The sequence below is a fragment of the Nomascus leucogenys genome, chromosome 3 (genome assembly GCF_006542625.1).
Source record: "Nomascus leucogenys isolate Asia chromosome 3, Asia_NLE_v1, whole genome shotgun sequence".
In the NCBI taxonomy this organism is placed as follows: domain Eukaryota; kingdom Metazoa; phylum Chordata; class Mammalia; order Primates; family Hylobatidae; genus Nomascus; species Nomascus leucogenys.
The window spans coordinates 10573342-10861699 of record NC_044383.1 but is presented as its reverse complement, the minus strand read 5'-3'; the positions used below and the strand labels follow the sequence as shown (position 1 = coordinate 10861699).

Genomic DNA, 288358 nt, shown 5'->3' with positions numbered 1-288358 from the left:
TTCATGCCATTCTCCTGCCTCAGCCTCCTGAGTAGCTGGGACTACAGGGGCCCGCTGCCATGCCCGGCTAATGACAGGTGGTCTTTTAACTTAGCTTGATTAGATTACGGGCTTTAGGGTAAAGATCTTTGGGTAATAGGGCCAAGAATGCATGCATTTTTTAAGGACTGAACCACAATGTTCTTATCCAAATATGTGAAGAAAGGAGTACCTCCCTGTAGTAATGACCATTTCCTGCCAACTGTCCTCAGCCACCCCTAAAATTGTAGCTATCATCTGCCATTACACACACTAAAGTCAGATCCTCTCACAGTACAAGGTAATCTCTGGTATCCCCCAAAGCCAAAGAAACCAGGTAATGCAATACAAGACAGAAGAGCTTTAGACCTGAGAACAATCTGCCCACGACTCTTGAAACTCCACAAAGAAAGAAGAACACCCCTTAAAGGAGTGAGTGGTGCCTTTATCCTGAGCTCTTTAAGAGATCCAAATTATTAGAAGCCTTTCTACATATTTTTTTCACTTGGTACTGAAGATGGCAACAGGGCGGAAGTAAGTGAAATAACAATTTTTAAGAAAGGAAGTGAACTGAGAAGCCAAGCGCCTTTTTGTTTTTCTTTTTGCAGCTGTGGGGGATTTTAGCCAATTCAGAGGCCTCCATAATTTGGAATTCTTATCCGGATTTGATCAAGTCCAGTACAGTTGGTCAAATCCAATGGGAGAAAGACTGAAAAAAAAGAAAAACAGCGAAAAGCCAAACAATATGCCTATTCTTCTTATTCACATAGTTGTATTTTTTGGATGGCTGAGGATGGCTATTGGGAGATTTTGGTGAAGTAGTAAACTGAAGGAGCCAATACGTACATGTTCCTCAGGGCCTCTGAGAAGTTGACATAGTCAGCATTTAGTCAAAGGGACCTGGAAGGTTTCTGTGTCACCACCTGCCCCACTGAACGCTCTAATGGTAAGGAGAAATTAAGACCAGCTGGTTATCAGTCTTAACTTGTAGTCATTAAGGAGAATTTTCAACACAATATCCAAATTCAGCTACTTACCTAGGAATGGGGCCCAGGCTGAAGATTGCTGTCTACCATCTTAGAAGCAGGAAAGAAACTCAAACTCACCTTCCCTGTTACAAGTAAGCGGAGATTCCAGGAAGGACTTGCTTTCCTGTTTCCAATGTCATGGAAAGCAGGACAACTTGCCTTCCTTGTTAGAAGCGAGTAAAACTCCAGAAAAGCAGTTGTACGGTGAAATACACCTTAGATCTCACCCAAGTTTGGGGGAGATCAGGGATTCTCTGGAGTGGGGAAGCTCCCAGGCCTCAGCAAATTGTCCCATTGGTTTGAGCAATAAAGATAGCCCAAGCTGGTACCAAACATCCATAGGAGATTCATCAAAGGTCAGGGGCACCTCCACTCAGAGTCTCTTCAGTTGGTCACCAATTTGTAAACCAAAAGGTATCTAAGACAGGTCTCAATTGATTTAAAAGTTTATTTTGCCAAGGTTAAGGACATGACTAGAAATTGAAAAAACAAACACACACACACACGCACACACACACACACACACACACACACACACAATCACAGAAAAAGCTTGTGGTCCCAAGATGATTTTGTGGGCTTCAATACTTAAAGGGGAAAAGATGGCTGGCAGGGAAAGAGGGAGGTATGGTCATCCACATGTGTATGCTGTGCGGCTCAGGCTGGAAGGCATAGGATTAAGCAACTTCTCTTGCATCTCTGTTCCTACATTTCATTGTGTTAATTTTTTTTCCTTCCCAATCAATAATCTTAACTCAATTACTTTAAAAATGTTTTTAAAGTCTTAAGAAAAGGAGCAGGTAGGGGATAGTCAACCATGAGTTTGTCTCACACTCAGTAAATAGGCATTTACATAAGATAAGGTGAACATAGAGTAACTACCTGTGGAGATATTTAACCTTTTATCTGTAGCTTTCTGCTTAGGAACAAAAGGAAAGGCAGCTTCTTGCATGCCTCAGCTTTCAGCTTAGTTTCCTTTTTCCTTTTGTCATAGTAAATTGAAGTTTGGAGTTTTTATTTTTTTTCACAGAAGATAGATAACAAATAGGCACAGGAAAAGACACTGCCAAATGAAGATGGAATTTTTGCTGTAGTTACAAGCATAAGGGCTTGGAGTTTAGCCATAGCCTGACTTTCCATGATTTGATTTTCGGAAGCCCAGTCAATAGATTACTGTTACTTTACTCAATAACAACCATTTTATGTAAATCTTCAGGATGAGTGTTTCCCAAGCATAATGTTTTGCATATTTCCCTCTGCTTATTCTTGTAATTTAGATGGCTGTATTTTCTGATGGCTGTGGCTGGCTTCTGGAGATTTTGGTGAGGCAGTAAATAGAAGGATCCATATGCATATGTGCCTCAGGGCCTCTGAGAAGTTGACGTAGTCGGCATTTTGTCAAAGGGACCTTGGAGGTTTCTGTGGCGCCACCTGCCCAAGCTGTTTGGAATCTCCCAAATGAGGCGCCGTGGCAGGTCCGCTCAGCCTGGAGGATTTTGCAGGTGATGGTTCTCACTCTTCTAAGACTCTAAAGAGCAAGCACTTTAATTTTTGGTATTCAAGGGGCCTTGTAGAGCTTAGGATGTTTTCAGCTACATGCACAAAAACCCCATCTCAAATTGGCTTAAACAACGAGGACAGGGATTGACGCTTGTGTCTGGACAACGCAGAGGCTTTGGGGCTGACATCAGCAGCAGCTCCGGCGTGGCCTTCCCACCATTGCCTTGCTCTGCAGCTCTGCCAGTTGGCTTCATCCTCATCCTGGTAGCAAGTGGGGAGCAGCCCTGTCTGCCTCCCTCTGAGTCACACCTTCCTTTGATGCCATTGGACCAATTTGAGTCGCATACTCAAGTCTGCATCTGTCAGTGATGCAGAGGGTGAGCCTTCTGTCACCATCCATGCCACCTTCCTGCTCTACGCAGGCCAGCGTTTGGAGCTAGGCTTGGAGCCAGTTGCTCCCAGGACACATTGGGTATGCTAGTTGAGAATAGATACCTGGAAAAAGTTGGGGTTTTTTGTTTCCAACTGGGAAATCATGCTAGGGAGACAACACACAAAATGCCCATCAGACCCTAAAATTCTTCCTGGCAAAGTAAAAGTAAGGGTGATGGGGAGGCAGAGAATGGCAGACCTGGAACAGAGGAGACCAGTTGGACAGTTCTAACACTGTGGATGGCGTCAGTCACGGGGGTCTTTGAACAAGGTGGAGAGAATTACTAACCTCTCCTGGAGAAGCAGAGGACGGGTCTGAGTGCAGCAGGCTATGAGAGAAGAACTTACAAAGGGAAACAAACAAATCCACTTAGGGCTACATAGGAGCAAGGGACAACCTGGGAGGATAAAGATCTGAGGGACACAAATCCTCAGAAACTGGTGCTAACCCAAATCTTTCCTCCAAGCTGACATCGTGAGTTGGGGCACCTAAGACTTTGGTTTCCAAGGTCCTCTAGAAAAGATACTAGGTCTTTGTTCCTTCAGGCAGCCACAGCCATGCGGGGACGATGCTGGAAGACACGTAGCCATCCTGACACATTGGAGCCCATGGCAGGATCCTTGGGCTGGGGTGCAAGAGGAAGGATGCATCCTCTCCATGGGCTCCAGCATTTGCTCTATCTGGGCATTCACATCCAATGGTGGGGAGCTTTGACCTCTTCCCAGCCCAGGGCCAGGGGTCGGGTGAATGAGGGGTAATGGGACAGGGTATCTGGAGTAAGAGGAGGAAGGAGAATTGTGAGGAAGTATTGCAGTTTACTTTAGTAATACATGGGGACTTCACACTAAAACAGCCTTTTTCAGTGACTTCTGAGTAGGGAGAAACAGCTGGGCTCCCAGCCCAGCAGGGTCGGTCTGTTCTACTTGAGTTGGAAAGCTTCTTCACACTGGGAACCCATCAGGGCCTGTGCAAATAAAGTTGTAGGAAGAAAAGGCCAAAGGTGGCTTCTATGATCCATAAGAAGACGAGTGATGCAATACAAGATTGTCCTGAAGATATGAACAGGCATTTCTGAAAGAGCTGCAGTGGGAGTGGAGGCATTGAAAGGATGCCAGCCCCACTGGACTTTGGGGAAATGCATTTTATAACATTAGGTATTATTTCCATCATATTTGATTACAAGACATATTAAAAGATATGACAAAATCAGGAGTTGGTTAGAGTTTAGGAAAATGTGTCCTCATGAAGTCTTGGTTGTTGTATAAATTGGTCATAGTCTTTGGTTGGCAAATTGGCTTGCATTCCTTCATATGGCTGAATAAACTCCCATTATGGCTATACCAAGTTTTGTTCATCTGTTTCTCAGTTGATATTAGATTGTTTCCCCTCTTTGGCTAACATAAGCAATGCTACTATGAACATTCATGTACAAATTTATATCTAGACATATGCTGTTAATTCTCTTTAGCACACAGCTAGTGGAATTGCTAGACCTTAAAGGAACTCTCTGTGTAACCTTCTAAGAAATTTCCAGCCTGTTCTCCACAGAAGCCTTTTAACAATGACCCTGCCCTGGGACTCAGCCATGTGGATCCTGGCATGACACATGTGTAATACAGGCAGACACAGGTACTCATGCCGTCTACCTGGACATTCCCACATGGGTGGGCCTGTCCCTGCAGTGGCCCCACTGTGACCCACTCACACCTTGATCCGCTCAAGGGCCTGATTTCATGCCTTTGCTCTCCTGTGACACAGAGAGGGCAGTGGGAGAGATGGGCAGTCAGGAGTCGGGACCTCACCCTGGTTCTGCCCCTGATGCCCTGTGACTTTGGGAAAGTCTCCTGGTTCTTTCTGGATGTCGGATCTTCAGCTTTCCAAGGACTCCTGGCCTGCCTCACCTCTGGGGTGTTGTGAGGCTTCTGCAACATAATACAGCTGCAAATGCTACAAGTTAACCCGAAGAAAGAGGGCTGCCCTAGTAGGAGATCACAGATTGAGGCCAGCTTGTGATACTTCCCCTGAGTCTGCCTGGGGGGAAAGGAGAAGGAGCACCTGGCCATTCTATCTCTGTCTAGGTGAAACCTGGAACCCGGCTGAGAAAGATCAGTGTTGATTAGCATCTAGCCACACCTCACCCCTCCCTCTCTAGACCACCCAGGTGATCCTGCAGCACCCTCAGATCCTACAGCTTGGCCAATCTTGGCTCCACATGGGAGGGAGAAGATCAGATTTCATGGGTGTTTATAACCCCAAGCCGCCAGAGCTGAGCTCACTCCTGAGGTTGGTGCCAGGCCCAGCTGAGGATGAGGCTGTCCAGCGCCTTCGCCTGGCTGCTGCTGTGCAGTATAGGTAATGCATGGCCCCAGGCCCTTTCTCCTGGGCCTCGCACTATTTTCCTTTTCAACTGCAGAGATTTTTAAATTTGCTTATTACCAAGGAAGAAGCCGGTGGCTGATTAGCTGAAAGATACTCTCTTCCATACAAAATGTTTCACTTAGTGCTGGTGGAGAAAGAGACAAATAGGAAAATATCAATGTCATTGTGCTGATGCCATCGTGATTTTTAAACGTTTCTGGGTTCCTGAGTTCCCGGTCTTGATGTGTTCTGTGACCCTCCTTCCTGCCTTAAGCAATGTACGCTGAGATTCTGCAGGGCTCACCCAGAAGCGGCTGAGAGAATCAGACATAGTCTTGCTTTGAGGCTTTCCAGGTGGTCTGACGGCAGGCAGTGTCTTGGTGAGGCTGCCCTGCATGGAATGTGTCTGGGGACTTCTGAGGGGGTAACTGTGGCCCTCGGGGGAGCCCACAGCAGGAGGGAGCTCTGCATCTCCCAGCGGGTTGTCACATGGCTCCTGCAGCAACTTCAGCAGGAGCAATAACCAGCAGCTCCCACCGCTGGCTGGGAATGCCTGGAAGAGGGGGAGTCACTTGCCCTCTAGAGGGCTGTGCCCTGGGAATTGTGTCAAATGCATGAGGATTGGCCAACTGATTTTGAATGCAGGCAGGAAAGGAAGAGGGTATAGACTTCCTCAGGGAGATGCCTTTGTCTCTATGTCTCTCTTCACCTGGCTCTGTGTTTCCCTCATTCTCCCCACCTTCTTTCTTTGTATCCTCCTCTTTCTCTCCCCTTTCCTTCCTGAGCTCCTTGCTTCCTACTCTCCTCACTTCTTTCTCCTCTCTTGCCCTTGCCTGGTCCTTTCCAACCTTGCCCATTTCTCCTGCGCTGCTCCGCTTTGCTGACTGCACACTCACGTGAGGGGCTGCCCCATCACCGGGGGTTCTCCTCCCCTGCCAGGATTTCAGCCTCGCTGTAGGCCCCAGCTCCATGTGGCCACCTCTGGCTAAAGCTTCAGATGCCCATCTACATTTCCAACTCAGATACCAGCTTGCAGCTTCTGTCTAAATTAGGGCTACAGTGAGGCCTTAGGGCAACTGGTCATAGGAACCCTAAGAGCTTGGTGGAAAAACTTAATATGCTTGACATTTGGTTTCCTCGTCCTTGGTGAAATCAAGAGACACAAAGACAACTTCATGAAAAAAGGCAGAGGCGCTGAGCTTAAATGCAGAAACTAATGAGTGCTGCATAGGCTTGGCCAAGTCACCCAACCTCTCCTAACCTCAGCTGTAGAATTGGGGTGCCTCGACAGGGCTGTTGTGAGGAGTTAGTGAAGCAAAAGATGACATTCAAGCAAATTTAGAAAAGTTTATTACTAAAGCTCCCTGGAGCGATCACTAGCCTCACAGATTGTGTAGTTAGTGATTGTTAAGGGGCAGCTTCTTCCCCATGCCTCAAGGCCTTTGCTTAAGAATCTAGATGAAAGGAATTTAAGGTAGATGTGGTTACAGTACAGAAATGTCACTCAATATGACAGGGATGTTCAGGATTTGCACTTGAGATCTGCTTTCTGGGGAATCATGATTTATTTCTTCCAGAGCCAACTTGATAGAGGCCCCAGCTGTGGGGAGACTCTTCTTTGCACCCCCAAAGGACCAATATAGTCTCAGGCCCAGGAAGGACAGCTAAGATGTCCTGGTTGACTTTCTTGTCAGAATAGGTCCTGTAGCATTATGAGGATTGCTAATTTACTTAGTAAAGAAACATCATCTAATTTGGAAAATGAAGCAACTGTCTTGAAAGCGTTAGAGTGACAGATCAGGTGTATGCCAGGCTACCCTGTGCTGGGCATTGGGCCATGGGCTTGTGCACCCAGCTTCATCCTGTAAGGTAGTTAAAATCAAGATGCCCATTGTATAGATGAGTGACTGAGGCTTAGGGAGAGTTAAAAACTGTCCAAAGCCATTCAGCTCTGGGCTGCTGGGACAGTTAACCAGGGACATCTGATTCTGAACCTGTGTGCCTGCCCACTAGAGCATAGCCTGACAATGATCCCAGTGTCATGTGCACTGTGGGACGTATGAGATTGCATGCAGGGCTGGCTTAGATCCCGTTATTTAACTCCGGTCCCTGAATAGTGAAATTTCCATAAATAAACATGGCTCACTTCTACTCACTTAAAAATTTTAGTCAACAGATTTATTTCAAAATCAAATTAATCACAGGTTTTGTTATAGAATTTACAAGGAGAAGTGTTTGTATCAGGGTTAAGGTAGTTGACTTTTATTTTTTCCCAGGAAAGTGGGACGTGAGACCTTTAGCTAAAAAATCAGGAATGTCTCAGATAATTTAAGACAAGCTGACTACTCTATCAGAGCGTCATTTCTGACCATGGCTCCAGGGTGAGACAATTGAACTTTAATTGAGTGGAATGGGAAAAACAAGAATGCTGTGAGTGAGCTGGTTTGCGAATTTGTGAGCGCTGAGAGCCGATGCTTCCTTCCATCCTTCTCTCTGGGTGACCCAGGGCTGTACCCAGAAATTGGGACAGTGATGCCATCTCTTCTTTCTGCCTAACTCTGTCTCTTTGTACTCAGCTCTGTCCCTTTGCACTCAAGCTCTCTTCACAGTGTAGTCATTTTCCTTTCTTCTGCTTTCACCCATTGGTAGGCTCAGATTTTCATTTTTTTTTTTTTTTTTTTTGTCTTTCAGCCACAACTGTTACAGCTCCATTTGCCACAGGTAAATGCAGACAAGACTGTTACCCTCTTTCCCTTGCCTCACACAGAGACACTGTTTTGGGGTTGAAATCCAAATGGATCAATGAGAAGGGCACATACCAGGGATAATTCTTGTCCAACAGGACTTGGTAATTGGATTCAGCCTTCATAATCCCTAATTCCCCCTCCCACCCTCTCAGTGCTCCCCTCCATGAGGCTCCTCCCAACTTCCCCAACACCTCCAAGCCCCCCGAAGTCTCTTCTGCCCTCCTTTCTGACCAGCCTACTGGGCAGGGAAGGGAGCCACCACTCCACAGAGCCTGTGTTCCTGGAGGTTGGGCGCCTCCTCTAAACACCTGGAGCCTGGAGATCTGAGGAGCTGCTCCATCCTCGGTGTCAGAAAACTGCTCCTCCCTCTAATCTGCATCCTCCAGGCTGCAGTTCTTCCCTCTTCCTTCGAGCTTCTCTGTGAGGATGCAGGCTAGAGGGAGGAGCAGTTTCTTGTGATGCAGGGTGGCTTGTTGATTGATTGGTGGATTCACCTAGTGCTTAACCAGTTGCTGGGCACAAGCTAAGTGCTTTAGAAACCAGAACACATTTGACCACTCAAGGAAAGTGCTCTTTTCATCCTCAGTCACACTTTCGGAGCCTGAGGCATCATTGAACCTCAAGGAGATGGATTCTCATGTGTTCAGGGATTGGGCTATTATTGGGGCAGGAGCGCTGCCTATTTGTTATTTGTCCAGCCTGCCCTAAGAAAAGATCTGTAGGGAAATGGAAAGATAGCGTTCGTGCTAATTTTTTGTTCACTAATTGGGCAATACGATTGGTGAGAAAGTTTTAGTAAGGGGAGTTAAGTTCCTCTATTTCCCACTGGTCATAAACAAATTGTACTTTAAAATAAGTGTGGGTCCCCTAATAAAGTCTGAAACCAAAAAGCCCACCTTGTTTGTGGAGCCATCAGACTGGGCCATTAAGGTTGAGTTTTCTTCCCAGGGATGGGAAGTTGGGAGAATCAGTAATAACAGGGGCCCCTGGAATGACACAAGCCAAACCCAGACCTAGAGCATCCCTGCAGTGCCTGGGCCCCGTTTCTCCTCTTGTAGCACCCAGTGACTGTGGGGGCCACTACACGGATGAATATGGCAGGATCTTCAACTACGTTGGGCCGAAAACTGAATGTGTCTGGATCATCGAGTTGAACCCCGGGGAGATAGTCACGGTGGCCATTCCAGACCTCAAGTGAGTACTGGGGTTGTGAGTTTTCTTTGATGTTGTTGTTACTTCTAGGAAAGATCCCATCTTGACCTCTGATGGTTCACCCTCCACCCTATCCATGACAGCCATCTGACACGCAATTTGACTGCATTTTCACTTCCTGTTGAAAGCTTTTCACTGGCTCGTTTTCTCCAAATAAAGTTTATCTTCTTGTCGTGCCTTTGTCATTCCTCACAATTGGCTTCTCTTCTCTGCTCACTTCTGATCACTTCTCCTCTCTGGACCCTGCTGTGGGCTGAGCCATTACACTGAGTTTCCTGGACACATCAGAGTCCAGCAGCTCCTTGCCTTTGCTCACACCTGCCCTCCGCCTGGAATGCATCCTTCAATCCCTGCCAGACTCATCTGCCCTCTGCAAAGGGTTTTCATGTTGTATTTCATGAGTTAGCTCAAGGACAACAACCTCCATAACAATAAAACCACCTTCCTGACTCTCTGCAGAGGAGAATAGATCTTTTTCTCACAGGGGTTTATATCATACCCCTGGAAAGCTCTACACTGAATTTATAGTGTAATATTACTCTTGCCTATGACTGCATTTGTGTCTACTAGGAGTCTGTCTTTGGATTGCAGGTATTTTTCTTAAATGAATGAATGAATGAATGAAGTGATAAAGCCACAGAAGGCATTTCCAATGCAGCCTAAGTTACTGCATTGCTATCCCAGGGCACTGTTCACAGATTTCAGCATGGAAACCACATTTCCATCAATTCCAGACCAAGCCAAACACAGCCCACAATGGTGGATGAGACAGATGGTGGAACTATGTGACCCAGAGGTCCTGTCCCCTCCAGACAGCCTATGGGCTCAGAATCCCACTACGTTATGCAGGAGTTCTATGGGATCAAGGACACTTCGAGACAGCTGCCTCAAATACAGGGCTTAAGCTGTCTACGCAACCTGAGGCCCAGGGATTCAAAAAAGGATGTGTGGCCAAGAAGACCCAGATGGGGAAACAAGGAGAGAAGGAGGTTGAGGAGGGACCTGTAATGAAAGAGTCATGCAATTCCTGTGTCATAATTTCCCCAGGGCCAGAGGGATGGGCGGCTGTGGACACTTTCCCATATTGTCCCTTTGTCCTTTTCAAAGTTGATTTTGAATCTGATTGTCCTTGGCACCAAGGAGGGACTTTGCTCTTGGACTGGGCCAAGAGCAAAACTAGTATAAAGTCAGCCCTGTGTGTGTCCTGGTGGGGTGTCCCCTTGTTGTCTTGTTATACCCCAGAGAGGCTCCAGCACCTCTCTTGTGAACTGAGACCTGCTGGGGACTGAGGATGAGGGGTGGAGATTAGGACTGGAAAAGCACAGGGAGGAGAGGGAAGTAGGGAGGTCTCCTAGGACTCAGAGCTTCCATGTGCAGCTTGACTCTCACAGGATGGAGATGGAGACCCCTCTCTCCTCTGCAGTGAGCAAGCAAGGCCAAGCTTATGCTAGTGGGGGGTCATGCTTCACCTCTTTCTGTCCCATCTGCCAGGGGAGAGGAAGGCAGGAACCAGGGAGTGGTGTCCACACACTCATTTCTGGTGATTTTTGTCCTGACCCAGAGGTTGTGGTTTAAGGAAACACACCACTCTGCTGGCTGCATTCCCTGTTTGGGGAACTTGAAACACGGCTGATGTTTTGACTAAAATTCCTGGGTTGGAATCCAAGGGCCATGGGCTGGGCTTCCTGGAAGACATGGAAACCATGAGACTGGGAAGCCACCTGCTGCCCTGGTTGAGGGGAAGATTTCTGGGAAGATGGAGGGGGTGCTCGGACCCCTGCTTGCATTATTGAAGAACTGACGAGCTTTCCTTCTTTCGTTCTCATCTGTCCTTGCACTTCTCATGAGCAAAGCTGTTGGGATCTAGTGTGGATTCACTGGTGGAGGGAGGTGGCAGCCTGGCTGGAGGACAAATCCAAATGCTGATGGTTGCCTTTTCTTCTGACCCAGAGGATTCACATGTGGCAAAGAGTATGTGGAAGTGCTGGATGGACCTCCAGGGTCTGAGTCCTTGGGCAGGATTTGTAAAGCCTTCAGTACATTCTATCACTCTTCTTCCAACATCATCACCATCAAGTACTCCAGAGAACCCAGTCATCCACCCACCTTCTTTGAAATATATTACTTTGTTGATGCTTGGTCAACACATTAATAGGTAGGTCGGGGGAAGAGGCACCTGCTGATGCTCCCCTGCTCTGCCTGAGCCTGGTTCTGCATATGTTGGACAGAGGCTACACCTGGGACTGCAGAAATAAGATTGAGTCATAGTTCTCCTGGATCAGCATTGGGTGAGGGAGAGGGAGTGTGACCCTGTGACCCTTCCAGAAAAAGATACGGGTTCTGTCCCAGCATTTCTGTACACCTATATCTTTGGTGTTAGAAGATCATATGTGGAAACTTTATCATTCCTGTCTTCTTGGTATAGAAGCGTGTATCTCTGAGAAGCCAACTTTCTCTCTATTGATCTTATTATATGCCCTGTGGCATTTTCTAGTGTATTTCTGCAAAGTGAGTAGTGTATGAACTATATACTATAAGGAATGTATAATATACATATTCCATATGAATATATAATCCTAGAAAATATATATAAACAAGAAATATGTATTATATATACATAAAATAGATATAAATAAGAAACTTGTGCCTCCTGGACTGAGATTATACTTGGTGCCCTATGAGTCTCTGGACACACTGAAATACACAGCACACATTCCCCATCCCTAAGAGGCTTGTACTCAATGGAGGACTGAAACCAGCTCAATAGAGTCAAACAGCAGCACAAGAAGCAATGGCCCCCGACACCCCCATCAGGCAGTGGGTGACAGCTGCATTCACTGTGAGGTCTGGGGTTCACCCAGCTGTGCTGATCACTCCAGGCTTCCCAGTGAGGTGGAGCTCAGGCCTGGCCTCAGCATGGGGAGGTCTGGAAAGGCCGGAGTAGGACGTGCTGAGCAGGTGCTGTGAGCAGAGGTGGAGTCACCCGAATGGGGTGAATTTGGGAACAAAGAGAATGCAGAGAAAGGTGCTCCCTCCAGCTTTCTGAGTGTTTCAGAAAGGGCAGAGCTCATAGTGGGGCCTGTGTTGGGCATATTTGAGTGCATTTCAGGCACATTGCTGAAGTGGCTACTTCTTCCTTCACCATGGGTGAGGTCTATCTGGGGACAGAAGAAGGATTGGCTCCTGGTCTTGGTTCTAGATGAGTCCAGTTTTTTTGTTGTTTTGTTTTTTTTCCCGGGATACTTGGTTGGCCCCCAGTAGGCCCACAGTCCTCCCTGAATGTGACCAGGGGAGAGGAGGACAGAGGGTCAGGGACCTTCCAGAGCTGACCTTGTGGAGTTTCCCTCCACCCATGAAGCTGGAAGGAGCTTCTGGATCCTGTAAACCTCACGCGAAGCGAGCATCTCTGTCGCGTCATCTAAGTTGTTCCAGAATGTTTGTCTTGGAGCTTGAAGGATCACCTGAAACTCATATGTTTGGAGGAAAAAAAACAAATCCTAGTTGTGGTTGGCTTTTCTGGTTTTTCTAAATGTACAGATACGGAGACTGCAGGTAGGCCTTGTCCTCTAGCTTTGGTGCACAGCACACGGTAGCCTGGGACTTTGTGTGAGCAGGTCAGGTCTTTAATGTTCCAAGAGCATCTTGGAGTAGAATAATACAATGCGACCAGCTGAACATGACTTCTCCTTAGCACGCTGATGTCTTTGACTGGAAAAGGTTCAGGGAAACCCTGGACAAAAAGCAGAGTCACAGAAAAATAACAAGGTGCCTGTGCCATTCTCCTGCTGAATGACATGCGGCTCCAGGTCAGACCTTTTACCTCTGTCAGCCATGGTTTTCTCATGTGTGAACTGGAGATAGAAACAGATGACAAAGGAATAATAATAGTGAAAACCATTAAATGTTTATTCAACACAACATTCTCTAGGTACTACCTTAATAATGTCATACAGTTTGTCTAATTTCATCATGACATGAAGTCGTTTCGGGTAGTATTACTATCCCTAGTTTACTTAGGATTTGAGAAGGTTTTGTTTTGTTTTGTTTTCTGTATGTATGTTTGTTTGTTTCTGAGATGGAGTCTCACACTGTCGCCCAGGCTGGAGTGCCGTGTCGCCATCTTGGCTCACCAAAAACTCCGCTTCCCGGGTTCAAGCAATTCTCCTGCCTCAGCCTTCCTAGTAGCTGGGATTACAGGCGTGCTCCACCTTGCCCGGCTAATTTTTGTATTTTTAGTACAGACAGGGTTTCACCGTGTTGGCCAGGCTGGTCTCGAACTCCTGACCTCAGGTGATCCACCCGCCTCAGCCTCCCAAAGTACTGGGATTACAGGTGTGAGCCATTGCGTCTGGCCTAGGATTTGAGAAAGTTAGTTGAAAATAACTTCTCCAGAGGCACACACTGTCATGCCAGCTAGGACTGTGACGAGGGCCATCTGATGCAGAGGCTGGGCTCCTGCCAACACATCCATCATGAGTGTGAGCCACAGAGCCACGTCCCAGAGGGAGGCCCTGCGACTGCACTCAGGGCTCCTGCATTCAAGTCCATGACAGGTACCTGAAATGGTGAAAATTTCATAAATTAAGATGGCTTATTTCTCCCAACTCCAAAAAGAAATGTATTCAATAGGTTTACTTCAACATTAGGTTGATTATTGGTCTCATTACAGAATTTAAAACAAGAAATATTCAGGTGAGCGTTAGAGTGGCTGACTTTTCTGGGTTGCCCAGAATAAGAGGTTTCAGGGGCAGGAGAACTTCAGTGCTAAACAACAAACGTTATCAAAAACTAGGACATGAAGGTTGCCTTGGTCAGGGCTGACTTTTCTGTCTGTGGCTCCAGAGTGGGGCTATTGCACTTTGAGTGGAATCAAAAAAACAAGAAGAAAGCAGTGAGTGAGCTGGTCTGTAAACGCTGAGAGCCAGTCCTTCTTTCCTCCCTTCCCCCAAGGGACCCAGGGTTGCTCCCAGGGATGGGGACAGCGATGCCACCTCCTCTCCCTGCTCAGCTCCATCTCTTTGTACTCAAGTCCCTCTTCACAGTGTGGTCATTATCGATTCTCCTGCCCTGACCTACAGCTAACTCCCAGCTTGGCATTTTGTTTTTTGTTTTGTGTCCTTTTATGGAAAATCAATTAGCCAAGAAGGATATGAGGTAAATGTGGGCAATCTAATTTCATGCTTTCATTCTTCTCACAAGGAGACTATGCATTTTCAGGTTGGAATCCAAACAGCTCACCTCTAAAAATCACGTTCTGAGACATGTTCTTGGCCAAAGGAAAGTGGAATAAGTAACTGACTATCTGCTTAAGCACTTCACAATCCCTAGATCACCGTCTCTACCAGGTGCTCACCACTCTTTCCTCCCTGTTCCTCCTCCCCTCTCCCCCTGCAACTCCAAGTCCTAGGGACCTTCCTCTGCCCTCCCTTCTGGGCAGCTTCCTGGGCAGAGAAAGTGGCCACCTCCTCCAGAGCCTGTTCCCAGGAGAGGAGCCTCCTCTAAACCCCTGAAGTCTGGAGAGCTGAGGGACAGCTCCATCCTCGGTGTCAGAGATGAGAGCATTGAAGGAAGAGTGAAGAACTGCAGCATGGAGGGTGCTGGTTGGAGGGAGGAGAGGTTTTCTCAGGATATAGGGGACTTCTAAAGTGTTTATCCACCTAGTGCTTAAAAGGCAGAAATTATGGGCTCAATTATGGGCTAAGCACTTTACAAATGAGAACACAATTGATCCTAGATCACCCACTGTGATAGGTGTAGTTATCGTGACAATTTAAACTTACCTGAGACTAATCTTCCTTCTCTGTGATATTGGAAAACAGCAAGGTTAAGGAAAGTTCTTCATTTTTGTTCTGGGGAATGGCTTACTAGAAAGACCACCCTCACCTGTATGACTTAGATAAGACTCATATGATCCCACATTTTCCTTGGGCAACCTGGACACCCCAAATTATCACTCTTTTTCTCTTCAATGATTAGCTGAACTATTTTCCTTCCTTATCGATTGAAATGAAATGCTTGCCAAATTGACCTAACCAAACTTTAGTTAAGCTGGTCTCCCACCACAGCTTCCCCACCTTTGATTCATCCCTCAAGATAAACAAGCACTGCAAAGCAGAATAATCCTCCCACAGACCCTTCTGGAAATGAGCTGACCGTGAGACACACATTCCTGGTCACCTGTCACATTACCTGCTCATCCCATCTCCCACCCTCAGTCCTTCCAGCTTCTGTCATCCTCCCTAGAAACCAAATTCCTTTCTCTCTGAACTCTGAGATCCTTGCCAACCCTCTGGTTGGAGCATTCTCAGTACTGCTATAAGCATTTTGAATAAAGTCTTCGTATTAGTTGGTTTCCACACTGCTCATAAAGACATTCCTGAGACTGGGTAATTTACAAAAAAAAGAAGTTTAATGGACTCACAGTTCCACATGGCTGGGGAGCAGCCACAATCACGGCAGAAGGCAAGGAGGAGCAAGTCACATTGTATGTGGATGGTGTCAGGCAAAAAGAGAGCTTGTGCAGGGAAACTCCCATTTATAAGCCATCAGATCTCATGAGACTCATTTGCTATCATGAGAACAGCATGGGAAAGACCCACCCTCATGATTCAATTACCTCCCACTGGGTCCCTCCTACAACACATAGGAGTTATGGGAGCTACAATTCAAGATGAGATTTGGGTGGAGACACAGCCAAACCATATCAATCTTCTTAAAGCTATGTTGGGATTTGGTTTATTATTTGACAATCTTCCTATCACAGTTTGGGGGCCTGGGTATCACCGAGCATGATCATGCAGCCTCTTCTGACCTGTCTTTAAAATAAGATGGATTCTTGTTTGTCTGAGGTCTCTCTTGAGGCAGGAGAACAGCCTATTTGCTATTTCTCTCCCCTGTACTGGGAAAAGGGACACACAATTGAGAAGGTGCCGGCTTTCTGATCACCATTCTGCCAATGTGGTGATGCAGTATGCTATGGTGATGGTGTTAAAGTTCTACTATCTCCCACTGGTCAAAAACACATTAGACTACATATGGAACTCGGTCCCTTAAAAACCTCTGCATGGAGTAAAACAAAAAGCCCCCCTTCTTTGTGTGATCATCACACTCCAGTTACCTATGTTGTTTTCAGCTGTCACATAACATTTTGAAGAGATGTTGGTATCTCTATGAATATACCCAACTACGGTTTTTCTGTGAAATGTAGAGATTAAGGAATAGAAGCCTCTCCAATTATAGCTCAAAAGTGCATGACCATATGTATAGTCAACTCTCCATAAAACCAGTAGTTCTGCCTTGCTCATGATAGTAGTTGGCCTACAAATGATGCTTAAGTTCCTGCTATGTATAAAATGAAACTTTCCATAATATTTATGGATGAGAATCAGTTAAATGCTCTTTGCTTTGAGTGGAAAGTTGACTTCAAATGCTATCTTGGATGTTTGAGGTGGGATCTAACCTTTTTACTCCTCGCTCATAGGCTGGTGCCCTTTTCCAATTGCTGTTTGGTTAACTTGACATGTTTGAAGCCTCCTGGAACCATTTTCTACTGAAAAATATCTGTGGCCTTCTGGGAAGACATCCTCTCCCAACGAAATGGAAGTTCAGTCTTTTAGTGAACTGACTTAGTGGCTATTACTATACTATAATCTAGCTGGGTTAGTGTGTTGGGCCATTCTTGCATTCTTATAAAGAAATACCTGAGACTGGGTAATTTATAAGAAAAGAGGTTTAATTGGCTCATGGTTCTGCAGGCTATACAGGAGGCATAGCAGCATCTGCTTCTGGGGAGGGCTCAGGAGGCTTCCAATCATGGCGGAAGGCAAAGAGGGAACAGGCACTTTACATGGCAAAGCAGGAGCAAGAGAGAGAGAGTTGGGGAGGAGGTGCCACACACTTTGAAACAACCACCTCTTGTGAGAACTCACTCACTATTGTAAAGACAGCACCAAGGAGATGGTGATAAAGCATTCATGAGAAATCCACCCTTATGATCCAATCACCTCCCAGCAGGCTCCACCTTCAACACTGGGGATTACACTTCAATGTGAGATTTAGAGGGAATACACATCCAAACTGTAGCAGTTAGGGACCCAACTGATTGGCTGGCCAATCTGATTCAGTACTTCTTTTTTTTTTTTTTTGAGATGGAGTCTCACTCTGTCGCCCAGGCTAGAGTGCAGTGGCACAATCTCAGCTCACTGCAACTTTTGTCTCCTGAATTCAAGTGATTCTCCTGCCTCAGCCTCCCGAGTTGCTGGGATTACAGGCACCCACCACCACACCTGGCTAATTTTTGTATTTTTAGTAGAGAAAGGTTTCATCATGTTGGCCAGGCTGGTCTCGAACTTCTGACCTCAGGTGATCTGCCCGCCTCAGCCTCCCAAAGTGCTGGGATTACAGGCATGAGTCACCATGCCCAGCCTGATTCAGTACTTCTTATCATGCTGTTCCAAAACAGGATAATGACACCAGCAAGAATCACAACCAATATTTGTTCCTGTATCTATATTTCTGTATAAACCAATATATTAATATATCTATTTATCTACCTCCATTTACCTGATTCTTCCAGGTTGACTGAATGCTGAGAAGAATCACTTGCTCTTACCTTAGTGAATGTCCTTTTTGTTACAAGTAACAGAAATACACTTTAGGTAGATTGAGCAAAAAATGAGGAAATTTACTGAAGGATTCAAGAGTAAGTCTCAGAACTAAAGGGGCGGTGGAGACAGGGAAGCAATTTGGAAAGCTACCCTCACCTCTCTCTTTTTGATGCCATCTCATCTGACCCTTGTGTTTCATTCTCCTCCCCTCCAGCCTGGCAACATCCTCTTCTCTGTGCACATTGTAGAGGACGGCTGCCTTACAGCTCAGCTCCCAAGTGTATCTGTTTGTGTTAGTGCATTCTCACATTGCTATGAAGAAATACCTGAGACTGGGTGACTTACAAAGAAAAGAGGTTTAGTTGGCTCACAGTTCCACAGGCTGTACAGGAAGCATGGCGCTGGGATCTGCTCAGCTTCCAGAGAGGGCTCAGGAAGCTTCCAATCATGGCAGAAGGCAAAGGGGGAACAGATACTTCACAGGGCCAAAGCAGGAGCAAGAGAGAGGCAGGGGGTGAGGGGTGTCACACACTTTCAAATGACCAGATCTCAAGAGAACTCACTCACTGTCATGAAAACAGCACCAAGGGAATGGTGCTAAACCATTCATGAGAAATCCCCCTCCATAATCCAATCACCACCCCCCACCAGGCCCCACCTCCAACGCTGGGGAATTGGGGGGTGCAATTCGACATGAGATTTTGTAAGGGGATGCAGATTCAAGCCATATCACTGTTCATAGTTCAAAATGACAGCAAAGATTCACTTGCACCTCTGATTTCTGTCTGGAAATTTCCAGGGAGAGACTGATTTGTGTGAATTCGGTTGAGCATCCACCTCTGGTTGGATGGCTGGTCACCAGCAGGGGAGACTCATAGAGCACAAATGTGAGGGTGCCCATTCAGGCAACACTGGGCTCAGGTTTCAGAGGGAGGTTGGTGGGGCCCCAAGGAGCAGTCATTCCAGAAACTATTACAGTGTCACCTGTCATGTCTGCTCGGCCAGCTTTTTTTTTTTTTTTCCATATTGCTCTTGAACTTGAGTTTTTATTTTATCTTTACTGAATACTTCAGGTATCCAGTAGGAAATGAGTGGTTAAAGAGAAGAAATTAAAAAGGGAAAGTGATGATAAACTGAACATGACCATGGAAAAGTGAATCCAGCAGAGGAATGAGGAAACTGTCTTTGCCCATCAAATATTCTGCCTTTTGGGGACATATTGTTGACGTTGGCAATCATCTGTGGGTGAGGGAAACTCAGCAAAGACCATTTGTTCTGTCGTGCTGAGGAAGCCCAGATATATTAAGCATTCAGTGACCTCTGTCTCTGGAGAGGTGACATTTCAGCCAAAATGTGGAGCCAGCTATCTGCAGAAAGAGCATTCCTGCAAGTGCAGAGGATCTTTAGCAAGAGCAAGCTAGGCTTGTTCTGGGTGCTCAAAGAGGTTCAGTGTGGCTCAAGTGAGTGAGGGTGGGGGAAGAGGAAGAGGTGAGAGCAGAAAAAGGACCAGGGGCCAGACCAGGGGAGGTCAGAACAGGGGAGGCCAGAACAAGGGCCAGACCAGGCCACTGTTAGAATCTTGGATCCTGTTTAAGTGCAAGAGGAAGCATGGAAGGGTTTTACATTCGTTTTCTGCTGTAACAGAGCACCACCAGCTGGATGGTTTAGAACAACAGAAACTTCTCTCACAGTTCCAGAGGTTAGAAGTCCAACAGCAAGCTGTCAACAGGGCCACACTTCCTCTGACAGAGCTAGAAAAGAATGGGTTTCAGGCCGTCCTCCCACCTTCTGGTAGCCTCTGGTGTTCTTTGACTTGTAGATGGCCATCTCATCCCCACGTTTCTTCACATCCTCTTCCCCCGCAAGTGTCTGTGCCCAAATTCCCCCTTGTTATAAGTACACCAGTTATATTGGATTAGGTCCCATCCTCCCAACTTTGTTTTAATTTAACTACCTCTATAGAAACCCTATTTCCAAATAAGGTCACATTCTGAGGTACTGGGATAAGAACTTCAACATATCTTTTGCAGGGAGGGAGGCACAATTCAACACATAGCAGTTTTAAACAAGGAAGTAACATAACGTGTTTTAAAAATATCACTCTGGCTGCTGGGTGGATTGTGAGTTATAAGAGGGTCCTTTGAAGAGCCTCTTGCATTAGTCCAGGTGAAAGATGGTGGTAGTTTGGATGGAGAGAAATGGCTGCCTGGCTGTAGCCTTGGCTTGAGCTTGCGATATAGGCAGGAGGTGAGGCAGCTTGAAGCCAATGATAATAATAGAGACTCAGATATTATAAACTCTTAGCTAATATGAAGTAACTATGAAGTACTCACTAAGCTTCATGCTCAACTAGCTGTTCTTAATCTTTCCCATGAATTATCTCATTTAATCCTCCAACTCCCTATGATGTAGACACTATTATTGCCTCTACTCACAGATGGGGAACATGAAGCTGAGCACTGCCTAGAAACTTGGCTGAGATCCCACAGCTCACCTGATAATGAAGCAGCTATTCCCACCCATGTCTGCTGCTGCCACATCCAGGCTCTTGGTGACGTCTCAGCACTCTATTTCAGAACACGCTGAAGGCTTGTTTGCTGAGACTGGAGATTTATGGCACAGAGGGAGATAAGGTTGGATAGGTGGGGCTCTTATTTTAATCATTTATGAGTATTTGTCTCATTCTTCAACTATTTATAAGCTTGTTGAGGGTAGAGTCCAGGCTCTCTCTGTCTATGTATATATCCATATAGACATAGACATGTGTTGTATATACCCATATGTAAGTATATATATAGTCTGGACTCTACCCTTAACAAGGGTGTATAATATTCACACACCCATATGTAGATATATAGATATACAGCTGTCTATCTGTATCAATGCTAATATTGGGCTATTAATCATGTTCTGGGCCTGGTTCTGAATCAGGGTTTCTTAACCTCAGCAATATTGGCATTTTGGTCAGGTCGTTCTTTGTCGCGGGGTTGTCCTGTGCATTGCAGGATGTTTAGCAGCATCTCTGCCCTCCACTAGATGCCAGTTGTGACAACCAAAAATATCTCCAGACATTAACAAATACCTCCTGAGGGACAAAATTCCCCTGGTTGAGAATTACTGTCTAATACCTCACACCTCACATTTAACATGTCCAGGAGCCCCATTAGGCAGCTACTGTTCTGATTCCATTTGTGGGAGAGGAACTCGAAGCTCAGAGATGTTGAGATAGATGTCCTAGATGATACAGCCAGGGTTCATATAACCCCTCCAACATCTGAGCTCATGGCAGGTGTTGACAGGACACCTGCTGGATGGATTGCAGGTAGCTTTGACATTGAGGCAGAGATGTTTATGCATGGCTAAGCATTATAGGAAACCATGAAAGGTTTTTGACCAGAGTAGTGATCTGAGAAAAGCAGAAGTTTACAGAAAACTCAGAGACTCCCTCCCATCTTCAAAGATAACTTCATATTTGGGATCCTTGGGCCTGGGGTCAGAAGGGATTAGAGGGTAACCTCAACCAGGAAGGAAAGTGTTCCAAAGACCACCGATGATTTTCTGCTTCCTCCTTTCCTCTTCTCTTATGAAATTTTCTTTCTACCAAATTACGTAAGATCCTCTAGGCATCCTGCTCCTTGTCACTCCCTAGACATTTTGGTAATAAGAGCATAAGGATTAATTACAACCCCCTGTGAATGTTTAATGCAATTACTGTTCACTGGCTCCCAGTAATTTCCAAGACATAAATGGGCAGTGAACAGACAAAATCTCCATTTGCCAACAAAGCCACAACTTGGCTTTTAAATTAAATAAAAACCACCTACCATTTTTTTAACTTTTATTTGAATGTCGGGGGTAGCATCACTGCATGATCAAACAGGAATCCAATGCATCCATTCAATTATTACTGGCTGACAAAATTGTATGAGACCTGAAGAATACCAATTGATTCCACTATAGTCAAATTAAAACTGACATAGCATTAAAAAAAGAAACACTTACTAAAAATCCAGGAAAGAGACAAAAGAGGAAAAATAGGCACTCAACTTCCTCATGATCTCCTTTCCAATAAAATATATTGTGTGTAGTATGTAGAGTGTTCCTCATAAGTTCATCGGAAGAAATCATTCTTCTTCCTTTTTCATGCAGCTCTGGATTTAGGGAACTTAAGAGGTTCTCCTTTGCTTAATCCATTTCTCCTTACAATCCAAGGCATCTAGTCCCAAACTACATTGTCTATGTGCAGCCCTGAGTGCTCCCTTTTATCTCTTACATTGTCAAGGTTTTGGTGACAGCCTTACAAATAGACATGACCGCTGTGCCCCACCCTGACTCACTCACACACTTTTAATTTAGACATTCCCATCCCCCAGAGCAGAAGGTACTTCATTCATATTAACTTTATTTTCTAACTACTTTGATTACTATTCTATCAACTCCAAAGTGGCCAAGTTTAAGTTTAAAGCCTTCCAGTCTCTTAACACTGTGCAGTGCATTCTCAGTGTAAAGTGGTCATGTGCAGGGCAACAGTAGCTCATTCCAATGCCACTGGGGCTGCTCTCCAAGAGCCAGGTGAGAAACCCATCCTGGCCAGAGCAAGGTGGACTTGGGACCAATTCTTCCACAGAGGGAACCATCTCTGAAAATGGTCTAATATGGTAACAAATGGTGGTCTTGTTCTGTGTTCATGGTCAGCTGACTAGAGCAAATAGCTGGGTGACTGAGATAATGTATGGCCAACCCAATATTCAAGCTGCCTACATTTCTAAGCACCTGTATTTTTCATTCACTTATTCATTCATTCATTCATTCATTCAGTCTGTAACCCCAAATCTAGCTTGAGCTCACTGGCTTCTTGGGCTCTAGGTGAGGCAGGCTCCACTTCTCAATTTCCCTCTGAATGAAGTTCAAAGCCTTCTTTGGGATTTCTGCAAACTGCCAGGAGGCTGTAGGACACCATTTCCACACATGCTGTCTCTCTTCTGAACTCTCTGCCTGATATAAAACTCAGCCCTGTCATCAATTCACAAATGCCAGTCCCCGAAGCTCATTCATACACCATACTCATGAATTTAATGGGCTTTTCTGATGATGAGGGTCTCAGGGAGGAATCTCTGGAGCTCTGCATAGCAAACAACTTACAACATGTTAGGTACTTCTCGTCTCAAAAGCCCACAGCCTCCTTGATACATAGGGTTTTACATGGCCCTTCATCCCCATGCAGTGAGGTACATCTCACTAGCGGCTCTCTCCTCTTCCTCCCTTTTTCCTTTTCTTTTCAAGAGAAAAACAAAATTCCTCTCATTTCCCCATGCAAAGAGGCTAACCATTCTTTCATTGTTAGGAGGCTTCTCAAGTATCCCCTTCCAGCCCCAAATAAACTGTAAGGTATTTTTCCCCAAGAAAAACAATTTACCTTAAGATAAATTTGGGTGCCAGTTCTTAAGGAATATAAATGTTGCCTCATTATGATTTTAAAATCATTTATTGAAGTACGTACAGTATGTTAGGTACTAGGGATACTAGAATGATTAAATTGGGCTTATGCACCGGCTACAGAAATGGCTTGTCATCCAGTGGGTTATACATGAGACAGATGGCATGTGGAAGGAGGAAGCCAGTCAGTGAGAGGGAAGGAGCAGAGTCAAGTTGCTATGGGATCCCTGAAGAGGGCAATGGACTCGGTTTAGGGATGAATTATAGAACGAGTGCAGCGTCTCTTCAGGAAATGGAGGTAAATGTCTGGTCATATCCAAATTGTTAGCCAGATGTTTTACCTCAGGATCCTCCAGATTGTTTTTGTTTGTTTGTTTGTTTTTGTTTTGAGATGGAGTCCTGCTCTGTTGCCTAGGCTGGAGTGCAGTGATGTAATCTCAGTTCCCTGCAACCTCTGCCTCGTTGGTTCAAGCTATTGTCCTGCCTCAGCCTCCCGAGTAACTGGGATTACAGGCATGCATCACCATGCCTGGCTAATTTTTTTTTTTTTTTTAGAGATGGGGTTTCACCATGTCGGCCAGGCTAGTCTTGAACTCCTGACCTCAAGTGATCCACCTGCCTAAGCACCCCAAAGTTCTGGGATTACAGGGGTGAGCCACTACACTCAGCCTTCTTTAGCTTGTTTGACCCCAATTTAGTCACCCACTTCTGACACCATTATCATAGATGAGCCCTGTCTGATTTCACAGGGCCCTTGTGAGTCAGGGGTGAGACCACATTAAAAACTATGTAGCCTCTGGGAATGGAGAAAATGATGGCGTCTGTTGACAAAAGCAATTCTAAATAAAACCAATACCAATTTATAGGTAAAAGGAAGTTCAAAGAAGTTCTGACTTGTTCAATAATGACTACTTTCAGCTTATATGAAAATCTACTATCAGATTCTTTTCCTCCAAAATATCTTTTTGTTTTTTGAGACAGGGTCTCACTCTGTTGCCCAGGCTGGAGGGCAGTGGCACAATATTGGCTCACTGCAACCTTCACCTCCTGGATTCAAGTGATTCTCTTGCCTCAGCCTCCCAAGTACCTGGGATTACAGGCATGCCACTACACCCAGATATTTTTGTATTTTTAGTAGCGATGGGTTTTCACCATGTTGACCAGGCTGGTCTCAAACTCCAGGCCTCAAGTGATCCACCCGCCTCAGCCTCCCAAAGTGCTGAGATCACAGGTGTGAGGCACCATGCCCAGCCTATTTATATTTCACTTTCGTCTGTTGGATAACCCAATAATAAACTTTGGTAAAAATTTAACTGATCACTTGTTCTCCAAGGCTTCTTTGTTAATCAGCATTCTCAGGGAACAGGGATTGTTAGAAATTTCAGATTAAGCAACTCATTACGAGAGCTCTCTTTTGCGTCCAGTGCTTCTGTCAATGACTTTCTAAATTCGTCATCACCATTAGCATAATCTACTGAGCATGAGACTCTCATAGGGCCTTGTGGTCACTTGTCTCTTGATCAAATATTATTATCTGATGTATTTATGAAACTCAGGTAAGTGGTGGTTAAGATAAATAAGTACTTAATCCAGGGCATTTTCTAAAACCTTCAAAAATTCAAATCCGAATCTACATTTATTTTCATACAGACTTCCTGAAAGATGGCATACACATACATGGTAAACTGTGGGCATATTCTGGATGGCTCCAGGTAATTAATGTTTACTGCAATTAATATCACACTTATCAACAAGTTTGGTATTGATAACAGCCAGTAAGGCAATATCTTGGCATTCTGTTTACCTCTTCTCTTTCCAAAGGGTTGAATTTGTTCTCAGAGGTGATTTCTGCATCTCAGAGAATTTGGGTCAGTGAAAATATCTCTATGCCAGCACCACCTGGCCTTCTTGTAACACAATACTTAGGTTGTAATTGTCCACACTAAGCAGATGGTGAGGAGTCAGCAAGTATTGAGTCAACTCCCAACTCCACTGAATGCAGCTAATTAAATGAATTATAGAACTGAGCCTTGCTGACCATTTAGTTCAAGGCACTCATTTAACTGATGGGTAAGTTGAGTCACAGGGTGCCTGGTGGCTTACCCATGCCTCACAGCTGGTTGAGAACAGAGCTGTAGGGAGAGCACTGATCTCTTTATTTCTCATTTAGAGAACTTTATGCCACATCATATTGCTGATCCTAAGCAATTTTTAGGGTCCAGATAAATCGTTTTCAGTTTTTTCAAACTGGCTTGAGTTTTCAGATGATGCTTTGGTATTCACTATTTTATACATATTTAGGAGGTTATATCAACATTGGAAATAATATTTTCCTCCCCCACTACCTCCAATTTCTAACTTTGCCTCAGCTGAAAAGTTAACCCATTTCTTTGATTCATGCTGATTCTTTAGTCAGAATCCACTGATATTTGGGAACAATGCCGCACTGCCCAGAATCACTGTCTCGGCCACAGCAGCTGCTGATACAATACTTCAAAATGCTCTTCACTTGGAGCTGTGGCTAATGGAGTTGTCCTGAAAAATGAGAAAGGGTGAAGCCTCCTGCTAATGACATTCCCTCTGCTTGGAGGGGAGCTGTGGCTTTGAAAGGGCTGACTGTGGAAAATCCACTGGCAAGAGGGAGCTAGAAAGCAACCTGACCTTGCCTCAGGCAGTTGTAGGTCCCTGTGGACAAGTTCACTGTCTTCCCAACTCTGTGAGGAGTTGCTGAGGACACAGTGTGATTAACAGAGGAATTCCTGTATGCTTCAGATGCAGACAGTGAGTAAGTGCCTCATGCGTCTTAAATGGTGAAGGTGCTGGCTGGACTCAGGGTGAGATTGTTAGGGAAACGGGGTGACACCATTTTAAAATCAACTCCATCTTAAAACTAGAAAAGCACATTCCTTGCTGGTCACCACCCATGGTCATGAAATGTTTCTGGCTAAGGAAACTCCTACTGCAATGAAATGTCCAGATGTCCCAATATCACATAATAATATATGCTTTTAAGATGATTCTAGACATGCTTTGATGTACCTACATACTAAAATACCAAAAATAACTTTCTTTAAATCAACAAAGTAATACATTTCGTCACGCTGTTAGCCCACCCTCACATTGTCATAGCTTAGCTTTTACATAGATAAGCTTGTATAAGACAAACTTAAAGATGATGCGTTCCTCTGCTTACTTTCTGAGGATGCCCTACTCTGGAACTGAGTAGCTTTCAATAAGCTATCTCTTCTCTGTGCTTTCTGCAACTTGCCTTGAATTTCTTCCTACACGAGATCCAAGACCCTCTCTTGGTGTCTGGATCAGGACCCCCTTTATCAGCAACAAGAGTTCTGTCTTTTGGGGAAAAAAATTCTCATTTCTTCTAGATGTCTAAAAATGCTTCATCTCATATTTACACCTGGAACTCGAGTCTGACCCATAAGATACTTAGGAGGGTGAGGGCTCGTGTCTCTGTGCAGCTCTGGGTCTGGTTGTCCCCCAACTCCCATTGCCCACTGATTAATGGGCACTTCAGTTTTTCACTGAATAGCTCAGCATCAAGAAAATGGCCTATGAGCAAGCCTACAATTTGGAGCAGTTCCCTGAGGTCATGGACAATGGCCAGCTGTCTTCTGTCTTGATTATTGGGAAAGGAGGGAAGGAGATTGGACTGACATGTCCAGGTTCTGTACAGGCTATGTGTGCTTTGAATTTGATGAAGTCTGTGCTAGCCATGAAAGTCTGACAGAATGGCTATGGGTTGGTGGCTGGTTGTGAGTGTGGCTCAGAGCAGGTGTGAGGGTCATTGGTGAAAACTTCAGACTTGTCATGAGAACTGCACAATAAGCAAGGTCCCTTGGCAGTATCTATGTGTGTGTGTGTGTGTCCGTTTAGAGGAGTCAGTGTACAGGGAAGAGGCCAGAAAAATCCTGGCTTCAAATTCTTTCCTCCCATGAGAACCCATTTTCATATTTTGGGGTCAGCCCTTCTCTGAGCCATCCTCCTTGTTGATGGCCAAGCATTTGTAAGAAACAAGAGCTCCATCTTGGTAAAGTCTGACTACCCTAGTTGTTGTCTACTATATCAGCCACATTGGGGCACAGGCAAAGTCTTGATAGGAGCAGCAATAGTGACCTCAGAGACATTTGGTACCTGCTCCTGACATGCCCAAAGGAATTGTGCATGCTACAGCCATGCCTGCCCTATGGCTGCACTTGACTTGATGGGGAGGGTGTGGACTGCCTGGCTGCATTGAAGATGAGGGTAGCAAAGAAATAAGGCTGGAAAGGGCTGGCTCTGCCTTCCAAGGCAGAAGCTGTATGCCTGGGCAGGAAGTGGAGAGCATGAAACAGACCTCCAACTTTTAGATGTGGGCATAGCATTCTTTTCTTCAGTTGTACTACAGGCCGCTCCCAGTTCCAGGGACTATGCTATTGACTGTATAATGGTTCCAAATATTCCCATTTCTTTGTCTGCATGCCTTTTGCAGTGTGGCCTCTCATAAGGGATAAAGTTCATTTACCCACTCTTGCAACTAGGCTGGCCTCAGGTCTTGCTTTGGACAACAGAAATGTGGCAAAAGTGACAGTGTGCCAGTTATGAGCCTTGATCTTAAGAGACCTTGCAAACTTCCACCTACCCTCTTGGGACCCATAATGACCCTGTGAACAAGCCTGGGCTAGCCTACTGGAGGGAGGAAAAATGTGGCCCAGTCACTCCCATGGACCCAGTTGATAGCTGTCAGTTCCCAGAAGGAGAGCCAACTAATTTACCTGCAGTTAACTACAGACACATGAGGGACCCAGGTGAGATCAGGAGAGGCGCCCAGCTGAGCCCAGCTTAAATTGCTAACCCACAAAATTACAAGCAAAATTAATGATTGTTGTTTTAAGCCACTAAATTTGGGGGTGATTTGTTTCATGGAAATAGATGACAGACACACACCCCAATGGGAGTAGGTTAGGAGAAGGCCTGGGCTGTTGCTGAGGGTGGGAGCGACAGCCAAGAGTTGCCTGAGGTCAGGAAGCCTCAGCAGGTAGGTCTTACCTTGAGGCCCTCCTGGAGATTGGGCAGGGGTAGCCAAAATCCCAATATAAGATGGGGTGGCAAGGAGCCTGGGGCACAGCTGACGGGAATAATAAGGACTAGGACACGTGGTTACCCTGGGAAACAAATAAAAGTTTAATAATGATAAGGAGTTGCTTTACGCATGCGCTGTTTCCAGATACTCTCTTCTTCCAGGCTGTAGGTCTTGACCAGATCACTGAAGTGGTCTCTCCGTGATATAAAATCCTGATTCATTAGCATTAAGTCACCGGGGAATTCGGATATGCAGAAAAGATTTCGGTTTGTTAGGCCTGTGATGGACCGTTCCGGTTTCTTTGTGGGGAGGAATGATTTGCGATCATTTCCATGGTATGTTAAACATTTTTTTGGTTCTTTTGACTTGAAAACTACATTCATTTTTATTTCTCGTCTTTTTGTGTTTTTTCCCTCTGCCTCCTCTTTCTTATCTTGGTTGGCATCGTCACAATTATGGGTGTCATGGTTGTCTTCCTTTCGTCTGGCCTTATTTTTTGCCATTGGACCCAGGCCCACCCCAGACAGAAATGAGGAGCGTGTAAACCTTTCAATGTAGGGTAAAAGCTGATGATTTCCCAGAGCCCGAGCAAGCCTCATTCTCTCTATGTGCTTATTGACGTTCACCTGCTCTCGTTGTGGCATTTTAAACGCCTCCAGGGGCACAATCACCTTTGCTGTCCATATTTTTTCTAGGGGTACACAAACAGCACAAGGAGAGAAATGTTCCTTTTTATACTCCATTGCCCGTTTGTAGTCCGGAGACAGCAGCTGTAGTTCCTTGAGCATTCTGCATTCTTCCTCTTGCTTGTAAGCCAAAAGCCTTCTTGCTGCTATGGTGTGAATGCCACCTAGACGCTGACAATGGAGAAAGGATTATTAAAATCTCAAGACCACAGGGGCAGGTGGCACCCACAGAAACAAAATTCGCTAGTGGCTGGTTCTCCCTCCATTGTGGAAAGTGTTTGAGGCCCGCTGTAGTGGAAAACAGGTGAACCTTTGGGGTCAGATAACCTTGGGTTCAAATCCTGACTCTCCTCTGACCTACAATGAATTCAGAATAATTTCATTGACTTTACAGGGTCATGGTGAAGCCTCCACAAGACAACATATATGAAAGTGACCAGTGCAAGGTAGGAGCTGAAGAAATAACTGTTCTTCATTTGTTATTTACTTATATTTGTAAGTGGGACTTGTCAATAAGGGTATTTTGCTGTGCAAGAGTGGAAGGCACTAGCAGATTCAGCCAATGTGAGTCTACTGTTTGAGAGGCGCCTCTGTTACTGGTGGTTTCTGAACCTTTGGCTCCCCCTAGGTAAACTGGCTGGCTTCAGTGGGGCCTCTCCCTGTGAAAACTGCGGGACACTTACTAGGATCTCTTTTTCCAAGGGGGAGTATTTCCCGAGGGCAATCCGTGGGTCTGGTCTGTAGAGTTTGCTCCATATCCTGCAAGAAGAGAAGCAGGAGTATCAGAATTCTGGAAAGTCTCTTCTCACTTTTCCCTCCTGGAGTGGGAAGGCTCATAAAGGGTTATTCTACACTAGCCATGCTGAGGCCACCATGAGAAGGGGTTTCTGTAGCCACTGGGTAGGCTTCTCCCCTTGGCCTCTTTCTGACATGGACAGACTAAAGTGCAAGTCAGACTCACCGCAACGGTGAAGCAGAACTCAGATCCTCTTGGCAACACACTGGGGCTTGATCCTGAAAGGAATAGTTGGTATTAAATATTCTAACTGGCTTTTCATTCTTCCTTTCTTGGACCACTGTGTCACTAGCCCTCTGTTTTTCAGTCCTCTGACAGTCATTCTTCCATTCTCTGATCATACTCTGGCAATAAGCTAGGATGGGAGGTGTTCATGCCTGGAGTTTGTTTCTAAGACAATGTGGTGAGGGCCCAAGGGTAAGTCACAAACACTTCTTGCATCATAACTGGCTTACCTGGGGGCTATTGTGAGGTCTGAGTTTAAGACATTGAATGATACCCTGGGGTGAAATGGACACACACTATCAGGCTCCTGGTGTGTTGGAGTCCAGAGGAAGAGAATGGATAGAGAATGCGGCTGGGAGGCAATCTGACCATGTCACTGCCACTGACAAACCCACAAGACTGCTCAGTTTTCACAAGAGGAAGACTCAGTCAACTAAAGTCTCTCTCACTGGCTTTTGCTTGTCTCTTCAGCCTTAACTCCTCATGCTTTATCAACGCCACACTATCCATCATTCTCAAAACAAGCGTCTAAGCTATTGTTCACAGTCCCCTCGTGCTGAATAACTCTCTTATCCTTGGCAACTTGCTTGTCTCTCAAGACCCAGCTTAATTGTTGCTTCCTCTGAATGTCTCCTTGCAGAATAAATCACCCTTTGTCCGTGTTCTCATAGCACTTTCTGCATCACGCTATGGTGCTTTCTCACATACCGACTTGCTTGGTAAGTCAGATTTCTTAGTAAGTCTTGTCTCTCCCTCTATTGAAAGAAGGTAGCAACAGAATCTTATTCTTCTTTGGTGTGTGGTTGTCAGCACAGGGCATGGTGTAGGGCAGATGCTCAGTTCGTTAACTCAATAAACAATTGTCCTGAGTCCCTGTTCAAAGGTGTGGTTAAGAATGGCACTGGTGGGAATGGATATTGCCAAAACTCTATGGAAGGTAATTTGGCAATATGTATCAAAATTATAAATGTATTTGCCCTTTCACTCAGTTATGTGTACAAAATAAATTATGCCCAAGGTTGGTCAGTGCAACTTTGTTTGAGGTGACAAACCTCATGGCAAACTCAAATACCCATTAACCAGTAATTGGTCAGAGAATTCTAGTTAGCCATACAATGGAGTATAGGACTATAGGAGTCAAAAAGATCAAGGAAGGAAGACCTTTACTTATATGGAAATAACTCCAAGAAACTTAATCAAATGCAAAAAGCAAGATGAAAACATATATAAATTCTAGAATACCTTTTTGTGTTGGGGAGGGAAAAAATAAGCATGTATATATTTGTGTTTGCATAAAGAAACCAGAATAATACACAAAAAACTAATAAAACGGTAGGTATTCAGCAGATGAAGTGGTGGGAATGAGCCATTTCATGGTATACATGATGATATTGTCTTGAATGTAGAACCACATGAATGTATTAGGTATTTGAAAACATAAATTTAAAAAGTAAAGAAGCAGCTCATGGAAAAACATTGCCACGTTATTGCTGACAAACATGGGTCCTAAAACTCCTTTGCCTTATCGGAAATCCACAGTGGATATTAAGAGTTGGGCCAGTGCTCAGACCCATGTAGGCACTAAAATACAGAGGTACTTTTCCAGTTGACACAGGCAAATTCAGTTACCTGGACCATCTGTGAGCCTGGACATCAGCAGAGAGCCTCTGAGCAGCCTCTGCCTGGTCAACTCCAGATATTTAGATGGAAAAGTTATGGCCCTGCCACAGCAGGTACAGGCAGGTAAAGGTGCCATTGTCAGGGTCCAGCTCCTCCAGACTTCAGAGAAAAGGAGGGTGAGAAAAGATACACCTGGGCGGGGTGGCACCACAGCAATGAGGCTCTACGCTGTGGGCAAGTCTGGTTTTCTCACACCTGGTTCCACAGACTTCTGCTTTTAGCTCACTTCCTTCTCTCCTTCTCTTTCTCTCATTGTCATTCCCAGGCTTTTTGCTTTTGTTTTCTTTTACAGATGTTTCCCCTCAATTGTTTTTACATTAGGTTTTATTCTTGACTTTTACCTGGTTTTGTCCTGACTTGTATTCATAGGCATCAATCTCATCTCCTGGTCCATTTTCAAATTCTCTTGAACTGCCTTTTACATCTGTCTTTCATCTTTTACTTAATGTTTACTTCATTTCTTTGTCTTGTAGCCTTTATCTTTTATACATATTTCATTTATTCTTAATATTTGTAATTAATATTTGTACACACACACACATAGAAATATATATACACATATACGTATATACAAATCATATGAGAGAGAGATTTATTATCTATTATTTATTTTAGGGAATTGGCTTACATGATTATGAGGCTAGCAAGTGTAAAATCTGCAGGGTAGGCTGGCAGGCTAGAGGCCCAGGAAGAAGTCAGTGTTGCAGTTCAAGTCCAAAGGCCATCTGATGGCAGAATTGCTTCTTGCTCAGGAAAAGTCAGTCTTTTGTTCTATTCATGCCTTTGTGAGGCTCATCCACACAATGCAAGGCAATTTGCTTTGCCCATACTCCACCGATTTAAATGTTAATCTCATCCAAAAACACTGTCCCAGAAACATTCAGAATAACACATCATACCAAATACCTGGGCACCATGGCCTAATCGAGTTGACATATAAAATTAACCATGACACCTACTTATAGTTCATAGGTTTTTAATAATTTGTTTAAATGTATTATAGTTTTAAAATATCAGGCTTTTAGTTTCTATACATAATTTTACCCATTATTGAACTTTATATTAACAGATTCACATAGTATGTATTCCTTTGTGTCTGCTTTGTGCCCCTTCTTATGAAAAAAAGTTACAATTCTCTTCTTGATATGCTTGTACATTCCCTTTTATTGTTGTTTAGCATGAGGATGCTATGATTTATTTATCAGTCATCTGTTGCTTACATTTGGGTGGTTTCTGATTTGGGGAGCATTCTTCTACATGTCTCCTCAGGATTATGTGCGTGTTTTTTTCTACCAATTCACATTCCCACCAGTAGTGTATGAGAATTCCTGTTGATACTCATCTTGCCAATACAGGTAGATCAGTTGTGGTATCTTGGATGGTTTTCATTTACATTTTTCTGGTTAGAAATAAAATCGAACACTTTTTCTATTGGCCATTGAGATTACTCTTTGTGAAATGTCTATTCAGATCTTTTGCTCACTATTTTCTAGTTTTTGTTTTCTTATTGATATGTTAGATTTCTTTATATGTTCTTGATATAGGCCCTTTGTCAGTTAAATGTGTTGCAAATACCCACTCCTACTCTGCAATTCAGCTTTTTACTGTCTTTAAGGTGTCTTTTGATGAATGGAAGTCCTTATTTTTATACTAGCTGCACTCTAATTTATCAGCCTTTCCCTTTATGGTTAGTGCTTTCATGTCTTGTTTAAAAAGTCATCTCCTACCTCAAGTAGGGGTGATACTCTCACATATTATACACACACATACACACATACACATACACACACATAGATACACATACACACATACAAATGCATACATACAGACACATACACACACAGAGAGACACACACATACACACACATAAACACATACATACACATACATACACACATAAACACATATACATACACATACACACACATACAAACACATACACACAGACACGTACACATACACACACATATACACATACATACACATACACACACATACACACAGAGACATATAAACACACACATACACATACACACACCCACACAGAGACACATACACACATTCACACAGCGATATTCTCCTATGTCACTCTCTAAAATCTTTGATATTTTTTCTTTTGAAGTTTGTTAACATCTTATCCTCATTTTATTAACTTTATTTTTCCACCTTATTTTCCTTTAGGTATATTTTGCAACTTATTTTTATAATGGCTACCAAAAAGTGTGAGGGTGTGTGAGTAAGTCATACACAAAACCCTGGGGACTCCTCACCCTCTCACAGCGGCCCCTGCAGCCATCCCTGGGCTCTGGCTCCCTCTGGTGGATCTTGCAGAGGCTGGCTCTCCAAAGACCCATCCGCCATCTCCCTCTCTCCAAGGCTGAGTCTATGCAGGTAGCCGCCTTGAAGCATGGAAATGGTGCTCCTTCTTAACATTGCATGAGATCCACACCTTATGGAGCTGTGCTCTTTAAAATCATAGTCTCTACAAAACCACCAGCTCAGGGCACACCACATTCTGGGAAATGTCCTCTAGGTCAGTGCTTCTCAAACATTAATGTGCGTGTGAATCTCCTGGAGGTCTTGTGGAAATGCAGAGTCTGATTCTGCAGGTCGGGGCTAGGACCTGCACCTCTAACAAGTTTCCCAAGAGAAGCAAAGTTGTGACTCTGTGTAGGTCACTCAATAAGAGGTGCTCCTCAAAGCGTGTCCCTGGGCCAGTGGTGGCAGCAGCAGCAGCAGCATCACCCAAGACATGCAGACTGTCAGGCCCCATCCAGAACTACTGAGTCTCAGTCTGCATCTCCGCAAGTTCCCTGGTGAATTGTAGGCGTGGTAAAGTGTGAAAGGAAGCTGGCCTGGGCAATGTTCTCATCTGCTACCTGTGAGGGATCAGACGATGCACAGCCTTTGCAGAGCACCTGTGGACAGAATTCTATGGGTTCCCCAGCAAAGTGCCTCAGACATCCTGGTTTCCAGGCTGAGCCTTCACCCTTCTTGGCATGAAAGAGTCCTTTGATGCTTAGCTTCCTCAGTCTCCTTCCTTTGGCACAAGGGTTGAGGAGACCTGGCTCAGTCAGGCTTGTTCTAAACCATTACCTAGGAATGGGGTCAGCTGTGCCTCTTTGAGGAGCCTCTTTTGAGAGGTTCACCCAGAAGAGTGAGACCCAAAAGCAGGAGAGGCCAATTCTCATTTAGCCCTCTGGGAGAGGTTTCAGCCACACTGAGGTGTCACAAGCTCAATCTTTGCTTCTTCTGTCTCTCTTAGGGGAGCAGATTATTAACTGGGGAAATCAAAACCCTAAAACGGTGATTTTCATCAGACTTCAGATTCTAGTCAACAATGCTGACATTCCTGCCCACATGTGTCTTTTATTTTCCCCCAGAATTTCTACTGGGTTCTTTGCAGGCCCCACCAACAAGCACTTTCCCTCTGAGATGGAGTCTGTCCCACTGGGGGCCAAGCAGATGATAAACAGGCATCAGGGCTCATGAGGAGAGATCTTCTCTAGCCTCCCCTGGCCAATTAAATGGAGACCATCGTCCAACACCACATTCTCTTTCTGAAAGGAGACCTTGGGAATCCCCCTGTGGTTGCCTCTGTTGCTATTAAAATCCACCGAAGGGCATGAGGAATTCTTTTCTGAAGTACAGGAGGGCTTGGTTTCTTGAATTTGGAGAGGTAATATGGTAGGCATGCATCTTCACGGTAAGGCCAATAGATGCACATTTTAAGAGCCAATAGGCTCAGCCAGGCATGGTGGCTCAGGCCTGTAATCCCAGCACTTTGGGAGGCCAAGGCAGGTGGATCACGAGAATAGGAGATCGAGACCATCTTGGCCAACATGATGAAACCCCGTCTCTAGTAAAATACAAAAAATTAGTCAGGCGTGGTAGCAGGCAAGTAGTCCCAGCTACTTGGGAGGCTGAGGTAAGGGAATCGCTTGAACTCCGGAGGTTGCAGTGAGCCGAGATCATGCCACTGCACTCCAGCCTGGCAACAGAGCAAGACTCTGTCTCAAAGAAAAAAAAAAAAAAGGCTCCAAAAAATATGTCTCTAGATGCCTGAATTTTCTCATTAGAAATGTGGTCAGTTGAGGGCACAGAATAAAACCCTGAGGTGTTAGTTGACTTTTCTGATGGGTTTTGATGCCATGATCCTAATAAAGAGATACTGGAGTATGATGGTCAACAGCATCGGTATGGAGTCACTGGCGTGCTAGTAAATGTTAACAACCGGCTCTCTGAATGAAGTTGACAAATGTAGCAAATAAAAATACAGGTCATCTGTTAAATTTGAATTTCAGATATGTCTCATTTACTTATACAAAGAATTATTCATTTTTATTGAAAATTCAAATTTAATTGGGCATCCTGTTATTATCAGGCAACCCTATTTCTGGGTGGGATGAGAGGAGAGGGGTGCCTCTTGCCACTTGCCACCTGCCAGCTTACTATCTCTTTTTCTTTTTAACATTAATGCCTATGTCATTTTTTTCCTTCCAACTTTTATTTCAGATTTGGGGGTACATGTGGGTTTGTTATATGGATAAATTATGTGTCACAGGGGTTTGGTGTACAGATTATTTTATTGCCCAGGTAATAAGCATAGTATCCAATCAGTAGGTTTTTAATCCTCACTCTCCTCCCAGTAGGCCCTGGTGTCTGTTGTTCCTTTCTTTGTGTCTGTGTGTACCCAATGCTTAGCTCTCACTTACAGGTGAAAACATGTGATATTTGGTTTTCTGTTCCTGCGTTAATTCACGTAGGAGAACGGGTTTATTCTTTTAAGTTGATTCCATGTCTTTGCTATTGTGAATAATGCTGTGATGAACATATGTAAGCATGTGTTTTTATCATAGAATGACATAGCTATATACTGAATCACGGGATTGCCAGGTCCAATGGTAGTTTTGTTTTCAGTTCTTTGAGGAATCTCCAGACTGCTTTCCACAAAGGCTGAACTAGCTTACATTCCCACCAGCAGTGTATACAGCTTACCGTCTCTAGAGAGTTGTGTAAACTGGGAAGCCTCTGTTTCATATGTACAACTAGGATAGTAATATGACCTGTCTTAGAGGGTAGTTGGGAAGATGGAGTGAGAAGTTACATTCATGGAAATGCTCAATAAAGAGCTACTGAGGGTCCTGGATTGTGGCGAATACTAGTCTCTGCATCTTCATTGTATCACTCCAATCGTCACAAACAGACATTTTGGTCCAAGAAAGGGTGGAGTCCACCATTGTCTCTACCCTCTCCAAGGAACTCTTGTTGAGTTCCTGCTCTCAAGTGGAATGTATTCTTAACAATCCTGTTGTGTCTCCTGACAAACTGGACGAGGTTTGTCTTAGCGTAGCCTTGCTTCTGGCAAGGCAGATACTATCTGCTTAGTCTTTTTGACAACTTACATCTATCTAAAACATTCTAACCCCAAGGGGGCATTCATCCTCCCTGGGGACCTGGTGGGGTGGACTTGTAGTAGGTTTCTAGAGCCAGTGATGAGTCTAATAGGTTATTTCTATTTTAGGGACAGATTATTTATATCTAAGAATAAATATTTCTAACATTTTAAATTTCTTTTTATAGTTTCATTGAGGTATAATTGTTACAAAATAAATTACACATATTTAGATATAGAATCTGATGGGATTTATGTATATAAACAACCATCCTCACAATAAGATAATGAGTATATCCATCATCCTCCAAAGCTTTCTCATGCCCTTTGTAATCTCTCTCCCCTCACCGCTGTCCCACAACCACTGATCTGCTTTCTGTCACTATAGATTACTTTCCATTTTCTATAATTTTTAATAAATTGAATCACACAGTGTGTATTGCTTCTAAAAAATAAACTTTTTTATTTGGAATATTTTTAGATTAATGGACAAAGTACCCCACACTATCTATGTGGAGGCTGTGCATCGTCTGATCCCTCTGATGTAGGCTGTGCATTGTCTGATCCTTCACAGGCAGCAGCTGAGGGCATTGCCCAGGCCAGCTTCCTTTCACTCTTTACCATGCCTGCTATTCACTCGGGAACTTGTTGAGATGCAGATTGTGACTCGGTAGTTCTGGGTGGGGCCTGAGAGTCTGCATATCTTGGGTGATGCTGCTGCTGCTGCCACTGGTCCAAGGACATGCTCTGAGGAGCACCTCTTATTGAGTGACCCACAGAGAGTCACAACTTTGTTTCTCTTGGGCCAGCAGTGTTGGGCTTATCTGGGAACTTGTTTGAGGTGCAGGTCCTAGCCCCGACCTGCAGAATCAGACTCTGCATTTCCACAGGATCCCCAGGAGATTTATATGCACTTTAACATTTGAGAAGCACTGACCTAGAAGACACTTTACGGAATGTGCTGTGCCCTGAGCTGATGGTGTCGTAGAGGAGGCTATGATTTTAAACAGCAGTGCTCCTCATGTCCTCACAACTTCCCTGAACAACCAGGCCGGAGATCCTCTTAAGTCTCCATAGGCCAATGCACAAATGATATAGCCATTCCAAGACGCCATTAGATTATGGAGGAAGGGTGTTAACTGTGGTTTCTCTTATCTTTAAATAACAACTTCCTGTATTAGCCTGGCATGAAGATGGTGCCAGACAAACCAGACTGTGATTCTGCTGGTCCCACTAAACAAGACAGGGCAGGGGACAAGGGGGATGGGAACCTCTCCATATTTGGAATGTTCCTTTCCGCCTGCAAGCAGGCAGCAGTCCACCAGCTTGGTAACTCATTAAATATACATATATTTAAAACAATAGTCATAAAGGTTCTTGGAATATGGATTGAAAAACAACTACACCTGTAAATATAGATTATGGCTTTAGGATAGCCTAAGCATATGCAACTAGTATGATGATTAAGCACAAAAAAAAAAACCTTCTTTCGATGTAAAAGCCATCAAAAAGTTACCAAGACATTCCTCTTCTTAAGGAAGTTTGTAGTTATCATTTATTTTTTACAAGATTATTGAAGAATATATACTTATCCATACTATAACATGAGGGGCAATTATTAGGGGAAAATATTCTTCAACTATTTTTTTTTTAAAATAAGGAAGCAGAAAAGGATGTTTGCTCGTTTTATGCCAAGAAATATACACAGGAGGTGTTCTATAAACTTTCATAATTTATACAAATGTTTTTGGTTTGTAAAATTTAGCAAATTTCTTCTCAGATATTGAAAAGGTCATTTACAGTTTTAAGAATCTTGGTTTTAGGCCAATTAAAGAAATACATGTTTTTTTTCTTTTAAGTGCATGGGAAAAATAAAGAGTGACTTTACCTGATTCTGTCAGATTTTAGCTAGACTTAAAGTATTTATGATACAAGTTTTTGTTTAGGTTCCAATGTGCAGTTACTGCACCTTAAATTACAGACATTTTGCCATTGACAAAGATTGAGAAGGCTGTTCATTCTACAATTTCAGTTGCTCTGATTCCGCAAATACTTTAGAAAGAGTTTCTACAACTCCAAGTAGACTTTTAAATGCTTGATTTTTGAGTAAAGCTTAAAACATAATATTGGAAAGTGATATGGAACCGGTTTACCAAATCCAAATGGAGCACGGGAAGCTAGAAGCCAGTGAGAGGGCGACCCAGGTAACTTGCCCTTGGGATAGAGACCCTGTCTGCCAAGGCTTGACACACCGTGCTTCAGAATAAAGTTTTCTTCTAATTCTTAAGACCTATACCTATTTCTGTCTAATTAAGACATAGTATTCCAGAAAGTGAAAATAAAAGATGATGTGTTTTACAGACCAAACCCACAGGCACAAGCTAGCTTAAAGAAAAGTGAGGAGAAGGGGTGGTGATTAACTTTAGGCACAAATAAGAAAAGCAAATCATTTTAGTTCTCTTAACTAGGTGATGTGCACTCCAGCAGTAGTAACCCCATGTTGCTAATATGATCATGTGACCTAGACCCTCAACAAGTCAGCTCAGAGGCCTGGGTTGTACCGAGAGCAATTCCCACAAATAAGACACAGTGGTGGAAGAAGGAAGAGAAAGAGCCCAGGCTTTTTCATTTTGAGAAGAAAATGATAGCCTCCCAGTAAAGGGAGTGGTATGGGTTCAAGTCCCAGCTCTGTTGTTCCCCATCTATGGGAATTTACACAAGACAAAGAGAGAGGTGGCTAAGACACAGCAGGGAAGAACTGATTGGGGAAACTGTATTAGAATCAAACTACAAGGACAGGGACTGCTCAAGAGAAAAAAAAATTTCCTTCTCTCCCCATCCTGCAAGGAAGGATTACAAATAAAAAGGGTGATTTTGCATTTATAGCATTTGTGCCTCCAGGAGGTCCTATTTATGAATCTGTAAAAGAAGATGTCAGGTGTTGGAGAAAATTGGAGAGGAGAATCCATAGAAGCTGCCACTACCTGGGTAACCTTTGTGAAGGACAGGTCACTTCCTGATCACAGCTGAGCTGTGTTGGAGCCGGGACTGTCCCTCCCCATAGAATAGCCCTGCCAAGGCAGGGGTTCCTACGCACCCCTCCTACTCATTCTCTCTCAGGAGGTCTGGTTTGCAGACTTTTGCAGACAAAGAAGCCAATGTACTGAAGGAAAGTTTCAGTGATTTTCCCAAGGTCATACTACTTAAAATTAGAAAGAAACAAAACAAAACAAAAAAACACCAATCCCAGTATAATCTGAGGTCAGATTCCCCAGGAAATGATGTGGTGACTGAATGATTCCAATCGATCTGATAAGAAGATTGAGATGGAATATGAGGCTGGTGAAATTCACAAAGAAAAATATTGAGCATCAAGGGTGTAGCAGTTCCCACTGTCACCACCTTTAAATGACACGGTTGGTCTGAAACAAGGAATGCCATCAAAATTAATAATAACACCAACTAATATTCTTTGAACATTTACCGTAAGCAGGCACCAGTCTATCAGCTGTACCTGCCGTAACCCATTTAAATATACACATATTTAAACAATAGTAATAAAAGTTCTTGGAAGGCAACTGCTTCCAAAACAAACCTGATTAACAGCTTCAGTAATCTGCTTTGATAAGCAGGGTGAGATTAGAAATACTGGAGCTGGCACAGGGCACAGCGTGGGCCACTGACTGGATTTAATGTGGTGTTCATGCTTGATGTCAGGTTCTGGATCGGGGAAGGGGCTGGGGCTCCAAGTGGTTGTAGGGGTCACTCAGGGAGTCATTACCCACCAGTTAGAAAGATTTACGATCTTTCTATAGTGGTACATCCATAGCAATCTGTACTGGTCAAATAGCAGCCCTACTGACAGGTGTCAATCCTGACTCACCCTTCCTTTTTCAGGAAACTTTGCCAAGTGTCACCACGATCTTGGGACAAAGCCTCCTATATATTTCACAAAATACAAAGTGTTCCCCCCTGATTATCTCTCCCTGCCTGGAAATGTGTGATGTGTCCTCTGTCTGGAAGCAACCCTGCTTGCTTTCCCAGAATTTGCCAATTCCTGTGTGAGACCCTGGCCTTTTCTGCCAATTGAGGTGGAGTTTAAGAGTTGTTATTAAGGACATAAAGTTTTCTCTGTATCATGAAAGGATGACGCAAATAACTTTGAACTTTCCCTGTACACCCCTCACTCCTCTCTGGGCTCACCCTGGGGAGGATTTGTGTTTTTTCAAGAAAGCTGAACCTAACTGAGCATGCATAAAAAGATTGTATGAATTACCACGTGCAAACATGAAACCATCTTATCTTAACACCTTGTTGGCAAAGCATCTCCTACAGGTACTGGAATTTTGGTAGGTAAGAGGGAGAGTAACCGTATATCTTATTTGCAATCTAACATCAGGAAGAGTACGTAGTCATGATCTTCCAACTGTGTGCCTTGAAACAGAGTCCTGGGAAGAGCCCTAATGTTCAGTGCTGAGAATCTCCAAATGGCTGGCTGGGCTCTTGCTTACTTCAGGCAGTGCTTTGCCTCTCTTTTGTTCAGGAGTCCATTGATTCTTTAAACGGGCAATCTATTGTTAACATTTTTAATAGTAGTGTTCAAAACAAAAAGCGATCTCTGGAGCCTGACAGCAGCTACTGAGTTGACCATCTGTCCTGTGCTTGTGCTTCTCACTCTTTCAGTCCCAGGCAAGGTTGCTGGTTCTTGTAGCTGCAGCCACCTTAGCCAGTATCACCCACGGTGGTCCCCCTGAGGCAGCCTCCACCAGCACTCTCACCTTAGCCCTGCCACCTCTGTCAGTTGTGTCACCTCAGCAGCAGCCACTCTCATCTTTTCTGTCTTTGCTGTCACTACATCCCAACTGCAGTCACTGTGGTTGGGCAATTGAGGTGTTAGGCATTCTTGCAACAAGGAAGTGGAAACATTTGACCAAGGGATCCAACTAGCTGTGGGGCATAAAGGATAAGGAGAATGGAGGGGGAAGTGTTGAGAATGGAGACATCAGAGTACTCTGTGTCGATATTGAAGTAGCTTAGTGCTCTGATGATCCTGCAGAGGCCAAACACACCTCAGGAGAGGGACATGGGGAGGCCACGGTGGGATTAGGGATGAACAGACAGGACATGGCAATGAGGGAGCAGAGTGTGACTTTGAGCTCTCCATTTTGATGGCTTTCACTTTGTAACTGAGGACTTTTGCAACTAAACTTGCTGACTTTGTCAATAAAGATAAAGATTTCAGCCTGCCTGTGGTGACTGAGCATTCGGTTAATGCTATGTGTTATGAATTGAATTGTCTCCCCCAAAATTCATATGTTGAACTCATAACCCTCAGGATGTGATCTTATTTAGAAATAGTATCCTTACAGAGGTAATCAAGTTAAAAGGTCTTTGGGGTGGGTATTAATTCAATATGATGAGTGTGCTTATAAAAATGGAGAAATTTGGAGGCAGGCTTGCACAGAGGGAGAATGCCAAGTAAGGATGAAGGCAGAGATTGGGGTGATGCTTCTACATGTCAAGGAACACCAGAAAACCACCAGAATCTAGGAGAGAGGCACAGAACAGATTCTTTCTCACCGTCCTCAGAAGAAATCAACCTTGCCACAACTTTTTCAGACTTCTAACCTGCAGAACTGTGAAACAATAAATTTCTGTTGTTTAAGCCTCACACTTTATAGTACTTTGTTACAGCAGCCCTAGCAAACTAATACATCATCACAATCTTTCCAGCAGAATCTGCCCAAAGAAAATTAACATTCTATAAGGAAATTATTAATCTTGAAAAAAAATGTATGCTGGTCTCTATCAACCTCTGTTAGGTAAGAGATAGAAAGTCTTCATTGTAGCAGAAGACCCTAAAGAAGATGAAGTGAAAAGAAACCAGGTATTGCAGAGGGACTTGCCTGAAGGAATGAAAAGAAGGCAAAACTTGGAGAGGGGAAAAGTGTGGAGGAAAAGATGATCCAGAAGCAATGGTTCTCAACCTTGACTGAAATTCAACCTTGGTTGACATTAGATTCACCTGGGGAGGTGGTTATGGGGAAGGCTTTTTATAACTCCTGATATTCATGCAATATCCTACACTAATTACATCAGAAGCTCTGGGTATGGGACCCAGATATCAGTATTTTGCAACGGTCCCCAGGGGATTCCATTGTGCAGCCAAGGTTGAGAACCACTGCCTAGAGAGTTCCTCATTTTTGGTGAACTGTGTTGAAAAATGTTAACTGGCTCCTAAATGCAGTTCTGAAGCATGTTCTAGAGCTCCTGAAATATTCCAGAGTGAAGTTTCAGATGTTGGTGAGTCTACGAGTTTTAAAGTGGACTTTGTTTGAACTGAATGATATTTCACAAATGAGATGTTGACATACTCAATCAGATCATCGTCAGACAATTCTGGTCTCCTTTTCTCTGATGGAGCAGATGTGCCAGGCTGAGTGGTATGTGAGCCTACCCAGGAGAAAAGAAAAGAATGCTGCAATGAAAGGAAGCCGTAAAAATGCACGGGGCAGGGAAATATTTGAAGAGTGAACAAACCACCTTCTGTTGATTCTTTCTTAAGTTATTCTTGTGAGTGGAGACTTCAATGCTTTCAAAGCTGTCTTTGCTGCAGATTACACATAGGGGCACTTTCTCGATGACTGTATAGTGCCATAATCAATAGCTACTTCATAGGAGAAGATTACAAAGATAACTGTGATACAGAAGCTCAAGATGCTGATGATGGCAAAGCAGAAAGTGCAGCTCAGAAAAACAGGAGGAATAAGGAAAAGAACAAACATCTATTCATACCCAGCAGACAGCAAGTCATAATGAATCAGTTTGTGTGAATCTTTGGGGGAAAATCTTGAATATTATAGACTAAAATATAACTTTCCATGGCTTAAAATCTTGTGCATTCGATTTTTCTTGTTTTAAAAAGATTTTCTTAAGAAAATAAGTTTTAAAAAAGCAAACCAATTTATTCCACTTTGAATTATAATCATGTAATTTGAACTCAGTCTATAGGATGCTGCCAATTCTGTGTATTTATTGGCACTATAATTTACATCTTGTGAATGGCTTTGTCATGTAGGAATACGACTAGAGTTGTGAGTTTTATCAGAATTGTCATCTGAGATCACTCTTTACTTAGAAAAAGTTGTTCAGAAGAACCAGTTAAAGTAGTTTCTAGGCTAGCTTGCCTTTGCTGTGCCTTTGTCATAGAAATGCAACCTCTATTCTAGGAAGGAGATAAATCTATTTGATTTTGATGACCTATCAAGTAATAAAAGTTTAAAATTTCTAGCAGGACCACATTTTATAATATTAGCTATTGGCTGGTTTATGTGACAGAAGTATACTTATATCAAGATTATCTTTTTATCACTTGAGGATTAAAATGTTTATCATGTTACTTAAAAAAAAAACAGATCCAGTGCCATCCCTTTATACAGTTGGTCTAGGAAAGAGAGCTGGCATCTGCTTCACAGGCCAGGGGGGCCACATTTTGTACAAGGGGAAAAGGTAAGTGGCTGGGTTGGTGGAGCTATGTAACAATGACCATCATAGATACAGCCGTAATCTCTTACCTAGTGTTACACACCTAAAGTTAAAACTAATACCAGAAATTATAATAAAGTTACAATCTACCTTAGAGAGAAAGAGTACCTACCTGCTTTTTATTCTCAAGAGATACTGTGTCTCCTGTGGCTTTCTGAAAAAACACAAACTAGAAAAAATAAAAATATATATATATATACACAGAGATGGAGAGCATGAGAACCAGCCAACCTGAGTTCTTATTCCACAGCTTCACTCTCTCACCAGCTGACCTTGGGCTTAGTCAGCTTCTCCCTGTCTCCATTTTCACATCTATAAAATGAAGGTAAGACTATATGTTCTGCTTATCTACAGAACTATTTAGAAAATTGAAATAATGAATGTGAAACACTCAGGGCAGTAAATAAATACTAGGCAAATGCAAGGAGTTATAGAATCCTTATTTACTTTATTCCTGTAGCAAATGCCACCTTTCAAATGTAGTTTATTCTTTTAATCAATTTTCCTGCTTTTCACTTCTACATTTGACTTTCATTTATTTCTCCTGCTTTTATTTACTTGGCTTCCCCCATTTCCTCACCTAGTGGCTTTAAAAATATATATCTTTTTAAACTGTTTGCACTTTTATTAAAGCTTTTGATTCTTTTTCTGGAAGGTGGCATAAATATAAATAATGGTATGATAAACTCAGTCCCAGTTATCTCAGGTAAAATATGTGTTCTCCATGCACAAACATCTTACCCCTGACCACCATCTTGCAGGGTGGGTATTTTTTCCAACCATAGGCTGAAGCTAGTACTGATGCAGCCAAACAATTTGTCTGCCTTCTACTGGCAAGAGTCAGGATCCCTGGGTTAAAATCTGGCCTGCACCTCTAGCAAGCTGTGTGACCTTCTACAAGTTCATTTTTAAAAATAAATCTTAATTGAGTCCCACTGATCTAGACATCAAGGAGGCAATGACAAACCGGCACCCTACCAAGTCAGCTTTACAATCCCCACATCGGCAACACGTGGGCAATGCACCATGTCCTCCTCCTAGAGGTTGGGGAGGGCTGAGTGATGTGTGTGTAAAACACCAAGCACAATCGGCAGCCGCAGGGAGCACTCAGTAACTGTCAGCAGTTCCAGGTTAGCCCCTGAGCAGACAGTCCTCATCAGACAACCTGAGACCCAGGAACCAAGAGGCTGACCAATCCCTACAGGATTTTTTTTTTAAATTAATTTATTTACTTTTTTATTATTATACTTTAGGTTTTAGGGTACATGTGCACAATATGCAGGTTTGTTACATATGTACCCATGTGCCATGTTGGTGTGCTGCATCCATTAACTCGTCATTTAGCATTAGGTATATCTCTTAATGCTGTCCCCCCCCACCCCCACCCCACAACAGTCCCCAGAGTGTGATGTTCCCCTTCCTGTGTCCATGAGTTCTCATTGTTCAATTCCCACCTGTGAGTGAGAACATGCGGTGTTTGGTTTTTTGTCCTTGCGATAGTTTACTGAGAATGATGTTTTCCAGTTTCATCCATGTCCCTACAAAGGACATGAACTCATCATTTTTTATGGCTGCATAGTATTCCATGGTGTATATTGTGCCACATTTTCTTAATCCAGTCTATCGTTGTTGGATGTTTGGCTTGGTTCCAACTCTTTGCTATTGTGAATAGTGCCGCAATAAAAATACGTGTGCATGTGTCTTTATAGCAGCATGATTTATAATCCTTTGGGTATATACCCAGTAATGGGATGGCTGGGTCAAATGGTATTTCTGGTTCTACATCCCTGAGGAATCGCCACACTGACTTCCACAATGGTTGAACTAGTTTACAGTCCCACCAACAGTGTAAAAGTGTTCCTATTTCTCCGCATCCTCTCCAGCACCTGTTGTTTCCTGACTTTTTAATGATGGCCATTCTAACTGGTGTGAGATGGTATCTCACTGTGGTTTCGATTTGCATTTCTCTGATGGCCAGTGATGATGAGCATTTTTTCATGTGTTTTTTGGCTGCATAAATGTCTTCTTTTGAGAAGTGTCTGTTCATGTCCTTCGCCCACTTTTTGATGGGGTTGTTTTTTTCTTGTAAATTTGTTTGAGTTCATTGTAGATTCTGGATATTAGCCCTTTGTCAGATGAGTAGGTTGCAAAAATTTTCTCCCATTCTGTAGGTTGCCTGTTCACTCTGATGGTAGTTTCTTTTGCTGTGCAGAAGCTCTTTAGTTTAATGAGATCCCATTTGTCAATTTTGGCTTTTGTTGCCATTGCTTTTGGTGTTTTAGACATGAAGTCCTTGCCCACGCCTATGTCCTGAATGGTATTGCCTAGGTTTTCTTCTAGGGTTTTAATTAATTCAAGATGGATTAAAGACTTAAATGTTAGACCCTACAGGATTTCATCCACAACCTCTGCCTTCTACCTGGATCTAACTTCCTGAATGACCAGTGAAGTTTTGCAAGTTGGGCACAAACCTAGCGGAATAAATGGGGCTTTGGGGTGAAATGGGAACCGATGAAACGAATGTTTTCTTTTGAACACTCATAAAGAACAAGGAGTCTCAATTTCTTTAAATGTCCACATAATGCAACCTGACTGCATTTTATTCCAGTGAAAGAACCTACTGTTTCTATGCATGGTAAACAGCCAGAAAGTAGGAGTTTCCTGTTAATTCTTATCACTTTTCAGAAGCAGCTTCTCCACTGATGCATCCCCCGCACCCCATCAGTACTAAATGCAACCTGCTCCTTAGAGACACAGGCTCCAGCAAAGACAGGAGAAGAATTGAGAGGCTCCAGGGAGAAGCCGAAGTGAAATGGATGTGGAGTCAGCTGTGCAGGGAGCAGTGCAAGCCCGAGAATGCAGCAGAGGCTACTTGGAAACAATTTGCTGATCTTCAACAATCTGTTGCTTTAAAATGCATCTAATTCATTCAGATGCTGGAAACAATGCCAGTAGCCAGCAATAGAAGAGTGGAATGAATTATGCAGCGTTCTATCAGTGAAATATTATGCAGCTGTTCAGAATCATAGTTATGTTTTAAAAAACATTTAAACTGGAAATGTCTCCTTACATAATGAGAAGTTTGAAAAACACAGTGCACAGAAGCATACCACCATAAGGTGCAAGTCCAAAATTAGTGATGAACTAACAGCAGCAACAACAAAAGGCATATACACATTTTGTTTGAAAGCTTTAAAGGAAATATACTAACAGTGTGTAACATAAGGGTACTGGTTTTATTTCCTTCTGCAGATTTTCATGTACTTTATAATTTTCTTTAGTGAATATTATTTTCATCATGTTAATGAATGAAAGTTACAAAATAGATGATCAGCTTTTGATGGAATTCAATCCTGATTTTTTTTAACTGTGTTCCTTTGCAAATTTATATTGTGTTGGTAAAAAAGGTAAGACCCAGTTTAGTCCTGGAGAGGATCCCAAGAGTTATTTATGTGGCCCTCCTTCTGCCCCAGGCAGCTACACTATTATCATCACTATTCTACAAAAGTTGCACCTGAGTGAGAGTAAGGCACTTGCCCAAGGTCATACAAGCAACAAATAGCAGGCTAGTAGACTAGGACTCAGATTTTCTTATTATGATGATAGTGTTCTATGCTATGCCTATGTTGTGTTAGTACTTTCGACAACTTATTTGAAAAGGAGAAAATTGCAAGTCTTTTGACATTTCATTAAAATGGACAGTTCATTGTCAGTATTACAAAGAATACAAGATCCTGAATTTCCAGGCCCCTGGACACCCACTGTGATTTCATGTCTCCTTGCTCTATGCCATTCTTTGGTTTGCGATCCCAAGCTGGTTCAGCTGCATCTTAGCCCCTGGACTGACCTGGCCCCAGGAGGGCATTTAGAACACAGGCACCAGGGTGGTCCAGGCTGCATCTGCTCCACTGCTCATCCCTCATGTTGAGAAGTTTCTCTCAGCCACCTTGTCCAAATATCTCTGCTCAAATGTTACCTTCTCAAGGAGGCTGCCTGGATTATCCAGCTTCCAGGAGCTCTCTCCCCTCCCCATATTCTCTACCCACTTTCCTGTTCGATCGTTCTCCAAGCACAAAGATGCTGTATATTTGCCTGGTTTGTATTCTCTGTCTTGGCCAACTAGAACACATTGCTCCCAGGGACAGGGGATGTGTTCTGTCTTGTTCACTGATACATCCTCGTGCCTAGAATGGGGTCTGGCATATAGCAGGTGCTCAGTAGATATTTATTGAAGTGAAGGAAGGAGAAAGGTGTGGGTAGGATTCCCCCGCCTTACCTCCATTACCCCAGCAATAAATAGCAGCATGTCATCATCACTGCTCACTGCTCACCGTTGCCATCCGAGAGCCACTTCCAGGAAACTGCTGAGACTTCCCAGAAGGCTTGGAAGGTGTGTCCTTCCTGCCCTTCTCTAAGTCTATGCTTTCCTAGGTTAATCTAGCACACAACAGCAGTGGCATGTGAACATGCAGGCACCTAGATACCGTATTTGCAGGCCAATGTCAGCTGAGTGCCTTTAGAGTTTCTGAAGGGAAAGCTGCCTGCCTTTCACAGAAGCCCATTTGAAACTGGGTCTTAATAAAACAATTGACTACTCATCACAGTATGTGAATATTCAGTGTGGTAGAGTGCACCCTCTAATAAGCTTTTGTTCTGATCCAAGTTATCCAAAATGCTAATATTAGTCATTGAAACGTCCAAGACTCAGGTCGCTTTATTATTTATGCAATTCAACTTCTCAATACTTACTATAATAAAAATACCCCAAATCCCTTGCACACATATCTCCAGTAGTTTTATATCAACTCCACGGGAAGTTAGGGGCAATGGCTCTTAACAATAACAATTAGGAACACCAGGCTTTCTACTGGGCAGTCTTCATACATATTCTTTTTTTTTTTTTTTTTCGGAGATGGAGTCTTGCTCAGTCCCCCAGGCTGGAGTGCAGTGGTGTGATCTCAGCTCACTGCAAGCTCCGCCTCCCGGGTTCATTCATGCCATTCTCCTGCCTCAGCCTCCCCAGTAGCTGGGACTACAGTCGCCCGCCGCTACGCCCGGCTAATTTTTTTTTGTATTTTTAGTAGAGACGGGGTTTCACTGTGTTAGCCAGGATGGTCTCGATCTCCTGACCTCGTGATCAGCCCGCCTTGGCCTCCCAAAGTGCTAGGATTTATTCTTGATTATTTACAGCAACCCTGTGAGATACATGTCTATTCGTACATGAGAGAGCAAAGTTGCCGAGAGCTGAAACAGTACAGCTAGGAGAAACTGCAATCGGCCTCTGCTCTGGCTTCAAAGCTCAGTCCATTTCACAGCAGGGGGGTTTCCGAGTGGAGGATTCAGCTGCTTCATTGTATGATGAGACAATATTGTGGAGTATTTGTCTATGGTCTTTCTCCTACCTCCCTCTGTCCCCCATCACTTCCAGGAACAATGGCACTAGAAGGTAAAAAATGTCATGTTATTGACATTTTAGTCAAAAGATGTAAACTAGGGAATATCTGGAAGAAGCTGCACCCCATTAGAAGTCCTCTGAAGTCTCAAGGGGACAGAAGTGAAGCAGGAGGTTGCTGGTGGGTCTCTGATGCCCAGAGGACAACAGAATGCTCAGATAATTTGGGGGATTGTGGGATCTGAAAAAAGAGATTTACATTCCTCCCATCCTCTGGGAGGTGAGAGGAGAGAGGGCTGGGTGGCGTGTCAAAGACAAAAGGCTAAAGGTAGCCCCTGGAATGGCTCATGTCCCCAAAAGGGTTGCAGAAGTTAGAGGAGAGAGAAGGAAGATGTGTAAGCAAGGGAGCTGGAGATAATGCTGAACAAAGCAGTGAGGACCCTGCAACCCGTGACCAGATAGAGCCACTGACACCTCAGCAAGTACCAGGGTGGAGGGATGACCATGTCTGAGGATGCAACAAAACTAGCATCTATCTCAGAGGATAGCAATGTGAAGGAAGCCAACACGCAGGAACCAGGATTCTTCTCCGCCAAGGGCCACAACGTACTTTATGCGTTTAGGCACGAGGAGGAAAGGGAAAATGTGTATTTACCAAGAATAAACCTGAAATGGTTGGGACTCATTTTGACTTGTCATTCTACAGTGTGCCTCTAGGCGAATGGGATTTCCAAGGAAAGGTTAAGTTATGGGAAGATAAATGTTCACTTTTGGTCCGTGAGATGTATCAGCTACAGTTATTTTCGTCTATGTCATACCCTCTCTCCGTCTGTGCCTTTTTTTTTCCTACCTTGGCTAAATTTGGCTGAATTTATTTTACAACTTAATATTGGGACTATCAGAAAAGCTCAAAATGTCTGTTGTAAAGATATCTATTGAGAAGTCCTCTTGGTCGTGTAATGTATAAATCTCTTATGTATGCCTAATTTTATTTTCCCAGCAACCCGCTAAAGTAAGCAGAGCAGATAGTATTATCTCACTTTTTAGATGAGGAAACTAAGGCTCAGTGAAGCTAAGTGGATTGCCCCAAATCACAATGGAGGCAACAAGATGCAGGCCCTTCAAACCCAAGCTCCAACTCTCATCCCTCTTCTTCTTCACCCATGACCCTATTTTTGCCATCGTGACCAAGTGTGGACCTTTCCAATCTTTGATATTCCACACACAAGAGAAGCCTGGAAGGCATTCCTGCTGGATGTAGTGACCAACACATTTGATTTACCCAAATTGCCAAGTGATCCTGATAAATAAGATTAGAGTATTCAGATTGGAAAAATATTTTTTTGCAACTCCTCCTCACAACCGGGAACCCACTGGGTCTAAAAAACCTTGTCTTTTTGTTTCATTCACAGGAATATGGAGTTAGACATATGCTAGAGAAGGTGGGTTCCTCTATTAGAAGACTAAGAATTACTTGAGATTATGGGATAGTTTGTTATATAAAACAATAATCTAAGTCAAGAGAAAAATATGTGTTAGGGAAGTAATAATTTGTAGAACATCAGATACCCCTGTGTACTCCAAAGTTCAATTCAACAAAGATTTAAGTAGAAAGGCATCACGCTAAGCCTGCCATAAGTAAGCAATATTATAAGTAAGGCTATAAACAATATAAAGAGAAGTCCTGCCCTCAAAGTTTACAAGATAATGGAAGGAATCAGACTAAAACACTAGTAATGACAATCAAGGCAGAATTTATTAAGAGTGATTAAGAATGTAGTAAGGTATTAATTACAATCAAGGCAGAATATAAAAGCTGTGCCAAGTGGACATCATAGAATTAGAGAAGGGTGCAAACACATGCAGTTGGGAAATAAGAGGAAAACTTCAAGAAAGGAGGAAAGGCAGTGTGTGGGCATTGAAACACGAGTAGAATTTCAGCAGCCTGTACTGGGAACAGCCACATGAAAAAAGAAGTGATGCCCTCCATGAGATCCAGTGCTCCTGGTGACCTCTTTCCCCAGGAAAGAAGGGTCAGGAGGGCCCCATCTGCTTAGCCAGGTACTAGCATGTGGTTTGACTTTTCTTCTCTATGATTTTAACTTCCAACTATTCCAAGGAATGCCTCTCACAGGTAGAATCACCCTTTCTCCCATAGCAAATACACACAACATGCCAAAGCAAATGAGTCTGCTGGTCTGAGTGCCTGCCAATCCAAGCCTGAGAAGAGCATAAGTTTCACTGACTCACCTCCAGCAGGGGAACTTGGAGAGTATATAAAGCTGAAACTCCAGGTTTTGCTGTAGCTGGAAGCTCTCTCAACATGGGCTGCCAAGCCCTCCCGCTTTGGCTGCTGTTCTTCCATGCTGTTGTTCTACCTGAAGCAGGTACTACGGCTGATGCACAGGTTCATTTTACTCATGCCTTGTTACAAGCTTGAAAGGCAAAGTATGGTTATTTGCACAGAGGCCACCAGCACAACAGCTTAAAATTAAATGCAGATAGCGCTTTTACTCTGCCTAATGTAATCCAGCCACTGAAGAGATATTGCTGTGATGATCGCTGAATGCATAATCATAACTGATTTTAGGGAAGTTTGATTGAATATTTTCTGTAAGATTTGTTTTCTTTGAGCAAAGCATTAGCCAATTTATTGCTCTTTAAAATCATAGCTCTATTGTGAGATTCTGGATAGAAATAGACAAAGAAAGAATACTTGGCTATGGTATAATCCAATAAGGGTTCTTAAAATGTTCTTTGGCTTATGTATTGATGTTTAGCACTAGGAGTATTGAATTACAGTCATATTTTTTTTATTGTTGCTGAATGGAGGTATAAAACATACTATTAAAAAATCTTGGCTTAGAATACTTGACATGACATAAAATTATCTGGACTTGATTCATGATGCCTTCTAATCTGAAAAACTGTACCTTTCTATAAAAATAGATTGATTGATTTGATATTATTGCTTTTAATGTGTATTCCACATCTAGTCCTCTTAAGGAAATTTTAAATTTAACTTGGAACTAAACTAATTTAAAATATCTACATAACTTCAATTATTTTTATGATTATTTTGTGGCTTTGGGGGAAAACATTAGTGTCTTACTTGTACTAACAAATGAAAATTTGGAAATACCCTTGACCAACAAGTAGTTTGAATATAATTCTTATTACCTATAAAGGAAAAACACAACTCACCCACCACACAATAGCAATTGACATTAAGGTTTGTAATATGCTCAAACTCTTGTTTTGTTCTGCACGTAATTGTATGAGTATGTTTATATCCAATATTTAAACATTTATTAAAACATACTAGGTTATTAGGAAGGATTTCAATAATTTTTTTAATCTTTTGAGTTTCTAAGCCTCGTTTCTTACCCGTTTGTCCAATGAGGTTTCAGCTTGGGAATATGGGGTTTAGGGCAGAAAGATCTGGATCATTCAAGTGCTAACTGGGCACTTTATGGCCCAGTGAACTTGGACAAGTTTTTAAATCTCTCTGTGCTGCTATTTCTCTCATGTAAAAAGAAAATAATTCACAGGATTGTTTGGGGGATTTAATGAAATGTTTGTAAAATACTTGGAAGAGTGCTTCAGGCATAGAAAATGTTCAGTCAATGTTAACTGTTATTATAGACACTGTAAATTATAAACTAAGATATTTTAAACTGAGAAGAGATAAAAATACAGATTATCAGATTCAGAATATGACATTTTACCATGATACATCAATTCCTTGGGAAACCAAGATATTTTCCCCTTTCGACGTTTCAGTAACAGGTTTTGAGTAATGGATTCAATATTTTAAAAACATATAGCAGGAAAGAAGTTCTTGTCTTCCAGTAGATCAACACTATGCAGGTTAACACTTGGGGATTTGTGAACTATACCACATGTGTATGGAAATTGATCGAGTTTTCTGAAGCATAGCAAAAATTTGGAAATTTCTGAGAGAATTCAAAATTCACATTCATCATGTTTGTGCCACTCGTGGCAAAGATGATTCTAGTTTGATGGTGCTCAGAGTGACAAAGTGTCAGCTTTGGGGATGTAATTGTAGGCCATGGGAGAAAGTGACCCTGGACCAATTCAGAATGAACCTCGGTCATCTCTGCCCCGCTCTCCCAGGCTCCTTTCCTTACTTGAAATGTATTGCTGCTCTTGGGAAGTGGAATCAGTCTATGATTTAATTTCTTTGGAATCAAGTTCCCAAAGGATTTTATTTTATTTTATTTTATTTTATTTTATTTATTTTTGAGACAGAGTCTTGCTCTGTCGCCCAGGCTGGAGTGCAGTGGCGCAATCTCGGTTCTCTGCAAGCTCCGCCTCCCGGGTTCACGCCATTCTCCTGCCTCAGCCTTTCCGAGTAGCTGGGACTACAGGCACCCGCCACCACGCCCGGCTAATTTTTTGTATTTTTAGTAGAGACAGGGTTTCATCGTGGTCTCGATCTCCTGACCTCGTGATCTGCCCGCCTTGGCCTCCCAAAGTGCTGGGACCCAAAGGATTTTAGACAGATGGAAGGACCGAAAATAGACAATTCTCAATCTGCAATGAGTTTAATGATTTTTGGGAGCCGGAAAGAAAAGCACCCCAAAAGTCAGTGTTTCTCTTAAGACTGCACCCTGATAACTACTAATCTATTGAGAACAGCAGAGAAAGGGTCCCTTGAAGCAAACATCAGCCTCATTCTGATCCCAACTGTCCCGAATCCCTTCTCCCTCACATCACAGTGAGAAACCAATTCCTAATGGAAAAAGCGTCCAAATGAGGACTGCTATTACACTGGGCCCTTTGATAATCCAGTTACAACAATATTCAACTCTCCTCTTCCCTGCCTTATTCTCCTTTCTTTGAAATTTGCAAGCTTACCACCAAATACCAGAGCATTTCCCAGGCTGAGGGCACATGCTGCTCTGCTCTGGGCCCATTTCTTGGCACAGTGGTTGGCAGAGTAGAGAACACTCCATCACTAGTTTGAAAAAATGAACAAAACACAATGAGCGAGAACATCACCCCCTTGGCTGATCTCCACTTGTGAGATCCTTTTCAAAACAAAAACAACAGGATTATGAGGCTTTTTCCCCTGAGTGGCTGCAAATCTAGGGATATTTGAGAGGCTCAGGTAATCTTATACACACCATTGGCAAGTCTCAGCTATCAATGGGGCCATTTTCTTGCCAGCTTCCTGGTGCCTCCTTCATCTTTGCCCCTTTTCCAACCCTTTTGTGCCCACCTGTACTGTCACTGCACCTCTCCCCCAAGATGTGGACATCGCCCCAGAGTTTATGGAGGAGTGCTCTTGAGCTTCCAGGAACTCATGGATTAGTGATATAATATGGCCCAATAGGCTTTTCTAGGCTCCTGGTGCTGATTGCACAAGAGTCTTACAGACAATGGGGCCAGTGAGACCATCTGGAAACAACCAACCAGGGACACCACTGCAGTTCCATGCAGGTCACTTTGATACTAGAAGAGATTTGTGGAACTGGCAGACTGTTGGAGTGCAGTTGATATTAGGGTGATTCACATGAAAAGTGAGGACAAAGGGGAACTTGTTGACCACCAGAGAGAGAAAGGCTATTTCTGATAATGCAATTGTTCCCTGGCACAGAATTTAGCTAATCAACACAATCCTAGTGAAATCATTAAAAAGTCTGTATAAACCCCATTATGATCAATTTACAATCCATTCAGCTGTGTGCACTGCTCTGCCTGGACCCCACACAGACCACAACCCCTCCTTCTCTCACCCCCACAGACACCACCCAGGCTCTCAGCCCTGCCGCTGCCTCCTCAGACAGGGACTCCCAGTGCTGACACCATGGTCAGCTGGAAATTCCAGGTGTCAGATCACAGCTGGATCTGTGAGCTGCCCTGTGGTCCCAAGCACCTCTGGCCAAATGCTTGGCAGAAAACACACCGCCTAGCCCTGTTGCAAGGCCTGCAGCCCTGAGAGCCACTCTGTACACATGCACACTCACACCCACCACTCACATTCGTTCATACACACACACTCACACAAATACACCACCACTCACTCACACCCACCACTCACATTCATTCACATACACACACACCACTCACTCACACTCACACCCACCACTCACATTCATTCACACACACACCACTCACTCACACTCACACCACCACTCACATTCATTCACATACACATACACTCACACTCACACCCACCACTCACATTCATTCGCATACACACACACCACTCACTCACACCCACCATTCATTCACATACATACACACCACTCACACTCACACCCACCACTCACATTCATTCACACACACACCACTCATTCACACTCACACCCACCACTCACATTCATTCACACACACCACTAACACTCACACTCATCACTCACATTCATTCACATACACACACACCACTCACCACTCACTCACCCACCATTCACATTCATTCACATACACACACACCATTCACACACACTCACACACATCACTCACATTTTTTTGCACACACACTCTCATACTCACCACTCACGTTCATTCACATACACACACTCACACACACCCATCACACTCACCACTCACATTCATTCACATACACACACACTCACCACTCACACACACTGTCACACCACCCAAATTCTCTCACACACACTCACCACTCAGACACTCACACTTACCACTTACATTCATTCACACACTCAGACATTTATTCACAATGTCCCACACACACACCCATACACTCACCACATACGACCAACCTGTTTCATTCACTCCACCTCCTTGATCTCATCCCAAAGCCCTGCCCTCCTCAGCCCCTGCCTGCAGTGCTGCCCTCTCCTGACTGAGCTACCAGTTATCTCCTTGCCTAGTCTTAAATCTTCTCTCATTCCTGGCTCCTTATCTTTTATTGTAAATATTCCCCTGAACACTACAAAACAGACCAAATGCTCCCTCAGACCACCTGCCGAGCACCCAGCACCACTTCTCTACCTGAGGCCACCCTGGACATTCCACAGGGTGGACTGCAGCAGCCTGGGAGGGAGAGTGACTTCAGCCCTGGGGGATACATGGGCAGTGTGTCTGCATCTCACCTTACTCCAGATTGAGAAGAGGTTGACTTTCTACATCAAAGACCAGGAGTTGGATTTCAGTCACCCTGCCAAGCCCCTCATGGAAATTCCTCTTGCTTCACATCCAAGACTTCTAGCTGAGTTGGTCCTGACTTCTTATTCTCACCCCTTACTTCCTAACCCAGTCACCCTGGCTTCACCTCAACTCCTTTTTGAAGCTGCTCTTTTTAAGACACAATGGTACTGGCCTTTAATTGCCAATCCAGTGGCATCAGCGGCCTCTGTCTTATCAGCTCCCCCATAGCAGGCCACACTGACAACTGTCCTTGTGCCTAGACCCTTACTCTCCCTTGGCCCTGTAGCAGTGACAATGGTCAGATGAAAGCTCTTGTATCTAACCAGAAAGAGTTGATAACCAGTTTTTTAAAGGACTGCTGTGTTTATGTGCTCTAGCCAAATACCTCCCCTCTCACCAAAGTTACCTCTAAAGCACAAATCCAAAAATGTAGAATTAATTAATTTTACTTAAATAACCCCCCAAAAGAAAAAAAATACATAATAAAAATAAAAACAGAAGAAAACACAAAAAGGGAAAAATGGCTGAAAAAGAACAAACCCATGAGATATTAGAACACATCAAATGAACTAAAAAGCATGGTTGAATTTATGTGTAAATTGTAGCTTACTTAAAGCAAATGCCATGATTAAGTACATATAGCTAAAAATGTGTATTAAAGTATACAGGCTGACATAAAATTGGAATAACAGGTACAAACATATACTTGATTAAGAGGAAGAGTCATCAAACCAACTACACACCAAGGCAAGAGCTTAAGGAGAAGTGATTGCAGGACGTGGGTTTCCAAGCTCAGCTGCACAACAGAATCCCATGGACTGTTGACCATTCAGATTCCCAGGCCCCCTCTGCTGCAGCTGTGAGCCAGTGGGTTTGGGGTGGGGCCCGTGAGGCCACTGTCTTAGGCCACGCTCAGGATCCCTGCTGGGTTCTAACGTGTCTGATGCATCTCAGTTTGCTACAGGAAAAATGTGGGAGGATCCAGAGGAAGGCTGTGGAACCCAAGCTCTGAGAGAAGCACTGTCCAAGGTATACCTGCGACTCAGCAAGAAGGTGAGTCACAGCCAGACATTCCCCTTGGCCTTGAGGAGGAGGGGCCGAGGGCAAGTGGGACCTGCAGGGCAGAGGGTGTGACTGTCCCCAGGAATGGACAGTCAGGCAAGTCATGCACCCAGCCAGGCAAGTCACACATCTCCACAAAGAATGACATCCCAGTTTTATTTCTGCTTAACTAGACAAGGATGCCCTCAGATCTTTGTTTAACTTCATGGTTCTTATACATTAAAGACTGACTTTCGCCGGGCATCATGGCTCACATCTGTAATCCCAGCACTTTGGTAGGCCAAGGCAGGCGAATCACTTGAGGTCAGGAGTTCAAGACCAGCCTGGCCAACATGGCGAAACCCCATCTCTACTAAAAATACAAAAAAAAAAAAGTTAGCCTGGTGTGGTGGTGCATGCCTATAATCCCAGCCACTTGAGAGTCTCAGGCAGGAAAATCACTTGAACCCGGGAAGGAGGGTTGCAATGAGCCGAGATTGTGCCACTACACTCCAGCCTGGGTGACAGAGTGAGACTCTGTCTCAAAAACAAACAAACAAACAAACAAAAATACCTGACTTAAGGGTCTCTATTTCAGGAGTTCTTAAATGATGGATGTATGATAACCATCCCAAGAGCTTATTGAACATGCAAAATCCTGGCCCCCATTCCCAGACATGGGGTGCACTCCAGGAATCTGCAAATTAGCAAGCCCTCCTAGAGATTCAAATGACTCTGCGGCTTGTGTGAGGGTCACATTTTGAGAAGCACTGCCCTGTGGCCATTGGGAAGGGAGAGACAGCAGGAGATCTACCAGTCCCCTGCTGTCCCTCAGCAGTAAGCCTTGGGCATTTGCTTCTGTCTCTCTTATTACTGGCTCTTAACATGAAGGTAATAAAAATTGCCAGCTCTAAAGTGTTCCCTCCGTGCCAGGCATTTTACCTGTATTTGTTTCATGAATCCCCTTTGAGGCAGGTACAATTATCTCTGACAGATGAGGAAAGTGAGGGCTCAAGTGGCCCATGTGAATTGCATAGCTAGCATGTGGCAGAGCTGAGACACAAACCCAGAGGCCGGCTGTGGCCCTCGCACTCTGAAGCCCGACCATCCTAGGTGCCTCGCTATCCCCGGAGACTCCTGTGGGTAGCCAGTTGGATCATGCCCATCAAAGTACTAGGAGAGGGGAACTGCAGGTGCCAGGTGACAGGAAAGGGCAGCAGCATCTTTGGAAAAAAAAAGTACAATGCTAGTATCTGCTGTGCATTTGCATTTCACCCACACTCAACACTCAACACTGACAATGACATGGTGGAAATTATCCAAGAATCCAAGAGAGACTTTCTAAGCTAAAATATCAAGAAGCCCAGAGCCCGAGGGCTTCTATCTTCTTAGATGCAGATATTCTTGCCAGGGTGGGCACTTCTAAAAAGAGCAAAGCAAAGCCTGACATCTCATCACAGGGCAAACCTAACCTGGTCCCATGGATGACCCCACCCAGAACAGGAGGGCCCTAGGAAATCCGACAGTCTTCCCCTTCTGCCGCCTCACTAACAGCATGACCTTCGGGAAGCTGCTGCCATTGTCAGTATCCTATCTCCTCCCTGGTAACATGGGGACAATAACACCCTACAAGGGAGTCATGAGCCTTAAAAAGATGTCAGCTCTACAGGGCTGAGCCCGGTGCCAGGAGCACAGATGGTGCTCAGTAAATAGCAGTTGTTACTGCGACCATGAGGAGATGATGGGGAAGATGACTCCCTTCACCAACACTTAAGTGGGGGTTGGGGGGCTGCCTTTCTTCCAAAGACTGGCTTGCTGTGCAACTCGTGGAAGGTTCTGGAAGGTGTTCAGGACGAGTCGAGGTGTATTTTGAAGGCGTGTGGGGCACGGTGTGCGATGACCTGTGGGACGAGAAGGAAGCGCAGGTGGTGTGCCGGCAGCTGGGCTGTGGGGCAGCCATCTCTGCCCCCGGAGAGGCCCACTTTGGCCAGGGCTCCGGCCCCATTCTTCTGGACGATGTGCAGTGTTCCGGGATTGAGGACTACCTGGGGGAGTGCTCCCATGCTGGCTGGTCCACCCACAACTGTGGGCACGGGGAAGACGCTGGTGTCATCTGCTCAGGTACATTTCTATCTTTTCTGAAAGTTGATTTTTCATTTTTTTCTGATCAATCCCTGAGGCTTCTCGTTTCTCCCCGACATGAGAGAATGCTTTTGTAACATATCATTTCATTAGTATGAAACTCCCTGTCCACCCACATCCTCAACCACTGTTCCCAAGAAAGACACTCACTCAGAAGCCGACTCCTCTATGATATTTATAAAACAGCTGAACACTGTAACTCCGACCCCAATCCTCTGTGTCTATTTGAGAAGTCAAAGATAATCATATTGGGAAGAATGCTAGATTTGAAATGAAAAGGCTTAGTCCAGCTGCAGGAAAGGTACATGGTTTGTGGATCCTGATACAAAACAAAAATGTGGGCCCCCTTTTCAAAAAGTGTAAGAATTTCAAGACAGAGACAGCAGAGCGTCAATGGAAGGGCAGGGCCCATGGGACCTGGTTGAGGCTCACCCCAATGAATATTCCTCTATGATTCCCTCTCCCCAAACCCCTTGCCCCCTTGAGCTTAACGTGGCATTTTTCACATCATTTTCCCCTTGCCTAAGAAGTTGAGAATGATCAGCACGACAATCATGATAATGCCTTTTACTGTACTGCTGTGAGGATGAGGCATCTGTCAGTTCTGATCCACTGTCTTGCCATTCCACAGCCGGAAAAGCAGGCTGCCCACAAGGGTGTGTTGATGCTTCTGCTTATTGAGGAAATCAGCCCTCTAGAGAGTGAGCAGCTGTGTCTCTGATAAACCGACTTTGGGTGATGGGGCAAGGTGTAGAATCAGGAGGAGGGGGAACAGGAAGGCTCCTCCTTGCTGCTCAGCTGCAGACAACCGTGGAGTCAGAGGGGATGTCTTTCTCTCCCCCACTCCCCTGCCAATTCCTCCCAAACCCAACATGCTAGGAAGCAGGATTAGGTCCATCATCAAGTGGCCAGGAGCTAAGCATTCACCAATATTTACTGCCAAAGACTGTAGAGATGCAGCAGTGAACACAACATCCCCATTCCTTGTGATGGACTTATAGGTGACTGCCAGCTAGCAGGTACCTCGCCTCTCCTGCCGACTGCAAAGACAAGGGCCTGTTGTGGCTGAGACCTTTCCTACTGCAGGCAGCTTCATCTCGACAGCTGTTAAGGGGTCAGAGGAGAACTCCAGTCCATTAAACCATCATTCCCAAGGCCTCTCACCAGCCTGCAGGGCAAAGGTGGCCCCAGGCCCTCCCACCTCCTAGACCACTAGGTCCTGCCTTGTTATTGAACCAAGCGGGACGCTGTCCAAAGCCCTTCCTGTGAGTCCTCAGCAGGCCTGTATGGAATTTACCTTTGCCTCATGGGGGTGCTCCAGGCAGCCTGGGTGGGCAGAAAGAGGACTCTGCCACTCTTAGGCAGCAAGTCCTGCACTAGGCCCCTTGGGAGGGAAGGTGGGAGACAGGGGCTGAGAACAATCTAGTTAGCAAAGTATTGTCAGTATGAATCTTGCTTCAGGCAATTTAAAAACACTTTCCGTGATTTTGCCCTCCAGGGGACATTTGGCAATGTCTGGAGACATTCTTGATTGTTACAACTAAGGTGCTACTAGCCTGTGTGGGCAAGAGCCAGAGATGCTACTAAATATCCTGCAATGCACAGGACAGTTCCCACCACAGAACTTTCCAGCCCAAATGTCAATAGTGTGAGGTTAATAAACCCTGCTTCAGAATCAAACATGTGCAGTTGAATTTACTGATTGTAATAACTATTTATTAATTAACTGATCATTGATTAACAGTTGCATCAATAATGAAAGCAAAGTTATCTATCGTTTCTTCCCCAAGTGTTAGCCTTAGTCTAGTTTCTTTTCCAGTCATTTCCTCTGATTGTCCCCTCTACTGATTACAGTTAATTAAATGTATCCTGTCATTTTTGAGGGGGATAATCTCATCCCAAGTGACTCTTGAGCAGATTCACCGAATCATTATTGTAGCCTTCACAGGTCATGTGCTCCAAGCATGACAGGTCTCTGAGTGGTCTCGCCTAAGAGACTGTCTCAAAGCATAACCCTGATGTCAGCCACTGAGCACTCTCCTGTTTCCTGAGCACCTCCTGTTCATTATCCCATTCCACCCTTACAGCAATTCAGGGGGGCTTGTTTTATGAGCCTTGCATTGCAAATAGGGAAACGGGGGTTCAGAGACAAGGTTAAGCAAGGTCAAAGTTAAATGCCTTGACCTAAGTCCCACAGCAAATATTTAGGTCTCTAGACTCCACATCCAGTCCTCTGTCTCCTGCACCAATTGTCGACACTCTGGAAAAATTGCCCTGCGGCTAGGCAAAAATGTTCAAATGTTTGGAGTTGTCTTTGATGCTCTGCCAGTAGCCTCACCCTCCTCACCTATGTCAGGCCTCCGCAACACACTCACACCCCCTAAATCCTGTCAAGCTCCCCAGGTGCAGGGAACCTCTGTGCTGAACTGCCCTAATTTACTTAAACAGGAGCTGGGACCCACCTTCTTCCATCCTTGAGGATCACACTTCCCCCAGTTCCATTTCCTTAAGTGCTCTTCCCCTCCGCCTCCAGTGATGTTGAGAGAAAGTCAATGAATGTTAATTGGGGAAATAAGTAATTGACTACGTGAGTGAGAGGACTGGATGTAAATGGATTAGTCAGTTCTTGCTGTTTTTCAAATACCCCCAAACAGCATGGCCCAGGTTTCCATGCCCTAAGCAGACTCTCTTTGAAATCCTTTACTTACTTTAAAAAGTCACCCAGTTTTACTTACAAGTTACAATTAAGCCATATTTATTTTAATACAAAAACAAAGTTGTAAACACTCAACAACATCAGGTACCCTCAGTCCCTTAGGAAGATGCACCTATTTATCCTATGGGGTCTTCTACCCCAGCTCATGGCGAGAAACTAAGAAACCCAACCCTAGTAGGCTCTTCCTGAGTGGAGTGTACACTAAAATGTGTGCATTTCAATGAATATTGAAAAGAGTCAAAAGGTCTTTCCTTCCCAGATATGCCCTAAGCCTTTTTGAAGTAATCATATATAAGGCAAATTCCAGGCTGAAGTTTTTGACTGGGGTCTTAGTAATGGGGCAACAGCAGATCCTTCTAGGAAGTACAGGTTATTCCAGAATTTTTATCATCTCTAATAGACTCAGTTTACATTTATCTTTCTTTTTTTCTCATAGAGTATGAAAATGAACGCTTGCAAACTTTTGGTAAGAATCACACTTTACTATGTCTTTAACAGAGCATCCACTAATGCCCCAATCCTTTGATTGTATTTACCAGCATAATGCATTGCAAGATGTTGGGGAGTGGCAGGAAAAAAAAAAAAAACGAATTTAATCAAAAGGACTCAACAAGGAAAGAGAAAAAACAGGTAGCTTCCTTGCCTTTAACGATGTGGAAATCTTTGCTCCCCAAACTGTTGTCTAAATGTATTTTAGAAAATCATGGAGTGAGGACATGAATATGGTATAGTAAATTATCATGCAAAAATGTCATTAAACCCAAACTAAAGAAAATCCTAACTTTGGACACCCAAATAATGCCTCTAAGGTTGGAAAGGCAGTGACTATGGCCTCAGAACCGAGTCCCTTTCCATCTCTGTTTAGCAAATTCAGAGATTAATGAGAAAAGCACAGCCTTTATTGTTAACCTGAGTCCTTCAGCATTCTCCTTTATGAGTGCCTCAGGAATATAGTTCTATAAGTATTTTGTCTTTCTGGCAGAAGATGCATTTGCACAAATAATCCAGTTTAAAAGATCAATCTGTACATGACTCAGATGCACAATAAATTTCTCACTTGCCACTGATCAGAACCTACTGGATATATTTCTCAAAGCATGCCATTAGCTCAACATCTGCTCCAGGAGGCCATCACATACATGCTGACACTTGCCCAGTAAACTTGGGTAGACTATTTTGCATGACAATGATACCTCATTTATTTCTCTCTGCTCTTAGATGCTGAGATCCTAACGCCATTTCCTGGTGGTAAGTCAAGATTTTCTGACTTCCTGGCTGATACAGCTTGGTGGGTCATTTGCTGCTAAAGTGATGGATGTATCTCCAACCCTACAAACACTACCAAACAGAATGGTTTCATCTGAGGATCCAATGCTTTCACTTCACTCATAAATCTCTACAGGTTTTTTGTTTTGTGTTTTGTGTTAATGCACAGAGGAAGGCTCTGTCCTTCTCCCCATCCTTCTTTGTCTATGTAACTTCTTCCTACTCTTCTTTCAAGCCTCAGATCCATTGTCATCTCTTAGGGAAGACATCCCCAAATCCCACCCCACTCCATTATAAACTCTCAAAACATCATGAGATTATACTGCTTCCTAGCACTTGGCATAGTTGCAAATCTCCGTGTAATTTTAGATTAACATGACTGCCTCCTCCAGACTTGCAAACTAGACTCCAAACTCTGTGACAGCCAGAGTTGGATCTGTTAGTTTAACCACAGTATCCACAGTGCTATTTATTCGGCCCTGGTGTGTGCTCAGTAAATGCTTATTGCAAGGTGAAACAAACAGATTAATGAAGAATATGTGCCTTCAGCTAACGTGCAGTATTTCTGTATTTCCCCCAAAAGACTGGCCACAACTGCAACTAGTGAATGGCTCAGGTAGGTGTTCGGGGCGTGTGGAAGTTTTCTACCACGGCCAGTGGGGCAGGGTTTGTGACGACCAGTGGGACATGAATGAAGCCGACGTGGTGTGCCGGCAGCTGCACTGTGGGCGTGCCCTCGCAGCCCCTGCTGAGGCCCAATTTGGCGAAGGCAGAGGCGAATTTCTACTGGATGATGTGGACTGTACTGGGAAAGAGAGTTTTTTAGGACAATGTCCTCATGCCGGCTGGGGCCTGCATAACTGTGGCCCCAGAGAAGACGCCAGCATCATCTGCGCAGGTAATGGCCACCTCTCCCTCCACAGGTGCCCCTCACTACATCTCCACTCACCCCACTGGCAGTGCTTACACCTATGTAATTGACCATCTCTGCCACTTGGGTGAGCCAAAAGTAAAGACACAGTGGTAATTTGAGCACTTCAACTTGAGCTCAGGAATTTATTAGCCACAAGACGTTGAAATGAATTTTTCACAGAGAAAAGTAGTGGAAGATATTGGTGGTTCCATGTCAAAGCCTAGATTTCAAAATGAATGGTGAAAGACAACAGGAGTCAACAGTGATGCGACTCACTTTCTGGGTGTGTTCTTTCTTTCTTCAGGTCACTGTGGTGAACTAAGAGACAAAGGTTTTTCCCACTAAAAATTTGCAGTCAACTGAGGGTGACAAAACAAGGAGTTTGTAAATTAGAACAGCAATAGCTTGTCTTGATTGGGAGCTCAGGCCGTGACTGCCAATCACAAGTCTTTAACCAAATAGTCATCATCATGATCAGTCTAGGACAGGGTTTAGATCACTCTCTGTTGTAGGTGGACTGTCCTGTGCATTGTAGGCAATTTTGCCGCATCCCTGACCTCTACCCACTAATAACAGTAGCACTCCTACTCCTGACACTATTGCTAAGTGTCCTTTGGGGGAGTAAATTGTCCCTGAGAACCACTGGTCTAGATTACAAACAAATTTCCACCAAACATGTGGCTAATTTAGCATACTACCAGTGCTAACGGCGTAAATTTATGTGCCAGTGGGGAAAAAAGCAAAATAATTTTTTTTTTTTTTTGAGATGGAGTCTCCCTCTGTCACCCAGGCTGGAGTGCAGTGGCGCGATCTCGGCTCACTGCAAGGTCTGCCTCCTGGGTTCATGCCATTCTCCTGCCTCAGCCTCCTGAGTAGCTGGGACTACAGGCGCCCGCCACCACGCCAGGCTAATTTTTTGTATTTTTAGTAGAGACGGGATTTCACCGTGTTAGCCAGGATGGTCTTGATCTCCTGACCTCGTGATCCATCCGCCTCAGCCTCCCAAAGTGCTGGGATTACAGGTGTGAGCCACCGCACCCAGCCAAAAAGCAAATAATTTAGCAGGTCTGACCAAGCAGTAAACTTGGTCACTCACCAAAATTTCTAATTGTATTAAACCAGAAAGACTTTATCTCAATGATACTAATATCATTAACTAGCCTTTTCAGTCCATTCAAACAGCTCAAATAGTGTGTGTGTGTGTGTTTGTAAGTTTTGGTTTGTTTTTTCATTTAGCTTTTGTTTTTTTTTCCAACTCTTTTATTTTTAAAAATTATTTGGAGTTTTGGCATAGAATTCCATCAAACAATCTAGTCTATAGAGCCACTGCGTTCCACCTAACAGTTTCGTGTGTATAATTAGTATTTTCTCCTCTTTGGAGGCGTTACAGGGTTTGCACAGTGGACACAGTAGAGCCACAATTGAATTGAATATGTGTTATTAGACACTATGCTAAAAAATTAATACATTTCATGGTTAATTAAAGTCACCTGAACTAAGGCAGGGAGGGTCAATGCTTTTATTTCTTCTTCATTTTAAAATTAATTTTTATTTAAAGCATCTCTAGAAGCAGCTACCCTTTTCTAAGGTAGATCTTTTCTTTTCCTGTATGTTAACAGATGCTGAGTACTTAAAGCCTACATCAGGTAAGTTCATGCTTCTGTTTTACTGACTTGATATTTTTTATTCTAGAAGCTACCTGGGCAGGTAATAGACAGATAATAAAGAGACAAATGGAATAAATGGTGGGGAAGGATCAGTTTGCCATATTTTGACAGTCACTATTTCTGCATTCCTGGGCCATTGAGATAATCCTTTCATTAAGTTGAAAATGTCAATGGACTGCTTTCTTTGTTTCGCAAGAATGAGCTTTATTTTCACTTCAGTCATAAGGGTTTTGGTTATACTCTAGCATTGCTATTTTCATTTTTCCAGTGGAATAGCTGTTAAAAGCATGATTCCTATCACCAAGATCTTTTAGGAAAAAGCTTGGTAAATTGTGTTTCTTTCGTTACCGTTTAGCATATGTTCTTTCCTGCCATGTGGGGCTCAGTGTGGCTGGGGAAGGGAAGTCCCTGCCTGTACTTCACTCTTATGTTCTAATGCCACCAAATTCCCAACCTGTCTCCCTGCAGAGAATGCTGAAGACTCACTGCAAATGCCCCAAGGTAGGAGATATTTTCATGCTGCATTTGCAGTTAGTCCTTACTTGGTACAGTTTTCTTTTGGTTCAAAAACCAAAAAATTTTCATTGTAGCTGCTCAGCTGAATTTGGAGAGGAGAATATACTATGTATTCTGTACATACCATATTTGGATCAATTTCCTAGTATGCAAGGAAACCGGTGTGTCCTACAACTAGTAAATGCAATGGGAGCATGTTCAAGACAGGCTTGTGCACTAGCCAAGGCTGAGCTTGGGGATGAGGGAAAGGCATGGGTTTGGCAGCAGAAGGTCTGAGTGTTAAGTTCCATCTCAGCCACTTATTTAGTGTAACCTTGGGCAACTCGCTAACGCCTTTATAAAGGGGGGATAAAAACACCAACTTTGCAGTGCTCCATCTAAGTTAAATGAGATCATATAGATGGAATGGTAACTAGAGCCAACTTCTATACAGTGTTTACCATGTCCCAGGCACTTTTCTAAGGACTTTTCCTGCATAATTACCCATTATTTAATAAGTTATTTAATTAATAAGTTAAATACTTAAATAATGGGTAATTACACAGGTAAGTCCCTTAAGGATTGGCAAACTTTTTCTATAAAGGGCCACATGGCAAATATTTTAGGCTTCAGAGGGCAGGTGGTCTCTGTTGCATTTATTAGACTCTGCTTCAGTAGCATGAAAGCAGCCACAGACAATTCATAAACTCATGAACATGTCTATGTTTTAGTAACATTTCATTTGCAAAAACAGGCACTCAGCTAGGGTTGAACCACAGGCCCTAGTTTCCTGACCCCTGCTCTAATAAATTAATTAATTCTAAACACTGCATGAATGACGTTTAGTTTTTACAATGACCTGATGAGGTAGGTATGACTGTAATCCCCATTTTACTGAGGATGAAACTGAAGCATAGAAAAGTTAATCAACTTTTATTATGATACCTTGCTTGACTTTTATGGAGAGTTGATGTTAAAAATAGATATATTTCTCCTGTTTAGTTTCTCAAATCATAAAAAAATAGAGCCAAATCTTATTCCTCCTCTCTCTGCTCACTTCACCCAACCAATGCATCAGAAAATTCTGTGTCTACTTCTAAAATATATGCTAAACCCATTAGCATCTTCCAACTCCACTAATACTGCAGTCATCCAAAGCCCCATCATCGTTCATGTCACTATAGCAACAATTTTCTAAATAGTCCTCTACCTCCTCCCTTTCCTCCCCCAACATATACAGGATCTATTCTCATCACAGAAACTAGAGCAGGCTGGTAATTGTAAATTAGATCATTCCTTTTCACTCAAAATTCTCCAAAAGCTTTCCGTTGTATTTAGAATAACATCCAAATCTGGTACCATGGTCTTTCAGACCCTGCATGACCTATGCCTTGCTCATGTCTCTGATCCTTGAGAACACACCTCCTCTTGCACTGTGTTCCTGAGTCTTTTTTCCATCCCTTGAAACTGACAAGGTAGTTTCCACCTTAGGGCCTTTGTAGGGTGTACTTCCCTCTGCCTGAAATGCTTTTCTCCCAGACTTTTCTTCAGCTCATTCCTTGTAATCAGGCCTCAGGTAAAATGTCAGTCCCTCAGAGAGGTTTCCCCTGAATACACAATCTGGAAAGGCTTCCTCTCAATCACATTCTATTTGATCAGCCTGTTGTTTTTCTCTTCATAGTACTCACACCATTCAAGATAGCCTTTTTTTTCTTTTCTTTTCTTTTCTTTTTTTCTAAAATGGAGTCTCACTCTCACCCAGGCAGGAGTGCAGTGGCACCATCTCTGCTCACTGCAACCTCCACTTCTCAGGTTCAAGCAATTCTCCTGCCTCAGCCTCCCGAGTAGCTGGAATTACAGGCGTATGCCACCACACCTGGCTAATTTTTTGTATTTTCAGTAGAGATGGGTTTCACCATGTTGACCAGGCTGGTCTTTGAACTCCTGAGCTCAAGTGATCTGCCCACCTCAGCCTCCCAAAGTGCTGGGATTACAGGCGTGAGCCACCACGGCCAGCCCAAGATAGTCTTTGTACTCTTTTGTCGTTGTCCTGCTCATCTGTGTCCTCCTGCACCACTCCCCAGAGTGTGGGTTTTGTGAGAGTAGGAACTTTGGCAATCTTGTTTATCTCAGAGCCAAGGAGAGTTCCTGATACACAATAGGTTCTAAATAAATATTTGAGTGAAAAAAGCAGACATATGTAACATTCTGCCACTTCCATAAATTGCTGTTGAAAACATTATACTAGGTATTAAAATACTCAAGTGAACAAAGGCAATGACTTTTTTAGGAGGATACCACTTATCAGGCAGTGAGAATTCCATTGCGCACCATGATTTCCATCTGCCTTCAAACTCCAGGAAGTTCAGAGCTAAATTGAATGATCAATACTAGCAATAGCCAAGGATTTTTTTTGGTTGGTTGGTAATTTTTCCATGTATTTTCCTTTCATTCATATGCTTGTTAATCTTATATTTCTATTTTTCTGGTCTTGCTATGCAGGTATATGTATTTTACTGTCACTTGAAATTTGTAGCAGAACATAGACATATATTATAATTATTACATATTAAATTATATCATATAAATTATAACACAATATTCAATAAAATAATCTAATGTAATATATAATTGTGATGTTATAGTATATAATGATATTATTATAATATTGTATTGTATATTGCATATCATGTGTAATATATAATAATAGTATGTATAATAATTAATAACATATATAAGATTAATAGAAATGTCTGCAGAGGGTCCAGGAGGAACCAGATGATGGCCCCTGGGCTCTGATGGAGGCACGAGCTGAGAAGACAGCTCATATGTGGACATGCCATGGCCATCTTACTTTGTTGCCAGCAGGTAACCACTGCCCAGGACAGACAGGTGGCCCAGAGTGCCACTGGTGACTGGCTTGCTGTCAGTGTGTGGGCATTCTGAAGAGCCAGTATTATATGTTAAGGCTTTTCTTTCTAGGCTGTGTTAAAAGCAATCAAATCAGCAAATACAGGACTTCTGGAAGCCTGTTAAGTCCCAGGGGCTGATTTCACCAGGAATTCATGATATTTTACATTTTGTATTTTAGACCTGTCACATTAAAGATTTGTTGAAAACCAATAAGTAGGTCAAGTAAAAGTTATTCAATTTAATAGAATAAGAACTATGTCAATTTACTCTTACCAATAGGTGATGGAAATTCAGCAATCATATTATCAGGTAAGATAACTTTTTTGTGCTGTTTTCCCCTGGGACTTTTCTATTTTCCCACCCAATACAGGAGGGAAGTACGTGGAAGAGTGGCTATTGAGTTATTTTACTCAGTGACTTATTATAACCTGCCCCTTTTAACTGAGCTTGGATGGAGATGATTTTCAGGACATCACTCCAAAAGATTCACTAACCTCTTAAAAAAAGAGAGCTAACAATACTGTTTAAAAAATACTGGAAACAGGGCCGGGTGCGGTGGCTCACGCTTGTAATCCCAGCACTTTGGGAGGCCGAGGCGGGCGGATCATGAGGTCAGGAGATCGAGACCACGGTGAAACCCCGTCTCTACTAAAAATACAAAAAAAAATCAGCCGGGCGTGGTGGCGGGCGCCTGTAGTCCCAGCTATTCAGAGAGGCTGAGGCAGGAGAATGGCGTGAACCCGGGAGGCGGAGCTTGCAGTGAGCCGAGATCGCGCCACTGCACTCCAGCCTGGGCGACAGAGCCAGACTCCGTCTCAAAAAAAAAAAAAAAAAATACTGGAAACATTTGGAATATAGGGTTTGGTAACTATTTAATTTTTCAGTTTGGCCAGCTTCTTTGGGAGTATACAAACTTTCTTAATTTTTATAAAGGAAATGTTTCATTTTTTGAAGGAATAATCATCTGATTGCATGTAATATTTACTTATTGTATAATTTCCCCATCGCTGCTCTAACAAAGTGCCGTAACTTAGTGGCTTAAACAACACAAATTTATGATCTTGTAGTTCTAGGGGTCAGAAATCCAAAATGGGTCTCAGCTAAGAGTAGTATCAGGCAGGCTGTGTTCATTCTAGAAGCTCTGGAAAAAGAGGATCCATTTCCTACCTTTTCCAGTTTTTAGTGGTGACCTGCATTCCTTGGCTGGTGGTCAGGCCTCCATCTTTAAAGCCAGCTGAGAGATTAGCATTTTCCAATCTCTCTCTGACTCTCTTCTGCCTTCTGCTTCCACTTTTAAGGACCCTTGTGATGCCATTGGGCCCACCTGATAATGCAGGATAATCTTCTAATGTTAAGGCAACTGATTAACAACCGTAGTTTCACCAGCAATCTTAATTCACCCCTTTGCTGCGTGACCTAACATATGCTCAGGTTCCAGCAATTAGAATGTGGATATCTTTGGGGAGGCCAATACTCAGCCTTCTGTACTTGTTTATGAAATAGATTTTGTAGTTACTGCTGCTCAGTGGCACAGAAATGGACACGTTATTCAGAACATACATTAAAATATGGTGACCAAACAGCAAGCAGAGAGAAGAAAGGTATGACAGAAGAGGGGGAGCATCTACCCAAGCCTATCCAAAAAGAGAAGCAATTGTTCTCCATCTCCTGCAGTTGCCTCTGTCAATGTTCTTTATGGACATTGTAAGTAATTCCCATGGCCAGACATGGCATGAAGTTAGGTCTGTAGAGCAGGAGAGAATGTGGGACCGTGGAGCCATAGAGAGGTTTTTTGTTAGCACAACAGCAAAAAACTTTTTTTTTTTGGAAAAAAAAAAAGGAAAAATGTTGGGGAAAAAACAGGCTTAGGAATAAAACATGCAGAACATGCAAATAAAATTACCAGAGCGTCCTCATGATCTAGACCACAGGCCAACTCTTAGGAGGAATATTAAGACCCAAAACACAAAACTATCATCACAAAACACCAAATAACTGTACTTGGACATCGAATATGGGAGACAGACAGGCCGGGGATGATTGAGCCTAATGGGATTGAAGATCAGACGGCTAAGAGGTGATTTAGCATTTCTGTCACTTACTCAGAGGTCACTTCAGAGTGGAGGCAAAACCACATCTTGTGAAATCATAGGTAACCCCTGGCCAAACACCCCTCCCTCAAGTTACTTATTGTTCACAGGTGCTTCTTTATTACAGTTCTACCTGCTGCCATCTCAACTCAACTCTCTCCTACAAGTGCTGCACATTTGGCATCGTCAGGTAGGACACTACCAGCAACTCTGCCATGGTAAATTCATCGTAGCTTCTAAGTTGCATGAATGATAGTCGGTGGTTCTGCACCTTCACTTGGTATTGCTAAAAGATCACTTGAGATCAAATGATTTGAGAGGAAAGGAACAAGAGGACCCTGAGATGGTCTGAATTTCACTTTGTGTTTGATCACCTATAATTTTACTACCAAAAAACATGAGAACGCAAGTCTTCTCATTTCACATGCTTTCACAAATGCAGAGTAAGAAGAAAAGAAATGGGGGAAGTGTGTGTTAGAGAAAAAGATTATTAAAGAGTCTCCTCATATCTTTTGATTTTAAGAAATAAACTACAGCACTTGGCCTTATGTCTGGGAATTATCCAACTTAGAGACATCTAAATTACATCTCAGTGACCACCATTATAATCCATTTTCATTTGACCGTGCTAGTTGATTCTGTCTCCACTTCTGCATCACCTGTAACTGCTGATATTTCAGTTACACCATCATATAATTCACATTCTGACAATGCTAATAATCATCTTTAGTAAATCCTTAAGCCTGCACTATCCATGTGCTTACTGAGATGTGCTGTGTCTGTTAAATACACACTGGATCTTTCAAAGACTCAGGAAAATGGGTAGTTGTTGTTCAATGGGTATAAGCTTTCAGTTATGCAACATGCATAAGTTCTAGAGATCTGCTGTGCAACATCATGCCTATAGTTAACACACCGTACTGTGCACTTCAAAATTTGTTGTGGGTAGATTTCATGTCAAGCGTTCTTACCACACACCCGAAAGAGACGTAAGGAAACTTTTGGAGGTGATGGATATGTTTATTATCTTGGTTGTAGTGATAGTATCACAGGTGTGTGCTTGTATCCAAACACATCAAGCTATACACATAAAACATGCATAGTTTTTTGGTCTATCAATTATACCTCAAAAATTGTTTTAAGAAAGACAATACTATTAAAAGAATGTAGGCCAGGCACAGTGGCTCACACCTGTAATCCCAGCACTTTGGGAGGCCGAGGTGAGTGGATCACGAGGTCAGGAAATCAAGACCAGCCTGGCCAATATGGTGAAACCTCATCTCTACTAAAAACTACAAAAATTAGCTGGGCACCATGGCACATGCCTGTAATCCCAGCTACTCAGGAGGCTGAGGCAGGGGAATCACTTGAACCCGGGAGGCGGAGGTTGCAGTGAGCCAAGATTGCTGGTGACAGAGCAAGACTCTATCCCACAAAAAAAAAAAAAGCAAAATTGCTCATTGGCTTTTTTATATGGATTATATTTTGTATTTATATTTTATACTATTACATTGAAATGATAATATTTTGGATACATCAGATTAAATAAGATATATTATTAAAACTAATTCCATCTGTTTCTTTTTGCTTTTAAAATGTGGCAACCAGAAAATCTAAAATTACATACATAGTTTGCACTTAATTTATAATAAACAGCATTGCCTTCCACTGAGACAGTCACGTATGTTGAACGTCTTATATGGATTTTCTTGTCTAATCCTTCCAACAGCTGGATGAGGGGACTTCTATAACCTCAGTTTTCAAAATGAAGAAACCTATGCTCAGATAGGTTAAATATTGTCCTCAAGGTTGGTGGAATGATAACACAATCTGACTTCAGAGCCCTAAAGCTTAATCTCTGAACTGTTCTAAACTCTCTAAACCACATTAAAATCCTATTCTAAAAAATATTGACAAGGCACATTGCCTATTCAGAAACTAGGAGTCTCTATTTGAGATGACAAAAGCTAAGGCTGAAAAGAGTTCATCTCTGAGCTGGGTCTCCATTTAATTTTTGTACTCTTACCCTTGCCTCTCCCAAACTCACATATCCATTGCATATTGGTGGCCACTGCAACACCAGCACCAGTCCCTTGCCCTGCCTGGTCCAATCCTCCCCATCCCTCTCCAAGCTGCCCTGGCAGGAGTGGCTCCCTCTTCTAGATTCTCACAGCTTTTTATCTGTCCTCACTTTAGCTCTTATTCCTCTCTCATAAAGTTGCATATGTATCCACTTGCTTCCCCAGTGACATGAGGGCAGAATCCATCTTTCTCATTTTCAACATTGCCTGCAGCACGTGTGTGCGCACACACACACACATACACACAGATATCTTGAGGACAATGTCAGCATGTCTGCTCTCTGATTGGCAGGAATTCAGTGGTGGTTAAATAAATAAATAAATGAGTAAATGCTTGAATAAATGAATGTCATTTGGCTTTTGCCAGTTTGCATATTTATGTCCACTTCTAAACATGAACAACAAAGAGAAAAAACACGTTAAATTCCTAGCTGTAGTGTCTACATGACTAAATGTGGACATTTTTGCACGTTCAGTGGCATATTCCACTTACTTGACAGTGTAGTGCTCACAGCTGACTACTGGATTAGGGTCTACTCTCTTCTACCTGCCATTTATGAGACCCTCATGATGTTTCTTTACCCCTTTGTGCTTCTGTTACCCCATCTGAGAAGTGGAAACAATAGCCACTGATTTCAAAGAGTTCTGAGGATTAAGTCACTGAATCTGTGTAAAGCACTTAGCAGGCAGCCTGGAGCATGGTAGGTGCACAGCGAGTGTGCCCTCCTTCCGTGCCTGGAGGAATGTCCTGTGGAATGCTGTTTTTCACAAGGAGGGGCTTCTGCCCCATAGCGGCTAGGCCAGGTGAAAAGAGCATGGCATTTCTGCTCACTGCTATAGCCAGGTCATTTTGTCACAGTTCCTCCTCCAGCCCCTGGCAACCACCAGTCTGCTTCTGTCGCTACGGATTTACCTATCCTGGATATTTCATATAAATGGCATCATACCACATGTGGCCTTTCCTGCCTAGCATAATGTTTGTTTGTTTGTTTTTCTTTTTTCTTTTCTTTTTTTCTTTTTTTTTTTTTTTTTGAGATGGAGTCTTGCTTTGTCGCCCAGGCTGGAGTGCAGTGGCGCGATCTCGGCTCACTGCATGCTCTGCCTCCCAGGTTCACGCCATTCTCCTGCCTCAGCCTCCCGAGTAGCTGGGACTACAGGCGCCCGCCACCACACCTGGCTAATTTTTTGTATTTTTTAGTAGAGATGGGGTTTCACTGTATTAGCCAGGATGGGCTCGATCTCCTGATCTCGTGATCCACCCGCCTCGACCTCCCAAAGTGCTGGGATTATGGGTGTGAGCCACTGCTCCCGGCCAGCATAACGTTTTTGACGCTGCTGGTTCCTTTAAAAATTATCCATTTTGAATGAGCTTGTATAAAGGTAGTTGAAATAAGGAGTCCCTCTTTCTATTCAGCGTTAAATATCAGGGATCATTTTCTTGTTTATTTTAATTTTTATTTTCTTTTTTGAGAAGGAGTCTCGCTCTGTTGCCCAGGCTGAAGTGCAGTGTCACAATCTCAGCTCACTGCAACCTCCACCTCCTGGGTTCAAGTGATTCTCCTGCCTCAGCCTCCCGAGTAGCTGGGATTATAGGTGCAGCCACCATGCCAAGGTAATTTTTGTATTTTTTTTTCTTTTAGTAGAGATGGGGTTTCACCATGTTGGCCAGGCTGGTCTAGAACTCCTGACCTCAAGTGATCCGCCTGCCTTGGCCTCCCAAAGTGCTGGGATTGCAGGCACGAGCCACCATGCCCAGCCTGGTCATTTTCTTTGTATTGTTTTTTCCAGCAGTTCTCTCAGCTTCCACCACCCCGGAAGATGTTAATCACCCAACCACATCATCAGGTAGGTCAATGAGCTGCTAGTTAAAACAACAAAAATAGGTGTGATGCATTGATGAAAGGCTGAATTGTTGTTTAGGGCCAGGGGAGATATACTACCAAGGAATCTAAGGACCATGTGTGATGCCCAATGTCACTTGCAGCACCACATTTGAAGCTCCATGAGGCAAGGCTTTTATCTGTCTTGCTTGTTACTGTATCCCTAGCCCCTATCCCAATGCTTAACACATTATAGACACACAATAAATGTTTATTGAAAGAATAAACAAATGTGTAGGTGTTGCATGGTGGGCAGGCTGTTGGACCCCTCTTGAGGCAGCTTTGGCCTCAGCGAAGAACAATCCTGGTAGACAGTGTATAGTGGAGGCAAATCTCTCCACTCAAGAGACACAGGTATCACTCTGAAAAACACCAGCAGCCCCTATTTGTACACATATCCTGCCTCAGAGAGAAGTTAGTATCATAGCAAACTAATGAAGTCAGATCTAACAAATATTTATATTTTTCAGTGTCAGCAGATAATGAAAAGTTACCAGCTACCCTAGCAGGTAAGCAATGATTCTATCATTCATCCTATGGATGGGAGGCCTTACCATCCAGAGCGGACATCCAGGCAGGTGGATCACTAGGTTGTATGATGTCTTCCATGGGGTCATCTAAGATAATCAGCATCCTTATGAATGCAATGATTTTTACCAACTTTTCCCAATTCATCAATAACTTATTTTACTACTGCTGAGTGCCTCCTGCAGAACTTGGGGCTGATGCAGAGTTGAAGGGGGGAGTCATACGGGCATTTGGGGACAGCAGGGTCACACTGAGGAGCTTAACCTGAACTTGACTCCAACCTCGTCAGAAGAAATCTGGCAGCTCATTGGCAGCGTGTGGCCAGTCCAGATGCTTTGGTTAAGGTGTGACATGGCTGGGGGTGCTTCACCAGCTGCCAGCTGAGTTCTTGTCTGATCTGTTCTGTGTTCAGCCGGTCCTAATCCCCATTTCCATGTTGTTCCAGTGCTACCTGTGGCCGACTCAGCATCTGCCAGCCGTAGGGCCAACGTGCCTGGGCCCAGCCCTTCAGGTGAGCAATCTTCCTGAGGATACCCTTTTGCTCTCCAAACCACAGGGTGAAGATGGGGTCATCCCAATGAGGGAGGAGCCTGGGGGAGCAGCACCGTTTTCAGCCTCTTTAGTGTAAAGGGGAAGCACCATCCTGAGAGGACCTCGACCTCCAGGACTGGGGCCGATTCACTGGGCCTCCCAGAGAGCATCCTCACCTGCTGCTGTTCCAGGGAAACATTTTAAAGTTCAGAAAATACAGAGAATAAGAAAGCGAATAACCATGCCTGTCTTATCTAAATATGACCAATGCCTGCATTTGGTTATATTGGTTTTCCTGTCCTATCAATCAAGAAATAAAACATGGTTAAATTTGAAGCTCCCAATACTCCTCAATCTCAGTCTTTTCTCTGTCCTTCCTCACAAACACTCTTAAATTTTGTGTATATCCTAACCTATGTGCTTGCGCCACCAAGCAAGACTAAGCATCCACCTTACGAATTAGATATCTTTTTGTTGTAACCTATTTTTAACCTGTTAAAGGTAGCTCTTTATCAATGTTGAGTGTTTCCTTTGACACCAGCTATTAGTTAGTATTTTCATCATCCATATCCATATAATGATAATAATTCTAAAAGTAAATATTCATAAGACTTGTCTTTATATCTTACATATTTTTGTGTTTAAATATACTAAAAATAAGAGTTAAAAGAAAAGTATAATAATCTGCTTTATGAGTTAATTAGATGACTATATTTGACAATCTTTATTCCAGGAAAGGGCTGTTAAGTATTATTAATGCTCCCCTTGTGCATGCTTTATGATGTTCACAGGTATTTTACACACGCTCAAACACTGCAGGACTTATCAGAGCCCTTTCTCTACTAGTGGACACAAGCATTCTCTAAGAGGGGACTATGTTATACCAGGTTTTCCTAGCTTTACCTGACTGCAAAGCTCCTTCTGCTCACTGAGATTGGGACTAGTGTCTACAAAAATGAGTTTAAATAATGCTGAACTCCAAGTGCTTAGAACATGCCATTAATAGTTGTTAAATACCTAATCAAATTGTTTTAAGTGACCTTATCCCCTTGAGTAATTAAGTTTCCTTATGATCTTTGGGCCCCGGCTCTCATCCTGATGATTCTGTTAAACAATACATCCTAAGGGTAAGAACTTTTCTTTCTCCCTCCCTCTGCCTGAAATGCGCCCATTTCCATCATGTCCAGATTGCATCTCCCTGTGAAATCCTACGCTTGCTTCTGGGCCCGGTTGTAGAAGGACTTTCCTGAGCTCCACCATCAGCGGAGTCTTTTCTCTGCTCAGAGTATCATTTGCATACTTTTCTAGCATTCTACCTCTTCTGTTCTTAATAGCAGAGCTATCTGGATGTTTCTACTAGTCCCCAACTTAATTACAAACCTATCGTTTGCAGGCACTCTTATTTCAGTAACAAATTGCATATTCTACAGGTCCTATTTGATTGACTAAACATCCTTACTAACAGAAGTGATGCAAAACATTATTAATGTTGGGTAGATAGCTTACTACACAGTAGTGGGTTTGAGAAACTTAACTTTGTGTTGTTTTTTAATGTCTTAGTTTGATAAACAATTCAACTTAACATTAGCTGGTTGGTGCAAGGGTTCTCGACTGTGGCAGGAACTGAAAGAAGACTCAGTCACCACAGCAGTCCCGCCTCTACACTTGAATTCCTAGGTCTAGTGCAGTGAGACGAGCACTGGCACAAGTCAACTAAGCAACTTGATTACTCACAGACAGGCAGCAAGGATCCTCAGAAGCCTAGGACCATGGGGAGGTGGTCCCCCAAGGATAAGGAAAGCTGCCCAGGGTGGATGGAGTCTCATCTGCATGTGCTCCACTTCACAACACAGCTAGGGACCCCGAAAGTATTCCACTCAGGGTTTGGTATTGCTGGGGGCCACTTGGCTCATGTTGCAGAGCATACTGTTCTAGGAGGAACATCCTGCTCTAGGATGAGGACAAAGCCCAAGCTGTCCCAGACAGTTCCTTCTTGTCCCAGGATATTGCAGTCTCAGCACATTCTGCAGTTATTCTAAGAACTATAGCAGGAGGGGTGCAGACCTGGGCTGGCCAAGGCCATTAAGGACCTGTTCTTCTGAAGTTGGCCCTGGCATGAAATCAGGACAGCTCTGTAGGACCAGTTTTTTTATGGTAAGAAATGCCCTGAATACGGAATCCTCAAGGTAACAGAGATGATGGAGACTTAGATGAAAACATAATTTTCCAAATAAGATGGCTATTAAGCTGTGGGTTGAATTCTTGAAGAAATTTTCACTATTTTTTATTTATATTTTTTAATGTTACATTGTTATTTATAATGACTTTTTTGTTGTTCCATATAGTTGGGGTCACCTCGGAGACTTCACTGGCCATAACCCCTGTGTCCTCCACACTTTCATCAACAGGTAAAGACTTGCCTGGGAAACCAGGAGATATGGATGCTGAGGTCCCCAGCATCAGTCCGAGCTAGGTGAAAAGGCATAGGGTCACTTTGGGAGGTAGTTCTGTATAATAGAAAGAGCTGTAAATTCTTTCACTTTCAAGGTATGTGATCTTGAGCAATTTAGGTGTTCTACCTGAGTCAGTTTCCTTTTCTAAATCAGGTGCAGTACCCCTTTTCAGCATAGTGGTTGAATACCTTAAAAAATGAGAGAACTAATATACAAGAAGTGAATGGTTGAATTCTAGGCACATGTTTATGTTTAGCTCTCTCCAATATCATAAATTCACAAATTATAGTTCTGAGAGTCGATGTATTAGAAAATCTTAAGGCCAATATGGTTATGAACATTCTGGATATCAGGACATAACTATTAACTGTAAGCATGCAGTTAAGCCTTGTATGCGTTGCCATAAATCTCTTCATATTTTACATATCTCTGTCCATGAGTTTCATAAAATAAAATTACTTTATGAATAATATGGCCTTGTATGGGATCCTTCCAGAAACTTCTAATATAGAATGGATCCTTATAAACACCATGGATACTTCCAGAAACTTCTAATATAGAATTCAAGATAAAACCACCTTTTTCTGAGGGAAGGCTTATAACAAAGATTGGTCATTTGAAACTGAAGGTGATTATGTCTTGCTGTCCTGGCCACATGTGCAACACAAGCTTATGTGATAAACAGACTTAGATCCAAAAAGGATGAGAGAAATATCTCTGTCACCAGAGGCCAGCCCCAGTACTTCTCCTCTTTGTGCCTCCCCAGGAGCCTGGATGGAGGTGAGGCTGCTGAATGGCACAGGGAGGTGCTCAGGCCGCGTGGAGGTTCTTGTCCAGGGCACATGGAGGACGGTGTGTGATGATCTCTGGAATCTGGCCAAGGCCACCGTCGTGTGCCGCCAGCTACAGTGTGGACAGGCTGTGGCAGCCCCAGTAGGGGCTCACTTCGGTGCAGGCTCTGGGAAAATCCTGCTGGATGACATGCAGTGTGTGGGCAGCGAGAGCCACCTGGGGCAGTGCGTGCACGGGGGCCGGGCCAGGCACAACTTTGGGCACCTGGAGGATGCCAGTGTCATCTGTTCAGGTGAGGGCTGTCACCTCCCAGGCCTTCACTATTGTCACAGGCAGCCAACACTAGTAGAAACTACTGGACAATACATTATAAATAACCTCATAGAATTTGATCTCTTGATTAGATGCTGATGGTTCTCCAGCCCCCACCCCCACCACAGGGGCTGAAGCAGCTTCTACATTGGACATGCTCCCAGGTAGGTCTAATCTTTGGGTAGTTTGCTTTGAGTATACTTTTCTTTCTAAAAGTCGTTTTATTAAGTCATGGTAGAGCTCCTCCAGGGCTAGAGAAAGAGTCCTCTAGTCCTCTTCCACTTCACAGTCAGAGGGACCTGTTCATGACAAGTCTGGAGATAAGAATAAACACAAAATGGAGATGTTTAGGCAGTGGAATATTTGTTGCATCAAATAAATCCCATTAGAATGTCTCAGTGATTTTTTGCCAAGAGTTATTGTTAGAAAATATTAATTGTTCCCAAATAATTCATGAGCTCTAATCTAATTCATGAAACCCTAGGATTGCCTGCAGTGGTGTGAGGCTGTTACCTCTCCTGGATGTCACTGCTTCTGTGTCTTTTCAGAAATATTCAACTCATATTCTCGGAAGTCATTTAGCATAATATTGTAATAGCACTGTAGACCATAGCATGTTGATTTCTTTGATCATCAGATGCTGGCAATTCACCAGGTCCCACTCCAACCACAGATTCTGAAGCTGCCACCCCATCATACACACCATCAGGTTGCTCCAATCTCTGCTTGGTTCTTTCGCATTGTAGCTTTTCCTCCATAGAATGTCTCTTTCTTAAGCCAAGATGGCAGGGTCTTTGTACTGCACAACTTCCAGGGCTCCACCTTGCTAGAATGCATTGCGCATTGCATCCTCATGCACGTGGTCACATGCCATGAGGGAATGGTGGTCCCTGGGGTCATGGAGCTAGGTGGTCCTACGTGGTTGAGTCACTCTGGGATTAAGATAGTTAACAATCATTCCACATCACAGCACACCATACAGAGGGGCACAGAGCAGAAGGGAAACAAGTTTCTCATTCATTCCATCACCTAGATTTCTTAAATAATCCCTGAACTTGCCCAAACTATGCCTGTGAATTGGAAATTTTAGTTGTCTCCAAATGGTTTAGGAGCTCAGTCAATTGAAACAAAATAAGTTAGGATTGGATTAATATCCCCCAAGAGATACATCTAGTGTTCAGAACAGCTATTAAAAACTGCTTACAGATTCCCAAATTGGTAAATATTTGCATCATTATTATGTACCATCCTCTTCATTTTGAGAATCTGAAAAAAGCAGAAATAAGTGGTTAGAAGAGGATGCAGGAAACAAAAGCACATCATTCCTGCCTCTGTAGGTATTTGATAGGAGAGCAATGAAGCCCATCCCTCCAGTACACGATAACATGGACAACCGAACAGAACGATGGTTAGTGAAATTCCCGTGGTGGGGGCCACACACTCACAGTAGTACCTTCTTGGCCCAGACCAGAGCTGACTGCCAGCTGCTTCACTTTCAGGAAAAAACTCTGTACATTTCTTCATTTCTTTTTTTTTTTTTTTTTGAGACAGAGTCTCACTCTGTCACCCAGGCTGGAGTGCAGTGGTGTGATCTCGGCTCACTGCAACGTCCACCTCCTGGGTTCAAGTGCTTCTCCTGCCTCAGTTTCTCAAGTGGCTGGGATTACAGGCGCCTGCCACCACGCCTGGGTCATTTTTGTATTTTTAGTGGAGACAGGGTTTCCCCATGTTGGCCAGGCTGGTCTCAAACTCCTGACCTCAGGTGATCCACCCACCTCGGCCTCCCATAGTGCTGGGATTACAGGCATGAGCCACTGTGCCCCGTCAACTCTGTACATTTCTGACATATTAAGATTGATTTTACATTGTATTATATGACCAACTGAAAAAAATAAATTACATGATTATTTCTTTTTCTACTCCAACCCACTTTAAACAACCAGTTTGATGATTTAACCACTTCTGGATAGTCTACTCCAAAACTATTTTAAATGATCACAATAATAGAGAGGGTATTCAATCGTTTTGATTTACATACTTATATAAAGACTGTTATGAAAAGTATCAAACTCACTGACAGATGCTGAAAATAGTACAATGAGCCCCAGGGTACCAACTACTGAGTTTTGTGAAATCCTAATATTTGCCCTAATTGTTTGAGATCCTTTTTAAAAAGAAACAACACAATACCTGACTGCTATTTAGGAGTTAATATGATGAAAAGAGCTGTCTTAATGCTCCATGAAAACCTCACATGGCTTAGCTACTCAGAGTCCAGATACAGCCACCAAAGATCTAGATGGAAACCAAAACATTCAGCCATTTCATTGACTGCCATGTCCATGGATTGCTCCAAAAAGAAAAAGAGGAAGCCATCCACAAATGGTTTTGTGGGCACTTCACAAGCTACAGTGTACAAACCAACGGTGTATCCTCAAAGTATTAGCACTTTTCATTGCACTGTGGCATCTGCTATCTAGTGTTGAATGAGGTGGCAGGAAGGAGATACAGGAGCCACCAAAACCCTGACGGGACACCTTTGGAACCAGAAGTTCTCTTTGGGCTTATAGTCAGAAGTTCACACTCCCATGTGCAGCCAGGAGGTATCTAGCAGTGAACAAGGCCTCTCTTTGTTTTGCATTCACAGGTCAAGCACTGTCATTAACTACCACAGAGCCCACTGTGCTTCCCCCAACTCCTCCTCCAACAGGTCAGTTGGCATTTGTTTTATGGAGAAAGGGAACCATGTGCCCAGCACTGGCCTGGTGCCTTCCCAGACCTGAAGCCACACTAAGTGCTAACCATACTCCTGCAAATTCTCCTTGCCTCTGGAGGAGCTGAGTCAGGAATTGATGCTGCATATTTGACTGTGACCTTCAGGCCATGTGTATTTTCTTTTGTTTTTTTTTTTTTTTTTGAGAAGGAGTCTCGCTCTGTCACCCAGGCTGGAGTGCAGTGGCATGATCTCAGCTCACTGCAAGCTCTGCCTCCCAGGTTCATATCATTCTCCTGCCTCGCCTCCCAAGTAGCTGGGACTACAGGTGCCTGCCACCACACTCGGCCAAATTTTTTTTTTTTTTTTGTATTTTTGGTAGAGATGGGGTTTCACCATGTTAGCCAGGATGGTCTCGATCTCCTGACCTCATGATCCACCCGCCTCGGCCTCCCAAAGTCCTGGGATTACAGGCGTGAGCCACCGCACCCGGCCCAGGCCGTGTGTATTTTCTAACTTTTGTCTTTCTAAAGTTGGGTTTAGGGGATGTCCTAACGATTAGGGCAGCTTCATTTGTCCCTGTGCCAGGTGCTGGGTTGTCTGCAACCATAGCCACAACAGAGCCTGTGGCCCTGCCATCCACACCCATGCCCCTGGCAGGTAAGTGCTTGGGAAAATGGGGGAAGGAGCTCACATTTATGAAACAACCATAATGTGATAAGCAAAGAATCAGACGCTGTCACTAGTCTATCCTCAAACCACCTACAAGTGTTATCCTTCCCCCCACCTCACCTCACTGTTTCATAAAATGAGACACAGAAAATTTTCCTAGCGTCACCCAACTAGAATGTGGTAGAGCCAAGATTTGGGCACAAATATGTCTGACTCCAAACCCATATGACTCTGCTTAGCCAGTTGCCTTTGGTGGTGGGGCAGTATTCTCCAAAGCTACCTTTGGGCTAATGGGAAGAGAACATGCTTGTAAGCCTAATTGCTACGTCCCAGGTACATCAAGACTATAACCAGGAAATCAGGGAGTCAGCTGCGAGTTGCCACCTACTCTATAGCTTTTAATATAAAATTCCTAATTTATATTTTCCACTGTAACAATTAGGCAAGATTTATCCTTTTAGTTTACCTGATACTGTATATCAGGTGTAAACCCAAATCCCAGTTCTTTCCTTCTCACCTGGGCAGAACTGCCTATACATCTGCTTTACAAAGAAAGAAAGCTCGTTGTAGCATTCTGACACTATAAGGCTGGTTCTGTAGTAACTCACATCAGTAGTAACTCAATTTGTCTGGGCCAAGCCTAATGTTTTGTGTGCATGTCTGTGTTTTGAATAAATACTATGGTGGAAGTTTAAGGCTGTGTAGATGCACTAAGCTAGCCTTGCAGTCATTCTGCTACCTCCTCAAAAAACACTAAACAGCAGGCAGAGGTCTCTCATCTGTTTCAGGCCTTCACTTGGGCCACTTTTTGACATTCTGGGCCCCTAGGAACTTTTGCCTTCAGGGACCCCTACCTCCCTTTAAAAAAAAGTATATTTATATACACATAGATATGTATGTATATGTTCTAGTTTATGGTTGTGTTGCTGTAAAGACTATATTGTAGTCATTTCTTCTGATTTTAAAACAAATGAAGGCATGTTTGGGAGCTCTTAAAAGTCACGTGGACCCCAGGCACTGTGCCTGCCACGTCTGATTGAGGCATCTGTCCTGCTCTTCTGCATTCTTCCGAGTAATGAACACGTGCAGACCCACTAGACTCCAGCACCACAAGGACATTTCGGGAGGAAGAACACGATGCATTTCCCCTGATTTGAGACTGCTTCAAATCAGGGTGTGGGGGAGGATTCTGACTTATTTCATAACCTCCTCGGGGCAGAACCGATGGACTGTGGTAACAGCTGTCCTAACCTTATGCCCTCCTTAGAGCTGAGTCATAGGCGGTCTGCCCTGTTGTCAGTAGTGCTGCACAGTGAGCTGGCTGCATTTTTGGACACAGGTTGCTTGCAGGAGCTTTGTTGAGAAAAGAGGTTCATTTTTTATGCTTAGTTCCTGGCAGGGTTGAGTTGAGAACAGTAGTTAATGGTCACACTGAATAATGCGAGTAGGAGTGGATTGTTTATGAAATGGAGGCTGCCGGCCCAGAAGAACTGGAGCCTGTAAAGGGGAGATTGACCTAGAATCTCTCAGAAAATCTTCCTCACCTTCTCTTCTGAGCATAATCTACTTATGATTATCGTAACGACTCACATTTCCACTACATTTTTCCTCACATATATTTTCTAACTTGTTCTCAAAACAACCCATATGTTAGATATGAAAAATATTTCTGCATTGGATTATTGACATTACGTAATATTGTATTGTATCGTACTACTACTCCTATTTTGTAAGCTAGAGCACTGTTAATATAATGAGACACAGACTCTCAAACTGTTTGTTTAAGAAATCTAATGGAGTAGTAGGTTCTATTTTTTACTTCTCCTGTTGGCTTAAGAAAAAAGCCTCACCAGTGTTTCTAGAAAATTCTAGAACACAGAATGTCAATATAAATATCATGATCAGGGTAATGAATTACTAAATAAAACAACCATCAGAATTCCAGATTTTTGAGAGGTTTAACAATTACTTTCACCAGACATAGAAATAATCTGAGATTATTTCTCCTTTGTTTTCTCCATCCTATCACTGATTAAAGCCCTTAAGGTGTAAACTCTTCCTTATAGAGCCTTGCACATAATAGGCATTAAGTGAATATTCTGTGGTTGAAAGTATAACTGTGTTGGCAGCTAAGAAAAGAAATGTCTTTAGTGCTAGAAAGAATGCTATTTCCCCCAGGTCCGGGGTCCTCTGGAGTTCTTGTGCCACGTGTAGGCTTAGGTGACATGTGTAAGTTGGGAGCCCAGGGATCTGGCATTACCTCTCTAGACGTCTAATGCAACTGCTCATCAGGGTCTTCTGGCCTCCCCGAGACACTTCCAGGGAGTAGGAGTTCCAGCCCAGATTTTCCAAGACCCACAGAACTTTCTATCTGCCTAACCTAGAGGAAATATCCTTTTAGTTACACATAAAGGTAGAATAAGCACTTCTCTTCCTCAAACCTTATTCTCTTCCTTGATCTCAGGTCTTTGAAAACCAAAGCCAGAACATCCTACAGGCTATATCAGCTTTCTACTCTGCATGTAACCTGAGGCACAGGGCTCAGTTTGAGGGAAGGAAGGAGAAGGGTAACTTCAGGGAGGAAAATACATATAACAAAGTTCACTGGCCTTAGAAAGCTATACGAAATACTAATCAAACTACCCAGTTCCAATTCACATTGCCACTTTGACCCTGAGAAAGATCTTGGACTTTCTGAGTCTCACTTACTTCATGTGAAAAACAGAGGTAATAATAGACCCAACAAGAGAGATGTAATGGTCAAATAAGATCAAGCTTATAAAGAACCTAGGATGGCACCTGCTATTGGTAATCACCCATGAAATGTGAGTGGTAGAATTTATGATTATTATTGTTACTGTTATTCTTCCTATGAAATGATATCATATGGAAGATATAAGTATTATGACATCAGCAATATATCAGCCCAACATAATAAGACTAAGGCAATGTCCTGACACCAAAGGCCACTCCCCAGTGTCCCTCCTTCTTGTGCCTCCCCAGGAGCCTGGATGGAGGTGAGGCTGCTAAACGGCACAGGGAGGTGCTCAGGCCGTGTGGAAGTTCTCGTCCAGGGCACCTGGGGGACTGTGTGTGATGATCTCTAGGACCTGGCTGAGGCCACCATTGTGTGCCACCAGCTACAGTGTGGCCAGGCTGTGGCAGCCCCCACAGGGGCCCACTTTGGGGCAGGCTCTGGGAAGATCTTACTGGATGACATGCAGTGTGTGGGTAGTGAGAGCCACCTGGGTCAATGCCTGTGTGGGGACCAGGCCAGGCACAACTGTGGGCACCTGGAGGATGCCAGTGTCATCTGCACAGGTAAGGAGCTATTTTCTTAACAAGAAGTCACTTCTTTGTTTTCCCTTAGAATAATACTCAATGATTGATTTTACTAAGTATTATATTATAAATAGCACTGTAAATGTTACCATGTTGATTTTTCTTTTGATCATCTGGTGCTGGCAATTCACCAGGTCTCTCTCCAGCCATAGAGCCTGAAGCTGTCACTCCATCATACACACTATCAGGTTAGTTCAATCTTTGCCAAAGCAAAAGAACCAAGCAAAAATTTATGTCTCTTTCATAAGCCAAGATAGCACGGCCCCATAGAGCATGGTGTTACTTTTAACCTATCTGTGTCTTTAAATTTATTTATTTATTTATTGAGATGGAGTCTTGCTCTGTTGTCCAGACTGGAGTGCAGTAGTGTGAATTCAGCTCACTGCAACCTCTGCCTCCTGGGTTCAAGCAGTTCTCCTGCTTCAGCCTCCTGAGGAGCTGGGACTACAGGTGCACACCACGACACCTGGCTAATTTTTTGTATTTTTAGTAGAGATGGGGTTTTGCCATGTTGGCTAGCTGGTCTCAAACTCCTGGCCTTAAGTGATCCACCCACTTCAGCCTCCCAAATTGCTGGGATTACAGGCACAAGCCACTGCACCCAGTCATATCTTTAAATTTAAAGTGGAGTTCTTTTAGGTAGGATATACTTGGGTTTTGCTTATTAAAAACCCTATTTGAAAATCTCTGACTTTTACTTGAGGTGTTTAGACCATTTATATCTAATATGATGACTGGAAGATACAGCTTACTAATTATCCACTGTTGTATAACAAATTACCCAAAATTTTTATTTTAGAATGACAGATATTTATTAGCTCAGTTTTTGTGGGTCACATATCTTATTAGCTTAGCTGGGTGGTCCTGGCTCAGGGTCTTTCATGAGGTTATAGTCAAGCAGTCAGCCAGGGGTGCAGTCAAGAATAGGGCTTTTTTCCAAGCTCACTCATTTGGTTTATTGGTGTCTTCTATTCCTTGTGTGCTGTTTTACTTAGGACTTGAGTTTCTTGATGGCTTCTAACTATAGGCTTCTCTCAATTCCTTGCCACATGGGCCTGTCCATAGGGCCATGAACAAAATAGAAGCTGACTTCCACCATAGCAAGTGATGGGAGAGAGAGCTCAAGACAGAACCCACAGTCTTATAATTCAATCTCAGAAGTGACATGCCATTACTTTTGCTCTATACTATTGATCAAAAGTGAGTTATTAAGTCCAATCCAAAACACAGGGAGGGAAATCAAACTCTGTCTCTTGAAGGAAGGAATATCAAATAATTTGTGAGTATGTTTTAAAAATCACCACTCTTAAGTTTAAATCTACCATTGTGATATTTGTTTAAATTTACTGTTCTGCTAATTGTTTTCTATTCATTCTACCTGTTCTTTTTTCACCATGTTTTTGTCTTCTTCTCTTTTTTTTTTTTTTTGAGATGGAGTCTTGCACTGTTGCCCCGGCTGGAGTGCAGTGGCCCAATCTCAGCTCACTGCAAGCTCCGCCTCTTTGGGTTCACGCCATTCTCCTGCCTCAGCCTCCTGAATAGCTGGGACTACAGGCACCCAGCTAATTTTTTGTACTTTTAGTAGAGATGGGGTTTCAGTCTTTTTCTTCTTTTTTTTTTTGGAATTTATTGTTCCATTTTGTCTACTTTTTTGTCTGCTAGCTATAATTGTATTTTAAGTGGTTACTTTAGGATTTATAATAAACATCTTTTCTATGTGGCATCTTGTTTCTTCTGCCTGAAAGACTACCTTTAACACATCCTGTAGTGCAGGTCTACTGGTGACAAATTATTTCACCTTTTCTGTGCCTGAAAGCATCTTTATGTCATCTTCATTTTTTAAAGATAATTTTCCTGGGTATAGAAATCTAGGCTGACCTTTTGTTTCAATGCTTTAAAGATGTTATTTCGCTGTTGTCAGAATTTCATTCTTTCTGTCAAGAAGTCTATTGTCATTATCACCTTTTTTCTCTGTATACAATGTTTCACTTCTGGCTGCTTTTAAGATATTCTATTTATCATGAATTCTAATCTATTTGGTTATAACGTAACTTGGGATAGTTTTCTTCATGTTTCTTCTGGTAAGAGGTCATTGACTTTCATGAATCTGTGGTTCACAGGTTTTTTTAAATCAAATTTAGAAGTTTATCTCTTCAAATATTTTGTTCCTATCTTTTCTCCTCTCCTTTATGGACTCCAATTAAACATACTTTAGGTTACTTGAAGTTGTCTCACAATTCCCTGGTGCTCTGCTCATTTTTTTTAGTTTTTTCTTTTTTTTTTTTCCCATGGCATTTAGCTTTGGCAATGTCTTCAAGTTCACTTACTTTTTTCTCTGCAGTATCTAATCTGCTGTTAATCATATCCAGTGTATTTTTCATCTCAGGAATTATTGTTTTCTTCTTGAGAAGTTTAATTTGGGTCTTTTTTATATCTTCCATATCTATACTTTCCATGTTCCATCTTTCCTCTACCTTCTCGATTGTATGATATAATTATTGTTTTCATTCTCTAGTGTAAAACTTATATTATTTTTACCATTTCTTGGTCTGTTTCCACTGATTTATTCTTCCCATCATGGGTCATAGTTTTCTGTTTCTTTACAGCCTTGGCAATTTTCTATTGGATGCCAGATGTTGCCATTTACCATTTTGAGTATGAGTTATTGTTTATTCTCAATCTTACTTTAAATCACTCAAGTTACTTGGAAACAGTTTGGTCCATTTAAGCCTTATGATTAAGTTCTGTCAGGCAAGAGTAGAGCAAACTTTAGTATGGAGCTAATTTTCCCCACTACTGGGAAATACCCTTCTGATTACCATACTGAATGCCTCATGGATTGCCTGGTTTCACACTGGCTGGTAGGAAAAGGAACATTCCCATCCCTGTGCAATCACCAGAAATTGTTCCCTCTACTCCTTTTAGGCAATTCTTACCTTGGTCTTAGATATTTGCTCCACACACGTCTGCTGATTAGTACTCAGATAAAAACTTGAGAGAGACTCTCTGAAAATCTCTGGAGCTCTCTCTGTAGGCAGAGAGGTGAGCAACCTCCAGTACTCCCAGTGAACTCTAGCCACTTTGTTTTCCCTGAATTTTCAGATCTATCTTTTGAAGGAGTCTGCCAGGATCCACCTGGGTTCCCCTTCACTCTGTTGTGCACTGGAACTCTAATTAATAACCTAGGGTAATTATAGGACTCCCCATGTTCATTCACTCTCTCTTAGTGATTGCTCTCCTGTGCTGCCTGTTGTCCAAGATCAGAAAGCCATAATTTAATGTATTCTGTCTGATTTCTTAGTTGTAGAATGGTAAATCTGTACCCAATTATGGTAGTTTTCTATTGCTGCCATAACAAACTGCTATAAACTTAGCAGCTCTAAACACCATCAATGTGTCATTTTTATAGTTCTGTAAGTCATAAGTCCAGTGGGCTTAGCTGTTCTGTTTCAAGTCTTAAAAGGAAAAATCAAGATGCCAGTAGAAATCTGAAGGAGAATCTATTTCCAGGCTTACTGGGGTAGTTGGCAGAATTCAGTTACATACAGTTGTACAACTGAGGTCCCTGTTACCCTGCTGACTGCTGGGTGGGGGTTGTTCTCAGATTTTAGAAGCCACTCACATTCCCTAGCTCATGAGCCCTTCATCTTAAAGCTTGCATCAGTGAGTCAAGTCATTTTCATGCTTTTTAAATATCTCCTGCCTCTTCTTCTGCCATACCTCTCTGGTTTCAGCCAGAAAAGATTCTCTGCTTTTAAAAGAGAATTAGATTGGATGCACTCAGAAAATCCAGGATAATCTCCCATTTTGTGATCTGTAACCTTAATCACATCTGCAGTCTCTTCTGCCATATCATGTAACCTATTTGTAGATTCCAGGGAGTAAAACATAGACATCTTAAGGAAGTCAATATTTAACCTCCCACACCAGTTACTACATCTGAGATAGAAATCAAAGTCAGATTATTTTATTATAAAATGTATTAAAAACAATGAATATGTCAAGAATAGTGTAATGAACAATTGAATACTCACTAGTAGATTCTATCAAATATTAATATTTATTATAATTATTTTAGATTTTTAATAAAACAATATAGTAATGAAATGACATTTTATGAGTTAATAGGATATGAATGGAGGCTATCTTATTTTGTTACATGAGCCTCCCATGGTTTAAGCTACTAAGAGTTCAAATAAACTCAGCAAACATCTAGAAATAAACCAAAAGCTTTAATCATTTAACTAAACATATCTGGTTTGTTCCTAAAAGGAATATTTTCCTTTCAGAATTTATTTTATGGGTGTTTAAAGGGTTAGAATGTGCTAACTAGGTGAAAGTTCTAAAAGTACTGGATTTTCCATCCCATTATGCTCTAACTAGTGATAGATGAATGTGGAAGAATAGGGAGAGTGGATGATCCTCCCTACCTGAATCTGCCTCTTGGGGAGCCAACCAAAACACTGACTGGACACATTTGAGCCCAGTCATTCTCTTTGGGCTTGCTGTCAGAAGTTTTCCCTTCCGTGTGGAGCTAGGAGGTACTAGCAGTGAACAAGGCCTCTCTTTGTTTTATACTTACTCTTCTACTTACCTTCCTGAGTTATGATAAAGGTGGAGGTGAACACACACACAGACAAACACACACACACACACACACACCACACTTTGTAAAATCACAAATCACTTCAAATTATTTGTTTTTCTGCACTTAGTCAAAACAAATGGGCACATACCTCTGGGAAAATAGATACTCAATTAGTGGACTTTTAGTGCTACAGACAATCCTAATGGCTTTGCACCTTCCAACTAAGAGGTTGAATAGTTGACCAAGTACAAGGTTCTCCACTAGTAGAAGTAGTATGGGGTGGGGAGCTCAACACTCACGGGAAGGGTGCAGTGCCCCCAGAGAACAACAGTCACTGGATCTCTCTCTACAGGGGATTGGCCGGAGCTGCGGCTGGTGGGTGGCTCTGGCCAGTGCTCAGGACGCGTGGAGATTCTCCACCAGGGCGCCTGGGGCACTGTGTGTGACGATCTGTGGGACCTGAACGAAGCTGAGGTTGTGTGCCGGCAGCTTGGCTGTGGTCGAGCCATGTCTGCCCTTGGAAAGGCCCACTTTGGCCCCGGCTCAGGAGACATCTTCCTGGACAACCTCCAGTGCGCTGGTGTGGAGCGCTGCCTGGGCCAGTGCGCCCACTCGGGCTGGTCAGAGCACAACTGTGGCCACCACGAGGATGCCAGTGTCATCTGCTCAGGTATCTTCTCCCCTCTAATATGGGCACTGCCTGTCCCAGAGTGCTTCAAAATCTCCCTGCCAGTGTTCAGAGTCAGCCTGGAACAAAAACAGGATCCTCAAACATTTAGCATTCGATTTTTGCTGTAGCTTTTCTAACTTGGTTAAATAGGTGAGGTTTTATCTGCTAGCCTCCAGTATGAAACCTAATTTTCTAATTTGGTAGTAAGTATTACCAAAGGTATGTGTGCTTTACTGAAATATGCAAATAACATGTTTAATGATGAGAATTGTTTTAATGATGGGAATAAGGAGCTCATTGAAAGAGGCAGCCTGCAGTAGCAAGGCTAGGGGAGACTTCAGGGTCAGGAAGACTTGAGTCTGGCTTCCAGAGCCTGTGCTGACTCACAGACTGTGAGCAACACTTAAACTCTCTCTTAAACATATTGGTAATTCTTATTGCCATGTCCTCACTCAGTCACAACACCAAGGAAATCTGTACACTAACCTGACTTACTTCAATTGGCTTGTGACAATTTTTAAAATATATTCTGGATTTTCTTGTGTATAAACAGCTATGAGTAAGTTAGCCACCTCTGGAATGTCTATTAATAATCCTTTCTGATAATGAGATGCCTTTTGGTAAACTAACAGCTGTAATACCTGATGTAATTTGAAAAAATCAGTAATCATAACTCAAAGTAGGAGGGCTTGCTGCACAGAGTTGCCCATGTGAGAAGTAACTCAATTGCATGTCAGACCTGCTAACCGTGACCTTTAATTTGAAGTGCATACTTAAAAACATTGTCTTATGTGTTGGTGCATTTGTCTGTTTACCTTGTGACATCTTATCATGGGTGACATGTATCCTAGTGACAGCCTCCTGGGTATATATTATTCCCATATCTCAATCTTCCAGAGGATGATTGTCTAAATCTAAGGTCCCCCCAAAGACACCCAAAGTGAAACACCTGCTACAAAATTGATGGTTTAAGTCAGATCGTCCCAAATGTACCTTTGCTTCTGGCCATTTTTACACAACTCGGTACAAACCAACAACCAGAGAGAAACTTACTTTCATTATCTACAGATGAATCTCCTTCTCCCAGTACTGTTTTTTAAAAGGACTAATCTTTCCCACATCAGATTAATAAACACATATAATGATGGAACTAAAACCTTCATCTTCAGTTGTTAAATTCAGGATTTCCAAAAAATGCTGACGTACTTATTCTCTCTATAAACAGATGCTGAAGAATCACCTGTTAACAGTCCAGGTCAGTCACACCTTTTGTCGACAGGAGTTAAATATCAGCTGTTCTTAATTTTGTTCTTAAGCTATTTGTTTTTTCAGTTTTAAGTTCACTCTTTAAACTGCAGGGTTTTTCACACCACTGAGATTCTATTAGAAAGTCTTATTGAAAAATACTTTTGATTTTTTACATGTGATGATGATGATGATTGTGTGTGTGTGTGTGTGTGTGTGTGAAGTCTATATTTTTTGGAGATGCATGCAGAGTTAAACGATGTTTCATGGCCTTTTCGCATATGCTATTCCTCTAGCTCAAGGCACTTTCCCAGCTCTTCCCCTGACTAACTCCTTCTCACTTTTTAAAGAGGTGTCCTCCAGCCCTTTCCTCTCTATTGTCCCCTTCATAGCATCCTGTTTTTCCCCTCTTTGGCCCATTTATCACAGTGTGCAATGGTGCACTGTAGCAGTGCCTGCATTTGACTAATAAGTAGACTCGGGGCTCCCTGAGGACAGAAATCACATCTCTGATTTAGAGCTGTATCATCAGTGCCTAACATAAAAGACAATCAATAAGTACCTAAAATGAAATGAAATTGACTGAAGACCCCACAACCTGCAACTCAGGAACACATGAGAAATCTGAGGAACAAGCCCCAAGGCTCAAGACTGGGGAATGTCCCTCCCTAACCCTCTCTGAGCTGCCACTGGTGGACCCAGGCCAGGTCTTTTGGGAACTCACATGCTGTGTCTCTGTCTGCAGAGGACTGGCCAGAGCTGCGGCTGATGGGTGGCTCAGGCCGGTGCTCGGGGCGTGTGGAGATTCTCCACCAGGGCGCCTGGGGCACCGTGTGCGACGACCTGTGGGACCTGAATGAAGCCGAGGTTGTGTGCTGGCAGCTGGGGTGTGGGCAGGCTGTTTCCGGCCCTGGCGAGGCCCACTTTGGCCCAGGCTTGGGAGACATCTTCCTGGACAACCTCCAGTGCACTGGGGTAGAGCACTACCTGGGCCAGTGTACCCACTTGGGCTGGTCAGAGCACAACTGTGGCCACCACGAGGTTGCCAGTGTCATCTGCTCAGGTATCATCTCCCCTCTCAGCCAGTGATTTCTGATGCTGCAATTGTGACATTTTGAAACTCTGCATCCTGGGTGGCATTTTCATCCATCCATCCGTGTGTCTGCCCGTTTCTCAAGCGTCTCCTTCAGACGCCATGGGCAGCTCTGGAAAGGTTTCTAATTACTTGGCATGAGCACCACCTGGGCATTACAATGTAGATTCTAGGGTCCCACCCCCCAGAGATTATGACTAAGTAGGAAAAAGGCTCTGGAATCTGCGTCTTAGCAAGTGGTTCAGGGATTCTGCATAAGAAGGGCCAAGGGCAATCCAGCCCTGGCTGCTACGGGACAGAGTTGACCCAGCTGCTGTTCCCCAGCCTCCTAGGCCAAGGACCCTGCCAAAGGAGGGTTGAAGTTGCCCAAGGGGTAATTCCAGTACTCTGGTTTCCTATACCTTGTCACCCCAAATAGAGTAACCTGTCGCCTTTCTTTGTGCATTCAGATGTGGAAGACCTACCTCCACCCACACCTCCAGGTATGTCCATATTTTTTCTAATTCAGGCAACTTACTACTACTACTACTACTACTACTAATAAAAGCAGCAAATACTTATAAGTATTTGCTGTAATAAGTAATAAGTAAGAACCAGGCACTGTTCTGAGCCCTTCACATATATAACTCTTTCAATCCCCACAATAGCCCCTTGAGGCAGGTTCTTGGATTATTCATATTTTCCAGATAACCTGAGACATTGAAAGTTAGCAAGGTGCCCAGGGCTAGCCAGGGTATCTGAACCCAAATTGCCGATGCTCTTGGCCATCAGTCTCATTTACCCATTCCTTGGCTCAGCTACACAAAGACCAGGGGAAACTAGAGTAAATGTGGGGAGACGTTTTGCTCAGATCATTGCTAATCATCAGGACAATCCTGCCAAAAGGCATTATCTATTATATTTTACAGAAGAGAAAATTGAGACACAGAGGGTTAAGTAACTTTCTCAGGATCACTCAGTAAGTTAATGACCCAAATTTTGACACTGATCAGTCTGGCCCCAAAGTACATGCTCTTAGGGATCTTATGACTTTTGCCTCTTTTCAAAGATCTTATAATTGAATTATTGACTAATATTCATCTGTAATAAAAACCAAATATTAGAAAAACCAGACCAACTACATGCACTGTGAATTCTGAAATGATGCTGAAGGTGACTGAAAGGTGATTTCACAGTTGAGGATTAGGGAGATCAAAAAACCTACTGAAGATGACTTGATTAGAAAGTGACAGGACTGGAATTTACAAAGCTATCTCTCACCCTTTGAATGCACCTGGCTGTCCCCTACACAGCCTCAGTGAACACAGATAAGCCATCAGCCATTGGCAGAAGCATCTCTCTTGGGCACTTGCCTGGAAAAGACCTCGATGTGTCCTGGTGTTCTTGAGGGAAGGCCAGCTTTACCTATTGGTACCATGAGTGAGAAGGGAGGGACTGTCTAAAGTTAAAGGGCCATGGTTAGGGTCAAGGGCAGTGGATATTCCAATGAAGATCATCTGTAGTTTTCTCATTTTATGGACAGCAGGGAAATGAGAAAAATGAGATTGAGTGAAAGGAGCCATTCTGGTTATCTATTGCTCACTGAAACTTAGCAATATAAAGTAACCACCATTTAGATGTATATTATGTCTTTGAGGGTCAGGAATTCAGGCAGGGCTCAGCTGGGAGACCCTTCTGCTCCATAGAGCATTGAGCAGGGTTGCTCAGTGGAGTTCATCTGATGACTGGTCTGGAGAATTCAAGACAGCTTCACTCATACAGTTGGTGCCTTTGTGGGGTCAGTTGGAAGGAAAGGCTCAGCCACAGCCCTCTTCCTTTTTAGGTGGTCTCAGGTTACAAGAAGTCTGATTACCATGCTGAGAGACCATGCACACTCAGACTTCTTTTTGTTTGTTTGTTTTCTGTTTTTTGTGGTTTTTTTTTTTTGAGACAGAGTTTCACTCTTTTGCCAAGGCTGGAGTGGAGTGGTGCTATCTCTGCTTACTGCAACCTCCGTCCCCCAGGTTCAAGCAATTCTCATGCCTCAGCCTCCAGGGTAGCTGGGATTATAGGCACCATGCCCTGCTAATTTTTGTATTTTTAGTAGAGACAGGCTTTCACCATGTTGGCCAGGCTGGTCTCAGGTGATCCACCCGCCTCGGCCTCCCAAAGTGCTAGGATTACAGGCATGAACCATTGCACCTGGCCACACTCAGACTTCTTGTAAGGTGGCTTAGGGCTGCATGAGCGAGCCAGTGTTCCCAGAGATGGAAGGCGGAAGCCACCGGTCTCTTAAGGTGCAGAGCCACTCCCACCATATTCTGTTGGTCAAAGCAGTCACAGAACCCACCAAGGTTCAAGGGAGGGAACCTAGACCCCACCTTGTGACAGGAGGCATGTCTAAGAATTTGTGGCCTTCTCTAACCTGCCACAGAACCATAGAAAATATTCACTCAGCACCTTCAGTGCAAACTCTCCTCAGTTTGCACTAAGTACATTGACCTCTCTAAGGAAACCCTTTACATTTCACTGACTTGTAGATAAGACTAAATATTTTCATCTGGATGTCGTCATTATCTGCCTTTTTTCCCTTTCAGGTTCTTCTACAGCTTCTCAGGATCACATAAAAGGTAGTCTTTTATTTTAAATTGAAATGCTCATTCTATGTCAAGAGAACTATCATGGCAAATGCTGGGCAGTGTGCCCAGGACATAGCACAACAGAGCCTGGCACAGTGTGGGCAAGGGATCTGCCTCTCTGCTGCCACTCGATGTAATATACTCTGTAAAAAATACCGACTTTACAACAAAAGGATCAGACTGGGAAGGGGGATGTGTATCTGCCCAGGTCAGACATCTGGCCCATACTCAGCCTTCCCTGTTTGGGTACAGTCCTGTAGAAAGCACCAGCTCATTATCCCTTGCCACGTGTAGAGATTTCAGAAGGTCCAGCTCCCAGAGGTTTCGGTGTCAGCCTGACCTGGCCTCATTATTGTAGCTTACAAACGCGGTCAGTGATAAAGCTACCAGATGACTAGGAGCATCATCGCTTCCTGCCATCCATCTCCGGAAAGACAAGGAATCTGTGGGATTCTGGGAGGATCACAAGTTGGCCAAGAGGAACAGAAAGTAGAAAAATTAAGCAACTTCATAGTTTAGGGACAAGGTCAATAAAGAATGTTGTACTTTCACATTTTCTCCAAAATAATTTTGTGTGAAATCTGCTTTCTTTGTGTGAAATCCTGTTTTAAATACATACATGTATGTGTATGTATCTATCTATGCTAATATGACAACATACATGAAAGTATTAGATTTCACTGTTATTTGTTTAACCCTTATAAATCCAAAATCCTGCAAGTTCCAGTCTCAGACTAAATACCTGAGTTAAAGGAAACATAATCTACCCAGTCAAAGCGAGGAAGAGTACTTAAAGAAGGTGCTGGTCATAACATCCCCTGACAGATCAGTGTCCTTTTCCCTTTACCTACAATTCATCAGAATCCAAAGTTGTCCTAGAACCTCTTGCTCCCCAAACCTCCCCAAACTCTCCCCTTTCCCAAGCACATGTGGCCTCTGTTTCTTCACCTCTCCTTCCAGTCTCGCATTACTCTGTCCCTCCCCTGCAAGCAGAACCCCTACTTTAGAGAGGGGGAGAAAACCGTAAGCAGAAAGGACAAATTGCACATTTTCTTTATCAGGTGCTGAGAGAGAGAGAAAAGCAGGGAACATTCACACATTAATACTTTTCGCTTCATCAGAATTAGATTGAATAGACTCTCCTTCCCAAGAAACATTTAAGCTAAAGGTCTGCTCAGACAGCCTGTGCATGCCCACCCAGGCCAATTGGTGCCCAATTCCACCAGACCACTGCATGTAAACTGGTCTTTATTAGGATTACACAATGATGCCAAATGGACACATTCTAACACCATTTTTCCTGTTGTTTCAGGAGGAAGTAACTCTTGTGGAGGGGTCATTTCTAGTCTCTCTGGCTTATTTTCTAGTCCACAGTATCCAGAAAACTACCCAACAGACATCCAGTGTGTTTGGGAGATCCACATGGATACAAAATTTCGCATAGAACTCATAATTCCAGGTTTGAAGTAAGAAAACTTTTAAAGAGAACGTTCTATGTAAATAAGAATATTGATTTGTGAAATTATATTAAAGGTATTTCTTTTAGTGGGAAACATTTAAGAGTGAAAGCAGAAGAACCCAACATTCTATAGTCTTTCCAAGTCAAATTTTGGGTTAGCTTTGTAGCACTATCCAATGAGTTACTTCTTAGTTGAAAAATTCAGTAAGTGATTTGTTAGCATATTTTGATAGTGTTTATTTATTTTTCTAAAAATATCACAAAAATCCTCAATAGTTTTGCCCTTATTGTACACTGGGTATCAATATTTGTCCTCTTAGACTTTCTTATTTGAATCCAAATTTTAAACAGTAAGAGAATTTTCATACACACATTAGCCAAGTACTCCAGCTTTGGGCCCTGCATCTTCTAAATGTTCTGCAAAGTAAGAGGAGACATTAGTGTCATTGCCTTATCTCTGACATAAAGAGAATAAATGTTCCAAAGTCACAGACATTTTTATCTCTATGACATAAAATAACAGCTGATGTTTTAATGCTAGCCCAGACTTTGTATGCTTTGTCATATTCCAGGGTTATACAGTCCAAAGATAGATGTCTTTATCATCTCCATTAGAGATGAGGAGCCTGAGGCTCAGAGAGGATATCCTCAGAGAGGATAACTAATTTGCCCAAGGCCAACCCACCTAGATCTGTCTGATGTCAATGCCCCATCTGTTCACCAATATGTGGGTCTGTAAAAGAGTCTGCATGAAGCCCTTCTTTTTGTGCATGACACACATCATGTTACAAACACAGCAAGACTGTAGAATTCCATGATCATTAGCTCTAGGCATGCACTGAATTGTGTTCTGTCTGACTAGACCACAGCCATGGATTCAGACACGGACTAAGCCAAAAATGCCTCAGGATATGTTTGTTGACTAAAACCTTAGGGACACGATTAGCCACAGTGAGGTAAGGATCTTGAACCCACACCGCTAAATTCTATTATGTTATCCATTGTCTGTTCCTTCAAAATTGCTTCCCCTTACCTTCCTCGTGAATAATTGCCATACTACATTCTTCTATATCCTGCCACCACTTTCATTTTAAAATCAAGTTTTTTCCTACCCAAGAATTCAAGTATGGCAATTATTGTGAAATACAGAAGTAGGAAAAATCTGGCCGTGATGTCTGTTACATGCTGATCTTTGGGGTGATCTGACTGTTATGAATTTAGTTGCAGTATAAATTAGTATTTCCTAATGTCCTATGTAGGTTGTGATTGGCCAAAACCATTATAATTTTTAAACTTCTGTTACGAGATTGTAGCTGAAAGCCCCACACATTCCCTAGCCAAAGAAAAGAGAGTTGTGATAGGTCATCTGAAAAAATTAATTAATATTTTACATTTCAGTGTGCAATTTAAATATAATCCAAATATTTAATCTCTATGATTGTCACACTTTTTTAGCATTAAATTTTAGGAAGTTTCTAACCTGCCACTACCCCTCCATGTCTATTCACCCCAGGTTGGAAGATATCCTTGGATGTCCTTATGACTCCGTTGAAATCTTCAATGGTCCCAGGATTGCCTCGCTCTCCATGGGGAAGTTCTGTGCCCCTGAAACTGTGATATTCTTCTCCTCCTCACACATCATGACAGTGGTGTTCCAAAGTGATTCTGTGAAAACCAACACTGGCTTTTATGCTCTTTTCAATGCCATTCCGCAGGGTGAAAGGGAGTCAGGTAGGAAACTTCAAGTAGTTTTTGGTGGTTAAAAGACAGACAGATTCTAACTTCAGAGTCTTCTTTGCCAGTAGAGTCCTAGGATTCAGTCTTTTGAGACCCCCACACTTAGCTTCATTAACTCTGCTCCACAGCTGCTAGATTTTCCCACCATGGTGGCCACATGGGAAGCTACAATGAGGCAGTCATGTGCATTCTGTGTGTGAGTGGCCAGGCTGCTACTGCCTGCAGGGAAAAGCTGGGTGCTATAAACCGTCTTGGGGCTGCAGCCACCCTCCACAGCCTCTTGGGAACTGTCCGGAGTGCCGAAATGTGGAAGTTCAACACTCGTATGAAAAGACTCCACTTCCTCTACAAGCTGGCCCATTTTATACCTTGCATACATTGAAACCTAGTCTCACCCAAATGAGAGGCTTGGGGATTCCTGTTAGCCATGAGCCTGCAGGCAGCCATGACCCTGCAGGCAGTCATTCCAAAGCCGGGTCCAATTTGCACCCTGCAGGCATACTGCCTGCCAAGTGTGAGACTTCTGATGCTGAGAGGCCCCTACAGAAACCCCAGAAATTCTTTTAGGCCACCATAAAGCCAGATAGTAAGTCCCTGGGTGTGGTTTGGGATTTGCTTGTATCTGAATAAGGGAATTCCTTGTATATTTCATCCTCAAAGCGATGTTCGAAACTCTGCCCTGGAGAAGCAAGGTAAGCTCCAACATTTGAAATCCAGACACTCATTAACTCAAGACCAGCATTAGCCATTTAACAATAGTTACAGAGGTCCTATTATATATCAGGTCCAGTTGTAAGTGTGGGAGTCCAGTATAGCTCCCTGCCCTCATGGAGTTTAGTATGGACGTGGGTAAGTGAGAGAGGATCAAAACACAAGAAACAAGGAAATAAACAAACTGGTTTTGGGGTAAGAATGATAAAAGACAGAGGTGAAGGCTGGGAATAAGGAGTCAGGTGGGAGAGTAGAGGGTGCCTGGAATGGAGTAGGTGCTACTATGGGCTGGATGAGAATGGATGGCATCTCTGAAGACGTGGCATGTGATGAATGACAAAGAAAAGCATTACAGGCAGAGGAAAGAGTTGGGCATGTTGGAGCAACAGAAAGAAGGCCAAAGTGACAGAGCCAGTGGACACAGTAAGGGGAGGCTGTCCTTACAGTGCCTCCAGAGATAGCAGATAACTCTAATCGGCCACAGCCCTTCAGTCCGGATAGAGCATTGCCACTGTGTTCTATGAAGTCACAGTCACCCTTGTGGTCCAGGTGCCTTTCAGGGGATTAACTCTACCCTTATCCAAGAGACATACAAAAAAGCAGCTGGGAACCTGCTCTCCCATAACCCAGCATTGTGACACAAAAACCATATGTCAAGATCTGCAGTAACCCTGACGTGCTGGGTGCTGAGCACACTCTCATTGATAGCATCTCCTCTAGATGTTGCTAGAGTCCTTATTTTACAGGCGATAAAACCGAGGGTCAGGGAGAGAGTCACTTATCAAAATTTACACAACTAGGAAGCCATAGAACAAGGATTCAGACCCACTTCCTATCTCACTCTGAAGCCCTTAAGCCTGATTAAATCAGTTGGCTTTAAGGTTTTGCTCTTGTGTTTGCTTTAGCCACAAACACAGAAGCTAGAAATCACTTTCTACTTAAAACTTATCAAACTCAAAAATAAAATCTTTCTCTGTTTAGAAGATGGACCAGAGTTGTGGCTGGTGGGTGGCTCTGGCCAGTGCTCAGGACATGGGGAGGTCCTACACAAGGGCTCCTGGGGCACTGTGTGTGATGACCTGTGGGATCTGAACGAAGCTGAGGTTGTGTGCCAGCAGCTCGGGTGTGGTCGGGCCATTGCTGCTCCTGGAAAGGCCCACTTTGGCCCAGGTTCTGGAGACATCCTTCTAGACAACATTCAGTGTTCAGGAAGTGAGAACCACCTTGGCCAGTGCCCCAGCTCTGGCTGGTCAGACCAAAACTGTGGCCACCATGAGGACGCCAGTGTTGTCTGCTCAGGTAGCCTGTCCTTCCATGATAGATTCTTTCTGATCTTTCACCCAAAGACATCCTAGTGATGGATGAAGGCCATGCACAGAGTGGGGCCGGGGAATTTTGGGACAGTGGCCCAACAGATGACTGTCCCTTTGGCCAGGTAGACAGAGAATGCTGTGAGCCTGGCTCCATTCTGAGGACAAACACAGCTGAGCCACACAATTGGCTGCTTCTGTTCTCTGCACCTCTCCCATTTCTGGAACTGCTTTTCCAGGTCTAACCATGCCCTCATTTTTGCTTATGTAAATGGGACCTGCCTGCTTGAGAACTGCCCACACTAGAAAGCCACCATTTCTTTGTCTTCATAGAATGTAATTTAGATTTTTCTAAATTTTTCTTATATGCATGCAGATGCTGGGGACTGGGCTCCAGATGTGATTCCTGCACCTCCAGGTAGGTCCAACACTAAATTTGCACCATCTTGGCAAAATTTTTAAAAAAGTAACCTCTCTCCTGACCTAGACACTGGTAGACAATGACTAGGCTGGTGATTCCCAATTCTGGCTGCACAACAGAATCACTCAGAAAGCTTTAGAAATTCCTGGTGCCAAGGCTGCATCCCTGACTTGTCACTTTAGAGTCTCTGAGGTCACTCCCAGCCATCAGGGATATTTGAAGCTCCCTGTGTGATTCCAATGGGCAGCCAAGGTTGAGAACTAGTGCTTAGGCAAGGAGCTAAGAGCCGTACTTCCCAAACGGAATCACATTCAAAACTCTCTTCTGGTGGTAGAGCAAGGGAGGGCAGGAGGAGAAAGATGGAGAAAGACTGAGTCACTATGGCTGAGAAGAAGGTCGATAGGGAGAAGAGAGACCCTGGAAAGGTTGTCTCTTAGGTATATGGGTTAGAAAATGAAAGTATGCAGAAAAGATGCATCAAGTGCCAAACTGTCTCCCAGTGAGTCAAGAGCAGACTGCTGATGAGAAGTAAACCATTTAGGGCTCTTCCGTGGGCCTCCTGGCTTAGCCAACACAACAGAGTGGACTTACTGGTAACTTACTCAAAGTCAATGTGCAGCAGTGACCTTCTGCCGAACTCAAGATTCTGAAGCATGTGGGGTCCTACCTCCTGCAGCCTCCTGCTTCCCGGGGATGGGTTCTCAGCTGCCCCCTTCTCTGCTCTCTGGGCCCCTGGGCCCTGCCCAGCTTCTTCCCTAACCCTGCCCAGTGACTGATGCCACACTCTGTCCCCAGCAGGGGCCTGGACGCTAGGAAGCTATCGGGGTCAGGGGTGCATTTTGTGGCATTTCGGGGCCCAACAAGGTAGATGGCAGCTGTCCGTACCCTGGGCTGGCAGAACCATGGCACATTTGCCAGGACACTCTGTGGAGGTCTCTTGCCCATTCCAATCCAGGTCCCAAGTACTCCCAAGATGGAGACCTCCATTCCTTGTGGGTTACCCAGCTGCCATGGGTCAGGGCAGTAACCTATAGGAAGGGGAAAGTGGTTTCCCCACCCCTGGCCGGGGCCTCACATTTTCATTTTGCACTGAGATCCACAAATTATGTAGCTGTTCCAGAGGGGAGGCAGAGCGCACAGAACCCTTTCTTGGGTTTAACAAGCAGCTACACTCCTTTGATTCCCTCTGGCTTTCCTCTTCTTCCCCAGTGAGGAGTCTGTTCTGGCCTGGGCCCTGGAAGGAGGAAAAGACAGCAGGAGGAGAGGGCATGGTTTTCAGTTCATCAACAGCTCTAGGCCCAAGTCCCCTTGGAGCCTGGGGCTTCAAACCTCAGAAAGCCTTTCTGTCTTCTCTCTGCTGTAATATCCATTTTCTGAGGCAGAGATGCATAGCTGGCTGGAATAAAGAAGGGGTCATGGGATTAAGGAAACAATGGAGGGAAATACAACCACTTATGTCTAAATAGTATCCCACTGTAAGCATGAATCAAAAAAAATTCTTATTGATAGAACATTATATACCTACCAAGACACAAAAGTATAAGGCTTTTGCCATTTAATACTCTGAGATAAATATTGCATATCAAGCATTTTAACCAAAGAAAATTGCTTCTGAGCCACTTTAAGTTAGTGAAAATGTATTCCAGTGATATACTGCACTTCTTCTGGCAAAGGACTAATGACAGGTTAAGTTGACCGTGTCCATCACTTTCACTGCTCTGCACCTTTCTGCAGTGCTGGCCAAGGAGCAAGACAACGGGGATAAAGGAATTATCAAGTACAACTGACATGTTTGCTTCAAATTCCTCCCCCACTAAACCCTTGGTGTAAAATCCAAACAATTAACAGCATTCTCATGATCAGGCTTTCATAGCTGCCCTCCCCTCAGCACCTGCCATGTAGGGGGTATTGAGGACACACATAGACTATAGACGTGCAGCAGGCCTTCTGTATCCATAATCCCACATCTGTGGATTCGACCAACTGTGGATCAAAAATATTCAGGAAGAAAATCAATAGTTACATCTGTATTGAACATGTACAGACTTTTTTTCTTGTCTTTATTCCCTGGACAATACAGTGTAACTACTATTTACATAGTGTTATATTGCATTAGGTATTATAAGTCAACCAGAGATTATTTAAAGTATAGTGGAGGATGAGCATAGGTTCTATGCAAATACTCCTATGTTGTATATGAGACTTGAGGATCCGCAGATTTTGATATCCTTAGGGAGTCTTGGAACCAATACCCCATAGACATTGAGGGACAACTGTGTATGCCACATAGAAATCAAAGCCAAGAGGACACAATAAAGGAAAAAGAAGGGACCTTAAACACTCATTGGACCTCCCCATTAAGGTCCATATTTCTCCAATGGAACACTTATCCAACCTGCCTTTCTCCACCCTGGCTATCAGCTTTCTGGTTTTTAGTTTTCTGAATTTCAGCGCCTGGTAAATTTCTATAGGCTTAGTGGTATGGTAATAAGCCCAGTGATGTCACTGTAATTCCTAGTAACTGGTCAACCCAAGTATAACCCGTGGATTGTGGAACCTAGCATATGAGAGAAAACAAGTCATGCAACTGTGTGTGGTTGGTGATTTCCTCATGAATCAGCTGAAAGAGGGGCAGAGGCTCCATTCCAGATCAGGGAGAAAAGACAAATGAGTGTCTACACCATTTATTAAAACTCAAGGGTAATAATAGGCTCATTCATCTGTGCTTAAGTATAAGATGGTTTATGATGCTAAGCTCTCTCCTGATTTTCTCTGTTTTTGGTTTTTGCAGATATCATTCCTCCAGCCCCTATACCACAAGGTAACTCTCTTTCATTGAAAGTGTAACCTATACAGTATTAAGTTGCAGAGAATTATTTTTGTAATTCATAAAAGCAGAATGGACTTCTGTGCACTGGCTACCACAGGGGCAATGGGTGGGTTGGAGCCCTCACAAATGGGTGGGTTATCCACATCTGAGCTGAGCTGGTTTGCATGGCAGGAGACTGAGGAGAGCATTAAAGAAGTACAGGCTGCCCCCACTACACACACACTACATGCATGTGTCCAATCCCATTTCCAATATCGCTCACAATCAATTGTAGGGTCCTGCCTGTCCATCATGCATCTTCCATCCTCCTTCATGCCCTCTCAGTGGCACAGTCACTCACACCAGCCAAGCCACAACTGTGTCTACACCAGCATGATCACTCCCCATTCAGTGACTCCACTGTTGAGCTTGATGGAATTCTGGATTCTACATCCGGAAAAATGCAATGTGCATGCCTAATGAAACCAACCATGGGTCTCTCATCTGCCTTTACAGGAGGAAGTAACTCTTGCGGAGGAGTGATTTCAAGTCTCTCAGGTTCCTTCTCCAGCCCTTGGTACCCTACAAACTACCCCACGGACTTGGAGTGCGTCTGGGTGATACACGTGGCTGAGAAATTCCACATAGAACTGATGATCCCAAGCCTGAAGTAAGCAACGTTTTCTTTCTCTACTTTTAAGGCCAGTTTAGATTTGAATCCATACTTTCCTCAACGACGTAGCCTTTTGTGGGATAAATCCTTTCACATTTTAGGCGAGAATTGCTCTGATCATCTGAGCTGTGGAGAGTCATTTAATCAGTTAGCTCAACTTCCTGTGCAATGAGAGAACACCCCATGGGCCTCCCTGACACCAGCCCATTGAGCCGTAGCTGGGGCAACCCACACATGAAGACCTCACCCCTTCACTCTTAACCAGTTCCGTCTGAGACACAGGCTTCCTCCTCCATCTGAACCCAAATCTGTTCTTCCTCATCCTCATGGTCTGATCTTCATTCTTCCGTCTGACGCTACACAAATCTGCATCCTGTTCTCTTCAAGAATTTCTATCATGTCCTTACCAAGAATTTTCTTGTACAGATTAAACAGTTAATTCATTCCCCCATCATGCACCTTGTTCTTCCTACTTTTTTCTTTAACTGTCACTCATTTTTAAGGAATGTATCCTGTTTTAATGTACATTTATATGCATGTAGGTGTATATATACACACACACACACACATTTTCATATATGCATACATATACATGAGTAACATTTAAACAAAAATATTACTTTTCCTGATAACGTTTGACCTTGGTTTCATCTTGCTATACTGGGTTACACCTGGGTCATTCTCTCTTCCTTACTTTGTCCCACAGTATGCCCCAGACCTCTGCCACTGCTTTCCATCTGTCGTCATTGGCCACAGCAGTTGAGAATCTGAATGGTTAAATGCTGCTTTTAAAAATGTAAAATCGTACTCGGTGGAGGAGGGGCGAACTCCATTGGCTTTACTTGGTGGCTACATATTTTTTGATAGAAAAGACATAAGCTAATGTCAGGGGGCATTATGCAGTATGAGCAAAATGCATTTATCATTCATCGATTCAACATACATTTATTCCTTCATCAACATACATTTATTTGTTGAAAGCAATGTGAGAAGAGTTGGTACCATGTATTTCAAATCTATGAAATTCACAGTTCTAATGTTTTAGGGCACAGTTTCATTTGATCACTTCTGGGAAATGGTGATTCCAAACAGTTGTAATGGCCCACGTCCCCTGTAATGTCAAAGTTATTATTCTAATGTAAGTTTCGTACTATAATTTTGGAGTACACAAATTAAGGAGCTTTTTAAGGTGTTGCCCAAAACCAGACCATAGTGGCTGATTTCTGAATTTTGATGTTAAAATCCTAGATTTATTGCAATTTGCTTTTTTGTTACTCAGAAGATAAAGTTGGTTATCGTTTACTATTTACTGTTATTCCAGTTCTCAAATGGAAGTGATTATATACCCCTGCAAGACATTTGGTTAGGTCTGGAGACATTTTTTATTGTTACAATTAGAAGGCACCACTGTCAGCTAGTGGTAGAGGCCAGAGATGCAGCTAAGTGTCCTGCAGTGAACAAGACAGCTCCCCCAACTCCCTGTCCAGAAAAGAATTATCCAGCACCAAATATCAATAGTGCTGAGATTGAAAAACCCTGATTTACCCTGACTCTTACTTTCATTTTTTAAAATAGTTCAGCACCTACAGGACTTTGCTTCACCCTCAATTTGTAAAAATTATATCCATATTTAAACGATTAGGTAGGTGCAAAAGTAACTGCAGTTTTTGATGTTACTCTTAATGCTGTTTTATTCTTGCTAATTAAAGCGTGTCCCGTTTTCTGATGAAATGATTTCTCAGGTTGCAGTGTCACCTGTTACTGTCACACTGTTGTCACCTTACACACAAATGTGATCACTTACTTTAAAAAAACAAAAATAAAAATGGGTTATTTTGAGGTACTTGGCTTTTACCTCACTGGAACAGATGTGTTCTGCAACAAGCAGGTTTTCAAATGCAGTATTTAGTTTATGTACCACTGTAATTATGTCTATCTCATATACATTATGCAATGAGAATGTATCATATAGGCATCAAAGGCTACTTACTATTGTTTAAACCCAAATATGTATATCTCATACTTGTATCATGTTAGATTAATGTTGATGTTCTTTCAACATGTATTTATTAAGCCTCCACTCAATTTATTGAGCAGGCCCTGGACTAGAAACAGGCTCATAGGGCCAACCAAGAAAGACAAGATCTCTACCCTCACAGAGTTTATATTCTAGATGATGAGACAAATGGTACTCAGATAAACCAATAACTCAATGGACAATTTCAACTAGTGATAAATTGAAAAATGCTATGAAGAAAAAAATATACATACATGATAATAGGATAGAAAATAAAGAAGGAGAAGACAGCAACTGGTAGGATGGCCAGGGTCAGCTTCTTTTATCATCCAGGTTGGATGAAACATTCATGAAACACTTGGTTTGAACAGGGCAGGTCAGAGCATTGGTGGCAGGAGTCAACAGACCCTTGGAGCTCTTACAACTGTCACCATTTCTCCCTGCTCTGGGTCTTCTCTCTGCTCTGGGTCTTCTGGAGAGTTTAACTCAATGAGGCACTGTTAGATATTTGCCACCACCCCAGAGAGTGACAAGATTTGAATTAAAGAGTTGGGGGACATTCAGGAGACACTCAAGGTAGAGAGGAAGAGGATAGGAGAGACTGAAGGGCAGAATACCAGAAGTTACTGAAATAGACTGGGTAGAAGATGAGAACCCAACAGACCTGGGGCAGTCCCAGTAGGAAAGGACAGAAGGGCAGATTCAATAGGTCAAATGATAAGTGGGGGGTGTAGCAGTGATTACTGCAGTTTTTGGCTGAATGCTGTGCAAAAGATGACTCTAAAACATTTTGCAGATTTCCTTGGAGATATTAATTTTGTCTTCATGTCCTCAGATTAGAGGACATCTATGGGTGTCCTTACGACTTTATCGAAGTGTTCGATGGACATCAGGCTGCCTCACTCTCCATGGGCAGGTTTTGTGCTGGGGCAGAGCTCACGTTCCTCTCTTCTTCAAACGTCATGACCGCAGTGTTCAGAAGCAACGCCATGATCACCAACACAGGGTTTTATGCTCTGTACAACACCATTCAGCAAGATGAAAGGGAGAACGGTAGGTACCCTAACACATACCTTGGGAGGAAGTTAGATCTGATTTATGAGCTTTGCTTTTAAGAGAGAAGATGCTTTCTAAATCTGACCCTCATTAATGACATCTGGAGTGACATCCATGCAGACATTAAAAACTCCCCACCTCACTCTCACCCTCCTCTGCCACTCCCTGTCACTTTTCTCCACCAAAGCATCCTGACTGAAGAAACAGATGGCCTGAAATCTCATAGTTTGCATCGACTGTGTGTGTAGATGGATCCAAAAGAGAGCCCCCTTCTTCTCCAAAGAAGTAAAGGAAAATGCAATAGAAAAATCATTCTGGGACAAAACTATCTCAACTAGCCACCTGCTTCAATCTGAATTTAATATAAAAACCACCTATAACACTTAGAAGCTGTGTGCCGCATGCCAAGTGACATCAGAGGACAGGGCTGGGGGCTATAAGGGCTGTGAGGTTTGGAACCAGGGCCCTGGGCAGAGCATGGGAGTGGGTCATAGGTGCCCGGATGGACCACCAAGCAGAAGCTTTGAGCTTTTTTTCATCCTGGCCCTCAGCTCCTGGCCCAGCTCCACAGCCCATTCAGGGGCCTTTTGGCTCCCTCCCTACACTGAGGTCACTGGTGTATGTCCTTGAGATAAATGCGGTTCTGCCCTTTACGAGCTGACACTTACTCAGAGGCGAGACTCACACATACACCCAGGAAGAATTACAAAACCAAACCAACTGCTCCACGCCAGGGGCCATCCCTGGAGCCACAGTTTGCCAAAAACAAAAAAGATAGGAAGGAGGGGAGGGGAGGGAAAAGGAGGGAAGGGAAGGAAGGAAGGGAGGAAGGGAAAGAAGGAAGGAGAGTGAGGGAGAGGAAGGAAGGAGAGAGAGGGAGAGGAAGGGAGACAGAAAGAAAAGAGAAGGAGGAGAGAGAAGGAAGAAGAAAGAACAAGAAGGAAGAAGAGAAAAGAGATGACATCGCATGTCTGGCAACAGAACAGACACAAACATGGTGATCTAGGACGTCTAGTAGCTGTAACCAAAGTAACTCAGGGCCATTTTTAGATGCCAGATTGTGTGCAGGTTCTCCCCCAAACAACACGTGCTACCTTTCTGACTGAAGTAAGCAAGACTACCTCTCTCTCAGGTTTAGGAGAATTGAAGGGAGATGAGCTACCCACACCTTCTATGTCTTCCACTGCCTCTCTGCCTTACCTAGAAGCATCCGCTGCTGTGAGTTACCCAACCTCAGGTAATGTGGGTTGTTTTGAATTGACGACCTATAACTTGCCCTAGCAAAGCCCCCTAGGCAGTAGGGTAGTTATTTAGGGTCCAAATGCCCTGGGCTTATCTTCCCAGCCTCTTCATTTACTGGCTGTGAGGCCTCTAGCAAATCTCTGAGCTGCTTCCTGCCTACATTTTCTCCTCTGGATGAGGATGAGGAAATCCAGGGGGTTTCACTGTGTGAATATCCAGGCCAGCCCTTGCCCTGTAGTGGGCGGGGCATACTACTCACAGAGTCAGCCACTATCTCTGACCCTCACCTCATCCAAGGTCAAAGCCTGGCAGGGGTTTATCTCTGGGTACTGCCTTCTACTTGACAGAATTGTTAAGAATGGAGAAGCTGAAAGCATCAAGTTATAGTTTGCTCCCAGCTCTATTTGGCCAGTTGTCTTTACACTTCCAATTCAATTCAGCCAGCAGCTCTTCCACGACAGGCCCTTAGAAGAGTAAAGTACAACATGCAGAGAGGAGCTGGGAAAGAGAGAAATGACCCCAAGCACTTAGAAGTAGCACCAGGGTAGCTTATACTGAACAACAGAGGTGCCCAAAGGATGTTTTCTTGAATTTAAAATATATCTATTGGCCAGGCGCAGTGACTCACGCCTGTAATCCCAGCACTTTGGGAGGCTGAGGGGGGCGGATCACCTGAGGTCAGGAGTTTGAGACCAGCCTGGCCAACATGGTAAAACCCCGTCTCTACTAAAAATACAAAAATTTGCTGGGCTTGGTGGGGCATGTCTAATCCCAGCTACCCAGGAGGCTGAGGCAGGAAAATTGCTTGAACCCAGGAGATGGAGGTTGCAGTGAGCTGAGATCATGCCACTGCACTCCAGCCTGAGCAGCAGAGCAAGACTTCATCTCAAAAAAAAAAAAAACATGTATTACAAAAAAAAAGATCAGCCACCAAGCCATGGTTTTCCCGAGCTTTTATTTCCTAACATGCCAGTTGGGTGATGGAAGGAGTGCTGCCCACAGAGAAAGGCCATGAGAAAGAAATCCCATTCAGAACCAGAAGCTGTCTGTAGATAATCCACAGAGTGGGCAGCCCGCCCACAATGGACTGAAAGTTCGATGTTTGACGTTTACCTAAGATGTATAATTTTCCCCTTTTGTAGCATCTTTTCCAAAGCCAACAGAAGTGCCCACATGGACAGGTAACCGTTTCTTCTCACTTCCCTGGCCCTCCCTCTATGCAGTTTGAATTCACAAACATCCCAGCACCGGGGAGGAAGTGTCCTGACTTCCACCCTCCTCCATGGCCCCAGGCTGCCAGAGGAAGTGCTGGCAATGTCCAGGTTCACCTGGAAAATCTGTGATTGGAAAGTGACAGGAAAGAAGAGGCTGTGAGATGTAAGAATGGCTCTTGGGAGCTGGTTTGGAAGAGGCCCCCAGGAAGGCCAGGTTGCCTGCTCACCCCAAATCTCCACACATCCCCACCTGTGGGCTCACCTTATCTGTGTTGCAAGCACAACCAGCTTCTGCTCCCTTTTGTAACATTGTCCTTTGAACACAGGAGGCAGCCTGCAATGATGGCTCTTTCCAATCCCTGGAATGTCTTCACACATAGGTTATGCCTGATCCCAGGAATAACAGAGATGGGAGCTATTGCTACTGTCTCTTGATCAACGTGTGCAAGGGCACACAAAAACTCACACCCACACACATACACACAGACACACACACACACAGTGTATGCATGACAGCTTCTTGTGAAAAATCCAACATACCCTGTGAATGTCAGAAACCAAGACTTCACCACACACAGGGAAAGAACAGTTATGCCTTGGGGCAGGCCAGGTCTAGCCAATGGCGAGGAACAACCATTTCTTAACCAATCACAAAAAAATACACAGAGTAGTACCAAGGCAAACATGAACAAAATGAAATAAAGGAGGGAGTGGATTCATTATCCTCAATTATCAGTGCACAATTCCTAGGAAATTGTGGCTTCTCTGGTGGCCTTTGTGGATGTGACTTCATGAGGTCATTCTTTGGAATGTCTACAAGGTCTGGGACTGCGGCTGGTGAATGGGTCCAGCAGATGTGAGGGCCGAGTCGAGGTCTACCATGCCAATGCCTGGGGCACCGTGTGTGATGACAGCTGGTCTATAGAGGATGCCCACGTGGTCTGCAGGCAGCTGGGCTGTGGCTTGGCTGTGTCTGCCCTCCCAGGAGCCAGCTTCAGCCCTGGGTCAGGCAGCATCCTCCTCGATGACGTCGACTGCACGGGAAGGGAGTCCTCCCTGGGGCAGTGCCCTCACAGCGGTTGGTTCACCCACAACTGTGGGCACCATGAAGATGCTGGTGTCATCTGCTCAGGTGAGTGAAGGTCCTCCCTGGGCCAGTCCTGCAGCTGCCTGGACCAAGCCCGAGATCCTCAGATAGAGTCTGAAAATGCCTCTGTGCCTTAAACCTTTCCCCATGTGCAGAACAGTGGATTTCTGCTCAGACTCTGGAAAATATCCCCAGCTGTTCAATACACGGGAGGGTCCCATTCAACTTGAGTACCTGCAAAGTTCAATTAATTGTAAAAGAAAGAAAATCATGGCATTTATTCCATGAAGTTATTAGGAGGATTAATTGAGGCAACCCATGTAGAACATTTAGTCAAGCATCAGACAAACCATAAATACACAAAAATATTACCATTTTGTTGGTATTTTAGTTATGAAGGCAAATTCTATCAGCATCACTGCCTCAAAGTTTATAGCCAGGTTAGACATCCCACAACCTACACCTGGCTGTACAAACCCAGAGGGGAGAGCCCTGGATGCTTAAGACTGATTGTTTATACCCAGCTTCCTTGAGTCACATTTAAACTGAAACAATGATCTTTAAACGACTCTGCCATTCCAATTTCTATTATTAAACCACCCTCATTTCCTTTATCTCTGCAGATTCTGCAGCTGCTGGACATCCAGGTATCTATGAGGTCGTGTCCATTTTATTTGCTGACTGGTGGCTAGCCATCACCACTACTTGGTCTCCCAACCCCAGCCTATGCTGGGTCTCCCTTATAAGCTTTAACAATGCTCTGAGCTCCAGACCCTTTCACCCTCCCAGAAGGCAAAGACCCAGGGCTGTTGCCCATTCCCTCAGCTGGATGTCAGCAGGTTGATGTGTCATCCCTTCCACTGATGAGAGCATTTCAACAGGGCTCTAAGATACTTGAGCCAAAGGGTTGGTTCATGCAACAGAGGCCATGGCAATCCAGAGAAGGCAGGCGGCCATAGGGGAAGGAGACCTGGGGCAGAAGGTCCTGGGGGCAGTAGGGCTGGGGGCAGGAGAGCCTGGGGGCAGGAGGGCCTGGGGGCAGGAGAGTGGGGGCTGGAAGGCCTGGGGCAGGAGAGCCTGGGGGCAAAAGGGCTGGGGGCAGGAGAGCCTGGGGGCAGGAGGGCCTGGGGGCAGGAAGGGCTGGGGACAGGCGCTGCTCCTCTACCTGTAGCCCCACCTGGGTCCCAGCAGCAGCTGCTGAACTCTGTGGTTCTGACAAGGCGCCCCTGTTTATGGGGCCAAATGTTCACAATCCCTACATGAATTTTATTTCTTTTATTTTCTTATTCTTAATCAGAATAATACACACCCATGTACAGGGTACCATCAAATTTTAAGTGGTAACTATCAGATAAGAGCCTGGATAGGGTTGTTTACAGGCAGACTCATATATGTGATTTAGATGATATTTGAGAAGAGTATTAAATATCATTGTGTGTGTTTGGAATGTAATTATGCTAATTATTTTTCTTTTTTACGCCATAGCTTCTTCAACTCCTGGGGAGCACCCAAGCGATTTTCATCTAACAGGTACATTCCTCATTCTTTTATTTTGTAACAGTTTTTCTGAGGCTGAGGGTCTGACCATTTGTGACTAATGGAAATGTAGCAAATGCAATTTCCCCGGCCCTGGTGCTGTGTGCAATAAGAGCTGTGCTCATGAGAGGCAAGCTGGTGACATGGAGGATTGTCGTAGAGTAGGGGTCTTTCCAAGGAGAGAGCCCGCTCAGCCACTGCCCTCTGCAGCAACAGCAGCAGCAAGCTACTGCTCCTGCAGGTCCTTCTACAGGGGCCTCAGGAACCAGCCCCAGTTCCTGGGGATGCAGATCCTGAGAGTCAGCTTCATCTGCTTTGGGCGCAGGGGTCCGTTTCACTTGGTCAATTTTTTACTTGCCTGTCACAGTGATGTTCTGTCTTCTGCTGCTTGATTTTCCAATCCCAATCACCTTCATCATTTCTTAGTCCATAGTTTACAATTTTCTAAATTCAAGTAAAGCAAAATTAATTTTGTACCAAGAATTTCATAATGCTCTTGGAGAGACCTGAGTTAGGAATGCAAAATCTGAGCTCCAAGCATTCAACTGCATTTCTTGGAATTTTTAGAAAAACCACCTGGAAAATGACAGCTTTTTTTTTTTTTTTTTTTAATCTGAAGACTTAGTGTTCAGTGTTTCAAACAAGTCATGGTGTGTCAGCCTAAAAACTCTGAGTTAAAATGGCATCAAATGTTCATCATCCATCTTTGTAGCTTCAAATCCCCCAGGTGACCATCAATGATGCTACCCTGACAAAGTTCAGATAGATGCTTCCAGTTACTGTCAGACAGTGAGGGTCACCTCCATGGGAGGGAAAAGTGATGCAGAGACATTGTGTAGTTTGGGCTTAATCTTTTAAAGTGCTGATGTGCTTGTGATGATGCCTTGGTTTTCCCTTTCACTGTTCAAGTTGCCCCAGCATTGACAGAAATGGGCCCCAGCATTGGTAATCCTTTGATTGATTCCCTCAAAGCTTCCTCATTATTTAATCTTTCTAGGGAACTCCCTGTAATGTCAGTGCCCACCCAGATTCGTGTCTCTCCAGGACTGAGAAAATACGGAGCTGATACAGAGGGAGAGATTACAGAAGTGGCTGCCACTTGTCTCGTCTCTGGATCCTGAAAAATGTTTTTAACTGTGAAACTGGGCCCCAGTAATAATGAAATAATGAAAGGTTGAGTCTGACATACCCCCACGCTATTGCCTATCAGTTTGATGGCTCAGCCTCAAAACAGATATTTATCCTTATCCTTATAATTGCCATATTTCTAATCCAAAGATGAGAATGAGGGAACAAAATATTGGAAATCACAAATAGCCTCAAAAAGTCAGTTACTGAATTTGCAAGCACTAGTTTGACTTAGTCCTGTGGGACCCAGAAGCAGGAAGCAAGAGTGTCCAGAGTTTTGGAATTTAGAGTGTGTATTGTTTTAAGAACTAAAGAAAAGTCCCACTAGTGTCTCCCAGAAGAGCTGATCACATTCCAGTGATAACCTCTGGGTCTCCCCCAGGTTTGCCCATTGTCAGGTTGGCAGATGGGAGGAGCCATTGCAAAGGGCACATTGAAGTCTACCACAATGGCACATGGGGGACTGTGTGCGACAACCTCTGGGGCGTCAGTGCTGCCCACATGGTGTGCCAGCAGCTGGGTTGTGGGGTGGGCGTTGGCCACCCCAGGGAATGGCCACTTTGTTGCATGGGTGGGGGGTGGCTGCTGGGACACATCCTCCTTGACGATGTGCAGTGTCAAGGCATGGAGACCACACTAGGCCAGCGTGGCCATCTGGGTCTGTCCATCCACAACTGTGGTGACCATGAGGATGCTGGGCTCATCTGCACAGATACTCACTTCCAGCTTTCTCCTGAGGCTGCCAGAGCCAAGACTCTCAGTGGGGGACCTGGAAACCAATGTGAGGAAGTTTTGGTCTCACTGGCATCCTCTAAACAAATGCCCAAGGTCCACTGTCAGCACTGAGCTCCCTGGGGCAGTAGATACATAATGACATATAATACAACCCTGGGTCAGCCCCAAGTCCCTTAGCCCCACATCCTGCCCTGATCTTGGTTCTGGAGGCCTCTTGGCTATTCTCAGCCTTCCTTAATTTGTTGATCTACCCAGTGTTTGACTCAAGGCCCAATGAGTTCACCTTAGGGCCCTCTGTCTCTGCAGTCTTCAAGGAATTACCAGATCCCTTCTGTGAACCATTCACTGGGGTAATGGCACTTCCTAGACTTTGTCCCAAAGTTGTCTGTTTTGAGCTTTAAAGCTGACTTTGCAGTGCTGCTCCAGGAAATTCCATGAACAAAACCCAGATCCTGTCATCTACATACTATGTGAAAGCTTCAACACTATCTTCTTTTGGCCTCTGTTTGAGATAGTTTCCTTTAAAAAAAAAATCAGCCCAGTTTGTGCATTATCTATGCTTCTTTCTCTTGCCAAAAAAGTAGAATAGAAAAGGAAATGCAATGCAATATTCACTGCTGAGCTTATCTTAATTTTATAGGACAAAGACTACACTAAAAGGATTGAATTCATCCATTTATTTAACAAATATTTATTGAGCACTTCATATGTGCCAGGCACAATTCTAGGTGCTGAAGATGTAGCAATGAACACAACAGACAATCCTGCCCTCTTTCGTGGAGCTTGCATTCCAGTGGGAGGGTTAGAGTCATTTGTGCATTTAAACTGTAATGGATAATTAACAAAAGTAAATGAATACTGAATCAAGGGTCATAATATGCTCTGTTATGTTAAGGAATCACTTTCCTTTAGTGCTCAGACAACTTAGTATTGTGTTATAAAACTAGTTTGGTGAAAATGGGAAATCAACATTAGAAACCTAAAGTCAGAATTAGGAAGGCTCCTAGTACTTTGCCATTCTAGAAATGATGTACTTTTCAGTGCCTCAGTGAAGCAGCCTCTCTGATCCATCCCAGGGGATTCTCACAACCAATGGGTGTTTCTCACTTTCTGCCTTTTGCATCCCTGTCACTCTTTCAGTCTCAACAAAGAAACCTTTGTCATTTTTAATTTTACACCTCAAAAGTTGTTCTGTATCTAATTTTAATGTATCTGAGATATAAATTTTTACAATGAAACAAACCTAAATTCCTGTTTGTTTTACAATCTCAACATCAGCTACAGAAATGATCACTTCACCTGGTAACTTTAGTTTCTTTCTTGCTTTCTATAAATCAGATATGTGTAGATTGCTTTACATATGGTTAGGGTTGGAGTTTATATCTCATATAAAATTAAATATCAGCTCATATCAATGTATAAGGTGCTTATATATTCATTAAATGAAGGAGTACATTGACAGAGATTGTGTGCCTTCCATACGTAGCACACAATATGTCTAGTTTGTTTCCTCCCTCTTTGGTGCAACAGCTGGTCTTTGAAATCAAGTTTTATGACTGGCTTCACTTACACCCTCATCAGTGTCCATACATTTGGGTGTCCAGTGAGTCTGGGTTTTTTTTAACCCCCAAACCACAGGACTTCAGATATCTCAGGCAAAACTACTTTAATCTGCATTTTCAGAAAATAATGGAGTACCACATCTCTCAAGTGCATTCCACATTACAGTACATTAATCTATTGATATGCAAATTTTAAAGAAGGATTTACACAGCTAAGTAAGTTAGGGAAATGCCATATCCCTCTCTTGAAGATTCACAGCCTATTAACACATTAAAGTCTCTGACAAGCCCTATAGTAAGGGATCTTTAAAAAAAAAACAAAACTTGATTTAATCCAATGATTCTCAAACCTCTTTGACCACTGAAGCCTTTTGAGTGGCAATGCAGCCTCCTTGCAGGATTTGGAGCCAGAGAACCTGGGATTACATTCTGGCTCCAGCCTTAACCAACTGGGTGACAGCAGTCAAATCTCCTCACCTCTGAAAGGTTTCTTCATGTGTAGAACGAGAGGATGAAAACAGCCACCTCGGAAGCTTGTCCTGGGGACTGAGTGGTCAGGTCACACTTGTGTAAGAACACGGTGATGGGAGCTTCATAGTCACCTCCTTAGGGATGTGTGTGCTGTCGCCTGCCGAGTTCTGGCTTGGCTCCCTAATGTAAGCAGCCCATGTGTCCTTTTATAAAATTCCTTCCTCTGGACACTTTGGGGATCATCCTAAGGCTTAAGTTAACCACTGTTTGGCTAAGTAAGTGAGTGAAATACCACATCAATTCAAGTCAGCTCAACTCCAGTTTTCTCTGAACTGTCCATATTTCCACGGTCCTTATTTCCAAAAATCTCAAAGCCTTCTGCCAGGACTGGTAAACACTAACCTCTAAGGAAAGTCAAACAAGGAAACATGCTGCTCTTTTGGTGACTGGATCTGTGAAAATTGTCCACCAGTTCTTTTAGGCGAGAACAAGTCATATGGCACCATCACAGTGTAACATTTTTCTAAAAGTTGGAAGAAAGCTTAGAGATTGCTCAGACTGGAAGTCACAAGTGGGCAGTTTTGGCCTGCCATGTGTTTGGATGCAGACAACTCAGTTTTACCTATGCACGTTTACATTATTTTTAATCCCACCTCTTAATAATGGAAGATATCCTACAAAAATCCAGATTTCCAGCTTTGATTGAAAAATCTGAGAATGGTCAACATGAATTTCAGCAGGGCACCAACTGGTTGGGGCTGAGCAGGAAATGACTGCCTCCTTTCTATGGCACATGCTCTCTCTCCCATTTCTTCCTGGCCCCCATGCATGTCTAAGCCTATAGACGTCTCCATTTCCACCCTTGGTGCTTCTCAAACCTTAATGTGTACATAGCTGTCATGGACATCTTGTTAAAATACAGATTCTTGTTCTAGTGGATCCTGGGAGCCCATATTTCTAACCAAGTGATACAGATGCTACTCCTCCATGGACTAGCCCTTCAGATGTAGTAGCTGAAGCTCAGAGATGCAAAGGAGCTTGTCCAAGGTCACATACCCTGTTCCACAAAGACTAGAGACTAGAAACCCAGTCTCTTGAGTCCTAGCCCCAGGACCCACCTGCCCCATTATTAATCCCCTTAGCTTAATTAAACAGAGAATAGGAGAATGAAACAGGAACACGGCTGGGGCATAATTTGTAAACAGGGTAATTTTTAAAAAATCTTTACCAATGAACTTGATTGACAAGGATGGCATTTAACTACAATTTTCTCTTAACTTTTGCTTGTCTTGACAGTTCCTGCTTCAATTTCAGCCACTGATTTGGCCCTTACACCTGGTAACAGGTTTTTTCCTAGTATGTCCTTTATTACCTACATGAGGGATATTGCTATGTTGAAATTTACCTAGCTAGTACAATTATACCACTATTTGTCCAGGAGTCACTTGGCTAAATTAATCCCTTGGAAAAGAGACTAGAACCCAGAAATAGACAAAGAGTGCCTCATGAGCCCAAACTGAGATCCTAGCATTCAAGCTCAAGTGTTCGAATACCCACAGAGGTATACCACAGAGCCTGTTACTCAGAGCTTGTTCTTACTTTCTACACACTCATAACAGCTGGCTATCTGGTCTCCCTGCTGACTATATATTAGTAGAGACAACAGGTTGGGGAGGGAGTGCAGGGTGCTAGGAGGTATAGACCTAATAGAGAAGCTACATTGGCAATGGCAGGAAATGCTAGCAGATGCTCTGACAGCCATAGAAGGTTCAAAAAAAAAAAAAATTCAGTGTCACTTTCTAAATGGAGCAAAAATGCCCACTTATCTCAACATCCTTTGAGAGAGGTCTGTATTGAATCCTGGAACAACAATGATACTCCTCCTAATGAGTTCAAGTTCATGCAGGTTCAAGTATGATCAGTATCTTTTATTTAAAAGAACAGGAAAGCATGTTTCAGTTCAGGAAGGATTTAATTTATAACCGTGTATATGTTTTTAATTCAGGAAGATGGAAATTTGAGAGGGTGGAAAACAACTAGTCATCATAGGTGAATTTTTCCAACAACAAAGCCTCCTAGTAAATGAGACCAAAGTAAAGGCAGAACTGTGTATAATCAGAAAATGAATAAAAATTTTCTGATCAATTGACTAACATTTCTGCTCATGTTTCATATTCAGGCATAATTTCCACTTCAGGAGAAGTAACTCCTTCACCTGGTAATGCCCTCTGCCCACTGCACTGCAAACGTATGCAAATGGGACACCAGGATCACCTCTGTCCGCCACTGGGGCCAAGACTAGGAAGGCTTGGGGGCGGTGTGGTGTCAAGTTGCCATCGTCTTTGAGCAGGGTGCCTCATCCAGGCCAGACCCTCTGCCTGGCATGAGGTGGTGGTTGGAGGATGGTAAGATAGAGAGAGGACTTTCCTGGCTAGGTCCGATCACCTGCCATGGGCTCTGGTACCATCGTGCATCTCTCCTTCATAGCACTTGCTACAATTGCAATTTTACATTTATTTGTATAGTCATTTGACCTCATCTGAATTTCCCATGACACAGTCCTCTCTTTGAGGACAGAAAGAACCATATGTAGTTTTGTTGGCTGTTTTACTCCAGCCCTGGCACAGTCCCTGGCACAGAGGAGTGGGCAGTCAATATTTGTTAATTAAATAAATGAAAACCATGGTTTCCGTGTTCTAGGGACACAGAGAAGAAAACAAATTAACTATGAAACAAAATTTGTTTGCCATTTGGTAGGTTTTGACCTATTACCTTTTCTCATTTCCAGTATCCTTGAATACTGCTCTAACCACCTCAACAGGTAATTTAAGTGTTATTTTGGGTTCCATCTTGCTTGCTATAATTTTTTTTGTCTGGTTTTCCAGTGAATTTATTAAACAACTTTTTATGTCCTGGTTAAATTCTTTCATTTTTAGTCATCTTTTGAGTTTTTAAATATGTTTATATTAACCTTACTCTTAAAGGCCATCTCTGATCCCCTTATTTTCAATGAATTCTGGGCAGCTCAGCTCAATGCATAAGCCAAGGGAAAAATTTGTACAACCCATTAGGCCAAGTTGAATCCATGAAGACATTCACTGACTGGTAGTCTAAGGCAGGGGTCCTCAACCCCCAGGTCACAGACCAGTAGGGATCTATAGCCTGCTAGGAAGTGGGCCACACAGCAAGAGGTGAATGATGAGCAGGCGAGCATTAACACCTGAGCTCTGCCTCCTGCCAGATCAGTGGCAGCATTAGATTCTCATGGGAGCACAACCCTGTTGTGAACTGCACATGTGAGGGATCTAGGTTGAGTGTACCTTATGAGAATCTGACTAATGCCTGATGATCTGAGGTAGAACAGTTTGATCTTGAAACCATCCACCATCCTCCCCGCCATCTGTGGAAAATTTGTCTTCCACAAAACCAATCCCTGGTGTCAAAAAGGTTGGGGACCACTGGTCTAAGGTAATCACCTACTTGAGTCTGTGGAGAAAACTTCTCCTGGAGACCAGCCACCAAGTGGTGTTTCCAGAATGGAAAGAAGTCAAGCTATGGTTTTCCCTGATCCTCCTTGACATTCAGCAGCATTCAATGAGGATGGCGGATGGCCAAGGCAGTAAGATATGCAGAGTTGACCAAGACAGCAAGTAACTTGCCCCTTATACAACAGATTTGGCGTGATGCTGGTTGGAATTATCTGAGGAGTTTCTAATGTGACTCTGAGTTCAAGAACTTCACAAGTAGAGTGTAATGGGATTTGTTGAGGGGGGGTTGGTGAGGGAAGGGGGATAATAAGGAGAGTGGTCTTCCCTGCTCTAGGTGTTGAAGCAAATGAGGTATAAAACATCAGATTCAGCAGCAAAATGAGGCCTTTATTACTGATAAAGCTGGATTGGCGGGAAACAGTACAAAAGACAAATGGACCTGCCACCCTTCCCCACCCTCAGCCAGATCTTGGGACAGCCCACTAGGGAAAGTTCCAGTCTGCAGAGCTGAACTTTTCCTGGGTCACTGCCGCCAATCATTTGAAAGGAGAAAGGCCGGGAAAGCAAGTCCCCACTCACAGAATCTGTTAGATTAGCTCCATACCACTGAGAAACCTGGCCCATGGCTGTGGCCCCCTCAGACAGTCACTTCTACCTCCATGGGAAGAAGTAACATGTTGGCAAGAGGAATGGAGACCCACAGGAAGGAATGGAGGGGTGGCTTGGAGGCAGTGGGGGGTCTGGAGATGACTTGCCATGGCTCCTGGCTGCAGAGCAGGAGGACAAGCCTGGCAGTCACTCATCCAGGACACCACCTTCCTGTCTCCTGCATCTCGTAGAGGCACGTGTGCCTGGCGAGACTGTCTTATTGCTCCCTTGTCCTTTGTGTTCACCTGCAGCTTCCATCTCCACTGCCGTGACCTCCACACCAGGTAGAACACTCTGTCTGCTATCCCATCAGTCCCTCTTCTTGGAGATCTGTTTATCTAAACAGAACTCAAAGATTTTGTCCCCAACATAGCCTCAGTAAAAACAGAAACCCAGGAGTCCCCTCCACTGGTGTATGTCTCTTCTTCCTTTTATCTCTAGAGATCTCTTCAACCTCAGCAGAAGTGACCTTTCCACCTGGTAAAGTCTCCTTTGTGGTACTGTTGAAGTTAATGAGACTGGCTTCACATGTGTCATGTTCTATTCAGAAAATGAGCCTCAGTAATGATCATTTTTACTGCAGAGTAAACCACAATGAAAAGACACAGCTGGCCTTCTTCCACTCACGTTTGTGTCCTGCTCTCTTTGTTAATACACAGATGCGTCTTCAACCTCAGCAGAAGTGGACACGCCCTCTGGTAATGTTTTCTGCCTGTCACATTTCTAAAGTTCAATATGATTAACTTTTCCCTTTCTCTGTGGCAAATGAACATATATAGATACTGGCTATTCTGTCTACGGTATGAACCTCAGTGTAAACAGAAACCCCAGCATCCTTTTCACAGAAACTGAGGTTCATGTTCTCTTCATCCGTAGACACAGAAGTGGCCCCTCCACCAGGGCACACCTTCTGCTTGCTGTACTGGTTTTGATCAGATGTGCCCACGGGAGGCCAGGGCTGGGGGCCACACCTCTTCTGCTTGGCCTGTGTGTGTCATGCACTGGTCTTGATCAGATGTGCCCACGGGAGGCCAGGGCTGGGGGTCCACACCTCTCCTGCTTGGCTGTGTGTGTCATGTTTCAGGTGATGCTTTGACCCAGCAAGCACACCTGAACACACACATGAAAAAACTGGATTGTGATAATGTTAGTTCTATCCATCTGCCCTTCGGTTTTCCACCATGTAGTTGGTCAAACTAAAACATTCCTCTGCATTCGCAGATACGAGTCCCACTGCAGCTGAAGCCCCTTCTTCACCAGGTAAGCTCTCTGCTCCTTACAGCAGCCCTCATGAATGACTTTCTGAGAATGCTCAGCCCAGCGAGAGTTTACACACCCAGAATAAACACTTACTGTTTCCCCAGATGAGGTCAGGTGAGAAGAGAGGAGAAGTCAGGGGAGGCCACTCAACTCCCCAGAGGATTCCAGGCCACTCCCCTAACACTAGTCATGAAACTGCATGCAGTGAAGGTGGATGCTGGGGAGAGGATAAACAGGATAAAATACTTTAAAATCTCCAGTCTAGAGTAGGGATTCCCAAATGCTCATATGTGTGTGAGCCTTATGTGGAACTTGCGAAATGCAAATTCAGTGGCTCCGGGTGGAGCTTTTCAACAGGCTCCCAGGTGATGCCACTGCTGCCGGTCGTGGACCGCTTGGGGGAGTAAGGTGCTGAACCACCGCCCTCGTTCTGGAGGAAAATGAGGCCCAAAGAAGGAAAAGGTTTGCCTAAAGTCACAGAGCTAGGGCGAGGCAGAGCCAGGTGTCCTGACTCCTATCCAAAGTCCTTTCTGCTCTCATGCTCTGCTGATGAATCCATCTGTGTGATTCTCCCAAATCCCTATGACATTGACGTCTTCAGTAACAAGGCTCTGCTGCTTTCTTCCCTTTTATTTGTTTTCATTTTTCCCCCAAGTCCTGGGTACTTTGAAGACATATGGGGGTAAAATTCAATGAAACCAAAGTTCAGCACTTTCTTTTCACTTATGTTTAAGTATGGCCTGCCTGCCTTCTTGCCTGCCTGCCTGCCTTCCCGCCTTCCCTCCCTCCCTCCCTCCCTCCCTCCTCCTCCCTCCTTCCTTCCTTCCTTTTACTTCCCTTCTTTCTCCCTCTCTCCTTCGCTTTCCTCCTACCTCCATCCCTCATTTCCTCACTTCCTTCCTTCCCACCCACACCATGACTCCACTTTTGTCAGAAGATTCCTTTGCTTGTAGCTGTCACTGGCTCTTGACATCACATGAGGCAATCTTTTCTCTGTGGATCTGATTGATGGTAATTGGGTTGCTTTGGTCACAGTTTAGGTGACACTCAGAGGGTTTTATTTCCTTTGTGAAGGCATGACAGTGAAATCACTTCCTGTTTGCTCGGGAAGGGCCACCTTGGAGTGGGAGAAAAGGTGCGGTGGCCATTAAACCCTCACCTTCCTTCCCCTTCATCCCTGATTAACCACATGCAGCCCGGGTGAATGCGACTCCCACACCTTATACTCCTGAAAGGCAAAGTGCTTAGAATCCATGCTTTGGGGCCTCACGGGTTTTAATTGTGGATAATCTGAGCATGCTATAAGACCCCTGAGTCTCCATTTCCTCATCTCTAAAATAATGATGACACTTAACTAAAATAGTTGTCGTGAGGACCAGAGATGCAAATTATCTGACACATTGTAGATGTTCGAAATAAGAATTGTCAATCTCCCTCGCAAAATGCCAACCTCTCATACTCCGTTTCATGCCTGAATGTGTAAATCCACACGATCAATGCACGGGGTGGATTTCTATTGCATATCACTGATGAAATAGGCTCGTTTTCATACACTTATAGTCTACAGTGTAAAATTTTATTATTATTATTATTATACTTTAAGTTTTAGGGTACATGTGCACAATATGCAGGTTTGTTACATATGTATCCATGTGCCATGTTGGTGTGCTGCATCCATTAACTCGTCATTTAGCATTAGGTATATCTCCTAATGCTGTCCGTCCCCCCTCGCCCCACCCACTACAGTCGCCGGAGTGTGATGTTCCCCTTCCTGTGTCCATGTGTTCTCATTGTTCAATTTCCACCTATGAGTGAGAACATGCTGTGTTTGGTTTTTTGTCCTTGCGATAGTTTGCTGAGAATCATGGTTTCCAGTTTCATCCATGTCCCTACAAAGGACATGAACTCATCATTTTTTATGGCTGCATAGTATTCCATGGTGTATATGTGCCACATTTGCTTAATCCAGTCTATCGTTGTTGGACATTTGGGTTGGTTCCAAGTCTTTGCTATTGTGAATAGTGCCACAATAAACATATGTGTGCATGTGTCTTTATAGCAGTATGATTTATAGTCCTTTGGGTATATACCCAATAATGGGATGGCTGGGTCAAATGGTATTTCTAGTTCTAAATCCCTGAGGAATCACCACACTGACTTCCACAATGGTTGAACTAGTTTACAGTCCCACCAACAGTGTAAAAGTGTTCCTATTTCTCCACATCCTCTCCAGCACCTGTTGTTTCCTGACTTTTTAATGATGGCCATTCTAACTGGTGTGAGATGGTATCTCATTGTGGTTTTGATTTGCATTTCTCTGATGGCCAGTGATGATGAGCATTTTTGCATGTGTTTTTTGGCTGCATAAATGTCTTCTTTTGAGAAGTGTCTGTTCATATCCTTTGCCCACTTTTTGATGGGGTTGTCTGTTTTTTTCTTGTAAATTTGTTTGAGTTCATTGTAGATTCTGGATATTATCTGTTTGTCAGATAAGTAGGTTGCAAAAATTTTCTCCCATTCTGTAGGTTGCCTGTTCACTCTGATGGTAGTTTCTTTTGCTGTGCAGAAGCTCTTTAGTTTAATGAGATCCCATTTGTCAATTTTGGCTTTTGTTGCCATGGCTTTTGGTGTTTTAGACATGAAGTCCTTGCCCATGCCTATGTCCTGAATGGTATTGCCTAAGTTTTCTTCTAGGGTTTTAATAGTTTTAGGTCTAACATGTAAGTCTTTAATCCATCTTGAATTAATTTTTGTATAAGATGTAAGGAAGGGATCCAGTTTCAGCTTTCTACATATGGCTAGCCAGTTTTCCCAGCACCATTTATTAAATAGGGAATCCTTTCCCCATTTCTTGTTTTTGTCAGGTTTGTCAAAGATCAGGTAGTTGTAGATATGCGGCATTATTTCTGAGGGCTCTGTTCTGTTTCATTGATCTATATCTCTGCTTTGGTACCAGTACCATGCTGTTTTGTTACTGTAGCCTTGTAGTATAGTTTGAAGTCAGGTAGCTGATGCCTCCAGCTTTGTTCTTTTGGCTTAGGATTGACTTGGCATGGGCTCTTTTTTGGTTCCATATGAACTTTAAAGTAGTTTTTTCCAACTCTGTGAAGAAAGTCATTGGTAGCTTGATGGGGATGGCATTGAATCTATAAATTACCCTTGGCCATTTTCACGATATTGATTCTTCCAACCCATGAGCATGAAATGTTCTTCCATTTCTTTGTATCCTCCTTTATTTCATTGAGCAGTGGTTTGTAGTTCTCCTGGAAGAGGTCCTTCACGTCCTTTGTAAGTTGGATTCCTAGGTATTTTATTCTCTTTGAGGCAATTATGAATGGGAGTTCACTCGTGATTTGGCTCTCTGTTTGTCTGTTATTGGTGTATAAGAATGCTTGTGATTTTTGTACATTGATTTTTTATCCTGAGACTTTGCTGAAGTTGCTTATCAGCTTAAGGAGATTTTGGGCTGAGACAATGGGGTTTTCTAGATATACAATCATGTCATCTGCAAACAGGGACAATTTGACTTCCTCTTTTCCTAATTGAATACCCTTTATTTCCTTCTCCTGCCTGATTGCCCTGGCCAGAACTTCCAACATTATGTTGACTAGGAGTGGTGAGAGAGGGCATCCCTGTCTTGTGCCAGTTTTCAAAGGGAATGCTTCCAGTTTTTGCCCATTCAGTATGATATTGGCTGTGGGTTTGTCATAAATAGCTCTTATTATTTTGAGATACGTCCCACCAATACCTACTTTGTTGAGAGTTTTTAGCATGAAGCGTTGTTGAATTTTGTCAAAGGCCTTTTCTGCATCTATTGAGATAATCATGTGGTTTTTGTCTTTGGTTCTCTTTATATGCTGGATTACATTTATTGATTTGCGTATGTTGAACCAGCCTTGCATCCTGGGGATGAAGCCCACTTGATCATGGTGGATAAGCTTTTTGATGTGCTGCTGGATTCAGTTTGCCAGTATTTTGTTGAGGATTTTTGCATCAATGTTCATCAGGTATATTGGTCTAAAATTCTCTTTTTTGGTTGTGTCTCTGCCAGGCTTTGGTATCAGGACGATGCTGGCCTCATAAAATGTGTTAGGGAGGATTCCCTCTTTTTCTATCGATTGGAATAGTTTCAGAAGGAATGGTACCAGTTCCTCCTTGTACCTCTGGTAGAATTCAGCTGTGAATCCATCTGGTCCTGGACTCTTTTTGGTTGGTAAGCTATTGATTATTGCCACAATTTCAGAGCCTGTTATTGGTCTATTCAGAGATTCAACTTCTTCCTGGTTTAGTCTTGGGAGGGTGTATGTGTTGAGGAATTTATCCATTTCTTCTGGAGTTTCTAGTTTATTTGCGTAGAGGTGTTTGTAGTATTCTCTGATGGTAGATTGTATTTCTGTGGGATTGGTGGTGATACCCCTTTATCATTTTTTATTGCATCGATTTGATTCTTCTCTCTTTTCTTCTTTATTAGTCTTGCTAGCGGTCTATCAGTTTTGTTCATCTTTTCAAAAAACCAGCTCCTAGATGCATTAATTTTTTGAAGGGTTTTTTGTGTCTCTATTTCCTTCAGTTCTGCTCTGATTTTAGTTATTTCTTGCCTTCTGCTACCTTTTGAATGTGTTTGCTCTTGCTTTTCTAGTTCTTTTAATTGTGATGTTAGGGTGTCAATTTTGGATCTTTCCTGCTTTCTCTTGTGGGCATTTAGTGCTGTAAATTTCCGTCTACACACTGCTTTGAATGTGTCCCAGAGATTCTGCTATGTTGTGTCTTTGTTCTCGTTGGTTTCAAAGAACATCTTTATTTTTGCCTTCATTTCGTTACGTACCCAGTAGTCATTCAGGAGCAGGTTGTTCGGTTTCCATGTAGTTGAGCGGTTTTGAGTGAGTTTCTTAATCCTGAGTTCTAGTTTGATTGCACTGTGGTCTGAGAGACAGTTTGTTATAATTTCTGTTCTTTTACATTTGCTGAGGAGTGCTTTACTTCCAACTATGTGGTCAATTTTGGAATAGGTGTGGTGTGGTGCTGAAAAGAATGTATATTCTGTTGATTTGGGGTGGAGAGTTCTGTAGATGTCTATTAGGTCCACTTGGTGCAGAGCTGAGTTCAATTCCTGGATATCCTTGTTAACTTTCTGTCTCGTTGATCTGTCTAATGTTGACAGTGGGGTGTTAAAGTCTCCCATTATTATTGTGTGGGAGTCTAAGTCTCTTTGTAGGTCACTCAGGACTTGCTTTATGATTCTGGGTGCTCCTGTATTGGGTGCATATATATTTAGGATAGTTAGCTCTTCTTGTTGAATTGATCCCTTTACCATTATGTAATGGCCTTCTTTGTCTCTTTTGATCTTTGTTGGTTTAAAGTCTGTTTTATCAGAGACTAGGATTGCAACCCCTGCCTTTTTTTTGTTTTCCATTTGCTTGATAGATCTTCCTCCATCCCTTTGTTTTGAGCCTATGTGTGTCTCTGCACATGAGATGGGTTTCCTGAATACAGCACACTGATGGGTCTTGACTCTTTATCCAATTTGCCAGTCTGTGTCTTTTAATTGGAGCATTTAGCCCATTTACATTTTAAAGTTAATATTGTTATGTGTGAATTTGATCCTGTCATCATGATGTTAGCTGGTTATTTTGCTGGTTAGTTGATGCAGTTTCTTCCTAGCCTTGATGGTCTTTACAATTTGGTATGTTTTTGCAGTGGCTGGTACTGGTTGTTCCTTTCCATGTTTAGTGCTTCCTTCAGGAGCTCTTTTAGGGAAGGCCTGGTGGTGACAAAATCTCTCAGAATTTACTTGTCTGTAAAGTATTTTATTTCTCCTTCACTTATGAAGCTTAGTTTGGCTGGATATGAAATTCTGGGTTGAAAATTCTTTTCTTTAAGAATGTTGAATATTGGCCCCCACTCTCTTCTGGCTTGTAGAGTTTCTGCTGAGAGATCCACTGTTAGTCTGATGGGCTTCCCTTTGTGGGTAACCCGACCTTTCTCTCTGGCTGCCCTTAACATTTTTTCCTTCATTTCAACTTTGGTGAATCTGACAATTACGTGTCTTGGAGTTGCTCTTCTCGAGGAGTATCTTTGTGACGTTCTCTGTATTTCCTGAATTTGAATGTTGGCCTGCCTTGCTAGATTGGTGAAGTTCTCCTGGATAATATCCTGCAGAGTGTTTTCCAACTTGGTTCCATTCTCCCTGTCACTTTCAGGTACACCAATCAGACGTAGATTTGGTCTTTTCACATAGTCACATATTTCTCGGAGGCTTTGTTTGTTTCTTTTTATTCTTTTTTCTCTAAACTTCTCTTCTCGCTTCATTTTATTCATTTTGTGTTCCATCGCTGATACCCTTTCTTCCAATTGATCGCATCGGTTACTGAGGCTTGTGCATTCATCATGTAGTTCTCGTGCCATGGTTTTCAGCTCCCGCAGGTCCTTTAAGGACTTCTCTGCATTGGTTATTCTAGTTATCCATTCATCTAATTTTTTTTCAAAGCTTTTAACTTCTTTGCCATTGGTTCGAATTTCCTCCTGTAGCTCAGAGTAGTTTGAACGTCTGAAGCCTTCTTCTCTCAACTCGTCAAAGTCATTCTCCATCCAGCTTTGTTCTGTTGCTGGTGAGGAGCTGTGTTCCTTTGGAGGAGGAGAGGCACTCTGATTTTTAGAGTTTCCAGTTTTTCTGCTCTGTTTTTTTCCCATCTTTGTGGTTTTATCTACCTTTGGTCTTTGATGATGGTGACGTACAGATGGGTTTTTGGTGTGGATGTCCTTTCTGTTTGTTAGTTTTCCTTCTAACAGACAGGACCCTCAGCTGCAGGTCCGTTGGAGTTTGCTAGAGGTTCACTCCAGACCCTGTTTGCCTGGGTATCAGCGGCGGTGGCTGCAGAACAGCAGTGGCTGTAGAACAGCGGATTTTTCGTGAACTGCAAATGCTGCTGCCTGATCGTTCCTCTGGAAGTTTTGTCTCAGAGGAGTACCCGGCTGTATGAGGTGTCAGTCTGCCCCTACTGGGGGTACCTCCCAGTTAGGCTGCTCGGGGTTCAGGGACCCACTTGAGGATGCAGTCTGCCCATTCTCAGATCTCCAGCTGTGTGCTGGGAGAACCACTACTCTCTTCAAAGCTGTCAGACAGGGATGTTTAAGTCTGCAGAGGTTACTGCTGTCTTTTTGTTTGTCTGTACCCTGCCCCCAGAGGTGGAGCCTACAGAGGCAGGCTGGCCTCCTTGAGCTGTGGTGGGCTCCACCCAGTTCGAGCTTCCCGGCTGCTTTGTTTACCTAAGCAAGCCTGGGCAATGGCAGGCGCCCCTCCCCCAGCCTCACTGCCACATTGCAGTTTGATCTCAGACTGCTGTGCTTGCAATCAGTGAGACTCCGTGGGTGTAGGACCCTCTGAGCCAGGTGCAGTATATAATCTCCTGGTGTGCCGTTTTTTAAGCCCATTGGAAAAGTGCAGTGTGAGGGTGGGAGTGACCCAATTTTCCAGGTGCCGTCTGTCACCCCTTTCTTTGACTAGGAAAGGGAACTCCCTGACCCCTTGCGCTTCCCAAGTGAGGCAGTGCCTCACCCTGCTTCGGCTCAGGCACGGTGCGCTGCACCCACTGTCCTGCACCCACTGTCTGGCAGTCTGTAGTGAGATGAACCCAGTACCTCAGATGGAAATGTAGAAATTACCCATCTTCTGTGTCGCTCACGCTGGGAGCTGTAGACCAGAGCTGTTTCTATTCAGCCATCTTGGCTCCACCCACTAACTTGATTTTCTTGGCTTCATTTTCAGCCTTATAAAAATGTTTTCTACAAAATATGTTTTTTTAATTCTTCCTTTCAAAATTCAGTATATTTATAAAGCTTTTTTTCTGACCATTTAATACATTATTTTATATCTGGAGAATAAACAGGATACAGCACTGCTTATTACCTTTTTTTTTTTTTTTGAGATAGGGTCTTTCTCTGTTGCCAAGGCTGGAGTGTGGTGGTGTAATCACTGCAGCCTTGACCTCTTGTGCTCAAATGATCCTCCCACTTCAGCCTCCCGAGTAGCTAGGAACACAGGTGTGCACCACCCTGCAGCTAATTTTTTAAATTTTTTTAATACATACTGGATCTCGCCATATTGCCCAGGCTGGTCTTGAGCTCCTGGATGCAAGTGGTTCTCCCACTTCAACCTCCCAAAGTGCTGGGATTACGGGTGTGAGCGCTGGCACCTGGCCATTTAATACATTTTGATGGCAAAAAAAAGTAAAACTTAATGGATAATATTTCTGCACCCAAACTAAAGTAGGAACTTAAACAATGTGTTGGTATCTGAAATTACAGAAAATGTTTGGTTCTTTTTCAGGTTTGAATATAAATATGAATACAGATTTTTAAAGTTTTTTTTTTCTTATTTACAGTTAAAATTTCAGTTGATGAAAAGATGGTCCCTGTACTTGGTAATTTTTGTTTGTCTCTAAATGCTAAAATGATCATAACTCTATTAATACTGTTAGGATCATATTTATTTTTCATTTAACTTCCTTACTCTTTACAGGAAAATTTTATGAGCTTGTAGGTGTGTATGTGCAGACACAGGTGTGTGTGTGGATACACATGCACTTTGTAGGTTGAAATCCCAAAATTCGCTTTCCAAAACCTTACCCAGATTCATAGTTACCCTTATTCATAGTTCAAACAAGCATGGTTATCTTGCTTCCAATATTACAGCAATAAATAAGATGAGAAGAGTAACCAGCCTAGACCAGCATACTACAGTCACAGAGAAACAGAAGCCCGTAGTGTTTAACATTCACTGAGCATCTTCTATGTGTCAAACAGAGCAGAAAATTGAAAGATGCAGTTACCACAGACCAATATAAAGGCAAATCATTCTACACATGTCTGTGGGCATGATACCACCAACAGAATATAGACTTTATTTTTTATTATTTTTGTTTTTCAAATCAATCTTTTTGAAGTATAATTTCTATACAATAAACTGCATGCATCTATGAGTTTTATCTAACATACGCAACTGTGTAGCCACCACCACCATCAAGGTAGAGAGCGTTTCCATCATCCCAGGAAGTTCCCTCATGCCCTTTCTCAGTAAATCTCTCCCACCTTCCCCAGGCAAACACTGATCTGCCTTCCGTCACTATAGAATAGGTTTGTTTTTCTAGAACGTCATATAAATGGAATCAAATAACATGTGTTGTCATGTTTCTAACTTCTTTCACTTCAAATGTTTTTGAGATTCATAAAGGAACAAATGTATTGGTCATCTGTGACTTTTTTTTACTGGACAGTATTATTCTACCGTGTGCCTATACCATGATTTACCCCTTCTCCTGCAGATGGGCACTGGGATGGTTTCTGGATTTGGGCTGTTGTGGAGGCTTCTACTCTGTCCAAATCTTTCTGTGGACATGCACATTCGTTCATCTTGAGTAAATACCAAGTGGAAGAGCTGGGTTGTACAATATGGTTTTTAGAGCGAGCATATGACCTCTTCGCCATCAAGAGTAAAAGTAATTTCATTGGATACATGTTTGATGAGTCAAGGCAGTGCCTCATTTTAGAACAACTGTCTCCTAAATGTGTGGAAGTGTTTTGGTTTTTTGTTTTGCCTGTTTGCTTTGTTTTCTTTGGGTTTTTATATTTTTGCTTGAAGACTAAGTTCTTAGGTACCTGGAAAACTAGGCTTGCCCACAAGGACCATTCCTTGAGGGCTTCAGATAATTAAGGCTTTACTGTATGAGAGGAAGTGTGTGTGTGTGTGTGTGTGTGTGTGTGTGTGTGTGTGTGTGTGTTAGAGAACAGCAAAACCAGAAACAGTTCGTATTGCAAATAGCAAGTGGCACCCTGCGATCCTGTCCAGGATGGAAACCTGACCTCGAGTTTCTTCCCACCTGACCGCTTCTCTCGCCGCACAGAGCCGCCCCTGCGCCTGGCGGGTGGGCGGAGCCCCTGCGAGGGCCGGGTGGAGCTGCGGCACCAGGGCATGTGGGGCACGGTGTGCGATGACCACTGGAACATCAGGAACGCCCGCGTGGTGTGCCGCCTTCTGGGTTGCGGCCGCGCTCTGGGCGCCCCGGGCCGCGGCCACTTTGGCCAGGGCACCGGGCCCATCTTGTTGGACAACGTGCGCTGCGCCGGCAACGAGGACGCGCTGGAGCGCTGCAACCACTTGGGCTTGGGCCCGGCACAACTGCCAGCACCGCGAGGACGCGGGCGTGGTGTGCACAGGTACCGCATCCCCTGCCCACCCTGCCTTTTCTCTCCTCACATTCCTGGGGTCCAAATTCACCATCCTGGGGACATCAGGTGCGGCCAGGGTCCCAGATCCTATGCTACCGAAAGCACGTTGGTTAGGTACCCTTGGTGGTAAACGTTTTAATCATCCAGGCTTGGGGGCGCACTCATCACTTTTGTCCAATTCCAGTTCAGCGCAGTATTGGTTCTGAAATACAGTTAAACGATGACGGGGGTCAAAGGAAGGAGTGGCGGTGTAACAAAATGACTAAGGCCGTCGAACTTGCTGCTGTTTGTCTACGATTTGTCCAGTCCCTCTTTGCATCTCGGAGGAGGGCTTCAAGAGCAGAGTCCTGGGTAGACACTCCTCCTCACCTGGCCCTAACCCTCAGAAGTCAGAAAGACACCCGGGGTGTCCCTGGCTCCTCTGATGTCCCTTTCATCCAAGATTTGGCCTATACCTTTCCTGGAATGTATTTTATCACCCAACATCTGTCTGGGCATTCTGACTTCAAGAGGTTGACTACCTTCTGTATGGAGCACTGCTTCTTTATATGTGTCCTAAACTTACCCTAAACCTCAAGGAGTTATGGAATTCTAGGATTTGATACACAAGTCTGAGCTCACCTTGCCTATTCCATTCTTAGTTTTTTACAGGTAAATCAAAGGAATTGTTGCTGTTGCTTTTGCTTTTGTAGATATTGCCTTGTTTTGCATAGACATGAGACCCAAATAGAAAAGCTGTCAGAGGCCCCTGAAGACAGACATGAACCACACTGAGTCAAGAAGTATGAATGTGTGCTAGGGTCATGGGGCCCTCACCTTCCAGATCCTTGTTTTGATTATGTCAGTTCCTGGTTCCAGCTATTCCTGATGCTGTCAGCGGACTGATTCTAAATAACAATCCATTTTCCATTTTTGGATTATATACCAAGTGGGTCCTTTGGACATTCACTGAGGGGTTAAGTGAACTTAGCTGGCCATGCTTCCTGGGCTGGGTATTGGCCCTGGGGTACTGTCCTGCCTTGCTTCTGAGCTGGAGAAGACTTTGATATCTGCAAATTACATCTTTCCCAGCTTGAGGCTCCAAGTGTCTCATGTGCTTGGGAAAGGACACCAGTCAGTGTTCAAACACAGGATAGCGTTATAACCTTAGAAGCCATGTGTCTACTATTTTCTTGCTCCAATAAATCTTGGAATTGATGATACATGTATTCTCAACTGTAGTTCACACATGCCAGGCTCCAGCTCCATTAGGAGGCCCTGGGCCCTCCTTTCCTTTGCATGATCTGGAAAATTCTCATGTCACTGTACCCCAGCTTTAGTAGCAAAATCAAATGAGCCCATTCCCCTACACTTCATGTCTACTACCAGCTACATTATCCTCTTGCAGTGTTCCAACACAGTTGACATTTGTTTTCATCCTTCTCTCACCAGGTCTGGCTCTCTTGTACCTAAGGACAATGGTAAAGTCTTCCCTCTAGGGTCTGAGAATAAGGATGCTGATGGGAGAGCTAAGAAAACAGCCAAGCAGGGGAGAAAGAACAGGCTATGAGGGGGACCTGCTTCTGTGTTTACACTGAGATCTCTGGATTTCCACCCACTCGCTGGGTTTTAGGAGGTTGGGAAAAAGCCCCTTTGCATCCAGGTTCCCTTTCTCCAACTTACCTCCATACAAAGACCCAGATAGATTATGTTAAGGCACAGAGTTCTCAACATGAGAAATGAGCCATGCATGGAATGTGGGCTATGGGTCGGATTCCCCAAGGGTGTGGCATGACCTGAAAGGCTTCTTGGAAAAGGGTTGGTATAAGTAAAATTAATGAAAGTCAAGTCAAGGGTGGGATGTGAGGAGAGCTGATTCAGCCCCAGCTCAGGGTGTTGTTCATGGTAGTTTAATGAAGTAAAGATATACGCGCACCCAGGACCTACATGACCAGTGAACCAGTTTCTCTTTGTGAGGATTTCTCCATCTTCCCCTCCTGCAGCCCGGCTATCCTGCTTGCCTCACCTCTTCCAAGCCATCATTGACCGAGGCTATCTCCAGAGGCTGGGCTACTCCTCCTGGGACATCCACTTAAATGATGAGCTATGTCGCCCCAAAGTCATGGGACGCTACCTGATCTTCAACATTCCCTATGGCCACTGTGGCACTATCCAGCAGGTAGGACACTTCCCAGGTGGTGCTACCCTTCTGTGGATGAGGCCCGGGTGAAAAGTTTGGGAAATTCAACCACCTATTAAAAATCTGTGTAAGGACAGAGGGAAAATGCAAACCATAACTTCATTTCTGAGTTTGGTAAGACACAGAGCAGCTCATTAGTTTGTCTGAAACTTGCTTTCCTTTGGGGAATTTGGGATACACAATAACAAGTATTGAGTGCTGATGGGCTGATGGATGTGCGGATGGATGGATGGATGGATGGATGGATGGATGGATGGTATATTCTTTTCACCCCAGAGGCAATGTATTTTCTACACATGCCTCTTGATTGAGCATTGGTGTACACCTACCACGTGCAAGCTATGGTGACAGGCATGCGGGAAGACAGATTGTCCACTTGCCCATCTGACTGCTAGGTTTCTAATCAGGTAACTGCATTCCATGATCAAGAAAGCAAACCTTTAGGACATTTATAAATCATGACATACATATGTTTATTTAATTTTCCTTGACCACTGGTTTGTTTCACAAAACAATGGTATTGAAGTTAAGAAAACAAGTACACCAGAGATATAGGGAGAGTGTATAACCACAGAATATTTTTTTTCTCGGTATTTAAACAGGATAACCTGTTCCCAAGCAAGATCCCCATACTGCTCCTCTATTCTTTTACATCTCCTGATTAGACACAAACATGAGGCCAGGAAACCCTTGGCACTGTTGGAGGTTGAATTCATTCACATTTTATCTATTTCATTGCACAGATCATAGTCATTCTTATCCTTTTTGTTTTGACAATTCTACTTTTTAACCTCAGAAGTTTCTGCCCCAGGATCCATGCTGCCTGTGTCTGGGAAGTGGGCACTCCCAGGGAAGCTTCTGGGCCATCAGGGAAGACCCTGCAAATGTTCTCTTTGGCCTGGCTGGCTCAGCTTCCCCTGAAAACCCCATGAGCTGACCAGGGTGCTGGGGTAGCAGTCAGCAGGGTCAGGGAGCACTGATAAGGAAAACACTGCTGCACAGAGGTCCATGTCTGCTTTCAGAGTCAGTGGATGGGTCACCTTCTAGGTGCTGGGGACACAGCAGCCACAAGATTGACAGAGCCCCTGCTCCATGGCCCTTACATTCACGAAAAGGGGGACAGGATTGGACCAAACACCCAAACCAGGGTCCTTTTTATACCAAAAGAGGTTACGAAGACAGTAAAACAAGGGAGGGGTAGAAGAGTCATTTGGGGTGGAAGGGAAGCCGTGTTGAATAGGCTAGTGGCTGGGAAGCTGAGGCTGGGGCAGCCAGGCAGAGGTTGTGGGGATCAGCCAGGGCTGAGGTCCTGAGGCAGCCGCAGGCTTGGGGCTTTCAGGAAGAGACTGGAGGCCAGGAAGCCCAAGATCAGAGTGGAAGGAGGGCAGGACCATGTGGGTGAGGAGTTTGACTTTTATTCTAAGTCAGGGATTCTCAAGGAGGGTAATGTCACCCTTATGGGTGGCAGGGGGATATAGATATTGGTTCTTAGAGGCAAAAAGTATAATATCTTTCTTTCTAGCTCAAGCACAGATACACATCTGGTATATAAACAGTATACTTATATTACAATCCATAGTCAGGGTTTGAGAGAGGCCAGGATGAGTAAGATGTCTACAGAGGCTCCTTAGTGGGGCCATGGTGGAAGAAAGTTGACAAACATTGGCCTAAGCTGACAGGGCAGTTCTTGGAGGTTCCAAGCAGAATGCCACAGGATCTGAGTCCCACAAGCTGAGGCTTCTTTGAAAATTCCCGGGCAGTCTGAGCCTCTAGGCATCTACACAGGGCATGAGAGGCAGGGACCCCTGCCTGTTGGCCCCAGCACAACCTTACCTCCGGCAAGTCATGTTGGATTTGAAGGCTGGGAGTGAAGTTCAGGAGGGCCAGGCTCACAGTTCACATGGAGCCAGTACTGGTCTGGAGTCAAGGGCAGGGAAGAGACCAAAGAGAGGACAAGAGCTCTGGGGGCGAGGGTGGGGTTGGCCTTCGGGAGCCTGCAGGAATGGAGCTTGTGGAGTAATTCAGCAGAAGGGGAGCTCGGAGCAGCTGGACCTGCCACCCCACCTCACACCTAGCACAACAGCTTAGTCCTCACAGGATGGAAGCGACAGTCCAGACTTGCCCACTGGGGGCTCCCTGCATGCACCCCACATGTCATGTCACCCCTTTGTGGTGTTAAGTACCACAGAGGTCTGGCCCCAGGAGGTCCTCCCTCCTGCAGGTCAGCAAGCTGGTGCCAAGTGGGGTGGGAAGGAGAGGTCTCAGCTCATGGAGGCAGGTGCTTGTCAGGGAGCCAAGAGTGCTGCCCACAACTCTTCTTTCATCCTCACAGGAGCACCTCGGCTCCCTCAGCTACTCCAACTCCATCAGAGGCCAGACACGGAGCCACCCTGGCCGAGTCATTGTGCGGCACAAGGTGCCCAAGCTGAAGTTCACCTGTAGGGTAGACGGCCCATCCACAGTTGAAATCATTCATGGGGATGATGCCCCAACGGAGGATGCTGGCTACACTGTGTCCATATCCTTCCTCCAGTCCCCTGAGTCCCAGCATGTGGGAGGCATGGTGCCCTACTATGACAGCCAGAGGAAAGAGGTCTTCCTCCAAGCCACCCTCCACAGCCTCAATCCCAACCTGATGCTCTTCGTGGATACCTGTGTGGCTTCTCCTGATCCCCATGATTTTACAACCATCAAGTATGATTTGATCCGGCAGGGGTAAGGAAGATGGAAGGCCCTCTGGGGTGGACTGTTATATTCACCTGGCATGCCTTTAGGGAACCTGTGGCTTCTCAAATGGTATTCCTACATCAGAACTTTGTGCAGAGTCCTCACTGTGTCTCAGAGGCACAGTGGGAGCCCTCACCATCCTCTGATCACAAGTGGGGACAAATAGTTATAGGCAGGCAATTATAGACACCTTCCTTTAACTCCCCACCGTCCTGGGGAGGGCCATTGCTGCTCCGGGCTCTGCTGCCTCACTTCACCCTTTCATGTCCATGCCTCCTTCCCTTCCAGCCCCTTCCAGCCATATGACTTCACTGGACTCCCCATTCATGGTGCAGGCCCTTAGGGCATTGGCCTACACTGATGAACTAATAGGTTATCCCAAGCTAAGATCTTAGTTATACTTGTGAGACTTATTCTGGCTCCTTTGGTTAACCAAAAGATTTGGTTAACCAAGTTAGAACTTTGGCCAATTGTTTGCCTTTACAGCTCTCTTGTCCCTTAACAGAGGCAAAGTGCTTATAGATGGGCAGTTGGCAACAAGTTTGAAAACAACAAAAATCCATCACTTACTACTCAATGGCAGTTTTAGAGTGGTGAGGACCACAGCACCCGAAAGTCCATGGAGAGCACTGTGGCACCCGTTTCCAAAAGCCAGGGGAGGGACAGGACACAGCACCTTCCATAGGCAGTGTGAGCTATGGTGTGAGAGGTGCACGGAGGTGGCACTAAACTGCATTGAGCCACAGAGTGAGAAAGCTCTTCCCCTTCAACCCCCCTTATAAATATATCAGGCAAGAGGCTCAGTTTGGTGCCAGAATTTGACAACTGACACTTTTTTCTTCTGCTTTCTTCAGGCTTAATTTGTTCTTCTTCCTCTAGTTTTCAAAGCTTAGACTACAGATTTTAGATATTTCTTCTTTTCTAGTATATGTATTTTATAAATTTCCCTCTAAGCACTGCTTTAGCTGCATTCCACAAATTTTTGATGACTTGTATATTCATTATCACTTAGTTCAAAATACTTTTTAATTTCTCTTTTGAGATTTATTTGACCCATGGGTTACTTACAAATGTGTTGTTTAATTTCCAAACATTTGGGAATTTTCCAGGAATTGTTCTTATTCAATTTTGAGTTTAATTCCACGATTCTGATAATGTATTTTGTGTGATTTTTGTTCTTTTAAATTTGTTAAGTGTCTTTTATGGCCCAGAATGTGGTCTGTCCTGATGAATATTCCATGTGGGCTCGAGAAGAATGTGTGTTCTGCTGTTGCTGGATGGAGGGCTCTGTAAATGTCAATTTGATCTAGTGGATTGGGAGTGCTGTTTAGGTCATCTGTATCCTCACTGATATTCTTCCTGCTGGATCTGTCAACTACCGTTGGAGGAATTTTGAAGTATCTGGCTATTATAGTGGATTTGTTGATTTTCTTTGCAGTTCTATCTAAAACTGTGTTACATGCTTACACAAGAAAAATTATTGTGTCTTCTTGGGGGACTGATCACTTTCTTTTCATATAATACCCATCTTGCTTCCTGATAATTACCCTGGCTCTGAAGTTTGTTTTCTTCTGAAATTAATATAGCTACTCCACCTTTCTTTTGATTAGTATTTGCATGGTATATCTTTCTTCATCCCTTTACTTTTAACTTATCTGTGTCTTTATATTTAAAGTGGGTTTCTTGTAGACAATAAATAGTTGGGACTTGTTTTTTAATCTACTCTGCCTCTAAATTGCTATATTTAGACCATTTATATTTAAAGTGATTCTTGATATCATTGGATTAAAATCTACCATCTCGGTAACTGTTTTCTATTAGTTGCATTTGTTCCTTGTTTCTCTCCTCACACTCCTTTTGCTGCCTTCTCCAGTTTTAATTGAGCATTTTATATGACTCATTTTATCTCCTCTGAATGCATCACTTTTCTTAGTTTTTTTTTTTGGTGCTTTCCCTAGGGTTTACCGATGTACATTTTTAAATAATCCAAGTTTGCCTTCAAATAAAACCACCAACACTTTTCATCTCTCTTTGGACAAAATAGCGTAGGCCTTTTGAAGGCAAGAGTTCTACCTAGAATTTAATTACTTTTTTTTGGTTTTATTTTCTAGTTCCTTTCTATTTATGTCCAGGAATAGTGGTTTTTCCACTCATAGTAGTGTTAAAAAGTTTCTTTATGAAAGAAAGAGTGAGTAGTGGGAAGAACTCTATTTACAAATCAGAGCTCTGGGTCCACGCCTGATTATCTGGGTTGCAGTAAACTCGTATCGTGCTTTAAGTTAATCTTTTTGTCCTGGGTTTTTTCTCCCCATCAGGTGCATCAAAGACAATACCTACGTCAACCTCCATCCCCGCCAGAAGAACATGGCTCAGTTCAAGTTCAATGCCTTCAGCTTTCTTGACAGCTATGATGTGGTATATCTGCAGTGTAAGGTTGCAGTGTGCAAGGTGGGAGACTATGCCTCTCTCTGCTCCCAGGGCTGTGCAGGACAGAGTAGGAGAGGTTCAGGCCCTATGGAGGCCAAGGAAAAGCAGACTGAGCATTTCCAAATGGTAGGGCCACTGGAGATCCACAAAGCCACTGCTCAGAGGAAGACTCTTGAGTGATTTCTGCAGTTTTCATGTGAACCTGTAGAAAGCAAAGTCTATTTCTCTTCAGTAATGTTTGACCAATCAGAGGCTATCTGCATAGAGACAGGTCAAAGAAACAGCCAGAGGGGATTGCTTCTCTGAGGTTTGTTACTAAATAAATCTTCTCTGATTACTAAACTTCTAAGGCAATTACTCTCTTTGCTGTCACAAATGCTACATTTTCTAATTCTTGTCTTAAAGTGTACAAAATGTTACAAAGAGCAGGGTTATCTCTCTATACCGCATTGTCAATTTAAAGATTGTCTTTTTAAGTTGACTGTTTAATCATCAGATGCTATTAAGTGGATCTCTGTTTTTATCCTCTGATGGTATGAGGATTTATTTTCAGCTCTTGCCAAGAGTCTTAGGAAAAATAAACTAAGTGTCTGTCACTCATTTTTTTAAACTCCACTCATTTTTTTAAGCTCTACTCATTTTTTTAAACTCTAACTCGTTGCTTGAATCAAGCATGTCATTTACTCATCACAACAAGCTTTGATCATTTTGTTTTGATGGGAATAAATTGGACCTAGGCTTTGTTGGGTTTGGGTTATAGCTTGCAAATGAAAGGCTGAAATGCAATCACAGGAACCACGTATCTGCTGTCTGAGCTGCTGATGCAGGGCAGGCGAGCCCCAGAAAGAAGCTTAGCCTGCGAGGATTCTTGGCTTTGCCCACAAAAGAATTCAAGAGCAAGCTGGAGGTAGAAGGAAACAGCTTTATCAAAGAGGCAATGTTACAGCTTCAGCGGTGTTACAGCTCTATGACTGCTCCCGCAGAGCAGGGCTACCCTGTAGGCAAAAAGTAGCAGCTCAGGGCAGTTTTGCAGTCATATTAATACTCGCTTTTAATTGCATGCAGATTAAGGGTTGGTTTATGCAGAAATTTCTAGGCAAGGGGTAGTACCTTTTGAGTTAGTGGGTCATTGACATGGAAAGGGGCAGTAACTCCCAGGTGCTGCCGTGGCAACAGTAAATTGACATGGCACACTGGTGGGCATGTCTGATTGAAAGCTGCTTCCAACCCTGTTTCAGTTAGTCCTCAATTTGGTCCGGTGCCCGAGCTCTGCCTCTAGAGTTGAATCCCGCCTCCTACTTCACTACCAGGTGTTCATGTGGCCATGTTCTCAGTCTGTTTCCCAAATCCTCAAAGCATTTGGGAAACTTGAAAAGTACACATAAAACCTGAAAAGCAAACAAGGAAAGATTAGCTTATTCCTGCATCCTCCCAGAGAAGGAGAGCAGCATCCACTCTCACCTCACTTTCTACCTTAACAGAAGGAGACTTGTGCTAGACTCACTATCCTTGAAGGTGTCTTTAAAGAAACAGACTTGAACATAGTGAGACTTTTATTTTTGCTTGTCAAGAAATATTCAGTAGCAATATTTAAAAGATGGGTCCCTATCTCCAAGGACTGGTTCCCCTCCTTGTCAATAAATGACATGCACAGGATGGGACTACAGTATTGTCAAGTCCCCCATGGAGGAGGGCAGTTTTGGGTAGAGCCTAGGAGCTAACCATGAGGTCCTCAAGGTTAAAAATCTGACAAATGACCCAAGGAGTGGTGTAGCCTGTGAGCCAAACATCTGTTTCATTACAAATTTTCCCTTCATTAACAATATACTTCATCTTGGTAAAATATACTGGTAGTTATTTTAATGAAGTTCCCTGCTTATACATAGAAATTGCTGAAATGTGATTACTGGCCAGTTTGGTGAAAATGATATCTTTAAGTCAGAGTTAATTATTTGTCCCTGAGTAGCTCCAACTTTAGTCACATGGAACAATGATTTTAGTATCTGATGTGTATTTCATGCAATTGCTTCAAATGAATAAAGGAGCTTTTCCAAGTAATTGTAGGCTGCTAGGGTTTCTACTTTCAAAGTCATCTACCCATTAACTGTATTTATTCATAGCCCATAGCATGTTGAGGAAGTAGAAGCTAACAGCTACCAAAACCTAGCATTTTATGACTTTTAACAAATCCCTAATATGGAACGTTTTGACAATGAAAGAACTAACATTTTAATAAACAAGGGTCCAAACGAACTTCCAGATCAGTTCCTCTTGGTGTGTGGTTGAAAGGATGGGATCCAGGAAGCAACCTTCTCCAAAAGCATTCCAGGTGATTCTCAGAAAGGCTGAAGTTTGAAAGCCATGGCCACTGTTCAGTATTCCGTACCTCATGGATCAAAATGCACTTCACAGGGAAAAGCCTGCAATCAAGAAACACCAAGGGTACAGACCAAAAAGAACCAAGAAAAGCCTGCTCTCTCTAACCAAAGGACCAGCAAAGGAGCAACCTAGCAAGACAGAAAACACTTAGATGAAAACTGTCCTACTCTAGCTAACTGCTGTGGGAAACACTGTGGCCCCACCTTCATCCCAGCCAACAAATGTTGAGTGGAGAGCCTAGACTTCTGCCCTCCCCCAGCCCTCCTTCTCTTCCCCTCCCTCACCCAGAGTGATGTCAGAGAAGGCAAAGCGGCACTGGGATGCTCATCACCTCCAGGTAGTAATGAGACCCTCACCTGCAGCCCTCATGTCAGGTGCAGACCAGGTGGTGAGTCTAGACTTCAATTTTTACCCCTACTTGGAAGGGATGAGGCACCCTTTTATTCTGTCCTGGTTAGAGGAGGCCCAGTGGACAGCCAGGACTTTCATCCCAACCCAGCAGTAATGAGGTGACCCCACCTGCCTTGGGAAAGCAGAGGTAGCCCGGATTCCACCCCACCCCACCCCACCCCTCTAGTTTGTGTGTGCCTGGTATTCCATTGCCCATCCCTTCGTTTTTAGCCTCTCCGAAACACTTTGTTAAGTAAGTCTTTTGAATACAATATAAAGTTACTTTGTAAAATATTCTGAAAATCCATCCCTTTTAGAAGTTGAATAGAATGACCGCTCTAGGGTGACACCCAGATGTCCCCTCAGAGAAAGTCACTCATTCTCCAGGCTGCTGGCAGTGTTGGTGGCTGGCGGCTGTCAGTGCCACTGCTCACCAAGAATTTCCCTCAGCTTAAGGCTGTTGTCTAATCCAAGTTCACAACCCCTCCGCCCTCAGGCAGCCCTCAGTCAATGACTGATCCACAGAAGCATAGAAAGGTCTGAGCACCTTGCCTCAGTGGGGCATCTCTGAAGGGCAGAGCTGCCCCAGGACACCCTGGGGGAGTGGCCGGACCCTGCTGCTGCAGCTGCTTCTTTGTGCACCAACTCCCCTGCCTGGTTCTGCTTCCCTCCTAGGATACAGGGGCTGATCCCCAGAACACCCCTGAGGAGGCCTCCTGTACACCAGTCTCTGTGTCAGAGTCTGTTTCCCAGGAACCCAACCTATGTGGCCCAAGCATATTAGAAGCAGATTCTAGAATGGGATTTTGGAGCTGGCAGTGAGAACGTCTCACTGATGGTAAGTGGAACATGGATGGCTCCTGACTGCAAACACATTCTGTTTTTTAATCCCCACCACAGCCCGGGGCAGTGGTAGCTGCTACCAATCCGTTTTAAATTATGGAGACCAAGGCCGAAGGTGACCTAGCTCATGCAACCCACCAGGTAAGTGAGAAGAACTAGAACCCAGGCCACCCACTCCAGACCTAGGAACTTTTATCACTTCTCTGGAGTCCTTTCTAAAAAAAGAAAACTTAAATAGTAGCACACATATTGATAATGCATATGCACTGATATTGGAGATATACCACAATAGCTCCACTACAAATGATCTTATGATTCATGGTAATATGATTTTACACCATCTAGTGAGTCACAATATTTGATCATTTTCTTAGTGTTACACTTTTGTGCCTGATATGCATCTGAATCCCTACCATGTTGGCCAGCAGGGAATGTCCAGTCAGTTCCAGATAGAGAGATGGCTGAAGGGCTGTGACCAGACCAGACTGTTTTTAAGCACTTAACCTGATTTGCCCATTCTAGTTAAATGTTTAGGGGTTTTCACGTTAGGTTAAAAAGTAACTTTACAGTCGTTCAACTTAGGCTACCTGGATGAACGTAGAAGACAGTCACTGCGTGGCTGCGGGAGAAAGTATTAATATTTAGGAGATCGACATGGAGATATTGACAAGAAAATGGGGAAGATCTGTTGTGATTTGGAGCTGGAAAATCAGTGTCCTAAAGGCGTTCTGTGAGGGCAGAGATTCTATCACATCTACCGTGTATTCTCTTCAGCATCCCATAGATGCAATGCATGTTTAGAAGGAAGGAGAATGCCTTTGGGCATTTGGGAATGTGGTTACCTGTTTGGATGCATGTTAGAACCTGAAACTATGTGTGTTGTTAGATGATGAGAAAGAGTTGTGTTGATCATCTAGGGTGATTAGATTCTATGTTTTCATGTGTAAAATCAGTGCACACTGGGGTCTTTAATTGTACTTGTTCAGCCACAGTAAATGGCAAAGTGTAAACCCAAACTGGCTACTCCTTGAGGACAATGAACCTTTGGCTTTGGTGCTTGATAGTGAAGGGGAAAAAAAAATGTTTTTATCTCATTAACCCAGAAACGGTATGAAGTCTCTCGTTTTATAGTCACATTTGTTTATCCAAAGCCCTTTCCTGAAATGCTTACAGTGAGAAATGCTGAGGCTCTGCGTGAAAGCAGGAAGGCATGTGACTCAAGGAGACTGCAGTTCTCCTTTTCACGCTTTAGTTTCAGAAATTCTAATTTCTGATGTTTCAAAGAGTAGCATACTTGCATCTAAAAAATAAACATATCTATCTTTGAAGGCTACTTTTCTTAAGTAAAAATAACCTTTTTCTTTTCACCTAATATTTGGTTAAAATGTTTTGTATTTATAAAGAGGTGTTAATTCGTGTAATTTTTTTTTTTTTTTTTTTTTTTTTTTTTTTTTTTTACAGTTTCACTCTTTTTGCCCAGGCTGGTGTGATCTTGGCTCACTGCAACATCTGCCTCCCAGATTCAAGTGATTCTTCTGCCTCAGCCTCCTGAGTAGCTGGGATTACAGGCATGTGTCACCACACCCAGCTAATTTTTGTATTTTTAGTAGAGACGGGGTTTCACCATGTTTGTCAGGCTGGTCTCGAACTCCTGACTTCAGGTGATCCACCCGCCTTGGCCTCCCAAAGTGCTGAGATTATAGGCGTGAGCCACTGCGCTTGGCCTCATGTAGTATTTTTGTATCTTTAGTTCCTAAAATGAGAGCCAACTGACGTGGTATTTATTTCCATCGTCTTGTAATGAAACACATTGACACAGTGACATGCAGGCCTGTGTGTCACTTTCAGGCCCTTCCTAATTTATTCATAATATATGTAGCCACGAGGTAGCATTTCCTTTGGCATCCTGGAGAAACGTGTCTCACTTAGGGTTGGACCTGTTAGTTAATAGTTCTGCAGCTTCTGGTATTTGTAGTCTGCCCGTTGATTTACAAAATGCCTCACTGTGATTGTCGCTACAATCACTACATTCAGAACTAGAACCATGAATGAAAACAGATGCAGACTGTTGAAAGGCTGGTTTGGAGTTTCTTCCGCATGTGTTTCATGCTGAAATCCTAAAATTGGAAACAAGATGAAAATCACTTTTTAAGAAGTGTTAACATTATAAAATGTTGGTAGCTTTTATAATACCTGTACATATCCTATGAATCTTATATATGAATTAATGTATAATGCATAATGCCAACATAATATACAGGAACCATTATCAAATAGTTGAATTTATTTATATTTAATTTTGAACTTGTTTCAAATGGTTGACTTAGTTTGATTTCTCGATATCACACAAAAAATGTGTAAAACTCAAGCATAACAGTCAAATGGAAATGCAGGTTCACTTACTAATGGTCACTGTTGCTCATTGTTGCCAAAATACATTTTGTCAACAGAAAAAAAAAATTTGTTCATTCCCTTGAAATAGGAAACAGACATTTTTCTCATGTTGGTGGTATTTCCATAATGACTTCCATTTATAAATTTTCAACTAATTTCAAACCAGTGTCTATAGATACACTATGTAAGCTACTTAGTGAATGCGTTTATAAAATTACTAAATTTAACTTTTGTTTTTCTGTTTTTGCCATAGAAATATTTTGCTACAAACCAGAACCATACTCCTTTATAGTGCTAATAATAATGAATAAATACAGAGATCATAAGGTCCTTTAATGCCATTTACAACTAAAATAACTTCTTATAGTTTTTCTTTCATTAAGGCTTATCTTAAGCCATTTAATTATGAACCTTCCTTGAGTATTTACCATCATTCCTTTCATGCATCTGGGCAGATCTCAGGTTTCAAGCCTTTCAAAAGAAGCAGGGTTAGCCTATGTTAACATAATAGATTGTCTTTTTTTTAAATAACTTTTTTCAAATAGGCTATTATGTGGAATGCTGGTTCATTTTGTTTTACTCATTTAGGAGTTAAAATACATTGCTTTTGATTCAATTATCTGCTATGGCATCTATAATAAGAAGTCAGGAAACTAAAAGAAACTTGTTTTTAGAGATGAGGACATTATACTTATATTCAAAATCCAAATGAATAATGGCAAACTATCAGTGTATCATATGCTTACACTCTACATGGTATGCATATTATCAACTGATGGAAATGAATACTAATCCTGTATACTTAAAATTCAACTTATTTGCTAAAGCTACTATTATAAATCTCTAAACTGTACATGCTTAAGAGTTACTGGATTTGAGCAGCATTTTATGAGCCATGATGTGCTTTTTGATCATGGAATAGCTTTTTTCTTACCTGAATTGCCACTTGCACTTCGATCCCTTTTCAGACGAATGGGTCCTATGATGGAATCTGTTTTCCATTTATATGAAGAAATGTCTCGTTTGCTTCTGGAGACACAACCTTGATTGCAGCGAGACTGGTGGTCACTGCTATCACATATCAAAACTTTACACTGCAGATACACAGAGCTCATACTTCTCAAGAATTTAAAGGCATTAAACTGGAATCTCCCATAGTGTCCAAATAAGGGATACACCTTACAAGTTTCATCTCGACTACATCTGGAACAGAATTTATGAACATGTTTAGAAGATACAGACAAATTCAGTCTTTTCCATACTAAAAAGTCTTCTCTCAACTAAGTTGTGAATCCAAAAATCTCTCTCAAAAGACAGTGTCTCTAGTTCATACTACGGTGAGTTAAGACTATAGATCTGATTCCTGGGTGAGATAGCAAGGTTCTTTCTAGCTCTAAAATTCCTGGTCCATATAACTTAATCAGAAAACCAATACTTATGTATTGGAAGTCAAACTTCTTTCCTTACGTGCTTATCATTAATGTATCAGTACGAATGACATAGTTAAAATCCAACAAATTGTAAGGAAAAAAGGAAATTGTTCCTTTCAAATAAGAACTTTATACTTTTTCTCTTAAGAATGCTGCATATGTTTTACTGATGGCATTGTATTTTAAAGATAACACACATGAAATAATCTAGGTTTTTGTTGAAAATAACCAAAACGTACAAAAACCAAAACGCAAATAGAGATTTTATCACAAAAAATAAATTTGTTTCTACCAGCAAATATTTTGTAAATACACTTAAAATTCTAGATATAAGCTGTGTCTGCATAAATGTTTAAATTATTCATAATTAGTACATAGTAACTATTTTATAAAATGATTAGAACAAATTTAATGAAATTTCATGTAGTGCTAGGAAAAATGTATATATATACAATACAAAAAATTACTTTATTGAAATTATTATTCCACAGGAAGGAATATCATACATACATCAGTTACATTAATACATACCCACTCTTGATTAGGTCATAGGTTGGAGATGCAAAGTCAGAGGTGGGAGAGGCTCTACAGGTATCAAGAAACACCACCAAATTTGGATCTGAGGTGTGCAGACTAACTTGAACAAAAAGAGTTTGGTTCAAATCCACATAATATGGTGATTCAAGTAAAGTCTTTTCAAATGAATTGGATTCAAAAAGAGCCATGCTGGTGTTATATTTGCCCAGTGCATTTTGATTTTGTATTACATCATTTTCTGTTATGTATATTATCTCCACTGTAGAATTATGTCCCATTTCACACTTCACAATAATCTGGAGTTGTTTCTGACGGGTGATCACTTCAGAAGTTGAGGATGCAGAAAAGGTGATTATATTGGTGTAAGTAATTGACTGATCTTCTACCTGCAGAACAAGATAGAATTCAATTTTTATATTTTAAGTCCAGTAATATTTTAGAGCATAGATGTGGATATCATTTGCAGGTACAGACATAATTTTCTTAAATCATGAGGTAACAGCTTTCATGTCAGAATACTATAAACCTTAAATGTATTTTATTGAAGAAATATTCCGGGAAAGAAAGAATGAGATGAGAAATACAGCTTGTATTAGAAAGACCTGAAGATAGAATCAGAATTTTTTTCAGTTACAGTAAAATCCATTTTGAATGCAAATTTCCAGTCTTAAAAAGACATTACACCTTACTATATATTGCCTTCCTTAAGGAGCTTTAAGTTAGTGTGGCTAACTGGGCAGTTTCCAAAATATATGTAGACCAAGGGTCTGCAAGAGGAAGGCCCTTAGCTGCCTTCCCTGGGGGTTCACAGTGTAATAAAGCCTGTGTGTTCATTTTTGGCAAGATATGATGATTTACTTCTGTCTTTATCAATTCCTCTGGATTAACTCCCATTCTTTTCAATTAGGTTATTGTTTAATGTCTGAGTGAAAAGTTTATGGTATGTATCCTAAAGAGACCAAAGGTTGAAAATGTTTGAAATCTTGAATGGGACTTCTAGAAAATGGAGAACAAATCACAAACTTCCAGTAATATCCTTCATGTTTAAATGGGTTTTTAAAAATGTTTTTCTTTCTGCCTTTAAAAGGAAAAGAAGAAGATCCTAAAAATTTAGCTAGATTTTCACTAAATACAAGGTGTAAACATTTTCTGCATTAAGTGTTACTGGTAGGCTATTAAGCCAACTGCATATAGATGTTCAAACTCTCTTTAGTGAGTTTTTGGAGTTCTTTACCTTCTGGGAAAGATAACCATCCCCCACTTATCCTGAAAATGAATGCAGCCATTTGGCAGCTATGTATGAATGGGTATGTGCACTTACATGTCTTCACATGCTTATCATGTGGTGAAGCCACTAAAATTTGGGGGTCGTTTGTTACGGCAGCTAGCAAGCATTACCCTGACTGCATTGCTCAACATGCACTCAGCATTTGACAAAATCCAGCTATCAGTATTTCACTTTACCTTTCTGATTGTACCACATCCATTAAGAGGGATAGAAAATTCCACAACATTTGATAATTTTGGTCTGCAAGTTGGGTCTTTTAGTTGTAAGTTATTCCCATTAGAGTTAAAAGCCTCTAGGTAGGATTTGCTTATAATAACTCTCATCCTGTCAGAAGAGCAAGTTAAAGATGCTGTCAGGGAAAAAAAAAAAAAAAAAAAAGAATGGTCATGTTTATGCCAGCTAGGAATGTTGGGTCTTGAAGAGCTACGTGTGCAAGTAAATATATAAACAGTCAAAACCATCTTGCCCTAAACAGTAATCATAAGTTTGAGATAGCCAAGCAATTGATTCACCTTTTACTGTGTTCATTGTGACCTTGTTTAGAGCTAGAATCTGCAAACCTGATGTTTTTAATTGTATCTTTGCAGAAGGAATTAAGGGAAACAGTCCATATTATCTGCATAAATCTTTTTTCAGGTTAATAAAATCATTAATTTCCTCTTGCATTAAGCAATGCACAGAAATGATTGTCAAGCTTAAGGTTATGAATATGTTCCCAACTATATGTGACATGCTTGCAAATAGGAATAGCCACAGGTAGGCTAAAAATTAACAGTTTCTACATATGCAATCTTCAGAGAGCTCAAAATAGCTAAGAACATAAAACATGACTTACTAGTGTTGATGTTTTCTGCATAAATTGAGGTGTAGGAAGCAGAAAAGCCCCGGTAAGAATTGGCATAATCTGTAGACAACACGACAGTCAGAGAGTTTGATGACGATTCGAAGGTGGGAGTCACACGGCCACAGACTTGTCCAATCAGGCCAGAGTTGGTGGAGGGGCCATCATAGATGGCAAGAAAATCAAATTTGCACTGTTGGTCTATTTCTAGGCTAGAGAATGAGGGCCTCTGGTGTAAAAGAGTTTCAAACCAATTCAATTCTATTTTCTAACATCCCAACAATCCTACTCTTAAGTGATTATGGATTTTTTTTTCCTTCAATGGTATCTCAGGTTTACGATGACAAACCTGGGGTTTTGATAGTCTCCGACAAGGACCTCAGAATCTTCAGAAAAATAGTCAACTTAGTTCAGTGGAATAGTATCACTGTTTTCCTTTCTACATCAATTCTTTGAAAAGTGCCCATATATGAGAATTACGTATGATAATTTCTCTTTCCCAAATCCCCCAGTTGCCAGGTGGGTTTACTGCATTTGTTCCAACAGAATTGGGCAGCAGTACTTACAAAATCTCTTTGAAGTTTAGTTTTATCTTGTAACCTTTCTCCACTTGTATGTGCCACACACAATAAGCCAGCTCAGGATGTGGCTTTGGGTAATTGGGGCTGGTGAAGGATCCTTCCAAGGTATCCAGGTAACCGCCACAGTCTGGAATAGCTGAAATGGATGTGAAGGTGGTCAAGAATGAACATCAAAATGGAGATTGCTTTTAATTTCTGTGTTGTGCATCAAGCTTAACACATCTTTCCTGAGTATGATTCCATCTCTATCTTTCCCATGGGTCACATATTGAAGTTTTCATCCTTTTTTATCATTGAAATTTCTGCCCACTGGTGCTGGGCAGAGAGGGAATCTTTATACTATTGCCAAACGAATCATATTAAAGTTGTGCTGTAAGATGTGTTGCATCTGGAAAGCCTCCCATTACCTGAATTGCGCCATAGAAAATAAAGTCACACCCTCCCTTGAAGGCTCTTCCTCACTCTCACCAGCTCAGCTTTCCAGTCTCATCAGCCACTACTACGTGGTCTTCTGTTCTATCCTCCCTTTCTTCCCATGACTCCTCGGCTGTCAGCTCCAGCAGAGGTGAGTCCTCTTCCCTGACTCCCACCTCCACCTACCCTCATCGTGCTATTGTTCAAAGCTCAGCTCAGAAACAGCCTTCATGAAGCAGCCTTTGGTCTCTCCTTTCCCCAGTAAGTACATAAGGAAGCAGCTGGACAGATGAAATGTGGAGAAACAATGCAGAGAGCTCTTTTTGGAGATGTAAAATGGTTTAGACTGGCTGAAGCCCAGGGTGCACGCCAGGCAGCAGCTAGAGGCAAGGCTTGAAAAGGTGGCCTGGGTCCAGCTTGGGAAAACCTTAACTGCTGCACTCTGGAGATTTGCTGGTACCAAGAAGTCAGTGGTTTTAGCAGGAGAGTGACATGGTCAGCTCTGGGCCTTGGAAAGAAATCCACAGTGGAACTCTCCTCATGACCCCACTCGCAGGTGTTCTTGGCATTCTGCTTTGGATCACAGTGGAATGTAGGTGCTGTGAATGCAGAGCCCTGTAAATGTAGCCTCCACCACCTGACAGTCTTAAATTTCAATGGTGAGACCAGAGACTCCCAGCATGCACTCTCCAATCTTCTTTGTCAGAATCATCCGGGGGACTTGTTAAACATGAAGGTTCAACAACCCCAACCAAGATCTAAGGAATCAGAGCATAGGAAGGTGCAGTCCCTGAAGAGGCATTGCAGAAGATACCAGGGTTACTATTAAACAGACTGAACGCAGAATCTCTGCTTTGGACTCTAACACAGTACCCCTCAATATGTAGCCATCTGATCAGCCCCTTGTCTCTGCCTCATCTGGGAGCTGGTTAGAAAGGCAAGATCATGTGCTCCATCCAGAACCAATGAATCACAATATCTGTGATGGGGCCCAGGATCTGTGATTTAACAAGCTCTCCAGATGATTCTCATGCACATGTAAGTTAGAGAACTACTGCTCAGATAGAGAAGACTCTGAGGGAATATACTCAGACTGAAGATGATAAGAACCCGGACAGAAGAGTGTGTAACCTGTGCTTGCAGGAGATGTGGGTGAAGGTTGTGTAAATGAGGACTTACAGATGTTAGGAGAGAAGAAGTAGTAGAAGACAAAGACAGTTCTTTGAATTCTTGCTGAGTCAGTAACTATTTGAAACGTCAATGTACTGGATGATGATTCAAATACAGGAACATAGTCGTTTTTACTGCAGACTTGCCCTAGCAGAGGCCCATTGCTGGAGGTTCCGTCAAAGACTTTAATGTTTTCACTTTCACAGCTTCCATCTGGATCAAGCCTGTGGACAGAACACAACTGTGGCTGAAGAAGTGTCACAAGCAAAGGGGTTTGCAGAGCAGAGTCAATTGCTCACCTAGGCATGTAAATTTACAAAGTGGTGGCACATCTGTTTTCATTTAAACCTCTCCAAGACCAATCACCAGCCCCACCATCCTCAACATCAAACCAAACTCTCAACTTTAATGGGCTCAGGGAGGTGAACTGCTTTGTCTATGTCTTGTATCAAGTAAATGATGAGGATGGGCCTGGAATCAGAATTCCTTTCCTTCTACCTATTTCCATCTCTTCTGTTCCCCATGTCCATGTAACTCTTTGATGAACCTTCTTATTTAGAATTGTTTCCCACTGACACTTGATATCCAAGGCTGTTGAAAGGTGAAGCAACTCTTCTTCTTCCATAGCCACCTTTCCCAAGGAAAAGCAAATCTTAGCATCTCCCCAGTTGCTCCTTCCTTCCCTTGTATCACCACTTCCTCATTCTGAAGGACAGTCCCATGCCCTGCACTGGACAGGACAGCCCAGGGTTTTAGTTTGCTGCGCATTCTGACAGGGTCTCCCCAAATATCCTCAGAGGACATATGTCCAAATTTATAGGAAGTAAGACAAGGGTAGAGAAATCTGGGTTCTCTTTCCACTTTAGTCACTTTCCACTAAAGTCACTGCTGTATAACTTTAGATAAGCGATTTAACCCTTCTTAGTTTCAGTTTTCTCATCTGTAAAATGGGGATATCACAGCTTACTTCTCATTACTGTGTGAGGTTTATAATATTCTGAATATGAAGCACCTGCCACAGGCCTGGCACATGGGTGTTCAATAGATGTTAAATGTTAATTTCTCACCTCCCTTGCTCTTCCCACACTTTCTCTTCCCCTCTCTTCTTACACAGCAAGAATAGCATATATGTTTCTCAGCAAGCATTCCAGGAAATTTGAGGCCTCTTTTGCTTCTTTGAAGGATAAAGTAAATTCCACTTCAGTGGTACAGGGCTATGGTTCTCAAAAGTGTGGTACTTGGACCTGCAGCATCAACATCACCTGGGCATTTGTTAGCTATGCAGATTCTCAGGTCCCACACACTCCATCTGAATAAGATAACAGAGACTCTGGTGGTGGGGACCAGCAGTTGTGTTTTAATAAGCCTGCCACATGCTTCTGATGTATGATCAAGTGTAAGAACCACTGGGACAGGTTTAAGAACCACTGGGACAGGCTTAAGAGTGGGGGCTCTGGAGCCAGGCTGCTTGGATTCAGTTCCTATCCCATTTCTATTATTTTTTAGTCTTGGATCTGGTAAGTGACTTCTCTGGGTTTTCTTGTCTATAGAATGGGGATTAGACTGCATCTGCCCAGAGGGTTGTTGAGAGGATTAACTAGAGGCATATAGGAAACACTGAGCGTCTCTGCAGGGCGGAGTCATGTTCTCAGCTTGGCCTCACACTGGGGTCACCTGGGCACTTATAAAAAGCACTTATAAATGTATACTTATTTCAAAATAAAAACTATAAAATAAAAAATATTGATGCTTGGAGTCTACCACCAGAGATTATAATCTAATCATATGGTATACAGCCTGGGAGTCTGGATGTGTGAAAGCTCCTCCACTGACTCAAATGCATAGAAAAATTTGGAACCAAAGTTTAGTGTTTTAAGGCCAAGAAACTGGAACTAGACCAGCTAGGTTCTAACCCTGGTCATGCTATTCACTATTTGTGTGACCTCAGACAAGTTCTCAACCTTGCTGTGTTCGTAGTACTATTATAGTGCTGACCTTGAAGGACCTCTGTGAGCCAGTGCCAGGCACACAACCATCATCATGACTATCAGCCATCATCCTCATCATCTTCATCATCACAATGGTTGTCAGTGTCACTACCACCTCTAGCAGCAGCTGAATTCTTTCTACAGAGAGTCCCCCTACCCACCCCAATGTGGTCAGAGTTCGATATCCCTTATTAGGAAACTAAAGCTTCTACTTACTGGACATAGGAAAAGATAATTCTGATGCTTTTGTTTTCTGGTCTTTCTATTGTCCAGGTGCAGTTCTCATTGGGATTGAGTTGCAGGATCATGGCTTTGTGGGTCTCTGCCATATTGGCACCCCCTAGACTGACTGTGCAGCTTGAATTGCCTGTTAGAGACCACAGATGGCACTGAGGAAAGTCAACAACAGACCCTTCCCCCTCCCTGAGAGATTATGAATCTACCTCTCACACGTAATATATATACAAGCAGGCAGGTAATTGTGGATGGCACTTAGCTTACTCCAAAGTAAGTCAAAAGCAGTTGATTTCTCCGTCTTGAACCCTTTGAGGAGAAGTATTCTTAACTTCTCTACATATAGAGACTATATTAGGACCCGAAGAAGGATGGTTTGTATTTTTAATAGGTTTCCATATGAACATGTGTCTATTTCTCTAGCATAAATACCTAGGAGTGATATCACTGGGTCATATGTTAAGTGTATATTTAACTTCATAAGAAACTGCCAAACCATTTGCCAGAGTAGCTGTTCTATTTCACAATCCAACCAACGATGTATGAGAGTTCCAGTTGCACCAGATTCTTGACAACACACACTATTGTCAGGTTTTTGTATTGCTTTGTTTAGCCATTCTAACAGATGTGTAGCAGCATCCCATCATGGTTTTAACTTGCATTGGCTAATGACATTGAACATCATTTCATGTTCTTATTTGCCTTCTACATATCCTTTTTGGTGAGTATCTCTAAGTCTTTTGCCCTTTTTTTTTTAACTTGGCTTTTTGTTTTTATGATTGGGTTTTGAGAGTTTTTTATATATGCTAAATACAAGTCCTTTGTTGCATCTGCAATTTGAAAATATTTTCTCCCAATCTTGTCTTTTCATCCTCTTAACAGTGTCTTTCCCAAAACAAAAGTTTTAAATGTTTTATAAAGTCCAATTTAGTAATAGTTTCTTTTATGGGTTGTGCTTTTGGTGTCTTGTCTAAGAACTCTTTGCTTAACCCCAGGTTACCAAGATTTCTCCTATGTTTTCTTTTTAAAAATACTATAGTTTTACATTTTACATTTAGATCTATGATCCATTTTGAACTAATTTATGTATAAGAAATGAGGCTTAGGTTGAGTTCATTTTTTGCATATGGGTGTCCAATTGTTCCAAGACCATTTGACAAAAAGGCTGTCCTTTCTCCATTAAATTGCCTTTGCACCTTTGTCAAAAATCAACGGACCATATTTGTGTGGATCTATTTCTGAACTCTATTCTATTTCAATTTTCTCTGTCTATCCTTTTGGCAAACCACACCTTCTTGATTACTGTAGTTTATAAGAAGTCTTAAAATTAGGTAACATGAATGTTCCAACTTTACCATTCTTTTGCAAAAGTGTTTTGGCTATTCCAGTTCTTTTGCTTTTTCATATAAATTTTAGAGTCAGCATGTCTGTATCTATTTAACATTCTTCCTGGGATTTTTATTGGAATTGCACTGAATTTATAGATCAACCTGGGAAAAAAAGGATAGTTTTTAAAAGACACTTGATTTCTAGAATGTATAAAGAATTCTTACAATTCAATAATTAAAAGGCAAATAATCCAATTTAAAATGGACAAAGAACCAGAATAGACATTTTTCCAAAGAAGATCTATAAATGGCCAATATGCACATGAAGATATACTCAGCATCATTAGTCATCAGGGAAATACAAATCAAAACCACAACGAGATATCACTTCACATGCATTAGGATGGCTAGAGTCACACACAGAAAACAGCAAGTGTTGACAAGGACATGGAGAAACTGGAATGCTTATACACTGCTTATGGGATTGTAAAGTGGTACAGCTGCCATGGAAAACAGTCTGGCAGTTCCTCAAAAGATTAAACATACAGTTATCATAACCCAGCAATTCTAACGCTAGGCATATCCCCAAAAGAAATAAAAACAAATGTCCACATAAAAACTTGTACACTATATTCATCGCAACATTAGGCATAATAAGCCAAATGTTCATCAATTGATGAATAAATAAAACGTGGTCTATCCATACATTGGAATATTATTCAGCAATAAAAAGAAATGAGGTACAGTCATCCCTTGGTGTCCACGAATGATTGGTTCCAGGATCCCCTGTGGATACCAAAATCCATGGATGTTGGAGTCCCTTATGTAAAATGACTTAGTGTTTGCATGTGACCTACACACATCCTGTACACTTCAAAACATCTCTAGATTATTTATAATACAGTGTAAATGATGTGTAAATAGTTGTTTACTACATTATTTAGGAAATAACGGCAAGGAAAAAAATCTGTACATGTTCCGTAACCAACCCTTTTTTTTTTCAAATGTTTTCAATTCATGGTTGGTTGAATCCATGAATGCTGAACCCACAGGTACTGAGGGCTGATTGTACTGATACATGCTACAATATATATGAACCTTGAAAATATTATGCTAAGTGAAATACCACATATTACATGGTTTCATTTATGTGACATATCCAGAATAAGTAAATTTATAGAGACAGAAAGTAGAGTACTGGTTTCCTTGTGCTGGAGACATCAGGAGAAATGGAGAGTGAATGGTAGTGAATACAGAGTTTCTTCATACATATATATACATACATATATATATATATATATGTCCACACAGAAACTTGTACACTAATATTCATCACAACATTAGTCTATATATAATATATAGTTATATATATTATTTTAGATACATTTATATATATATAAAACATTGGTCTATATATAGAGACTATATATATAGACTATATATAGAAAGACTATATAGACTATAGAGAGACCATATATAGAGAGAGACTATATATAAATATATATATAGAGAGAGACAGACAGACAGATAGAGTCTCACTCTGTTACCTATACTGGATTGCGATGGCACAATCATAGCTTACTGCAGCCTCAAACTACTGGGCTCAAGTGATTTTCCCACCTCAGCCGCCAGAGTAGCTGGGACTAGTCATGTACCACCACGCCTGGCTAAAAATTTTTTTTTTTTAATTTTGTAGAATTGAGGTCTCACTACGTTGTTCAGGGTGGTCTCAAACTCTCAGCCTCAAGCAATGCTCCCATGTCAGCCCCCCAAAGTGCTGGGATTGTAGGCTTGAGCCATCATGCTGAGCCTGAGACAGTTTCTTTTGGGGGTGAAGAATATGTTCTGGAATTAGATAGTGGTGATTGTTGCACAATTCTGTGTATATACTAAAAAACATTAAATTGTATACTTTAAAACGGTGGATTTTATGGTATGTGAATCATATCTTAATAAAGCTGTTATTAAAAAGGAGAAAGAAGAGAAGAAAAAGGGGAAGAGGAAAAATAACTGGATCCTAAAGATAAACTGTTAGCAGTGAAATTACCTGGTAAGGGGCTGGGCGTGGTGGCTCACACCTGTAATCCCAACACTTTGGGAGGCCAAAGCAGGTGGATCACTTGAGCTAAGGAGTTCGAGACCAGCCTGGGCAACATAGTGAAAATTTTTTTCTATAAAATTTTTTAAAATTATTTGGTAAATGCTTATATTTTTATGTACATTGTCAGATGGGCCCCAATAAAATTAGTACTAATTCAAAATCCCACCAAGATTTTGACTAATGGTCAAAAACCCCACCTACCTAGGAAGAAAGCTTAATTTTTATTTATTCTCCCACATACTCCCATAACCCCATCCATCCAGAAACAATCATCACTAAAACTTTGGTGTAAATTCTTCCACACCTTTTCCTTTCCTCTTCTATTTCTAGACATTCAAAATGCTTGAATGTATATATTTCAAACATAAGAACCATCATATTGTACACAAACTTCAGATCTTTTTTTTCTCTTAATGTGGTCTATGGACACTTTATAGATCAGAGTGATCAGAGTCTTTTTTTTTTTTTTTTTTTTTTTTATGAGACGGAGTCTTGCTCCGTCACCCAGGCTGGAGTGCAGTGGCATGATCACAGCTCACTGCAACCTCCACCTCCCGGGTTCAAGCGATTCTCCTGCCTCAGCCTCCCGAGTAGCTGGGACTACAGGCACACACCACCACACCTGGCTTATTTTTGTATTTTTAGTGGAGATGGGGTTTCACCATGTTGGCCAGGCTGGTCTCGAACTCCTGACCTCGTGATCCACCCGCCTGGGCCTCCCAAAGTGCTGGGATTACAGGCGTGAGCCACCGCCCCCAGCCATCATTTTTTTTTAAGTTGCAAAAAAGAGTGTTCCATTTTATGGATTTACCATAACGAATAATGAAAATTCATGTTGTAGTTTACAATTATGTAAGTGCGCATATTTATACATATATCTTTGGACACTTTTATGCTTATTTCCAAAACATAAACTCTTAGCAGTAAATTACCCAGTAAAATTGTATATGCTTTTGATATTTTTATGGACATTGTCAGATGAGCCAAATAAAATTAGAACTAATTTAAAATCCCCTCCAAGAGCATTGGAGTACATTTTTCTCTCAACTGGGGCCAACAGATATAAACACTTTGAAAAATTTTGAAAGAGGCCTCTTAAGAGAAGAACTTATCTGTTTTGGTGAATAAATCTGGTTCAATTTTCTTACCTTCAGCCTCTGCCATTGTCAACTCCGCCAAACAGGAGAGAATTAAGAGGGTCAGTGGCATAAGTCTTCTTACAAGCTCCATTTTGGCAAGGGGCTGGGCAGCCTTAAGGACCGACAGCTTTTATAGGCTCTGTGTTACATCAGCTTTCTGGACACCTCCAGGGAAACGTCAATTCCAGCCACGCAAGGGGTAGATTTGTGTGAGAATAGAGCAGCTGTGTGACTGGTTTCTTATCAGCATTCCCCACACTGAGGGTTCTCTCTCCCCAACTCCTTCCTGGAAGGGTTGCTCCCAGTGGAAGCTCTTTGTAGGGATCTCCAGCAGCTGGTTCCTAGCAGGCACTGAGTTATTTTCCATGAAACTGATGGGGAGCTGTGCCTTTCTTCTGTGCCTGCACATCACAAACAGGTGGCCTCATTGACATCACTGAAGTCTTCAGGGCTCTGCTTTGAGAAGGGAGCTTGTGGGAGAACAAAGGCCTGTGGGGCAAGGCAGGGGGTGCAGCACCTGGGCAATATCTGGGTCCAGCTGGGACATTCAGATGCCCTGCCAGGTGGCTGACCCTGTGGGGGAGGGGAAGAGCATAGAGGATGAAGAGAAAAAGAGTGCAGATCCAGATTCCCCCACAGCGATTTCTAACCAGTTATGTCTGGAGAGACTGAAGCAGGTGAATTAGTCTCTCGGGCACGGTGTTTTGCAGCCTAGAGAAAGAAATCCTAGTGTCCACAGTGAGACTGGGAGGAGCGAGTGGTGGTGGGTGGGGGCTGCCCTCTTTTCATTCATTCAATCAGTAAATACTACTTATTGATCTTGGGCCTAAGCAATATAGAATTGAATGTGAGAGACACAGTCCTGCCCTCATGAAACTTGTATTCTAAGTGGAAAGTTAGACAACAAAAATAAATGAAGAATTCAACTGGTGAGAGGAGCTACGGATACAATAAACAGGATGACTGCATAGATGGTGTTTGCCTTGGGGTGGGGAGGAAATCTGACAGTGAGAAGGAGGGCATCTTGAGAGATGAAATCTGAACAAAGGCAGAAAGACAAGAGGGAGGCATTCATGGGTGATCTGAGCTTGGGGGTTGCATCTTAGGCAAAAGAGAGGGCAAGTGCACAGGCCCTGAGGCAGAGACCAGGTGGGTACACCTACAATAGTAGGGAATAAAGAACAGCCTGGCTGATCATGAGTGGGAGGAGTGAGCTGGGAGGGGAGGATGGAGAGGAGCAGGTGAAGGTCAGATGGGGAAGGACCCATAGGGCAAATGAGTCTGGGTTTCACTCTAAGTTCAGGTGGAACACATTGAGTGGACAATGCCAGGACTGGCTACTTTCTGAAGAACCTTTGTGCAGCTCTGGGGAGGTGTGACACTCGTGTAGGCTGAGTCTCCTAGGGTGAAACCCTCTGGCTACCATCAGCCCCTCTGTGTTGTTCTGACTGTGCTGCAGTCCAGGAGGCCTCCCTAGGGAGAGCACAGTCCTACGCTGTGACCCGGGGGATCCATTCCTCGTTGGGCCCTTGCAGGGGAAAGGCAGCACCTGGGATGCTCAGGAGGAGCTTGGACACTCCCCAAGGCCCCTGCCTGGCTCTGCTCCATTCCTATCTGCCCACGGTGGCTGTGGATTAGGCAGGACTGGGTATCCTGGGGTGAGTTAGCAGGGCACAGGTGTTTGAGATGGGGAACCCTTCTGGTTACTAAGCACTTGCAGCTGTGTCCATGAATACCCACTCCCACCCTGGGCTTTCCCTCTGAACCCCTCTTTGTCACCCAAAGTCCCTAATCCATCTCCACTGAGTGCGAGAGTTTCGTGGCCACACTCTGTCAGGTGGCCCTGGTAAAGGACCCAGGCTTCCAGGTCCAGTCAGGAGAGAAGCCCCCTTCAGGCGTCTGGCAACCTCCTGGGGACCACGGGGTGCTGTGGGGTCACCCTGCATCATCTCACTGCTCCTTCTCTGTCACCTGTGCAAGTCCCCACTTCACATCAAGGACACAGAGCCTCAGATGAGTCAAGGGACTTCCCCCGGTGAAGGCCAACTTGGGATGGGAACCGGCTCCATAGGGCTCTAAAGCCCATGTGTGGTGCTCTGTCCTCCTGCTAATGGGGGTATCCTGAAGACCTTTGTCCCACCCGCCTCCCTCACAGCCCCTGCAATACCTGCACCAGGCATAGTCACCCACATGGGGAGGCCCTGGCACAGGCGTCCTGGGTCCAGGCACTGGGCCACCCACTGGGTGGGGTAGGAGGAGATTTGTATGTGCTCCATCTGTCAGAGGTTGCTGGTGACAAGAGAAAATCAAAGGCAGGGGACAGAGACAGTGCCCGGAAACTTAAGGGGGATAGGTGACCTCCAGCTGGAGGCTGCCCTGACTTGGCCTCTTCCCAAGCATGCTGGGGCTGGAGGCTCAGCCTCCAGGAGGTGCTCGGCCTCTACAGGGAGCTCCTCCACCCACATCTGGCCTGTTTCTGTGCCTAGATGTCACAGCTGTTTCCTTCACTTGTGATTTCTGTTTTCCTTTTTACCCCCTTTTAGTAGATTACTAAATCTATTACTAGCTAATAATTCTTTACATTCAGTATACATGTGATGGTCACAAGCAAGGGTTTAGTTCATGAGAGGAGTGGACATGGCAGTTACAGATAGGGAATCATACTTAGAAAGAGGTTCCAGGAGGTTCAAGGGCAGGAGCTGGAAGAGAAGGCAGCTGGGAGTAAAGTGGGGAGGGGTGCTTCCTGCCACCTGTTGTGGTCAGGGAGTCTGGGCTTTGGCCTTTGGCTGGTGGTTCGTGTTACAGTTGAAGATGTTGATGGCTGGATCAACACACATCACTGTTACCGTAATCCACGAAGCAGCCACATGCTCTGGAGATCTGGGGATTCCAGTAAGAAGAAACTGGTTTTCAAAAGGTCCTTTTGAGGTCACTGAGCTCAGGCCTATCTTACATAGGTCAGACAACTTTAACACAGGGAGGTCCTGCCTGGCTTCTCTCACTGTCTTGGATAAATGGATGGGCAACAGGACAGGTATCAGGACATGACACCATTTTCTGCGGTGGATGTCAACCATCCAAGCCCTCATGAGAGCTAAATGAACGACTCCAGCTGGACAAGATCAGCTGGGCTGAAATTGGAAATGTCCTAAGAACAGTGTGCATCTTCCTTCTTGGGTGGGAGATGGGCTGGACACTTTTATTCCAATTCTCTTTCTTCTGTTGCAGTGCTACAAGCTAAGTCCCCCACATTCCAAAGTGAGTAATAAATATATATAAACAAAGGATGTTTATAATTAACCATCAAAAAATATTGGCGGCAAGGAGGATTATTTTTAATAGTGTACATTTATTCAAAAGTATATAAAACAACACTGTAAATTATATCATCTCACATAAAAACTCTAGAACTTGATTTGAATAACAAAACAATCTACTAAGAAGTATTGCTCATGAAGATTTTTGTGCCCACCTTTCCCAAGTCAGAGGCCCTCATTTATGTCACAACAGCAAGGTGGCAGGGAATCAAAACTGGCACACATTCTACATCCTTCACAGCACTGCAGGGCAGGACAAGACTCCGTGGCAATGGTTTTGGCCTGGCTGTTCTTGGCCCACCACACCTTGTCTGGGTTGTGATTTTTTACAGCCACAGCCTCAGGTTCCTTTGCAGCTCTTGAGAAAAGACACACACAAAGCTCAGGCTTAGAATTTTTCTTCTCAGTCCTTTTGTTAGAACTGTTGGGGGTATCTGGGGAGTTTAGTGCTGAAGCCAGTCAAACATGAACACCAGCCCTACATTAAAGCTTTCTCCCCCCTCCCAAGTTCCTCTCAAATCCTTTCCTCTCCAATGATTGCTATAAATGTAAACTGAGGTTACAAAAGTAAGGGTGAGTGAATTCGCAAGCAAGGTCACCCAGCTGGTCACTGCAGGCCCCCAAGATGCAGGAATGATGGGAAGACGCTGCAATCAGCTGTGTTCCGGGCTCCGGGATGTGCCATTGTGTACTCCTTAGAATGGGGACACAATTGCATCTGACAACCAATCTCTCTGGTACTTAAAGGGTCTTCTCCTCAAAATATAATCTCTTATCTGACCTACCCTCCCTTGTCCACTGTCCCCCAAGTTTTCCACACGGTTCAGCTGTCCCTGAGATCTAGAGCCCCAGTCATTTTCCCCAAGGCCACCAGAAACAAATGGAGGAATACCCTGAGAGCTCCCAACTCAGGCAAGAAGAGATCAATCCAGCCCGTCCTCCACATGAGCACGAGGCAGAGCTCTTTCACGCAGCCTCCCCCACAGAGTCTGCAGCCTACAGTGCCCAGGACAGAGGGAGGCTTGGCCAAGGTGCTGAATTAAACACCTGATGGTAAACTTAGTGAGGTCCAGTGACAGCCAAGCAGCACTGATGCTCACAGGCCAAAGCTGAGAACATTCTACCAACCCCAGCCAGGAAGAAAAAAATAAGACTCTACCCTCAGCTGTCTTTTTGCTTTTACAAAGCTGCCTGTTCTTCTTGCCCTCACCCAGGGTATGGCCACAGCAGCAAGGAATGACCTTGCTCCAACAGGGAGCCCAGGTATCCCACTGAGGGAGTGTTATCCCCTTTTCCCCACGTGACTCACTTTAGTACGTTGTTTATTTTGAACATGTGACTCACATTAGTGCGTTGTGTATTTTGAAGTAAAGACAGAGCACGACAACTATCAGCAGGAGCAAGGCCGCCAGGATGCCACCAGCAATGACAAGCATAATCACTGTAGGGAGGTCAAAAGACTTCGATGTACCTAGGCAGATAAGTGCAAGCAAGCACTGAGCCCGTGTGGTCTCCCTCCCCACACAACCACTAAGCAATGCCAGTGTCAGGGGAAGAAGAGGAAACCCCAAACACAGATCCTTATGTGTGTAAAACACAAATATCTTCCCAGGGCGGCCTAGGATCCCAAGCTGGCCCAGAGATGGAAAAAAAAGAAAACAAAAAAAGTCAGTTTGTCAATGAAAAGGAATGGAAATGCAAAGTCCAGAGAGAAGGCTATCAGAAGGACAAGCAGTGGGAAGAATCTTTCCCTTTAACAGGTGTGATGTGCGGCTGGAAATAACAAGCGCGCCTGCAGTGGAGCTGATGGCATCACTCCCCAGCACCTGGGCCTCCTGAGCTATACTCATTTTCAGAGTCAGAAATGACCCCTCACTGGATATCAGGCTCAAAGCTCTTCTATGGAAATGACTGTTTCCAAATGTTACTGTCCCAACAATACTGAGAATATGCAAATCCATTTTGTAAATGATGCATGTTTTAGGAACTTTACAATTCTTCCTCTGACAACTGACATTTTTCCTCCTAAATCTTAAATTCTCCCAAGAAATCCAATTTGAGACAATAAATTAGTTTAACTTTCTGAAACTGGGAAAAAGTGAGTCAGGGGAGAAGAATAAACAATCTGATTGCCAAAGCATACTTACCACCTTCTAACTCTTCATGGCTGGATGAAAGCCAACAGTAAAAAAAAATTACAATCAAAGTAAACTTTAGAGAACAGGACATCTTATCAGGAATTTCTCAAACCTTTAATTTGAGAAAGAAAATTCTAATGATTAACATCCAAAGTTGAAGAGCTTGCTTTTAGAAGCAGTCTTCTAGCAGAGCTAGCAGAATAGATATCCACAATCTAGTTCCAACTTCTGTGCCAATCAGGACGCAGGCTGTATGACATCAACGCTCTGGACACCAGCTCTCTTTCATGGAGTTCTGAATTCCATTCCACTTCCAGATATATTTTAGCACCAATGGAAGTAGATATGCCTAAACACTCTCTTAAGCCATGTAATACTCAATCTCCCCTTTTCAGGCTTTGTTTCCCTCAGAGAAAAGTTTTAGTTAAGAGTCTGATTCCCAGAGATGCCACGTTATATTATTTTAAATGTCCAGTTTTCAAAAAAGCCTATAAGAAAGTATGGCCCATAAAGGAGTGGGGGAGCAATAACTAAAAACTTTTTCTGGAAGAAGCCCAGACATTGGCCCTACTAGAAAAGACTTTTAAAGTCTTTTAAATATGTTCAAAGGAATCCATGTCCAAAAAACTAAAGGAAAATACGAGAATAATGCCTCATCATAAAAAATACCAATAAAGACAAAAATTATTAAAAGAACCAAACAGAAATTATGGCACTGGAAACTACAATAACAAATGAAAAATTCACTAGAAGGGCTTAATAGCAGATTTGGATTGACAGAAGAAAGAATCAATGAACTTCAAGACAGTCGAGATTATCCAAACTGCAATACGGAAAGAAAAAAAAATGGGTAAAAATGAACACAGGACTTCTGGTTTCTGCACCAACATGTGAAGGGCTTGGGAGTCATCATTCCCATCCTCACAACAAGTAAAAAGCTGAAAAAAGTGACTGAATAAAAGCTGAATCAACAACTCTTAAGTCAACCAGAAAATTGAAGTCACAGGGCAAACAGCCACCCCCAAAACTAAAGAGAGAGGTAAATACAGAGAATCCCAGCTTAGGAGCAGAAGCCATTGCCAGAGCCAGCAACTGGTAAGAACACTTAGATGGTAACTGATGTCTTCCTGGATGATGAATAGGGACTAGCAGAATATTTAAAAACTCCTGAGGGCCCAATTTTGTTTTGTTTTGTTTTGTTGGGTGGGGGCGCACTTTCATGAGTCATATCTCCAGGAGCTCACCAGGTTCTTATAATGAAGACTACAGGAAAATTCCTTTCTGTTGTAGTCTCCACTGACACTGCACTGGAGGTGGCCTTATTACCACTGTGAGATAATAAAAGTCATGAAATTTCACCAAGCCTCCTCTCGTGCCACCCCAGAAGTTAAGTGGAAAGTTCCCCTATTATCTACTGGGTCAGAGAAGAAATCCAGATTCCCCAAGGGGTCTCCACTGAGATACCACAGGGGTCAGAGTTGAGTCTCTGCTCTTTATTCAGCCTTCTCTGACACCACCCCGGTGGAGGGGTGCTTTAGGAAACTTCTTTACAGCTTGGTAACAGTAGACATCTAGGCTCTCTACTCAGTTTTCGCTGGTGGAGTTGGGATAGGGCCATAGGTTTTTCTACGGTGTTTGCCTAGAATGCAGAAGCTATTGTCTAAAAGTTTTCTGTCTTGTTGAGTTGCCCATTTCCTGGTCTTTTGGCCAGAAAAACTAGTTTCTTGCTGGGGCTCTTTTGTCTGAACCCATTGGTGTTTCCAAGTTGCTCACTTCTTCAGCTCCAAGTTTAGGAATCTGAGGCAGAAGGCAAAACTTACGGAACTCACTACCATGCTATTACTTTGATCCCAAGGTCCCTAGCTAGCCTTCCTTCTTCTCGCCACCTATTCAAGTCTTATGTTTGTTTTATGTATAATGTCCATGGATTTTAGTTGTACTTAGGAAGAATAAGAAAAAGTATCTCTTCCCATAAGTGGAAGTCCCCCATATGGGAAGTTTTTAAATCAGTTCTCTGCTTAAAAGCCACAGCCTCTGCACCAATCCTACACTTGCTAAACCCTGAAAATGAGTATCTCCTTAAATTTTGTACCCTGGGCCCTTCGCATGTGTTATCCAGCCCATATCTCAACATAACATCTTTCCATCCTCATCTCCCTCTGCATTACCCCACACACCATGTATTTTCATGCCTCTGACCTGGTTAGATGGCTCTCCCTGTCCCTCGCCTCCTCTATCTGCTGAAATACCAATCCTGCAAGACTTCAATAAAATGCCATGTCCTTATAAAACCTTCACTGATTTCCACCTCTCTCCCTCCCGTGTTAGTTGCTCCTCTCCCTATGTATCCATGCCCTTTGTTTGTGCCTACATGGAAATTTGAATTGTTGACTAGGTGTAGTGGTTCATGCCTGTAATCCCAGCACTTTGGGAGGGTAGGGCAAGAGGACTGGATTGAGCCCAGGAGTTTGAGATCAGCCTTGGCAACATGATGAGACTCCATCTCTACAAAAAATTTTAAAAAGGAAAATGAAAATAAATTAGCCAGATGTGGTAGCAGATGTCTGTAGTCCCTACTCGGGTTCAGAGGGATATAACCCTAAATAAGCTTAGTCATCATTAAGGAGCTAGGCACTGTGGACCCTCCCCATGGGGGTGACTACTTCATCTCTCGGTTTCCCTCTATTTCTGTGGTTACTTGATTGCTGTTTGATAGTCTGTGGGCTTGTGCATTTAAAGTTTGCTTTTTCAAGGTGTTTGTGAGCTCCATGGGGGCAGGAGCTCTGCAACCCTAGGTATCAAAGAACTTAGAACCTATTAGGTGCTGGCATATGTTATGATCAATGACTGAAATCTGAATTTTGTCAATCTGGTACTCACTTTCTCTGACTGAGCTTCTAAATTTAGACAGTGCAGTGACTCAAACATAGCAATTAAACCCTGACCAATATTATTTCATTTATTAAAAAGAATGCATAATTTCTACATTGCTTATAAGTCACCAACATTTAACTACTTCCAATGTGTTTTAGTAATATCTTTCTGAGTTGTAATGAAGACAACCAGGAGGCAGTAACTAAAACCTCTGTTTGAAAGATGAGGAAACTGAAGCTCAGAGAGTGGAGGTGACTCCCTTGGGTCACACAGCAAGTCACTGGCAGCAAAGAAACTAGGACCCAGTTCTATAATCCTTCCCTCCATCTCCTGCTTCCAAAGTCCAATGCTCTTCCACCCCCAGCCTTCCTCAACCTTCTGAAATGATGTGTTGTTCCCCATTCCCGGTCCCCCTAACTCTATTATTCAAAGGCCGTGACTTTGGCTGTCAGCTGAAAGATCTGCAAATAAATCCCGTTGCATTTCACTGAAGGAAGGGGCTGATTTTTGTGTTGATGTTTTCATTCGAAGCAATATCTCACTGATGATTCACATGTGGTGACTGCTTAAGAGTATTGAGAGGAATGGGGCCATGTATTCCAGATGGCAAAAGGTAGGCAGCAACTGTGCTCAGAATCAGTGAATTCAACTTTGCAAAATGCGATTCCCGATATAGGGGCTGGCCTTTTCTCTATGGAAATTCTCTGTAATTCACATCCTCAAGGACTTTCACCCAAGTCAGTTATTTGCAAACTGCCCATCCTGTGACTAACACCTGAGTCAAATGGTTGCAAACACCCTGATGCCTGCTAAATTGCATCTCTGGTGACAGAAGGATCCTGGATCCGAAACTACATAAGCCTGTGAGCTCCCTACTTGACCCAGTTCCCATCTCTGTGCCTCCTCCACAGCTCCTTCTGCTCTGCTCCCAGGAAACTTATCTTTACCTTCAGACTCTTGGTGCAGATGGGGACCTTGCTATGGCCCTGGCAAATGCCATGAGAAGAGTTAGGTTTTGCCCCAGAGAGAGGATCTCCTTAACTGAATCTTTTGTTCTCAGGGAAATAAAGATTGTGGTGAACAACATGCAATCGGATTTTATGAACTGCCAAGGTTTGAAGACAGTTTCTGTGTCTTTGTAAAATCCAAATGGCACATTCTACTATACGTCCCAGAACCAGATTACACCTCTCTTCCCATCTCTGAAATTCCCATCCAGTCTTTCCCTCACCAAACTTTATGACTGTAAAATCAGTTTTAAAAGAACCAAAGAGAAAAAACTGCAAACTTAGTAATGGATTACCATGTTCTACCTTATCAGTGCCTGTCTAGGTGATCCATGCAGATCCCCCCGGAGGTGCAGGCACGATGAGGAAGGTCACAATCTGCCACGAACTGGGCTCTGGGATTTGCCCTCTAACTCACAGGCTTAACTCCACAAAATGTGACAAGGCTGAGTCTGTCAAACCAATCTCTCATTTCTTGGGAGGCATTCTTCTCCATACTCACATGATTCAAGAGAAGTAACAGTTCATCTTTTTTACCTGCATAAATAATGGCTCCTCTGCTCCAGGAAGGGCAAGAAACATTTCAAAAAGAGCTCCAACTTTATCATGTGTCAGACATCCCCTTGTCAGGCATCCTCCAGGGTCTTCCCCTCTCACCATTTCTAAGGCAACTGGTGAGGGGAAAAGAGAACAGCTCAAGTACTCTCTAGCTCAGGAAAGGGGAGATCATTCAGCTTGTCAGTTTCTTCAGTCTACAATGCCTCAGAGAGAGGGAGAGCTCAGCTAACATGCTGAGTTAAACACCCGATAGTAAACTCAATTATTTAAAGTGACAACAAGGCAGCGCTGACACACAGAGCCACCAGGCTGAGAACGTTTTATTTACAAGCTCATAGCCCCAAGCCAGAAGGTAAAAAAGCCAAGAGTGTACACAAACATTCCTTTGCCTTTCAACCTCTCCTGCTGTTCTTGGCCTGAACCATATGTGGCTGCCACAGCAAAGAATGCCCCTCCTGAAGCAGAGAGTGTCCAGGTATCCCATTTGAAGGGATGTCCCTCATTGTTCAGTGACTCATATCCTTGCCATGGCACATTACAAGAAGACACAATCAGCACAGGGGCAGCACCCAGGAAGAGACCAAAACCAACCACAATCTCTGTCCCAAGACCAGCAGTCTCACCCAACTTGTGGTGGCTTCCTTTGTGAAAAGCCAAATATCATCTATGAGGAGCTAAGCAGACAGTGCCAATTATGTTCCCTGTGTAGCAAACAAGCACCCCGTCCTGCTGTTCTTGACCTGAGCCATCTGTGGCTGCTGCAGCAAGGAGTGACCCTGCTGAAGCAGACAGTGTCAGCGTGGGGAGTCAGCAGTGCCTGCCTTCAAGGGGCAGCCTGGGGGAGGTCATCAAGCCCTGATTCTGCAGCTCAATCCCAGTGAGAATGGCCTTTGACACTGGAAAGACCAGATAGCAAAAGCATCTGAATATCTTTCCCACTTCCAGTGTGTTGAGGCCTCACTCTCAGTCTAGCCATGCTGGGGAGTCTCCAGGGGTCTCTTCTTCTTTCCCTCGGCCTAAATCAGGACTGCAGAGCATCCTCACCGGCCCCAAAGGTTCCTTCTCCAGCCCCCTGTCCCCTGAACAGACCCACTGCATGTTGCAAAGAGATGTAGACAGTGATTACAGATCGATCTTCATTTCACCTGGACTGAGAAAAATCACCCTGGGTTACTGCTGCTTCCCTCAGCCACTATATCCCTCCTTCCACTTCCCACCTCTAAACACCAGTGGCCTCATGATGTCCCTAAGCTGCCAGCCCCCAGAGCCAGGCCCAGCCCTGCATTTACATTTCACTGGATGGAAACAGAATTTGGTTGCTTGTGATTGTAGGAATGAGGTTCCTATTTCTTGCTGGCTAATAGCCCAAAGCCACTCTCAGCTCCTACAGGCCACCCACTCACAGGCCCTCTCACTCCAAGGCAGTTTACTTCTCCTTCCCAGGCTAGGAGTAAAGCCCCTCTCTGATGCTCCACCCACCTTCTTTAAAAGGGCTCACCTAATAAGGTCAGACCTACCCAGATAATCTCTACTTTGATTAGCTCAAAGTCAGCTGATTAGTAACCTAGACACGAGAGTGACATTCCATCATATTCGCTGGTCCAGCCTACCCTCTAGGGGATGGGAATATACAGGATATCTGCATGGGGGAGCTGGAATCATGGGGGTCATCAGAGAACTTTGCCTACCATGAGGTTACTATGTTCCACTTATAAAAGGGAACCATTTTGGTCCAAAACATGAAGCCAACGAGCTTTGCTGCAATTGAATTTTCACTATTCTTTCTTGCTATTACATAAGTCAGTCTTTACAGCAATAAATACTGAATTGCTATCTAATCCATTTACACTTCACAACTGGTCATTTCTCTTATTACATTTAAATAAGTTTATAAAACTCAAATTATCAATACAACGCTGGGAACCTTTACCTCTACTCCACAAAGGCAGTTTTGCTGTACTTGTGTATTTATGGTACTTATGTATCTGTTTCCTTGTATTTCTCTAGTTTTGTCATGTTCTCCAAAGCACTCATCATTCAAACTTGCCTCCAGTCACGTTTTGAGGCCTTAATGACAAGAAGAATGTTATAAACGCTTGAGGAAGTACAAACCCTTCAAACTCACATTTCTAGGCCTTAAACTGTCAAACTGAAGCTTTAAAAAGGAACAAAAGAAAACATTATCAGTTTACTTTTATGTCCCCTAAATGGGCTGGAAGTTCGTGTCAGTGCCTGCTGACCACCTGACAACTACTCAGGCACTGGCAAGGCTGGCTCTGAATACTCTGACGATTCACATGTGGTGACTACTTAAGAGTGTCACTTCCCTCAAGGATCTAGAACTAGAAATACCATTTGACCCAGCCATCCCATTACTGGGTATATACCCAAAGGATTATAAATCATGCTGCTATAAAGACACATGCACACGTATGTTTGTTGCAGCACTATTCACAATAGCAAAGACTTGGAACCAACCCAAATGTCCATCAATGATAGACTGGATTAAGACAATGTGGCACATATACACCATGGAATACTATGCAGCCATAAAAAAGGATGAGTTCATGTCCTTTGTAGGGACATGGATGAAACTGGAAACCATCATTCTCAGCAAACTGTCTCAAGGACAGAAAACCAAACACCGCATGTCCTCACTCATGGGTGGGAATTGAACAATGAGAACATATGGACGCAGGAAGGGAAACATCACACACCGGGGCCTGTTGTGGGGTTGGGGGGAAGGGAGGGGATAGCATCAGGAGATATACCTACTGTAAATGACGAGTTAATGGGTGCAGCACACCAACATGGCACATGTATACATATGTAACAAACCTGCATGTTGTGCATATGTACCCTAGAACTTAAAGTATAATAATAAAAAAAAGAGTGTCACTGTGCCCCTATGCATCCCTCTCCATGCACACCTGTTCCCACAGCAGATCACTCCTCCTGCATTCTTGAATGTGCACCTTCGGGTCCTGAAACAGGAAAGTTCTAGGAACTGGGGGAAGACCACAGAGAGTGGTTACCCAGGTAGCCCTTACTGTCTGTGGGGCACACAGAGCCTCTGAATCCTTCTAAACATGGTGTCCCCAGTACCAGTGAGAAGTACCCCTTGGGCTGGTGCTCCCCAGAGACTACAGAGGGAGTGTGCTAAGGCTTCAGGGCACCCCACCCTCCCTGGCAGTTATGCAACAGACTTCTGTGAGCAAAATCTGAACATAGTTCCTCTAGGGATCTGGCAATATATTAAATTTCCTTAGGCAAGATGCTTTTTTCTTCTTGCAGACTTCAGGTTTCCATCAGCGGTTCCTCTTCCAGGACTCAGGAAACTAGGATCCCACAGAATTGGCCATCCTTGGTCTCTCTATATCTTTTGGATGGAAGTGGACAGCACACATAAGACAAGGCAAGAACTGACTGATTCTACTGGTAAAGATACAGTAATCCACTTCTTGATTCAGAAGGTTTAGTACTCAGACACTGAAAGAGAGATTAGCCAAAGGCGCCCCAATCCCTGTTCCAAATAGGATGACACCATCCTCCAAATAGGATGACACCAAATGAAACACGTTGGATGACTGCAATGTGAGTTGTGGGATAATTTGTTGCTAAGGAGCCAATTCTATACTAAGGCTAAGTGGTTTAATATTCTGAAGTTGTATTCTGATGGAAGCATGGCAGAAAGCTTTATACCTTATCAGAACAGAGGCAGCCATTAGGAACTGACTCATTAAAGCCTCCCAGAGAAGAGAAGATGGTGAGTGAGAGATGGCCTTGTAGCAGCTCCTTACAAGCCTCTCAAATCCTTCTTGATCCTGGAGGATCAAAGGCATTCCACCAAGCCTCAGATTAACTAGGGTTCAGACCTTGTCTTGCATGGTCAGAAAGGTGGAAAGGTGCAAGGTTCCCAAGGTGCAATGGCAGAGCCATTCCCTTACATACTCTTGTACCAACTGTCATAGGTCAGGAACCTGGAAAACAAACTCTGACACAGCGGCTTGTGTACAGGAGGCTCCCTGGGGAGTGTATTCAAAATCCACCCCTGTGAGGGGTGAGGGAAGCAGGACTGAAGAGTCAATGAACTATGAAGCAGCTGCAATAAAAGGTTCCCACCAACTTCCCAGAGAGTTTAAGGCTAGGCTGGCCCTTCCGAGATGCCCCATTGAGGCAGTGTGCTCAGACCTTTATATGCCTATATTGACTAGTCACTGGATGAGGAGTTGTTCAAGGAGGGCCTGTGAACAACTGTCTTGAATTCCTGGAGAGCAGTGGCACTGAGAGCCATCAGCTGCCAACACCCCCGGCAGGTTGTATTTTGTCCTGGCACAGCCCCTTCCACCAACATTTTGGTCTGACTTTTTTTTTTTTAACTTGCACAAAGTTCGTTCTTTGTGATGTACAGTAGTATGGGTTTTGACAAATGCACAGAATCAGGTATTTGTCCACAACAGTACCATAAAGAACAGTTCCATCGCCTTAAAAAGTTCCCTTCTGTGGCCCCTACAGTCAGCTTCTCCCCTATATGCCACCACTTGGCAACCACGGATCAATTTTCCATCCTTTTGTTTTGGGTTTGCAGATTGTCATATAAACTAAATCATATTATACTTAGCCTTTTGGACCTGGTGTTGTGCACTTAGGAAAATGCATTTAATATTTGTATATCGATAGTTTCTTTTTAGGGTAAAGTACTGTTCTGTTGTTTGACTGGACCACAGTTTATCCATTCATACATTGAAGGACATGTGGATTTATTTCCAGGTTTTGACAATTATAAAAAAGCTGCTATAATACATCCCATACCAGTTTTTGTGTGAATGTAAGTTTTCAGTTCATTTGGTAAATACCTAAGGGTAGAATTGCTGGGTTGTGTATTCAGTGTATGTCTGACTTTATAAAAAACTGCCAAACTGTTTTACAGAGTGGTTGTATCACTTTTTATTCTCGCTAGCAATGAAATTGAATTCTAACAGCTATGTTTACTTGTCAGCATTTGATAATGTCAGAGGACTTTTTTGTTTGTTTGCTTGCTTGTAATTCTAATACATCTGAAGTGGTATCTGGCTGTTATTATTTGATTCATTACTAATAATTTTGAGCATCTTTTCATATGCTTATTTGCCATCCATATGCTTATTGGTAGATAACTTCCTTGATAAAGTATCTTTTTAGCTCTTTTGCTTATTTCTTGAAATTAGGTGTTTACTTTATTATTCAGTTTTTAGAGTTCCTTCTTTATATGCTCTGGATCTAAGCCCTTTATGAAATATGTGATTTGCAAATATTTTCTCCTAGTCTATGGCTTTTCTTTTCATTCTTTTAAGTGTGTCTTCAATAAAGCAAGTTTTTAATTAGATAAATTCCAATTTATCCTTTTATTCATGGATTATATTTTTGTTGTCATATCTAAAATGTCATTGCCAAACCCACTGTCATACAGATTTTCTCCTGTGTTCTTCTATATGTTTTATAGTTTTATATTTTACATTTAGGTCTACAATTAATATTGCTTTAGTTTTTGTAAATGAGGTATATGTTGAGGTTCATTTTTTGGCACGTGGACATCCAATTGGTTTATAAAAACTCTGCCTTTGAAAATTTTTCAAAAATCATCTTGTTTTTGTGGATCTGTTTCTGGGCTCTCCATTCTGTTCCACTGATCTATGTCAAACTGCATTGATCACTGTAGCTTCAAAATAAGTCTTAAAATTAATAGTGTGAGTCCTTAAACTTTGTTATTTTTCAGTTTGTTTTGGCTATTCTAATTCCTTTGCCTCTTCGTATACATTTTAGAATAAACTTGTAGCTATCTACAAAAACTTTCTACATTGAATCTGTAGATCAAATTGGGAAGAAGTGACATCTTAATAGTGGATTTTCCTATCCATAAACATGGACTATAGCCATTTATTTAGATATTCTTTGATTAATTTCCATCAACGTTTTATAATACTCAGAATACAGATCTTACACAAAGTTTATTAGATTTATACCTAAATGCTTCTTTAACTTTTAGTGCTATTGTAAACAGTATTATTTTCAAGTTTCAAATTCCAGTTGTTCATTGCTGGTACCCAGGAGCAGTGAATTTTTATATATTGACATCATTGCTGAGCTCACATCCTGAGCTACTGGGACATTCTTTAAAAACTAGTCAGCCGTATCATTTTTCCTGCTCTAACAGTACCCATTGACCTTAGAGTAAAATCCAAACTCCTTATCTGACTTACACAGACCTTCATAATCTGACCATTTACCTGCCTCTCTTTTCTGTCACCACCTCCCATCTTGCTTCCTTTCATTGACATTCAAGCCACAATGGCCCTCCTTCCCTTACTGTGTAGACATGCCCAGTTGCTTCCTGCCTCTAGGCCTTAGCCCTTGTCTGTTTCTTTGCCTAACATGCACCAACCCCTCCCCAAGACATGTCACACCTGAGTGCATTCCTCTTTATGTCTTTGCTAAAATTTCCCCTTCTCCAAATGGCATTCCTTGGCCATATTATTGAACCCCCACCTACAAGACACCCTGTGTCCCATCACCTTGTTTAATTAGATTCTAAACAGCAATTATAATTTAATTTTGGTTTATTTGCTGTGTGTCTCCCCTATTTAGAATATAAATGCCATGACAGCATGGACCGTCTCTCATGTTCATTTCAATATTCACATTCCCTAGAATAAGACTCAGTAAGTATATGCATTTTAGAAATCTGGAGGAGAAAGAAGAGAAAAAAGAAAAGTAAATACATGAAGTTATTAACAGTGATTGTCTATACGTGGTTGGGATTGTGGAATTTTATTATTTTTCTTTTCAGTGTATTTCTTATTTTTCTATAATAAACATGTACTGTTCTTCCAATGAGTTATTTTTAAGTAAAAATAAATGAATAAAAGGCCTTTGTTTTTAGGGACTTTTCAGCCAATAATAAGCAAAATGGTTGTTGCATTATATATGGAGATTATAAAGAATAAGTCAGGTTCATTACAAACTGGGTTTTTTAACACAAATGCAAATAATAATTCTTCTAGTATGACAACGTTTCTTCTGCCTTATATTTTCTTTGCTCTTTTAAGGACTATACACAGAGACATCATAACTACTTTTCTCTCAGGTGTCCAAATGGGAGAAACCAATTGCTGATGATATTTAGCTAAATGACTGTGTAAGAATCACCTGAGGAAAGTATATTCCCACTCATTGTGTGGCCAACTCTTCTTAGTACCAAGTGCAGTCTCTATCAAGCAAATCAAGCTGCAGGGCCAGCTTGGGAGGGGACAGGCTAAAGGAAACCCATGAAGCATTGAATCTGAGCTCAATTTCAATGAGAACCATTCCCGAACAGTGGAAAGACCAGAGACATCAGAACCATCTTTCCCGCTTCCATTAAGCCAAGGCATTTGGTCTTATCACCAGGACATGTAGCTTTTTGGCCATGTTGAAGAATCTCTGTGGAAAGAATTCAGCTGCTCCTACCTACAGGCAACAGTAACATCCACAATCACAAAGTAATAACTGATATTACACTGATTAATGACTTCATGCCTGGCACTAGCTCTTAGATATTTCATTCTCTTAAGAGACCCTATGAGGTAGGTAATACTATTATCATCCCATTTTATTAATGGAGGCAATAACAAATGGGAAAACATGGACATATGGAGGTTAAGAATTTGTCCAAGGCCATATAGCTAGCAGGGAAAAGGGCCAGGAATTGAACTCAGCAAATCTGATTCCATAGGCAGGCTATAAACCACAAGACTAGTGGTTAGCAAACTGTATGTGCATTCAAATCAGCTACAGAGCTTTCAAAAGTCTTCTTAGAACAGTTTTCTATTTATTTTTAAATTGAGTAGATAGGACAGAATTCCCATATGTCCCTCTCCCCTGCTCACATACACTGTTATTTTATTTTATTCAATCTGTCGTGTTTAGTTCTGTTCAATTCTTTAGTGAATACTTCATTTACACCGATTCACTGAAGTAACAACCTCAAAACTTCATTACCATCCATAGGCATAGCCTCGGATGATGTTGCCAGGGCTCTTTACCAATGTCTCCTGACTGTTTTTCCATTTCCTGGTTTCATTTTCAGGCCGGCCCCCTCCACATACTGGGCCAGTGTCAGCTACAAGCCCACATCCTTAAGATCTATGATCTAAAAAGGAGAGAGACAATGTCCTTTTCCAGCGTGCACAAATCCTACAAAAGGACTTTGGTCTTCCCTGGATCACCTGCCCTTGAATTGTACCAGTACCTGTGGAAAAAGGGACAAGGGCCCATGATCTTGTTCAGGTCAGGGTCACATGCACTGTCACTGATAACTCCTGCCACAATCACAATGGATAAGTGGTGAAGCTCATCCCAAAAGGAAAGGGATTCAGAGCAAACTGAAACAACACATGTTCACTATAGAAAGCAAGAGTGAAAAACATGAAGTTGTTGAAAAAGTTTAGCATTACAGTAATTTTATTCTGATCATTTAATACAAGAAAGCCAAATAGGAATTCAAGTTTTCACCTTTATTTTTGGCATTGATGAATAATGAAGAACCTTAGCTTCTTCATACTTCCACAGTTCACTGGAGTTAAAACAATCAGGTATTACATATTTCACTTGCTTTTTTAAAAGTTCTCCTAAAAAGCTGTGAGAATTCTACACCAGCATGGGTCACTGTTGCATAATGTCACTGAGGTCTGTTGTGTGTACTACTTTTCACCAGCAAAGGAAAAATGATGGATTTTTTGAGTAACTTTTGTATACATATTTAGGTACTACACTTTTACTAATAAAAGTAACTTTGACAAGAAAAAACATCTTGTATTACTGTGGTGCATTTGTTACAATTAATGGGACAATATTAATATATTAACTAAGTTCGGCAATTTATATTCAGTTTTCTCACTCTGTGTGTTGTACAGTCCTATAGGTTTTGACAAATACACATATCCACCATTATAATATCACATGCAGATTAATTTTTCCCCCAAAATCCCATGCTTCACTTATTCAACATTACCCTTCTCCTTTCCCCCTGACAGACCCTGGCAACCATTCTTTTAATTGTCTGTGTAGTTTTGCCTTATCCAGAATGTCACATAGTTGGAACCATATAGTATGTAGCCTTTTAAGGCTAACTTGTTTCAACTGGCAATGTACACTTAAGGTTTCTCCATGTCATTTTGTTACTTGATAGCTAATTTATTTTTATCACAGAATAATATTCCATTATATGAAAATAGCAGTTTCTTTAGTTACCTCCTGAAGGACATCTTAGTTGCTTCCAGCTTTTGCCAATTATGAATAAAGCTACTATAAAAATTCATGTGCAGGTTTTTGTGTACCCATAGATTTTCAGCTCAGCTGGATAAATAACTAGGAGTCCAACTGCTGAGTCATTATGTACCATTCAAAATTCCAACCAGCAGTGAATGAGAATTCCTGGTGCTGTGCATACCCACCAGCATCATTTGGTATTCTCAGGTTTTGTTTTTTTATTTTAGCCATTCTAATACATACTTGTTAAGTATGATGTTTGTACATGTTCTTTATTAACCTGAAGAAGTTTCCATCTATTTCTAGTTTGCTGAATTTTTCTTATGATGAATGGGTGTTGAATTTTGTCAAATCCTCTTTTCTGCATCTATTGATATGATTTTTATTCTTTTATTCTTTATGTGATAGGTTACACTAATTGGTTTTCAATATTGAATCAGAAACATACTAGAATACCTTACACACCTGGAGTAACTCCCACTTGCTGTTGATATATAATACTTTTTCTACTTGTTGGATTCTATTTGATATTTTGTTGAGGATTTTTGCATCTGTGTTCATGAGAGGTATTGGTCTGTATGTTTCCATTCTCCTAATGATTTTATTTTGCTTTAGTGTTAGGATAATGCTGGCCTCATATAATGAATTAGGAAGTGTTTCTGTGCTTCTATTTTCTGGATAAAACTGCATAAAATTTGTATTATTTTTGCCACAAATGTTTGGGAAAATTCACAAGTGAACTCATCTGGTGCTGGTGCTTTATTTTTTGGAAAGGTAATTATTAATTTTTTTTTTTTACTAGATATAGGCCTATTTAGATTATCTATTTCTCCTTTCTAAGTTTGGGTACATTGTGTCTTTCAAGAAATTGATCCATTTCATCTGTTATCAAATTCGGAGACAGCTGTTTGTATTATTCTTTTTTTATCTTTTTTTTTTTTTTTTCAGATGGAGTCTAACTCTGTTGCCCAGCTGGAGTGCAGTGGTGCGATCTTGGCTCACTGCAACCTCTGCCTCCTGGGTTCAAGCGATTCTCCTGCCTCAGCCTCCCGAGTAGCTGGAACTACAGGTGCATACCACCACACCTCGTTAGTTTTTTATTTTTAGTAGAGATGGGGTTTCACCATGTTGGCCAGGCTAGTCTCTAACTCCTTACCTCAGGTCACCCACCCAGCTCAGCCTCCCAAAGTGCTGATATTACAGGCATAAGCCACTGCACCTGACCTCCTTTTTTATCCTTTTAATGCCTGTGGAATAAATACTAATGGTCCCGCTTTCATTTCTAATATTAATAATTGGTGTCTTTTTTAGCCTGACCAGAGGCCTATCAACTTTATCTTTTCAAAGAACCAGCTTTTGATTTCATTGATTTTTTCTCTGTCAATTTCATTGATTTTTGCTGATTTTTATTATGTCTTCTCTTCTGCTTGTTTTAGGTATACAGGCATACCTTGTTTTACTGTGCTTCTCTGTACTGTGCCTCATAGATACTGCATTTTTTGCAAACTGAAGATTTCTGGCCACCTTGTATTAAGAAGGTCTATCAGTGCCATTTTTCCAACAGCATGTGCTTACTTATGTCTCTGCTGTCACATTTTGGTAATTCTTACAATATTTCAAACCTTTGCTTTATTATTATATATGTCATGGTGATCTGTGATCAGCAATCTTTGATGTTACTATTGCCATTGTTTTGGTCCACCATGAATCATGACTGTATAACATGGCGGACTTAATCAACAAATTGTGTTCTGAGTACTCCACTGACTGCCATTCCCTCATCTCTCTCCCTATTCTCAGGCCTCCCTATTCCCTGAGACACAAAAATATCAAAATGATAACAATTAATACCCCTACAATGGTCTCTAAGTGTTCAAATGAAAGGAAGAGTCACATACGTCATATTTTAAATCAAAAGCTAGAAATGATTAAGCTTAGTGAGTAAGGCATGTTGAAAACCCAGATAGGCCGACAACTAGGCCTCTTGCATGAAACAGTTACCAAGTTGGAATGCAAAGGAAAAGTTCTCAAAGGAAATTAAAAATGCTACTCCAGTGAACACACAGATAAGAATGCAAAATAGCTTTATTGCTGATATGAATAAAGTTTTAGTGGTCTGGATAGAAGATCAAACCAGCCACAACATTCCCTTAAGCCAAAAACTAATCCAGAGCAATGCCCTAACTCTTTTCAATTCTGTGAAAGCTAAGAAAGGTAAGGAAGCTGCATAAGAACAAATTGAAGGTGGCAGCAAGGCTAGGGGAGGGGCGCCTGCCATTGCTCAGGCTTGAGTAGGTAAACAAAGCAGCAGGGAAGCTTGAACTTGGTGGAGTCCACCACAGCTCAAGGAGGTCTGCCTGCCTCGGTAGGCTCCACCTCTGGGGGCAGGGCACAGACAAACAAAAGACAGCAATAACCTCTGCAGACTTAAATGTCCCTGTCTGACAGCTTTGAAGAGAGTGGTGGTTCTCCCAGCACACAGCTGGAGATCTGAGAATGGGCAGACTGCATCCTCAAGTGGGTCCCTGACCCCTGAGAAGCCTAACTGGAAGGCACTCCCCAGTAGGGGCGGACTGACACCTCACACGGCCGGGTACTCCTCTGAGACAAAACTTCCAGAGGAACAATCAGGCAGCAGCATTTGCGGTTCACCAATATCCACTGTTCTGCAGCCACCGCTGCTGATACCCAGGCAAACAGGGTCTGGAGTGGACCTCCAGTAAACTCCAACAGACTTGCAGCTGAGGGTCCTGACCGTTAGAAGGAAAACTAACAAACAGAAAGGACATCCACACCAAAAACCCATCTGTACGTCACCAACATCAAAGACCAAAGGTAGATAAAACCACAAAGATGGGAAAAAAACAGAGCAGAAAAACTGGAAACTCTAAAAATCAGAGCGCCTCTCCTCTTCCAAGGGAACGCAGCCCCTCACCAGCAATGGAACAAAGCTGGACGGAGAATGACTTTGACGAGTTGAGAGAGGAAGGCTTCAGAAGATCAAACTACTCCGAGCTAAAGGAGGAAGTTTGAACCAATGGCAAAGAAGTTAAAAACTTTGAAAAAAATTAGATGAATGGGTAACTAGAATAACCAATGCAGAGAAGTCCTTAAAGGAACTGATGGAGCTGAAAACCACAGCACGAGAACTATGTGATGAATGCACAAGCCTCAGTAACCGATGCGATTAATTGGAAGAAAGGGTATCAGCGATGGAAGATGAAATGAATGAAATGAAGTGAGAAGAGAAGTTTAGAGAAAAAAGAATAAAAAGAAATGAACAAAGCCTCCAAGAAATATGGGACTATGTGAACAGACCAAATCTACGTCTAATTGGTATACCTGAAAGTGACGGGGAGAATGGAACCAAGTTGGAAAACACTCTGCAGGATATTATCCAGGAGAACTTCCCCAATCTAGCAAGGCAGGCCAACATTCAAATTCAGGAAATACAGAAATGCCACCAAGATACTCCTCGAGAAGAGCAACTCCAAGACACATAATTGTCAGATTCACCAAAGTTGAAATGAAGGAAAAAATGTTAAGGGCAGCCAGAGAGAAAGGTCGGGTTACCCACAAAGGGAAGCCCATCAGACTAACAGCTGATCTCTTGGCAGAAACTCTACAAGCCAGAAGAGAGTGGGGGCCGATATTCAACATTCTTAAAGAAAAGAATTTTCAACCCAGAATTTCATATCCAGCCAAACTAAGCTTCATAAGTGAAGGAGAAATAAAATCCTTTACAGACAAGCAAATTCTGAGAGATTTTGTCACCACCAGGCCTGCCCTAAAAGAGCTCCTGAAGGAAGCACTAAACATGGAAAGGAACAACCAGTACCAGTCACTACAAAAACATGCCAAATTGTAAAGACCATCAAGGCTAAGAAGAAACTGCATCAACTAATGAGCAAAATAACCAGCTAACATCATAATGACAGGATCAAATTCACACATAACAACACTAACCTTAAACGTAAATGGGCTAAATGCTCCAATTAAAAGACACAGACTGGCAAATTGGATAGAGAGTCAAGACCCATCAGTGTGCTGTATTCAGGAAACCCATCTCACATGCAGAGACACACATAGGCTCAAAATAAAGGGATGGAGGAAGATCTACCAAGCAAATGGAAAACAAAAAAAGGCAGGGGTTGCAATCCTAGTCTTGGAAAAAACAGACTTTAAACCAACAAAGATCAAAAGAGACAAAGAAGGCCATTACATGTAAAGGGATCAATTCAACAAGAACTAACTATCCTAAGTACATGTGGACCCAGTACAGGAGCACCTAGATTCATAAAGCAAATCCTTAGTAAACTACAAAGAGACTTAGACTCCCACACAATAATAATGGGAGACTTTAACACCCCACTGTCAACATTAGACAGATCAATGAGACAGAAAATTAACAAGGATATCCAGGAATTGAACTCAGCTCTGCACCAAGCAGACCTAATAGACATCTACAGAACTCTCCACCCCAAATCAACAGAATATACATTCTTTTCAGCACCACACCACACCTGTTCCAAGATTGACCACATAGTTGGAAGTAAAGCACTCCTCAGCAAATGTAAAAGAACAGAAATTATAACAAACTGTCTCTCAGACCACAGTGCAATCAAACTAGAACTCAGGATTAAGAAACTCACTTAAAACCGCTCAACTACATGGTAACTGAACAACCTGCTCCTGAATGACTACTGGGTACATAACGAAATGAAGGCAGAAATAAAGATGTTCTTTGAAACCAATGAGAACAAAGAGACAACATACCAGAATCTCTGGGACACATTCAAAGCAGTGTATAGAGGGAAATTTATAGCACTAAATGCCCACAAGAGAAAGCAGGAAAGATCCAAAATTGACACCCTAACATCACAATTAAAAGAACTAGAGAAGGAAGAGCAAACACATTCAAAAGTTAGCAGAAGAAATAACTAAGATCAGAGCAGAACTGAAGGAAATAGAGACACAAAAAACCCTTCAAAAAATTAATGAATCCAGGAGCTGGTTTTTTGAAAAGATCAACAAAATTGATAGACCGCTAGCAAGACTAATAAAGAAAAGAGAGAAGAATCAAATAGACGCAATAAAAAATGACAAAGGGGATATCACCACCGATCCCACAGAAATACAATCTACCATCAGAGAATACTAAAAACACCTCTACGCAAATAAACTAGAAAATCTAGAAGAAATGGATAAATTCCTCGACACACACACTCTCCCAAGACTAAACCAGGAAGAAGTTGAATCTCTGAAAAGACCAATAACAGGCTCTGAAATTGAGGTAATAATTAATAGCTTACCAACCAAAAAAAGTCCAGGACCAGATGGATTTACAGCCAAATTCCACCAGAGGTACAATGAGGAGCTGGTACCATTCCTTCTGAAACTATTCCAATCAATAGAAAAAGAGGGAATCCTCCCTAACTCATTTTATGAGGCCAGCATCATCCTGATACCAAAGCCTGGCAGAGACACAACAAAAAAGAGAATTTTAGACCAATATCCTTGATGAACATTGATGCAAAAATGCTCAATAAAATACTGGCAAACCGAATCCAGCAACACATCAAAAAGCTTATCCACCATGATCAAGTGGGCTTCATCCCTGGGATGAAAGGCTGGTTCAACATACGCAAATCAATAAACATAATCCAGCATATAAACAGAACCAAAGACAAAAACCACATGATTATCTCAATAGATGCAGAAAAGGCCTTTGACAAAATTCAACAACCTTCATGCTAAAAACTCTCAATAAATTAGGTATTGATGGGACATATCTCAAAATAATAAGAGCAATCCATGACAAACCCACAGCCAATATCATACTGAATGGACAAAAACTGGAAGCATTCCCTTTGAAAACTGGCACAAAACAGGGATGCCCTCTCTCACCACTCCTATTCAACATAGTGTTGGAAGTTCTGGCCAGGGCAATCAGGCAGGAGAAGGAAATAAAGGGCATTCAATTAGGAAAAGAGGAAGTCAAAATGTCCCTGTTTACAGAGGACATGATTGTATATCTAGAAAACCCCATCGTCTCAGCCCAAAATCTCCTTAAGCTGATAGGCAACTTCAGCAAAGTCTCAGGATACAAAATCAATGTGCAAAAATCACAAGCATTCTTATACACCAATAACAGACAAACAGAGAGCCAAATCATGAGTGAACTCCCATTCACAATTGCTTCAAAGAGAATAAAATACCTAGGAATCCAACTTACAAGGGATGTGAAGGACCTCTTCAAGGAGAACTACAAACCACTGCTCAATGAAATAAAAGAGGATACAAACAAATGGAAGAACATTCCATGCTCATGGGTAGGAAGAATCAATACCATGAAAATGGCCATACTGCCCAAGGTAGTTTATAGATTCAATGCCATCCCCATCAAGCTACCAATGACTTTCTTCACAGAATTGGAAAAAACTACTTTAAAGTTCATATGGAAGCAAAAAAGAGCCTGCATTGCCAAGTCAATCCTAAGCCAAAAGAACAAAGCTGGAGGCATCACGCTACCTGACTTCAAACTATACTACAAGGCTACAGTAACCAAAACAGCATGGTACTGGTACCAAAACAGAGATATAGACCAACGGAACAGAACAGAGCCCTCAGAAATAATGCCGCATATCTACAACTATCTGATCTTTGACAAACCTGACAAAAACAAGAAATGGGGAAAGGATTCCCTACTTAATAAATGGTGCTGGGAAAACTGGCTAGCCATATGTAGAAAGCTGAAACTGGATCTCTTCCTTACACCTTATACAAAAACTAATTCAAGATGGATTAAAGACTTACATGTTAGACCTAAAACCATAAAATCCCTAAAGGAAAACCTAGGCAATACCATTCAGGACATAGGCATGGGGCAAGGACTTCATGTCTAAAACAGCAAAAGCAATGGCAACAAAAGCCAAAATTGACAAATGGGATCTCATTAAACTAAAGAGCTTCTGCACAGCAAAAGAAAGCACCATCAGAGTGAACAGGCAGCCTACAGAATGGGATAAAATTTTTGCAACGTACTCATCTGACAAAGGGCTAATATCCAGAATCTACAATGAACTCAAACAAATTTACAAGAAAAAAAAAACAACCCCATCAAAAGGTGGGCGAAGGACATGAACAGACACTTCTCAAAAGAAGACACATTTATGCAGCCAAAAAACACATGAAAAAATGCTCATCATCACTGGCCATCAGAGAAATGCAAATCAAAACCACAACGAGATACCATCTCATACCAGTTAGAATGGCCATCATTAAAAAGTCAGGAAACAACAGGTGCTGGAGAGGATGTGGAGAAATAGGAACACTTTTACACTGTTGGTGGGACTGTAAACTAGTTCAACCATTGTGGAAGTCAGTGTGGCGATTCCTCAGGGATCTAGAACTAGAAATACCATTTGACCCAGCCATCCCATTACTGGGTATATACCCAAAGGACTATAAATCATGCTGCTATAAAGACACATGCACACGTATGTTTATTGCGGCACTATTCACAATAGCAAAGACTTGGAACCAACCCAAATGTCCAACAATGATAGACTGGATTAAGAAAACGTGGCACATATACACCACGGAATACTATGCAGCCATAAAAAATGATGAATTCATGTCCTTTGTAGGGACATGGATAAAACTGGAAACCATCATTCTCAGCAAACTATCGCAAGGACAGAAAACCAAACACCGCATGTTCTCACTCATAGGTGGGAATTGAACAATGAGAACACATGGACATAGGAAGGGGAACATCACATACCGGGGACTGTTGTGGGGTGGGGGAAGGGGGGAGGGAAAGCATTAGGAGATATACCTAATGCTAAATGACGAGTTAATGGGTGCAGCACACCAACATGGCACATGTATACATATGTAACTAACCTGCATGTTGTGCATATGTACCCTAAAAGTATAATAATTTAAAAAAATAAAATAAAATAAAAAAAGAACAGATTGAAGCTAATAGGTCAGTTCATGAGGTTTAAAAAATAAACCATCTCCAAAACATAAAAGTGCAAGGTGAAATAGGAAGGTACAGCAAGTTATCTAGAAGCTCTAGCTAGGATAATTCACGAAGGTGGCCACATTTAACAATGGATTTTCCGTATAGATGAAAACAGACTTCTATAGGACAAAGATGCCCTCTAGGACTTGCACAGCTAGAGAGGTCAACGCCTGGCTTAAAAGCTGATTCTGACTCGAAAGGCAGGCTGACATTGTTGCTGGGGACTAATATAGCTGATGACTTCAAGTTTAAGCCAACGCTGATTTACCATTCTGAAAATCCTAGGGCTCTTAAGAATTATGCTAAATCTGCTCTGTCTTTGCTTTATAAATGGAACAACAAAACCAGAATGACAACACATTGGTTTACTGAATATTTTAAGCTCCCTGCTGTGACCTCCTGCTCAGAAAAAAGTTCCTTTCAATACATTAGTGCTAACTGATGCTTGGCCACCCAAGAGCTCAGATGGCGATGTACAAGGAGATTAATGTTTTCATGCCTACCAACACAACATCCATTCCACAGCCCATGGATCAAGGAGTAATTTCAACTTTCAAGTCTTATTGTATAAGAAATACATTTCATAAGGCTTTAGTAGCCATATATAGCAATTTCTCACAGTATCTCTTAGGTGTGCCTATATATTGCTCTTCTTTCTCTAGTTTCTTAAGGTGAAAGCTTACATAATAGATTTTAGATCATTCTTTTCCAACATGTACTCAATACTCTCCATTTCCCTCTAAGCACTGCTCTTGTTGAATTCTACAAATTCTGAATGAGTTGTATTTTCACTTTCATTTAGTTTGAAATATTTTTAAATTTCTCTTGAAACTTCAAGCCAAGTGTTATTTTAGAAATATGTCTGTTAATCTCCAAATATTTTAGGATTTTTCAAGTATTTTCCTGTTACAAATTTCTAATTAAATACCATTGTGATCTGGGAACACACTTTGTATAATTTCTATTCTTTTAAATTTGTTAAGGGGTGTTTTATGGCCCAGAATGTGCTCTATCTTGGTGAACATTCCAGGAGTGTTTCAGAAAAATCTGTATTCTGCTATTGTTGAAGTGTCCTATTAATATCAATTAGATCCAGTGGACAGATGGTACAATTCAGTTCAACTATATTCTTGCTGATTTTCTGCATGCTAAAACTGTCAATTACTGATCCAGGGTTGTTGAAGTCTCCAACAGTAATAGTGAATTTGTCTATTTCTCTTTGCAGGTCTATCAATTTTTGCTTCACATATTTGATGCTCTGTTGTTAGGTACATATACATTATGTATACATATACACTAAGGATTTTATTTTGCATTCATTTATTCCTTCACTGATGCTCTTCCTTTATATAGATCCAAGTTCATGACCTTGGTTCATTTTCCTTCCCTCTGGAGAACTTATTTTAATATTTCTTGCAACACAGGTTTATCACTGACAAATTTCCTCAGCTTTTGTTTAAGAAAATCTTTAAGTCTCCTTCACTTCTGAAAGGTAATTCTTGTGGATACATTCTAGGTTGGTGGGGTTTCTCTTTCAACATTGTAAATATTTCACTCCAGTCCCTTCTTGCTTGGTTTCTAATCAGAAATATAATTCTTATTCTTGTTCCTCTATAGTGTGTATTTTTTCCTCTGGCTCCTTTCAATGACTTTCTCTTTGACTTTGGTTTTCCCATCTTGAATATAATATGCCTAGGTACAGACTAAGCTTGTCCAACCTACGGCCTGCAGGCTGTATACAGCCCTGGAGGGCTCTGAATGCAACCCAACACAAATTTGTAAACTTTCTTAAAACAGCATGAGGTTTTTTTTTGCAATTTTTAAGCTCATCAGCCATTGTTAGCGTTACTGCATTTTATGTGTGGCCCAAGACAATTCTTCTTCTTCCACGATGGCCCGGGGACACCCCTGGTATAGACCTTTTAGTATTTATCTTGCTTGGTGTTCTCTGAGCTTCCTGCTCTAAGAACGGGTTTGGTGTCATTAATTTTGGATAATTCCCAACCATTATTATCTCACATATTTCTTCTACTCTCTTCTCTTTCTTCTCCTTCTGGTATTACCATTGTACATGTTATTACAAGTTTTGTAACTGTCCAACAGTTCTCGGATAGTCTACTTTTTCATCTCTATTTTCTTTGCTTTTCAGTTTTTATTAACAGTTCTTCAAGCTCATTTATTCTTTGGCCTGTCCAGTCTCCTGAAAAACCCATCAAAGGCATTCATTTGTCACATTGTTTTTTGACTTCTATCATTTCCTTTTAAATCTTCCTTAGAGTTTCCATATCTCTGCTTACATTACCCATTCACTCTTGCATGCTATCTGCTTTTTCCATTAGAGCCCTTAATATGTCAATCATAGCTACCTTAAATTCCCTACTTGAGAATTACAAAATCTGCATCATATGTAAGAATGGTTCTGATATTTCCTTTGTTTCTTGTTCTTTCTTGCCTTTTAGCATGCTTTGTAAATTTTTGTTGAAAGCCAGACATAATATATCTGGAAGAATGTATAGAAACTGAGGTAATCAGGCTACTTGATTCATGTCAATCTGACTAGAAGTTAGGCTGTGTTTAATGTTTGCTGTAGTTATCAGTGTCAGAGGCTTCAATCTACTATTCTTGCTTTGAGTTTCCACATTGTCATTGTCTTTGGGTTTCCCCAGAGACTCCTTTTAAATAAAACGTTAGTCTGATAATAATTGGTCACAGCTGGCACTAGGGAAAGGCAATCTCCTAATTAAAAAAACCCTGAAACTGGCGATCAACAGCTTGCCAATAAGATCTCAGGAGTTGGGCAAGTGGGTTCAAGCATGTGCACTAAGAGGCAAAATGGCAGAGTTTAACTGGTATATGACCTTCTAAGAACATTTGATGGGTAAGAGAAGAATGCTTCAAGTGAACATGCATACAACTCCAGTAAACACTACGCATACGGCCCCGCCCTAGTGCTGGCACGCCACTGAGCATGCAGACAGCTCACCCTGAGGGAAGAATTAGCAAGAAATAATGCAACCCCGGAAGCATGTCAACATGTAAGACCCAAAATCAAAGGTCCAACCACGCACTTGATCTCTCAAGGCGCTTGCTTGGCCCTCTTCCAAGTGTACTTTTACTTCCTTTTGTTCCACTTCTAAAGCTTTTAAATAAATTTTTCCTCCTGCTCTAAAACTTGCCTTGGTCTCTCACTGTTCCTTACGACCCTTGGTCGAATTCTTTCTTCTGACAAGAATTGAGGCTGCTGCAGCCCCCTGCAGATTCACTACCACTAACAACGGGAAGGCTAGAGGGGGCTGGAATCTTCTAATTGCCCTTTCCCTAGAACAGATAAGGCTCTGGTAAAGTACTTTCCCTTGAGAGAAGGCTTTTGTTAGGGAAAATGCTGAGGGCAGTTTTCAAAAAGGTTACTTTGCCCCCTCCTTCTGCACAAAGCAGGAGGGAGTTTTAATCCAATCCTTGTCCTAAGAATCTGCTGCAGCTCTGAAAAGTAAAACTCCCAAAAGTGTAAGGGTACCATATGAGTGGTCTCCCAGGAGTTTCTAACTCTCAAGCTAACTCACACTCAGCCTCCAGCAAGTCATCAATGACCATTTTAAGTGTTCCTACCATTTACTGCCTCATGAGGATTTCTGTTCCTAGCATGCTGATATCAGTTGTGATTTTCTGTATTTGCCTATCCAGTTTGGAGGTGGCCCTTTGCTTTGTGACCTCCATTATCTGATGGATATTTTAAAGGCTGTTAATGTTCCATTTGTTCAGCTTTTTTCTTCTGAGGACAGTTGTGATTGACTTCTAAGTGGTTTACGTGTCACAGATGAAACCAGAAGTGTTAAAAAATAAGAAAAGAGCATACAAAAACAAAAGCTTTCTAGGATATTCAATATTTTGAGGGTAAAAGGTCCTGGGACTACAGTGTTTGATTGCCACTATGCAAAGGCAGTCTGTTAGCAACAGTAGATACATATATGATTCTACTCTAAATTCTACAAGTTGTATATAATAAACTTCTCTTTAAAACAGTCAAGCCAAAAAAAATACATTGTGATATTGGTGGAAAGATTTCAAAGACATGCCTTATTCTTTACTTCAAGTGAAAAAATGAAAATAAAGCAAAAAATACCATTTGCCATTCATGACAAGAGTAATTTATTACATTAAAATTGCGGTCACCTAGGCACCAGCACAACACCCTGGCTTTGTAACCATCCGAAGGGTTCTTCCTGCCTGCTACACAAAGATCATGGCATTGTAGTAAAGAAAGAGTTTAATATACATGAAGCCAGCCACACCATGAGGAAGATAGATTTAGTACTCAAATCATTCTCATCCAAAGCTTATAGGTTAGGGATTTTTCAGAGGCAGTTTGGGGGAAGTGGTGGAGGTCGCTAGGCTTGCTGCTGATTAGTTGGGGCAGAGATGAAATCACAAGGGGTGAAGCTGTCCTCTTGTGCATTGAGTCACTTCTGGGTGGGGCTGTAGGAATGGTGGGTGTCAGACATGCAAAAAAACCTGAAAAGATATCTCAAAAGGCCAATCTACAATAGTGGTGTTATCTGCAGGAATAATTGGGGAAGTTGCATATCTTATAACCTTCTGAATAATGACTTATAATAGTTCATGTCTGCACCTTAGCAGGACCCAGGCTCCTCTCCTCCTGCCAGCCTGATGCAAAAGCAGCTGAGTTTGGGGGAAGGCCTATGATAATTTAAACTATAGCCTAAATGTCCCAAAAGCCCAAGAATAATCAAGGCAAGACTGGGGATGGGTTAGCTCAGATCTCTTTCACTGTCATAATTTTCTCACTAACTATTGCAAAGTTTTTCAGCTTTGAAAATAAGATTGAATTTGCCAGTTTCACCTCTTCCTACTCCTCTTATACTGTGATAGAGTTCCCAAACAACCTCTATTGCTATCTCTATCAATTCCATACAACAAACCTATACTCAATCTCTACTAGGCACAAAACAATTCCTATTTTCAACAACTGTACAGACGGTTGGGAAAACAAATGTGAGAATTATTTAGTAAAGCTCCAAACCAGAAGAGAATTAGAGTATCTAAAAACTCTAAGTGTAGCAGAGAGAAATTACTGACAAATTCTCTCACAGTGTGGAGGGCTGTGCTTGGCACTAAATGATGAACTGGATTTTTCCTGCTATCCAAAAGAAGGGGCATTCTAGGTAGAGGGAAAAGCATGTACAAAAGCTGGGGCGTCTAGGAGGCAGGCAGAAGTCAAGGATAAAGGGCTTTGTATGACTGTTAAGAAGTAATGGCGGCCAGGTGCGGTGGCTCACGCTTGTAACCCCAGCACTTTTGGGGGCCCAGGCGGGCGGATCACTTGAAGCCAGAAGTTTGAGACCAGCCTGGCCAACATGGCAAAACCCTGTCTCTCCTAAAAATACAAAAATTAGCTGGGCCTGGTGGTGCACGCCTGTAGTCCCAGCTACTCGGAAGGCTGAGGCAGGAGAATCGCTTGAACCCAAGAGGCGGAAGGTGCAGGAGCCGAGATCACGCCACTGTACTCCAGCCTGGGTGACAGAGTGAAACTCCATCTCAAAAGAAAAAAAAAAGTAATGGTGATGGTGATTCAGTCAGAAAGCATCAAGCACCAGGACGATTGATAAAAGATTAGAGGGCAGTGCAGAAAATGAAACGCAGGTGAGGAGATAATGACTATCGACCAGTAAAGAAACTCCTGGAATTGTTCCGATGAAAGCTAGTATTTCAAAACAGAGAGGCAGAGACGGAGAAAGACAGGGAAGTTTTTCTTTAAAAACCAAAAATAAAACAAGACTGGGTGATATATTGAATATACGAGATTGAATGAAAGGGGAGACGACAAAATGCTGTAGGCTTTCTGCCTTATTTAAGGAAGTCAAAATCCAGCTTATAGTATTGATCTTGCTCATGAAGTTTCAGATAGGTAATTCTAAAAAGCCTATTTTCCTTTAGACTGTCCAATTATGATGACATGTATCAAAGTTAACTTATGACTACAATGGGCGGGGCATAAAGAACAGAAAGTCTGGTATACACAACTTAGAATACATCTGGAGTACAAAAGGAAGAAAGAGGCGACATCTACTTCCTATCCCAAGGGGCATCTGTTAAACTCCCTCAGGCGACCGCTCCATCCAAACACCTGGGATCTTTCTCAGCCTTCTGATTTCTGTCACGAGGGCGTCCAGCACAGTCCTGGCAGCGCCGTAGGATCAGGGAGCATCAGCTGAGATGGCACCTGGGGAAGGCCCGTGTGGCCCGACGCCCACCACTAACGCCGTTCAACATCTACCCCAACTCCCCTCTAACGCGAGAATGTGTATGAGGGAGGCAGGGAGAGTTTGGAGTAAAATCAACCCGAGCGGACAGCGCTTCCGCCGCGCTCGCTGCCACAAATGCTGCAGACCCGACGGAGTGGAGGCAGAAAAGGCCCTGGCGTCCACTCGGGAAAGAACGAGGTCAGGAGTCGGTCGTGCACATCGCGTAGAGCGAAGAGACCACACCTACCTGACCACAGACGCTCCCCATCCGCCCAGCAACCGTGGTTCATGCTGCCTGCCTCCACCGCCAGCGTCGAAAAAACCGCCCTGGTGCCCGCGCGCAGTGCACCGCACCTGCGCATAGTCTCCAAAGGCTGTGCGAGGGGCTGCCAGTGCGCATGCTCCGCTCTTTCGCGCCGCCAGAGCACAGTTTGAACGCCTCTCGAGTCCGGTTGGTTTATGCGCATGCGTGTCTCTGGTGCAGGTTCTCACCAAAGCTATAAGGGGCGGGCATTTGAAATGATGTGAGCCGGGAGTCGCTCTGCCTGCCCGTTTCTGCGCTGCACTGGCCGACACTTAAGCACTGGAAGAGAGGTTCCAGGGCTGGGCTGGCCTGGCAGGAGGCGGCGCAGTGGACACGCGGTCCGAGGACTGGGGCCTCACCCGCCGCCCCACGCTTGCCGCTTCCTGGGATGCCGCAGGCGGGGCCCTAACTCACAGCTTCCTCACCCGGGCTGGTCTCCGCGCCTGCGACTTCGACTGGGAGGAGCTTCTGGCGCCACCTGCTCCAGGATGCGCCGGGCCGCCGGGGACCGGGTCGCTGCGCTCGGCGACTGCCGCGCTCCTCGGGGAACCGTGAGGGTCTGAGTCTGGGACCCAGGAGAGCAGTTGGTGTCGGGTCTCTGCGGGGGAGCGGGGCTGCGAGGTGGAGGCGAGGACCGGGGTGGCGGAGGCGCGGTGGGTCTGGCCGGGAAGTACCCGAGGCCCCGAGGCATGAGCAGGGGAAGGTGACCAGGACTTGGAATTTCATAAACATCGCCGTCAGGCGTGACAGGTCGTCAGGGCTGCTGTCAAAGTCAGTCCTCCCATCTACCCTCAAACAAGCCACCTCCTCTCCACCAAAACAGGCTGTGTAAAAAGTCCAGCTACAGATGACCGCCGTCGACTTAATTTCGAAAAAGACACACTTTGTCTTTTATTATGTTCTGCTCCTACTCCTATGCACACAGTAGGTGTCCAGTAATTTATCCGAGAATCAATTGCAGGAGACTGAGTAGAACATTGATGATTGAGGAAAAAATAGAAGAGGAAGCCCCAATGTGTGATGCCTCCATTTCCTTATGAATTCTGTGTTGAGCATTTGTCAGAATAAACCTCATGGCCTAACAAGTGGGTTTTGAGCCATGTTCAGAAACTATACTGTGTGATGTTTTCACCTGTTTTCTTCTCAGCCAGAATCTGGTGATTTAGAAGAGAAGATTGAACAACCAAGATGGAAACCCCTGCTTTCTTTACCTGATTGTGTGGCCCTGATGGAGGTGAAGAAATCGCTTCTATTGGCATTTTAAGTTCAGCAAGAAATATGGAAGTGTACTTAGGAGAGGAGTACTGTGGAACCAGTAGGGGCAAGAATGTACTGTCCTGGATGACAGGTGTGTGACTTGTACATGGGAAAGTGTTCTTCTGAATTGGTGTTTTTATTCTGTTTACCTTTTGCAATATTGATTGACTCTCTGACATTGATGTTTACATTAGAGGAGAGAAGATAAAAACCTACTATGGGATAGAAGGTTAGACCATGAAAGCATCTTCTAGGCAATCTAGTTCAGCTTCCTCATTTTTAGGAATGCAGAAATTTAGAGCTAATAAAGGGGAGGTGAGCCTGGAAAGGGTCATACTATTTAAAGTGTCCAGGAAAGAGTGCAGTCCTTATTGCTGCTTCTTGACTCTCTCCATAAACTCACAATGCTCTGTTTTCCAGAAATTAACTTGACAGTCAGTCTGGAACTTTGATCACATATTTTGTAAGGAACCTACAAGCCCAAGATTGTGCCACACCAGCCTATTTAGTCCATATTCAATGTGTTATAGTTTTATCTTTTCTCTAGTCCCTTATAGTAACATTCTATGCTAATCTCACCTTAATATAAATCAAAATATCAACTATTATATATATTGTGCATATTAGAAATAATAAATACACGACACAGGGTTAACCAGGTCACTTCAGAAGGGATCTCAACTGTTTGTCCCCTACAAGGCAAACTGAATCTCAGGATTTAAGTAATGGCCTGGAAACAATTTATTTTTTACGGCAGCTGTTTAAAATTATAATTTATATAAGTGAAAAGATAATTTTTATTCTATTTTATTTTCAGTAAACACGAAATTATTTTCTACAAAAATTACTTAATATTGGCATCCTCCACTCATGCCTGTAAAATAAAGGTAGGTCATCACTAAATTTTAACTAATTTGACAATTGCAAATGTATGTATAATATACTTATGTACTGTTGGTTTGTTCATACAGTTAGTCCAACTTAGTCCCTGTTTATCTTTATATGAAACTATGGTGCCAAGAAAACCACGTTTTGGCCCCATTATATTTAAAAAGACAAGAATTAGAGAAGTTGCAGAGAAAAGCACCTAAAAGCTATTTGGACTGGTACCTTTAATATGAAAAATATTGTTGAGGTGAACTTTAGTGATGTCATCAGTCTAAGAGTACTGAGCTACAAATAGCCCAAAGTATTAATGCCGTTCTGTTAGTTACTGCCTGAGTGACCTTGGGAAAATCTCTACATTTCTTTGGACCTACCTCATGGGTAAATTAGAGGACTAAAGAAAATAAAGCATTGTACTCTTTTTGTCTCCACATTATACAGGGTTGTGAGACTTACTTTAAGGAAAAAGTTGGCCAGGCATGGTGGCTTATGCCTGTAATCCTAGCACTTTGGGAGGCCGAGGCAGGGTGATCCCTTGAGCCCAGGAGTTTGAGACCAGCCTGGGTGGCATAAGGAGACCCTGTCTCAAAAAAGAAAAAAAAATGAAAAGAATAAGGAAAAAGTTAATGATTTTTATAGCAGGCAAGTAACAAACTTACAGATCAGATTGTTCCAAGACATTGTTTTAGGTAGTATATATTAATAGCTTCCAAAGTCATTTAAATAAAGTGATTTATTCAACAAATATTTGAGTGCCTACTGATACCAGATACAGACTGTAGTAGGCATTTCGGAAGCAGCAGTAATAGAATGGAGCAACTATCCCTGTGTTGCTTATATTCAAATGGGATGAGACAGGTAACAAGCACACTCTGAATAAAATTGTGTTTTGTTTGGTGGTGAGAAAGGCTATAAGGATTAAGAAGCAGAAAGGGGATAAGAGAGAGGATGAGAGGCGAGTGTTTAAATTTAACAGTGTTTTCTTAATTGTGAAGGATGGTCACGTCTTTGGTGCCATGGGTCTGAATTGACCTGTGTCTTTGGGTTACATATGGTTCCGTGTGTCTCTCTGAAGATGAGTATTTTTTGTAACTATTCTGTGGAAGTATATGTGAGTGCAAAGGGTCATTTCATTTAGGAAAATCCCAAGCCTACTAAAGCTTATTCTGAGGCAGCAGAATATGAAAGTTAAAAAAATAGTTACTGATGAATATTTTCAAATACTTACTCATTGGAAATTTTGGTACATAATCACAACCACCATGTGAAATCATTGATATTATCCTCCCTCATGTTAATTCTGATTTGCGTTTTGGCATTTGTCCAGGATCATACAGGCCATACAGAGCAGACTCATAACTGAACTCTGGTTTATCTCATTCTAAATCCTGTTTCCTTTCCACTTTGATACTGTTTTTGGTGCCACACATGAAATGTCTTTTGGTTCATAAACATGAATGAAGAGAGGCAGCATAAAGCATTGGAGAGGGCACTATTATAATAGCCAGGAGAGCTAGGTTCTAAGCCTGACTTTTACTAATTGGGTAATCCTTTGACAAGTTAGAAAATTACCTCTAACTTCATCTTTTTAAATGTGTAAACCAGTGGGTTACGTGAGACCATCTTGACCCTGCCTTATAATTCTAAATGGCTCATTTATATTTAGTAATTCAGTAAACACTTTGGATGGGCTTCTGAACACCCTTATTTTGTATTAAAGAATATTATAGTAAGCTGCTGTGCGTTAAAGTCTCAGATTGGCGTAGTCTATTCTGAGTTGCTTAAATAAATGAAACTTTAATTTTACCTTCTTTCATATATTTAGTATATTTTTTTAGTTTGAAAATGACATTGTCTTATATAAATTGTTCTTCTGAGTTTCATAATAAATGGAAACCTCCGACCATTACTGTATTAGGGAAAACTTGAAAATATATTTAAAGTTTATCTTTGTTTTCCTGAATACTTTACTCTTGCTGATAATACAAAGAAGTGACCTTAAATAGTGAATATTGTTTAATATTATTATTTATTTTCCTGAACTTTGTATTGTAATAGTTGCGCTCCTTTGGTGAAAGGCAGTGTGTGTTCTTCAGTAAAGTTGTGATACACATGAGAGCAGTTTCAGCAAATTATTCAACAAGCTCTCCTGCTCTAAAATCAAGAATAGACCTAGACAGGATCCAAACCATAATGGAGTCCATGGGGTCAAAGTTATCTCCTGGAGCTCAGCAATTGATTAATATGGTTAGGTTTCAGCAGTGGGTAAGTAGAAATGGATGACTTTCCAGATCCCATTAAAAATTAAAAGTAATGGCTTTTTATAAGTACATGTAGTGATGTAAATTTTTTCTTTGAAATTTTGTAATTGATTTAACTGTTATCCTTATTTACTTGTGTAAAAAATAACATTTCATAGACTTGCCCTCCTACAAAATATTTTGACTACAAATCTTCACACTTTTTCATGAATTCATTCACATATTCATTCAGCAAGTATTTATTAAGCAACTTCTTAGTGAACAAGGCACTAGTTTGAGTACATTTCATGATGCAGAGCTATCAGTTTATAATTTGTCTTTAAGGATTTACATTCTAGGACATACAAATGGGGAAGGATGAAGAAGATTAGGAAAGGCTCACTAAAGGAAGTGGTATTTTTATCTAGGCCTTTAAAGGACAGGATTAGGCAAGTAAATTTGGAAGAAGGCCAATTCAGACAAAAAATAGGGTGAATAAAATCTTCAATGCTGAAAGAATTGGATATAGCTGAGAAATGCGTAGTAGTTCATTTCTCTGAAGCAGAAGGGTAATAGGGGAAGTTAAGTAAAATAGATTTCAGCTAGGTCATAGTGAGAGCTTTGAATGCTACTTCACTTATTTTTTGAGATGGAATCTCGCTCTGTTGCTCAGGCTGGAGTGCAGTGGCGCGACCACGGCTCACTGAAACCTCTGCCTGCCAAGTTCAAGCGATTCTTCCACCTCAGCCTTCCTAGTAGTTGGGATTACAGGTGCCTGCCACCACACCTGGCTAATTTTTTTGTTTTTTTGTATTTTTAGTAGAGACGGGGTTTCACCACGTTGGCCAGGCTGGTCTCAAACTCCTGACTTCAAGTGATCCACCCGCATTGGCCTCCCAAAGTGCTGGGATTACAGGCATGAGCCACCACACCCTGAGTGCTGCTTTAAATTTGTAAGTATTTCCACTGTCATGTGTAAGGTAAATCAAAAGAAAGTGAGACTACAAGGAGAAGACCAGCTACACGTTATTCCCCTCATCCAGATGGGCGAGAATGAGGGTCTAAGATTCAACATAGTAACATGATGCTGGATGGTGAAATGCTAAAACAATGGAGCTGTTGGGACTTTACAACTAACTTAATATTGGTGTTGTGGGAGAAAAATAGAATCAAATGTGAAATTGAGGCTTTAAGGATGGCAAAACAAATAATCTAAATTCAACCCAAGGAAGGGGGATGCTTGGGGGGAAGAAAAGTTTAGTTTTGGGAATGTTGAGTTTTAGCTGTGAATAAAACATTCCATGGGAGGATGTTGCAAACATCTGAAAACAGAGGATTAGGAGAAATGGAATGAACCTTAAGTGGCTGGAAGGGAAGTTTAGAGGTGTACCCACAGTAGCTGATGGAGTGTGGTGAAGAGAGGGACTGAAGCAAGGAAGAAAGATCCTTGGAGAATAGATTAGCTGCGTTTGTACAGATACAGGGAGAGGAAAAAGGAACCAGAAATGTAGAAGGTAGCAGCGTGATAGAGTAGCAATAGAAAGGATTTGATGTCAGGTAAAATTACCTCAAACTCTTGTCCTGTCTCCTCTTAGTTCTGCATCCTTTGGGCAAGTTGATTCATTTTTTTTTTTTAACACAAATTCTTCATGTACAAAATCTATATCTAAGTGGTAACACTGTAACAATCACAGGATTGATGTAAAAATTTAAAATAAATAATGCAAGTAAAGAACTCCTTGTAGATGTGTGGCCTACAGATATTAATGTAGTACCACTATTACCATGTGGGCTGAGTTAAGAGAACAAGGAGAGCTGAAGATTATGGAAACGACAGAAGGAAGAGTTCCAAAAAAGATGGAAATGTGTACTTTCCTTCCTCCCACACCATGATCTCCCCTGGATACCTCAGGAGGTTCCTAACTGGTCCTCCAGCTCTGCTAAAATCCATTCTCCACAGTGCACTCAGAATGGCCTCAAAGTTCTCATCCTGTGTAAGACTTTCTCACTGCTTCCCATCATACTTAGAATTAATCTTGATTCCTGACCCTGATCTCTAAGGTGTAGGCCCTGCTTGCCTTCTCAGCCTCATCTCCTGCCATGTTTCCTTGGGCAACTTGCTCAAGACATTCTGATGTATGCATTCTATAAATATCCAAATGTGTTTCTACCTCAGGACCTTTACACTTATAACTGTTTTCTTTCCCTAAATCTTGGCATAACTGACTTTGTCCTGTCAGATTTTGGCTTAAATGTTACAGCCTCAATGAGATCTTCCCTAACCACCCAGTTTTAAGTAGGCTTTCCCTCCAAATCTATATCACGTTTTCTTCAGAGCCCTCTTGACTATTTTTACTGTTGTTTATGTATTGGTCTGTTTATCTCATTAAAATAAACTTTATGCAATAGACACCTAGTCTTTCTTGTTTATGGTATGGAATATATGTACGATAAATGTGCCCTTTGGATTATCAATTAAGGACTCCCTGGAGATCTTGGGGGGGTCAGTTTGAATAGTGATGAGGTGGAAATCAGATTTTCAGGGATTTGATAGTAAATGGGTTTTTGGAATATGGAGGTACCCAGGGTAACATGGGTTTATTTCAAGAAAGAGATAAGGAACTTCAAGAATCCCTTGAAATGTTTATAAAATGCAGATTCTTGGCCCTCACCAGTGCCCTGAATCCTAGGGAGTGGGATCCAGGAATCAGTATTTTAAACAAGCATCTCCAGATGAGTCTTATGCATAGTGTATTATGAATGTAAACTCTATCTGTCTAGAGTTTTCTATGCATATAGAAGCATGTTCCTTCCAGTCAGTAGATTGTGTTGTAACCAATTCCCACCCCCTGTGTCTCCCAGCACACACTCTAAATCATTGCATCTGGAGACATTTGGGGAACACCCTGGAGAAGGAAGAATGTTAATTCTTCCTTTAAACATGCTAATAAAAGACTTACTTCCTAGTAAGAAAGTTCTTATTTATGGAGTTAACAAACCAGACATCTATATATTGTCTCCCTAGAAAATGTCATATAAGCTTTGTAACTATCTGAGCATAGAATGGGGATGTTTCATGGCTAAAACAACTCCTGTGTAATGGTGTAACCATACACATTGTCTAGGCAGGGTCTGTCCTGGAGAAAGGAAGCACCTGGGGACCTGTGTTGGAAGTCTCAGCCCCTCAGCTTTACCTCTGAATTGAGATTACTTGCTTTCTTGAAAGTTTTACTAAAGTTTGGTACTCTGAGTCATGTAAGTCTGAAATGGTCATCTGTGTGATATCTTGATAAATATAAAGGTTCTTATTTCCTTGTGTTTGAAGTTTAGATTGCTGGCTTTGTTTTTGCTTCACAATTTAGAATATTGAGTAGGAATTCCATATCAAAGTGTGTAGTATACTGTTGTCATTTAATGTTATCTGAATGAAAGAATGGTGTACCCCATTTTCTCAAAATATATTCCATTATGATTTACACGGTTTACTTTTTCCCCTTCCAAATAAAAATAACTTTTTCTTGTTTTTTCAAAATGATATATGAATTTTTTATAAGTAAAACTAATTTCATAAATCACATAAGATATTCAGAGATAAAACACTTGATTTTTCAGAAATGTCACTTATATGAAATTATGTGTATGCAATATATGAAATTATGTATACACACATATATAGTTCTTTACATATTCATATATATTGACACAATTCTGCATAAATATTTTTAATGTTCCTTTATGCTGCTCTATAGTCATTTTCCTCTAATATGAGATGGGCCACATTCTAAGTGAGAAGTATATCCCTATGTCATTTTTAATAACTATATACTATGTCACTTTATGAATATTTTGTACTTATTTAATCACTGCTAGATTAGTGAGTATTTAGGCTTCTCAAATTTTTTGGTATTGTGATTAGCACTGCTAAGCAGAAACTTCTAAGAAAATTGTCAATTCTTGTGACATAGTTGAGAGTACTGCATTTTATTACTGCTAATTAAAGAAGTCTTTTTAGTGGAAACATTGAAATATGCCAATGCCACTTTACTAACCATTCTATATTTATTTTAATATATTTTTAGAAAAAACTACAGTTAAATGATTAAAAGCCCCAGCTGTGGGGTTAAGTGGCCTGAGTACATGTTGCAGTTCTGCCACTTACTGGCTGTGTTACTTTGGCCAGGCCACCTTTAGCCTTGGTCTCCTCAATTTAATTTAATATAAAGTGATAGTAATATTACCCTACTTCATAAGGATGTTTTGTGGATTAGATGAAATAGTGCACAGTGCCTGACTCATACTCCAAAAGTTAGCTGTTAATTACTCTAAAAGGTAGCTGTCAAGATTACCAATATTAACATTTACTTATTTATCTTGTTTAGAATTGTATTCCTATTGAAGAGCAGCTTCATTTGGTGTTGGGCAATACTGGATACAAGCATATGATTGGACTACAATGCCCATCTGCCTTAGGAGCCTTAGACAAGTCATCCTCCACGCCTTTCCCTTTTAGAACTGGATTGCCATCTGGAAACGTGACTGAAAACTTACAAGCGTACATTGATAAAAGTACACAGGCATCTAGTGGAGAGAATTCTACAAAGCTTGATGAGTGTAAAATTGTGCCACAAAACCATTCCCTTCTTGAAAATGATCTTAAAAATGCAACATCCCCTTTCTTACCAAAGAAAGCAAATGACAGCTCAAATATATCTAACTCTGAGTTGCTGCCTTTTCTCCAGAATTTATGTAGTCAAGTTAACTATCTCTTTGTGGGACATAAGGCGGAGTGACAGGAAAACATCACCTGATGAAGGCATTCTTGGTGTTGGGTAAGTATTTTAACACGGATATAGTTTTGATTTGGTAGGTGGGAGAATTAGATGAAGAGAAAGAGAAGCAGATTTGTGTCAGTGAGTACTGCCTAAAATCTGTTTCAACAGAAAATTCTAGCAGCTTTTTTTTTTTTTTTACAGCTTACTATTAATATACTTGTAGGGAATAACTATTCTACAGAGAATAGATTGTTTTGAAAGAAGTGCCTGTGCCTGTAACTGGAGGTGTTGCACACTTGTCAGGCATTTTGTGAGTTACAAGCATAGCTAATGGTTGAAGTTGAAAGTGATCCATATGAATGGAGAGCAGCTGTGGGAACCATAATATGTATATATTTTTTCCTGATTGTAGCAAATGAGCCATCATAACAGATTTTCTTTGTAAATCACATTTGACCTAGGCTAATTTTGAAGTCATCAAAAAATGTATTAACATTGTAATTATTTATAGCATATAGGCCCTTATACCCTGGTCTCATAATTCCAAGTTTGTGAGAGTCCTGATTGGATTGAGGAATGGCTGAGTATTTAGTATGTTCCCCATTCTTTACATAGATGGAGCATGCTGAAATATTGTACTAGGCTAGAATTAAGGACTCAGTCAGAGACCTGGCTTAACTATTTTGCCTTACTGGTTAAATCTTTTTTTTTTTTTCAATGTGTAAAGTTAGATATTTGTATTGGTTGAGATTTGTTTAAGGTTTCCAACATTGTTAAAATTTTAGGAATTTAATTTATTTAAATGAAGGTGGTTCTTAGGATACAGAAAGATAATATTAGTGTTCAATAATTGGCGGTCTACATCAATGATAATTGTTATATGAGATGGCATAGTCTTCAATTGTTGATAATCTGTATCAATGATAACTAGTTGTTATGTGTAATGGCAAAAAAAAATCAAAAGACTATACAGTATACAGGGATTCAAAAACTGCTTGGGACACTTCTGGGTCCAGCTGAGATAGAATATTGCCATTCCTCTCAGATCCTCATTTTACAAATAAAAATCCTTGGACATAGTACAACGAAGAAACATACAAGGACTGTGAAAAGTAGAAAGAAGTCAGACTGCTTAGGGACTGTAGGATTTGAGGAGCAATGCAATGTTGAGTTTTTTTGCCTTCCATATATCTTGGATGGGGTGCCAAAGAAGTCTGCAACCTGGGACAACCAATGGGGACAAAAATTAAGAGCTTCAAGAAAAGCCTATTCCATCTAACCAAAGGACCAGGAAAAGGGAGTCCTAACAAAACAAAACCTTTCAATAATACTTGTCCTACTCCAGTCAAACACCAATGGAAATACTGCCCTCCTGCCTGCCCTGTTGAATGAGGCAGTTGTACTCTGGTTTCTCTACTGGGGTGGTATCAGCAAGCTAAATGGTGAGCTGTTCTTCCATCTCTCAGTCAGAAGAAGTGGGCAGCATTCCAATTCTGCTACTGGGTGGTATCAACAGAGTCGAGTAGAAGCTAAACTTCCAGCCCCTGCTCAGCTGAAACCAGCAGTACTTCAGTTCTACCAGGGTGATGTCACCACTGTCCCGCAAAATCAGATGATACTTTAATTTTCTAGCTGGGGTGGTATAAGGAGAGGAAGGGAGAGTTTGGAGCTGAAAAAATATCTGGAGAAATAATGGTTGAAATTTCCCCAAAGCTGAAATGGGGAAAGGCATGAACTCACAGATTCAAGAAGCTGAGTAAGTCCTACACAGGATAAATTCAAATAAGTCTATGCCAAGTCATATCATAATTTTTTGAAAACAAAAAATAAAAAATAAATTCTAAAAGAAAGCTGGAGAGAAACTACATATTCTTATAGAGAAATACCAAATTTGTCGACAGCTGATTTCTCATCTGAAATTATGGTGGCCAATAAGAAGAGGCACATTTTTCAAGTGCTGTAAAAGAACTGTGAGTCACAAATTGTATATCCAGCAAAAATATCCATTAGGAACAAACAGCAAATAAAGACATTCTCAAATAAATGAAAACAGATTATTTTGCACTGGCAGGCCTACCCTTAAAGAATGGATAAAGGTTATCCAAGTTATCCAAGGAAATGATGACAAAAGAATGCTTAGAACTTCAGAAAGGAAGAAAGATTGGGGTGGAGCCAAGATGGCCGAATAGGAACAGCTCCGGTCTACAGCTCCCAGCCTGAGCGACACAGAAGACGGGTGATTTCTGCATTTCCGTTTGAGGTACTGGGTTCATCTCACTAGGGAGTGCCAAACGGTGGGTGCGGGACAGTCGGTGCAGCACACCGTGCGCGAGCCGAAGCAGGGCAAGGCATTGCCTCACTTGGGAAGTGCAAGGGGTCAGGGAGTTCCCTTTCCTAGTCAAAGAAAGGGGTAACAGATGGCACCTGGAAAATCGGGTCAGTCCCACCCTAATACTGCGCTTTTCCAACGGGCCTGGAAAACAGCACACCAGGAGATTGTGTCCTGCGCCTGGCTTGGAGGGTCCTATGCCCACGGAGTCTCGCTGATTGATAGCACAGCAGTCTGAGATCAAACTGCAAGGCAGCAGCGAGGCTGGGGGAGGGGCGCCCGCCATTGCCCAGGCTTGATTGGGTAAACAAAGCAGCCAGGAAGCTCGAACTGGGTGGAGCCCACCACAGCTCAAGGAGGCCTGCCTGGCTCTGTAGGCTCCACCTCTGGGGGCAGGGCACAGACAGACGAAAATTCAGCAGGAACCTCTAAAGACTTAAATGTCCCTGTCTGACTGACAGCCTTGAAGAGAGTAGTGGTTCTCCCAGCACGCAGCTGGAGATCTGAGAACTGACAGACTGCCTCCTAAAGTGGGCCCCTGACCCCCGAGCAGCCTAACTGGGAGGCACCCCCCAGCAGGGACAGACTGACACCTCACTTGGCCAGGTACTCCTCTGAGACAAAACTTCCAGAAGAACTATCAGACAGCTGAATTTGTGGTCTCAAGAAAAACCGCTGTTCTGCAGCCACTGCTGCTGACACCCAGCCAAACAGGGTCTGAAGTGGACCTCTAGCAAACTCCAACAGACCTGCAGCTGAGGGTCCTGTCTGGTACAAGGAAAACTAACAAACAGAAAGGACATGCACACCAAATCTGTACATCACCATCATCAAAGACCAAAAGTAGATAAAACCACAAAGATGGGGAAAAAACAGAGCAGAAAAACTGGAAACTCTAAAAAGCAGAGCACCTCTCCTCCTCCAAAGGAATGCAGTCCCTCACCAGCAATGGAACAAAGCTGGATGGAGAATGACTTTGACGAGTTGAGAGAAGAAGGCTTCAGACGATCAAACTACTCCGAGCTATGGGAGGAAATTCAAAACAATAGCAAAGAAGTTAAAAACTTTGAAAAAAAATTAGACGAATGGATAACTAGAATAACCAATGGAGAGAAGGGCTTAAAGGAGCTGATGGAGCAGAAAGCCAAGTATCGAGAACTACGCGAAGATTGCAGAAGCCTCGGTAGCCGATGCGATCAACTGGAAGAAAGGGTATCAATGATGGAAGATGAAATGAATGAAATGAAGCGAGAAGGGAAGTTTAGAGAAAAAAGAATAAAAAGAAATGAACAAAGCCTCCAAGAAATTTGGGACTATGTGAAAAGACCAAACCTACGTCTGATTGGTGTACCTGAAAGTGACGAGGAGAATGGAACCAAGCTGGAAAACACTCTGCAAGATATTATCCAGGAGAACTTCCCCAATCTAGCAAGGCAGGCCAACATTCAGATTCAGGAAATACAGAGAACGCCACAAAGATACTCCTCAAGAAGAGCAACTCCAAGACACATAATTGTCAGATTCACCAAAGTTGAAATGAAGGAAAAAATGTTAAGGGCAGCCAGAGAGAAAGGTCGGGTTACCCACAAAGGGAAGCCCATCAGACTCACAGCTGATCTCTCAGCAGAAACTCTACAAGCCAGAAGAGAGTGGGGGCCGATATTCAACATTCTTAAAGAAAAGAATTTTCAACCCAGAATTTCATATCCAGCCAAACTAAGCTTCATAAGTGAAGGAAAAATAAAATCCTTTACAGACAAGCAAATGCTGAGATATTTTGTCACCACCAGGCCTGCCCTAAAAGAGCTCCTGAAGGAAGCACTAAACATGGAAAGGAACAACCAGTACCAGCCACTGCAAAAACATGCCAAATTGTAAAGACCATCAAGGCTAGGAAGAAACTGCATCAACTAACGAGCAAAATAACCAGCTAACATCATAATGACAGGATCAAATTAACACATAACAATATTAACTTTAAATGTAAATGGGCTAAATGCTCCAATTAAAAGACACAGACTGGCAAATTGGATAAAGAGTCAAGACCCATCAGTGTGCTGTATTCAGGAAACCCATCTCACATGCAGAGACACACATAGGCTCAAAATAAAGGGATGGAGGAAGATCTACCAAGCAAATGGAAAACAAAAAAAAGGCAGGAGTTGCAATCCTAGTCTCTGATAAAACAGACTTTAAACCAACAAAGATCAAAAGAGACAAAGAAGGCCATTACATAATGGTAAAGGATCAATTCAACAAGAAGAGCTAACTATCCTAAATATATATGCACCCAATACAGGAGCACCCAGATTCATAAAGCAAGTCCTGAGTGACCTACAAAGAGACTTAGACTCCCACACAATAATAATGGGAGACTTTAACACCCCACTGTCAACATTAGACAGATCAACGAGACAGAAAGTTAACAAGGATATCCAGGAATTGAACTCAGCTCTGCACCAAATGGACCTAATAGACATCTACAGAAGTCTCCACCCCAAATCAACAGAGTATACATTCTTTTCAGCACCACACCACACCTATTCCAAGATTGACCACATAGTTGGAAGTAAAGCACTCCTCAGCAAATGTAAAAGAACAGAAATTATAACAAACTGTCTCTCAGACCACAGTGCAATCAAACTAGAACTCAGGATTAAGAAACTCACTCAAAACCACTCAACTACATGGAAACTGAACAACCTGCTCCTGAATGACTACTAGGTACGTAACGAAATGAAGGCAGAAATAAAGATGTTCTTTGAAACCAACGAGAACAAAGACACAACATACCAGAATCTCTGGGACACATTCAAAGCAGTGTGTAGATGGAAATTTATAGCACTAAATGCCCACAAGAGAAAGCAGGAAAGATCCAAAATTGACACCGTAACATCACAATTAAAAGAACTAGAAAAGAGCAAACACATTCAAAACCTAGCAGAAGGCTAAAAATAACTAAAATCAGAGCAGAACTGAAGGAAATAGAGACAGAAAAAACCCTTCAAAAAAGTAATGAATCCAGGAGCTGGTTTTTTGAAAAGATCAACAAAATTGATAGACTGCTAGCAAGACTAATAAAGAAGAAAAGAGAGAAGAATCAAATAGATGCAATAAAAACTGAAAAAGGGGATATCACCACCGACCCCACAGAAATACAATCTACCATCAGAGAATACTACAAACACCTCTATGCAAATAAACTAGAAAATCTAGAAGAAATGGATAAATTCCTTGACAAATACACCCTCCCAAGACTAAACCAGGAAGAAGTTGAATCTCTGAATAGACAAATGACAGGCTCTGAAATTGTGGCAATAATCAATAGCTTACCAACCAGAAAGAGTCCAGGACCTGATGGATTCACAGCTGAATTCTACCAGAGGTACAAGAAGGAACTGGTACCATTCCTTCTGAAACTATTCCAATCAATAGAAAAAGAGGGAATCCTCCCTAACACATTTTATGAGGCCGGCATCGTCCTGATTCCAAAGCCTGGCAGAGACATAACCAAAAAAGAGAATTTCAGACCAATATCCTTGATGAACATTGATGCAGAAATCCTCAATAAAATACTGGCAAACCGAATCCAGCAGCACATCAAAAAGCTTATACACCATGATCAAGTGGGCTTCATCCCTGGGATGCAAGGCTGGTTCCACATACGCAAATCAATAAATGTAATCCAGCATATAAAGAGAACCAAAGACAAAAACCACATGATTATCTCAATAGATGCAGAAAAGGCCTTTGACAAAATTCAACAACACTTCATGCTAAAAATCCTCAATAAATTAGGTATTGATGGGACATATCTCAAAATAATAAGAGCTATCTATGACAAACCCACAGCCAATATCATACTGAATGGGCAAAAACTGGAAGCATTCCCTTTGAAAACTGGCACAAGACAGGGATGCCCTCTCTCACCACTCCTATTCAACATAGTGCTGGAAGTTCTGGCCAGGGCAATCAGGCAGGAGAAGGAAATAAAGGGTATTCCATTAGGAAGAGGAAGTCAAATTGTCCCTGTTTGCAGATGACATGATTGTATATCTAGAAAACCCCATCGTCTCAGCCCAAAATCTCCTTAAGCTGATAAGCAACTTCAGCAAAGTCTCAGGATACAAAATCAATGTACAAAAATCACAAGCATTCTTGTACACCAATAACAGACAAACAGAGAGCCAAATCATGAGTGAACTCCCATTCACAATTGCTTCAAAGCGAATAAAATACCTAGGAATCCAACTTACAAGGGATGTGAAGGACTTCTTCAAGGAGAACTACAAACCACTGCTCAATGAAATAAAAGAGGATACAAACAAATGGAAGAACATTCCATGCTCATGGGTTGGAAGAATCAATATCGTTGAAAATGGCCATACTGCCCAAGGTAATTTATAGATTCAATGCCATCCGCATCAAGCTACCAATGACTTTCTTCACAGAATTGGAAAAAACTACTTTAAAGTTCATATGGAACTAAAAAAGAGCCGCATCGCCAAGTCATTCCTAAGCCAAAAGAACAAGCTGGAGGCATCACGCTACCTGACTTCAAACTATACTACAAGGCTACAGTAACCAAAACAGCATGGTACTGGTACCACAACAGAGACATAGATCAATGGAACAGAACAGAGCCCTCAGAAATAATGCCGCATATCTACAACTATCTGATCTTTGACAAACCTGACAAAAACAAGAAATGGGGAAAGGATTCCCTATTTAATAAATGGTGCTGGGAAAAATGGCTAGCCATATGTAGAAAGCTGAAACTGGATCCCTTCCTTACACCTTATACAAAAATTAATTCAAGATGGATTAAAGACTTACATGTTAGACCTAGAACCATTAAAACCCTAGAAGAAAACCTAGGCAATACCATTCAGGACATAGGCGTGGGCTAGGACTTCATGTCTAAAACACCAAAAGCAATGGCAACAAAAGCCAAAATTGACAAATGGGATCTAATTAAACTAAAGAGCTTCTGCACAGCAAAAGAAACTACCATCAGAGTGAACAGGCAACCTACAGAATGGGAGAAAATTTTTGCAGCCTACTCATCTGACAAAGGGCTAATATCCAGAATCTACAATGAACTCAAACAAATTTACAAGAAAAAAACAACCCCATCAAAAAGTGGGCGAAGGACATGAACAGACACTTCTCAAAAGAAGACATTTATGCAGCCAAAAAACACATGAAAAAATGCTCATCATCACTGGCCATCAGAGAAATGCAAATCAAAACCACAGTGATATACCATCTCACTGTCAGGAAACAACAGGTGCTGGAGAGGATGTGGAGAAATAGGAACACTTTTACACTGTTGGTGGGACTGTAAACTAGTTCAACCATTGTGGAAGTCAGTGGGGCGATTCCTCAGGGATCTAGAACTAGAAATACCATTTGACTCAGCCATCCCATTACTAGGTATATACCCAAAGGACTATAAATCATGCTGCTATAAAGACACATGCACACGTATGTTTATTGCGGCACTATTCACAATAGCAAAGACTTGGAACCAACCCAAATGTCCAACAACGATAGACTGGATTAAGAAAATGTGGCACATATACACCATGGAATACTATGCAGCCATAAAAGAGGATGAATTCATGTCCTTTGTAGGGACATGGATGAAACTGGAAAACATCATTCTCAGTAAACTATCACAAGGACAAAAAACCAAACACTGCATGTTCTCACTCATAGGTGGGAATTGAACAATGAGAACTCATGGACACAGGAAGGGGAACATCACACTCCGGGGACTGTTGTGGGGTGGGGGAAGGGGGGAGGGACAGCATTAGGAGATATACCTAATGCTAAATGACGAGTTAATGGGTGCAGCAAAACAACATGGCACATGGATACATATGTAACAAACCTGCACATTGTGCACATGTACCCTAAAACCTAAAGTATAATAATAATAATAAAAAAAAGAAAGATCAATGGGATGGATAAAAATAGAGGTAAATATAACAGGTTATCCTTCTCATAAATCTCTTAAATCATATTTGATGGTCGAAGTAAAAATTATAACACCATATGATGTGGTACTTAATATATGTAGAGGAAGTATCTAAGATAATTATATTTTAATAATTACTATAAATATAAATGGCTAGATTCACCAATTAAAAGAGATGTATAGAATGGATTATAAAACAACCCAACCATATGCAGTTGACAAAACACACTTTTCAAATATAATGACATAGGTAGCTCAAAAGTAGGAAGATATGCCATGAAAACATTAATTTTTAAAAAAGCAGAAGTCATAGATTAGTATCAGGTGAAGCAGGCTTCAGAGCAAATAAATTCACTAGATAAAAAGAGGGACATTACATAATAATAAAAAGACAATGACATAGTGATCCTAAATGAGTATGCACTAAACAGAGGTTCAAACTACATGAAGCAAAAAACTGATAGATACGAAAGGAGCAATGGACATAACCATAATTATAGCTGAACACCTAACACCCCATGCTCAGTTATTGATAGAACTATTAGACAAAATTATAGGAAAGATATAGAACTGAATAGCACACTATCAGTCATCAGGATCTAGTTGACATTTGTAAAACACTCCATTTCAGCCATTTCGAAAGTTAATGTAATCTACCATTTCAGCGGACTAGAAGAAAATTCATATGACTATATAAATTAACACAGAAAAGTATTTTTAAAATTCTAACACCAATCTATGACGAAAGAAACTCAAAAAACTAGAAATTGAGAGGAGCTGCCACAACTTCATAAAGGATGTCTACAAGAAACCTATAGCTAACATAATACTTAATGGTGAAAAACTGAATGCGTCCCTCCTAAGTGAAAAACAAGGCAAGGATGTCCTTTCCCACCACTGGGGTTTTTTTTGTTTTGTTTTGTTTTGTTTTTTTTGAGACAGAGTCTCGCTCTGTCACCCAGGCTGGAGTGCAGTGGCACGATCTCGGCTCACTGCAAACTCCACCTCCTGGGTTCATGCCATTCTCCTGCCTCAGTCTCCTGAGTAGCTGGGACTACAGGTGCCCACCACCATGCCCGGTTAATTTTTTTGTATTTTTAGTAGAGACGGGGTTTCACCATGTTAGGCAGGATGGTCTCGATCTCCTGACCTCGTGATCCACACACCTCAGCCTCCCAAAGTGCTGGAATTACAGGCATGAGCCACCGCACCCGGCCATCACCACTCTTACTCAACATAGTACTGGAAGTTATAGCCACTGCAGTAAGACAACAAAAATTAAATACAGATTGCAATGAAAGAAAACTGTCCTTATTTACAGATGACAAGATGGTCTATGTAGAACATCCCAAGGAATATTTTTTTAAAAAAGGTTTAGAACTGATAAATGAGTTCAGCAAAAGTCACAGGATGAAAGATCAAAATCAGTTGCTTATCTATATTCAGTTGGCCCTCCATATCCATGGCTTTTGCATCATGGATTAAACCCACTGTGGATCAGAAATAGAGAAAAAATAATTGTGTCTGTGCTGAACATGGTAGACTTTTTTCCTGTCCTTATTGTCTAAGTAATACGGTATAACAAGTATTTACATAGAATTTACTTTTATTAAGTATTGCCATTTTATGTAAGGGACTTTAGCATCTGCAGATTTTGGTATCCACAAGGGTGGGTTTGGGGAGGGAGGTCCTGGAACCAGTCTCCCACAGATACTGAGGCTTAACTGTACAAATGATGACATGTGGAAACCAAAACTAAAAACAATTTATTTTTATAACTCACCTGTCAACAATGAATTATTAAATGTTGACTTCCTAGTAGAAAATTGTAACAATAAAAGTAAGCTTTTCAACTTAAAAGAGACTCACTCACTATACTATTTATAGTTGCTCCAAAGAAAACTAAATACTTAGATATGAATCTAACAAAACATGCACAGGATATATATGCTGAAAATTGTAAAATGCTGATGAAAGAAATCATAGAAGAAGTAATTGAGGGACATACCCTGTTTATGGATTGGTGACTCAACATAGTAAAATTGTTAGTTCTCCCTATTGTTATGCAGGCTTAATGTAATTTGTATCGAAATCCCACCAAGACTTTTTGTAGACAAAAACAAGACTTTTTAAAATTATATGAGAAGGCAAAAGTAGTAGAATGGCTAAAACAACTTGTTTTTCTTTTTTCTTTTTTTTTTTTTTTTTTGAGATGGTGTCTTGCTCTGTCACCCAGACTGGAGTGCATTGGTGCAATCTCGGCTTCCTGCAACCTCCACCTCCTGGGTTCAAGCAATTCTCACGCCTTAGCCTCCCGAGTAGCTGGGACTATAGGCGCCCGCCACAACACCTGACTATTTTTTGCATTTTTTGTAGAGATGGGGTTTCACCATGTTGGCCAGGCTGGTCTTGAATTCCTGGCCTCAAGTAATCCGCCTGCCTTGGCCTCCCAAAGTACTGGGATTACACGCTCAGCCTAAAACAACTTTCAAATAAAGAATTAAATGATTGGGAATCACTCTTCCCAGTGTAGAGTATCCAATACTGTGTAGTATTGTGTGGGGATAGAAGTATAAATCAATGGAACATAATAGAGGGCCAGAAATAGACCCTCACAAATATGCTCAATTGATTTTTGATAAAGGCGCAAAACTGGCTAGGGGTGGTGGCTCACACCTATAATCCCAGCACTTTGGGAGGCCGAGGCGGGCAGATCACTTGAGCCAAGGAGTTCAAAACTAGTCTGGGCAACATGGCAAAGCCCTGTCTCTACAAAAAAATACGAAAATTAGCCAGGCATGGCGGCGCATGCCTGTAGTCCCAGCTACTTGGGAAGCTGAGGTGGGAGGATCACTTGAACCCAGGAAGTCAAGGCTGTGGTGAGCTGAGATCGTACCACTGCTCTTCAGCCTCAGCAACAGAGTGAGAGTCTGTCACAAAAAAAAGGGGGGGGGGGTGTGCAGAAAGGATAGCACTTTCCAAAAATGGTGCTAGTGCAATTAGATATACAAATTCTTTCACCTAAACTTCACATCCAACACAAAAATTAACTCCAAATGGGTCATAGATTTAAATGATCTTTTGGATGGAAACTGGAGAAAATCTTTAGCAACTAAGAATTGCAGAAAAGTACTTAAACATGACACCAAAAGTACAATCCATAAAATAAAATTTATAAATTTGACTTCATTAAAGATAAAAAATTTTGCCCTTTGACTCAGTTAAGAGGATGAAAATACAAGCTACAGGTGGGAGAATATATGATTTGCAAACCAAATAATCTGACAGATGACTCATACCTAGGGTATATTAAGAACTCTCAAAACTCAACAGTAAAAAAAATAAAATAAAATCCATTTAGAACATGGGCGAGACAGGAGATATTTCACCAAAGAGAATATGCAGACAGCATATGAACATGAAAAGATATTCAACATTACTATCCATTAGGAAATTCAAAAGAAGACCATGATGAGATATCGCAACACACCTATCTGAACAGCTAAAATAAAAGCTGAGGTGGCAGGACAAGTGGCAGTGTGCAGGCAGTCCAGCAGCCCAGCTTCATGAAGGCTTATGGTGCACCTCAGCCCTCAGGCACCAGAGGAATCTCAGCCCAGCTGAAGGGGCGGTGAAGGAAGAGCCCAAGAGGAGGCCCATGAGGTTGTCAGATAAACCTGCTCCTGCAAAGGTGAAAACAAAACCGAAAGAGGCAGCAAGGAAGAATCATCCTCAGACAAAAAAGTGCAAATAAAAGGGAAAAGGGGAGCAAAGGGAAAGCAGATTCAAAGTGGATAAACAAGAAACTAAAGATTTAAAGATTTACCTGCAGAAAACAGAGAGACCAAAAATGAGAAGAGTCCAGCATCTGATGAAGCAGGAAAGAAAGAAGCCACGTCTGATTCAAGTCAGGTACCATGTCTTATCAGTGGTCCCTGTCTCCCTTCTTGTGTAATCTAGAGGAATATTTTTATCAACTAGTTTGTAACTATACTTTTTTTAGTAGCTCTAGGAAACATTGAAAAGGAGGGAATACCACCTCATCCCACTTTTTAAAGTGTAAATGCTCTTTTTTTTTTTTTTGAGACAGAGTCTCACTGTGTTGGCCCAGGCTGGAGTGCAGTGGGGCAATCTCAGCTCCCTGCAACTTCTGCCTCTCAGGTTCAAGGGATTCTTGTGCCTCAGCCTCCCGAGTAGCTGGGATTACAGACACCTGCCACCACGCCCGGCTAATTTTTGTATTTTTAGTGGAGATGAGGTTTTGTCATGTTGGCCAGGCTGGTCTTGAACTCCTGAGCTCAAGTGATCTCCCCGCCTCAGCCTCCCAAAGTGCTGGGATTACAACTGTTAACCACTGTGCCCAGCCTAAATGCGCTTTTTAAGAGGAGAAATCACTTTCTGGTTGTATTTTTGGTACAACCAGAAAATAGTGGGATATTGAATTATGGGAGGATTTGACTTTTTTGAGTGTTAGCTTAACATTCCATGAGGGTGTAGGTTATATCTTATAATACAAGGCATAATTGGCAATTTGAGTCACAGTCGTGTATTTAATATGTCTTGATCATTTTAACTTCTATTCCTATGTTTATTAGCAGAATTGTTTACTAAAAACTACTCCTTGATCTTGCCTCTCCCTGTCAGAATAATGTGTACTCTGTAGTGTCTTTGGTCATGTAGTAGTCCAGTTTTCTTAATAACTTTCTTAATGTGTTGTGAAAGACTGAAAATCTGACTATGTTATATATATAATATTAAATTAGAATTGTTGGGACTTTATAACAGCTTACAACATTTAACAATATAGGTGCTTAATATCCTCAAGGAAATTTTGTCTGTAAATCTTAAGCTAAAAAGTCACTGAAATAAGTTCAAAAAAGAATCATGATGCATGGCTTTTTAGATTTTCAGTACATACATTTGAGATGTGCAGAAATTGAAATGTCTGTGTAGTGATCCTCAACACAACCAATACAATCTCCATTATGAAAGAAAAAAATCTGAGAATGCCCAATGCTAGCAAAGATGCAGAGAAACTAGATCTTTCATACATTGCTAGTGAGAATGTAAAATGTACAGCCACTCTGGAAAAACAGTGCCAATTTCTCAAAAAACTAAACATACACTTACGATACAAGCCAGCAATCATACTCCTTAGCATGTATCCCACAGAAATTGAAACTTATGGATGTATCACCCTTTAACACACAGCTAATATAGGGCATTTTAGTTATTTCCAGTTTTGGGCTTTACATTAAAGCTGCTATGAACAATTACATACATAAGATTTCTGTGTGAATGTAAGTACATTGAATACACTCATAAAAAAATGTGAACTATTGATACATGCAACAACTTGGATGAATCTCCAGTGAACTATGACAAGTGGAAAACAAATCAAAAGATTACATACTATAGTATTCAACATATATGACATTCTCAAAATAAAATTATAGAAATGGAGAACATCATGGCTGCCATGGAATAAGGATGATAGGGAAAAGAGGGGTGACTATGATGGTAAAGGTTTAGCACAAGGATAATCTTTGTGGCTAAGGAATAGTTCTCTGTCTTGATTGTAATGGTAGTTACATGAATCTACACATGTGAAGTAGAACTATATGCATACATTGTACCAATGTCAATTCCTAGTTTTAATATTGTACCATATCTATGTAAGATGTAACCATTGAGATCATTGGTGAAGGGTACTGGATAACTCTCCACAGTATCTTTGCAACATTTTTTGAATCTATAATTTTGTATTTCAATTTTTTTAATTTAATAATTTTTAACCTGCTTGGCAATTTCTAGAATTGTGGTTCTCAAATGTTTTCATCTCAGGATGTCTAATCTCAAAAATGAAGAACTCAATATCTGTTTATATAGACTATATTAAAATTTGTATTTATTTTTAAATAGTAATTATTTGCATATAAATATAAACAATAGTTTTTATTTTACAAAATCTTATTTTCAAAAAATCAGTGAAAAGAATGACATTGTATTAAATTTACACAAATCTGTATTAACTTGCTCATGTCTGCTTCTGCATTATAGTACATATAGTCCAATATAGCATAAAAGCACAATATAACTACTCAAAACAAACTGAATTGATCTCTTAAAAAGCAAATATTTATACCCTAAACCTAGTACCTTAGGAAATTCTAGAAAACACAAAAATATACTATCACACATTTGATTAATCATTATATCAATAACAGGTTGTTTAGCCTCTGGAAAATACCACTGTGCATTCATGAGAGAATGAGGATGAAAAAGGCATATATTATCTCCTTGTTACTATAAAAACACTTTGTCCTCCTGGAACCTTTAAAAGGATCCTGTAGTGTTCTATGAACTGTACTCTAAGAGTCACTGCCCTAAAGTGCAATATGAGTTTTGTTTTAGAAACTGGTGTGCTTTTTTTCTTAATCTTTAATTTGCCCATTCCAGTTAAATTCTTCCTCAGTTTCATATTAGGTTAGCAAAGAACTTTCTAGTACTTTAGTAAGGTTTGTATGAAAGAAAGAAGACAAAACTGTTTAAATTGTAGGGTTGCTTGGGGGAAGTACTTGGAAAATATACAGGTTGACCTTAAAATAAATTCGGCAAGTTCAGTTTTGATTTGGAGCTCCATATCAAAAAGACCCTTCCTAAGGACTTGGTCTTTAAGGAATCATCTTCACTTTTATATTTCCATTTCAATTGTATATTTAGTAAATGTTTAAAGAAATAAGTATGTGTTCATGACTGCGGTCATCTGCTGTGGATGTATATTAGAACCTGGAAATACACTGTAAGAAGACAGCACAGTTTATAGAGACAAATTTCAGCAATATATGTTGGTTGCTTGTTGTATAGTTCAGTTGTTTTGTTAAAATATTAAGGAAAACTGATATATTTTTAAAATGTATTTCCAGAATGGAAGAGCAGCCTGTTTGCTCCTACTTGGAATAGATTCTTTCTAAAAATATGGAACTGATGGAAAAGAAACTTATAGACTACATTGATCAGCAAATATATAAACTCCAGGAGCACATTGATGATAAGATTGCTTTGTTAATGGATTTGCTGCAAAATCCCAACTCCCCGCCCAGTGGTCTGCCTCTAAGACATTATGACTCTGGAGAAAGACTTTCAAATGGAGAAAGATAAGCTCTCAACATAAAGAGTGTACTGTAGATATTTATTACATATTTATTACAAAGCCAAAACCCAAAAATATTTATAAAAAGCAAGAATTTAATGTCCTTTTAAGGATCATCATCTTACTTACTGAAGTGACCTCAGTGTTCATTATTACTACACTTGTACTGTATACTAAGAGTTAACATGATACAGTATTATTTTTGCTAGTAATATTTTTCACTCATAAGTGTATATATACTTCTGTGTTACATGTTTTAAATGTTTAAGGATTTCTAATATAATTCATTAGTTTATATAGTATATGTTTGATTGAAGTACTGTTTTAATTTATATGAAGACCTTATTTTATAGTTTCAGGGATATAAAAGGAATGCTTAGAGTATTTGATTTTTTTTTTCTAATTGACTGACCTTAGAAAACTGGGTACTTAACCTGGAACCTTTATTTTAGATCACCAACTTAAATTTTATATTGTTTATTTCAGATAAAAAATTAGATGTGATGTTTGGCATGTGTAAAATCAGTTCACGTTGGGGCCATTAATTGTACATTCTGTCACATTGTAACAGTAGATAAGAAAGTGAATATCAGAACTGGTCTATTCCTTGTTAGGATTATTACTTTGGATTTAGTATATGATGTAAAATGGGAGAATTCATCTCATTTTATCTCAATAAACCCAGAAAGTGTAAGGAAGTCTGTTTTGTTTGTTGTTGGGTTTTGTAAAAATTTTTTTGAGCTGATATAGATTCTTCTTTCGAAACCCTTTCCTGATACATTTAAAGTGTGAAATGCCGAGGCTCCCCACTGAAGGATTAAGGTATATGAATCAAGGAGATTGCAGTTCTCTCTGGCAGACTTCATTTTCAGAGATTGTAACTGTTGTGTGTGTGTTGAAGAGTGATACATTCACATCCAAAAAATAAATGCATCCACCCTGGAAACTACTTGTCTGAAATAAATAGAAATATTGTCTTTTTATCTAATATTTGTTACGATTTTTGGTTTTTTAGATTCAGGGGGTACATATGCAGGTTTGTTACATGGGTATATTACATGATACTGAGACTGGCTTCTAGTGATTCCATCACCCAAGTAGTGAACATAGGACCTGATAGGTAGTTTTTTCAACCCTCCCCCCTCTCCCATCCTCCCCCTTTTGGAATCCCGAGTGTTTACTGTTCGCATCTTTGTGAACATGTTTGTTTTTATGTAAAAGGATGTCTTACACTCATTTAATATTTTGGTGAATTTACTTCTTTTACATGAGAACTAACATATAATGTTTGTTCATTTATGACTCTCACTCGGACCTCAGTGACATGAGAACGTGTATGTTATTTTTACCAGACTCATCCTAATTTTTCTTTTTTTTTTTTTGAGACTGAGTCTCGCTCTGTTGTCCAGGCTGGAATGCAGTGGTGTGATCTTGGCTCACTGCAACCTCCGCCTCCCGGGTTGAAGTGATTCTCCTGCCTCAGCCTCCCGAGTAGCTGGGACTACAGGTGCGTGCCACTACAGCCGCCTAATTTTTTGTATTTTTAGTACAGATGGGGTTTCACTGTGTTAGCCAGGATGGCATCCTAATTTTTTTATAATATATGTAGCCATGAGGAAGCATTTCCTTCAGCATTTGGGAGAAATGTGTCTCAGTTAAGGATGAATGAACTCTTTAGTGTCTGATAATTGCAGTCTGTTTTTTGATTCACAAAATGCTCCAATATAATTATAACTAGAACACATAAGCTATATTTTATAAAATAATTAAAATAGTCATGGTCGTAGTACTAAAAATAATTCCAGTGAGTTTTAATTCCTGATCTTCAATTTCTTGATTTTTACAGGCCAATGAAGACCTAAATTATATTTTATTTATATTAGAAATTCATAGGTGTTGATTTTCTTGTGTTTATATAAGTACTATACATATTTATATGTGTGTAATTGCTTTGCTAAAATTATTAGTCCTAAGAAAACTCTGCCTGAATTTGCTCAACTAGGCAAAGTAGAGCACAGCACTTAAAAATCTCTATTCAGTCTTTTTTTCTTATAACTTTTCTCTGTATGTGCCACACCCAATAAGCCAAGTCCGGATGCTGGGAAGTTAGGGCTGACAAATGCACCTTCAAAAGTGTCAAGGTAACCACTGCAGTTTGAAATGGCTGAAAAGGATGTGTGGGTGATCAAGAAATTAAATCAAGATACAGTGTATGATTTTAATTTCTGCACTGCCTCCCCCTTGAGTGTGATTCCATCTTCCTCTTCCCCGCAAGTGGCATACTGAGGCTTTCACCACTGGATTTTCAGTCTACTTGATGCAGGGCAGGGATTGAGTTTGCATGCCGCTGCTATACAACTCATCTTAAAGTATGGCTGATAAGATCTGTCCCAACTGTAAAGACTATAATTTGAGGCTCTTCATCACTGAGCTCCTGCCTGGCTTTCCAGTCTCATTGCCACTACCACATGGCCTGTTGTTTCACTCGCCCTTTTTCCCCATGTCTCCTTGGGCTCTTGGCTCCAGCAGAGGTGACTCCTTCTCCCCTAATTCTCTACTCTCATCACACTAAAGCTCAACTCAGATGCAACCTTCATGAGATAACCGTTGGTCCCTCCCTTCCCCAGTAAGTGCATGAGCAAGCAGCTGGACAGATGAAACATGGAGAAACAATACCTAGAGCTCTTTTTGGAGATGTAAAACAGTTTAAATTGACTGAAGCGTAAGATGCACATTGGGCAGCACCTGGAGCAAGGCTTGAAAAGGTTGCCTGGGTCCAGCTTGGGAAAATCTTGATGGCTGCACTCTAGAGATTTGCTGGCACCAAGAAGTAAGTGGTTTAAGCAGAAGAGTGACATGGTCAGCTTTGGGCCTTGGAAAGAAAACCAGAGTGGAACACTCCCCAGTACCAGCCCAGAGCCCTACTGGGGTTTCATGCTGCGTGGCTAGACCCAGATGAGCAATAACAATCACTGCAGTTCAGCTCTCAGGAAGCCTCCTCTCTAGGAGAAGGAGGAGAGTACTACATCAAGGGATCACCTCATGGGACAAAAGAATCTGAACAGCAGCCCTTGAGCCCCAGATTTTTCCTCTGACATAGTCTACCTAAATGAGAAAGAACCAGAAAAACAATTCTGGTAATATGACAAAGCAAGGTTCTTTAACACTCCCAGAAGATCACACTAGCCCACCAGCAATGGATCCAAACCAAGAAGAAATCTGAATTGCCAGAAAAAGAATTCAGAAGGTTGATTATTAAATGACTCAAAGGGGCACCAGAGAAAGGTGAAAACCAACTTAAAGAAATTTAAAAAAAATAATAATATGGGATATGGACCAAAAAGAATCCCCAAAGAAATAGCATAAATTGAAACAATCATAACTTCTGCAAATGAAAGACACACTTAGAGAAATGCAAAATACACTGTAAAGTTTCAACAATAAAATCGAACAAGAAAGAACTTCAGAGCTTGAAGACAAGGCTTTCAAATTACCCAGTTTGACAAAAAAACAGAGAAAAATGAATTCTTTTAAAAAATGAACAAAACTTCCAAGAAGTTTGGGATTATGTTAAATGACCAAACCTAAGAATAATTCGTGCTCCCAAGGAAGAAGAGAAATCTAAAAGTTTGGAAAACTTATTTGAGGGAATAATCAAGAAAAATTTCATTGGCCTTGCTAGGGATCTAGACATGCAAATACAAAAAGCTCAAAGAACACCCAGGAAAGTCATCACAAAAAGACTATCACCTAGGCATATAGTCATCACGTTATCGAAAGTCAAGAAGGAAAGAAGCTTAAGAGCTATGAGGCAAAAGCATCAGGTAACCTATAAAAGAAAATGCATTAACAGCAGATTTCTCCACAGAAACCCTGCAAGGGATTGGGGTTCTACCTTTAGCCTTCTTAAACAAGACAACTATCAGCAAAGAATTTTCTATCCAGCAAAACTAAGCTTCATAAATGAGGGAAAGATAAGGTCTTTTTCAGACAAACAAATGCTGAGAGAATTTGCCACTGCCAAGCCAGCACTACAAAAACTGCTAAAAGGAGTTCTAAATCTTGAAACAAAACCTCGAAATGCACCAAAATAGAACCTCCTTAAAGCATAAAATCTCACAGGGCCTATAAAGCAATTACACAGTGAAAAAAAGGTATTCAGGTAACAACTAGCAATGATGAATAGACTATTACCTCACATCTCAATACTAACGTTGAATGTAAATGGCCTAAATGTTCCATGTAAAAGATACAGAATGGCAGAATGGATGAGAATTCATCAACCAAGTATCTTCTGTCTTCAGGAGACTCACCTAACACATAAGGACTCACATAACCTTGAGGTAAAGGGGTGGAAAAAGATGTTCCATGCAAGTGGACACCAAAAGCAAGCCAGAGTAGCTATTCTTACATCAGACAAAACAGACTTTAAAGCAACAACAGTTATAAAAGACAAAGAGGGACATTATATAATAAAAGGATTAATCCAACAGGTAAATATCACAATCCTAAATATATATGTGCCTAACACTGGAGGTCCCAAACTTATAAAACGATTACTAGTAGACCTAAAAAATGAGATAGACAGCAACACAATAATAGTAGAGGATTTCAATACCCTACTGACAGCACTAAACAGGTCATCAAGACAGAAAGTCAACAAAGAAACAATGGACTTAAACTATACCCTAGAACAAATGGACTTAACAGCTATTTACAGAACATTCTACCCAACAACTTCAGAATATACATTCTGTTCATCAGCACATGGAACATTCTCCAAGATAGACCATATAATAGGCCACAAAACAAGCCTCAATAAATTTAAGTAAATCGAAATTATGTCAAGTACTCTTTCAGACCACAGTGGAATAAAGTTGGAAATCAACTCCAAAAGGAATCCACAAAACCATGCAAATACATAGAAATTAAATAATCTGCTCCTGAACAATCTTTGGGTCAACAGTGAAATCAGGATGGAAATTTAAAAATGCTTTGATCTGAATGATAATGGTGACACAACCTGTCAACACTTCTGGGGTTGCAAAAGCAGTGCTAAGAGGAAAGTTCATAGCATTAAATGCCTACATCAAAAAATCTGAAAGAGCACAAATAGACAATCTAAGGTCACACCTCAAGAACTAGAGAAACAAGAACAAATCAAACCCAAATCCAGCAGAAGAAAACAAATAACAAAGATCAGAGCAGAATTAAATGAAATTGAAACAAACAAAAAACAATAAAAAAGATAAGTGAAACAAAAAGTTGGTTCTTTGAAAACATAAACAAAATTGATAGACCATTAGCTAGATTGCCAAGAAAAGAAGAGAGAAGACCCAAGTAGGCTCAAATAGAAACAAAACGGGATATTACAACAAATACCACAGAAATACAAAAGAGCATTCAAGGCTACTATAAACACCTTCATGTGCACGAACTAGAAAACCTAGTGGAGATGGATAAATTCCTAGAAATATACAACCCTCCTAGATTAAACCAGGAAGAAATAGAAACTCTGAGCAGACCAATAGCAAGTGGTGAGATTGAAATTTTAATTTAAAAATTGCCAACAGAAAAAGGTCCAGGAACAGATGGATTCAGAGCTGAATTCTATCAGGCATTCAATGAAGAATTGGTACCAATCTTATTGAAACTATTGCAAAAGGTAGAGAGAGAGGGAATCCTCCCTAAATCATTCTATGAAGCCAGTATCACCCTAATACCAAAACCAGGAAAGGACATAACAGTAAAAGAAAACTACAGACCAATATCCCTGATGAACATAGATGCAAAAGTATTCAACAAAATACTAGCGAACCAAATCCAATAGCATATCAAACATAATCTACCATGATCAGATGAGTTTCATACCAAGGATGCAGGGATAGTTTAACATAAAAAGTCAATAAATGTGATACACCACATAAACAGAATTAAAAACAAAATGTAAAATCAAGGTAAATGGCCTAAATGCACCACTTAAAAGATACAGAATGGCAGAATGGATAACCACTCACCAAGTCGTCTGTTGCACATCACGTGATCATCTCAATAGATGGAGAAAAAGCATTTGACAAAATCCAGCATCCCTTTATGATTAAAATCCTCAGCAAAATTGGCATAAAAGGGAAACACCTTAAGGTAATAAAAGCCATCTATGACAAACCCACAGCCAACATTATACTGAATGGGGAAAAGTTGAAAGTATTCCCTTTGAGAACTGGAACAAGACAAGGATGCCTACTTTCACCACTTTCATTCAACATACTACTGGAAGTCCTAGCCAGAGCAAGCAGACAAGAGAAATAAATCAAGGGCATACTAATCAGTAAAGAGGAAGTCAAACTGTTGTTGTTTGCTGATGATATGATTGCATACCTAGAAAACCCTAAAGATTCATCGAAAAAGCTCCTATATCTGATAAATGAATTAATAAAGTTTCGGGATACAAAATCAATGTACACAAATTAGTAACACTGCTATACACCAACAGTGGCCAAGCCAAAAATGAAATCAAGAACTCAACACCTTTTACAGTAGCTGGAAGTATATATGTATATACACACATACACACACACACACACACACACACACACACACACACACACACACATACACACATACTTAGGAATATACATGACCAAGAAAGTGAAAGACCTCTACAAAGAAAACTACAAAACACTGCTGAAAGAAATAATAAACAACATAAACAAATGGAAACCCACTCCATGCTCATAGACGGGTAGAATCAATATTGTGAAAATGACCATACTGCCAAAAGCAGTCTACAAATTTAACGCAATTCTTATCAAAATACCACCACCATTCTTCACAGAATTAGCAAAGACAATCCTAAAATTAATAAGGAACCAAAAAAAGAGCCCACATAGCCAAAGCAAGACTAAGCAAAAAGAACAAATCTGGAGGCATCACATTACCCAACTTCAAACTTCTATAAAGCCATAGTCACCAAAATGTGGTACTGGTATAAAATGATACTGGTATAAAAATAGGCACATAAAACAATGGAACAGAATAGAGAACCCAGAAATAAAGCCAAATACTTATAGCCAACTCATCGTCAACAAAGCAAACAAAAATTTCAAGTAGGGAAAGGACACCCTATTCAACAAATGATGCTGGGTTCATTGGCAAGCCACATGTAGAAGACTGAGACTGAATTCTTATCTCTCACTCTATACAAAAATCAACTAATCAACTCAAGATGGATCAAAAACTTTAAGATTTGAAACCATAAAAATTCTAGAAGATAATATCGGAAAAACCCTTCTAGACATTGGCTTAGGCAAAGACTTCAAGACCAAGAACCCAAAAGCAAATGTAACAAAAACAAAGATAAATGGAATGGGACTTAAACTAAAAAGTTGCTGCACAGCAAAAGAAATTATCAGCAGAGTAAACACGCAACCCACAGCGTGGGAAAAAGTATTTGCAAACTATGCATCCATCAAAGCACTAATATCCAGAATCTACAAGGAACTGAAACAAAAGAAAAAAAAAACATAATCCCATCAAAAAGTGGGCTAAGGACATGAACAGACAATTCTCAAAAGAAGATACACAAATGGCCAACAAACATATGAAAAAATGCTTAACATCACTAATTATCAGGGAAATGCAAATCAAAATCACAATGTGATAACACCTTACTTCTACAAGAATGACCATAATGAAAAAATTGAAAAATAATAGATGTTGGCGTGGATGTGGTGAAAAGGGGAATGCTTCTACCCTGCTGGTGGGATGGAAAACAGTATAGAGATTCCTTAAATAATGAAAAGCAGATCCACCATTTGATCCAGCAATCCCACTACTAGGTATCTACCCAGAGGAAAAGAACTCATTATATGAAAAAGACACTTGCACATGCATGTTTACAGTACCCAATTCACAACTGCAAAAACATGGAACCAGCCCAAATGCCCTTCAGTCAACAAGTGGATAAAGAAAATGTGATTTATTCATACTGCTCACCCATAAAAAGGAACGAAATAATGGCATTGGCAGCAACGTGGATGGAGTTGGAGACCATAATTCTTAGCGAAGTAACGCAGGAATGGAAAACCAAACATCTTATATTCTCACTTATAAGTGGGAGCTAAGCCATGAGGGCACCAAGGCATAAGAATGATACAATGGAGTTTTGGGACCCAGGGAGAAGGGTGGGAGGGAGATGAGGGATAAAAGACTACACATTGGGTACAGTGTATACTGCTTGGGTGATGGCTGCACCAAAATCTCAGAAATCACCACTAAAGAACTTACCCATGTAACCAAACACCACCTGTTCCCCAAAAACCTATTGAAAAAAAATTAAAATACTTTGTTAATAAAAAGATAAACCATGTGATGAAAAACGTTGAGAAATTATTTAAAAAAAACGTTAAAGGAAAAAAAACAGACTGGAGCTCTCCTCATGAACCCACTTGAAGAAGTTATTGGTCATAATGGAATGTAGGTGCTGTGAATGCAGAACCCTGTACATGCAGCCTCTGACCAACTGCCTGACAGCCTTAAATTTCAGAAACGAGGCCAGAGATGCCCAGCACGCACTCCCCAGACAGTCTTCTTTGTCAGAATCACCTGGGGGACTTGTTAAACATGAAGGTTCCACAGTCCTAACCCAGATCTAAGGAATCAGAGCAGAATGAGGTGTGGTCACTGAAGAACCATTGCAGGAGATTCCAGGGCTATTACTAAACAGGCTGAACATGGAGTCCCTGTTTTCAGCTCTGTGATGGTTAATATTGAGTGTCAACTTGATTGGATTAAAGGATGCAAAATATGGTTCCCGGGCATGTCTGTGAGGATGTTTCCAAAAGAGATTAACATTTGAGTCAGTGGACTGGGGGAAGCAGACCTACCCTCAATCTTGGTGTGCACCATGTAATCAGCTGCCATAGCATCCAGAATAAAAGCAGGCAGAGGAACCTGGAAGGACTAGACTGGCTGAGTCTTCCAGCCTACATCTTTTTCCTGTGTGGGATGCTTTCTGCCTTCCAACATCATACTCCAAGTTCTTCAGCTTTTGAACTCTTGGACCTTCGATACAGACTGAAGTCTGAAGTCTGCACTATTGGCTTCCCTACATTTGAGGTTTTGGGACTCGGACTGGCTTCCTGGCTCCTCACCTTGTAGATCGCCTATTGTGGGACTTCAAATTGTGATTGTGTGAGTCAGTTCTCCTAATGAACTCCCCTTTATGTATTCATCTATCCTATTAGTTCTGTCCTGTTAGAGAACCCTGACCAACACAGGCTCTAACACAGTACCCCTCAACCTGTGCCTCTGCCTCCCCTGGGAGATGCTTAGAAAGGCAAGTTCATGGGCTCTCCCCACCAAACCAATGAATAGGATCTCTATGGTTAGGCCCAGAATCTGTGATTTAACAAGCTCTCTAGATGATTCTTATGCACACATAAGTTAGAGAAACGCTGCTTCAATAAATGGATAAGTCTCAGAAGAAGTAGACTGAAGATTCCAAAAACTCAGAGTAGGTGTCTGCGCAACCTGTGCGTTCAGGAGATGCTCCTGAAAGTTGCTGTTTAAATGAGAACTGTGGGATCCAGAAGAGAAGTAGTAAAGCTCTTTGACCTGTTGAGGAGTCAGAAATCTTGAAACCTGATGAAACCAAGTGATGATTCCAATTGAACAGTCATTTGCAGACTTCTTCTAGCAGAGACCCATTGGTAAAGATTCCCTCAAAATCTCGTCCTCACTTTCACACCTTCTTCCTGGATCCAGCCTGTGGGCAGAACACACCTGTGGCTGGAGAAGAGCCACAGCAGAAGAGTTAATTACTCACATTGGCATCCCAATTTTCCAAACTGTGACACATGTGTCCTTGTAGAAACCTCTGAGACACTAACAGCTGCCACCGCCATCATTGTCAAACCTCACACCATTCATTATCCCTTCACTTCAGAAAAGAAGCAGCAGGCTCAGGGAGGTGAAATGCTTTATTAGTCTTGGTATCAACAGATGGTGAGGATGGGCTTGAAATCCAGGACCCCTTTCCTTCTCCCTATTTCCATCTCTCCTGTTCCCCATGCCCATGTGGGTTTTGGTGTAGAACCTTCTTATTTAGAATTGATTCTCTTTCACATTTGCAATCTATGGAAACGTGAAGCAACTCTTCCTCCATGGCTGCCTCTCAAGGTAAAGCAAATGTTAGCATCTTCCCAGTTGTCCCTTCCTTTTCCCATGTCCCTACTTCCTCATACTGAAAGACAGTCCCATGCCTTCATCAAGCAAGGAAGCCTAGGATTTTAGTTTTCTGCCCATTCTGACATCATCTCTCCAAATACCCTCAGAAGATACATGCTCAAGATGGCTTACAGGAAAAAAACAGTAGGTAAAGAAACCTGAATTCTCCTTCCACCTTAGTCACTTACTTGTTAGGTAACTTTGGAGAAATTATTTGACCTTACTTGACCTCAGTTTTCTCTTCTGTAACCACTGGTCTATGTTTAAAAGCACATCCTCCCCAGCCAGGTTGCATGCGTTTCTTCCTAAAATCCCAATCAACATCTTCCAAGGATGTTCCATAACAGGCAGAAAAAAAAAATCTAAGCTTATACTAGAGCTCGAAGCCCTGCATGTTCATATCCTTGGCCAATTTTTTCCAAGTCCTCTCCTGCCATCTTCGCTTTTATGCATCTCTAGTCAAATGGCCTTTTTCTTGTTCCTTGACCACACCAAACTTATTCCATGCTCAGGACATCAATTCATTGTCTCTTCTCATTTGGGCGTGACTTTTCTGGTTATTGGTATTAAGGGCGATTTTTCATTGAATCATGGACATTTTGACTCTATGCTAGGAGACTCTAGGTCCTATTTAAATATTTTATTTTATTAGTTAGTCACTGACTAGTTCAGCATGCAGATCCTGGCTTACTTTTGTGGGATTAGATTCCAATGACAATTTAATTTTCAGAGGTTTTGTGGTGGTATTTTGGTCTACTTCATTTATCTGGTGTCACTGGGGCTTCTGGGTCCCTGAAAGTGCTGCCTGAGGGACAGAAGGAGGGTCCCCAAGCTGGAGCCACCTGGAGTCCAGGGGGGTCTCTAGCACATGAGAACAGAGTGCTTCCTGGGCTAGGTCACTGAATGTGGTCAGATCCCCTGTAGGGTCTGAGGAGGGGAGTCTCAGGACTAGCAAGGAAGATGAGCACTTCCCCTGCAGGCTTATTGCCAATGGGGTTCGCAATCCACCCAACGTGCCACTGCTGCTGGGAAGCCTGGGTTGTCAGCAGGACTCACATTAAATCTGGGAATGGAATAAGCTAGATTGAGCATTGGAAAACACCAGGCCTGTCCAACTCCCCTGTTCTGCTACTGTGGAGCTTACCCAGGCCTGGGGTCCCTAGTAGTTTGCTTTCTTCTTTCCAATTTCAGAGTTCTCCTTTGTTTGATTCGTGTTATTTCCAGGAATAATAGTTATGCTTAGCAGGGAGAAACATGTCTACACAATCTTCCTTGAACCTGGTGTCTCTTCATTTAATTTTACTACACTGGCTTGATATAAGTACCTTAAAATCATACAAACCTGACTAGAACAGATATCCTGTTCAACTTTCATTTTTGTACATTTTTAACTATAAAGCATTAAAATCTTCCCATGTCAATGGAAGTGTGCTTGAATCCTAGTAAACGGCTCCATATCATTTCATTGTGCAACTAAAATCTAAAGTCTAACCAGTCTTCTATAATTGAACTTTTAAATGTAAGATTAGTTTACCCTTCCCACATTTCTTTTTCTTTTATTTGTTAAATTGAAATCTCAAACTTCATTTTGATTAGCAGTCAAACTCCAAAAATTAATGGAAGGGAAATAAGACCTGAAAAGGTAAAAGACTTAGAATTAAGTGATTCAAAATAGTATTTATATTTCACAAGAGCAAAAGTATACCCATGGAATAGAATTCAGAACTCCATGAAAGAGATTTGGTGTCCAGAGAGCTGATGTCACACAGCCTGTGGCATGAATGTCAGAGTAGGCCCATTCTACCAGCTCTGGCTGAGCCTGAACTTCCAAAAGTGAGCTGAGCTGTTCAACCTTGGATCTTAATTACTCCTAGCAGGGATAATTAGGTCCCTCTTTCTCAGATTACAGGTTTGAGAAGTTCCAAATATTCCATGCCCTAAAGTTTTTTTTCCCTTAATTTTATTGTTACAATTGGCCTTCATCTAGCTCTGGATGGTTGAACTGTAGTAAGTATGCTTAGCTATCAGATTGGTTATTCTTCTCTCCTGGCTCACTGCTCCCCAATTTCAAAGTGTTAGATTAAGCAAATTACTTATTCCAAACAAATTGGGTTTCCTGGGAGAATTTAGTATTTACTAGGAAAAATGGCAGAGGTAGGCCTATGGTCTACTAGGAAGACAGAATGAGGGACAAGGGCTCCTGGATAAGCTGGCTCATGGTCTCTGCAGACCACGTCCCATTTCTGAGCCCTGGCAAGGGTTTGGCTGGAAGTGTCAGGAATCTCCTTAAACCCTGAGATAACCCAGTTGTCAGTGGGAAAATTGAAAACTGTTTTTCCCAAAATACTTATCACTTACAAAATAGATTTTCATATTCTCAGTATTGTTGGACAATACTTTTTAAACTAATTCTCTTAGTTTCATAAAATAATTTTAAACCTAATGTACAGTGAGGGGTGACTTCTGACCCTCTGAGTGAACATATTTCAGGTCCCAGGTGATGGGGAGTGAAGCCATCAGCTCCAAGGCAGGCCTGTGGTCATTTCCAGCTGCACATCATGCCTGTGAGAGGGAAACATTCTTCCCACTGTCTGCCATTATGATTTCCTTTCCTCTGGAGTTTGCATTTAAGTCCATTTTTATCCATAAATAAACCTTTTTGTCTACCCCTGGACCAGCTTAGGATCCTAGGCCTCTCTGGAAAGATTTGCTTGCAGTTTACATGCATAAAGATTTGTGTTTGGGGTTCACTCTTCCTCTACTAAAGGAAGGTTGCTTAGTGGCTGTGTGGGGAGGAAGGCCACGTTCTGCTTCCCTGCACTTTCTCCCTAGGCGTGGCAAAGATGTTTGATCTCAGGACGAAGATCATGATTGGCATTGGAAGCAGCTTACTGGTTGCCGCGATGGTGCTCCTAAGTGTTGTGTTCTGTCTTTACTTCAAAGTAGCTAAGGCACTAAAGTGAGTCACATGGGGGAAAATGAATCACACCTCCTCAAATGGGATACCTGAACTCCCTATCTGAGCAAGGTCATTCCTTGCTGCTGTGGCCATACCCCTGAGTGTGTGAGGTCAAGAAGAACAAGCAGCTTTGAAAAGGCAGAAATAGGCCGGGCGCGGGGGCTCACGCCTGTAATCCCAGCACTTTGGGAGGCCGAGGCGGGCGGATCACGAGGTCAGGAGATCGAGACCATCCCGGCTAACACGGTGAAACCCCGTCTCTACTAAAAATACAAAAAATTAGCCAGACATGGTGGCGGGCGCCTGTAGTCCCAGCTACTCAGGAGGCTGAGGCAGGAGAACGACGTGAACCCGGGAGGCGGAGCTTGTAGTGAGCTGAGATTGCGCCACTGCACTCCAGCCTGGGTGACAGAGCGAGACTCCGTCTCAAAAAAAAAAAAAAGAAAAAAAGAAAAGGCAGAAATCGCATCCCAGTGTAAAATCTTTTTCCCTTCTGCCTGGGGTTTGTAGAATGTTCTCAGATTAAGGCTGTGAGTGTCAGTGGTGCTTGGCTGTCACTGGACCTCAATGAGTTTACCATCAGGTGTTTAATTCAGCACCTTGGCCAAGCCTCCCTTTGTTCAGCACCTTGGCCAGTGCCCCCCTCTGTTCAGCACCTTGGCCAGTACCTCCCTGGGCACTGTAGGCTGAAGACTCTAGGGGAGACTGCATGAATGAGCTTCTGCCTTGTGCTCATGTGGAGGATGGGCTGGATTGATCTCCTCTTTCCTGAACTGGGAGCTCTGAGAGTGTTCCTTCATTTATTTCTGGTGGCCTTGAGGACAAAGAGGTGGATCTTTAGGACTCTGGGACAGCTGACATGTGTGAATATCCTGGGAGACAGCAGAAAAGAATGTAGGTTGAACAAAAGACAATTACAGTTTGGGGAGAAGACTCTTCAAGTACAAGAGAGGTTGGTTGTCAGACACAGTCCATTCTAAGGAGTTCACAGAGACATATCCCGGAGCCTGGAGCACAGCTGAATGCAGCACCTTCCCATCTTTCCTGCATCTCAGGAGGCTGCAGTGACCAGCTGGGTGATTGCTTGCAATTCACTTACCCTTACTTTTGTAACCTGAGTTTATATTTATAGCAATCATAGGAGAGGAAGTGATTCAAGAGGAATTTGAGACAGGGGAGAGAGCTTTAATGTGGGGCTGGTGTTCATGTTTGATTGGCTTCAGCACTAAACTTCCCAGATACCCCCAACAATTCTAACAAGTGGACTGAGAAGAAAAATTCTAAGCCTGAGCTTTGTGTGTGTCTTTTCTTAAGAGCTGCAAAGGACCCTGATGCTGTGGCTGTAAAAAATCACAATCCAGACAACGTGTGTTGGGCCAAGAACAGCCAGGCCAAAGCCACCACCATGGAGTCTTGTCCATCTCTCCAGTGCTGTGAAGTATGTAGAATGCATGCCAGTTTTGATTCCCTGCCACCTTGCTGTTGTGATGTAAATGAAGGCCTCTGACTTGGGAAAGCTGGGCACAAAAATCTTCATGAGCAATATTTATTTCTTAATAGAACGTTTTATTATTCAAGTCAAGTTCTAGAGTGTTTACATGCTATTATATAATGTACACTGTTATTTTCTGTACTTTTGAATAAATGTGCAATATTGGAAATAATCCTCTGCCTCCAGTATTTTTGTTAGTTATAAACATTGCTTATTTAAATATGTGTATTACCTACTTTGGGATCTGGGGTCACTAGCTGGTAATATTACATTGTGGTAAAAGAAAGTTAGAAAATGAAAGTGTCCAGCACATCTCCCACCCTACAAGGAAAATGCACATTGATATTAGGACATTTCCAATGTCAGTCCCAGCTGATCTCACCCAGCTGGAGTAGCTCGGTCGGCTCTCCTGAGAGCTGTGGTCGCTGACACCTAGTTCCTCCACTATGGATAATGGTTCATTCATCTAAGACAGTGAGAGGAGCCAGGCAGGACCTCCCTTGCATTAAAGTCGTCTGATATGTGTAAAAGAAGTCCTGAGCTCAGTGGCCTCAAGGGGCACATTTGGAAAACCAGATTTCTCCTGCTGCCACCCCCAGATCGTCAGAGCAGATGCCTCCTTTGTGGATCACGGTAACACTGGTGTGCGTTGATCCAGCTATCAGCATCTTCAACTATAATAGGGACTTCCACCAAAGCCCAGACTTTCTGAACCACAGTGAGAAAGCAAAGAAACTTTATCTGAGGATAGCAGGAAAACATGAGGAATGTGAGCCTCCTTTAATTATCATTCCCAGAGAGGAACTGAAATGAAACAGCAGTCATGTCTCACTGCCCCCTTGAGCTAAATAATTACCTCCTGAAGCCACTTGCTATATGGGCTCTGGACTGATGCCAAGAAGCCATAAAAATCCATACGCTGGACACTAAAACTCATACCCCATAATCCAACCCTGTAGAACCAATCACTAACCAATGTCATCTCTGTAAACCAGTGAGAATTCCTGTATTAGCCACTCCTGATCACCTTTGCCTTTTTTTTTCTGAGACACAGTCTTGCTCTGTCCCCCAGGCTGGAGTGCAGTGGCGTGACCTTGGCTCACAGCAACCTCCACCTTCTGGGTTCAAGCTATTCTCCTGCCTCAGCCTCCTGAGTAGCTGGGGTTATAGGCATGCACCACCATGCCCGGCTAAATTCTGTATTTTTAGTAGAGACAGGGTTTCACCATGTTGGCCAGGCTGGTCTCAGACTCCTGACCTCAAATGATCCACCCACCTCAGCCTCCCAAAGTGCTGAGATTACAGGCATGAACCACTGTGGCTGCCCCCTTTGCCTTTAAGAACCTACTAGTAACAGGCCAAGCAAAGCACTTCCCAAAGCAACCTGGAAGTGTGTCCCGGCCGCGGTCCTCAACCTTGGGCCAAATAACCTCTCTATGTTAATTTTGCTTCAGTTTCTTTCCTTAGGTCAAGGACAGCAACAGGTAGCAGGAAGCACCCCCTCGCTTCTTCTGCTCCCAGTTGCCTTCTGTTCCAGCTCCTTTCCCTGAGCCTCCTGGAACTGCTTTCAAGCACGAGAAAGGCATAACCGCCATGTACGCTCCTCTCATGAACTAAAACCTTGCTTGTGAACATCACGTGTAGACAATATAAAGAATTATTCTAGCCTGGGTAACATAGTGAGGCCCCGTCTCTACGAAAAATAAAAATAAAAAAATTAGCTGGATGTGGTGTCCCACACCTGCAGTCCCAGCTCCGCGGGCATTGAGGTGGATAATCTGAGTCCTGGGGTGGAGGCTTCAGTGAGCTGTGGTCGCACCACTGCACTCCAGTCTGAGTAACAGAGTAAGACTCTGTCTCCAAAAAAAATAAAAAATAAAAAATAATAATTATTAACTAGTAACAGTTGGTTACCTACTAAAGGGGTAAACAGGAAAACAGGAATAGCAAATGAAAGAAACAGCTGTGGCTTCCAGGTGATGGGTGAACAAGGGTGGAACAAAGCATCTGGGGGGCTGCCTGTTGGCTGAACTCCAGGGACCTGGGCAGAGTGTGTGGGAGTCTTGGGAATCTTCAGGATTCCCCCAACCTTGGTCCTGGAAAAACAGGCCAGAGGTGGGCAGGCCCAGCATCTCTGGAGGGGCCGCCCTTGGAGCCGAGCAACTCCCTGGAGGCTGCCCTGAGACCCTCGTCCTGGAAGTGATCTCTCACTCTCGAGTTTCTGGGCACTATTTCCATCCTTTGACACCGATTTACTCTTGTCACCAGCAAGCTCTGAGCTGACAGAGCACCCATGAGTCCCCTCTTACCCCACCCAGTGGGCAGCCCAGTGCCTGGACGCAGAAGGCTTGTGCCAGGGCCTCCCTATATGGGCAACTATGCCTGGTGCAGGCATCGCAGGGGCCGTGAGGGAGGCGGGTGGGACAAGGGTCTTCAGGATGCCCCCATTAGCAGGAGGGCAAAACACCACACATGGGCTTTGGAGCCCTATGGATCGGTTCCCATCCCAATTCGGCCTTCACTAGGGGAAGTCCTTTGACCCATCTAAGCCTCTGTGTCCTTGATGTGAAGTGGGGACTAGCACAGGTGACAGGGAAGAGGCAGCAAGATGAGGCCGGGTGACCTCACAGCACCCCATGATCCACAGAAAGTTGCCAAGGGCCTGAAGATGGCTTCCCTCCTGACTGAACCCAGAAGCCTGGATCATTTATCAGGCACCCCACCCCTCAACAGAGTGTGGTCATGAAACTCTCGCACTCAGTGGGGATGGGCCAGGGATGTTTGAGATCCTGGCCATGGGAGAGAGAGAGGGGTTCAGAGGGAGAGCCCAGGGTGGGGGTGGGCATTCATGGACGCAGCTGTGAGTGAGCAGCGCTTAGTAATCAGAAGGGTCCCCTCTCAAATGCCTGCACCCTGCTCACTCACCCCAGGACACCCAGTCCCACCTCATCCACAGCCAGCCCGAGCAGACAGGAATGCGGCAGAGCTGGGCAGGGGCCTTGGAGAGTGTCTAAGCTCCTCCTGAGCACCACATCCCAGCATCTCAGGTGCTGCCTTTCTCCTGCAGCAATAGGTGTGGGCCCAACAAGGAATGGATCCCCTGGGTCACAGCATGCCTCCCCAGGGAGGCATCCTGGGCTGCAGCACAGTCAGAACAATAAAGAGGAGTTGGCGGTAGCCAGAGGGTTTCACCCCAGGAGACACAGCCTACACCAGCGTCAGACCTCCACAAAGCTGCACAGAGTTTCTACAAAAAGTAGCCAGTCCTGGCATTGTCCACTCAAAATATTCCACCTGAACTTAGAGTGAAACTCAGACTCCTCATTTGCCCTACAGGTCCTTTCCACATCTCTCCTTTACCTGCTCCTCTCTATCCTCCCCTCCCAGCTCGCTCCTCCCACTCATGTCCAGCCAAGCTGTTCTTTCATCTCTACTATTGTAGGTGTGCCCATCCGGTCCCTGCCTCAGGGCCTTTGCACTTGCCCTCTTTTGCCTAAAATGCAACCCCCAAGCTCAGATCACATATGAATGCCTCCCTCTTACCTTTCTGTCTTTGCTCAGATTTCATCTCTCAAGACACCTTCCCTCCCACCCTCATATTTCCTCCCCACCCCAAGGCAGCCACTGTCTATTAATAAAACAGGTCACCCTGTTTTATTGCAGTCAGAGCTCCTCTCACTATTTGAATTCTTCATTTATTTTTGTTTAATTCTCCACTTAGAATACAAGTTCCATGAGGGCAGGACTGTGTCTCTCATGTTCAATTCCGTATTGCTCAGGGCCTAGAACGTTACATAATATTTGCTAAATAAATGAATAAATGAATGAAAATGAAAAGAGGGCAGCTCCCACCCTCCCTAGTACACACACATTTGCCCTTCCTAGTCTCATCATGGACACCAGGATTTCCTTCTCTTGGCCGCAAAACACAGTGCCCAAGGGACTAAGCTAACTGCTCCAGCCTCTCCAGACATAACCTGTTAGAAATCCTTGCAGGGGAACCTGGATCTGCTCTCCCTTTTCCTCACAATGCTCTGCCCCCTCTTTCCACCCCTCAGTCGTCTGGCAGGGCATCTGAGTGACTGTAAGGTAAACACACCTGACATCAATAATTGAAGCATACCCTGAGAATGACTCTGTGTGGCAGATGCTACTGAATGTATGTTCAGAGGTGGTGAATCTAGGAGTGGTCAGCCCTGAGATTCATTTCTTGTCTGTGGGGAACATCTGAGACCCCATCCCATCCCAAGGAATTGCAGGCCAACCAGTAGACCAAGGCCCTGAGTTTTGGGTTAAGTAAAGATTGCCAGGTAGAGACTGTTAGGGGAAGGGTGCTAAGTGAAAATGCCATATAAACTGCATGCTCTTTGCCAGCAGCTGCGATTTTCCTTCCCAGCCCATCTCCACTGGGCCATGCAATTATTCTGTCCAGCCCATGCTGAACTCTGTCGCCTGTATGTAGCCCCTAATAAAATCCCATGTCTCATTTTCTGGCTCTGAGTCTCCTCTTTGGCCTCTTGAACCTAGTGTCATCTCCATTGGAGTTGATAGGCGTCCGGCAGGACAGTGACCCAGCTGGACCCAGAGTTTGCCCACGTGCCACACCCCCACCTTGCTCTACTGATCCTCTAGCCTCCCACAGGCTTCCCTTCCCCCAGAGCCCCTAAGGCCTCAGATGTCACTGAGGCCTCAAATGTCAAAGGCCTCAAATGCCAGTTCATGATTTGCAGGAACAGTGCAAAGGTACAGCTTCCTGTCATCTCCACAGCAAATTTCTCATTGCCTCCTGGGTGCCAGCTGCTAGAGATCCCCACAAAGATCTTCCACTGGGGGGCAACCCTTCCAGAAAGGAGATGGGGAGAGAGAACCCTCACTGTGGGGACTGCTGATAAAAAACCAGTCACTGAGCAGTGGTTTGTAGTTCTCCTTGAAGAGGTCCTTCACATCCCTTGTAAGTTGGATTCCTAGGTATTTTATTCTCTTTGAAGCAATTGTGAATGGGAGTTGACTCATGATTTGGCTCTCTGTTTGTCTGTTATTGGTGTATAAGAATGCTTGTGATTTTTGTACATTGATTTTGTATCCTGAGACTTTGCTGAAGTTGCTTATCAGCTTATGGAGATTTTGGGCTGAGACGATGGGGTTTTCTAGATATACAATCATGTCATCTGCAAACAGGGACAATTTGACTTCCTCTTTTCCTAATTGAATGCCCTTTATTTCCTTCTCCTGCCTGATTGCCCTGGCCAGAACTTCCAACACTATGTTGAATAGGAGTAGTGAGAGAGGGCATCCCTGTCTTGTGCCAGTTTTCAAAGGGAATGCTTCCAGTTTTTGTCCATTCAGTATGATATTGGCTGTGGGTTTGTCATAGATAGCTCTTATTCAGATACGTCCCAGTGATACCTAATTTATTGACAGATTTTAGCATGAAGTGTTGTTGAATTTTGTCAAAGGCCTTTTCTGCATCTATTTTGATAATCATGTGGTTTTTGTCTTTGGTTCTCTTTGTATGCTGGATTACATTTATTGATTTGCGTATGTTGAACCAGCCTTGCATCCCAGGGATGAAGCCCACTTGATCATGGTGTATAAGCTTTTTGATGTGCTGCTGGATTCGGTTTGCCAGTATTTTGTTGAGGATTTTTGCATCAATGTTCATCAAGGATATTGGTCTAAAATTCTCTTTTTTGGTTGGGTCTCTGCCAGGCTTTGGTATCAAGATGATGCTGGCCTCATAAAATGAGTTAGGGAGGATTCCCTCTTTTTCTATTGATCGGAATAGTTTCAGAAGGAATGGTACCAGTTCCTCCTTGTACCTCTGGTAGAATTCGGCTGTGAATCCATCTGGTCCAGGACTTTTTTTGGTTGGTAAGCTATTGATTATTGCCTCAATTTCAGAGCCTGTTATTGGTCTATTCAGAGATTCAACTTCTTCCTGGTTTAGTCTTGGGAGGATGTATGTGTCGAGGAATTTATCCATTTCTTCTAGATTTTCTAGTTTATCTGCATAGAGGTGTTTATAGTATTCTCTGATGATAGTTTGTATTTCTGTGGGATCAGTGGTGATATCCCCTTTATCATTTTTTCTTGCATCTATTTGAGTCTTCTCTCTTTTCTTCTTTATTAGTCTTGCTAGTGGTCTATCAATTTTGTTGATCTTTTCAAAAAGCCAGCTCCTGCATTCATTAATTTTTTGAAGGGTTTTTTGTGTCTCTATTTCCTTCAGTTCTGCTCTGATTTTAGTTATTTCTTGCCTTCTGCTAGCTTTTGAATGTGTTTGCTTTTGCTTTTCTAGTTCTTTTAATTGTGATGTTAGGGTGTCAATTTTAGATCTTTCCTGCTTTCTCTTGTGGGCATTTAGTGCTATAAATTTCCCTTTACACACTGCTTTGAATGTGTCCTAGAGATTCTGGTATGTTGTGTCTTTGTTCTCGTTGGTTTCAAAGAACATCTTTATTTCTGCCTTCATTTCATTATGTACCCAATAGTCATTCAGGAGCAGGTTGTTCAGTTTCCATGTAGTTGAGCGGTTTTGAGTGAGTTTCTTAAGCCTCAGTTCTAGTTTGATTGCAGTGTGGTCTGAGAGACAGTTTGTTATAATTTCTGTTCTTTTACATTTGCTGAGGAGTGCTTTAAATAAAAGAGGATACAAACAAACGGAAGAACATTCCATGCTCATGGTTAGGAAGAATCAATATCGTGAAAATGGCCATACTGCCCAAGGTAATTTATAGATTCAATGCCATCCCCATCAAGCTACCTGCCATCCCCATCACGCTATTCTGTGAATAAAGCTGTGACTTTCTTCACAGAATTGGAAAAAACTACTTTAAAGATAATATGGAACCAAAAAAGAGCCTGCATTGCCAAGTCAATCCTAAGCCAAAAGAACAAAGCTGGAGGCATCACGCTACCTGACTTCAAACTACACTACAAGGCTACAGTAACCAAAACAGCATGGTACTGGTACCAAAACAGAGATATAGACCAATGGAACAGAACAGAGCCCTCAGAAACAATGCCGCATATCTACAACTACCTGATCTTTGACAAACCTGACAAAAACAAGAAATGGAGAAAGGATTCCCTATTTAATAAATGGTGCTGGGAAAACTGGCTAGTCATATGTAGAAAGCTGAAACTGGATCTCTTCCTTACACCTTATACAAAAATTAATTCAAGATGGATTAAAGACTTACATGTTAGACCTAAAACCATAAAATCCCTAAAAGAAAACCTAGGCAATACCATTCAGGACATAAGCGTGGGCAAGGACTTCATGTCTAAAACACCAAAAAAATGGCAACAAAAGCCAAAATTGACAAATGGGATCTAATTAAACTAAAGAGCTTCTGCACAGCAAAAGAAACTACCATCAGAGTGAACAGGCAACCTACAGAATGGGAGAAAATTTTTGCAACCTACTTATCTGACAAGCAGATAATATCCAGAATCTACAATGAACTCAAACAAATTTACAAGAAAAAAACAAACAACCCCATCAAAAAGTGGGCAAAGGATATGAACAGACAATTCTCAAAAGAAGACATTTATGCAGCCAAAAAACACATGAAAAAATGCTCATCATCACTGGCCATCAGAGACATGCAAATCAAAACCACAATGAGATACCATCTCACACCAGTTAGAATGGCCATCATTAAAAAGTCAGGAAACAACAGGTGCTGGAGAGGATGTGGAGAAATAGGAACACTTTTACACTGTTGGTGGGACTGTAAACTAGTTCAACCATTGTGGAAGTCAGTGTGGTGATTCCTCAGGGATCTAGAACTAGAAATACCATTTGACCCAGCCATCCCATTACTGAGTATATACCCAAAGGATTATAAATCATGCTGCTATAAAGACACATGCACATATATGTTTATTGCGGCACTATTCACAATAGCAAAGACTTGGAACCAACCCAAATGTCCAACAACGATAGACTGGATTAAGAAAATGTGGCACATATACACCATGGAATACTATGCAGCCATAAAAAATGATGAGTTCATGTCCTTTGTAGGGACATGGATGAAACTGGAAACATCATTCTCAGCAAACTATCGCAAGGAGAAAAAACCAAACACCGCATGTTCTCAGTCATAGGTGGGAACTGAACAATGAGAACACATGGACACAGGAAGGGGAACATCACACACCGGGGGTTGTTGTGGGGTGGGGGGAGGGGGGAGGGATAGCATTAGGAGATATACCTAATGCTAAATGATGAGTTAACGGGTGCAGCACACCAATATGGCACATGTATACATATGTAACAAACCTGCACGTTGTGCACATGTACCCTAAAACTTAAAGTATAATAATAATACAATTAAAAAAAAAACCAGTCACACAGCTGCTCTATTCTCACACAAATCTACCCCTTGTATGGATGGAACTGACATTTCCCTGGAGGTGTCCAGACAGCTGATGAAACAGAGAGCCTATTAAAGCTGTCGGTCCTTAAGGCTGCCCAGCCCCTGGCGAAGATAGCGCTTGTAAGGAGGCTCATGCCTCTGGCCCTTTTAATTGTCTCGTGATTGGCAGAGTTGATGTTGATGCAGGCTGAAGGTAAAACACATTTTTTTTTTTAGTCAAAATACTGTCATTCAAAAGGTCCCTGCCAGAGATTTTAGAACTTTTTGAGTCCTCTGCTGGCCCCAGTGTGGAAAAAAATTACTCTTAAATATTAGTGAGAGATTAAGTTAGTATCAGGTTCATTCATGTTGATACTGCAATACATATAAAATATAAAAAGCACATGGAATTTAACCAGGTAATTTTACTTCTAAACACTTAGCTTTAGGAAACAACTACAATAGTGTCCAAAGATGTATGTACAAGCATGTTCATTATACTATATTAATAAATGTAAGAAACAACAAAAATCTCCATTTATTATGAATCTTATGGTAAATACATACAAAGAACACTGCGTGGATTTTAGTTTTTAAAGGACACTGATCCAAGAGGATGAAACAGAGAAAGATGGCAGAATAGATGCCTCCACCAATCATCCTCCCCACAGAAACACCAAATTGAACAACTATGTACACCAAAAAAGCACCTTAATAAAAACCAAAAATGAGGCGAGTGATCACAGTACCTGCTTTTAACTTCATATCACTGAAAGAGGCACTGAAGAGGATGGGAAAGACAGTCTTGAATTGCCAACACCACTCCCTCCCCTAACCCCTGGCAGGGGCTACATGGTATGGAGAAAAAAATCTGTGCACTTGGTGGGAGGGAGAGTGCAGTGATTGTGGGACTTTGCATTGAAACTCAGTGCTTCTCTATCACAGCAGGAAGCAACACCAGGCAGAGTTCAGCCGGTGCCCATGGAGGGAGCATTTAGACCAGTCACAGCCAGAGGGGAATCACCCCTCCCAGTGATTGGAACCTGAGTTCTGGCAAGCTTGGACACTGCAGGCTAAAGTGCTCTGGGTCCTAAATAAACTTGAAATGGTGTCTAAACCACAATGACTGCAATTCCTGGGCAAGTCCTGGTGCTGTGCTGGGCTTGCAGCCAGTGGACTTGGGGGGCATGTGACCCAGTGAGGTACCAGCTGGGGTGATCAGCTTGCACCATGCCTCCCCCAACCCCAGGCAGCACAGCTCACAGCTCTGGGAGAGACCCTTTCCCTTTGTTTGAGGAGAGGAGAGGGAAGAGTATAGAGGACTTTGTCTTGCATGTTGGATACTAGCTCAGCCACAATAGGATAGGGTACAGGGAGAGTCCTGAGGCACACAATCCAGGCCCTAACTCCAAGATGACATTTCTAGACACAATCTGGGCCACAAGGGAGTCTGCTGCTTTGACAGGTAGGACCTAGTCCCGGAAGAATTCATCACTTACTGACTAAAGAGCCCGTGGCAGTACTTGCCATGGGCCTTGGGTGAAACTCAAGAGACATGCTGGCTTCAGGTGTGACCCAGCACATTCCCAGCTGTGGTGGCTATGGGGTTGGATTCCTTCTGCTTGAGAAAAGGAGAAAGAAGAGTAGGGGGACTTTGTCTTGCAGCTTAGGTACGAGCTTGGCCACAGTGGGGTAGAGCATTAAGTGGGATCTTGGGGTCCCCAGTTCTAGGGCTTGCCTCTTGGATGGCATTTCTGTGCCTGCCCTGGGTCAGAGGGGAGCCTGCTGCTCTGCAGAGAGTCCCAGGCCTGGCAGCAGTAACCACAAGATGACTTAGGAGCCCTTGGGCCTTGAATGAACATTGGCAGTAGCCTGCCTGACTACCATGGACCTGGGGCAGTGGTGGCCATAGAGAGACTCCTCTGCTTATGAAAAGAATATTTGTTTTGTGGCTTGGGTGCCACATCAGCTGTAGTAGAATAGAATACCAAGTAAATTCCTAAGATTTCTGACTCTAGGCCCTGGCTCCCAGACAGCATCTCTGAACCTGCTGAGGACTTGGGGGAAGTTGTTGCTCTGAAAAGAAGGATGCCATCCTGGCTGGCTTTACCACCTGCTGGTTGTAGAGCCCTAGGGTCTTGAGCAAACATGGGCAGTAGCCAGGCAGTGGCTACTGTGGGCCTTGAGTGAGCTCCAATACTATGCTGGCTTTAGTTCTGACTGAGCACAGTCCCATTGCTGGTGGCCACAGGGGTGCTTGTGTCACTTCATCCCAACTCCAGACAGCTCAGCAGAGAGAGAGACTCCATTTGTTTGGGTAGAAGTAGGGAAAGAGACTAAGAGTCTCTGCCTGGTAATCCATTTCATTCTTCTGGATCTTGTCAAAGACCACCAAGGCAGTACCTCTATGAGTCTGCAAGAGCCATAGCCTTAATGGGCCTGGGATATCTTCTAATGCAGATACGGATGCAGTGACCAAAAACTTAGATCACAATAGGCACTTGCCTTCGAGCACCTAGAAAGCCTTCCCAAGAAGGACAGACACAAACAAGACCAGACTATGAAGACTACAATCAATACCTAACTGTTCAATACTCAGACACAAACAAACATCCACAAGCATCAAGACCATCCAGGAAAACATGACCTCAGCAAATGAACTAAGTAAGGCACAAGGAATCAATCATGGAGAGACAGAGATATGTGACTTTCAGACAGAGAATCCAAAATAGCTGTTTTGAGGAAATACAATGAAATTCAAGATAACACAGAGAAGGAATTCAGAATCCTATTGATAAATTTAGCAAAGAGATTGAAATAATTTAAAAGAATCAAGAAATTCTGTAGTTGAAAAATTCAATTGACATACTGAAGAATGCATCAGAGTCTCTTAACAACAGAATTGATCAAGCAAAATAAAGAATTAGTGAGCTTAAAGACAGGCTATTTGAAAATACAAAGAGAGAGGAGACAAAAGCAAAAAGAATGAAGCATGCCTACAAAATCTTGAAAATAGCTTCAAAAGGGAAAATCCAAGAGTTATTGGCCTTAAAGAAGAGGTAGACAGACAGGGATAGAAAGTGTATTCAAAGGGATAATAAAAAAGAACTTCCAAAACCTAGAGAAAGATATCAATATTCAAGCAGAAGAAGGTTACAGAACACCAAGCATATTTAACACAAATAAGACTACCTCAAGGAATTTAATAATCAAATTCCCAAAGGTCAAGGATAAAGAAAGGATCCTAAAAGCAGCAAAAGAAAAGAAACAACATACAATGGACTTCCAGTATATCTGGCAGCAAACTTCTCCATAAAAATATTATAGGCCAGGAGACAGTGTATTTAAAATGCTGAAGGAAAAAAAACTTTTATCCCAGAATAGTATATCGAGCAAAAATATCCTTCAAACATGAAGGAGAAATACTTTCCTAGACAAGAAAAAAAGCTGAGAAATTTAAACATGAAACCTGTCCTATAAGAAACGCTAAAGGGAGTTCTTCAGTCTGAAAGAACATTAATGAGCAATAAAAAGTCATGTGAAAGTACAAAACTCACTGGCAATACTGAATACATAGAAAAACACAGAATATTACAACACTGTAACTGTGACAGATAAACTACTCATATCTAGAGCAGAAAGGCTAAAATATGAACTGATCAAAAATAATAATTACAACAAGTTTTCAAGACAGGCAGTACAATAAGATAAAAATAGAAACAACAAAAAATTAAAAAGCAGGGAACAATGTTAAAGTGTAGAGTTTTATTAGTTTTCTCTTTGCTTCTTTGTTTATACAATCAGTGTTGACATCAGTTTAAAATAATGAGATATTATATTATTTGAAAGCCTCATGGTAACCTCAAATCAAAGAACATACAACAGATACACAAATAATACAAAGCAAAAAATTAAAATGTACCACCTGAGAAAATCACCTTCATTAAAATGAAGACATTAGTAAGAAAAGAAGGAGAAGACCACGAAACAACCCAAAAACAAATAAAATGGCAGGAGTAAGTCCTTACTTATCAATAATTAACATTGAATGTAAATGGACTAAACTGTCCAATCAAAAAAACATAGAGTGGCTGATGGATTAAAAAATAAAAACAAAAACAAGACCAAATGATCTGTGGCCTACATGAAACATACTTCACCTATAAAGTAGACTGAAAATAAAGGGATGGAAAAAGATATTCCATGCAAATGGAAACAAAAAAAGGGCAGAATATATTGATGCAAAAAACATATTTCAAGACAAAAACTATAAAAAGAGACAAAGATGTTCATTATATAATTATACATGGATACATTCAGCAAGAGGCTATAACTACTGTAAATGCACCTCACACTGGACCACTGAGCTATACAAAGAAAATATTATTAAAGAGAGAGATAGATCCCAATACAATAATAACTAGAGACTTCAACATCCCAGTTTCAGCACTGAACAGATCATCCAGACAAAAAAAAAAATCAATGAACATTGGACTTAATCTGCACTATAGACCAAATGGACATAATAGATATTTATAGAACATTTCATCCAGTGGCTTCAGAATATACATTCTTCTCCTCAACACATAGATAATTCTCAAGGATAGACCTTATGTTATACTACAAAGCAAGTCTTTAAAAATTCAAAAAACTTGAAATAATATCAAAGTAACTTCTCTGACCACAATGGAATAAAACTATAGGTCAATAACAAGGGAATTTTTGGAAACTATAGAAACACATGGAAATTAAACAATATGCTTCTAAATGACCAGTGGGTCAATGAAGAGATTAAGAAGGAAAGTGAAAATTTTCTTCAAACAAATAATGAAAACACAACATACTAAAGCCTATGGAATATAGTAAAAGCAGTACTAAGAGGAAAGCGTATACCTTTAAGCCTAAATCAAAAAAGTAGAAAAACTTCAAATAGACAACCTAACCATGCATGTTAAAGAATTAGACAAGCAAGAGTAAACCAAACCTAAAATTAGAAGAAAAGAAATAATTAAGATAAGAGCAGAAATTAATGAACTTGAAATGAGGAAAACAAAAAAATCAACAAAATGAAAAGCTGGTTTTTCAAAAAGATAAACAAAATCAGCAAACCTTTAGCCAGATTAACTGAAAAAAGAGAAGACCAAATAAATAAAATTAGATATGAAAAAGGAAATATTACAACTGGCACTGCAAAAATTCAAAGGATTATTAGAGGCTACTGTGAGCAAATATACACCAATAAATTGGAAAGCCTAGAAGAAATGGATAAATTCCTAGACACATACAACCTACCAAGATTAAACTTGAAAGAAATCCAAAACCTGAAAATGTCTGAACAGATTGGTAAAAGTAATGAGATCAAAGCTGTACTAAAAAGACTCCTAGCAAAACAAATTCCAGGACATGATGGTTTCACTGCTGAATTTTACCAAACATTTAAAGAAGAACTAATACCAATCTTACTCAAACTATTTCAAAAGATAAAGGACGAAGGAATACTTCCAAACTCTTTCTATGAGGCCAGTAATACCCTGAACCAAAACCAGACAAAGACACATAAAAAAAGAAGAAAGAGAGAGAGAGAGAGAGAGAGAGAAAGAAAGAAAGAAAGAGAGAGAGAAAGAAAGGAAGGAAGGAAAGAGAATGAACAAACTACAGGCCAGTATCACTGATGAATATTGATGGAAAAATCCTCAACAAAATACTAGCAAACTGACTTCAACAACACATTAAAAAGATTATTCATCATGACCAAGTGGGATTTATCCCAGGAATATAAGGATGGCTTCACGCACTTAAATCAATGTGTTACATCATATCAACAAAATAAAAGACAAAAATCATATAATCATTTCAATTGATGCTGAAAAAGCATTTGATAAAATTCAACATTCCTTCATGATAAAAACACTTTAAAAAACTGAGTATAGAAGGAAAATACCTTGACACAATAAAAGCTATATATGACAGACCCACAGCTAGTATCATACTGAATGGGGGAAAAACAGAATGCCTTTCCTCTAAGATCTGGAACACAACAAGGGTGCCTACTATCACCACTGTTATTCAACAATAATTGAAGTACTATTGAAGAGGTACTAGAAGAGGTACTATAAGTCCTAACTAGAGTAATCAGACAAGAGAAAGAAATAAAGGGCATTCAAGTTGGAGAGGAAGAAGTGAAATTATCCTTGTTTGCAGATGATACGATCTTGTATTTGGAAAAAACCTAAAGACACCACCAAAAAGCTATTAGAACTGAAAAACAAATTCAGTAAAGTTTTAGGATACAGTATCAACATACAAAAATCAGTGGCATTTCTATATGCCAACAATAAACAGTCTGAAAAAGAAATCAAGAAAGTAATCTGATTTATAATAGCTACAAATAAAATACCTAGGACTTAGACATGGGCTGCAGGAGCCAGAGCTTCCTGATCCCCAGCCTGGGAGCAGAGAGGGATGCTCAAGCTCAGGCCAACCATGCCCTGCCCTGGAGTGACTTCACCCACCAGAGTCGGCTGCCACTTTTCCAGAAAGTTCAAGAATAACTCATCCCTTACTTAGCATATAATTAGGCATAGGCAATAATACAGCTTCCCAGCAGTCCGCAAGTGCCCCTCTGCCTATCGGATAGCCCTGCTCTATGAAGCAGCCATTTCACTGTACATTGTTGCTCACATAAATGTGCTGTCTTTCACTGTTGGCTCACTCTTGAATTCTTTCAACTGAAGCCAAGAACCCTCCCAAGCTGAGCCCCAATTTGAGGTTTCACCTGTATCAGGTTGATGAGGAGACTTCCACTCCAGTTTTCTTTCCGAGGCCCAGAGCTGATCATGCCACTCTATTTAGTTTTTCAGTGATTCCCTGGTACCAGGAGAAGCAGCTTGCAAAGTCTTCCCATGGTATTGTTGCAAAACTGGTTATGCACCACATAAGGATGCTTCAGTCAATGGTGGACTGCATATGTGATGGTGGTCTGTTGTGCTAAACCCCTATGTACTCCAGTGGAATGGTACCAGGTTCAAGAGGCCTAAGAGACCCAGAGCCAGCAGATGAGACATGGGGTTTTTTAAAATGGAGAAATATTATGTTAACACAGAAGAATCCTTATTTTTAAAGGTCAGGAATCTGAATTCTGACATTGCATGGGACAGAGGGAATGGCAAATGCACTCAAGTGATAACTGTATGTTGACTACCTTGAGTCATTTTCTCCACATTACCTAAATATCAGATATTGAATGTATTGAGCTTGATAGATGCTTTGTTTTTAAGGGTAAGTCACAATTAAATAGAAACTGTTTAATAATTTATCTTAGGTGAAAATGATCCTGGTATACAAGAAGTCCTGTGATGCCTAGCTTTGTATCATTATTTATATGGACAATGAAGAATTATAATTCTGGTTTATAACCAACTATTTTTATGTCAAAACAAAACAAAAAGAAATGAGTCAAGAGAAGACATGGAGGAAACTTAAATGCATATTGCTAAGTAAAAAAGGCCAATCTGAGAAGGCTACAGACCATGATTCCAACTATATGGAATTCAGGAAAGAGGAAAACCATGGAGATGGTAAAGAGAGCAGTGGCTGCCAGAGGGATGAATAAGTGGAGCATAGAGGATTTTTAGGGCAGTGAAACTAGTGTATATGATACGATAATGGTGGATACATGTCATTATACATTTGTCCAAACCCATAGACTGTACAACACCAAGAGTGAATCCTAATATGAACTATAGACTTCGGGTGATAATGATGTCAACATAGGCTCGTCAATTGTAACAAATGTACCACTCTAGTGAGGATGTTGATAGTAGAGGAGGTTATGCACATGTAAGGATATGGAATATATGAGAAATCTCTGTAACTTCTCTCAATTTTGCTGTGAACCTAAAATGGCTTTTTAAGTGTTAAATCAAGAAATTAAACATATGAACTTCTATAAACACATCACTACAAAGACTTGCATGATGCATCTAAGTTTGAAAACAGTTGAACATTTGTGAATGTCAATATGGAAACATCCTAGTAAAATATTGTTTTCCAATTTCAAAGAAGAACACTAATTTCCCTGTTAATCAAATGTTTTGACAACTATGAAAAATACTGACCCTTAATAAATGACCCTGCATGGCTCCTTAACTCTAACACTTTTTTTTCTGTAGAGACAGGGCCTCACTATGTTTACCCAGGCTGGACTCAAACTTCCCACCTCAAGTGATCCTTCTGCCTCAGCCTCCCAAAGTGTTAAGATTATAAGTGTGAGCCACCATGCCCAGCCAGACTATAATACTTTAATTTCACAAGTTTTCTACCTCACGCTGGGAAGCCAAACTAAATCAGCCACTGGAAATAGAAATACTTTTAGGGGCCGGGCGCAGTGGTTCACGCCTGTAATCCCAGCACTTTTGGGGGCTGAGGTGGGTGGATCATTTGAGGTCAGGAGTTCAAGACCAGATTGACCAAAAGGGTGAGACCCTGTCTCTACTAAAAATACAAAAATTAGCTAGGCATGGTGGTCTGCACCTGTAATCCCAGCTACTTGGGAGGCTGACGTAGGAGAATTGCTTGAACCAGGAGGCAGAGGTTGAAGTGAGATGAGATCGCACCACTGCACTCCAGCCTGGGCGACAGAGTGAAACTCTGTCTCAAAATAAATAAATAAACAAACAAACAAACAAATAAATAAAAAAATACTTTCAGGGATATTTTGCCTTTGATTTTTAACATAAACACTAAGCTAATTCAAATAACAGTTCCGCTATGTTATGCTGGCACTGTTCCAAATAACAAATGCACAGTATGTAGAGAAATCACACATTTACCAAATTTCAAATTGCCAAATATTACTCTTTAAAATGATTGTGATCTTGCTTCCCAATTACTTCATCATCAGATACATGCAGAAGGAACTCAGAATTGGCCTTTGAACTTTCTGCCCCTAACTTCGTTCATCATCCTTGCTTGGAATACAGTAATTGCTACTACATCATAGTGAGGCATTTTGTGAATCAATGAACAGACCACAACTACCAGAAGATGCAGGACTACTAACTAATGCAGGACTATTAACTAACAGATTCAAACTTGAGACAGACTTCTCAATGAGAACAGAGATACTATCTAATATATGTTATGAATGTCCCATAAATAATGGCCCTTCAAGGACTATCAAAAGGGATATGCAAATCCTGACATTACTATGGTCACAGTTTGTTCCATATACTGTCACCTTTGTAGTATGATAAAAATGAACAAACAGCATATAAATTAGCCCTCCTTTTGTTACCAACAAGGCTGGTCCTCCAAAAGATGGGGTCTTTCCCTGATGGGTGTCACAAAGCCGATACATGAAACTAAAAAAGAGTGACAAACAGTGCAGGTTTTATTCAATCGCCACTGAATTGAGAAGCAGGAGCATGGCTCACAAATCAACTTTTCAACTAATGAGGAGTGAGGGGGTTAAAATACAATTTTTCTAATAAAGGTGTTTCACATTAAAGCAAAGGGAGGAATATTCATGGATTTTTCAGAAATGGGCAGTGAACTTCCTAAAACCAGAGAGCTGCCTTCCTTTTTGTCCTTTCATGGCTTCTTCTGGTCACTGTCATGGCAATTGTCAACTGTCATGGCGCTGGCAGGAGTGTCATTTAGCACAGAAATAAGACTACAAAAAGGCTGAGATCTTTTTAAAGTCGTTTGGTCAGCTATCGTGGTTGTAATCAGTCTCCTCTGGACTGGTTACAAAGGGAACTTTTCATCACAGGCATCCTGTTTCTTAAAGATAAGCAGAGTTAGGGCAGGGTAAAAATTCAGCTATGTCACGCAGGAATTACATCAGGTAACATTTTTAAAGAAGAAATTTGCCAAAATATTAAATGAGTATGAGATACTCTTTTTCTGAAAAATAAGACATTTGAAGTAAAGATTAGTTGAAAATAAAACAGTTCTACTAACTAAAGACAAGTAGTTCCCAGAGCAGGTGCATTTATTTTTATAGGCAAATATATCACCCTTCAATGCATATACAATAGTTATAAGATCTGAAAACTAAGTCTATCAGAGAGAATTGCAATCCCTTGACTCATATGTGTTCATCCTTCCATGGAGAGCCTCATTATTTCATACAATAAACATGCCAGAAAAGGATTCTGGGGAGAAAACCTGTATCAGCTCAAAAGGAGAGGTTTTCTTATACTGTCTGGGGTTACTGAGGTCAAACAAGATGACTGCATCTGTTTTACAGGAAAAATCAAATCCAAAGTACTAATCATAACAAGGATTAGGCTAGTTCTGATGTTTACTTTCCTACCTACAGCTACTCTGTAATAAAACAAATAATATTAACAGCCCCAGAGTGAACTAATTTTACACATGCCAAATATCACATCTTATTCATTATCTCACACAAGCAATACAAAATGTAAATTGGTAATCTGAATTAAAGGCTCCAAGTCTTAAGTATCCAATTTTCCAAGATAATTAGAAAAAGAAAAAAAAATCAAATGCTCTAAGCATTATTTTTCATACTTCTAAGACTATGAGATCTTTGTATAAATAAAAATTCTACTTAAACACATATACAATACAAACTAATGAACTGTATTAGAAATCTTCAAGCATTTCAAACTCTTAACACAAGTATACATACATTTCTGTAAGACTGAAAAATATCATGAGCAAAAATAATTTGACTGTATCATATTAACTCAGTGTACAGTACTGGATTTAAAATAACAAGTGTAGTAAAAACGAAAACTGAGGTCACTTTGTGTAAGACAATGATCCCTCAAAGGACATTAAATACTTGCTTTTTATAAATATTTTTGGGTTTTGGCTTTGTAATAAATATGTAATAAATATCTGCAGTACACTGTTTATGTTGAGAGCTTATCTTTCTCCATTTGAAAGTCTTTCTCCAGAGTCATAATGTCTTAGAGGTATCCCAGTGGGCAGGGAGTTAGGATTTTGCAGCAAATCCATTAACAAAGCAATCTTATCATCAATGTGCTCCTGGAGTTTATGTATTCGCTGATCAATGTAATCCATAAGTTTCTTTTCCATCAGTTCCATATTTTTAGAAAGAATCTTTTCCAAGTAGGAGCAAACAGGTTGCTCTTCCATTCTAAAAATACATTTTTAAAAATATGTAAATTTTCCCTAATAACAAAAAAACCAAGCTTATAAAACAAGCAGCCAACATATATTGCTGAGATTTGTCTCCACAACTGTGCTCTGTCTTCTTACGATGCATTTCTAGGTTCTAATACACATCTACAATAGGCAACCACAGCCCTAAATGCCCAACACATTATTAATTCTTTTTTAGTATACAATTGAACAGAAATGTAAAAGTGAAAAGGAACCCTCAAAGAGCAAGTCTTTAGAAAGGGTCTTTTTGATTTTGAGGTCCAAATCAAAACTGATCTGGCCCAATTTTCTTCTAAAGTCAACATGTATATTTTCAAATACTTCCCCAAGCAACTCTATAAAGTTTTTCTACCTTCATACAAACAACCTTACTAAACTAGTGGAAGGTTTTTTTTAACCTGATATAAAAACACTTCAGAATTTAACTAGAATGGGCAAACTAACAAAATAAATAAAACGCACACCAATTTCTAACGTTCACAATGAACATTAGAACAGTAAGTCTCAGAGCAGGCACGGTGGCTCACGCCTGTAATCCCAGCACTTTGGGAGGCTGAGGTGAGTGGATCACTTGAGGTCAGGAGTTCGAGACCAGCCTGGCTAACATGGCGAAACTCTTGTCTCTTACTAAAAGTACAAAAATTAGCTGGGTATGGTGGTGAGCGCCTGTAGTCCCAGCTACCTGGGAGGAACGCTTGAACCCGGGAGACAGAGGCTGCAGTGAGCTGAGATTGCGCAACTGCACTCCAGCCTGGGTGATGAAACAAGACTCAGTCTCAAAACAAGAACAGTAACTCTCAGAATGTGGTCCACAGAACCTTGGGGTCTCCACGATTCTTTTGGGAATTCACTGAGGTCACAAGTATGTTTATACTGTTATTCGACTTTTTCATCCTCATACTCATGACTTTTCCAGAGACTACAAAATCTATGTTATTGCCCTGATGACTAAAAGAACCTGTAGTTGTGTACTCTTCTTTCCTAAAATTTCAAAGTAGTAGAGATTTAGTGTATAAATATATGCTTTTTCAGAGATTAATCCACTCTATTCTCAGTATTCCTACTGTGCTCTTACTAGCTATATTTCCACTATACCTGCTATAATTCAATATATATGATAATGCAGCCAAAAGCTATTATGTATAGATTCATGTACATTTAAAATAATACTATTCTCAGTAAAATTCTAAAAGAAAATCTGGCTTTTTTTCCTAAAGACTGTTATTTATGTTAATACATGGGTTTATTGTTATTTTTAAACAAATATTTTTATGTAGTCTACATAAGTTTATTGGAGTCCTCAATTATTTTTAAGAGTGTAAAGACCAAAAGTCTGAGAGCTACTACTCTAGAATACACCAAAGAGAGTTTTTAAGAAACTCTTTATTTTGAAGTAATTATGGATTCACAGGAAGTTGCAAAGATACTAGTTTCTCAGTACCCTTTATCCAATCCTCCCAATGGTCACATCTTATCTACCTATAATCCACTATCAAAACCAGGAAATTGATATTAGTATGATGTGTGTGTATAGTTCTATGCCATTTTATCACATGTACACATATTTATTTAAACACCACCATAATCAAGAGGCAGAACCATTTTTTAACTACAATGATCTCCTTCCTGCTACCCGTCTATTGTCATACCTACTCCCCTAAAGTCTTCTTTCCCTAATACCTGGTAACCATCAATTATGTTGTTCATCTCTACAGTTTTATTATTTTGAAAATATTATATAAGTGAGATCATACAGTATGTGACCTTTTGAGATTCTCTTTTGTCACTCAGCAAAACGCCTTTGAGAGATGTCCAAGTTGTTTTTTTTACTGCTCATCAGCACTGCATGATATGGATGTACCACAGTTTAACCATTCACCTATTGCTAAGACATTTTAGTTGGGACTTTTGGGATATTACAAAGAAAGCTTCTATTAATAACTGTGTACAAGTTTCCGTGTGGACCTGAGCTTTCATTTCTCTGGGATGTCCAGTAGTATAATTGCTGGGTTGTATGGTAACTGTTTATTTAGTTTTTAAGATATTGCCAAAATATTTTTTAGAGTGACTGTACCATTTTATATTCCCACCAACAATGTATGAGAGATCCAGTTCCCAAACATCTTTGTCAGCATTTGGTATTGTTACCATTTTTAAATTGTAGCCATCCAAATATGTAGTGATATCTTGTGGTTTTAATATGCATTTCCCTAATAGTCATTAAGTCAATGTTGATCAAGTTTCCGTGTGCTTATTTGCTATTTGTATATCCTGTCTGTTGAAATAACTATTCTTTTGCCCATGGTTTAAATTGGATTGTTAGGTTTTATTTTTATTTTCTTTTAACATAGAGTTTTGAGAGTTCTTTATGTACTTCAGATACAGGTCATTTGCTGGATTTGTAATTTGCAAAGAATTTCTCCCAGTCTGTATTTTAATTCCCCTAACAGGGTCTTTCATAGACAAAAGTTTTACATTTTGATGGGGCCCAATATATCAGTTTTTTATTTTATGGATTATGCTTTTGATGTCATATCTGAGAACTCATTTCCTAGTCCTAGGTCCCTAGAGTTTCTCCCATAGAAAAGCTTTATAGTTTTATATTTTACATTTTAGTCTATAAGTAATTTTGTGTTAATTTTTGCATAAAGTATAAGGTTTAAGTCACAATTCATTTTTTGCCTGTGGATATCCAACTGCTCCAGCACAGGTTAAAAAGACAATTCTACCTCTATTGAATTATTTTTGCATTGTCAAACGTCAGTTGGTGTATTTGTGTAGACTTATTTCTGTGCTATCCATCTATAAGTCTATACCTCTGACAATAACAGTCTTGAATACTGTGGCTATGTCTTGAATCAAGTAGTGATTTCTCTTATACTTTTTCAAAATTTTTTATAGTTCCTTTATCTTTCTATTTTAAAAAATTCTCCATTTCTAAATTTTAGAATCATCTCATTCATATTTATAAAAAATCATGCTCAATTTTTCATAGAAATTGCATTAAATTTATATATCAACTAGGAGAGAACTGACATTTTTACTATGCTGTGTCTTCAAATCCATGAATATGGTATGTCTCTCCAGTTTTTAGGGCTTTTCTTCTCCTCCGTCAGTATTTTATAATTTTCATCTCACATATCCTGTATATATTTTGTTAGGTTTATAAATTGTTTCATATACTTTATAAGTATTTTTATAGATTTATGTATTTTACATATATTTACATGCATTTTTGTGTATTTTAATTTTGGGGGGGCAATCTAGTTTGGTGTCAGGCTAATACTGACTTCACAGAATGAGTTGGAACATCTTCCCTCCTCTTCTAGTTTTTAAAAGCATGTAAAATTGATGTTCTTTAAATGTTCAGTGGAAACCTTCAGTGTAGCCATCTGGGCCTGGATATTTCTTTTTCATGAGCTTTCCAATCATTAATCAAATATTTTTAATGGTTATAGGACTATTTCATTACTTATTCCATGTTGGCTGAGTTTGGTTGGTAGTTTGTGGTTTTGGGGAAATTAAACCATTTCTCCTAAGTTGGAAAATTTATGAGCATAAATTTGTTTGTAATATTCCCTCCCTTGTTATCTTTTAATGGCCTTAGGATCAGTAGTGACATCTCATTACATTCCAGATACTGATGATTGCATCTTCTCTCTTTTTATCTTTTGATAGTCTTGTTAGAAGTGTATCAATTTTATTGAAATTTTCAAAGAACTGGCTTTTGGCTTCATTGATTTTGTTTGCTTGTTTTCAGTTACACTGATTTCTGTTATTATTCCCTTCTTTCTGCTTGCTTTAAGTTCAGTTTGCTTGGTTTTAAAATTGTAAATTCAATTTCTTTAATGGTTATAGGACTATTCAGATTATTTTATTTTGGTTGAGTTGTAGTTTTACGCTACTGATTTGAGAACAATCCTCTTTTCTAATGTAATCATTTAGTGCTATAAATATCCTTATCAACACTTCTTTAACTGCATCCCACAAATTTTGATGTGTTGTATTTTCATTCATTTCTGTGTAATATGTTTAATTTCTGTCAAGACTTTTTCTTGAACAATAAATTTAAGAATGCTGTGTAATTCCCAAAAATCTGGAAATTTTGTTGTCTTTTATTGGTTTCTAGTTAGATTCATTTATGGTCAGAAAACACACATTGTATTATTTCAATCCTCTTGAATTTGGTCAGATTTGCTTTGTGACTCAAGATATAATCTATCTTTGCAAATCTTCCATAGATGCTTGAAAAAAGTGTATATTCTGCTATTGTTGGTAGAGTTCTCTATAAATGTCAACTCAATCCTGTTGGTTGTTGGTGGTGTTTAGTTACAAAATAATCCAACTAACTCATTTTCAAATAAAATCTCTTAGGCTAAAGAATACTAAACAGTGTGGCAACATGTTTAAGCCAAAATCACACCTAGAATCCTGAATTCTAGTCTAGAACACCATTTTGACACACTATTATCTACTTAAGCAATTAGGAACATATTAAATACTTAGCTATCTCTTAATAAAATATGTACTGCCAAAATAAGGGATGAAGAGACTGGGGATAATAGCCTGTAAACTACAAATGATTATTATCCTAATATAGTTTTTTAATAATTCAGGAATTTGCCTAGACCAAACATAATCTTCAAGGAAAATGTCACAATGACACGCTTAACATACCCAGGCACAAAATAGTACAAATATATAAAAACAACATAAAGATTATGATTCCCACAGCTCCTTTCCATTCATGCAAATCACTTTCTATTCCAACTGTGAACTAATACTTGTGACCCTTCCACAAAATGCCTGGGAAGTGCGCAAAACCTTCAGTTATATGGACTTCTTTCAAAGTAATCCATTCTACTCTGTAGTTATCCCCTTTAAGTGTATTAATGGTAAAATGTAAAAGTTGCTAAAATTTTCTCTGGAAACAAATTTTAGGCAGTACTCATTGAGACAAATCTGTTTCCTTTCATCTGATTCTTCCACCTACCAAATTGAAACTCATATGTCTTAAAATAATACTTACCCAACACCAAGAATGCGTTCACCATGCTTGGTGATGTTTTCCTGACACTCGGTCTTATTTCCCACATGGAGATGATTAACTTGACTACATAAATTCTGGAGAAAAGGCAGCAACTCAGAGTTAGGTATATTTGAGTTGTCACTTGCTTTCTTTGGTAAGAAAGAGGCCACTGCATTTTTAAGATCATTTTCAAGAAAGGCATGGTTTTGAGGCATAATTTTACACTCATCAAGCTTGGTAGAATTCTCTCCACCAGGCAGTTGTGTACTTTTATCAATGTAAGTTTGTAAGTTTTCAGTCACGTTCCCAGATGTCAATCCAGTTCTAAAAGGAAAAGGTGTGGAGGATGACTTGTCTAAGGTTCCTAAGGTAGATGAGGATTGTAGTCCAATCATATGCTTGTATCCAGTATTGCCCAACACCGACTGAAGCTGCTCTCCAATGGGAATACAATTCTAAACAAGGTAAACAAGTAAATGTTAATATTAATAACACCGACAGCTAACTTTTGGAGTAATTACTATGAGTCAGGCACTGTGCATTGTTTCATCCGATCCTCAAAACATCCTTATAAAGTAGGCCACTAATACTATCCCAATATTAAGCTGAGGAGACCAAGGCTAAACGTACCTAGCCAAGGTAACCAGCCAGTAAGTGGCAGAATTGGGACATGAACGCAGGCCACTTAACTCCACAGTCATGACTTTCAATCATTTCATTGTAGTTCTTCCCAAAAGAAATTAAATAAATACTAGCATGAATAGTCAAACTGCACTGACACTAATGTTTCCACTACAAATGTCTCTTTATGATAATAAAATGTACTACTCTCAACTGAGTCACAAGAACCGGTAAGTTTCTTAAAATTCAATTATATCATTCCCAACTGTCAAAATGTGGTAAGTTACTCACTTTTACCTAGCCATAACTTTTGCAATGAATTTTTCCTGGAAACTACACAGATAGTTACACTATTTAAAGTTAGATGCTCTATGGGTACATTTGTGACATTTTCAATGACTGAAATTAGCTACTTCTGGCTGTGTTTGCTCTAAGAATTTCCAGGATAATGAGAGTTGTTTTGCAGTCTCAATTCAACTGGTTATGCAGTATTATTTCCTGAGAAGATTCTGGCTTACCTTGAAGGGATGATTACAATATCTCCCTTTTATGCTCTTTAATTTTTCCATTAGATAAAAGAAAATATCTCTAGCCTAAGTCTTAAGGCATATGGCTCCACTCTAAATTCAAAACATAAAAGTCTACTATAGATTCTTATCAGGGGATATCATCCCACACTTATTGCTGTTCAACAGCTGGTGAAACAGACTGAAAAAGTGATATGTAAATTAGCTGAAGAAACTTAGTTCATATACTTATAGATATTCTAAAAAGTTATTACTAGACTAAGCCAGAACAACATTAATTTATTCAACAAATATTTACCAGGAATCTACTCTGTGCTAGTATTATTTCAAGCACTGGAAATACAGCAGCGAACAAAATAAATTAAAATACCTAACCTCACAGAGCCTATATGACAGGGGAGCAAGGAGACACAAACTACAAAAGAAAAGAAGGAAAAAGGGGAAAGAAAAGAAAAAGAGAAAGTAAGAGAAAGAGAAAAGAAGTGAAGAAGGAAGAAGAGAAAAAAGAAAAGAAAAGAAAGAAAAAAATGTATCACGAAATAGAGATGGTGAAAAATACTTTAGGGAAAAATAAAGTGAAAAAGGAGAATAATAAGGGCCAGGGAAGCTGGGGGAAGATTTATAATGTCATGTCCCCATCTAACTTTTTACCAAACTGCAATTTGGAAAAGTGCTCTTTATAGAGAAATGTTAACCTATTGTAAGTTTATCTTGTTTTATAAAATGCAAGTTTTGTATAAACCTGAATATTTAAATATTCCTGGAATAAGATGAAGTATGTAAAATTATATTTATAAAATGTTAACATTGGACAACTCCCCATAAGCTCAAAGAAAGTTACTCCGTCATAACAGGAAAGCCCATTTATTTCTCTACGACATTTCAAAACAAAATGTACAGTGGAAAACTACATTAAGAGTAATAATATTTACACTACAGTCAATGTCAAAAGTATCGGTGAACATTAAGTAGGCAGAACATTTAAACAGAAAAATCTAAATGTAAAGGTATTTGCTATGTAAATTTTTCCTTTCTGACATATAATATTCTGTTTATAAGAATTCACTGATTATGAAAATTAGTCATTGGTTAAGAATGTAAAATAGTATAGCAGTGATGAAAAACAGTATGGAGGCTCCTCAAAAAATTAAAAATAGAACTACCATATGATCTAACAATCCCACTTCTGGGCATATACCCAAAATAACTGAAACTGGGATCTCAAAAAGATTATCTGCACTCCCATGTTCACTGCAGCAGTACTCACAACCGCCAAGATACAGAAACAACCTAAATGTCCACTGACTGATGTATTGATAAAGAAAATGAAATGAAATATCATTGAATGAATATCATACAATGAAATACCATTCAGCCTTTCAGAAGAAGGATATTTTGTCATGTGACAATATGATCAATCTGGAAGACATGCTAAGTGAAATAAGTCAGGCACAGAAGAATAATGGATGATTCCACTAATATGACGTATCTAAAATAGTTAAACTCAGAAACAGAGAGTAGAATGGTGGTTGCTAGGAGATGGGGGGAAGGAGAAATGAATTGCTATTCAATAGGTATAAAGCTACAGCTTTACAAGATGAATCCGTTTGGGAGATCTTCTGTACAACAGTGTCTATAGTTAACAACACCATATTGTACATTTAAAAATTTGTTAAGAGGGTAGATCTCATGTTAAGTATTCTTACCACAATTTAAAAAAGGTCACATTTGCTGAGATGAGAGCTCTTTAGATGACCTTTTCTCTTTGGAATAAATATCAAGAAATTCAGATGTGTCTACATGCCACTATAGGAAATGAAGAAATCTCAGGTGCCTGGTAGCTATTCTTCTATTTCTTTTTATGTGAGCCTCTACTGCTAACATGCTATTAAAAATTTTGAAGAAACTTACATACCCATGAATAGGTAACTGCATAATATTCATAAAATCATAGAAAGCTGTATTTATTGATAACCCTTCAAGTGAAAAATGTTCCTGGGCAACATATGCAGTACGAAAGCATTTAGAGAGAACTGTGTCCATATACTTACACAGATATGTGTATGTGTGTATGTAAAACTACATACATTGTGTATACACACAATAGAGATTTCTGAAAAAAATAATAGTTTATCTATGAATATATTGTAGGATTTAGGAAAGTATGAATTTCCTATACCTTTTTGTTTTTTAATTTTTTTGTATCACCTTTAATAATCAGAAAGAAATTAAATAATAAAGTCATTTTTATTTTGAAGGAGAAAAAAGCAAGAGTATAACTCCTAAATAACTGAATATGTTTTCTTTGAGAAAATGGGTCATATCCTTTCATTCAGATAACATTAAATGACAACCATACGCTATGCCCTTTGATATAGAACTCCTATTCAAGAATTCTAAATTGCTAAAGCAAAAGCAAATCAAAGCCAGCAACCTGAACTTCAATAGAAGGAAATAAAAAATAACCTTAATACTTATTGAGAAATCACAAAGGTTTGGATTGCATTTCAGACTCACAAAACTTGGAGTGTTGAACTTTAATCAAACTTTTGAGAAAACAAGTAATTCCAAGGCACAGGTAAGCCAGAGAGAAGCCAAAACTTCTGAGGTCCTTCCTTTCCCCCAAGAGAAGTCCTGCCAAACAACATGTGTGATCACACCACTTACACAGAAGGAGTTGATTTGGTCATGAAATATCCCCATTTTATGGGCAGAAAGTTACACAGCTTATATGACATTTTCTATGCCTTAGAATGTATAGATGCCTAGTTTGTCATCAATAAGCAATCCTAGAGAGCCAGGTACATCCTGTAAGAATCACTCCATAAATAAGGACTTTTTTTCACTAGGAAGGAAGTCTTCCATTAGCATGTTTAAAAGGACACAGAACTGTTTATAACCTTCTTTCTTCCCCAGGGTGTCCCAGAAATGTCCCTGCATTAGTGGTGAGAAGAAAGTAAGTTATAGTACAGTGTACATAGCAGTAACCCTTGAGTGTTGGCTGAGGATGAGGCGGCAGGGCGGAGAGCCTTATGTGTTGCTACACGCATAAAAAAACTCTACAAGGATACACGCCAAACTGTTAGCTGTGTATCCTCTGTGGTATAGAATGACAGCTGGAAACATTTTTAATTTTTACCTAACACTTCTGTATTGGTTAAAATTCATAGTAAAGAAAAATTATTTATAAATAAAACTATAAAAATTTAAAGACATAGCCAAAATAAAAATATATCTAGTTTCATTTTTTCTTAAAGTCAAGATTTTAAAAGAGAAATCAGACAGTAAACTAATTAATATCCTCTAATAGTTTCCAAAATTTGTTCACAATTGTTTCCTTTTTAAAATCTTCCATTAAAAGAGTTATTATCAAATCACGATGTACATAAAACTCACTTAGACATGACTGTTTAAAACACTGATTCCTGGACCCCACCCTCTGGGATTGAGTAGATAGTGAGGGCCAGGAATCTGCATCTTGAAGACCTTCCAAAGGATTCTGACACAGGTGTTCAATGGACTGTACTTGAAAAAATACACTGCCCTAAATAAATTCTTAATAAAGCTCAAATCTCACAAGCTTGTCAAATTCTTTATTTATCTTCAATATTCCTTTACACAAGTATCTAATTTCCTCTTTATCTCTAAACTTGAAAAAAAATAAAAAAAAAAACCCGTGTGCACTTAGTAACTCCACATCCCAAATACCCGGTTACTACCTAATCCCTCACAACTTGGTTTACCTCTCATCACTATTCAAACTTACTCCCTGAGGATCTCCAAGAAATAGCTGATCAATCCAATAGGTGTGTGTGTATATATATGTGTGTATATATGTATACAGATATACGTGTATATATACGTATATATATGTGTGTATATATAGATATATGTATGTGTCACATTACAATGTTTTGGTCCACAATGGACCCACATATGACAGTGGTCCCATAAGATTATAATGGAGCTAAAAAATTCCAGTCGCCAAGTGGCATCATAGTAACACATTACTCACATGTTTGTGGCAATGTTGGTGTAAACTAACCTATTGCACTGCCAGTCATATAAAAGCATAGCATGTACAATTATATATACTGTATACTACTTAGTAATAATAATCAATGACTATGTTGCTGGTTTATGTATTTACTATAACATATTTTTAGTCTTAAAGCATATTCCTTCTGTTTATATATTTTAAAAGTTAACTGTAAAACCACCTCAGGCAGGTCCTTCAGGAGGTCTTCCAGAAGAAGGCATTGTTATTATACAAGATGACAGCTCCACGGGTATTACTGTCCCTGAAGACCTTCCAGTGGGACAAGATATGGAAGTGGGAGAAAGTGATACTTATGATCCTGACCCTCTGTAGGCCTAGGGTAATGTGTATGTTTGTGTCTTTGTTTTAAGCAAAAAAGTTTAAAACTTAAAAAAATTAAATACAAAAAAAAGCTTAATAGAAAAAGGATATAAAGAAGCCAAATATATTTGTACAGCTATACAATGAGTTTGAGTTTTAAGCTCTTTACTACAAGAGTCAAAAAGTTTTTTAAAAAAAGTATATAAACTTAAAAAGTTACAATAGGCTGGGCATGGTGGCTCACGCCTGTAATTCCACCCAGTACTTTGGGAGGCCAAGGGGGGTGATCACCTGAGAACCTGGAGTTCGAGACCAGCCTGGCCAACATGGCGAAACACCGTATCTACTAAAAATAAAAAAATTAGTCTGGTGTGGTGGCACGCGCCTGTAATCCAGCTACTCGGGAGGCTGAGGTAGGAGAATCGCTTGAACCCAGGAGGCAGAGGTTGCAGTGAGCCGAGATCATACCACTGCACTCTAGCCTGGATGACAGAGGAAGACTCTGTCTCAAAAAAAAAAAAGTTACAATAAGCTAAGGTTAATTTATTATTGAAAAATAAGAAATGTTTAAAAATATTTAGCATAGCCTAAATGTACAGTGTTTATAAAGTCTACAGTAGTGTACAGTAATGTTCTAGGCCTTCATATTCAGTTACTGACTTGCCTAGAGTAACTTCTAGTCCTGCAAATTCAGTTCATGGTAAGTGCCCTATACAGGCGTGCCATTTTTCATCTTGTATACTATATTTTTACAGTAGCTTTTACATGTTTAGATACACAAATCCTTACCATTATAACTGCCTAGAGTATTCTGTAAAGTAACATGCTATCCAGGTTTGTAACCTAGGTATATAGTAGGTTATATGATCTAGGATTCTGCAAGTACATACCATGGTTTCATAACTATGAAATCCCCTATGTTCTCAGAATATATCCCCACTGTGAATTGACACATGACTGTGTATAAGTACCTGGAGACATAAACAAGACAGATAAGTCTTATTTGCATGAAGGTTGTCCTTTAGTGAGATAAACATGCAACCAATACAAAAACAACAACAAAGTGGTCAAAAGGGCACTGATGAAACTGATATGGATTTGGAGGCACATGCTACTTTACACTGGTTGGCTAAGAAAGGTGTCATTATGGATGTAACATTAAAATGAGATCTGAATGATAAGAAAAATGCAGATACAGAAGTGTCACAAGGAGGGGGTTCCGGCCACAGAGAACAGTTATGAGTGCAAAGGTCTGGAGGTGGGAACAAATTTAGATATTTATGGAATACACACATCAGAATGTCTGGAGCAAGCTGCCCAAGGAAACATGGCAGGAGATGAGGTTGAGAAGCCAAGCAGGGCCTACATTTTAGAGATCAAGGTAAGGAATCAGGATTAATTCTAAGTACAAAGGGAGGCAAGCAGTCAGGGGGCTTTGCACAGGAGAAGGATGAGATCCAATTATCCTTTAAGGTCATTCTTGGTACACTGTGGAGAATAGATTGTAGCATGGCAGGAGGGCCAGGCAGGAATCTCCTGAGGTATCCAGGTGAGAACATGGTGTGGGAGGAAGAAAAGTACACATTTCCATCTTTTTTGAAATTCTTCTTTCTGTGGTTTCCATAATCTTCAGCTCTCCTGGTTCTCCTAACTCAGCCCATATTATAATACTGGTACTACATTAATATTTGCGAACCACACAACATCTACAAGGAGTTCTTTACTTGCATTATTTATTTTAAATTTTCACATCAATTCCGTGATCCTTACAGTGTTATCATTTAGATTTTGTACATGAGGAATTCATACTGAAAAAAATATGAATCAACTTGCCATAGGATGCAGAACTAAGAAGAGGCAGGACAAGAGCTTGAAGTCACTTTACCTGACATCAAATCCTTTCTCTTGCTACTCTATCACACTGCTGCCTTCTATGTTTCTGGTTCCTTTTTCCTCTCCCTTCACCACCCTCCGTCAGCTACTGTGGGTACATCCCTAAATTTCCCTTCCAGCCACTGAAGGTTCATTCCATTTCTCCTAATCCTCTGTTTCCAGATGTTTGCAACATCCTTCCAGGGAATGTCTTATTCACAGCTAAAAGTCAATGTTCCCAAAATTAAATTCCTTTTTCCTCCAAGCATCCTCCTCCTTTGGGCTGCATTTATATTATTAGTATCAGCGTCTTCAAAGCCTCAATTTCATGTTTAACTTGATTTTTCTATCATAATACCAGTATTAAGTTAGCTATCAAGTCCCAATGGCTCCATCATTTTAGCATCATTTAGCATCTAGCATTATGTTACCATGTCCAATCTTAGACCTCATTCACTCTCATCTGGACGAGGGGAATAATGTGCAGCTCATCTTCTCCTTGTAGTCTCACTTTCTTCAGATTCAGCTTACACTTGACAGTGGCTTAAAATTTCTTGAAACATAAGTCAAAAACATCTACAAATTTAAAGTAACATCCAAAGCTCTTTATGATCTAGCTGAAATCTACTTTAAACTTTGCCTATTACTTTTTTGCTTCAGAGAAATGAACTACCATTCATTTCCCAGCTGTATCAAATTCTTCTAGCATTGAAGATTTTATTCACCTTATTTTTTGTCTGAAATGGCCTTCTTCCAAATTTACTTGCCTAATCCCACCCTACATTTTAAAGGCCTAGATAAAAATACCACTTCCTTTAGTGAGCCTTTCCTTAGTGTTTTCATCATTCCCCACTTACATGCTCCAGAATGTAAAAATTCTTCAAGACTACAGACTAACTGATCATCTTCGCACACTCAAAATTGCTCAAACCAGTGCCTTGTTTACTGCAAGAAAAAAATCTTGCTGAATGAATTAATGAATTCATAAAAAGTGTGAATTAATTCAAGATGGATTAAAGACTTACATGTTAGACCTAAAACCATAAAAACCCTAGAAGAAAGCCTAGGCAATACCATTCAGGACATAGGCGTGGGCAAGGACTTCATGTCTAAAACACCAAAAGCAATGGCAACAAAAGCCAAAATTGACAAATGGGATCTCATTAAACTAAAGAGCTTCTGCAACAGCAAAAGAAACTACCATCAGAGTCAACAGGCAACCTACAGAATGGGAGAAAATTTTTGCAACCTACTCATCTGACAAAGGGCTAATATCCAGAATCTACAATGAACTCAAACAAATTTACAAGAAAAAAACAAACAACCCCATCAAAAAGTGGGCGAAGGACATGAACAGACACTTCTCAAAAGAAGACATTTATGCAGCCAAAAAACACATGAAAAAATGCTCATCATCACTGGCCATCAGAGAAATGCAAATCAAAACCACAATGAGATACCACCTCACACCAGTTAGAATGGCCATCATTAAAAAGTCAGGTGCTGGAGAGGATGTGGAGAAATAGGAACACTTTTACACTGTTGGTGGGACTGTAAACTAGTTCAACCATTGTGGAAGTCAGTGTGGCGATTCCTCAGGGATCTAGAACTAGAAATATCACTTGACCCAGCCATCCCATTACTGGGTATATACCCAAAGGACTATAAATCATGCTGCTATAAAGACACATGCACACGTATGTTTGTTGTGGCACTATTCACAATAGCAAAGACTTGGAACCAACCCATGTCCAACAACGATAGACTAGATTAAGAAAATGTGGCACATATACACCATGGAATACTATGCAGCCATAAGAAATGATGAGTTCATGTCCTTTGTAGGGACATGGACGAAACTGGAAAACATCATTCTCAGTAAACTATCACAAGGACAAAAAACCAAACACCACATGTTCTCACTCATAGGTGGGAATTGAACAATGAGAACTCATGGACACAGGAAGGGGAACATCACACTCTGGGGACTGTTGTGGGTTGGGGGGAGGGGGGAGGGACAGCATTAGGAGATACACCTAATGCTAAATGACGAGTTAATGGGTGCAGCAAACCAACACGGCACATGGATACATACGTAACAAACCTGCACATTGTGCACATGTACCCTAAAACCTAAAGTATAATAATAAAAATAAATAAATAAAATAAAATAAAATAAAAAGTGTGAAAATGTGTAGTCAAAACACTTTGTAGAAGGGCAAATCTATAAAAATGTTAACTTCTATAAAACTAAAAGACAACAGTTAAATCAGTATAAAAGAAAAATTTTAAGTCACTACATTTCTTTACTAAAAGCAATGGTTTTGAAATCATTAATGTTATCTGGAAAGAAATCCATTTCTACTTACCCGCTGCTGAAACCTAACCATATCCATCAACTGCTGAGCTCCAGGAGATAACTTTGACCCCATGGACTCCATTATGGTTTGGACCTTGTCAAGGTCTATCCTTGATCCTAGAGCAGGAGAGCTTGTTGAAGAATTTGCAAAAACTGATCTCATGTGTACCACAACTTTACTGATGAACACACACTGCCTTTCGCCAAAGGAGAGCAACTATTATAAAACAAAAGTTCCAGAAAAGAATGATATTAAAAACAATAATCATTTAAGGTCACTTCTTGGTATGACCTAAACAAGAGTGAAGTATTCAAGAATCTAAAAATTAACTTCAAGTATATTTTAAACTTTTCTCTAGAACAGCAATAGTCAGGAAAAATTCAAATTTATCATGAAGCTCAGATGAACTATTTAAATAAAAGAGTCCTTTCAAAAATTAAGACTTCATGTAAAATAACAAATGAGGTGATTAAATAAATGTTTACCTATTGAAAGAACTAAAAATAAACTACAGTAGTCCCTCTTTGTCTGTGGAGAATGTGTTCTAAGACCTCCAGTGGCTCCCTGAAACTGCATGTAGTACCAACACCTATATTTTTTCCTATACATACATACCTATGATAAAGTTTAATTTATAAATTAGGTATAGTAAGAGTTTAATAACAGAGTAATTTTGACAACATAATAAAAGTTACATGAATGTGGTCTCCTCTCTCTAAATCTTACTGTGCAATACTTATCCTTCCTGTAATGACGTGACATGATAAAATGCCTACATAATGAGATGAAGTGAGGTGAATGACATAGGCATTGTAATATAGCACTAGGCTACTATTGACCTTCTGATGATACATTTGGCTAGTAAGTGGCTAATGGGCAGTAACATATACAGCAGGGACATACTAGGCAAAAGGATGATTCACGTTCCAGACAGGACTGAGCAGGATGGCAGGAGATTCGATCACACTACCCTGAATGAAGCACAATTTAAAACTTATGAATTGTTTATTTCTGAAATTTTCCATTTAATATTTTTGGACCTCGGTTAACTGTGGGTAATGGAAACTGTGGAAAGTAAAACTGCAGATAAAGGGGAACTACTATATACCAATCCGAGACCTTAATATACCACAACTTGCTACTTAACACAAAATAAGGCTGTCCAGATGCCCATGCAAAATGTTTACTGAAGTAAGTAAAATTCAATCCTTTCAAATTCAGAACTATAAGAGAATATCAAAATGATGTAATGTAGCTTGCTGGATTACACATAGAAATGATGACTTCAAGGGTGATTTTCTAACTTGTTAAAGGACACTAAATTAGTAAAGAACCAGCTTGAAACCCATCTCTTCTGGCTTCTATCCCTGCAGTTTATCCAACATTTTATCCTGTCCATATTTCTGAAACAAGAGACATTTCATGTATGGTACAGACAACAGAGTAGCAGAATGGAAAGGGAACGGGCTTTAGAATCAGACAAACCTAAGTTTAAATTATGACTCTGGTACTTACAACCTGTGTGACCCTGGGCAAATGCTAAATCTGAGTCAGGATAAAAATGAGAGAAGACAGTAGCAATGATTTCACATAGTTGTTGTGAGGATTATATGTTAAAATTTCCAGCAGCTACCAGTAAGTAAGTGCTCAAAAACCTGTATAAGTAATCATTTTTTTATTTGAACTTTCATATACTATTGCCTCAGAACAAGCTTTCACATCAATCCTAGAGTTTCCCTGAAACAACGCTTTGCACTCCCACGTACTTCCATTGAACAGTTAAAAAAACATTCACCTTCAGAGAGACACACAGGTCCATATGTCAAACAAGGACATAGGTCAATACAGACTCATGATCCAAGAACTCTTAAGCGTTGAACCAAAGATGTGACTGTCTTCAACATTTTAAGGAAACACCCTATTAACCTCCTACCTCTCAACCTCTGTATTATCCCCCTTTCTCTTTTTAACCCCATAGCCTTTTTCACCATTAAATATAGTATTTATTTTACTCACTGAGTCTGCTTATTGTCTGTCTTGCCCACTAGAATACAAGCAACGTAAGGGCAGGCATTTCAGTTTATTTTCTTATTGCTAATTCCTAAGTGACTGGTACAGTACCTGACATTAAGAGGCACTCAAATCTTTGTTGAATGAAGAAATTACTTTATTCAAATGGTTTTAGAAGCTATTTAATATATACTATCCAAAACAACATCTTGGGATAATCAGTCCTGTGAGTTTGCTATCTGCCTGTAAAAATCACTTATTTTTTCTTATTGTAAAAGTAAGTTTCAGTCTTCTATAAGTAATGATAATAAGTACAGAATTTTAGAGATAAAAAGAACCCAAGAATTTTCTTCAGCTCTCTAATTTTACCCATGAGATACGTCCAAAATCTGCCCAAGACTAATCCACTAGTCAGCGACAGAACTGAATTAACATTCAGGGCTTAAGACTTCCAACTCATTACCTTATCCCTAGGCTCTGAAGACATAACTAACAGTTACCTTAACAATATTTTTCATGCTGAAGACAACAATCCAATCCCTTTAACTTATTGGTTCTCTTGCTTGAAACTTCTCTAATTTTGTTCTTTTATAAATAGGGCCAAAACTGCTTATGGGTTTTTGCCACCACAGTTTATATAGCGTTTTTAAAAATGTTTTTTGCTCAATTTCCCAACACTTCAAAATACACAGCACTACTATATTAACATACATTATCCAAGGTTAATAAATGGTCAAATTTTATTTTTATTATTTTTTTAGTGAGATGGGGTTTCACTCTGTTGCCCAGGTTGGTCTTGAACTCCTGGGCTTGAGCACTCCTCCCACCTCAGCCTCCTGAGTAACTGGGATTATAAACATGTACCACTGCACGTGGCTCATGGTTAAATTTTAAGAGAAAAAGTCTACTCACTGGTCATCGGGTGAAAAATTAAAAAAAAAAAATTTTTTTTAATTCAATGTTAAAAAGGGCTGATAATTTTTTAGAAAAGTAATTTCTTCGTACATGTTTACTAAGTATTTCTGAGCCTCATCTCTACTAAAAATTTAAAAAATTTGCCAGGCATGGTGGTGCATGCCTATAGTCCCAGCTACTTGGGAGGCTGAGGTAGGAAGTTAGCTTGAGCTGGGAGATGAAGTTGCAGTGAGCCATGACTGTCCCACTGCACTCCAGCCTGGGCAACAGATCAAGATACTGTCTTGAAAAGAAAAAAAAAAGCAAGCAAGCAAGTTGGACTAATTGTATTACTAATCCAAAAGAAAACAAGCATACACAGAGTACAAAAACAACTTAGTTGTCAAATTAGTTAACAACTGACAACTTACCTTTATTTTACAAGCATGTGTGGAGGACTCCAATTTTAGATATTTTTTGTACAAAATGATCTTTTCATGTTCACTAAAAATAAAAAAGAATTATTTTTTTACTTACATATATTGTCACTTTTAATAGTTACACTTAAAAATAAATGTTTCCAGAACAATATTTAAATCCTAATATTCAGTTTTCCTGGTGAGGCATGAAGAGTTGGGCTCCATTACTGAAGCACACTGCCTATGATTACATCTACCACTTACTAGGCTCAAGGAGAAAATTACATTATATAACATATGTACAACCATATAGCCAGACTGTATTTTAAAGCTCAATAAACACAGCAATTGTTTCCAACATGCAGGATATAAAACAGTTCATATTTTGGGTTAAAGACAGATTGGAGAAAAATCTTTGTAAGAAAAAAAATCACAAGTTGCGTTACAGGTTAATAAATAGGTTTATGTAGCACAGTCTTAGATCCCTCCACCATTTCTAATAGGCTTCCAAGAAGAAAATGTATTCAAAGTTCCAGACTGACTACCAAGTTAACTTTTGGAAGACAGACTGCTGTGAGTTTAAGGAAAGAGACACACTTCTCAAAATTTCATTCTAATAAAACTCTTCCACTAACTAGCTATGACCTCCTACCAATTCACCTCGACTGTTAGTTCTAAATTTCAACATTTATAAAAATAACTAGGCTGATCTACACTGTCTTTAAGATCTCTAAAGTTGTAAACTTCTATGCCTACTGGCACATTTTTATCTTCTCTCCCATAACATATGGCATCAATGTCGGAGAATCAATAATTATTGCAAAAAGTGAGAAAAATCAAAACACTAATTGAGAAGAACATTTCCCGTGTACAAGTCACACACCTGTCATCCAGGACAGTACAAACATTCTTGCCCCTACTGGTTCCACAGTACTCCTCTCCTAAGTACACTTCCATATTTCTTGCTGAACTTAAAATGCCAATAGAAGCGATTTCTTCACCTCCATAAGGGCCACACCTCAGGTAAAGACAGCAGGGGTTTTCATCTTTGTTGTTGAGGTTTCTCTTCAAAATCACCAGATCCTGACTGAGAAGAAAATTGGTGAAAACATCACACAGTATAGTTCTCTGAACATGACTCTTCTTCTTTTTTTGAGACGGAGTCTGGCTCTGTCGCCCAGGCTGGAGTGCAGTGGCGCCATCTCGGCTCACTGCAAGCTCCGCCTCCCAGGTTCACGCCATTCACCTGCCTCAGCCTCCCAAGTAGCTGGGACTACAGGCGCCCGCCACTGCGCCCAGCTAATTTTTTGTATTTTTAGTAGAGACGGGGTTTCGCCGTGTTAGCCAGGATGGTCTTGATCTCCTGACCTCGTGATCCGCCCGCCTCGGCCTCCCAAAGTGCTGGGATTACAGGTGTGAGCCACCGTGCCCGGACGGGGCTTCTTTCTTCTAACTCACTTCCACTTGCCCTTGAGGTCCAAGCACCTTCCCAAGCATCCAAGAAGCGCTCAACACAGAATTCATACGGAAATGGAGGTGTCACACATCAGGGCTTTCCCAAACTCTATTTTTTTCCTCAATCATCAACATTCTACTCAATCCCCTGCAATTGACTCTCGGATAATTACATAAATTACTGGACACCTACTGTGTGCACAGGAGTAGGAGCAGGACACAATGAAACACAAAAGCGTATCTTTTTCGAAATTAAGTCGACAGCGATCGTCTATAGCTGGACTTTTTACATAGCCTGTTTTGGTGGAGAGGAGGTGGCTTGTTTGAGGGTAGATGGGCGGACTGACTTTGACAGCAGCCCTGAGGAGCTGTCACGCCTGATGGGGACGTTTATGAAATGCCGAGTCCGGGTCACCTTCCCGCACTCACGCCCAGGAGCCTCGGTCCCTTCCCGGCCGGACCCACCCCGCCTCTGCCCACCCCGGACGACCTCGCAGCTCCCCTCCCCCACTAGAGACCCGGTACCAACTGCTCTCCCGGATCCCGGGCTCAGACCCTCTCGCCTCCCCTCACAGCTCCCCGAGAAGCGCGGCAGTTGCCGAGCGTAGCGACCCCGTCCCCGTCGGCCCCGCGCACCCTGGAGCAGGCGGTGCCAGCAGCTCCTCCCAGTCGAAGTCACCGGGGCCAAGACCGGCCCGGGTGAGGAGGAGGCTGTGGGTCAGGGCCCCGCCTGCAACATCCCAAGAAGAGGCCAGCGTGGGGCTGCGGGTGAGGCCCCCGTCCTCGGTCCGCGTCTCCATTCCGCCGCCTTCAGTGAGGCCAGCCCAGCCCCGGAACCTCTCTTCCAGTGCTTGAATTTCCGCCGGTACAGCGTGGAAGTGGGCAGGCAAAGCGACTTCCGGCTCACTCCGCTTCAAGTACCAGCCGCTTCTGGCTTTGGTAGGGAGAGCAAGCACCAGAGACACGCATGCGCATGTGCCAGCTGGACTCAGGCGCGGCGTTCAAAGTGTGCGCGGAGGAGGCCGAAAGCGGAGCATGCGCACTGGCAGACCCTTGCTCTCTCGCTGGAGACTATGCGCAGGCGCGGTGCACTGCGCGCCGGCACGAGGGTGTTTTCGACGTTGGCTGTGGGGAAACAGCAAGCGGCGTGGACGACCGTTGCTGAGCTGGTGTGGAATGTCTGTGATCAGGTAGGTGTAGTCTCGTCGCTCTATGCTGCGTGCAAGACCGACTCCTGACCTCGTTCTTTCCCGAGGGGACGCCAGGGCCTTTTCTGCTTCCACTCCATCGGGTCCGCAGCATTTGTGGCAGCTAGCGCGGCGGACGCGCTGCCGATTCGGGTTATTTTTACTCCGAATTCTCCTAGCCTCTCTCACACGTATTCTCGCGTTAGAGGGGGGTTGAAGCGGATGATGGGGTTTTGGGATTGAAGGGCATCTGTGATGGGCATTGAGCCACGCTGGCCTTCGCCGGGTGCTGTCTCAGCTGACGCCCCCTGACCCCATGTGCGACCCTCGGGCCGCAGGAACCCGGGCAGCCAGGGCTGGACGCTCTAGATGACAGAAATTTGAAATGCAAGAAAGACCCAGGGACTGAAGGCAGGGGCTGCACCATGAGATCACTACTCATGGCACTGGAAACAGCGAGTGGAAAGGGGGTCTTAGGACTCTGTTGAAGTAGAATGTGAACTCAGTCTTGAAGGAGCTTAAGGCTATGGATGCAGAACAGTGGAAGCAGATGGAACTTTCTGGATGCCCCATCGGATGAGACTGTATATAGTGTGCCCATCATCCTCCTCCTGTAGAGGTTTGTGCAGATTATTTTTTTGTCTTTTGAAAAAAGGAAACTCTGAAATTCCACTTGTCTATAATTTAGAGTTCCAAAGTTGTGTTTAAGGTGGTATCCTCTCTAGGAAATAACGTTTTTGCTCACCCATAATCTAATTTTGTTTCAGAGCTGTCTATTCTGGCTTCATGACTCAGTGCACATTACTTTAATCTTTTTGCTTATGTTTTCATTTGAGTTTATGTACTAGGACATGTGCCCTCTAGCTAAAAATGAGAATAAACTTTGCATTCTGTTTACCTGTGTCAAAGCAAGAAAAATGATGACCAAATGTATTTTTCTATAAGTAATCACCAGAATGTACGTATGGTAGGTGAATTCACCAAGATTGAAAGAGAGAAATGTCACCAAAGGTCTGTCATAGCAGAATTGTAAAGTCCTCCTTTGCAAAGATTTTTTAATATTTCAGACTCATTCTAAGTTGTCTTTGTCATTATTTTTGTCCTGTATGTCCTGCTTCCTGTGGTCATAAGTTAACTTTGATGCACATTAATACATGTGGACAATCCGAAGGAAAATAGGCTCTTCAGAAACTAATCTGCAATTTCATCAGCAATATCAATATTGTAAACTGAATTTTGACTTCCTTAAATAAAGCTGAATGGCCAGGAATCAGAAAACGAAAGATTCCTATGATCTATCCTTTCCTTTATTTCCATACAGCCAATAAACCACCAAGTCTTCATTTTCTTAAAGAAAAATTTTCCTATCTCTGCTTCTTCTGTTTCCAAGCACTAGCCTTATCTGAACAATTCCAGGAGTTTCTGTCAGTAGCTTTCATTTTGATTCCTTCCATTTCATTCTTTGCACTGCCCTCTTCGCCTTCTGGTGATCGATGTTCCTGACTGAATCAACACCTTCACTCCTTAGCATAGCGTGCAGAGTCCTTTGTACTTTGAACCCTGCCTACCTTCCAGTTTCCTCTACCTAGAATGCCATTTTTTTCAATAGTAGGAAAAATCCTATTTATCATGTGAAACCAAGCTTACTTCATCCTGCTATAGAATTAAACAAATTGCTCTGTGCTACACTTACCACTTTTTTAGGTAGTATAATTCTCCTTTGATGTCAGACTTTGCCAGTTTATATAGCTGTGTTCCCTACTATCTGCATGCTTGCTGAGATTAGGCATTATGTTGAGTACAGGTTTGTTGTATGGAATTGATAGGTTGGTGACAGCTTTTATCACATAAACTAAGAGCAGCAGAAAAAGGAAAATTAGTACATTCAATCTTAAGCCTTTTTCCAAAGCCAGGGTGGTTATGGTTCAAAGCTGACTTCAATCTTAATATGATACATTATTCTTGTCATGAATTGCCAGTGAGTTTTTTGCTTTACTTTTCTCTTTGAAATAAATCGGAAAATATAGTTGGTGATATGGTTGGCTCTGTCCCCACCCAAATGTCATCTTGAATTGTGGCTCCCATAATTCCCACTTGTTGTGGGAGGGACCCCGTGGGAGATAACTGAATGGTGGAGGCAGTTTCCCCCATACTGTTCTCGTGGTAGTGAATAAGTCTTGGGAGATCTGATGGTTTTATAAGGGGAAGCTCCTTTCGCTTTGCTGTCATTCTCTCTTTCCTCTGCCTTGCCCTTCTGCCATGATTGTGAGGCCTCCCCAACCAACCACATGGAACTGTGAGTCCATTAAACTTTGTCTTTATAAATTACCCAGTATCAGGTATGTCTTTATCAGCAGCGTGAAGATGGCTAATACAGTTGGAAATTTCCCACCAGTAATGATATGCAAGAACTCAATATTTAGGAGCATATTTCAAATCTGTTTTCAGAATATGAGCCAACGCACATTTGAAAGGTACATTTTAAAAAAAAGTTAACTTAGGGTACTAATTTTCTTGAGGAATTCATTTAGTAATGCCACAGTTTTAGATGTTTTGACTAAGTAGATTGAGTTCTTACTATATATGCCCTGCCTTTTACACAGGAGTATACTTCCCAGCAAGGTAGTTATAGGAACTTAACTTCCTTCTCAGGACCACTTGAGTTGTACCTTCTCTCCTCCTTTCCCTCTCTTCTGGTCCTTGCAGGTCCCACAGTTGCCAGGAATTCCTTCTCACCCTGCCTCAATACAGGGCCTGCAATTAAGGGAGGAGTGGAAAAGAACAACCTCCCTATCTTTTTCTCCCAACTTCATTTATAGCTACTTTCTACCACATTTTAACTAGAACTTCTGTTCTAGTTAGAAAAATTGTTAGACTGTATATCATTTTCAATACAACCTTTCTGAGGAAATGTAGAAATGCTGCAGAGGCTCTTGAACTAGAGCTGAATCTGTGCCTGCATCCATGATTATCACCTGTATGACACTTTCTTATCCTAAAACTCTTATGCAATAGTTTATGGCCATACCACCCTGAACACGCCCAATCTTGTCTAAAACTGTTATGCAATAAAGAGTTAACTCAGGAAGTCTGGAAGGTTCAAACCCTGCAGCTTCCAAAGAAGTTGGCTGTTGACCAGCTCCGGGAAGATGACCGCTAACCTATTGGAATGTTCTGCCTGATAAGAGTGTCTTGGTAAACCTAGCTAGCTTATATCAACAGTGTGATTTATATAGTAAGGCCACGCTTGAGCCACACTCTATCAGTTTGATCTCTGGAGCTCAATTTTAAATAATTATTTAAAATTAAATAAATAATACTCTATACCTATCTAGATACAAAGAAAGGTTTTTGGGGGTGAGGTAGGTGGGAATCACATAACCATATCTTGCTGCTAACTGTGGGCTTTATAACAGTTCCTTAACACTTCGGTTTCAGAACCCTTTTACACCTTTATAGCTTTCTAATTAAAAAATCAACAACATTGTTCTTGAGTCTATAGTAACATACACTAATGGGAATGAGTACTTAAAGAGTGGATTGGAAAGATAACCAGTGGGTTCCTCCCACAACAAGTGGGAATTATGGGAGCTACAATTCAAGATGACATTTGGGTGGGGACACAGCCAAACCATATCACCAACTATATTTTATGGTTTATTTAAAAGGGGAAAAGGAAAAATCCACTCCAGCTTCAGGACACCTGGCTTAAAATGAACTTTCTTAATGGACCCATTTCGTAAAAATGGTTTTATCCTGTTTTCTTGGGAACTTGGCAGTAACTTAGAGGGTTTTAGAGTCTTAAAGGAAAGTCTGGGTGAATAAACTCTTTTTTTATGTTAATGAAGGAAAATAGCATCCAAGCTAAATCAACTGTAGGATGTGTTATGTTTCGTTATGCATTCATGGCACTTGCACCTTCAGAAGAAGTAACTCATCAAAAATTCTACATAATATGCTGTCAACTTATTTGTAATATTGCACGTTTCCTACAGAAATAATCCATCTTTATGCAGAATGATAGAGTTTTGAGGTAAGTTTATTAACATCCCTTCAGGAATATGTTGTACTGTTGGGTTGCAGGTTAAGGGGAAGCCACAGAATCCTTTTTACCAGTTTTACTTTTGATAGCCATGCTTTTGTATACAACATACTATGATGTAGTGTAAATACACCTGACAGCAATAACTTAAGTATACCCTGAGAATGACCCTCTATGGCAGATGCACCTGAATGTGTGTTCTGAGCTAGGGAATCCAGGGCGTGGCCATCCTGGAGATTCATTTCTTATCTATGATAAACATCTGATGCCCCAGACTTTCCCACAGAACTTAGGCAGCACAGGGGATTGAGGCCCTGAGTTTTGAGTTAGATGAAGGTTGCCAGGTAGAGGTCATTATGGGGAGATTGTTAAGTGAAAATGCTATATAAACTGCATGCTCTTTGCAGGCAGTTGTAGTTTTCATGCCCAGCTCCTGCCACTGGGCTGTGCCATTATGTTGTCTAGTCTGCCGCCACTGGACTCTCCCCTGTTTGTAAGCCCCTAATAAAACCCATGTCTCGTTTGCTGGCTCTGGGTTTCTTCTTTAGCTTCTTCAACCTGATGCCTTCTCTAGTGAGGTTAATGGGACTTCTGCACAACATATGAACAGCGAAAGGTAAGTTTTACTAATTTTTAATTATATTTTTCTTTACTTATTGTGGACATTTTACTTTCCTCACTTTCTCTCTTCAAATCAAGTATGAGCTTTTTAAATAGCAGCAGCTGTTTTTAGTTACATGTGAATCCCCAGCATTTAATGCATTGTCTGGTACACAAATATAAAGTGAATATTGAATGAGTAACAGCCTTAAAATTAAGCTGTTAAATTGTTTATAATTACTTTATAAATTATAATAATTTATAATTATAAATTTGTCTTTATAATTACTTTAAACATATAACAGTGGTAGGAAGTAAGAACACGGTGAGGAAGAGCAGTGGAAATCTGTGGGAGCTGCTTTTTTCCAAAGTTGTGTTGAAAGCTTCAGAAACCAAGGAATTGAAACCTATTTCATCATTGTTTCTAAATAGCAGGGGTTGATAATATGCAGATCCTCCATTAGCAGAGATGGATCTTGTAGCTTTGTTCTTTCCTCAGACATTTTGGTGGTTCTTAGGGTTGCTGAGATTGATGATTCTTCTAGGTCTACCCGCTTTCAGCAGATTTGGTAATTGCTTTTAACCTCACAATACCAGGAACAGAGTAATCTTGGGGAAATAAACACTAGATACTGTCAGATTAGTTCAAGATATAGTAATGTTTGAGTATCTGGCTCACATTTTAGGATACCTTTGTTATGTTTTTATAAAAATTCAATAGGAAGATAAGACTGGTGACTTGAAAATGACATTGATGTTGAGTTTTAAAAAAAGGAGCCAATTGGCTTATAAATTTTATATGGACCTGTATTTTGTAGGAGGAGTTGTTGAAATGGGTGTGAACAATACCTCATTGGAGAGTAAAATAGGAAAGTTCGTTTTCACAGGCCCATGAATTTTTGGCGGCCAAGGGGACAAACATTTATTAAATGTTATTTACTAAGCTATAAATAACATGTTTTAGACCATCTCAGCAACTAGAAGTGAGATATTTGCAGAGGTTGTGAATAAGTCATGCTGGCAAAGCAAAGGTGAAACAGTTCGAGGTAATTTTTTTTTTTTTTAAACAGAGTCTAATTCTGTTGCCCAGGCTAGAGTGCAGTGGCATGATCTTGGTTCACTGCAACCTCTGCCTGCTGGGTTCCAGCTATTCTCGTGCCTCAGCCTCCCAAGTACCTGGGGCTACAGGCATGCACTACCATTCCTGGCTAATTTTTGTATTTTTAGTAGAGATGAGGTTTTGCCATGTTGCCCAGGCTGGTCTCAAACTCCTGGCCTCAAGCGATCCACCCACCTGGGCCTTCCACAGTGCCTGGATTACAGGCGTGAGCCACTGTGCCTGGCCATCCAAGGTATTTTTAAAGGTGAAATTCTTTTTGTAACTAGAGTTTCAGAAAGCTTAGCTCTATAAATTAGTAAAGAAAGGAAAAGATGGGCAAAAGTAGTGAGGGGTGGAGTTTTACTTGCCATTGCTGTGATTAAGAAAATCTGGGCTTCGGCAGCTAGACTGTTAGCAATTTCTGTTACCAATTACAGAACCCGATTGCTGAGTTGGTAGAATACTATGAAAGAAACTAGAGGAGGAAGCCTTCTAAAGATACTAGGGATGGCAGAGGTGGAATCTCAGATTTTCTAAGATGTCTGAGTGTCCTTTTGAGGATGTCATTCATTATAGATATCAGGGTATTTAGACTCAGAGTTGTCTGTCACCTTGCTGTTTCTGCTCACTTATTCCCGGATGAATACAATTCCCCTTAAGGACAATTAACATGTTTGGAACAGGAATCTGGATCAAAGTGAATTGAAAGCTGTCTTAGGAACAGCATGGGAAAATTTAGCTGAGGCTGAAATTGGAAGTAGGTGCTGGGTACTTCCTGCAGCCTATGTGGTAGTCAGAAGACCTAATAGGTAAGGCAAGAACCTCATGCATTGCCCAGGGCCCTAAGTGACAGCACTGAAAGAACAGCCAGTAAGGTGAGGTGGGTCAAGTAGCCTTACCCTGAGTTCAAAGCAGAATGACTATTCCAGCATGAAGCATTACTACCAACATCATTGCTTCTCTGAGGATCAGAAGGGACAGAATGATGACAACTGAAGCTGAACTTATTCAGTGACACTGCCTATGTGACTTAACCAATCTAATATAATTGTGATTTAAATCAACTTTAACAACAAATCTTTAATAGGAGTGATCTGTGCCCCTTCAGGTTATATGTTTGTATGTGAGGAAAGTTGGCCTCATCTCCACTGGGGATGAGGATTACTTTTTGGCTCATTTATTGCCCCTGTAATTAATGGCAATGACACCAAAGACCAGGTTAGTCCAAACATGGGTACTTGTACCCAACAGAGCGATAAAAGTTTGAATCTCTTTTCTCTGCAAAGTTCCTCAGCATACTCAATTTTTTCCTTAAAGCAGCTGAGGTTTAGGTAAAGGGAGAGGCAAAAGGCTGCACAAAGGGGCAGAGTCACTCAGTGCCAGGAAGCAAGATTTACTTTAATATTCAGGCCAGGCATGGTGGCTCATACCTGTAGTTCCAGCACTTTGGGAGGCTGAGCCAGGCGGATTGCTTGAACCCAGGAGTTGGAGACCAGCCTGTGCAACATGGTGAAACCTCATCTCTACAAAAAATACAAAAATTATCTGGCATGGTGGTGTGTGCTTGTGGTCCCAGCTAGGAGGATCTCTTAAGCCCAGGAGGCAGAGGTTGTGGTGAGCCAAGATCGTTCCACAGCACTTCAGCCTGAGTGACACAGTGAAACTGTGTCTGAAAAAAAAAAAAAAAAAAAAGAAGCAAGCAACTGCCTGCTCAAGCACACAAAATAAACTGCTTTACCTCTGCCCAAGCTGTATATCTTCATTGATAACACCACTTATTTGAGCTTTGGGCCCTCCATGACCCAATAGCCACAACCACATTGCCTATAAGCTGGGGGTGAGTAGGGATTGCTGTCCCTTTGTCTTGATAACATTCCTTCCTCTTCCCACCCAAAGAAGCAACAACCAAGTTGCCATTTAGGCAGCTTGTTTCAATCCTGCCTCTTACCACTCAGCCAATATAAATTTAACAGAGAGCATGCCTGTGGACTTTTACCCTTCACCTACCTACGACTTGGACAAAAGCATTTGCTTCTAGGTCTTGGGTAGTTTTGAATCTTCTAACTTGGCCCACAAGGACCTTTTGTTCTTTCTTTTCTAGAAAGCAACTGCATTCTGTCTTCATCATCATCACCAAAACTGTCATGAACTATATAAGCTCTGAGATTTTACCCTATATACTTAGCTTACTCACAAGCTAATCAGCTAGAAGCTGTTACTCTTTCATGATTAGTGGCAGAAGACAAAAGACTCCTGGGTCAGAGACTGAAGACTTTATTACTCACAGCAAAGCAATAACCACAGCTTCATGTTGGCTTTTTCTATTTCCCATTCCTTTACTCCCACAGTGATGACACAGGGGGCCAGTGATGGGTACCTATACACTCAGGGAGTTGCATTGCAAAACAGGAACACTTTTTTTTTTTTTTTGCAAGATCCACTGCGTTTGTAGCAAACAGAAGCAAGCTTGCTTTCTGTCTGGAGGAAGACATGATTTCATTTCTGAAAATTGCTCACTGCACTTCATCTTTCAAGATTGCTGATTGAAACATAATCCTAAGAAATAACTTAGGTAAAGAGCAGTCAACATTTTATTATTGCCATACTATGGGCAAAGGGACACTAAGGGCAAAGGGACACCAAGGGCACATGGAAAATTGCTTCAATCAGCAGGTATAATCTTTAATGGAGGGGAATTTGGCAATATCTAACAAAACTACATATGCATTGACCTTTTGACTCTGCTCCTATTTCTAAGATTTTAACCTGAAGATATGTGTTAAGTAATACAGAAATATAAACACTCAGTTTTTTTTATTTCAGAATCATTTTAAAATGTTGGAAACTTAAATGTCCAGACATAGTAGAGTGGTTGAATTAAATATTGTACGTCAACACAATAGAGTACTATGCTGCCACAAAAAAGAATGAAGATTTCTATGAAGTGATACGGAGTGATTTTCAGGATATACTTTATGAAGGGGGAAAAAAGTAAAGTGAAAAAAATTTATATAATGCTACCTTTGTATAAAAAGGAAGGGGAAGGTTAAATACACATGCCTATTTTGTTTTGTTTTTGAGATAGGATCTTGCTCTGTTGCCAAGGCTGGAGTGCAGTGGCACAATCACAGCTCATTGCAGCCTTGACTTTCAGGCTCAAGTGATCCTCCCACTTTAGCCTCCCAAGTTGCTGGGACTACAGGGATGTACCATCATGCCTATATATTTAAAAAAAATTGTAGAGACAGGGGTCTTGCTGTGAATTCAGAGTTGGTCCCAAACTTTTGGGCTCAACCAGTCCTCCTGCTTTGACCTCCCAAAGTGCTGTGATTATAGGTGTGAATCACCACACCTGGCCTCACATGCCTATCTTTGCAAAAAGAAATACAGGAAAGAAATCAAAATCAAATGTGATTGGTTACCTACAAGAATTGGATAGGAATGACATAGATAAGATGGAAGGTAACCATGTTAATGTTTTGTGTACTCAAATATAATAAAAGTCAACAAATATAAGGAGAAAAAATAGCCCAGGGAACTTCTGACTGCACTATTTTGAGCATCAAGCCATGCGTGCATGGGGGAGACATTTCAGCCAAAATAAATTAATTGAAATTTGAACAACTGCTCATTGCAGGTAAGACAGAGTGAGTTTTTAGTTTTATTTTTGCCAGGTTAACTGTTTTCTTTAAAAAAAAAATCAATTTAAAAAAATCCAGAATCTCTACAGCATATCATCCACAATGTTGAGAACATAATCCAAAATTACTTGATACACAAAACACAAGAAAATGTGGCCCATTCTTAAGAAAAAAGACAATCAATGGAGAAAAGTGAGAAGACAAGGGCTGTGGTTTGAATGTGTTCCCCAAAAGTTCATGTGTTGAAAATATGATCCCCAATGTGACACTATTAAGAGATGGGGTCTTTAAGACATGATTCATGAGGCAGATCCCTCATGAATGGATTAATGTTATTATTGCAAGAGTGAACTATCACAGGAATGGGCTCCTACTGAAAGGATTTTTGGCCCACTATTCTCTGTCTCACATGTTTGCTTCCTCCTTCTGCCATAGGATTACCCCCTCCAGATGCTGGTGCCATGCTCTTGGACTTCCCAGCCTCCTAGAACTGTGAGAAAAAAAAATGTAAAGAAATTAACAGGAGGTTGCCAAGATGGTCAACTAGAAGTAGCTAGTGTTTGTGGCTCTCACAGAAACGAATGGAAGGAGAGAGTAAATAACAGCACCTTCAACTGAAACATGCCGGTACTCGCTTTGGGAATAATCAAGGAAACAACCCACAAAGAACAGAGAAAAGCAAGGCAGGAAAATGGCCTATCTGGGAGCAACACAGAGCCAAGGGAGCCTCCCCTGCCCAGGGAAGTGGTGAATGAGCACTTCCCAGCACAGTGGACCCTAAACCACGAGGAGCCACAGGACAATGGCAGGGTTCAATATGAGTCCCCCAGAGTTAGAGAACACAGTCCAGGAGTTGGAATCTGAGCTTTGGTCCCCTAAAATCTCTCAAAAATGAAGCCAGTTGACAGAATTCACCTTATACCACAATCAAACCCTCAAGGTCATCAAATAGGATAAAACAAACAAACAAAAAACCCAAAGGTCAGCAACCTCAAAGATTGAAGATCAGCACAAGAATGATGAAAACTCAAAAAGCCAGAGTGCCTTCTTTCCTCCAAAGGACTGCATCACCTCCAGCAAAGGTTCAGAACTGGGCTGAAGCTGAGAAGGCTGAAATGACATAAGTAGAATTCAGAGTATAGATAGGTACAGAGTTCACTGAACTACAGGTATATGTTGTAACCCAATACAAGGAAGCTAAAAATTATGATAAAACATTGTAGGAGCTGACAGACAAAATAGCCAGTATAGAGAAGAACATAACTTAGCTGATAGAGCTGAAAAACACATTACAAGAATTTCATAATGCAGTCACAAATATTAATAGTAGAAAAGACTAAGCAGAGGAAAGAGACTAGCTTTCTGAAATAAGGCAGACAATAATAGAGAAAAAAGAATAAAAAGGAAATGACAAAACCTTCAAAAAATATGGGATTATTGAAAGAGACCAAATCTATAACCAATTGGTGCACCTGAAAGAGATGAGAATAAAACCAACTTGGAGAACATATTTCAGGATGGCATTCATGAGGACTTCCTTAACCTAGCTAGAGAGGCCAACATTCAAATTCAGGAAATGCAGAGAACCCCCAGTAAGATACTTCACAAGAAGATCATCCCCAGGACATATAATCATCAGATTCTCCAAGGTCAAGGTGAAAGAAAAAATGTTAAAGGCAGAGAAGAACAGCCAGGTCACATACGAAGGGAAGTCCATCTTACTAATAGTGGACTTCTCAGCTGAAACCCTACAACCCAGAAGAGATTTGGGGCCAATATTCAGCATTCTTAAATGCCAACCCACAATTTCATATCTGGCCAAACTAAGTTTCATAAGCAAAGGAGAAATAAGATCCTTTTCAGACAAGCAAATGCTCAGGGAATTTGTTACCACCAGACCTGCCTTACAAGAGCTTCTAAAGGAAACACTAAATATTTAAAGGAAAGACTATTTACCAGCCACTTCAAAAACACACTCAAGTACACAGACCAGTGACACTATAAAGGAGCCACATGTAAAAAGTCTGCAAAATATCCAGCTAACATCATGATGACAAGATGAAATCCACACATATCAACACTAACCTTAAATGTAAATTGACTAAATGCCCCCAATTAAGGACACAGAGTGGCAAGCTGGATGAAGAACCAAGACCCATTGGTATGCTGACTTCAAGATACCCATCTCACATGCAGTGACACACACAGGCTCAAAATAAAGGGATGAAGAAAAATCTACCAGGCAAATGCAAAACAGAATAAGGCAGGGGTTTCAATCCTAGTTTCTGACAAAACAGACTTTAAACCAACAAAGATTAAAAAAAAGAGAAGGGCATTACATAATGTTAAAGGGTTCAATACAACAAGAAGATCTAACTATCCGAAATACATATGCACCCAACACAGAAGCACCCAGATTCATAAACCAAGTTCTTGGAGGCCTTCGAAGAGACTTAGACTCCCACATGATAATAGTGGGAGACTTTAACACCCTACTGACAATATTAGATCGAGACAGAAAATTAACAAAGATATTCATGACCTGAACTCAGCACTAGATCAAGTGCACCTGATGGATATCTACAGAACTCTCTGCACCAAAACAGTAGAATATACATTCTTCTCATCGCCGCATGGCACATACTCTAAAATTGATCACATAAACGTTAGCAAAACACTCCTCAGCAAATGCACAGAACTGAAATCATAACAGTCTCTTGGACCACAGTGCAATCAAATGAGAAATCAGGACTGGGAAATTCACTCAAAACCAATTCAATTATGTGGAAATTGAATAACCTGCACTTGAATGACCTTTGGGTGAATAATGAAATTGTATTGGAATTCCTGGCCAGGGCAGTCAGGTAAAAGAAAGAAAGAAAAGGCAGGAAGAGAGGAAGTGAAACTATCCCTATTTGCAGACAACTTGGTCCTGTATCTAGAAAACTCCATAGTCTCAGCCCAAAAGCTTCTTAAGCTGATAAATAACTCAAGCTCAGTCTCAGGATGCAAAACCAATGTGCAAAAATAACTAGCATTTCTATGTACCAACAGCAGTCAAGCCTAGAGCCAAATCAGAAATGAATTCCCATTCACAACTGCCACAAAAAGAATAAAATACAGAGGAATACAGCCAACTAGGGAGGTGAAAGAGCTCTACAAGAACTGCAAACCGCTGCTCAAAGAAATCAGAGGTGACACAAACAAATGAAAAAACATTCCATGTTTATGTATACAAAGAATCAGTGTCATGAAAATGGCCTTACTGCCAAAAGCAATTTATACATTCAATGCTATTCCTTTTAAATTACCACTGAGATTCTTCACAGAACTAGACAAAAACTATTTTAAAATTCATATGGAACCAAAAAGCTCGAATAGCCAATGCAGTTCTAAGCAACAAGAACAAAGCTGGAGGCATCACGCTACCTTACTTTAAACTATACTACAGGTCTACAGTAACCAAAACATAATGGTTCTGGTACAAAAACAGACACGCAGACCAATGGAACAGAATAGAGAACCCAGCAATAAGACTGCACACCTACAACTATCTGATCCTCAACAAACCTGACAAAAACAAGCAATGGGAAAAGGATCCCCTATTCAATAAATGGTGCTGGGATAACTGGATGGCCATATGCAGAAGATCAATACTGAACCCCTTTCTTATATACAAAAATTAATATGGGGTAAAGATTTAAGTGTAAAACCCAAAGCTATAAAGATTCTGGAAGACAACCTAGGCAATACCATTCAGGACATAGGCATGACAAAGGTTTTTGACAGACACCAAAGGCAATTGCAACAAAGGCAAAAATTGACAAGTGGGATCTAATTAAACTAAAAGAGCTTCTTCACAGCAAAAGAAACTATCAACGGAGTAAACAGCCAACCTACAGAATGGGAGAAAAGGGAAGTGCTACACGCTTTAAAACAACCAGATCTCGTGAGAAGTCACTGTCATGAGTACAGCAAGGGGGAAGTCCACCTCCATGATCCAGTCACCTCTCATCAGGCCCCTCCTCCAACATTGAGGATTATAATGACATGAGATTTGGGTTGGGACATAGAGCCAAACCATATCAGACATGAACACTTTTCAAAAAAAGATATACATACAGCCAACAATCATATGAAAACAAGGTCAACATCACTGCTCATTAGAGAAATGCAAATCAAAACCATAGTGAAATACCATCTCACACCAGTCAGAATGGCTGCTACTAAAAATAACATGCTGGTGAGGCTGCAGAGAGAAAGGAACGTTTATACACTGTTAATGGGAGTGTAATTAGTTCAACCATTGAGGTAGACAGTGTGACAATTCCTCAAAGACCTAAAGACAGAAATACCATTTGACCGAGCTATCTCATTACTGGGTATATAGCCAAAGGAATATAAATTGTTCTACTGTAGAGAAACATGCGT

The 288358-nt window shown here is 41.7% G+C and overlaps 6 protein-coding genes and 2 pseudogenes across 10 annotated transcripts; 5 read left to right on the top strand and 3 right to left on the bottom strand.

Moving 5' to 3' along the window:
- The first annotated feature begins 5253 nt into the window (after positions 1 to 5253).
- Positions 5254 to 11448, top strand: LOC115833132 (carbohydrate-binding protein AQN-1). Its single transcript, XM_030806038.1, has 4 exons — positions 5254 to 5331; positions 8029 to 8058; positions 9143 to 9278; positions 11247 to 11448. Exons 1-4 carry the CDS (start codon positions 5286 to 5288, stop codon positions 11446 to 11448), a joined length of 414 nt encoding a protein of 137 aa, XP_030661898.1. The 5' UTR covers positions 5254 to 5285.
- Positions 11449 to 28495: 17047 nt separating this feature from the next.
- Positions 28496 to 30294, bottom strand: C3H10orf120 (chromosome 3 C10orf120 homolog). Its single transcript, XM_003255048.3, has 3 exons — positions 30063 to 30294; positions 29785 to 29860; positions 28496 to 29272 (listed from the first exon to the last, which is right to left on the bottom strand). Exons 1-3 carry the CDS (start codon positions 30236 to 30238, stop codon positions 28517 to 28519), a joined length of 1008 nt encoding a protein of 335 aa, XP_003255096.1. The 5' UTR covers positions 30239 to 30294; the 3' UTR covers positions 28496 to 28516.
- A 64801-nt stretch (positions 30295 to 95095) lies between these two features.
- LOC100585300 (putative DMBT1-like protein) lies at positions 95096 to 100112 on the top strand. The gene is made up of 5 exons (XM_012505677.1): positions 95096 to 95390; positions 95870 to 95902; positions 97997 to 98029; positions 99351 to 99504; positions 100070 to 100112. Exons 1-5 carry the CDS (start codon positions 95096 to 95098, stop codon positions 100110 to 100112), a joined length of 558 nt encoding a protein of 185 aa, XP_012361131.1.
- Positions 100113 to 143076: 42964 nt separating this feature from the next.
- On the bottom strand, positions 143077 to 274306 carry LOC100602329 (uncharacterized protein C10orf88). 4 transcript variants are annotated; one of them, XR_004028564.1, is made up of 14 exons: positions 273995 to 274306; positions 272787 to 272990; positions 271916 to 271988; positions 268590 to 268796; positions 258841 to 259295; positions 154436 to 154650; positions 152828 to 152978; positions 152256 to 152473; positions 151597 to 151769; positions 150127 to 150518; positions 149100 to 149368; positions 147709 to 147888; positions 144386 to 144579; positions 143077 to 143547 (listed from the first exon to the last, which is right to left on the bottom strand). XR_004028564.1 is itself a non-coding variant. In XM_030805981.1 (12 exons), the coding sequence occupies exons 1-12, from the start codon at positions 274156 to 274158 to the stop codon at positions 147716 to 147718; spliced, it is 2694 nt and encodes an 897-aa protein (XP_030661841.1). In that variant the 5' UTR covers positions 274159 to 274306; the 3' UTR covers positions 147587 to 147715. The 4 variants fall into 4 exon arrangements, 3 of the variants coding, with proteins under 3 accessions (XP_030661841.1, XP_030661856.1, XP_003255102.2); XM_030805981.1 differs by lacking the exons at positions 143077 to 143547; positions 144386 to 144579 and having other exon boundaries at positions 147587 to 147888; XM_030805996.1 differs by lacking the exons at positions 143077 to 143547; positions 144386 to 144579; positions 258841 to 259295; ... (2 more) ...; positions 272787 to 272990; positions 273995 to 274306 and adding an exon at positions 194935 to 195021 and having other exon boundaries at positions 147591 to 147888.
- Positions 164546 to 195092, bottom strand: FAM24B (family with sequence similarity 24 member B). 2 transcript variants are annotated; one of them, XM_004087524.1, is made up of 4 exons: positions 194935 to 195092; positions 171090 to 171223; positions 165878 to 165974; positions 164546 to 164891 (listed from the first exon to the last, which is right to left on the bottom strand). In XM_004087524.1, the coding sequence occupies exons 3-4, from the start codon at positions 165967 to 165969 to the stop codon at positions 164699 to 164701; spliced, it is 285 nt and encodes a 94-aa protein (XP_004087572.1). In that variant the 5' UTR covers positions 165970 to 165974; positions 171090 to 171223; positions 194935 to 195092; the 3' UTR covers positions 164546 to 164698. The 2 variants fall into 2 exon arrangements, with proteins under 2 accessions (XP_004087572.1, XP_004087571.1); XM_004087523.2 differs by having other exon boundaries at positions 165878 to 166004; positions 194935 to 195032.
- On the top strand, positions 195153 to 220326 carry LOC100586314 (annotated as a pseudogene).
- LOC105739480 lies at positions 214198 to 217137 on the top strand (annotated as a pseudogene).
- Positions 232678 to 234303, top strand: FAM24A (family with sequence similarity 24 member A). The gene is made up of 2 exons (XM_030806016.1): positions 232678 to 232796; positions 234111 to 234303. Exons 1-2 carry the CDS (start codon positions 232681 to 232683, stop codon positions 234301 to 234303), a joined length of 309 nt encoding a protein of 102 aa, XP_030661876.1. The 5' UTR covers positions 232678 to 232680.
- Positions 274307 to 288358: the final 14052 nt, after the last annotated feature.

What these genes read in the sequence shown, in the direction of transcription:
- LOC100585300 (XM_012505677.1), top strand. Translation starts at nt 95,096, where the DNA reads ATGGGTGGCTCAGGCCGGTGCTCGGGGCGTGTGGAGATTCTCCACCAG. An exon ending in ACCTCCACCCACACCTCCAG is followed by an intron (nt 95,903 to 97,996) that starts GTATGTCCATAT and finishes TTTCCCTTTCAG; the next exon opens with GTTCTTCTACAGCTTCTCAG. An exon ending in CTCATAATTCCAGGTTTGAA is followed by an intron (nt 99,505 to 100,069) that starts GTAAGAAAACTT and finishes GTCATATTCCAG; the next exon opens with GGTTATACAGTCCAAAGATA.
- FAM24A (XM_030806016.1), top strand. Translation starts at nt 232,681, where the DNA reads ATGTTTGATCTCAGGACGAAGATCATGATTGGCATTGGAAGCAGCTTA. An exon ending in AAAGTAGCTAAGGCACTAAA is followed by an intron (nt 232,797 to 234,110) that starts GTGAGTCACATG and finishes TCTTTTCTTAAG; the next exon opens with AGCTGCAAAGGACCCTGATG.
- LOC115833132 (XM_030806038.1), top strand. Translation starts at nt 5,286, where the DNA reads ATGAGGCTGTCCAGCGCCTTCGCCTGGCTGCTGCTGTGCAGTATAG. An exon ending in GCTGCTGCTGTGCAGTATAG is followed by an intron (nt 5,332 to 8,028) that starts GTAATGCATGGC and finishes TTTGTCTTTCAG; the next exon opens with CCACAACTGTTACAGCTCCA. An exon ending in TACAGCTCCATTTGCCACAG is followed by an intron (nt 8,059 to 9,142) that starts GTAAATGCAGAC and finishes CTCCTCTTGTAG; the next exon opens with CACCCAGTGACTGTGGGGGC.
- LOC100602329 (XM_030805981.1), bottom strand. Translation starts at nt 274,158, where the DNA reads ATGGAGACGCGGACCGAGGACGGGGGCCTCACCCGCAGCCCCACGCTG. An exon ending in CTAAACTTCAAAGAGATTTT is followed by an intron (nt 152,474 to 152,827) that starts GTAAGTACTGCT and finishes CTCATTCTCTAG; the next exon opens with CCTAGAAATAGACCAACAGT. An exon ending in TGCAGAAAACATCAACACTA is followed by an intron (nt 151,770 to 152,255) that starts GTAAGTCATGTT and finishes TTTCCCTGACAG; the next exon opens with CATCTTTAACTTGCTCTTCT.
- C3H10orf120 (XM_003255048.3), bottom strand. Translation starts at nt 30,238, where the DNA reads ATGATCAGAGAATGGAAGAATGACTGTCAGAGGACTGAAAAACAGAGG. An exon ending in AGTTCTGCTTCACCGTTGCG is followed by an intron (nt 29,861 to 30,062) that starts GTGAGTCTGACT and finishes CTCTTCTTGCAG; the next exon opens with GATATGGAGCAAACTCTACA. An exon ending in CCTTGGAAAAAGAGATCCTA is followed by an intron (nt 29,273 to 29,784) that starts GTAAGTGTCCCG and finishes CTCCATTGTCAG; the next exon opens with CGTCTAGGTGGCATTCACAC.
- FAM24B (XM_004087524.1), bottom strand. Translation starts at nt 165,969, where the DNA reads ATGCTTGTCATTGCTGGTGGCATCCTGGCGGCCTTGCTCCTGCTGATA. An exon ending in AAAATACACAACGCACTAAT is followed by an intron (nt 164,892 to 165,877) that starts GTGAGTCACATG and finishes TCTTTTCTCAAG; the next exon opens with AGCTGCAAAGGAACCTGAGG.